Source organism: Neofelis nebulosa, chromosome 10, assembly GCF_028018385.1.
Source record: "Neofelis nebulosa isolate mNeoNeb1 chromosome 10, mNeoNeb1.pri, whole genome shotgun sequence".
NCBI classification, from domain to species: Eukaryota; Metazoa; Chordata; class Mammalia; order Carnivora; family Felidae; genus Neofelis; species Neofelis nebulosa.
The window spans coordinates 57692722-57935926 of NC_080791.1; the positions used below are offsets into that span (position 1 = coordinate 57692722).

General features: G+C 39.3%; 2 protein-coding genes and 1 long non-coding RNA gene across 15 annotated transcripts; 1 reads left to right on the forward strand and 2 right to left on the reverse strand.

The window, feature by feature from the left end:
- Positions 1-5523: 5523 nt before the first annotated feature.
- On the reverse strand, positions 5524-95757 carry PPME1 (protein phosphatase methylesterase 1). 3 transcript variants are annotated; one of them, XM_058687801.1, is made up of 15 exons: positions 95520-95632; positions 79842-79893; positions 60493-60587; positions 59859-59950; positions 40176-40233; positions 39660-39711; positions 34205-34359; positions 33241-33331; positions 27662-27727; positions 24134-24257; positions 13859-13988; positions 12924-12968; positions 9019-9083; positions 8060-8127; positions 5524-6749 (listed from the first exon to the last, which is right to left on the reverse strand). In XM_058687801.1, exons 2-15 carry the CDS (start codon positions 79844-79846, stop codon positions 6731-6733), a joined length of 1065 nt encoding a protein of 354 aa, XP_058543784.1. In that variant the 5' UTR covers positions 79847-79893; positions 95520-95632; the 3' UTR covers positions 5524-6730. The 3 variants fall into 3 exon arrangements, with proteins under 3 accessions (XP_058543784.1, XP_058543783.1, XP_058543785.1); XM_058687800.1 differs by lacking the exon at positions 79842-79893 and having other exon boundaries at positions 95520-95757; XM_058687802.1 differs by lacking the exon at positions 95520-95632 and having other exon boundaries at positions 79842-79896.
- A 78-nt stretch (positions 95758-95835) lies between these two features.
- On the forward strand, positions 95836-240402 carry C2CD3 (C2 domain containing 3 centriole elongation regulator). 11 transcript variants are annotated; one of them, XM_058687784.1, is made up of 33 exons: positions 95836-96002; positions 100363-100632; positions 104779-104936; positions 117140-117363; positions 118156-118403; positions 124661-124793; positions 125237-125395; positions 132963-133110; positions 136763-136911; positions 137942-138148; positions 139804-139916; positions 145971-146089; positions 148530-148652; positions 152793-153287; positions 155961-156112; positions 157899-158142; positions 160635-160815; positions 162233-162416; positions 164059-164231; positions 165827-165950; positions 170898-171166; positions 171541-171630; positions 179647-180249; positions 182683-183021; positions 191452-191590; positions 194604-194668; positions 198680-198885; positions 200261-200394; positions 210864-211028; positions 216037-216254; positions 219380-220298; positions 223400-223511; positions 239572-240402. In XM_058687784.1, exons 1-33 carry the CDS (start codon positions 95933-95935, stop codon positions 239710-239712), a joined length of 7074 nt encoding a protein of 2357 aa, XP_058543767.1. In that variant the 5' UTR covers positions 95836-95932; the 3' UTR covers positions 239713-240402. The 11 variants fall into 11 exon arrangements, with proteins under 11 accessions (XP_058543767.1, XP_058543769.1, XP_058543771.1 ...); XM_058687786.1 differs by having other exon boundaries at positions 125267-125395; XM_058687788.1 differs by lacking the exon at positions 239572-240402 and adding an exon at positions 231848-231972.
- LOC131487274 (uncharacterized) lies at positions 189622-223400 on the reverse strand. Its single transcript, XR_009249693.1, has 6 exons — positions 221797-223400; positions 218388-218450; positions 195292-195393; positions 194277-194454; positions 191378-191566; positions 189622-190507 (listed from the first exon to the last, which is right to left on the reverse strand). It is a non-coding gene; the product is annotated as an uncharacterized LOC131487274 (long non-coding RNA).
- Positions 240403-243205: the final 2803 nt, after the last annotated feature.

Here is a 243205-nt window from a genome sequence, read left to right on the forward strand (position 1 = left end):
ACACAGAATCTGAAGAAGGCTCCAGGCTCTGAGCTGTCAGCACAGAGCCCGACGTGGAGCTTGACCTTATCAACCATGAGATCATGACCGGAGCTGAAGTCTGACACTTAACTGACTGAGCCACCAGATGCCCCATTCAGCCTTTTTTCTAACAGCCTTGTCCAACTGAGCTCCTGGCATTGCACTGCGTATCACGCACAAGCTTCACTCCAGGGAATATTCTTTTAAGTAAATGATATCACTAGTGACCCCATACAGACCATGTACAGTAGGCCAGGCATGTGCTAAGAACTTGGGTGTACTTGTCTCCTTCAATTCTTACAATGAGATAGGTACTATTACCCCCATTTTGCAGATGAGAGAAACTGAGGCAGAGAACATGTAATTTGCCTGAGGTTACACATCTATACAGCGACAGAGGCAGGATTCAAACTCAGGTCTATCTCCAAAGATCTTAACTAGCCCTCTGTTGTCTGCATTACATGTTATTTGCCTGTGGTTATTTTGCTACCATTGGCAATAATATCTTTTGGAGCCAACAATTTTTAAGAGGAGTTTCTAACCCTTTCCCAGGCATTGAAAGGTCTATCCATTCTGCCTCTAGTGCCTAATGGCTAAGAATCCTATCAGATGTAGCTGTTGGTTTTTTTTTAATCTATTTATTTATTTATTTATTTGTTTAAGTATGTTCCATGGCCAATGTGGGGCTTGAACTCACGTCCTTGAGATCAAGAGTCATATGCTCTACCGACTGAGCCAGCCAGGCGCTCCAGATGTAGGTATTTGTTGAAACACAAATGAACCACCTCAATTCCACAGAGCTACAGTGAACACTTATTGTGTGAACAGTTCCACGCTAGGTGCTCCAAGAGAATCCAAGAAAATGAGGAGGCCTGCTCATTGCCCTTAAGGCAAAATGAGCACACACCCAAATATAAGAAAGCTAATTGGATATAATCAAGTGGAAAGCTGTGTGGTGCTACCCTAAGGATCATGGCAGGTGGGAGAAAGGGGAGAACACTAGACTGGGCAGAGAGGGCTTCCACACTGGGGCCCCAGGAACACAGTGGAGAGAACATGTGTCTATGAAGGGCAGGGACCAGCTACCACCTCACTTGTCCCCCTTTTACACATAAGAGGGCAGGGAGAGCTGTCTGGGAGAAGGAAGTAAATAATTCCGGGGGGCCCTTGTCCAGCAGTGCCAAGGGCAGTCAGCATAAACTGCCCTTTCATGGAACGATTCAAAGAGTCTGCTGTCTGGGGGACTTGGCTGCTCAAGCTGGTAGAGGGCAGAGGAGAGGGGGTAGGGTGGGGAGGAGGGACATTTGTAGGCAGACACTTAGCACAACTATGAAATGAGCTAAAAGCTAGGGGGAGAAGACCAACATTTGTGCCAGCTATTTTATCTCCCTGGTCTTAAAACAATTATCTCTTCTGGCAAAGGAGGAAAAGGAGGCTCAGAAACAAAACAAAACAAAACAAAACAAAACAAAACAAAACACACTGACTTCCCCAAATTCACATAGCTAGAAGCAGAGCTGGGATCTGGAGTGTGGAGTTTCTCCCCACCGGCTGCTAACTAACTAACCTCTTTCTTTCTGGACTTTTCTTTCTTCTTCACCTTGGGATCACCACAATTTTCTCCCCCTTAGGAAGGAGAGTCTGCTCCACCCCTTTTACCTTTTTCCTTGGTCACATGATCCTTCCCATTCAGTGCTTGATAGGCCTGTTTCCCCCTAAGGTCTGAGTAACCGAGGGACCCTAGGTGACGGCCAGGGGGCATATTTGCATATGAAATGGGTACCTCCAGGGGAAATCAAAGATCATTTCAAAGGAAGGAAGTGCTCAAGAGAGTCTTTGGCTAAGGGTTTGAGAGTAAGGCTCAGATGCATCCCTGTAGATAACTACTCTCTCCATCTTCTTTAAAGTTTGCCACATTTCCAGATGGAGCAAAACTGAAGTACTGACCATTATACCTCCTGTTCATCTGCTTATTACCTCATGGGGCAGGAGGGCAACAGTCATTTTCCGCACGTGTAAGAGGCCAGCCACTCGCTAGTCTCTGCGTCCAAGGTTTCGCCTGGCTACAGGCTGGGGTTTTCTAGCAAACTCCTGGGAGAGGAAACCAGCTCTAGGAATAAGGGAGCCTCTTGAGTTTACATAACTTTCTGAGCCCTGGGCCCAGATTGAGAACGTGTTGATTCTGGCCGCTAGTGGGACAGCCAGCTGTAGCAGAAGAGTTGGCTCAAAAACTCTGTTCCTGTAGGGGAGAGTGTGACTGCTTTTGCTTTTCTCTACTCCAGTTTTAGGCTTCTTGTTTCTCCCTTATTAAAGTCCTGACCTTTTAATTCCCTACCCCCATTTCTGATGACAGACCCCTGACTCCAACTTAAGGGTCCTTGACATCTCACCGTCCAAATCGGTTTGTGTATTGTTCATTCCACCTCCAAAATAATGAGCCTTCTTGGGGCGCCTGGGTGGCCCACTCAGTAAAGCATCCGACTTCGGCTCAGGTCATGATCTCGCAGTCCTGGTCGCGCGTTGGAGCCCGGCGGCGGCATCAGGCTCTGTGCTGACAGCTCGGAGCCTGGAGCTTGCTTCAGATTCTGTCTCCCTCTCTCTCTGCCCCTCCCCCACCCATGCTCTGTCTCTCTCTCTCAAAAATAAATATTAAAAAAAAAAAAAAAGATGAGGCTTTCCTCTTATCCCTGCAGCCACTGTCCTAGTTAAATATACCTGTGCCTTTACCTGTTACAACTGCCTCTTACTGTCTCTTTCCCTGTAGTCTGTAAGTCAACATATTAGAGTTCCTTAACTTCTGAGGACTCCCCATTCTCACCACTCAAGGCCTTTATGTCCTGCCTCCTGCTGACTCCCCTGTCAGCCTGTACTCTAGCCATACTAATCACACTCATCTATCAGTTATCAGACTGACTTTCAAGTATGTTGGGCTTGCATACGCTGTCCCTTCTACCTGCCTTGTATTTTATTTCCTTTCCTTCTTCACCTCCACCTTGTGACCATGCTTCAAAGCTCAATTCAAATTCTTTCTCAACCTGTTTCCAAAGAGGTTTAGTTGTTCCCTTCCTCTTTATGCAATGTGGTCACTGTTTCTATAATAGTCTGTCTAGATTATGAGCCCATTTGAAGGGCTTCATTATCTGTCTCCAAAGTCCATTGGAAGCTTGGTACAGAACAGGTGCTCAGGTTTGCTTAATCAGCAAATAAATGCTCCTAACAGGTTTAGAAGAGGGTAACACCAAGAAGTCATTCACATCCAGCTCCCCTTATGCCTTTGAGTCCTCTCAATCGCAAGATTCTCTCCCTACCAATAGATCTATGGCTTCCCCAAAGTTTGCCTATATATATATATATATATATATATATATATATATATATATATATATATATATTTTTTTTTTTTTTTTTTTTTTTTGGTTCTCCTTAGACATTCTTTAGTGCGTGTGTGTGACAGAATGGCCTTTGGTTTGGCCCAGGCATGCTCCTTCACTCTGTAGCAAATCCTTCATTCAGAGGGTCTGGGTCTCCTCTATCCCTTTCCTGAGTTCATAGTGGTGATCTGCAGGCTTCACAAGGATGTTGTTATGGCCAGCACATAGTAGGTGCTCATTAAAGATATGCTATGTGAACATGTGAATGATTCCTTCCCTGCTGGGGTGCCAATAGAACACTCAGTAGACAAAGATGCTGCTGCCTCCTAGCCATGGCTGTGGGCAAGTCACTTCACATCTCTGAGCTTCAGATTCTTTACCTTTAAAGTGGGGATAATAATGCCTACGCTTCACAAGGATATAAAGGAGATGCATGTGACTAGTACAGAACCTAACAAAAAGTTCAACATATTCATTCTCGGTCTCCATCCGTCAAGCCTGAAGAAGTCTCAAGTTCCTGGTCATCATCCTCCTGCTATCTTAGTCTGGTATTTAGACCAAAATGACCTCTGCCTAGGGTCCCCTGTATTGTCCAGGAGGCAGTGTGGAGAGGAAACAACCTAGGTTTGAATTCTGACACCAGCACTTCTGAGCTGTGTGAATTTGGACCTGTCTGCCTACTTGTGAAAGGAACATAACGTCACTTACCTCATAGGGCTGCTGTGAGGAGTCAATGAAATGAGTGTAAAGTGAATTAGATGACACCCCAAATCTGATGACTGTTATGACTTGCCTGGTGAACAGAAGTGCTGATGTGTGTTCCTGAAAACCATGCCTGTGATTGTGCTGCCCTCCTGTGGACAGAGGGCACACAGCCCAGCAAAGGGACCACCCATCCTCACACACACCCAAGGGCTTGGTGGGAGAAATCCCATCACACACAAGGCACTTTTCTTCTTTGCTGGGGAGCTCATGCTTTATTCTGAAATATTTAGGGAACATCTAAACCAGAACTTCTTAGAATTAATGTGGTTGTTAGAGTGCAGATCAGTTGACTCAATAGGTCTGGGGTAGAGACAAAATCTTTAATAAGCTTCCAGATGATACCGATGCTACTGGTCCCCAGACCACTCTGAGTAAAGGTCTTAAGTACAATATAGCAGTGACATGACAGGAACTATTTATTAAATGCTTAACTTACCCTGTGCCAGTTACTGAGAGAGCCAGGTAACCTATATTAAGTTACATAGTCTTCAAGACTGTGAGGTAGGTACTGCTGATCATTTTTCAGAGGAGGAAACTGCAGCACAAAGAGAGAAAGTATGTGGCTATCTCACACAGCCTGTAAGGGGAAGGCCTTGGGTTCTAATTTAGACAGTTTGGCTCTAAAGCCTAATAGAAAGAAGACTCCCGAGAGTGTGTAGAGGATGACCAAGGGAGAGACTATGGTAAGAAACCAGCAAGGGTACTGAGTGAGCTAGCTGACAGATGAGGCCTAAGCTATGGCAGGGGCTGTGGGATGGAAAACAGGAGACAGAAAAGAGCATGGGTATGGGTTTGGTGGGAAGCCAGATATGGGTATAAGAGGGAGTCATCTAGAGAGCTCTGTGTGTCTGGTTTGGACAATGGAGAGATGGTGGTACCTACCACTTACAGAGCAAGGGAACATGGAAGGAAGAACAAGTTTTAGGGGGAAGGTGAGTTTGGTTTCAGGAATGGTTAATATGAGTGGCTTTTTGGTCATCTGGGAGAGATAGAAGGAGGAAGACAGATCTAAGTATCTAGAGCTCAGGATATGATCTGGGTTGTGGACAAAGTTCTGGTATTGGCTGATGTGAAGCCATGAGTGCCTGAACTCACGTGAACAGTGCACAAACTGTCCTGTTCTGGGCCAAAGCTGACCATGCAAATAACTGGAAGAATGGGACTGGAATCTGGGTCTCCCTGGCTGCAGTAGAGGCTGGCTCTGCCCATTCCACTGGGATTCTGGATGTGGGGAGGAGGCAGAGCATATGATGCTGATGGGCTTCAGGAAAGGGGTTTCTAGAGCCCTATGGTGACTAAATCCAACAAACTGTCCCCTGCCCCCAGATCAACAGAAATAAGGACAACCCCATGGAGAAAGACAAGATCAATAAACATTGGGAGATATTTATTTTCTTTAAACAAGGTCATAAATAACAAAGAAACAAAGTAGGTCCCAGACTCTGGACCGTGCAGCAGGACAGGGATAGGAAGTTGTTGGGTGGAAAGGTGGAGGGGGTTACGCATCACCTAAGACAGTCACAGAAAAGATGGGCTGCAGGAGACTGCCCCTTCCTGCCCTTGGAAATGGCGTGCCTGGGCAGTAGGGGGAGGCCGCAGTGCTGTGATGAGGCAGCCGGAAGAGGGCAAAGATTGAGGATGCTGGGCTGTACTGTTTCTATGAAGAGTGACATGGAAACCACAAATGGTAAAGATAAGCTGTGGGTCTAGAAGAGGCAAGCGGGCACTCTGCACACCTCCAGGGACCAATTATGAAAATGGTTAAATTTGATTCTTAAAAACAACTCCACAGGCTTTGGCCTATGGCTTTGTGCATGGGCTGTATTTAACCTGGGTTGTTCTGTGGCAGGTGAGGGCTCAAGAGGCCCCTGGAGCAGCCTGGCCTCAGCCCAGGGCAGGTGCCCAGACATGTGGGAGAGGGACAGTGGGCTCTCCCCAGATGGGAGGCCATGTGCTTGGACTGGCTGGACCTGATTTTCAGGCTGGTTTCTTGTGATGCTATCCAACACCCCTCCCCATTCCTAAGGATGGGATCCTGGCCTCTCTGGGTCTTCCAAGCCTGGAAGAGTAAGACTGGGATAAAAAGGTACCTGACTGGTATTTTATTTGAAAGGAAATATAAGGACCACCCTGTGCATGGTCCATACCATGAGGTAGGGCAGGACCATACCAAGAACAATCTTAAGGAATGGAGGTCCCTGAGCCTGGGGAGACATTTGGACCCAGGTGCATTGCCTAATACCAGGAATAGGGGCCCAGGGTGGCAGTTCTGATGGAGGCTTCACCCTAGGCAAGGTAGGAAGAACAGGCAGGGGCTACCCCTGAACAGGGAAGGGGTGGGAGTTGGGGAGCCTTGGACTAAGTTGGTCGAGGTTGGTCAAAGGCCCTGGAAAACAATGCTTTTGGCAGGAATACACAAAAGGGTTTGTACATCTGGGGATGCCCGTCTATAGGGAGCCGGTGTCACATGGTCGGGCGGGATGGTGAGGAGGAGACAGCGGCATCACAGTGGCCTCTGGTGCGATGTATTTACAACAGAGCTCAGTGTTGGGGGAGGGACGGATAGCAGGTTACTAACAGCCAGGAAACACACTGTGAAGAATGGAAAGAGAAGGAAAACAAATGTGACCATTACTAGTTTTCTCCTGCTCACACTGTCCCCTCCAGAAAGCCCAGGCCTTCATGATCACAAGGCCCCTGCAGATTGTCCGATCTCCCCACAGCCCCATCTACGTCTAGACACAGGGTCTGTGAAGTGGTGATATGACCAAAGCTCCAAATGGTCCAGGGGCCCCAGACACTATTATTATCAAGAAAAACTAAGTCTTTACTTTTGATTCCTGGGATCCATCAATAGTTAGTTGCTTGAGGGGTGGTTTCGCATAAAGGAGTCACTTGTACCAGGCTCCTGTCATCCTTTCCAATGCCGACCCTGCCCTGTGATCCTCACTTCCCAGGCCCTGGCATTTAGAGTTTTCTAATGCAGAAGCGATTTCTTTTCTTCAACATTTCTTCTTCAAATTCCTAAAGGTAGGGAACCAGTTCCCCTGGACCCTCACCAAAATTAGGACTTTCCAACTGGCAGGTATGACTCATTGGGTTTGTGGGCTGAGAATCAGGGACATTCTGTAGCACAGATCAGGAGTTCCCTAAGGTGGGGGTCCAGTCTGTGTGGTTTGGGTAATCATGCCTCTCTTACTCCTCCTCCTTGACAGAGTCTAACTATGCCTCCCTAATCAGATGAAGACCTTCCTAGGGTGAGAGGCACCCTTTTCCCTTTAAACCAGTGGTTCTCAACTGTTAGTGATTTTGTCTTCCTTGAGACATTTGGTAAAACCTAAAGACATTTTTTCTTGCCATAACTTTGAGTGTGTATGTTGGAGTGCTACTGGCTTCTAGTGCGTTAGAGGCTAGGGATGCTGTCAAACATCCTACAATGCACAAGACAGGCCCCCAAATGTCAATAGTACTGAGGCTGAAAACCCAGCTCTGGATCTCTATACAGCTTCCATGGCCTGCCCAGCCTTCCTCAGCAGCAGGGCAGGAGATGGCATACAGAACTTACCTAAGAGCTTGGAAAAAGACGGATTCCCACCCCAGCCTCCTCAGACAAGGGGCACCTCAAGAAGTGGGGGGATTTCTTTAAGAAGTCAGGTGGAGTAGGGACTAGGCATAATTTAATCTCGTCTCTGCAACAACCCACTGGACCAAAGCACACAGAAACAATCAACCATGGCTTAACAAAAACACACATACTTGGTTCCATGTTGAGGAGGAAGAAGAAAGGCATGGTGACTCAAACTGGGCAGGGGTAAGGTAGAGATATTTACAACATTACAAATATCTTTTTGCTGTGGTTGGCCAGCACTGCTGGGCTCTTTAAACCTGTGTTACTTCCTTACCACTGGAATCCACCGATGGGCTCTGCAAACCTGTGCCGGATCAGGAAAGTGGCAACAGCTTCAGCTACCTGGAAAAGGGAGAGATATTCCAGGCTATGTGACATTAACAGTGGGGATCACCTTTGGAGGTCCTGTATGCTTTTTTGGGAAGGTTAGGCTCTATAGTGGACTCATGGGACCTGCTGGATTTGAAATCTAAAGGATCTGGGGCGCCTGGGTGGCGCAGTCGGTTAAGCGTCCGACTTCAGCCAGGTCACGATCTCGCGGTCCGTGAGTTCGAGCCCCGCGTCAGGCTCTGGGCTGATGGCTCGGAGCCTGGAGCCTGTTTCCGATTCTGTGTCTCCCTCTCTCTCTGCCCCTCCCCTGTTCATGCTCTGTCTCTCTCTGTCCCAAAAATAAATAAAAAATGTTGAAAAAAAAAAAAAAAAAAAATTAAAAAAAAAAAAAAAAAAAAAAAAAAAAACTAAAGGATCTGAGTCCTGGCAGGGCCAGGGAGACTCTTCCCCACCGTCCTTGCCAGGGATAGCTCCAGAGAAGTCAAGGAGAATGATGTGAAGGCTTATTTATCCCTGAGAATTACAAAGCATCTTATTCCCATAGGAGGAGTACATATTAACTACTAACCATGCCTATAGTTTAGGAGCCAGTTTCTACCCCAATTTTCCCTTTTTACACCTGGCTTTTGGGGAAAAGAGAGAAGCAGAGTTCAAGATCTTAACCAGAGTGACCTGGGATGAAACGGCAAGGTGTCAGTGGCTCCTCAGCACATACACAGAAAGCTAAGACCATAAGCAGCTGCCAGGGAGAGGTTTGGGGAGATGGTGCAAGTTGTATCTGCATAGGCCCCACAAAAGCTGCTGAGGACAACACAGGCTAACTCAAGGGTTTGTACTATTTTCTGTGAGAGCCAAGGTTACTCTCACAGCTGTCCTTCGACAGTCACAGAGCATCAGACTCACCTTGTCGGGGGCATCCTCATGGACTGCGTGGCCACACTGGGGTAGGACCTGCATCTGGAACTTTCCTGGAGAGGAAACAAATCCAGGTGATCTCAGGGACTAAAATGATCCCTTCCTGGGGCGCCTGGGTGGCTCAGTCAGTTAAGCATCTGACTCTTGGTTTTGGCTCAGGTCATGATCTCACAGTTCGCGAGTATGAGCCCACATCAGGCTTTGCACTGACAGTGTGAAGCCTGCTTGGGATTCTCTCTTTCCCTCTTCCTCTCTCCCCTCCCACACTTTGTTTTTCAAAAAAACAAAAAACAAAAAAAATAAATAAATAAAATGGCCCTTTCCTTACCAGCTCTGCAGTCTCACAGGCTACACTAGGAGTCCAGAACCTCCCTAACTACTACCCTCCCCAACAGTCTGGACCCAATCACCAAGGTTTGAGGAGAATGTAACCTTAGGCAAATGATTTTCCCTTCATTTTTTTCCTTTGGCACGTATTTACTTTGGGCCAGACACACAGGAAGAAACAGTTCCTGTTTTCAGAGGATTTATAGTCTTGTAAGGGAACACAAAAAACAAAATTTTAATGTAGCATGTGGTTCCTATGATAAAAGAGTACACGGAACTGGAAAAACATAGGAAAGGAGGCTTCACAATCAAATAAGGATATAGGAAGGCTTCCCACACAGAGCGGGGGGGGGGGGGGGGGGTGGGGGGAAGCCTATACAAAGGAAAGGAGGATGAAATGGCATTTGCTCCCAGAAATAAAAAGGTTGACATGGAGCTCATGAGAGTTAACAATGAGGCTGGAGAGGAGATCAAGGACCATACCATTAAAGGTTTTGTAAGCTATGTTAAGGATTTTGAAATTTATTATAACAAGAATAAGTTTCCATTTGAGTGCTCAACTATATGCCAGACTATACTAACCACTTTCTCACACTTGTAGAACATTGTAAGCTCACCATTAATGTGATAGCTATTAAGAGTGAACCAAGATAACTGATAAAGCAAGATCCCAAAGCAGACCAAAGGATATGGGACCTAAGTAGAACAGACTCTCAGAGCCTAAGTGGCTCTATTACAAAATAAGGCAATATGCTCTGAAGTCCTCTGGTCATCACATTCTAGGATTCTTACTCCAATTACACAGTGCTTTAAAATTTTTTCAAAATACTCTTCTATCCATTTTTTAAGTTGATTCTCAATCTACCCTATAAAACTGAACAGGACAAACACTGAAATTCTTTTCTGAGATAATGAAACTAATACCACGGTTAGTCATTTGTCCAAGTCTGCTTATTTAATCAATAGAGGAACTAAGACCGTTCCATTCAGTAAGGCCCAACTTATGCCCATCCTCTTGCTGTAGTCTGCCCCTGGGTGCTCCAGCCTAGTCCAGCCTAATCTCCTCCCTCTTGTATCTCCTAAGGTACTACTACTAACACATATGGATCCAAACAGAGCAGCTTGTGCCCCTCTTGTTTTGTAAGCTTATATTTTATATGCCACTGGTGGCTTGCCTTCCCAAGAGTATTCCATTTCTGTAAAACAGAGCCTAGTATCATTACTTGCTCTATATTCCTAATAGAGCCCAACACAGGGCAAGACATTGAGTAACTGTTTAGTAAGTCTTAATGAGTAACTGAGCGAATGACCTGGTAACACAACTCCAATCACCCTGGGCTTGATGTGTAGGATGCATTTTTTTTGTTCCTACATACTAACAACATTGTACCTGGTAAATAAAATAACGATCATGGGTAATCCTCACAATTATTCTATGAAGTGGGCATATTTCCAAACACTTCCCTCTAATTTTACAGATAAAGAACCTTATGTTTAGACAGCATAAAGTATTTACCCAAGTAGTATCATGAATGAATGCTAGGTTTCTAGGAATCTATAACTAACTTAGCAGGTTTAAACACAATGCTGGGAAGGCTGTGGTTTGGATCTATGCCAACTTGGCCACTTCCCTTTGTTTTATGGGATGTCTCTCACTTCAGCCATTTACTTTCTATACTCATGGGATGCTTTGAAAGAGAAAGTAGTCTTGGCATAATCCTTACTTACTGGGGAAATAGCAGGAAATCATGAGTACTTCCTGAATATAATGAAGCCATCATTTGTCAGACTTACTTCACACACATTTTCTCAGTTAAATACCAAACAAATGTATTAAGATATAGCATTATTTCCATTTTACAGATGAAGAAACTTGGGATTAAAGAAGTTAGCAATTCATTCAACCACAATACTAGTAACAGTGACTCACCACCCAGGACTGTCTGATTTCAAGGCTGGTGATCAATAATGGTTTCTTTCAAATGCTATTCAGTCCAGATCAACTGCTTTCAGATAGTCTCAGGGGCCATATCTGATTCTTCTGTCTGTCCAGCATTACACATAGGTCTTAGATAGAAAGACTGCTTAGGAAAGATTTGCTTGAATTGAATTTAAGGAAAGATGTCTAAGCTCAAAATTATCAACATCAGTGCCATAAAACTCACACAGTCCCAGTCCATGGTCTTGCTCCAGGCTTTAGGCTACTTCAGGTAGAGGAAGGGTAGGGGAGAAGTGCCTTGGTCCAGGATGTAATAATCATTCAGGAGCCTTTGAACAACTATTGTGAGGGAATATAGTCCCTTTTACTGTGGAGAGCTTAAGGACAGCTAAAAGAACAATTTGAGCCCATGAACATCCAAGTAGAGATGTCCAACAGGTTTGATATATGGGCCAGGTCTACAGCTCAGGAGAGAGGTATGAGTTGGACGTTTAGCTTTGGGAGTTATCAGGGTATAAACAGAAGCCATGAGATTGCCCAGAGAGAGTAAGCAGAAAAAAAAGAAGGTCAAGAACAGAATCTGGTTAAGAGTGAAAATTTGGCCTTAGAGTTAGCACCTCTTCTTCCCACACCTGAAAAGATGTCAATGCCTATTGACTTCACCTTTACCAAACTTTTCATCTATACTAAAGCAAGAGCCTCCACAAACTGGTCCCACAGCCTCCACTTCCATCTGGCCAACACACCTGGACCTGAACACAATATGTCACTTTTCTACTCATTATACCTCATGATCCCTGTGAAGCTGCCATCAACTTTCTCATTTTATAGACTGAGAAATTTTATACTCATTTTATAGGGTGGTAAAATGAGTAGGAAAGAAGCAGTACTCAAAGTCAGTTCTCCCAACCTCAGAGTCTTTGCTTTTACCACCTCACCAGGCTATCTTCTAAACACAGTTTACATCTTTATGCATTCCATTATCCTGGATCTTTTCCTTTCCTATGAATTCCAACAATGATAAAAATACTGATCAGTAGGGGAGCCTGGGTGGCTCAGTCAGTTAAGCCTCTGACTTTGGCTCAGGTCATGATCTTGTGGTTCACAAGTTTGAGCCCTGCGTCGGGCTCTGTGCTGACAGCTCAGAGCCTGGAGCCTTCAGATTCCTTGTCTCCCTCTCTCTCTGCCCCTTCCCTGCTCATGCTCTGTTTCTATCAAAAATAAATTAAAACATTAAAAAAATTTTTTTTAATTAAAAAAAAAAGTTAAATTAAAAAAAATTTTTAAAAATTAAAAAAATACTGATAAGTATTCAGAATATCTCCTTTCACAATATTATATATTTATAGGGTACTTTATGGTTTATATTGCTCTCTGCAAAGACACATTCTCATTTTAATCCTTACAACTCTGAGATGTAAATGGTAATTAAGTCCCATTTTTAGATGGCAAAAAAAAAAAATGAAGCTCAGAAAAGGGAAATATTTGCCTATAATCAAATAGTGGGTCAGGAATGGATGTTGATGTCAAGTTTCAGGTAACTCAAAGCTCATTAATTTCCACATGACTATGTCCCTTTCTCTGCCCTCAGAGAAAGACCTGGAGACAAAATTTCTTGATGACTTACCTTGCATTTGGCCAATAGTCAGATCCTTATCCAATCTATCAACACCTAGAACAAAATAGGAGAATCCGGAAGTAGCTTACTAGAAAAGGCTGTGCGAAACAGGTTTTGCTATTCAAGTAGGAAAAACTGCTACAAAGTTGTAAACATGATGACATTACCAACTTGTGGTAATGCCAATCCCAACTCCTTGAGGGTATATGCTCCACCACATGAAGCTTTCCAGAATGAGGTTCCCTTGCAATCTTTTTGCTCATTTAAACTGGTTTCTGAAAACAGGGTTTTACTTTAAAATTTTTCATTATACTCAGAATATCTTTATACCACTCTAGAAGGCCTTGGGCTTAACCAGGGATTGAAGGCAAGCCAGAATTAAGCTATCCCAGATGAATGCTTATGCTTAGTTAGGTTTAGGGATTTGGTATGGAGAGGAGAAAAGCACAAATGAGTGAGGATGGGACTTCACTTTGGAAGTCACTACCCATTTGATGAGGAGTTTTAACAAGGACATATTCAGATGATGATATACCTATGCTGCTATGGACTGAACTGTGTCCTCCTCCCTCCAATTCGTACGTTGAAGCCCTAATCCACAATGTGACGGCATTTGGAGATATGGAAATAATTAGGGTCAAAATAAAGAAGTAATTAAGGTTAAATGGGGTCATTTGGGTAGGGCCTTCATATGACAGGATTAATATCCTTTTAAGAATAAACACCAGGGAGATTACTCTCACTCTCTTCTGCCATATAAGGACATAGTGAGAAAGCAGTTGTCTGCAAGCCAGTAAGAAAGCTCCCACCAGAACTTGACTGTGCTGGTACCCTGATCTCAGACTTCTTCCAGAACTGTGAGAAAATAAATTCACTGTTTAAGCACCCAATCTATAATATTTTGTTATGGCAGCCTGAGCTAATACATACACATACACACTTACCAGCCAAGAGCAGCAATTTAGGAATAGGACAACTAAGAAAGAGATTGGATAAGCCTCGGAACCAGCCATCCCAGTATTTTTCTGTTTTCGCCAGTTCAATTCTCCAAGTGTACGGATGGTCTTTCTTGGTCTGGAGGAATAAGAGCAAGTTCTGAGTCTCTGAGGGCAACCCCTGGAGGAACAGGATAATAACTAGGTCCCTGGGAAAAGGAAAGGGAAGGAAACTAGCACTTATTAAGGGCCTACTATGTCCCAGACATTTTCACATACACTTAACCAATTATAACAGTCTTGTGATATAGGTTATTGTTGTAATTCCCATGTTTAAATAACCAGAAGTTTACTTTTTACTTCTATTAATTTCAGTGAACTTAGGAAACTTTCTTAAAGTCACAAAGCTAGTAAATGGTAGAGCCAAGACTGAGCTTCTCTTATATCCATTTGGCAAAAAGAACATATCCATCAAAAGAATAATAACATGGGAATGCAAGCTGGTCAGACACTCTGAAAAACAGTATGGAGGTTCCTCAAAAAACTAAAAATAGAACTATCCTACGACCCAGCAATTGCACTACTAGGCATTTATCCACGGGATACAGGTGTGCTGCTTCAAAGGGACACATGCATCCCCATGTTTATAGCAGCACTATCAACAATAGACAAAGTATGGAAAGAGCCCAAATGTCCATCGATGGATGAATGGATAAAGAAAACATGGTATATATATACAATGGAGTATCACTCGGCAATCAAAAAGAATGAAATCCTGCCACTTGCAACTACGTGGATGGAACTGGAGGGTATTATGCTAAGTGATATTAGTCAGTCAGAGAAAGACAAATCATATGACTTCACTCATATGAAGACTTTAAGAGACAAAAGAGATGAACATAAGGGAAGGGAAACAAAAATAATATAAAAACAGGGAGGGGGACAAAACAGAAGAGACTCCTAAATATGGAGAAAAAACTGAGGGTTGCTGGAGGGGTTGTGGGAGGGGGGATGGGCTAAATGGGTAAGGGGCATTAAAGAATCGACTCCTGAAATCATTGTTTCACTATATGCTAATTTGGATGTAAATTTTAAAAAATAAAAAATAAAATTAAAAAAATTTTAAAAAAGGATAATTACAAAAAGCACAGTGCAGTATGAAAAAAATGCTGATGATATACTATTAAGAGAAAGAAGCAGAGTATAACATGTCATCTAAGTGAGCATTACTACCGGAAAAATGTGGTACACAGAGAGAAGGAACTGGAAGGAAAAAGGGAAAATACGTTGATTTGTTAGTAGAACATTTTTTCTTATATTTTGATTAATAATAATGATATAATGTCCCCTCCATAGTTATCTGAAAAAGGAAACCTGACTCAAATATTACAAAATATATCTGTTAATATAGGGGAAGGGAAGGAAAAATAAGATAAATACAGAGAGGAAGACTCTTAAATACAGAGAACAAACAGGATTGCTGGAAAGGAGGTGGGTGGGGAGATGGGTTAAATGGGTGATGCGCATTAAGGAGGGAACTTTTCAAGATGAGCAATGGGTGTCATAGGTAAGAGATGAATCACTGGGTTCTACTCCTAAAGCCAAGACTACACTGTATGTTAACTAGAATTAAAAAAATATCTATATCTATATCTGTATCTGTATCTATATCTATATCTAAAATCCCGATATATAGTAGACAGGCACAAAGTATGCACTCATCAAATACAAGCTGAAGAAATAAATGATTCTCTATACTTTTCTGGATCACTGAAAATTTGACATATTATAATTGAAATAAACAATTGGGATACCACAGTAACCACAATATGAAAACCTAGAAGTGAACATGAGACAGCAACATACTGTGTTAGAGATCATTAGATGATTAAGATGTCCATACCACCCAAAATGATCTGCAGATTCAAAACAATCCCTATCAAAATCCCAATGACATTTTTACAAAAATAGAAAAATTCATCAAAAATTCATATGGAATCTCAAGGGACCCCAAATAGCCAAAACAATTTTGAAAAAGAACAAAATTGGAAGACTCATGCTAATTTCAAAACATATTGCAAAGCTACAGTAATCCAAATCGCATGGTATTGGTCTAAAGACAAAGAGACCAATGGAATACACTAGACAGCCCAGAAATAAACTCTCACATATATGGCTAAATGATCTTTAACAAGGGTCCAAGATGATTCAATGGAGAAAGGATAGTTTTTTCAAGTGGTGTTGGGAAAACTGAATATCCATATGCAAAATAATGAAGTTGGACGATACACAAATTTAACTCAAATGGATAAAGACCTAAATGTAAGACCTCAAACCATAAAACTTCTAGAAGAAAACATAGAGGAAAGCTTCATGGAGTTTTTCATGACATTGAATTTGACAATGATTTCTTGGTTATAACACAAAAATCAAAGGCAACAAAAGCAAAATTAGATAAATGGACTACATTAAACTTAAAAAATTTCGGAACATCAAAGTACACAATCAACAGAGTGAAAAGGTACAGAATGGGAGAAAATATTTACAAATCATATATCTGATAAGGGGTTAATATTCAGAATATATAAAGAACTCCTACAACTCAATAGCAAAAAAAAAAAAAAATCAAACAACCTGAATAAAAAAATGAGCCAAGGACATGAACAGACATTTCTCCAAAGAAGATATACAAATGGCTAATAAGTACACAAAAAGATACTTAACATCACTAATCATCAGGGGAATGCAAATCAAAGCCACAATGACATATCACTTTGCACCTATTAGGATGGCTATTATCAAAAAAGACCAAATAACCAGTGTTGGCAAGGATGTGGAGAAACTGGAACACCTGGGGCACGGTTGGTGGGATTACACAACGGTACAACCACTATGAAGACAGCATGGAAGTTACTCAAAAATGAAAAATAAAACTACCATATTATCCAGCAATCTCACTTCTGGGTATATATCCAGAAGAAGTGAAAGCAGGGTCTTGAAGAGATATTTGCAGACCCATGTTGATAGCAACATTACTCACAACAGTCAAGAGGTGTAAACACTCCAAATGTTTATTGATGGATGAATGGATAAACAAAATGTACTATATACATATTACTTAGCTTAAAGAAGATTTTGTCACATGCTACAACACAGAGGAAACGTGAGGACGTTTTGTTAACTAAAACAAGCCAGTTACAAAAAGACAAATACTGATTCTACTTCTATGAGGTATCTAAAGTAGTGGAATTCATACAAACAGAAAGTAAAATGGTAGGTATGGGGGAAAAGGGAAATTGTTTAATGAGTATAGAGTTTCAGATATGCAAGATGAAAAAGTTCTGGAAATCTGTTTCACAACAGTGTGAATACTACCGGATTATACACTTAAAAATGATTGAGGTGGTGGGGCGCCTGATGGCTCAGTCAGTTGAGCATCCATCTCTTGATTTTGGCTCAGGTCATGATCCCAGAGTAGTGGGATCGAGCCCTGCATCAGGCTCTGTGCTGAGCATGGAGCCTGCTTAGGATTCATACTCTCTGTCTGTCTGTCTGTCTCTGTCTCTCCTGCCCTTCTCCCCTCTTGCGCACTAAAAAAAAAAAAAAAAAAAAAAAAAAAAAAAAAAAAAAAAAAAAAAAAAAGATTAAAGTGGTAAATTTTATGTTATGTATTTTTTAAACCAAAATATAAAAAAGGAAAGAAAAAGATCATGGGGTGGGTAGTCAGGAAACTTGGGTCTTCCAGTTCTCACTAAAGTGCTGCATGGGCAACACTTCCCATTTATGAGCCATTTCTAATAGATTTCCATAGAGACAGCAAGACCCTCTTAAATGCACAAGGTACTTCATATGCAAATGACAAATTTAAGGTAAGGGAACTTCCAAGGATAATAATAATATAAAAAGAAATTTTAAAAAAGGAGTTCATCTCAAGTCCTAAAAATGTAAAAATACAAAATCTGGATAGAATTAAGAGTTGCTCCTGTATTTAGGCTTATGATAATAAATCTTTTCTCTGGAGAGATGGATCATAAAGTTAGTTTAGTTTGGATGCCTTCCTCTGACAAATGGTAATAAAACAGATTGATGTAAGAAACAAAACAGATGAACACGGGGGGAAAAAAGAGAGGCAAACCAGAAAACGGACTCTTAACTACCAAGAACAAACTGAGGGTTGCTGGAGGGGAGGGCAGAGGGATGGGTTAAATGCGTGATAGATATGAAGGAAGGCACTTGGGATGAGCATGGGATGTTATATTGTATGTAAGTGATGAATCACTAAATTCTACACCTGAAACTAATATTACACTGTATGTTAACTACTGGAATTTAAATAAAAACTTGAAAAAAGAAAAAAAAAGAAAAAAAACCAAATCGATGTAATGAGATCTACTTGTTGGCTAGGAGAAGCAGAAAGCTGGCTACCAATTTTCCTGGTATGTTCACCTGGGCAGGATGCGATTCTCCACACAGGGCATCAACCACAGGCTTTGCATTATTTTTCAACACCTCACTTGAAAAGAACTTAAGAAGATAGGCTTTGGGTCAGTCAGGCCTGACTTAATGCAAATCCCAGCTCCACCATCAACTAATTCATGGTGGGTCCCTTGGGAAAGTTACCTAACTTCTCCAAGCCTGTTTTCTTAGTTCTTAAGTGGGCAACACAAAATCTCAAAGGATTGTTGTAAAGATGAACTAAAAATACTCATGTATGTAAAACAAGAGGAACATGGTCTGGCATACAACAAGTAATTAAAACACCAAAATCTTAAGAATATGGGATTTCAATAATCTTGAAAAAGAAGAACAAAGTTGGAAGACTTACACTTCCCGATTTCAAAACTTACTACGAAGCTACAATAATGAAGACTGTGTACTTGCTTATAAGGATAGGATATGGATGGATGGATATATATATATATATATATATATATATATATATATATATATATATATATATATATATAAAATGGAACAGAACTGAGAGTCCAGAGACAAAGCCTGGCATTTATGGTCATTTGATTTCCAACAAGGGATGCAAGACAAGTAAATGGGAAAGAGAGGTCTTACCAACAAACAATCCCGAGACAGCTGGACATCCACATGCAAAAGAATGAAGTTACACCCCCAACATCATACTATACACAAAAATTAACTCAAAATGGATCATAGACCTAAATATAAGTGCTAAAACTAGAAAACTCTTAGAAGAAAACATACACATAAACCTTTGTGACCCTGGGCTAGGCAAAACCTTAGATATGGTGCAACAAAATAGTAACTAGATAAAATAAATTTCTTCAAAATCAAACTTATGCACTTCCAAGAACATCATCAAGAACATGAAAAGACAATCTGTATAACAGGAGAAAATATCTGCAAATCAGGGACTTGTATCTAGAATATATAAAGAACTCCTACTATTCAATAAAAAGATAAAATACCCTACTGAAAAAATGGGCAAAGGATCTGATTATAAGCCCATCTGATTATCTGATTATATCTGATAGTAAGCCCATGAAAAGATGCTCAACATCAATAGTCATCAGGAAAATGTAAACCAAAACCACAAGAAGATACCACTTCATACCCATTAGGATGGCTACAATCAAAAAGAGAGACAATATTACAAGTGCTGACAAGGATGTAGAAAACTCATACACTAGTGGTGGCAATATAAAGTGCTGCAGGCATTTTGGAAGATAGTCTGGCTAATCCTCAAATGATTAAACACAAAGTTAGCATCCGCAATTTCACTTGTAGGTGCATACCCGAGAAAAATAAAAACCTATGTCCACACAAAAACTTGTACACCATTGTTCACACCAGCATTATTCATAACAGACAAAAAAGTGAAAACGATCCAAATGTCCCTCAACTGACGAATGGATAAAAACTGTGGTCTATCCATACAAAGGGATATTATTCAGCTATAAACAGGAATGAAGTTCTAATATATGCTACAACATGGATAAACCTTGAAAACATTATGCTAAAGTAAAATAAGCCAGTCACAAAAGACTATATATTAATGATTCCATTTATATTAAATGCCCAGATTAGGCAAATCTAAAGAGACACAAAGTAGATTAGTGGATGCCTAGGGCTGGGAAGGTTGAGGAGAAATGGGAAGCAACTGCAAACAGGTATGACATTTCTTTTACAAGTGATGAAAAATGTTCTAAAATTAGATTGGGATGGTTGCACAATTCTGAGACTCTACTAAAAACCACTGAATTGTATACTTTGGGTGAGTTACCTCTCAATAAAACAATTTAAAAAAAGAGAGATTTACACGTAAAGGAATACCTCCTGAACAACTGAAGTTTATTGCTTTAAGGACCAAAAATTAAAGTTTCCCTTTTCTTTTCTGTATTTTAATCATTTTGTATTAGACATCACCCCCCACCACCAATGTATACCTTGTATTCTTTCACACACCAAAATGGATGCAATAGAACTCTTATGTATATCTCAGGATCATTTCAAACACCACTTTTTATATTATGTTGTAACAGAGATGCCCCTAAGAGGGGCTCTAAATGGCCCCTGGCTACCATACTTTAGAAGTTGTGACTGTTGCCAACTAATCTTTGACAAAGCAGGAAAGAATATCCAATGGAGTAAAGACAGTCTCTTTAACAAATGGTGTTGGGAGAGCTGGACAGCAACATGCAGAAGAATGAAACTAGACCACTTTCTTACACCATTCACAAAAATAAACTCAAAATGGATAAAGGACCTGAATGTGAGACAGGAAACCATCAAAACCGTAGAGGAGAAAGCAGGAAAAAACCTCTCTGACCTCAGCCACAGCAATTTCTTACTTGACACATCCCCAAAGGCAAGGGAATTAAAAGCAAAAATGAACTACTGGGACCTCATGAAGATAAAAAGCTTCTTCTGCACTGCAAAGGAAACAATCAACAAAACTAAAAAGCAACCAACAGAATGGGAAAAGTTATTTGCAAATGACATATCTGATAAAAGGCTAGTATCCAAAACCTATAAAGAACTCACCAAACTTCACACCAGAAAAACAAATAACCCAGTGAAGAAATGGGCAGAAAACATGAATAGACACTTCTCTAAAGAAGACATCCAGATGGCCAACAGGCACATGAAAAGATACTCAACGTCACTCCTCATCAGGGAAATACAAATCAAAACCACACTCACATACCACCTCACGCCAGTCAGAGTGGCTACAATGAACAAATCAGGAGACTATAGATGCTGGCGAGGATGTGGAGAGACGGGAACCCTCTTGCACTGTTGGTGGGAATGCAAATTGGTGCAGCTGCTCTGGAAAGCAGTGTGGAGGTTCCTCAAAAAATTAAAAATAGATCTACCCTATGACTCAGCAATAGCACTGCTAGGAATTTACCCAAGGGATACAGGAGTGCTGACGCATAGGGGCACATGTACCCCAATGTTTAGCAGCACTTTCAACAATAGCCAAATTATGGAAAGAGCCTAAATGTCCATCAACTGATGAATGGATAAAGAAATTGTGGTTTATATACACAGTGGAATACTACGTAATGATAAAGAATGAAATATGGCCTTTTGTAGCAACGTGGATGGAACTGGAGAGTGTTATGCTAAGTGAAATAAGTCATACAGAGAAAGACAGACACCATATGTTTTCACTCCTATGTGGATCCTGAAAAACTTAACAGAAGACCATGGGGGAGGGGAAGGAAAAAAAAAAAAAGGTTAGAGAGGGTGGAAGGCAAACCATAAGAGACTCTTAAAAACTGAGAACAAACTGAGGGTCGATGGAGTGTGGGAGGGAGGGGAGGGTGGGTGATGATCACTGAGGAGGGCACCTGTTGGGATGAGCACTGGGTGTTGTATGGAAACCAGTTTGACAATAAATTTCATATTAAAAAAAAAAGAAGTTGTAACTGTTTCTGTTGTAGTCATTAAGTTTAATTTGCATTATTAACATTTTCTCCATCATTTTATTTATTTTTCTTTATTGAGATATAATTGGCATATAACATTGTGTAGGTTTAAGGTGTACAATGTGTTGATTTGATACATTTATATATTGCTATACTGTAACACCACAGTGACAGCTAACAGCTCTATCATGTCACATTATCATTTCTTTTTTGTGCTGGGAACAATTAAGACCTAGTCTCTTAGCAACTTATAGTATTGTTGCCTATAATTATTATGCTGTGCATTAGCTCTCCAGGATCTATAGATCTACTAGTTGCAATAAGCAGTTTCTGTTGTTTGGGGTTTGTGTCCTTCCTCAAGTGTAGATTGTTTTAGCTATACTTCTTATTGCCTCATGTGTCTCAGTCTTCCCTCCTAATAAAACTGCTGGAGTTTATTAAACTGCATATAACTGGGCTTATAAAAAACTGCAAAGAAAAAATGAGCTGGAGTTAAATATCAGAGGATCTGGATGTGTTTTAGTGCTAACATTTATATGTGATTGTAGGCAAGTATCTGTACCTGACTTATAAAACAGTGATAATATCTATAATGCAGAGCTAAAACGAGAACTCGGGACGATAAATGTGATGCATTTAGTATAGTTTGCAGTACATAAAAGACAAAAAGTAATTGGCAGTTTGTATCAGAGTCTCAAATCTACTAAATATTACTCGATTACCTTGGGCAAGTCTCTTCATCTCTTGAGTCTCAGTTTCTTTTTTTTTTTTTTTTTAAATTTTTTTTTTTAATGTTTATTTATTTTTGAGACAGAGAGAGACAGAGCATGAATGGGGGAGGGTCAGAGAGAGGGAGACACAGAATCCGAAACAGGCTCCAGGCTCTGAGCTGTCAGCACAGAGCCCGACGCGGGGCTCGAACTCACGGACCACGAGATCATGACCTGAGCCGAAGTCGGCCGCTTAACCGACTGAGCCACCCAGGCGCCCCTCTGAGTCTCAGTTTCTAACTGTTAACATGGGAGAAAAGATCTCTCCTCACCTCACACAGTGTAGGGAAGGCAAATTAGTCATGCATTATTTATGTTTTTGTAAACTCCAAAGAGGTACAACAAATTATTTATTGATCTTAAGGATGACAGAAAGAACCTCATTAAATTAAAAATACTGTTTGATGAACATACAGTTGATGCTTGAACAATATAGGTTTGGACTGCACAGGTCCACTTATACGCAGATTTTTTTCACTGAAAACAGTACAGTACTGTAAATGTATTTTTTCTTCTTCATGATTTTCTTAATAACATTTTCTTTTGTCTAGCTTACTTTATTGTAAGAATACAGTATTTGATACATATAAATATACAAATTATGTACTAATTAACTGTTTATATTATTGGTAAGGCTTCTGGTTAATAGTAGGTTATTGGTAATTAAGTTTTTGGGTAGTTAGTAGTTATACTTGGATTTGACCGTGGGGGGGGCAGTGTCCCTAACTCCCATGTTGTTCAAGGGTCAATGTACTCTCCTCCTTGCTAACAGTAGCATCTCCAAATGTAAAGGGATATGTGGTGTATACCAATTCCATTATTTGCCATTAGTAAAATGTTTATAATCCATCCCAGAAAGTCTGCTGCTCATGCTCACAACCATTTCCAAGAAAAAAAGTACTCTTTCCCACTATTATCCTCAAATCAAGTGCTCAACAAGTACTCACAGGACATTTGCTATGCACACAACTCCAAGCTAAATAATAAGGAAATTCATATAGAACATCAGATCCTGTGCTTAAAATACACAGGTTATTTTTGTTGGGAGACAAATTATCGTGAAATTAGAGGGCATTGATTATGCACTCTAGAGATGACTACAAGAGACCATAGTATCTCTGAATGTGGTTTATGAAAAACAATTCTATAACTCAGCCATGACTTCAAAAAAGAGTGTTAAGTTATGTCATACAGACTCTCAGTGCTATACTGGAGAGGGACTGATATAAAATGAGGTCAGAAAACATCCCTTAAGAGATATACCTTGAAAGATAAGTCAGATCTAATGGGCTTAGCATAGACTAGTAGGAAATGAGATTGTCTCATGAGATAAACTTCAGGAACAGAAGTAATGAGGTAAGAAAGAGCCTGATGAGAGAGCAAGCTGTTTGAGGGGAGGGTATATACTGTGAAGTTTTATGTTCCAATTTGTCAGAGCTATCAACGGTGCCTTATATCCTATAGTTAACCTAAATATCTATAACATCTTCGCCCCCTAAAATATCCAATGGCAAAAAAAGGACACGTCACCTCCCCTTCCCTACCCCCACACACTCTGAACCATTCCATACTCCATCCTTCCAAGAATGCCGGCTTTCACTCACCTCCATGTCATCCTCCTTTTTCCTCTTATTTACTGACTCACTTCCTTCTTCGTCTTCTTCTTCTTCCTCTATGATTCCTTCCACTATAGATTTTGAGCCTTCTGGACTTGTAATTCCTTCACACCTAGGTTTTTTTTTTTAGAAAGTGTTACCATATATCTCTCTATTATATACAAATTATCTCAGAGATACTGATACTTATGGTCTTTTAAAATCAAATGTCAGTTAAAATTGACCATGCTTCTGGGAGAAGGAGGATGTGAAAAATGTGCATTTTAAAATGTATAGAAGTAGGCCAGGGCTATGGAAGGTCATGGCCAATGAAGGACTATACTCTGAGGCCTGGTTTCCAGTTCTTGCACCAATACTGACCCACAGAAGGGAGTAACTAACCATTCCTTGAGTCATGGTGGCAACAGTTTTACTGGTATTACCTTATATAATTCTCATAACAATCCTATGAGGTAGCCCTGAAAAGTTAAAAAAAAAAAAAAAAAAAAAGTCCAAGATCACCTGGCTCATTAGTACATGAGGCTGGAAGGCAAATCCAGGCCCAATTAACATGACAGCATGGTACTTTTCTACTGTACCCTGTTTACAATAGAACAAGTCTCAAACAGAATGGTAAAAGGCCCCCACTTTTAATTGGCTAATAGAAACTGGCAATTACAATAACCATAGGGAGCTGAACCTTGGAGATTAGAACATATGATCCAAACAATTACTGTTGTTTTTCCTCTAAAAAACAATGTCTCTTATATAATTAGGTAGAAAAATTATTATTATATGACCAGCTGGTACCATAATTCCTTTTAGAAAGAACTTGTTGGAAAAAGTACACTGACAATATTATAGGTAAAAATCCCAAGAGCCTAGGTAGCAGCTAGTGCTAAGGTCTGTTCTGCATGATAAAGAAGAATCTGTTATTTTGTACTTGATAGGGAGAGTGAAGGGAGAAGAGAAGAGACAATGAGATAAAAAGAGGTGGATAAACTGAAGGGCCACTGAAACTTCAGTGGTGGATTCTTAACAGTTATCACTTGTCCTTCCCTGTCTCCTCTACCAATCTCAGTAAAGTGTATGTTCATAAAATATTTTGTCAAGTGGGGGGGTTTTCTATGGGACTTGAGGTGTCAAATTTCACATCTAGGGTCAAAGTAGTATAACAAAGAAACAATATGTACTTTACATTTCCAAGCTATGGATTAGGAGGTTCAAGGGAATTTCACATAGATCAAGAAGGGCAGGAAGGTTCCATCTGATATCTATGTGACAATTAAAACATACACTATATACACAAGTTTACATATTAAGAGAAAACACTTAAATTTACATATTAAGTAAAATTTTACAATCACTGAACTACCTGAACACAAGCCATATAACTTCCTCATGAAATGCTTCATCACTACTTAAACAAGTCAGATCTTAAAATATTTAGGCATTAAAAAGTGGGCAGTCTCACAGCTTATTTGAATACTGCATGTGCCTGTCAGATATTACTACTCAAATTGCATTTTTAGGCATAAAATCCATAATATAGGGCTTGAAGTCAAATACACAGGAGACTGAATTTGAGCTGTTATTCACTAGCTGTGTGATCCGGGGAAAACTACTTTACCTTTCTGAACTTCTATTTTCTCATCTATAAACCAATACTTATCTTAAAGAGGTACTGTAAAGACTAAATGAGGTAGTGCAAATGAGTTACTGAATCCACATAATGGTCATCAATGGTTACCAACACTCAAAAAAAGGAGATAACCAGACATTACGTGCTTCCTATTGGCAGTATGTATCCTCACAAACAAAACGCCAAAATAACAATAAATAAACCTGAACCTGACCAAATCTCTGGATCTAACTAACAATTTACAAACAATACAGGGCACACAAAAAAAAAAACCAAACACAAATTGGGGCGCCTGGGTGGCGCAGTCGGTTAAGCGTCCGACTTCAGCCAGGTCACGATCTCGCGGTCCGTGGGTTCGAGCCCCGCGTCGGGCTCTGGGCTGATGGCTCGGAGCCTGGAGCCTGTTTCCGATTCTGTGTCTCCCTCTCTCTCTGCCCCTCCCCCGTTCATGCTCTGTCTCTCTCTGTCCCAAAAATAAATAAAAAACGTTGAAAAAAAAAAAACCACACAAACAAACAAACAAACCCAAAAACCAAAAACTTGGGGTGCCTGGGTGGCTCAATTGGTTAAACATCTGACTCTGGGGTCTGACTCTTAATTTGATTTCGGCTCAGAACATGATCTCATGGTTTTTGAGACCCTCATAGGGCTCTGTGCTGACAGTGCGGGCCTGCTTGGGATTCTGTCTCTCTCTCTCTGCCCTTCCCCCACTTGCTCGCTATCTCTCTTGAAATAAAAAAATAATAAAAATTAAAAAAATAATAATACAGAGAAGAGAGAACATATTAAATTACACCTTCAGGAATCAATCAGCAAATCCAGATTGTGGAAAATTCTACAGGGCAAACAACCAGGTTTCTTCAACAAATAAATCGCAAGGAAAAAAAATGAGACAAAAGTGGAAACTAAATTAAAAGATACTTAAGAGATATAGTCAATTGATATATATCACTTTATTGTAATTCTGACTTAAACTGTAAGAAAATTATTTGTGAGACAATCAGAAACATGAATACTGAATAGACATTTGATGATATTAAGGAACTATTTTTTTAGGTGTGATAATGGTACTGTGATTGTGTTTAAAGTGTCCTTACCATTGGAATATATTTCAAAAAATGTTGTGCTTAGGGTAAATAAATAGGGGCACAGATGAAAAAAGACTGGCCATTAGTAACTGTTGAAAATAGGCATTATGTACATTGGGGTTCATTGTATTATTCTACTTTTATATATTTGAAAATTTGCATAAGGTGAGGTCTTAAAAATGAGGTGTATATAAAATACCTTGTACCCAGCAAATAGCAGGCATTCAATAATACCATTATCATTTTCATCAACTCCTGTGATCCCTGTTGTTCCCTTGGGCAACATTTTCTCAATTCATCTAAAGTTCATTTTCTGACTACATAGCAATACCCAGGACTCATGTAACCCTATCCAAGAAGATCAGCTGGGCTAAATATTCTTAGCTTAGCCATAGAATCTGGCTTTCACTCAGGTTATGCTAAAGCTTTTATACTGTAATTTCCTCACAATCAGGTTTGGCTAAGAAGGAGATTATTACCAGAATAAAATGATCACTTCTAGCACTAGAATGGACACTTAATTTTTAATATCCATTCTCTGGGATTTTTCACCTTTTAACACCCAGAGTTACATTAATATGGTAGTCCTGTATTATACAGGCTTTGGGATTTCTTCAAAAAAAAAAAAAAAAAAAAGTAAAGAAAGAAAAGCTATGCCGCTAGCCCGGCTGAGCTCATTTGTCAAAATTATCTAAAATAATAAAGGCATTCAGGATGGTAGGACAGGTGTATAACAAAAAGCAATCTGTAATTCTCTCACCATGTTTCAGTCTCTAAAGAGCCCAATAGGGAAAAAATAAGACCTACTGTTTGACTTGGCCAACCATGGAGACACGGGCCGACTCCAAATTTCGAATCTGACCACTCTTCACACTAGAAAAGTGAGAAGGGAAAGAGGTTATTCAGCAACCATTTTATCACGTCACTAGGGTCAAACGAATAATTCTGCAGATTCTGTGGAACCTACTACAAAGTTGTGTTTGCCAATATAGCTTACTATGGAGATAACCACTACTTCCTACCTGGTTATTATGGCTATAAGCCAAGTAGTAAAAATTAGGTTAAAGACATTCAAGTCATTTCAGTTCTGCAAATATTTACCAGGAGGATACTATGTGCCAGGCCTATGTTCAAGAAGCACCTAATTCAGGGGGGAGAAAGAAACACAGATAGTTTCAGTATAACAAAGGCAAGGTTCAAAGGAATCACTTGATTCTGAATGAAGACATTAAAGAAAGCTCCCCAAAATGTCCTGCCTAAACTGAGGAGAAAAGGAGTTCAGTGGAAAATAAAAGAGGATGGTCTCGCGCTCTCTCTCTCAAATAAAATTTAAAAACGGGAGCCTGGCTCTGGGCTGATAGCTCAGAGCCTGCAGCCTGCTTCCGATTCTGTGTCTCCCTCTCTCTCTGCCCCTCCCCCGTTCATGCTCTGTCTCTCTCTGTCCCAAAAAATGAATAAAAAACGTTGAAAAAAAAAAAAAAAATTAAAAACGGGAGCCTGGGTGGCTCCGTTGGTTCAGTGTCCGGCTCTTGGTTTCGGCTCAGGTCGTGATCTCAGGGTCATAGGATAGAGCCCTGTGTTAGGCTCTGTGCTGAGCGTGGAGCCTGCTTAAGATTCTCTTTCTCCTTCTCCCCCTTTCTCCAGCTCAAGCTTGTGCTCTCTCTCTCTCTCTAAAAAAAGGGGGGGGGGGATGGGCAGAGCATTACAGACAGAGGGCACATTGTGAACAAAGGCACTGTGATGTGGAAAAGTCAGTAGCATAAGGACAGAGTGCAAGGAGAAGCAGGGGAAAGCAAAGGAGGAGTGTGAATAGGAGAAAGGGACAGGTGGGCAGAGATGAGTTCTTAGAGGGCCTTGCATGCTATGATATAGAATTCAGAAGCTTAGATACTATTTTAATAGATTAGGCCTCTCAGTTATCTACCTACATATGACTAAGGGCCAAGCAAAACAGCTTCATGTCCCAGGGGGAACTGGAAACACTACCTGAAGCAGGCAAATCAGAATGCATTTTTTTAAATCTAATTTTTTAGCTTAAAAAATCATGTAAAATTTTATTTATTTATTTATTTTTTAATTTTTTTTTCAACGTTTTTTATTTATTTTTGGGACAGAGAGAGACAGAGCATGAACGGGGGAGGGGCAGAGAGAGAGGGAGACACAGAATCGGAAACAGGATCGAGGCTCCGAGCCATCGGCCCAGAGCCTGACGCGGGGCTCGAACTCACAGACCGCGAGATCGTGACCTGGCTGAAGTCGGACGCTTAACCGACTGCGCCACCCAGGCGCCCCTTTTTTTTCTTTTCTTTTCTTTTTTTTTTTAAATCATGTAAAATTTTAAAGGGCAACCCCTTTAGATAAAGACATTGCTTCCTATTTTAATGATAGATGTGATCAAAACTATTCATTTTTCTATCCACCAACAGATCCACCAACTGAATTTTCCATCCACCAACTGAACCTACAGAATCTACAAATCTACCAGTATTTATAAATCACATACTCTCCCTTGATGACTGTTTAATATATGAAACACCTCTGTCCCTATTCAAGGCCAACCTTAGGAACTGGTTTGCATCTCTTCTTGCTATAAATTATTATCCTATGTGTCATCATTTTTTTTCTCTAGCGGATATTATAAGACATCTTTTAAAAACATTCTCAACCCCACATTCACTACTAGATACCATCCCATTTTTCTGCTCTCCTAGACAACAAAACTTCCCAAAAGTTATCCTAAAAAATAAGTTATCTTACTTGCTTTCTCCATTTTGTCATCTCCTATCCTTTCCCCAACTAATATCCTCAAACATATATTTGGAGGGGGGGTTATCGCCTACTTATTTTCTGTGATTGTCTTTGTCAAGGTCACCTTTACTCATGCCAATTAAAAAAAAATTTTTTTTTTAATGTTTATTTTTGACAGAGAGAGAGACAGAGCATGAGCTGGGCAGGGGCAGAGAGAGAGGGAGACACAGAATCTGAAACAGGCTCCAGGCTCTGAGCTGTCAGTACAGAGCCCAACGTGGGGCTCGAACTAACAGACTGTGAGATCATGACCTGAGTTGAAGTCGGACGCTCAACCGACTGAGCCACCCAGGCGCCCCTCAGGTCAATTTTAATGGTCATTTTTTAGTCCTCATCTTAACTGATCTCTCAGCATGTGACACAGATGCTCTCTCCCTCCTTCTATAAACACTTGCTATACTCCTTTAGTTTTCCTTCTATCTCACCAACTGTGACTTTTCAGTTTCCTTTGTTGGATCTTTCTCTTTTTCCCAAGCTCTAAATATTGTGGAGTTTCCCAAGGCTCAGTTCTTGGAATTTTTCTATCAATATCAAATCCCTAGGTGACTGCATTCAATCTTTTGGCTTTAAATATTATCTATGTAATAATGATTCTCCAATTTATCTCTAACTCAGCCTCTTCTAACTAGTATAGACCAGTAACTACTTGACATTTCTGCTTAGAGGTATAATAACCATTTCAGTTTATCCAAACAAAAATCCTGATTCCCTGACTCTTTACCTGCTCCCAAATCTACTTCTCTTTGTCTCCACCATTCACCTGATTGCTTGGACTAAAAATCTAAAAGTTATCCTTGAATGCTGTACCTCCTCCTACCCTCACCCCTCATTTCTCTCCTGACATCCGATCTGTAAGGCATTCCTGTCAGTTGTATCTTCAAAATACATTCCAAATATGACATATTACTTCCTCTGTTGTCATCCTAGTCTATGCTTACCATCATTACTCTCCTATACTACTACAATTGCCTCCTAATCAATTTCCCGCTTCCATTATCACACCCATCCCTTTCCCTTCCCCTAGTGTTTTCCTCAGAGCAGCCAGAGTGATGAAACCAAAGTGTAAATCCTTATCTGTCCAACTTTTAAAGCCTAGGCTTCTAATGACTATGACCTACTGTCTCTCATTAGGATGACCAAGAAAGCAGAAGTGGGAATTCACTTTGATTTAAATCTTTACTGAATTAAACAGGTTGGCTTTGTATTTCAACATCTTTTTTAAAACCTGGAATATCCACAATAACTATGAGTCATAAACTTGATTCAGATATCCAGCCGAGTACAAAATTATGAAATACTTCATAGTATTCTTTCCAATTCTCAGGTTCAAGAAGTGGGATCTAAAAATCAGTGGCTCTTATACAACGCAGAACATTTTAACATACAACAAACAGAACCCTCATCCTATCCCACATCTGCCACTAGAATCAAGACTCTATCTCTTTTTAAAGTTTATTTATCTTGAGGGGCGCCTGGGTGGCGCAGTCGGTTAAGCGTCCGACTTCGGCCAGGTCACGATCTCGCGGTCCGTGAGTTCGAGCCCCGCGTCGGGCTCTGGGCTGATGGCTCGGAGCCTGGAGCCTGTTTCCGATTCTGTGTCTCCCTCTCTCTCTGCCCCTCCCCCGTTCATGCTCTGTCTCTCTCTGTCCAAAAATAAATAAAAAACGTTGAAAAAAAAAAAAAAAGTTTATTTATCTTGAGAGAAAGAGAGTGCACGAGCGAGGAAGGGGCAGAGGGAGAGGAACAGAGAGAATCCCAAGCAGGCTCCAAGCTGTCAGCACAGAACCTGACATGGGGCTTGAACTCACAAACTGTGAGATCATGATCTAAGTTGAAATAAAAAATCGGAGGCTTAACCAACTGAGCCACCTTTTCTCTTTTAAGAAAAGATCCACCAATACCCTCATGCTGGATTAAGTACCTATCTTCTATAACTTTGTGCTTCCTTCACTGTACTGTGTTTAAATATTTACTTGTTTGTATTCCCAGTTTTTGGATGATAGGAACTAAGTCTGATTCATCTCCAGTTCTTAATCAGGTAGTAAGTAACACATCTTAGGGACTAAAAAACCAAAGTTTACTGAATAAATTTAAAAAGTTATTTGGTGGGGGGTCCCTGGAGGGCTCCGGCAGTTAAGTGTCTGACTCTTGATCTCATGGTTCAATCTCATGGTCTGTGAGACCAAGCCCCACATCAGTCTTTGTACTGATAGTGTGCAGCCTGCTTGGAATTCTCTCCCTCTCTCTCTGCCCCTCCCCATGCTGGCTCATTCTCCCTCTCTCAAAATAAACATTTTTTTAAAAAATTTAGAAAAAAGTTATTTGGAATAATTTTCTCACTGTTTGCTCCTGGGGAAGAAGGCAGGGTGCCTCAGATACATGCTGAACTGGCAGCAGCTTCATTCGGAAATGCTGTGGCTGCCAAAGATGGAGAGATCTTTGGTGTTGATGAGGGAACAGGAATCCTGCACCTCAGTAGTGTGAGCAAGGAGAGATAGAAGCAACCTCACCAAACACAAACATCATTTTGGCAAGCCATATTTGGCATGAGACCCTCTGTCTTAGAAAAACTACCTCAGATACATTTACCAGGTCCTTAATTTCCAGCTGATCTCTTTGATTCAATGAACAGATATGTTCTGCCTGCTAAGGCAGCCAGCAGTATGCTGTATGCTATATGAAAGTACAAAAGAAATAGAGGATAACTTCTGCCCTTATGATGTAGGAAGAATCTTAAGACAGGAATGAAAATTAACAATACAAGCATATCCTTTCGGGGAGACTTAAGAGGTAAACAGTACAATATAGACAGAGGTCTTTAGCAATTTAACTGAGGGAGTAATCTGAATGGTTTGGAGGACTTAGAGAAGGGTTCTGGGAAAGGAACTAGAGATGGATTTTGAAGAAGAGGTAGGAAGAGAGGATACTAAAGTTTTTTATCCTAAGATTGATTTCCTTGGGGGAGGGGCAGTGTTTTACTCATTTCTGAAATTTCACCCTTTAGCACAAAGTGTTTAATAAATATTTAATCAAATAATTGAATTAATGAATAAATTAATGACAAAACAGCCTTTACTTTAGTGGAAGTCATAGCCAATTCAGTGATTTTTATGAAAACTATTTACCCAAAGGGTTTTTATTTACCCAAACCCAAATAAAAACTGAGAAAGGAACCTATGCCCATCCTCTGTTTCTCCACCATTTTCTCTGGAACACAGAAAGTGAATCCAGAACATGAAGCATCAGAAGTAGAAAAGGCCTTAGAGTCTCATTTAGTCCAAACTCCTACCTCAGAAATGGAGATAGCTAGACAGGAGATAATCCATAATTATTAAAATTGTAGGAGGTACTATAGTGTATTAGGAAAAGGATGGATTTTAGACAACTGGGCCAAGTGTGAAACATTTAAAATATTAAAAATAATTCTGCACTTTACATAAATGTTTCCACATGTGATATTATAATAAAGCTAAGGCTTGGAAACTGAACTATTCTTTTGAACTTGGTGCCTGAGCTGATGAAAAAGGACAGTTAGAATCTAACATTCAAAATATAGACAATATAGATTTGTGGGTTACCTCCATTCAATGGCATTCTCTAGAGACTTGAAGGTTTTAGGACGACCACGTAAGAAATTCTGCATGCTATTAAGTGCATCCATGGCTGTACCTAGATGTTAAACAAATACTTTAACCACAGCACTTAACATATTCTAAGCATTTACATTTACTGGGCCAACTGTGTATATCTGCCCTGAATGATGGTAGAATTCAGTGATGTTTTGGGGAAAAAAGATGCAGCTTAAAAAAATTCAGAGATTGATGTGATAGCAAGCTTCGAAGATGGCCTCCAGTGATTTTTGCCTCTTGATATTCACTCCCTTGTGTAGTCTTCTCATACTGAATAGGGGCTGACTTGTATAAGCAATCGTATGACTTCTGAGGCTGGGTCATAAAAGACATGGCAGCTTCTTTTTAACATTAAATATAATTATGGGACATACATACAATTGAAACATTATGTAGCCCTAAAAGATATTTACAAAGAGTTTTCAATGACATGGGAAATGATCATATAATATAGGGTATGGGTGCAATGGGTGAAGGTGTCAAAAGGTACAAACTTCCAGTTATAAAATAAAAAAGTCTTCAGGATATAATGTACAGTATAGTGACTACAGTATATAATATATTGTGTATTTGAAAGTTGCGAAGACAGTAGATCTTAAAAGTGTTCATCACAAGAAAAATAATTTATTATATGTGGTGATGGATGTTAACTATACATACTGTGGTGATCATTTCATAATATATACACATATTGAATCATTATGTCATACAACTGAAACTAATAAAATTTGTATGTCAATTAAAAAATACTCAGAATGCCTTTGCCACAAAGTAACATAAAAAACGATATAAAGACAGAGGGACATAGTTCAAGATGAGTAGAGATCAATAAATTAAAATAAGGTAATAATAATCTACCATGGATCTCTTATAAATCAAAGATTTTGATTTAGTCAGTACTAAGAAAACTTACCTTCTACAACATCAATCATACAGAGACCCAGGAGGCTTGGCACTAGGTTAGATGATGCTGTGTGGACTGCAATAGCTCCACCCATACTATGTCCAATCAGCATAATTGGAGGAGGGAGGTCCCCATACATGGCTTCAACCACATTGCCAACATCCCTGCAAAGAGAAGGAAACAAAGCTGGGAATGCTCTCTGACAACACTAAAAATCGTTTTCTTTCCTAATTCCTTTGTTTAGTCTGCAACTAACAGTGCTAAGACTGTAAAGGTCTACTGGGCCATCTTGAAAATATACCTATGTCAATCTCTTAGCATGCCCCCGCCCCCACCCCCCGTATCTATTCATGTAGCCACACATTTAGCTCTTCTGACAAACAGGACCAAGAACCCAAGTTTTCTGATTTTCATATACCTTTATTTTAAATGTAAGCTTGAAACTCTGGACAAATAATTTAAGTGCTCTATGCCTAAATTTCCCCAACTATAAAACAGAAAACAATTTTATTAAGCATTCTAACGTAGTAAAGTTTAGAGTCACAAGATGAATTGCAGCCCTACTTTATTTTTTATTATGTGGACTTGAATTAGTTATTTAATCTCTCAGGCAGTTATATCTATAAGATGAAGATAAGAATATGATTTACTAAATATATATGTGTGTGTGTGTGTGTATATATATAGATATATACACACACACATAATTTACTATTCAAGATTAACTGAAACAGTGAATGAAAACTACTTTGAAAAGTATAAATGCTATCCAAAGGTTGTTACTTATAATTTGTCAAGTAAGTTGCTTGAAATATGAACATAAATGTAAGTACAATGTTCTGAGAAACTAGAAAGATGTTCAGAGCTAATTTTTATTGACTTCTGTCTTAGTTTTTAATTGAGTGGATCGGTTAACAAAGTCAAACCTTAAAGTTCTGAAAATGAGAACTGAAGTAGGGACCTGGGTTTAATTTGCATATAGGCCCTCTTTGCTACAGCAATAGGTAGGTATGGTATGTTTTCAGAGACCACTGGCTCTACTGTCTTCTGGGAGTGGCTGAGTCAGTTAACTTCAAAAGACAGTTTTGTGTTGCTGGGTGTTATTATATACCTCAAGCACCCATACAGTGTTAGCCAAATAGAGCAGATGTGGATATAGGAAACAGAGCCTTTCAAATATGATCTCCAAAGTATTTAAAATGGAAAAAGTAAATGCTATGAATTAATCTTTTTGTTAAAGTTTATTTATTTATTTTGAGAGAGATAGACACAGCATGAGTTGGGAAGGGGCAGAGACAGAAATCCCAAGCAGGCTCCACACCACCAGCACAGAGCCCAACATAGGGCTCAAACTCATGAAACTGTGAGATCATGACCTGAGGAGAAGCCAAGAGTCAGATGCCTAACTGACTGAACCACCCAGGTGCCCCTCAGAAGAAATTAATCTTAAAAATCTCATAAAACAGGGCACCTGGGTGGCTCAGTCAGTTAAGCGTCCGACTTAGGCTCTGGTCATGATCTCTCAGTTCATGGTTCGAGCCCCGCATCAGGCTCTGTGCTGACAGCTCGGAGCCTGGAGCCTGCTTCAGATTCTGTGTCTCCCTCTCTCTCTGCCTTCCTCTGCTTGTACTCTGTGTCTCTCAAAAATGAATAATTTTTTTTTAATCTCATAAAACAATTACAGATGTGAATAGGGTAGCTGTAGCATCTGCAGATAATCTGAATGGCATACAAGGAGGCCCCCAACTTTATAAGTGAAAAAAAATAGTTTAAAAATATTCCTTTGGAGTTAAAGTTAAAACTTTTGGTTGGTAACAACTATAATAAAATAAAAGGATGCTATAGAAGATTATCTAAGTCCAGGTCTCCCTAAAATACTCAGTAACCTAGTTGCAGGGGTTCTGTGATGAAGGTGAACAAGGTCTGAAACAAAGCAACTCCATACTGCATCTAAGCTTAGCAAAAGTGTATTTCATCCAGGTAAAAGGTAGTTACTGATCATCTACTACAAGGAGAAATTTATTCTTATTAAAGTTAGCCAAACTACCAAGATTAGTGCCTTGAGACATGTTCTGAAGTTCCAGAAAAATAAAACAAAGATGAAGAAGCAGATGTTATCTACAAAACTAGCTGTAACTAGATATGCCACAATTTAGGTAGATGCTTTAAAAGGAGATTCTATCATACTTATCAATAATGGGTTCATTTCCTGAGAAGCAACAGACATAAAAGAAAAAGAGTATCAGAGCAACCTGAACCAATTCTTGGTTCTTCTACTTTCAGGGGAATTACATTTTATGTACGGTTGAGATTCCGAAGTTGATACACAAGGGAAAAATCATGCTGTCAGTACTACTTGAAAATTACATTAATTGTCCATTAAATATACCCATTTTGAGATTTTTGTTTCAGAGTGACTGAATTCAGAAATCATATAAATGTTTTATTGCTTTGACTATTTCAACAATAATCTAACTTATTAGCTCTTCTGGTTCTTGGTAATCATCTTCAACTATGCTGGATGGTTTTAGTCATCTATTTTCTTTTTACCTTTCTTGCCAGTTATCAACTGGCAACTCTCAGCTCCAATTCATCCTTCCTTGCATGTTCTCCAAAATTGGATCTGAGGCCTTTAAATATTTTTCCTTTGCAGCTGGCATAATGTTAAGCTTTATCAGTAGAGAGTGCAGGAGAGACACTGCAGAAAGGGTTTTGCTCCTAGTTCATGTAGCATGGTAAGCACTATAGCACACACAGCTTCCCCAGTGCCCAAATCCTGCAGGACAGGTGGCTTCTCTGGCACACCATCCCCCCAGGCCCAATTTTTCCCTAGTCTTATTAAGATAAAATTGGTACATAAAAATGGCAAATAATTAATGTATATAATTTGGTAAGTTGGGATATATGTATACACTTGTGTTACCATCACTATGATTAAGGTAATAAACACTTCCAAAAGTTCCTTTGTGTGTGTGTGTGTGTGTACGAGATAAGAACACTTAACATGATATTTACCCTCCTAACAAACTTTTTAAGTACACGACTATGTCATTATTAAGTATAGGCACCATGTTATATAGCAGATCTTTGGAACCATTCCCGATATTTTTGTTGCAGAGTGCTTCTGGTGAGATACCTCCCTGTGAACAGCTTCCCCTGCACCCTAGAGGGCAGGTATCTGGCCAGTTCTGCCAAAGTGGCATCCAAATGACTTCTCTGTCTTTAGTAAGCCACAGTCATGCCCTCTACAACAGGGTCTAAATCTCAACCTGTTCCATTAGTGTTCTCTGTCAGCCCAAGGTGATAGTTCTCTGCTTCTTATATCTGCTATTCTTCCTTTTTCTTGAAAAGTATTCCAGCTTTACTGAGGTATAACCGATAAAATTATAATATATTTAAAGTGTACAACGTGATGATTTGATATGAGTATATTGTGAAATGACTCCCACAATCAAGTTAATTAAACATATATTCTTCAGTGTTCTCTTTACTACATTTTTTTTTAAGAAAGCAAGCATGAGAGCAGGGACAGAGGTGGGGAGAGAGAATCTTAAGCAGGCTCCATGCTCAGTGCAGAGCCAGATGCAGATGTGGAGCTTGATCCCACAACCCTAAGGTCGTGACCTGAGCAGAAATCAAGAGTTGGATGCTCAACCAACTAAACCACCCAGGCGCCCCTGTTCTCATTATTTCTTATTAGCCAATTCTTCATTACTCCAATCCCCTATTATAGTTAATAAGTCTTTATACTAAACTTTCCCTGTTTAAATTACTGTGATTTTTCTTTCCTGATTGTCTCAGACTGATACATTATTAGGCAATGTATCCTTCAGGTCCTCCCTCAATTAATTCTTCAAATTCCTGTAGGACATCATCCAAGTCATCATAACCCTTTGGCAACCTGGCGACTTAGATGATGGATTTCACTTTTTTGTCAACAGTCAGGAAACCTTAAAAATTGTTCACGAATCTTTCAATAGGTATCACCAACATACTTGATTATCTTGGGCTTTATTGTTCTCATATTACAAAGGCATTAGGAACAACTGAGAGAACAGATTCTTAGCTCCCTTCTCATGGTTTCTTAGGCATATGGTCATTGAATTGAATGGTACCATATATTGTTATTTTTCTCTCTCTCTGCCAAGCACCATAGTTGAATGATCACAATTCTGGTCTATTAACTGTGTGACCTCATACAGTTAGTCATTTAATTTGAGTTAGTATACTCATTGGGTAAAACAAGAAAAAAGGATAATATGTACACTATAGAATAATGTAGATAATTAAAATAAATAACTTAATTAAATAAATTATTTATTCTTAATAAGTGCTTAATTTACACTTAATAAAGTCTGGCAGATAGCACACAAACAGTATCTGCTATAACAATAAAACTATGACCACATGAGTTTCATTTCTGAAGGTAACACAGTTTACTCTTGAATTAAAGTTGCTAAAGTAAGAAGGGACAAGATATTTTTGGCCGAAGTTGATCAAATACTTGAGAGACCATGTATTAAAGCCGGGTAGTTAGAAGAATCCTGTTTACAATATAGGTCAGTGGTTCCCAAACACCAGTCACAGGACTGGCTGCATTAGATTTCTTTACAGAGCTTTATCAAAATATAAATAAATGTCCAGATCCCCCCGGTAGAAGCACTAATTCAGTAGGTCTGGGGTAAGGTCATATCATCTGTATTTCAATCACTTATTAGGTAAATCTGATGAGTGACCATGTTTGAGGCTACTGTACATACTATAGCCATCTTGTACCTTGAGGCCCAGGGTATCACTAATTCTTCTTTCTAAAAAAATTTTTTAGTGTGTTTTACTTTTGAGAGAGAGAGCGAGTGAGCACGAGCAGGGGAGGGGCAAAAAGAGAGAGAGACACAGAATTCAAAGCAGGCTCCAGGCCCTGAGCCGTCAGCACAGAGCCCAACACGGAGCTTGAACTCATGAACTGTGAGATCATGATCTGAATCGAAGTTGGACTCTCAACTGACTGAGCCATCCAGGTGCCCCTCATTAATTCTTTAATATCTTGTTCTTGTCTCTCTAGGAAGTTGGATAAAGAACGTGGGCAGGAAACCGTAAGAACATCTTACGTGGCAGGGTCTTTTGTATACAACCCCCTTTTCAAGTTCCCAATAGATATTCAGATTCTATTCAACTCTGTCAACAGAAGAAAACTTTGCAAAAGACAACAGAAACTAAACTGTAACTCAAAGAATTTTCAAGTGCTTTATGTGATGACATAATGCTCAATATATCAAGAAAGATGGAGGTTTCTTTCAGGATTAAATACTAAGGAGACACCAAATACAGGGGAAAAACAACAGAAATAAAATTTTCTCTATGCTAATTATTGTACAACAGTCTCACTAGGAGAGTAAATAGTTACACTACTATTTATAATAGTAATGGAAGCTAGGTGATGTATAAACAATATTACATTACTTACTTTGCCATTGTTTCTGCAGACAGGTCTTCAGAATTCTTGACTTTTGTTTCACCTAAAAAGAAAATATTTAAAAAAATAAAATTCCCAAAAATACAAATTATAAAAGCAAGAGTATTCTCTTTTAAAAATCTCACTTTTGGGAATGAAATGCAGACTTTATGGTTGTGTATGATGGGCTTAGCAAGGATTTTCTATGTTAAAGATGCATCTTGATAATTGGGCACCCTAAGGAAGATGTAACTCCAGTAGCCTAGCAAAGATTTATTTACATTCCTTATACATCATCAGCATCAGAATTTGGTTACATTAAAGGACATTTTCATAGCTAAACAATAACATATATGTGTATTTATAAAATATCTTTTGTAAAAGCTGGAAACTAAGACTTCCCTCAAAGAGCCCAAATGGAATGGACCAGGTTATTCTGTGGCCATATTGAAACTTGTAATAGTTAACAGTATTCAAAGGGGTTGGCAAATTTATCAGAGTTAGTGACTAATTAAGTACATCACTCACCATGACCTCGCAGATCTAAAGCCACAATTCTACACTGAACCCTACTAATGATCGCCGCCTAGGAAGAAAAGAAAATCTGGTTTAGTAAACTTTCCCCATTACCAATGATAACTGTTGAACGACTACCTATCAGAATTCAAGAATCTCAAGATAATCAAAGGAAGACTTTCCTTTTTTTTTCTCATTTGAGTATAGTTGGTGTATAATGTTACATTAGTTTTAGGTATATAACATAGTGATTTGACAAGTTTATACATTAACTTATGCTCACCAAATATAAACACTATGACAGTATCACTGACTGTATGCTGTGCCTTTTATTTCTGTTACTTATTCATTCCATAGCTGGAAGCCTATATCTCCCCCTTCCCTATACCTATTTAGTCCATCCCTCGACCGCTTCCCCTCTTAAACCATCAGTTTGTTCTCTGTATTTATAGCTCTGACTCTGCTTTGTTTCTTCTTTTTCTTTTTAGATTCCACATACAAGTGAAATCATATGGTATTTGTCTTTCTCAGACTTATTTCACTTAGCATAATACTCTCTAGGTTTATCCATGTTGTTGTAAATGTCACAATCTCATTCTTTTTTTATGGCTGTGTAATATTCCATTCTCTGTATATACATCTTCTTTAACCATTTGTCTAGCAACGGACACTGAGGTTGCTTCTATATGTTGGCTATTGTAAATAATGCTACAATAAACACAAGGGTGCATATATCTTTTCAAATTAGTGTTGGGTAGTCCACTAGCCAGTAGTGGAATTATTGGATCATATGGTTTTTTTTTTTTTTTTTTTTTTAAATTTGAGAGAGTGAGAGAACACGAGCAGGGAGAGGGGCAAGGGAAATGGGGCAGGGGGGGGGGAGAGGGAATCTTAAGCAGGCTCCACACTCAGTGCAAAGCCCAACATGGGACTTGATACCATGACCCTGAGATCATGACCTGAGCCAAATTGGAAATACAAAACTTTTCAATTTTAAGCAAAACTAAAAAACTGACGATTCTCTTCGTTTTTGTACATACTTTGGTTCTATCCCAACTTTTTAAAAAAATTTTCTTTCTTTTTAATTTACATCCAAGTTAGTTAGCATATAGTGTAACAATGATTTCAGGAGTAGATTCCTTAATGCCCTTTACCCATTTAGCCCATTGCCTCTCCCACAACCCCTCCAGTAACCCTCTGTTTGTTCTCCATATTTAGGGGTTTCTTCTGTTTTGCCCCCCTCCCTGTTTTTATATTATTTTTGCTTCCCTTCCCTTACGTTCATCTGTTGTGTGTCTTAAGTCCTCATATGAGTGAAGTCATATGATATTTGTCTTTCTCTGACTAATTTCGCTTAGCATAAAACCCTCTAGTTGCATCCACGTAGTTGCAAATGGCAAGATTTCATTCTTTTTGATTGCTGGGTAATACTCCACACATCTTCTTTATCCATTCATCTATCAATGGACATTTGGGCTCTTTCCATACTTCGGCTATTGTTGATCGTACTGCTATAAACATTGGGGTGCATGTGTCCCTTCGAAACAGCACACCTGTATCCCTTGGATAAATGCCTAGTAGTGCAATTGCTGAGCTGTAGGGTAGTTCTATTTTCAATTTTTTGAGGAACTCTGTACTGTTTTCCAGAGTGGCTGCACCAGTTTGCATTCCCACTAGCAGTGCAAAAGAGATCCTCCTTGTCCGCATCGTCACCAATATCTGTTGTTGCCTGAGTTGTTAATGTTAGCCATTCTGACAGGTGTGAGGTGGTATCTCATCGTGGTTTTGATTTATATTTCCCTGATGCTGAGGGATGCTGAGCATTTTTTCATGTGTCGGTTGGCCATCTAGATGTCTTCTTCAGAGAAGTGTCTATTCATGTCTTTTGCTCATTTCTTGACTGGATTATTTGTTTTTTGGGTGTGGAGTTTGGTAAATTCTTTATAAATTTTTGATACTCGCCCTTTATCTGTCATTTGCAAATATCTTCTCCCATTCTGTCGGTTGCCTTTTAATTTTGCTGATTGTTTCTTTCCTGTGCAGAAGCTTTTCATCTTGATGAGGTCTCAATAGTTCATTTTTGCTTTTGTTTCCCTTGCCTCCAGAGACATGTTAAGAAGTTGCTGCGGCCAATATCAAAGAGGTTTAATATATTAAATATAATTTATTGTCAAATTGGTTTCCAAACAACACACAGTGCTCATCCCAACAGGTGCCCTCCTCAACGCCCATCACCCACTTTCCCCTCTCCCCCACCTCCCATCAACCCTCAGTTTGTTCTCAGTATTTAAGAGTCTCTTATGGTTTGCCTCCCTCCCTCTGTAACCTTGTTTCCCCCCTTCTCCTCCCCCATGGTCTTCTGTTAAGTTTCTCAGGATCCACATAGGAGTGAAAACATATAGTATCTGTCTTTCTCTGTATGACTTATTTCACTTATCATAATACTCTCCAGTTCCATCCATGTTGCTACAAATGGCCAGATTTCATTCTTTCTCATTGCCAAGTAGTATTCCATTGTATATATAAACCACATCTTCTTTATCCATTTGTCAGTTGATGGACATTTAGGCTCTTTCCACAATTTGGCTATTGTTGAAAGTGCTGCTAAAAACACTGGGGTACAAGTGCCCCTAATGCATCAGCACTCCTGTATTCCTTGGGTAAATTCCTAGCAGTGCTATTGCTGGGTCATAGGGTAGATCTATTTTTAATTTTTTGAGGAACCTCCACACTGTTTTCCAGAGCGGCTGTACCAGTTTGCATTCCCACCAACAGTGCAAGAGGGTTCCCGTTTCTCCACATCCTCGCCAGCATCTATAGTCTCCTGATTTGTTCATTTTAGCCACTCTGACCAGCATGAGGTGGTATCTGAATGTGGTTTTGATTTTTATTTCCCTGATGAGGAGTGATGTTGAGCATCTTTGCATGTGCCTGTTGGTCATCTGGATGTCTTCTTTAGAAAAGTGTCTATTCATGTTTTCTGCCCATTTCTTCACTGGATTATTTGTTTTTCTGATGTGGAGTTTGGTGAGTTCTTTATAGATTTTGGATACTAACCTTTTATCAGATATGTCATTTACAAATATCTTTTCCCATTCCATCAGTTGCCTTTTAGTTTTGTTGACTGTTTCCTTTGCAGTGCAGAAGCTTTTTATCTTGATGAGGTCTCAATAATTTTTGCTTTTAATTCCCTTGCCCTTGGAGATGTGTCAAGTAAGAAATTGCTGTGGCTGAGGTCAGAGAGGTTTTTTTCTTGCTTTCTCCTCTAGGGTTTTGATGATTTCCTGTCTCACATTCAGGTCCTTCATCCATTTTGAGTTTATTTTTATGCATGGCGTAAAAAAGTGGTCTAGTTTCATTCTTCCACATGTCGCTGTCCAGTTTTCCCAGCACCACTTGCTGAAGAGACTGTCTTTATTCCATTGGATATTCTTTCCTGCTTTGTCAAAGATTAGTTGGCTATATGCTTGTAGGTCCATTTCTGGGTTCTCTATTCTGTTCCATTGATCTGAGTGTCTGTTTTTGTGCCATCTATCCCGACTTTAAAATATGGCTCTCTTCACCTAAATCCCTTTTTAAGTCCTAACTCTTCTTCACTTTTCATGAAACACACAGTAAACACCTCAAAACGATGAACCTCTGAGTTCTACTATTACCTATGATTCTCATCCATATTCGTTGGCTATCTTTTCCCTACTCTAGAAGGAAAATTCTCTAGATAAGGACCATGAGTAAGTATGCATCTTGGCTCAGGATATCACACAAATGTGACATTTAGATCATGAAATAACCCTGAAAGCAGTACAAATCATGAAATCTACCAAATATTCACTGAAGATAGATACAACATGGGGTGCCTGGGTGGCTCAGTCAGTTAGGCATCTAAGTTCAGCTCAGGTCATGATCTCTCAGTTCACAAGTTCGAGCCCATGTTGGGCTCTGTGCTGACAGCTCAGAGCCCAGAGCCTGCTTCAGATTCTGTATCTCTCCCTCTCCCTGCCCCTTCCCTTCTCACACTCTGTCTCTGTTTTCTCCCAGAATAAATAAACATCAAGAAAAATTAAAAAAAAAAAAAGATAGATACAGTAGTATACACAACCTTGTACCACAGTTAAATAAAAATATATTGAAAAAAATCATATCATGAGGAGGTACAATTTTTGAAGTTTAAACAAACCTGGAATAATTGGAGAGCTTCTTCCTCAAATAAATTAGATTCTTTGACAATACATCATAACTAGTGTTAGTAAATGTCATCAACATTTTTTACCTTTTGGGAATATAATGGGTCTAGCCTAACCCTCACATTTTGTAAGTGAGGAAACTGAGGCCAAGAGAAAGGAAATTATTTGCTCAGGGTCATAAAACAGGTTAGTAGCAAAAACAGAACTAGAATCAAGGTAAGTTACAAATATAACAGTCAATGTATAACACAAAACAAGTCAAATTTCTTAAGTCACCTTCCCCCTCATTTTATTTCTAAGTGATTACATATATCATCTTGAATACAGTCTCATTATAAAAGTGTTGAAAATATAGAAAAGTAATAAGAAAGAGAGGTGATAAATCTCTTTGATGTAGCCCTCTGTCATCTTGGTAAAGATGGCTTTTTTTTCTTCAGATTTATCGAGATATTACTGACATATTACATGTAAGTTTAAGTTGTACAATGTGATGATTTGATAAATGTGTATACTGCAAAATGATTATCACAATAAGGTTAGTTAAGATTTCTATCCCCCCACATGATTACCATTTACTCTTATGTGTGGTGAGAACATTTAAGATAGACTCTCTTAACTTTCAAGTATACAATAGAGAATAAGCAATTAACAGTATATACATACCACACAGTATGTAATGTAGTACATTAGATCCCGAGAACTTAATCTTATAGCCAAGAGCTTATACCCTTCGACAAATATCTCCCAATTTCCCCCACCTTGCAGCCCTTGACAACTAATATTAATATCTATTACTATAAATTTGACTTTTTTAGATTCTGCATACAAGTAAGAACATGAAGTATTATTAGTCTTTCTCTTATTTCACCTAGCATAATATAAAGCCTTCAAAGTTCTCCATGTTGTTACAAAAGGCAGGATTTCCTTCTTTTTTATGGCTGAATAATATTCGTGTGTGTGTATCAGTTTCTTTATCTATTTATGTTGAATGTTTAGGTTGTTTCCATATCTTGCTTATTGTCAGTAATACTACAAACATGAGGTACACATACCTCTCTGAAAGTGTTTTTTTCATTTCCTGTGGATATACATCCAGAAGTGGGATTACTGGCTCACATGGTAATTCTATTTTTAATGTTTTGAGGAATTCTATACTGTTTTCCATAGTGACTGTACCAATTTATATTCCCACCAACAGTGCACAAGTGTTCTCTTTTGTCTACAGCCTTGCCAACGCTTGTCTCTTGTCTTTTTGATAACAGCCATTCCAACAGTTGTGAGATGGCATCTCATTGTGGTTTTGATTTGTATTTTCCTGATTAGTGATGCTGAACATATTTTCATGTACCTGTTGGCCATTTGCACGTCTTCTTTGGAAATATGTCTATTCTTTTGCCCATTTTTGTTTAAAAAATTTTTTTTTAATGTTTATTTTTGAGTAACAGAGAGAGAGAGAGAGAGAGAGCATGAGCAGGGGAAGGGCAGAGAGAGAGGGAGATACAGAATGTGAAGCAGGCTCTAGGCTTAGAGCTGTCAGCACACAGTCCCCAGTGCGGCTTGAACTCATGGGCCGTGAGTTTAACTTACCTAGCCAAAGTCGAACGTTTAACCAACTGATCCACCCAGGGGCTCCAGTCTTTTGTCCATTTTTCAACTGGATTTTTTTTTTTTTTTTTTTGCTATTGCATTGTATGGATTCCTTACACATTTTGGATATTAACCACTTATCACATAGAGGGTTTGCAAAAATTTTCTCCCATTCCATAGGTTCCCTTTTCATTTTGATGATAGTTTGATGTAGTCCCACTTGTTTCTTTATGCTTTTGTTGCTTGTACTTTTAGTGTTATACCCAAAAAATCATTGCCAAGACCAATGTCTAGGGTTTTTTTTTCTTTTTTAATTTTTTTTTTTTAATGTTTATTTATTTTTGGGACAGAGAGAGACAGAGCATGAATGGGGGACGAGCAGACAGAGAGGGAGACACAGAATCGGAAGCAGGCTCCAGGCTCTGACCCATCAGCCCAGAGCCTGATGCGGGGCTCGAACTCACAGACCGTGAGATCGTGACCTGAGCTGAAGTCGGACGCTTAACCGACTGAGCCACCCAGGCGCCCCTAGGGTTTTTTTTTCTTATATATTCTTTTGGTGGTTTTACAGGTTCAGGTCTCACATTTAAATCTTGAATTCATTTCAAGTTAATTTTTGTGAGTGATGTGAGACAGAGGTCCAATTTCATTTTGTATGTGGTTATCCAGTTTTACCAATACTATTTACTGAAAAGATTACCCTTTCTCCATGGAGTCTTCTTGGCTTCCTTGTCAAATATTAGTTAACTGTATATGCATGGCTTTATTCCTGAGGTCTTCATTCTGTCCCATTGGCCTAAGTGTCTATTTTTATGCCAGTGCCATACTGTTTTGATTACTATAGCTTTGTAATAAAATTTAAAATCAGGAATTGTGATGGCTTCTTCTCAGGATTGTTTTGGCTATTCAATACTTTTGTTGTCCCACTCCAATTTTAGGACTTTTTCTTTTTCCGTGGAAAATGTCATTGAAATTTTGACACGTATTGCATTGAATCTGTAGATGGCTTTGGGTAATATGGACATTTTAACAATATTAATTCTTCTGATCCATGAATATGGGGTACCTTTCCATTTATTTGTCTTCTTCAATTTCTTTCATCAATGTCTTACAATTTTCAGTGCACGGATATTTCACCACCTTGGTTAAATTTATTCCTAAGTGTTTTATTTATTTGCTATTATAGGTGGGACCATTTTATTTAGTTCTTTTTCAGAGAGTTCACTGTTAGTATATTAAATCACATTTTAAAAATCAGCCAGAGGGGCACCTGGCTAGCTTAGTCATAGAAACGTGCAACTCTTGATTTCAGGGTTGTGAGTTCAAGCCACACATTGGGTGTAGAGATTATTTAAGTAAATAAAATTTTTAATAATCACCTAGAGGGGGGTCTGGGTGGCTCAGTCGATTAAGCGTCCAACTTTGGCTCATGTCATGATCTTATGGTTCATGAGTTCAAGTCCTATATCAGGCTCTGTGCTAACAGCTCATAGCCTGGAGCCTGCTTCAGATTCTGTCTCCGTCTTTCTCTGCTCCTCCCACACTCGTGCACTCTCTCTCAAATATAAACAGACATTTAAAATTAAAAAAAAAAAAATCACCTAGAAAATGAATTCTGTTTCTACTTCCATTACTCTAATGAATGAAAAATGGATAGGGGTGTCTGGGTGGCTCAGTCGGTTAAGCATCCAACACATGGTTTCAGCTCAGGTTTCGTGAGTTAGTGGGTTCAAGCCCCACATCAGGCTCTGTGCTGACACTGCGGAGTCTGCTTGGGATTCTCGTTCTCCCTCTCTTTCTGCCTCTCCCCAACTCATGCTGCCTCTCAAATAAACTTAAAAATTTTTTTTAGAAAAGAAAAATGAGTAACTTTAAAAGAGAATAATGGACTGAAATTCTACTATACTTTGCTATTTGTTCTTGAAAACTAATTTACTAGAGTTATTTAACACATTATGGTGGCAGTAAAGTCTTCAATGCCAAAAACAAATCTGTATTTTGGAAATAAAATTAAGTGGCAAAGATTGTGTCAAGTATGCTTTACTGCTCTATATTAAAAAAAAAAAGATAACAACAAAATATGCATTTGAAGGAAGTAACTGTCAATTCCAATTTTAACTTAAAAGCAATAATTTATAATCTTATGTGCCTGTCAGAAAACACTGACAATAATGTTATAAAATTGATTTTTCCATTCACTTATTTAACAAATCTTTCTATAGCTTATAAAAATCTGGCACCAGTTGCATAATGGGGTTGCGGTATGAAAAAGACAGGCAATGTTCCTGTTCTCATGATGTGTATATCCTAGTGTGGCAAATTAAGAATAGGAAACAATAAAAGAACAAAGTAAATTCAACACGTTTCATAAGTAATGAAAAAGTGTCAGAGCACATCCATAATAGTCATTCCAGATCTTGTCTCAAATGGTACAACTTTCCCACTTTTGGAATGTTTCAATGAAATGCAGCTATTTAAGAACTAGACTTATCTGACCACTCTTCTTTTCTTTTTTATTTTAGTGTAGTTGATTTATAATGTCACATCAGATTCAGGTATACACCTTAGTGATTTGACAGGTCTATATATTATGCTATGTTCATAAGTATAGCCACCATCTGTCCCATTACAATATCATTGACTGCTGACCTTATGCTATGCTTTTTATTCCCGTGACCTACTCATCCCATAACTGGAGACCTGTATCTCCCTCTCCCCTTCACCCATTTTGCCCAGTGTCCCCCTTTCCCTCTGGTAACCAACAGTTTATTCTTGGTATTTATAGTTCTGATTCTGCTTTTTATTTATTCATTTGTTGGCCTCCATTTGTGAGTGGTATCATATGGTATTTACCTTTCTCAGTCTGACTTAATTCACTTAGCATAACACCCTCAAGGTCCATCCATGTTGCCTGAAATGGCAGATCTCATCCTTTCTTATGGTTGTGTAATATTCCTTTGTATACCACATTTTCCTTATCCATTCATCTACTGATGGACTCTTAGGTTGCTTACATGTCTTGGCTACTGTAAATAATACTGCAATAAACATAAGGGGTGCATGTATCTTTTTGAACCAGTGTTTTTGTTTTCCCTAGGTAAATACTTAATAGTGGAATTCTTGGATCATATGTTATTTCTGTTTTTAATTTTTTGAGGAACCTCAATACTGCTTTCCACAGTAGCTTTACCAATTTACATTCTCACCAACAGTGTCTGAGGGTTTCCTTTTCTCCACATCCTAACACTCCTTGTTTCTTGTCTTCTTGATTTTAGTGACTGCAACAGATGTGAGGTGATACCCCATAGTGGTTTAGATTTACATTTTCCTGATCATTGGTGATGTTCAGTATCTTTTCATGTGTCTATTGGCCATCTGTATGTCTTCATTAGAAAAATGTCTATTCAGGTCTTCTGCCCATTTTTTAATTGGACTGTTTTTTGGTCAAGTTATAGGAATTCTTTATATATTTTTGGATATTAAACCTTTATTAGATATATCATTTGCAAATATCTTCTATTCAGTAGGAGACAACCATCCTTTTGTTTTGTTGATGGTTTCCTTTGCTTTCCAAAAGCTTTTTTATTTTGATGTAGTTCTAATAGTTTATTTTTGCTTTTGTTTCCCTTGATGTAGGAGACTTACCTAAAAAATGTTCAGGGACACCTGGGTGGTTCAGTTGGTTAAGCATCTGACTCCTGATTTCAGATCAGGTCATGATCTCACAGTCATGAGATTGTGCCCTGCATTGGGCTCTGAGCTGAGCATGGAGCCTGCTTAGGATTCTCTTTCTCCCTCTGCCCCTCCCCACCTCAAAAATATGTTGTTATGACTGAGGTCAGAGAAATTACTGCCTGTGTTCTCTTCTAGGATTTTTTATGGTTTCGGGTCTCACATTTAGGTCTTTAACCCATTTTGAGATTATTTTTATGTATGGTGCCAGAAAATAGTCCAGTTTTCCCAGTACCATTTATGAAAAGACTCTTTCCCCTATTGTATATTCTTTCCCACTTTATCATAGATTGACCGTATATATGACATTTACATATATATATGAGGTTTATTTGTGGGGTCTCTATCTTGTTCCATTGATCTATGTGTCTATTTTTTTTTTTTTTTGAGAGAGAGAGAACGAGAGCAAGTGGGGAGGGTTAGAGGGGGAGAGAGAATCCCAAGCAGGCTCCATGCCAGTGCAGAGCCCAACATAGGGCTCAATCTCACAACCGTAAGATCATGACCTGAGCCAGCATCAGGAGTCTAGCGCTTAACCAACTGAGCCACCCAGGCGCCACTCTATCTGTCAGTTTTTGTGCCAGTATCATACTGTTTTGACTACTACAGCTTTGTAGCACATCTTGAAATCTGTAATTGTGGTACCTTTCTCAGGATTTCTTTGGCTATTTGGTGTCTTCTGGAGACTCATACAAGTTTTAGTATTATTGTTCTAGTTTTGTGAAAAATGCTGCTGGTATTTTGATAGTGACTGCACTGAATCTGTAGATTGCTTTGGGTAATAAGGATAGTTTGACAATATTAATTGTTCCAATCCATAAGCAGGGAGTATCTTTCCATTTGTTTGTGTCATCTTCAATTTCTCTCACTAGTGTTTTATATTTTTCAGAGTACAGGTCTTTCACCTCTTTGGTTAAGTTTATTAAGTATTTTATTCTTTTTGGTATTAACTGTAAATAGTATTTTTAAAGTCTCTTTTTGTAACTTCACTGTTTGTGAATAGAAATGCTACCGATTTCTGGGTATTTTGTATCTTGCCACTTTACTGAATTCATTTATTACTTCTAGTAGTTTTTAGTGGAATTTTTAGAGTTTTCTATATATATAGTATGTCATCTGTAAACAGTGACAATTTAACTTCTTTACGAATATGGATGCCTCTTATTTTTCTTGCATGATTGCTATGGCTAGGACTTCTACTATGTTGAATAAAAATGGTTAGAGTGGAATCTTTGTCTTGTTCCTGATCTTAGAGAGAAAGCTTTCAGTTTTTCATTACTGAATATGATGTTAGCTGTGGGTTTTCCATATATGGTCTTTATTATGTTGAGGTATGTTCCCTCTAACCCCATTTTGTTGAGTTTTTATCATGAATAGATGTTAGTCTTGTTAAATGCTTTCTCTGCATCTATTAAGATGGTCATGATTTTCATTCTTCGTTTTGTTGATGTGGTATATGATGTTGACTGATTTGTGAATACTGAACCATCCCTGCATCCCAGGGATAAGTCCCACCTGATTGTGCTGAATGATCCTTTTAATTTATTGCTGTATGCTGTAAGCTTGTATTTTTTTAAGGACTTTTGCATCTATGTTCATCACGGCTATTGGTCCATAGGCTTTTTTTTTTGTAGTGTCTGTCTGATTTTTGTATCAGGACAATGCTGGCCTTGTAGAATATATTTGGAAGCTTTCCTTCCTCTTTTATTTTTTTGGAATTCTTTCAGGAGAATGGGTATTAACTCTTCTTTGAATGTCTGGTGGAATTCACTTGTGAATCCAATTGGTCCTGGACTTTTATTTTCTGGTAGTTTTTAGATTACTGATTCAATTTCATTTCTTCTTTTTTTTTTAAGTTTATTTATTTATTGAGAGAAAGCAAGAGTGTGCTCAAGCGGGAGAGAGGCAGAGAGAGAGGGAGAGAGAATCCCAAGCAGGCCCCCTGCTGTCAACACTGAGCATGAGGCAGGGGTTCAAACCCATGAACTGTGAGATCATGACCTGAGCCAAAATTAGAGTCAGACACTCAACCAACTGAGCCACCCAGGTGTCCCTCAATTTCATTTCTTGTAATTGGTCTATTCAGGTTTTCTATTTCTCCCTGGTCCAGTTTTGGAAGACTGTATGTTTCTAGAAATTTATCCATTTCTTCTAGGTTGTCCAGTTTGTTGGCATATGATTTTTCATAGTATTTTCTTATAGTCCTTTGTATTTCTGTGGTATCAGTTGTTACTTCTCTGATTGCTGATTTTACCTATTTGGGTCCTATTTTTTCTTGATGAGTCTGGTTAAGAGTCTGTCAATTTTTGTTATCTTTTCAAAGTACCAGCTCTTGGTTTGACTGATTTTTTTTCTATTCTTTTAGTCTCTAGGTCTTTTATTTCTGCTTTGATCTTTATTATTTTCTTTCTTCTGCTCACCTTGGGCTTTGCTCTTTTTTCTAGTTCCTTCAGGTGAGGATTAGATTGTTTGAGCTTTTTTCTTGTTTCTTGAGATAGGCCTGTATTGCTATATACTTCTCTCTTAGAACTACTTTTGCTGGGGCATCTGGGTGGCTCAGTCAGTTAAGCATCTGACTTTGGCTCAGTCATGATGTCATGGTTTGTGGATTTGAGCTGTGCTGACAGCTCAGAGCCTGGAGCCTGCTTTGGATTCTGTATCTCCCTCTCTCTCTGCCCTTCCCCAAGTCGTATTCTGTCTCTCTCTCTCTCAAAAATAAACATTGGGCACCTGGGTGGCTTAGTCAGTTGGGCGTCCGACTTCAGCTCAGGTCATGATCTCATGGTCTGTGGGTTTTATGGCTTTTACTTCTTGTGGTTAACTTTAAAAAGCCCTCCCCCAACATCATATACGTTCTTAAGGTTTGTTTTTTTTAATTTGGTAGTTAAATCCATTTGGATTGTTATTTTTATGGTATATTAACTTGTGTTTTATACATGGGTTTATTTCTTGATTCTTTCTGCCAATACCACACTATTGATAGTTTTAGAGTATGTTTTCATATCTGAGAGGGCAAGTCCCTTCACACTTTTTCAAAATTATCTTGGTCATTATCAGGCATTTATTTTTCTGTGTGTCTTTTAGAGTTTGTTGATAAAGTCTCATGAAAAACCCAAGTGAGATTTTAACAAGTTTGTCAGAACATACAGGAACAGGATTCTGTGAAGTTTAATGTTTTCTCAATAAATATCTTATGCTATTTTTTTTTTTTAAGTAAGGCTTATTCCCAGATTTTATAGTTTTGTTGCTTTCATGAATAGGATCATTTTTCCTGTGATATTTCCCAACTTAGAAAAGGCAGATTTTAAGATACTGACCTTGTAAACTAAGGCTTAACTAGTTTTTCAGTTGATTTTCCTTGATATTCTAGAAAGACAATAATATTTGTAAGTAATGACAATTCTCATTCTTTTCAAGTCTTTAAAACTCATTTTTCTTCCTAGTTTTATTGTTTAGCCAGAACCTCCAGTATAATGTTGGAAAAATTACCTCTATCTTGTCCCTGACTTTAAAGGAAAGTGTCTAATATTTCACCACTAAGTATATTTATATAATTTTTTGGTATATAAATTCAATAAAGTTAAGGAAGTTATTCACTTATGGATAAAGAAGATGTGGTATATATACACAATGGAGTATTATTTGGCAATCAAAAAGAATGAAATCTTGCCATGTGCAACTACATGGATGCAACTAGAGGGTATCATGCTAAGCGAAATTAGTCAGAGAAAGACAAATATCATATGACTTCACTCATATGAGGACTTTAAGATGCAAAACAGATGAACATAAGGGAAGGGAAGCAAAAATAATATAAAAACAGGGAAGGGGACAAAACATAAGAGACTCTTAAATATGGAGAACAAACAGGGTTTACTGGAGGGGTTGTGGGAGGGGGTTGGGCTAAATGGGTAAGGGGCATTAAGGAATCTACTCTTGAAATCATTGTTGCACTATATGCTAACTAACTTGGATGTAAATTAAAAAAAATAAATTAAATTAAAAAACAAAAAAAGAAGTTATTCACTTATTCCCAGGTGCCAGAAGTTTGCAACCTAAGTGGGTATTGTATTTGATCAAGTCCTGTTTTGGGTATCAAGTTAAGTAAGAGATTAATTACACTGATAGATGTTCGTTGTTTTTTTTTTTTTTTTTTAATGTTTATTTATTTTGAAAGAGAAAGAGGAAGACAGAATGAGCGGGAGGGGCAAAGAGAGGGAGGGGGGGGGAGAGAGAGGGAGAGGGAGAGGGAGAGGGAGAGGGAGAGGGAGAGAATCCCAAGCAGGCTCCACACTGTCAGCACAGAGCCTGACGTGAGGCTCAATCTCACGAACTGACCATGACCTGAGCTGAAATCAAGAGTTGGACACTTAACTGACTGAGTCACCCAAGCACCCTTATACTGATAGATTTTCTAATCTATTTATTATTTTACTATACTACTGGATTCAATCTGCTGTTATTTAGGATTTTGCATCTATTTGATAATTGAAATTGAAACTGGCTCATAGTTTTCCTGCATTTTTGTGGCCTAGTTTTAGTATTAGATTGATGCTACATTCATAAATAAATTGGGCTGCTTAAAACAGTACCAGTCTAAGTAGTGTTTTTACATGGTGAAAAAAATTAATTGAACTTTCTCCTTTTGGGGAGAAATTAACATTTCACAAGATAGCAAATATTTAGAATTGTGTAATACAAGAATAGTCTTTTAACTAGTCTGCCTGCCTCCATTTGTGTCTCTGGCCCAATCCATTAGCTATAGTAGTATCTTGACTAACACCCTTCAATAACTTATTGCCTATAACTGTGACACTCAATTAGAAGTAGGTAGAGGTATATCAAAATACTCAACTTCCCAGAACTTCCCAGTCTGGATATGTTTGTGATTATTTCAAACTAAACATACTTTACATACCCCTTGCCAACTTTGACATCCTAAGATATACTTAATGTGGATATGGATGGGGGAAGTGTTTAAAAACAGGTATCTACTATTACCCTGAACTAAAGGATAAGGTGTACTTCCTGATACAAAAGGTCCTCCCATAATTTTTCCCCTGTGATCTTTAGGCACCTCTTTCCCTGCTCACTATCCTCATACTCTGTACTCAAGCTACTGATAATTTCCAAAACACACTTCATTGTTACAGTTTTCACTGCTTTTACATTTCCCTCTCCTTGGAATGCTTTCTTTATAATCCAACTTCTATTCAGTCTTCAAAATCTAGTTCAGATGTCTTCTCTCTTATGAAACCTTCCTTATAGTCCCCTCAATCATCACCAGAGTTAATAATTTCCTCCTCTGTTACTTTTGTATCTTGTACAGAGATGCTGTAAATTTGTCTAAAACTGAGTGCTTGAGTCAAACACTTTATCAAGAGGCTCACTCACATCTTTTATTTATTCTCACAATTTCCCTATTGACTTAGGTGTTATTATACACATTTACAGACTGAGAAACAAAAGCCTGACAGATTAAGTTGTTTTGAAATTCAAACCCCAATCTGTTTGAGATGAAAGCTGCTTAATTTTTTTGCTGTGTTATTTGTTTACATGTGCCATCTTCATTTTTCCTATCTTCCCCATTAGATTAAAACATCATATGAACAAGAGGATAGGATGTGTTTAATTCTCTACTGTATCCATACCACCTAACATTATGCCTGGTACAAAGCAGGGATTTAACAAGTTATTTCCTGATTGGTTGATCTTATTAAAGAGTGAACTCTCATATTTTTCTTTTTTTTAAAGTTTGAGAGAGAAAAAGAGCATGTGCGCATACACGAGTGAGGGAGGGGCACAGAGAGAGAGAGAGAGAGAGAGAGAGAGAGAGAGAGAGAGAGAGAGAGAGACTGAGAGAATCCCAAGTAGGCTCCACACTGTGAGCGTGGAGCCTGATGTGGGGCTCAATGTCATGAACTGTGAGATCATGACCTGAGCTGAAATAAAGAGTTGGACCCTCTAAACCACACACACCACTGACCCTGGCTTTCACCAAGCTAACCCTTACTTATTTTGTTTTTCTTATGAAGCTTATATGCACAAAAGAGCAGCATTAGAACATTTCTTATTGGGGCAGCTGGGTGGCTCGGTTGGTTAAGCATGCGACTTCAGCTCAGGTCATGATCTCACGACTTGTGGGTTCAAGCCCTGTGTTGGGCTCTGTGCTGCCAGCTCACAGCCTGAGCCTGAGCCTGAGCCTGATTTAGATTCTGTGTCTCCCTTTCTCTCTGCTCCTCCCCCACTCATGCTCTGTCTCTCAAAAAATAAATAAACATTAAAAAAAATTAGAATGTATTTGTTTTCTAGTGCCTTTGCCAACACTGAGAATTAGTTTTGGATAATATTAATTTGATCAAAAACAAATGATACCTCCTATGTTAATCATATCTGATTACTAGTGAGGATGAACTTTCTCCTGTTTGTTCTCCATGAATTGTTTCTTCATGTCCTTAGTGTCGCATATCCTGTGTTTGGGATTCTAACCATGTTATATAACTTCCTTATGTATCAGCCATATGTAAACGGCTTACTAACATTTGACAAAATCTTTAGGATAATTACATCTTTTCTTCTTTCTCAAACAGGATACAATGTACAAAATTTAACCTTTTCTTAATTGTTCAAGACTGATGTTAACTTACTCAAGGAATAACTATTGAGCAACAACTCCCAACACAGGTCCTGTATGCTGTCATATTAAGAGTGAATGAGGCACAGTTCTGTCAAGGATCTCATGATCTAGCATCCCAAATATCAATCACAGTTGTTCCCTGTCTTCTTTTGGTTGTTAATACACTCATCCTCCCGCTATGCTAGTGCCTTTTTGTTTCTATTTTACTACCTTATTTTACCAATTATCATCTGGGTGGATGTCTGAGGGAAATTCTGCTTCTCATGATTATAAGGTACTTGGGTCTGTTCCTGCTGTTTGACATGGCTGCCTACTGGATCATGTTCTAGTGTTTACGAAAATATGACCTCTGGAGTCAAGTCAGTTGCCACAGCACTAATGTTTACATAGCCATTCTTATTTTTAAAGCACTGTCACATATAAACTCATTTAGCAGGCTGGTACAGTCAAGAATAACAACAAAAAAGGGCAGGTAAATCTAGCCAGTAAAAGCCCAAGCCATTAAGTTGAGTAGTAGAGAATTTCCTTGATTATATAAATAAACCAGGTAAACAACTGGGGCATAATGACCTATCTATCAAAAACTTTCACAAAGTTTTGGAATGTTAATAGATGTTTTTAGAAAAAAAGAATTGAGGGGTGCCTGGGTGGCTCAGTCGGTTAAATGTCCAGACTCTTGATTTCAGTTCAGGTCATGATCTCACAGTTCATGAGATCAAGACCCATGTTGATCTGTACTGACAGCACAGAACCTGCTTGGGATTCTTTCCCTTTGCCCATCCTTCACTTGCTGCTCTGTCCCTTGCCTCTCTCGAAAGAAATAAATAAACATTAAAAAAAGAAGAAAAAAGGAACTGAGTGATAGAATACATTTAGAAGACAGTTGAAATGAAATAGATTAACTTAGAAGAACATGCCTAAGACTTTAGTAACGTACTGATATATAGTGAATTTCTGAGATAAGAGAACATTGTATGTAATATTTCTTAAACTCATTTAATCACAAAAACCCTATTTCATTAATATCTCATGGGATTTGTAATCTGTAGAATACACTTTGGTAAAAGAAGAACTAGAGTATCCTCTACAATAACAAGTATAACAACGTCAGCAGTTATTTATCAATCCCCTCCTCTATGCCAGGCACTTTCCATATTACTTGTTTCTACCTATGAGATAAAAATATTTATTATCGATATATGTCAACAAATCACTTATTAGAATATTTATACATGACTTTAAAATTTACAGTTTTCATATTCCATTATTTTTACATAATTTTCAAGGAAACCTTGAAATGTAAGACTATTTGGAGAATAAAAGTTTACATGGCTTGCTCAATGGTTTAAGTAGCTTCTTCAAGGATATATTACCAATACTGGCAAAACTGGGACTAGAAATCACATCTTCCAATTCCTACTTCATTTTTCCTTCCCTTAGTGTCAAAAGCAATAGCTGTTTTACAGGGAATCTGTTCTAGCCCTATGCAGATCCCTCATCTCTAAGGACTCTGAACTCTCAACTAGGTAACATTAGCTCTGATTTTATATTAGAGTCCTAGGGACTCTTGATATTAGCAGATCAAAAGTTCAAAGAATATAGTGAGACTACTATTGGCTTACATAGGTAATTCTCATCAAAATTTTATAAAATCTTGTGACCCACTATCTACTGTCCTTGGAATAAAGCTTTTCCTAACCAAACATTACTTTTTGCCAAATTTCTTACGAGGTAGAGCCTGGAGTCACTATCCCTAGCAAGTTTCAACTCCGTTGTATGAATGTGACACACCAATTAAGAGGGAGCTTCTTTCCCCTCTGCAGTCACACATTTCTTTCCTTCCATGTCTTGGTGTTAGCTGCCCAGTGACAGTGTACTAGAGGAGAGCCAGCCAAGTCATAGTACATGAGCAATTTCTGGTGGCTCTGACCACCAGAAGTACCGGGCAACCAGAGTACATTTACTACTACAGCTGCTACATTAGGAACAGGCGTGTGATGCTGTTACTTGTTCGTTCAAGAAACATTCCTTGAGCATACAATTATGTGCCAGGCATAAATAAGCCATGATCTAAACCTCCAAAAAAGCTATCTAGTTGAAGAATGTAAATGATCAAAGCAACGCTATTAAGGACTTGAAATGTGGGTAGTCCAAACTGAGATGTGTTATAAGTGCCTAAAATACACACTGATTTTCAAAGACAGTATAAAAAAATGAAGTGAAATATCTCAATAGTAATTTTTATATTGATTACCTGTTGAAATAATACTTTGGCTACAGTGAGTTAAATAAAATATATATTATTAAAAATAACTTCACCTCCTTCTTTTTAGCTATTTTATGTCCCTACTAGATTTTAAATTACATATGTGGCAAAAAAGATTACATCTATGGCTTGCATTATATTTCTATTAGACAACACAGGTGTAGGGAGATGAAAGAGCCTGGGACTTACGGGCAAATCAAACAGCTATGTCCTAAGGTAGGAGAAAGGAAGTAGCAAATAAGATAGGAATCAGATCATTTACTAATTTAGTAACAGATGAGTAAGTGCCTATGTTTTGAGAACTATTCCCAATAATCCTGCTGCCAGGAACAAAATGATATGTTCAGGGCCCTCCTAAACTCCATAGCCATCTAGATCCGTTACCTAGTACATCATTCCCACTTGCTCCCATTTTCTGTCCTTCAGACTCCCAGGTGGTAAGTAAAGAAATATGTACATCTGCTTGATATACACAAGAAAAGACGACAATTTCATTTTAGATGGAACGTTGCTAGTATTTTCCTCAGCAGTATCTCTCCTTGCATAGAGTTAAGCATATCAGAAAGATCTAGAACTGGTAGCATTCACACAGATATACATCCTCTACTCTGGACCAGGGTTTACTTCCCAATAGCTCACAAGTACCATTAAAATATAAAGATTATAAAAAAGAAGGAAGGGGCACCTGGGCCACTTAGTTGGCCATAATTCTTGATTTCAGATCAGGTCATGATCTCACAGTTCATGAGAGGGATTCTCTGTCTCCCTCTCTCTCTGCCCATCCCCTGCTCGCTCTCTCAAAATAAATAAACATAAAACATTTTTTTAAATAAAAATAAAAAAGGAAAATCTTCCAAATATTTATGGAACATCTCTATGTGTAAAGTACTACACTACACTCAATGAAGGAGACAAATAAAGGATAGACATTATATCTATCTAAAGTACCTGAGTAGATTATTTCTGCTTATCTATTACTTAAGTTATTTAGATACAGACCCCTACATATGATCAGGGACAAATTCCATCTCTCTTATCCTAATGCAATATATACACAACATTTTATAAAATATTTGAAGGATTCACGCACTAAGCTCATCCCAGTTAAGAACTTTAAAGAACAGGTGATCTTGGGCCTACCATAACAAATATTTTGAATCAACTCGCATCCCTAACCTTCTTATATCAAGCTATATGAGTGAGCACAGAATAAAGAGGTAAGTCAAATTCATCCAGAAGTAAACAATCGTTGTGATAACATCAAATATTACAATCAACTACTTACTTACCGTGAACACAGCCCAGGATAGGGCAGAATGGCCTCCTCCATGCAGAAGGAGTAGGACAGGACCCTCTGAACCACTCTTGTAAACTCGAAAAGTGTATGAATAGTTAAAGATAACATATCTAAGCATTTCCTCACTGAAGTTTTTGATTATTTTATCATAATACTGACTAGAAAACTCAGGCAGTACAATGCTCTATGCAAAGCTACAGACTTACAAACTTAAGAGACATTTAAATACAAGTTTCTGAAACACCAAACCTGTTTTTGAAGGATGGAGCCTGTATGACCACTTTTTCAATGAGCAAACAAAAGATTCCCTTTGCCCTAATGAGGACATAGTCCCTGGTTTCTAGATGCCAAACTGATTCAACTCACTTGATTCATGAAACCTTCCCCTGTGCCCTTAAGAGATACACCAGTTTTAGGAATTTAATTCTTCTTTCCCCACGCATTAGACAATTTTATCCATGTAAGATGTTGGTACAGACTTACAGGTTAAATTTCATGCTACACAAAGAACAGGTAGGGAACAAAAATGAAATAAACAGCAGGGAGAAAGAACATTTTAGAAATTCACATGTCTTCTTAGACAACATTATAAACTTGTTAAAGAATAAGTCATTTTGTAAAGGATATATCCTTGCCAGTTTCATTCTCTACTTCTACATCTTCCATGGACTCAAAGTACTGACTCCAAGAAACAGGGGAAAAGTCTCGTTTTCTTCCAGGGCTAAGGAAAAAAAGAGAGAGAGAGAGTTCAAGTATAGTTATGCATGAAAAGATAAAATCTTGATCAACAAATGCTAAATGTAAATCTGAAATGAAAACTGCAGGCAGGGGTATTTTCTCTCTTTTTTTTTTTTTAATTTTATTTTTTATTTTTTAAAATTTACATCCAAACTAGTTAGTATATAGTGAAGCAATGATTTCAGGAGTAGATTCCTTAACGCCCCTTACCCATTTAGCCCATCCCCCCTCCCACAATCCCTCCAGCAACCGTCAGTTTGTTCCCCGTATTTAACAGTCTCTTATGTTTTGTCCCCCTCCCTGTTTTTATATTATTTTTGTTTCCCTTCCCTTATGTTCATCTCTTTTGTCTCTTAAAGTCCTCATATGAGTGAAGTCATATGATTTTTGTCTTTCTCTGACTAATTTCACTTAGCATAATACCCTCCAGTTCCATCCACATAGTTGCAAATGGCAAGATTTCATTCTTGATTGCTGAGTAATACTCCATCGTATATATATACCACATCTTCTTTATCCATTCATCCATGATGGACATTTGGGCTCTTTCCATACTTTGGCTGTTGTTGATAGTGCTGCTATAAACATGGGCGTGCATGTGTCCCTTCGAAACAGCACACCTGTATCCCTTGGATAAATGTCTAGTAGTGCAATTTCTGGGTCGTAGGGTAGTTCTATTTTTAGTTTTTTGAGGAACCTCCATACTGTTTTCCAGAGTGGCTGCACCAGCTTGCATTGCCACCGACAATGCAAAAGAGATCCTCATTCTCCGCATCCTCACCGACATCTGTTGTTGCCTGACTTGTTAATGTTAGCCATTCTGACAGGTGTAAGGTGGTATCTCATTGTGGTTTTGATTTGTATTTCCCTGATGCTGAGAGATGTTGAGCATTTTTTCATATGTCGGTTGGCCATCTGGATGTCTTCCTTGGAGAAGTGTCTATTCATATCTTTTGCCCATTTCTCACTAGATTATTTGTTTTTTGGGTGTTGAGTTTGATAAGTTCTTTGTAGATTTTGGATACTAACTCTATATCTGATATGTCATTTGCAAATATCTTCTCCCATTCTGTCAGTTGCCTTTTAGTTTTGCGGATTGTTTCCTTCACTGTGCAGAAGCTTTTTATTTTGATGAGGTCCCAGCAGTTCATTTTTGCTTTTGTTTCCCTTGCACGTCCAGAGACGTGCTGAGTAAGAAGTTGCTGCGGCCAAGATCAACGAGGTCTTTGCCTGCTTTCTCCTTGAGGATTTTGATGGCTTCCTTTAGATTTAGGTCTAAATCTAGATTAGGTCTTAGATTTAGGTCTTTCATCTCTTTTGAGTTTATTTTTGTGTATGGTGTAAGAAAGTGGTCCAGGTTCATTCTTCTGCATGTCACTGTCCAGTTTTCCCAGCACCACTTGCTGAAAAGACTGTCTTTATTCCATTGGATATTCTTTCCTGCTTTGTCAAAGATTAGGTGCCCATACGTTTGTGAGTCCATTTCTGGGTTCTCTATTCTATTCCATTGATCTAAGTGTCTGTTCTTGTGCCAGTACCATACTGTCTTCATGATTATAGCTTTGTAGTATAGCTTGAAGTCTGGGATTGCGATGCCTCCTGCTTTGGTTTTCTTTTTCAAGATTGCTTTGGCTATTTGGGGTCTTTTCTGGTTCCATACAAATTTTACAATTCTTTGTTCTAGCTCTGTGAAGAATACCGGTGTTACTTTGATAGGGATTGTGTTGAATATGTAGATTGCTTTGGGTAGTATCAACATTTTAACAATATTTGTTCTTCCTATCCAGGAGCATGGAATCTCTTTCCATTTCTTTGGGTCTTCTTCAATTTCTTTCATAAGCTTTCTATAGTTTTCAGTGTGTAGATTTTTCACCTCTTTGGTTAGATTTATTCCTAGGTATTTTATGGTTTTTGGTGCAACTGTAAATGGGATCGATTCCTTGATTTCTCTTTCTGTTGTTGCTTCATTGTTGGTATATAGGAATGCAACTGATTTCTGTGCATTGATTTTATATCCTGCAATTTTGCTCAATTCATGAATCAATTCTAGCAGTTTTTTGGTGTAATCTTTTGGGTTTTCCATATAGAGTACCATGTCTTCTGCAAAGAGTGAAAGTTTGACTTCCTCCTGGCCGATTTGGATGCCTTTTATTTCTTTGTGTTGTCTGATTGCAGAGGCTAAGACTTCTAATACTATATTGAATAACAGTGGTGAGAGTGGACATCCCTGTCTTGTTCCTGACCTTAGGGGGAAAGCTCTCAGTTTTTCCCCATTGAGGATGATATTAGCATTGGGTCGTTCATATATGGCTTTTATGATCTCGAGGTATGCTCCTTCTATCCCTACTTTCTTGAGGGTTTTATGAAGAAAGGATGCTATAGTTTGTCAAATGCTTTCCCTACATCTATTGAGAGGATCATATGGTTCTTGTCCTTTCTTTTATTGATGTGATGAATCACGTTAATTGTTTTGCGGATATTGAACCAGCCCTGCATCCCAGGTATAAATCCCGAGGGGTATTTTCTCTTAAAGAATGAGGAGTTTTCATACAGAAACCATCACATTAAAAGTGTGTCTTAAAAAGTTCAAATATAGATTTAAGAGTAAAAACGTTAGGATTTTAGGAAGTTCATTAGCATATTTTAATCACAGATATAATCTGTGTACATATGTCAGAAAACCTGCTAATTCTCTTTCCTTGCTCTTTAAAAAATTTTTTTTTAATGTTATTTATTTTTGAGAGAGGGAGAGACAGAATGCAAGCAGGGGACAGACAGAGAGAGAGGAAGACACAGAATCCAAAGCAGGCTCCAGGCTCCAAGCTGTCAGCACAGAGCTTGATGTGGGACTCAAACCCATGAACTGAGATCATGACCTGAGCCAAAGTCAGATGCTTAACCAACCGAACTACCCAGGCGCCCTTCTCCTTGTTCTTAGTTATAGGCTCATGCCTATCCTCTCAAGTCACTCTAATATCATTCCTGCTATAATAATTTTTTAAAATTTGTATTTATTTTGAGATTGGGGGGGGGAGGAACAGAGATAGATGGGGAGAGCGAATTCTAAGCAGGCTCTCCACTGTCAGCACATAGCCCAATGTGGGGCTCAAACTCACGAACCCATGAGATCACAACCTGAGCTGAAATCAAAAGTCAGACATTTAACCAACTAAGCCACCCAGGCACACTCCTGCTATAATCATTTTTGATCACCATTCCTTGTTTATACCTTTAATCCCTCATATTATTTCATGTTGTTTTCATCATCTCCCAACTAATCAGTACACAACCTTCATAAAAGACAAACTGGCAATACCTTGAACTTCTAGGAATTTATCCAAAGTAATGGCATATCTATTAATGTAGCATTGTTTTCAATAGAGAAAAATCAGTAACAATTTAAGTATCCATCAACAGGTGATAGATTAAAATAAATTGTGGTACACAGAAATAATATAGTTATAAAAAGATGGAAGGAATTATATACTGATAACATTCTTTGTATATGGATGAGATACACTGTTAAGTATACAAACATGATGCGTTTTACCATTTGGGTAAAATGGGAAGTATGTGCATATATAATACCTCTGGAAGAATACTGATATAATACGGATATATTCTGGGAGGGGAACTATATCTGGAAGATGAGAGGGACAATTTTCAATGTATACCCCTTTTAATTTTTGAACCAGAAATTATTTTTAAAAATAAAATTATTTTAAAATAAAACAAAAATAACCAATAAATATCTATTTACAACCTGTATCTTCAACCTTGGATGAGACACAAGAAAGGAACCTTGAGACTTATCCTATTTCTACACCTATTCTTCTCAGTAATGGAGGGAATTCAGAATTCTATCAGCAACAAAACATTACCTCCTGCCAAGTATTTTCCTGTATATGCCATGGGGGCAAATGCAGAACAAAGTATAATACAAAACCCCTTTTAAAGACTTAAATTAGTACAAAAGCACTCTAGGTTGACTTTAATACTGTAATTACAATGGAGAAACTGCACAGTTAGGTATTCTTTCAACAGTCAAACATTTATTGAACATCTACACTCTTCTGGCATTGAACAGGTTCAATAACATTTACCAAAGGAACTTTTTTTTTTTTTTTTTTTTTTTTTTTTTAAACAAAGGCAGACTGCCACGTGCAGCGCCTTACTAGGATGTGTCTGGAGTCTTGAAAGCTTGACTACCCGACATTCTCCTACAAATGGACCTTGAGAGGGGCGCCTGGGTGGCACAGTCGGTTAAGCGTCCGACTTCAGCCAGGTCACGATCTCGCGGTCCGTGAGTTTGAGCCCCGCGTCAGGCTCTGGGCTGATGGCTCGGAGCCTGGAGCCTGTTTCCGATTCTGTGTCTCCCTCTCTCTGCACCTCCCCTGTTCATGCTCTGTCTCTCTCTGTCCCAAAAATAAATAAAAAACGTTGAAAAAAAAAATTAAAAAAAAAAAAAAAAAAACAAATGGACCTTGAGAGCTTGTTTAGAGGTTTTAGCAGGGGAGCGCGGCTACTTGTATACCCTTGACTGAAGAACGATCCTCCTCTATCGGGGAAGGTCGTCCTCTTCGGCCAAGTGCGCAGCTTCTGGAAGGATGCACATGAAGCGGTGAGGGAGGAAGGGGACACCTGCCTAGCCAGCCAGATCAGCTGAATTAATCCTGGCGATCAATGGGGTGACAGATGTCGCAGCCATATCACCCTCACATCCAGAAAAGGAACTTTTAAAAATACTGATGCTTGGGTTTCACTTCTAGAAACTGATTCAAATGGCTTGACGTGTGGCCTAGGCACTAATTTCTTTTTAATTTTAGAGAGTGGGAGAGAGAGAGCGCATACGGGGTAAGGGCAGTGGAAGAAGGAGAGAGAATCCCAAGTAGGCACCACACTCAGCGTAGAGCCTGAGGTGGGGCTCAATCTCTCGATCCTGGGATCATGACCTGAGCCGAAATCAAGAGTTGGGACACTCAACCGACTGAGCTAGCCAGGCGTCCCTGCACTGACAATTTTTTTTAAATTTTTTTTTTTTAACGTTTATTTATTTTTGAGACAGAGAGAGACACAGTATGAACGGGGGAGGGGCAGAGAGAGAGGGAGACACAGAATTGGAAGCAAGCTCCAGGCTCTGAGCCATCAGCCCAGAGCCCGACTCGGGGCTCGAACTCGCGGACGGCGAGATTGCGACCTGAGCTGAAGTCGGACGCCTAACCAACTGAGCCACCCAGGCGCCCCATGCACTGACAATTTTTAAAGATTCCCAAGTTGAGAGAGTTGAGATGCCCAAGTTGAGAGAGTTGAAGAATAAAAAGGTAGAGTAAATGATCTGGAATGAGAGAAGAGTTCAAATTCCTCACAGTTCCTACCATTTTCCAGTATTTCCCTGCAAATCTCTAAAAATTAGAGTATGTATTTGGGGAAATTCAAATTACCTAAACTCTTTCTGCATTGGATTATAGTGACTGAATAAAATAAAATGTCTTTCAAAAGAATCTAATACATCTGAGATTTAGTAGTTGCTCAGAAAACGGATAAAATCCTAACTTCTGATAGAAAAACTGCCTCTGTAGAAGTAATTTCCAATTTCAGCATTGACTTATTTTTTCTGGTTTGCTAGTTGTACTTGAATTCCTACTGGAAAACTAAAAGTAGAACTCTTAATTCTACTGACTCACCCATCACTCACAAATCCACCTACATATATACTAATTTGAGTATAACAACCACACATGGTATGTCAAACATGTTATAATTGATTTTAAGGATCTATGCATGGATTTTTGATGTCTGGACTCAGGGCATCATCACAGTAATAGTATCTAACATTTACTGTGCCACAACAGTGAGTCACTCTGCCAAGTAATTTATAGGCATGATTCCATTTAATCCTCACAAAACTTCAAGTTATTTTTATCCCCATTTCACAGATGACAGATTTAGAGATATAAAGTCACTTGACCAAGGTTATACAACTAACTACTAAATGGCAGTGACAGGATTCAAATCCAGTTCCATCACTCTTAAAAGTCTCTGCTCTTTACCCCAATGCTATATTAATTCTCAGATCCTTTCTTTTCTCTCTCACTCTTTCATTTATGCTTCTGAAAAGTAATAAGGCTTTAGAGTACGTTATCAGTAGTTTCCTTTTCAGGGTCTTTGCCAAAGGCCACAGAAACTTTCCAAGTTGGCCAGGCACCAGAGAAGATTACCCGTTAAGGAGAAATTACTTTGTATAAATAGAAATTATTCCTAGGAGGACACCTTCCACTTCTAATTCCCTTCATTAAAAAAAATAATAAAGTTCTAAGGACTACCCAATTTATACCAACATATGAGTAATTCCCATCTGGTTAAAGAGCCAATAATCTATACCTCCAAAGGTTGTTCCTACTCCCACAGAGACTTTCCGGGCATACTCTTTTGAACATTTGAACACATAATTGTTTATATACTCTACGAGTTCAGGTAATTTTGCAACCAATGTTAGACATGAAGTAGACAGCAAGATCTCACATCAATCTTTATATTCCAGTCAGAAAGAATACTCTATTTTAATGATGTAGTTTTGGTTTATAAAAATAGTTTGTGGCACAAAAACAGACACCCAGATCAATAGAACAGAATAGAGAACCCAGAAATGGACCCACAAACATATGGCCAACTAAGCAGGAAAGAATATCCAAAGCAGGAAAGAATAAAGACAGTCTCTTCAGCAAATGGTGCTGGGAAAACTGGACAGCAATATGCAGAAAAATGAACCACTCTGGAAAACAGTATGGAGGTTCCTCAAAAAATTAAAAATAGAACTACCCTATGACCCAGCAATTGCACTACTAGGTATTTATCCAAGGTATATAGGTATGCTGTTTCGAAGGGGCACATGCACCCCAATGTTTATAGCAGCACTATCAACAATAGCCAAAGTATGGAAAGAGCCCAAATGTCCATTGATGGATGAATGGATACAGAAGATGTGGTATACATATACAATGGAGTATTACTTGGCAATCAAAAAGAATGAAATCTTGCCATTTGCAACTATGTGGATGGAACTAGGGTATTATGCTAAGTGAAATCAGTCAGAGAAAAACAAATATCATATGACTTCACTCACATAGAACTTTAAGATATAAAACAGATGAACATAAGGGAAGGGAAGCAAAAATAATACAAAAACAGGGAGGGGGACAAAACAGAAGAGACTCTTAAATATAAAGAACAAACGAAGGGTTGCTGGAGAGGTTGAGGGAGGGAGGGATGGGCTAAATGGGTAAGGGGCATTAAATAATCTACTCCTGAAATCATTGTTGCACTATGTTAACTAACTTGGATGTAAACTAAAAAATAAATGAATAGGGGCGCCTGGGTGGCTCAGTCGGTTGAGCGCCAACTTCGGCTCAGGTCACGATCTCGCGGTCCGTGAGTTCGAGCCCCGCATCGGGTCCCTGTGCTGACAGCTCAGAGCCCGGAGCCTGTTTCAATTCTGTGTCTCCCTCTCTCTGACCCTCCCCCATTCATGCTCTGTTTCTCTCTGTCTCAAAAATAAATAAACGTTAAAAAAAAAAAATAAAAAAATAAATGAATAGTTTGCTTTTTATGCTTTTAAGCCTACCTATCTTATAGTCATTACAGCCTGTATAGGCTCTTTTTAGCTATAATTTTTAAAATAAATTAATTACTTTCTTTCCCCAAGAAGTCATAATGGAAGAATTTTGAAGTAATGAAAATAACTTAAAAAAGTATAACGAGGTTAATTTATACTTTGAAAATGAGGTTTTATTCACCAAAATCTAGTATATGTATTATGCCGGAACTGAGGTGGCGTGATGGGCAATACTGGGATAATTATAAAACTAGTGACACAATCCCTCTGCTCTCAAGAAACTAATGTTAACTACATAAATATCTAACATAAGGTAGAGTTAAATGCCCTAAGAGATATAGCTAAAGGAGGGAATAAAGATTACTTTAAAAAAAAAAAAAAAGATTACTTTTAGCTTAGGAAATAAAAAGAGGTTTCAAAGAAAAAGTAACATTTAAGCTATTAAGTCATTGAAGGACAGACAGAATTTGGACTGATGGAAATAGGGAAGGGTATGGAAGACAACTCCGGCAGAGAGAAGGGCACCAATAAGAACCCAGTATGGTGTCTGCCTGTCATAGTGAGCACTGATAAAAGACAAAATAAAATAGTTAACTGCAACAAGGTGGAAATAAGTAAAACAGTTTTGAAAAACTAAAAGAAACTGATACAACTAAAAGCAGATCATGGAAAAATAATGACATTAGATGCAATATAGTGGGGAATTTATTTCTTTTTCTGTTATTTGTGTGTTGGGGTTGGTCCCAAAAGCCTGATAGAGTTTCAGTGGTTCAGATTAAAGTATTTTAGAAAGATCAATGTGGTGAAAGGTACAAGATGAATTTGATTCCGGAAAAAAAAAAAAAAACGTTGCTGCAATAATCTGGTTAGAAGATGGGAGTCTAGACTGGCAATGGAATTAAAAAGGAGGGAAACATAGACTTTTCAAAAAAGCAATCAACAAATCTCAGGAATGTTCAAGATATGGAAAATGACTGATAATAGAACCCAAGTCAATTCTGAAGTTTTGAACTAACAGAGATGAATTATTAAGTCCAACAATTGGTAAATAAAAACCTACACTGGGAGGTAAATGTCCACAGAATTTTTTTATGTCAGAATAAAGTTTATTTCAAACCAACATAATAAATGTATAATTTCCTTCCAAGTCTTGTTACCGGAGGAAAGAGTTTGGCAGACACGGAACAAAATGGTACAGTGGGAGACACAAAGGAAATACAATTCCTGCCTAAATCATGTGAATCAAATGTGCTTTTAGACCCTTTGCTATTGTCACAGACTCCATTCAGAAGCTTTATAAACCCTCATTCCAGAAACCAGTGCACATACATATATTCTGCACACAACTGCACTGGCTTCAAGAAGCTCATGTATGAATCCTAAATAAGATCTCTGGGCCTATACTTTGACCATAGCAACCTATTTCTGGCAGAAAGACAAAAAATTTAAAAAGGAAGAAAATTATGAGGAAATACCACATTCTTTTTTCTTTTTTACATGTTTATTTCTTCTTAAGAGAGAGACAGAGTGTGAGGGGAGAAGAGCAGAGAGAGAGGGAGACACAGAAAGCAAAGCAGGTTCCAGGCTCTGAGCTGTCAGCACAGAGCCTGACACAGGACTAGAACTCATGGACCATGAGATCATGACCTGCGCCAAAGTTGAATGCTTAACTGACTGAGCCAGCCACCCAGGTGCCCGAAGTGATACTACATTCTTAATACTTCCTAAACCTAAATAAGTTTTCCATTTGCTACACACTAAAAGTTTGTTTTTATAACCCAGTTCTGCCTTTATTAATTGTGTGACCTTGGCCAAGTCATTTAATTTCTCTATGCCTGAGTTTCTTCATGTGAGATAGGGTTATAATGCCAATTTTATAGGGGTTGTAATGAGGATTAAAGTAGCCTTCTCCCTTGGTTACTCTCAAATTAGCCTGTTCTATTTTTATCATAGAACTAATCATTTCCTAAAATTAGTTTGTTCTTATATTTGTTAGATCACTCCACCTAATTTGCTACTAATGTGAGATCCAGGAGAGCAAGAACGTTCTCCCTTTGTTCACCAATGTACTCTTGGGGTCCGACACATTAATGAATATCTGTTGACAGTAAAAGATGAGCTAATGTGCATAAAGCACTTAGCTTGGTGCCTCAGGAAATTATTTATTATTATTATTATTATTATTATTACTATTATTATTATCATCATCACCATTGGGCTGAAGCTAATAAAGAGAAGCCTCCTTCCTGAATTCTGATAAGGTTTCCAGTAAAGGGAAATGGAATACTGTGGTACAAGCATGAGAGTAGACATATAGATAGATTAAACAGAACTGAGAGTCCAGAAATAAACTCTAACACTTACAGTCCATAGATTTTCAACAAAGGACCAAGACAATTCACTGGGGAAAAAACAGTCTTGCCAATAAATGGTGTTAGGACAATTGGATAGTCATATATCAATGAATCTGAATGCCTCCCTTACAACTACACACATAATTAAATCACAGAGGATCATAAACCTAAATGTAAGAGCAAAAAACCTGCTAGGTCAATCCAGGGCACAGCTGGGATGGTCCATTTCAAGTGGCACCCACAGCCAAGGAGGGCTCAACTTGAAGGTGGAAGGCCCTCACCTACTTTGTAGCACTCCCTGGCGTGGGAGTGAGCATGCTGAACATCTGGAAGTCAAATCATGGAGAGCACTCGAGGCCTGAGTTCCATGCCTACCCCCATCTCTTCATCAGGTCTAAGCCCTTTCCCTGGGGAGATGTTAATCATATTCTACTCCATAATGCTCATGCAAAACTACTTCCAACCAGCTATGAGGATGAATAGAGAGAACCTGGATCACTACCCAGTGGGGACCACATTACTGGTTTGGACGATGACTCTGCACATGGACCAGAAAAGTACATGGTATCTTAAGCTCACCTTCCTTCTTTGTATCAGTGATGACCAATATATAGATCTTCCATCCCTTTGCTTACAGCAGGATAGCTTAAATAGATTGGTCCGTGAGGAGGAAAAACCCCACTATACACAGTTTTTACGTTTTGGCTGTGTACTGATTATTTAAGTTTAAATTTCATTTGTAGTAATTGTAAGCTTTGTGACCACTAGCAAATCCATCTCTGCCTAAATCTCAAGTGTAAGGTTTGAAAAACAGTAACAAGTAGGCACAAAAATACTTCATAAATGTTAGTTACTGCAGAAATGTTGTTCACAGCTAAGCCACATGGTATACGGATTATACTTTCTTTCTTGTGTGACTTCTTATTTTTTCCAGAATGATTGCCTTTTATTTTGTTTGCTTATTTTTTAAATGAAATTATCATTAATTGTTTCATAAGAGCTTTTTATAAGCAAAAAATATTAGTGGACATTTCACAAAACAGGAAACACAAATAGCCCATAAATATTACAAAAGGGTTCCCAATTTTGTTCATGGAGACATGAAGTTTTATTATGTTTATTTTTTAGAGACATGAAATTTTAAATCAGAGTTAGGTATAATTTCACACCCATTATGTTGACAAAATACAAAGCCAGACAACACTAGGTGTTGGAGAGGATCTAAATCAGATGGAATTGCCGGTGGAAGTATAAATGGGAAAACTATTTGGAAAACAGTGAGTCACCACCTGGTAAAATTGAACAAGTACCCTTCACTCTAGTAGTTTCACTTCACAAGGAAACATCTGCACAGAGGTATTAAGATACATGTAAAAAGATGTTCATAGAAGCATTTCCATAAAGCCAAAGAATAACAAGCAAACTAAGTCTATCACCAGAGGAATATATAAATTGAGATATATTCAGATAATTCAATATGGCACAGCAGTGGGAATGGATATGCTAGAATTATATACAGTAACATGGATGAATTTCAGAAATACATTTAGAGGAAGAAATAAGCATAGAATAAATGCAGTCCATTAATAACAAAGTTCAAGAACAGGCAAAACTAATTATCTTTTTTATGGATATATGCATAGGTGACAAAACTATTAAGAAAAGCAAGAGAATGTTAAACATACAATTCAAGATTGTGGGGAGTAGAGGTGCTTTTGGGGAGAGGCAAACAGGCTTTTAAAGGCTAACAATGTTCAATTTCATAAGCCAGGTGGTAGATACATGGGCATTTATTTTATTCTTCTCTGAACTGCACACGTATATTTTAAACCCTTCTGAATATTTCACTATTAAATTTTATTAATGAAAAAAAGCCTTTGATAAATCTGTAAAACTTCTCTTACTATAATAATGTTAAATAATCTATTAGATCCATTTTTTCTTTGCAAATTTCCGTTCTTGGCACCTACCATTCTCCTCCAAATAGGACTGTTTGCTCTCTGGATATGATGAATTGCTGTCATTTCACCATCATGCTGGGAATTCCTTTTGCCTTTTTCCTGTGCTGAATCCCTGATTCCCATATCCCATGTTTTTCTTGATGCATTCTCTTATTTTGATGGAACACATCCTCTGTTAGCTTCTTGAGAAAGGGAGATAAATTTTGAAACTCTGCATGCCAGAAAATGCTATTATCCCATTTTCATACTTGACTAACAGTTTTCCTAGGTATAGAAATTTTATGTCAGGGACTGTTTCCATCAATGGTAATTAGGAATGTTGATAGAGCAAACTTCAGAAGTGTTGACTAAAATTGTACGTATGTGTGTTCTAGGAATAAACCTAACCAAAGATGTAAAAGATCTGTCTGCATGCTGAAAATTATAGAAAGCTTATCAAGGAAAAGAAAGCTTATCAAGGACAAAAAGAAAAAAAAAAAAAGAAAAAAAAGAAAAAAATTCCAAGCTCATGGATAGGAAGAATAAATATTGTTAAAATGTCAATACTACCCAAAGCAATCTACACATTCAATGCAATCCCAATCAAAATTGCACCAGTATTCTTCTTGAAGCTAGAACAAACAATCCTAAAATTTGCATGGAACCACAAAAGACCCCGAATAGCCAAAGTAATATTGAAGAAGAAAACCAAAGTGGGAGGCATCACAATCCCAGACTTTAGCCTCTATCAGAAAGCTGTAATCATTAAGACAGTATGGTACTGGCACAAAAAAAAGACACATAGACCAATGGAGTAGAATAGAGAACCCAGAATTGGACCCAAAAATGTATGGCCAACGAATCTTTGACAAAGCAGGAAAGAGCATCCAATGGAAAAAAGGTGGTCTCTTTAGCAAATGGTGCTGGGAGAACTGGACAGCAACATGCAGAAGAATGAAACTAGACCACTTTCTTACACCATTCACAAAAATAAGCTCAAAATGGATAAATGACCTGAATGTGAGACAGGAAACCATCAAAACCGTAGAGGAGAAAGCAGGAAAAACCTCTTTGACCTCAGCTGCAGCAATTTCTTGCTTGACACATCTACAAAGGCAAAGGAACTAAAAGCAAAAATGAACTATTGAGACCTCATCAAGATTAAAAACTTCTGCACTGCAAAGGAAACAATCAACAGAACTAAAAGGCAACCAACGGAATGGGAAAAGATTTGCAAATGACATATCAGATGAAGGGTTAGTATCCAAAATCTATAAAGAATTCACCAAACAACACCTGGAAAACAAATAATCCAGTGACATGAATAGACACTTTTCCAAAGAAGACATCCAGATGGCCAACAGACACATGAAAAGATGCTCAATGTCACCATCATCAGGGAAATACAAATCAAAGCCACACTGAGATACCACCTCACACAGGTCAGAGTGACTAAAATGAACAAATCAGGAAACTACAGATGCTGGCGAGGATGTGGAGAAACGGGAACCCTCTTGCACTGCTGGTGGGAATGCACACTGGTGTAGCCACTCTGGAAAACAGTGTGGAGGTTCCTCAAAAAATTAAAAATAGATCTACCCTATGACCCAGCAATAGCACTGCTAGGAATTTACCCAAGGAATACAGGAGTGCTGATGCATTAGGGGCACTTGTATCCCAGTGTTTATAGCAGCACTTTCAACAATAGCCAAATTATGGAAAGAGCCTAAATGTCCACCAACTGATGAATGGATAAAGAAGAGGTGGTTTATATATACAATGGAATACTACTTGGCAATGAGAAAGAATGAAATCATGCCAGTTGTGGCAATGTGGATGGAACTGGAAGGTATTATACTGAGTGAGACAGATATCTTATGTTTTCACTCATACGTAGATCTTGAGAAACTTAACAGAACTCCATGGGGGAAGGGAATGGGAAAAAATAGTTACAGAGAGGGAAGGCTCTGTAACTTGAGGCAAACCACAAGAGACTCTTAAATACAGAGAACAAACTGAGGGTGGATGGGAGTGGGGCAAATAGGAGATGGGCATTGAGGAGGGCACTTGTTGGGATAAGCACTGGGTGTTGTATGTAAGCCAATTTTACAATAAATTATATTAAAAATAATAATACATAAAAAATACAATTAATTAGTTAATTAAAATGTGGGTTTTTTTAAATGTTTAGTTTTGAGAAAGAGGCCGACTGCAAGTGGGGGAGGGGCAGAGAGAGCAGGAGACACAGAATTGGAAGCAGGCTCCAGGCTGAGCTGCCAGCACAGAGCCTAACACGGGGTTCAAACTCACTAACTGTGAGATCATGACCTGAGCTGAAGTCGGATGCTTAACTCACTGAGCCACCCAGGCGCCCCTGGGTAGAATAGGCATTTTAACACTATTTTGTTCTTCCAATCTATGAGCATGGAATGTTTTTTCCATTTCTTTGTGTCATCTTCAATTTCTCTCATAAGTGTTCTACAGTTTCTAGAGTACAGATCTTTTACCACTTTGGTTAGGTTTATTCCTAGGTATCTTACGGTTTTTGGTGCAACCACAAATGGGATTGATTCCTTGATTTCATTCTGCTGCTTCATTATTGGAGTATAGATATACAAAAGATTTCTGTAAACTGATTTTGTATCCTGTGACTTTGCTGAATTCATCCATCAGTTGTAGCAATTTTTTGGTGGAGTATTTTCTACATAGAGTATCATGTCATCTGCAAATAGTGAAAGTGTGACTTCTTCCTTGTCAATTTGGGTGCCTTTTATTTTTTTGTTGCCTGATTTCAGAGACTAGGACTTCCAGTACTATGTTAAATAACAATGGTGAGCCTGGACATCCCTTGTCTTGTTCCTGACCATAGAGGAAAAGGTCTCAGTTTTTCCCCATTGAGGATATTAGCTGTGGGTCTTTTGTAAATGGCTTCTATGATGAGGTATGTTCTCTCTAAACCTACTTTGTTGACAGTTTTTATCAGGAATGGACATATTTTGTCAAACACTTTTTCATATAGTTCTTACCCTTTTTGTTAATGTGGTGTACACATTGATTTGCAAATACTGAACCACCCTTGCAGCCCAGGAATAAATCCCAGATGATCATGGTGAGTAATTCTTTCAACGTACTGTTGGATTAGATTTGCCAGTTATCTTGTTGGGAATTTTTGCATCCATGTTCATCAGGGATACTAGCCTGTGATTCTTCTTTTTAGTGGTTTTGGAATCAAAATAATGTTGGCCTCGTACAATGAGTTTGGAGGTTTTCTATTTCTATTTTTAGGAACAGTTTGAGAAGAATAGGTATTAGTCTTCAAATGTTTGGTAGAATTCCCCTAGGAAGCCATAAAAGACCCCGAATAGCCAAAGCAATCTTGAAAAAGAGAAGCAAAGCAGGAGGCATCACAATCCTGGACTTCAAGCTGTAATCATCAGGACGGCATGGTACTGGCACAAAAACAGACACACAGATCAAAGGGACAGAACAGAAAACCCAGAAATGGGCCCACAACCATATGATTAATCTTCAACAAAACAGGAAAGACTATCCGATGGAAAAAAGACAGTCTCTTCAACTAATGGTGCTGTGAAAACTGGACAGCAACATGCAGAAGAATGAAACTGGACCACTTTCTTACACCATACACAAAAATAAATGAAAAAATGGATGAAAGACCTAAATGTGAGACAGGAAACCATCAAAATCCTAGAAGAAAACACAGGCAGAAACCTCTCTGACATCGGCATAGCAACTTCTTACTAGATATTTCTCCTAAGGCAAGTCAAAGAAAAACAAAAATGAACTATTGGGACTTCATCAAGATAAAAAGCTTCTGCACAAAGAAAATAAAAAACTAAAAGGCAACCAATGGAATGGGAGAAGAGATTTGTAAATGACATATCTGATAAAGAGTTAGTATCCAAAATCTATAAAGAACTTATCAGACTCAATACCCAAAAAACAAATAACGCAGTTAAGAAATGGCCAGAAGACATGAATAGACATTTTTCCAAAGAAGACATACAGATGGCTAACACACACATGTAAAAGATGCTCAACATCACTCATCATCACAGAAATACAAATCAAAACTACAATGAGATATCACCTCACACCTGTCAGAATGGCTAAAATTAACAACACAGAAAACAAAAGATACTGGTGAGGATGCAAAGAAGGGGGAACCCTCTTACGCTGTTGGTGGGAATGTAAACTGGTGCAGCCACTCTGGAAAACAGTATGGAGGTTCCTCAAATAGTTAAAAATAAAACTACCTTATGACCCAGCAATTGCACTACTAGGTATTTGCCCAAAGGATGCAAAAATACTGATCTGAAGGGGCACATGCACCCTGATGTTTACAGCAGCATTATCAACAACAGCCAAATTATGGAACGAGCCCAAATGTCCACTGACCGATGAATGGATAAAAATGTACACACACACACACACACACACACACACACACACACACAATGGAATATTACTCAGCCATCAAAAAGAATGAAATCTTACCATTTGTAACACTGTGGATAGAGCTAGAGTGTATTATGTATGCTAAGTGAAACAAGTCAGAGAAAGACAAATACCATATGATTTGATTCATATGTGAAATTTAAGAAACAAAACAGATGAACATAGGGAAGGGGGGGCAGAGAGAAAGAGGTAGGCAAACCATAAGAGACTCTTAACTATAGAGAACAAAAACTGAGGGTTGATGGAAGGGAGGAGGGCAGAGGATGGGCTAAATTGGTGATGGGTATTATGGAGGGCACTTGTGATGAGCACTGTGTTATATGTAAGTGATGAATCACTACACTCTACTCCTGAAACCAATATTATTCTATATGTTACTAACTAGAATGTAATTAAAAACTTGAAACAAACAAAATAGAAGGCAGAAGAAAGAAAAAAAACCCTTCTCTGATGAAGCTATAACCACAGACAGTTCTCAAATGGACTTGGGCTAAATTTATACCACTTATATATTCTAAGAAGTTTCAAGTTGAGAATTTAAAGTGGACCTAGGAGCGCCTGCGTGGCTCAGTCAGTTGAACATCCAACTCTTGATTTCGGTTCAGGTCATGGTCCCAGGGTCATGGGATTGAGACCCGCATCAGGCTCTGCGCTGAGAACATGAAGCCTACTTGGGATTCTCTCTCCCTCTCTGTCAGCTTCTTCCCTGCGTGCGTGTGAACTCTCTCTCAAAATAAATAAGCATTTAAAAAAGTTAAAAGAGACAAAGATATAGTAAGCAAATACTAGCCAAAGCAATTTTAGGTTATTCTTTCTCAAAATTTAAGGCATTTTTCCATCTTCTAAGTAAGGTACTACTGTTGAGATGTTTTTACTAAGAATCTTTTTATCCCCCATATTTCCAAATTTCAATCCTAAACTAGAATAAGGTATTTTCTAGAAGATTCCTTAAATTTTCTCTTCTTTTGAATTTATATATACTATACATATTTTCATTCCCAACATATTTCTTTTTCTCTGAAACCAGGTTCTCCCCCCTCCTTTTTTAAAAGAGCATTCTATTCTTGTTTCATAGATGCCATATCATCTCTTGTCTCTCTGACAAGTTTAAGCTTTTTTTTTTTTTGTTCTATACATTATTGTTTCATTTTCTCATTTTGTTTTGGTATCTATTTTTTGTGTTAGAAGTTTTTCCTGGATGTCTGGTGATTCTATGAGAGAGCAAGGCTTGCTGACTATTGAATATGACTGTTCAGTTAGCAAGTAGATTCCTAGAGCCTTTTAAGTAAGGGATTTTTCCTCCAAACATCAATATCTGCGTGTCTTTTTTTTTGGCCAGTCATTTCTCCAGAGAAAAATCCTCCAATCTCCTGCCTGGGAACATAAGACTAGCCATTAGCCTTCTGGAAAAAGATCTGAATAGTCTCTTTCATTCACTCATTCAACAAACATTCACTGCACACCTACAAGATACTGTTTTAGGCACCTGAAATATTTTGGTGAACAAAATAGACAAAACCCCCTACTCTGGTGGTGTTTACATTCCTGTGAAGGCAACGTAAGTAAAAATTTGTCAGGTAACAGTAAGTGTCATGGAGAAAAATCAAATCAGGAAGCGAGGAAAATGAATGCCAGGTTGGGAAAACTGTAGTTTTAAATCAGGTGGTTAGGGAAGGCACCTTTAACAAAGACCTAAAGGTGAGGGAGCAAGCCATGAGAGCATGTCTAGATGACAGAATGTATACCTTCACTACCTTCACTTAACCCCTATTTTCATCCTGTTGCTTTACTTTCGTGGCCATATGCTTAGCATCTCTGAGTCCAGAGACACCCTGGTTCAATTTCTATAGAAGTTAACCATCACACTGAGGGAAAGAAGAAGATTTTGGCGTTTAATGGTGCTTTGTACAGATTTTCAATCAATCCTCCTGTTTTAGCCCACTTTCAGAGGTACTTAGCACCTACAATTCCTGAGCCTTTATGGGTTTATGATATGGATTAGCTTGCACTTTCATTCTTCTACAGGTAGTTTTCAGTTTACTCTTCTCTGTTAGTTAATATTCAACTTGCTATCTTCCTAAATCTTGGTAGCCTATCTTCTATTTGTTCTTTGGTATTACTCCTTTTTCCAAATTACCCTATCATAATTTAATGGAGTTTGGTAAGAGAATAGAGGCAAACAAATGAATTTCTACAACTCTCTGGAGTAGCTATTCCTATTTCACAAATGAGAAAACTAAAACTGAGGGAGATTAAATAACTCATCCAAGACACAGAAAGTAGTGGGCTAGAATCTTATTCTCATGGTTATTTCCTTATCAGTTTTCAATACTACCCTCAAAATAATATTAAGTTCTCCATTCTTGAAATCACCCAAGCTAGCCATGAGTAAGCAGAAATCCTCAGGAAAAGGTGAAAGAGGATTGGTCCCTGTTGTAGGGGTAATGACTGCCAGAGGACCCTAGTAGCAAGGCTGTATACCAGGGAGACGAAAGAGAAAGTCAAGGTTTACAAAAGTAGGTGGCAATGAGAGGGAGCAGGAAGGTGCAGTGAGAAGGAAGAATCAAAGACAACTCTCAAGTTTCTCTGATGCCATTCACAGAATACATAGAACGGCATTTTAAAGGGCTCTAAGTTACTAAATACTGATTTACCATGTGATTGAAAATCCTACATCCTATTCCTATTAGTTTTCTTTGTTGGCCATTGGAGAATGTTAATTGTTAAATGGGCATCATAGAATCCAAAAATGAAAATAGTACAGCATTTACCACAATGTCCTGCATTAGATAGGACAGGATACTTATGGCCCAATAGTTGATGTGGTTTCAAGCAAATGAATGAAAGCTTACCTCATTTAAAACCACTTTCAGATAAGATATTTACTCCATGGGAACTTCCAACCTGCTGAGTCAGATCACACAAAAATATAGTTTATTTTAAATGGATGGATAAAGACAGACTGTTGCAGCACTGAAAGAACTGTAATCTTATACCTCTGATAATAAAGAATTCTGCTTCACTTAGGTTTAGAAAAAGTTAGAAATTTTATTTCCACCACTTACCCAACCTAATTAATAACTTATTTTTCCAAAATCTTACAAGTAACGAGAAAAAAAGATACGGCAACTTTACTACAATGATCTAGCCTCAAACACCACTGAGATATCAGTAATGAAAACAAGAAAGCAGACAGAATACAAAGCATTTTGATGTTTTACAAGAGCTAATTATAACTGTTTAGTCTTACAATCAATATTTTTAGCTATACTCACGGATCAGAACTTATACAAGCTACTATTCTGCTTTGACAATATCACAACAGGAAGAAAGCAAGCAGGCTTGGAGTCAGAGTTTAAAAGCCAATAAAATCCATACAGAAGACTCTAATAAAGTATATAGTTCCAGGGCACTTGGGTGGCTCAGTCGGTTGAGTGTCTGACTCTTGATTTCAGCTCAGGTCATGATCCCAGAGTTGAGGGATTGAGCCCGGTGTCAGGCTCTGTGCTGAGCATGGAGCCAGCTTGACATTCTCTGTCTCTCTGTCTCTCTCTCTCTCTCTCTCTCTCTCTCTCTGCCCCTCTTCCCTGCTCATGTGCACTCTTTCTCTAAAAAAAAGGAAAAGCATATAATTGAGAACCAACTGCCATATAACTCTCTTCTCAGACTCAACTAAATGCCATGATGATGTAGAATATAAGACATATTTCATAGGATATTTCATTTCAAGTATATTTAGGGCAACGATTCTAGAGCCTCTTTCCAGTTACAACTTGCTTATATAAGCAACTAATTTAATTCCAATTCAATCAAAGAGACATTTGAGTATGTTCATGGCAGGCCCTGATACACTTCCTGGGCATTTGGGGAAATCAGCATGCTAGAGGTTCCCATTGATGAATAAAAACTTGGTTCTCACCCTCAAAAAGCTGACGCCAGAGAGGAAATAGGTAAGTAAACAGTCATTGTATACTACAGGTATGGCAGAAATAAGCCTAGTGTACCATGAAAATTCACAGAAGAGACTTCCAATCCTGTTTTGGACACTTATGGGAACGAAATTGGGTCAGGAAAGGATTCATAAAGATGATTTCTGGTATACAGATTTTCTTAAATGCTATACAAATCTGAAGTACTATCCTTATTAAATTATGACCTGGATTGGGAAGGTAATTCCTCTAATTACCAAATAAAAGATTATAATTTCCCCATATTCAGTGAGAAATATGTTAGTATAGAGATTCTGCAACTTAAAAATGGGTTTATATTCCAAAGGTTTGCAAAGTAGGTTGTTGGGAAAACTGAACCACATTTTCCCTAATTAACATTATTATGAAATATTGGTAGATTCTCTAGGTAGTTATATCCCCAAGCCTACTTAGCCATAATATGATAAGATGCTATTTGTGATGAAATTCTACTAATAACGATGTAGTTCAAGTGATTAACACAGAAAACTGATTTTAATATAGCTTGAACCATGGTTCTTATGCTTAAGGAAAAGCTATTTAAAGGGATGAGAAGGATTAAATGAAACTGCTCATGTGTTTGTGCTAGGCACTTTACAAGCATTATCTAAATTTAATCCTCATAATAACCTGAGCTATACTTTCTTAACAGAATAAAAACAGACAAATACAAATATGAAACCATAGAAGGATATAAGTAGGGCACAAGTTCATTTTTGCATATTGCCAATAATTACAGTTTTAAAATCTCATTTCTAGGGGCACCTGGGTGACTCAGTCAGTTAAGCATCCAACTTTGGCTCAGGCCATGATCTCACAGTTCATGGGTTCGAGCCATGTGTCAGGCTCTGCACCAACAGCTCAGGGCCTATAGCCTGCTTCAGATTCTGTATCTCCCTCTCCTTCTCTGTCCCTCCCCCACTTGTGCTTTCTTTCTCTTTCAAAAAGAAACTTCAAAAAGATAAAAGAAAATCTCATTTCTATACTCCACAAATCTATGGTTTTTCCTTCCCATTTAATTCCCTACTAAATTTAGGTTGGACAATTTTAAACTATTGAAAACAATGTCATGTGTCCACTATATTAGAACATTATTCATTCATTAAATGTTTATTGAGCTCCTGGGTGCTAACCATTTTGGGGCAAGTAAATAAAACACAAAAGGAGTTTATAATTAAATTAGGAAAGATTAAACAAGTAAATCACAACATGGTTGTTAGTAGAACAGATAAAATACTGTACATACACAGCACTATCAACTGAAAGATGAACAACAATTTTATGTACCACTAAGAAAAAAGCTACCAATTAAAGTATGACACATTTCAAGTGTCTGACACTTAGAAGTCATTTTAAATTTCTTGAAAGAGCTCTTTTATACTTACATTAATTCAACATACATCACTTATGGGTATAAATAAAGGAAAATGAGAGCAAAATAAAATACTTAATAGTATTTCTAACCAACTTCTTCACACTGAGAGTCTTATTCTTTTTTTTCCCCTAAGTTTATTTATTTATTTTGAGAGAAAGAGAAGAGAGAAAGAATTCCAAGCAGCCTCCACACTGACAGCACAGAGCTTGACATGGGGCTCGAACCCACAAACCATGAGATTGTGATCTGAGCTGAAACCAAGGGTTGGATACTCAACCAACTGAGCTACCCAGGGACCCCTAAAACTAAACACCAGCTCATAAGCTCACTTAACCTTTATGTAGAGAGCTATGTTGCTTTCTGACTCGAACTTTAGAAATAATGCTTAACTCATCTGATTGAAAACCTACTCCTCACAACCATTCAGTTCTCAGTAGTTAAAAGAGTGCTCTACTTTTACCTCCAGAATTTTCTTCCAAGCTACCAACACCTATTTTACAAGTTTTGGTGCTGGTTTTGGTGTTTGTCCATACAACTCAGGAGAACCAAAATAAAGCTGTTACCAAGAGCAATTGTGAAGACACTATCATTTTAAATATGAAAAGACATTTTAAAAAAAAGTATGAATTACAGTAAATAGGTTTCCATTATCTAGCTTTATAATTTAAATGACTCTATGTATATATCATCTCTTTCTCCTTAAAAACAACTGATGCTAATATTAGCCACATTAAAATAAAATTTTATTGAAGTATAATTAACATACAATGTTATATTTAGTTTTACCCATATTTTAAGAAAATAAAGTGGAGCTTACACTGGTTAAGCAGTATGTAGTAAGGCCAGGAAGGGAAAGGAAGGGAATCTCAGTTTGTTGATTTAAAACCTCTATTCTTTCTACTACAAGACAGGAGAAGTACAAAATAAAGAGTATTGGTATGGGATGGCAAACTGTGGCCTATAGGCAAATCCAGTCACTGCCTGCTTTTGAATAGCTCATGAGCTGAGAATGGTCTTTACATTTTTAAAAGCTGGGAGAAAAAAAAAAGTAATATTTAATGACAGGAGAAAATTACACGAAATTCAAATTTCGGTGTTCACAAAAAAAGTATTATTGGAACACCATCACATTCAATATGTATCGTCCATGGTTGCTTTCGTCCTACAACAGCAGAGCTGAGTAGCTGCTACAGAAAGTGTATTGTTTGCAAAACATAAAATGGTTACTGTTTGGCCCTTTACAGAAAAGTTTGCCAAACTCTGGTATAAATGATAGGTGCTATGAAAGGGCAGAAAATGGAAAGATCACTGCAGGCTGAATGGTCAGGAAACTTTCAGATCTCATTTTAAATGAATGCTATGTGCCACACGTCCATTAAACCAAATCTTATAAAAACATTTATTTAAGGGACACCTGCGTGGCTCAGTCAGTTGAGCGTCTGATTCTTGATTTTGGCTCAGGTCACAATCTCATGGTTTGTGGGATCGTGTCCTGCGTTAGGCTCTGCACTGAGAGCATGGAGCCTGCTTAGGACTCTCTCTGCTCCTCGCCCACTCATTCTCTCTCTCAAAATAAATAAACTTAAAAAAAAAATTTATTTAACTGTGCTATTGTAAAAGATGCAAAGAAATAAAAACAAAGGCCCTTGCACTCCAAAACTTTCTATTTTATTGAGGTAACTTAAAAAAAACTACCATGAAAGATAAATTATTATCTTAATTATGGTATCTGCCAACTTAAATTACCACAAAAATTATGATAGATAAATTTGGCATAACAATTTTTTAAAATGCAATACTGAGTAGTAATGCACAATAATTGAGTGGAAATGACAAAGTGTTTTAGAACTCAGAGGAGACACGGAACAAGTGAATGAGCTAGAACAGTCTGAAAGAGGTTCGTGGGTTTTACAGGACTTGAAAACATGAAATCGGAGGCATTGCTAATAAAATAAACTTGGCAATTAGTAAGTGCAAGAAACATTTAGGGAACTGACAATGCCTGGAACATGACTATGGATAGCTTTTAATCGCAGACTGCTTGCTCCCTACACTTTATGGTAGAGTCACTAATGTACAGGTACCACCTCCTTGGAAAATAGTCTTCACTCTTAGACAATAAGGGATAAATTGAGCAAGGGCAGAAAAAACCAATCCTATAAAATGCAGGTCTTCCAAAAATAATTGTTAATTGACATTTATTCTCTTACAGTAATACAACTGCTTTCAGGTTTAGAGCATCACAAAAGAAGAGATAAACTGTTAAATTTTGATAAAATAAAACCAAAACCAGGCATGAATCTTTACATAAAAGAGACTAACTGCAGGCATGAGCTTCTACCATATGAGTATTTTAAATCTCAAATTAAGACCAGGTATTTGGAAGCACTCACAACACACTTAAGTGCCAGTGCTGAAATAAAGTATACATTCTATTATTTCATGAAGTGAAACAAATTTCAGAAGAAAGGGAATGTAGGTTTAGTTATGTCATCTTAATGGAACTGGTGAGGAAATAAGATTGTTCTCAAAAAATGAGGCCAAATATGTCTAGGAAAGGTCAGCACTTAAATAGCCAGCATACTAGGAATCAGGGAAATTAAGACACAACCCCTACCCTTAAGAAGCTCATGGTCTTATAGACAGTCAACCAATAATTACAAGTCAGAAGGATAAGTGTTAAACTACAGAAGGCTACGAGGTCATAGAAGAGATGCAGCTTGCCTACTACATGAAGATGTCTACTAGGCGATATGACCACCACCAACAAAATTATATGATTAATTGCTAAGGAAAGAAAGGAGGGGGGGCGCCTGGGTGGCGCAGTCGGTTAGGCGTCCGACTTCAGCCAGGTCACGATCTCGCGGTCCGTGAGTTCGAGCCCCGCGTCAGGCTCTGGGCTGATGGCTCGGAGCCTGGAGCCTGTTTCCGCTTCTGTGTCTCCCTCTCTCTCTGCCCCTCCCCCGTTCATGCTCTGTCTCTCTCTGTCCCAAAAATAAATAAAAAACGTTGAAAAAAAAAAAAAAAGAAAGGAGGGGAGAATAGGAGGAAAGAAGGAAAAAAATTCCCTACATATTTAGAGAACAAGGAATAAGAAAAGTTGTATGTTTTGAGGTGAATGTCTCAAATCCAAATAGGCATAATAACTTCAACATCAACTAGGCTGCTTAAATTTGTTAAGGGAGTTATGAATGAGTCATGAGCTGCACAGTAGCAGTCCTAGTCACTGTTGTCACAAATTCTCTAGTCTAGGAGTATGTGGAAGTAAAAAACTGAAGTTTAATTGCAGTCAGCTATTTAAATCAAGGCATCACTGCTTTAAAAAAAAAAAAATGTCTTCATTAGGAACACTTTGAAGGGAATGGAAAGATGGCAACCAGATGGCTGTCTGGGTCATGGTAGTTTGGAGTGTTCATTACTAGTGATAAGGGCATGTTATTAAAGCAGCAGACTTAAAGATTCTCAAAACTACCCACTGGATTAGGCTATTAGAGATCATCTTTCTTTATGGAAGGGAAAAATTAGCTGTTTATTATGTGTCAAACAGAATTTTGAGTTCCAAAAGAAAAGTTTCCCCATTTTTTTTAAAAGTAGGCTTCAAGCCCAGTGTGGAGCCCAATGCAAGGCTTGAACTCACGACCCTGAGATCAAGACCTAAGCTGCAATCAAGAGTCAGACATTTAACCAACTGAGCCACTAAGGCACCCCAAAAGTTTCCCCACTTTATTTTTTTTAATATGTATTTATTTTGGGGAGAGCGCAAGTGAGGGAAGGGCAGAAAGAGGGGGACAGAGGATCCAAAGTGGTCTCTGTGCTGGCAGGCTGACAAGCAGCGAGCCCGATGTGGGGCTTGAACTCACGAACTGTGAGATCATGACTCAAGCTGAAGTTGGACACTCAACCGACTGAGGGGCTCAAGTGCCCCAAGTGTCCCCATCTTAAAGACAAGGAAATATAGTCTCAAATGTAAAATAACTTGCCCAGAGCCACTTTCAGTAGCACTGGAGTTTGGATTTTAAACTCAAGTATGTCTGGTGTCAAAGTGGTCTTGCTACTACACCATGATAGTGAATTCTAGAAAGAGGAAAGATAAAGTGACCAGGGCCACATGACTTATTAGTGACAGAGACAGGAGTTCCACTTACACCAAGAAAAGTCCATAGCAAAGAACACACACAGACGCATTGTAGAAAAGGAGTCAGAGTAAACAACTTCAGGGGCACCTGGGTGGCGCAGTCGGTTAAGCGTCCGACTTCAGCCAGGTCACGATCTCGCGGTCTGTGAGTTCGAGCCCCGCGTCAGGCTCTGGGCTGATGGCTCGGAGCCTGGAGCCTGTTTCCAATTCTGTGTGTCTCCCTCTCTCTCTGCCCCTTCCCCGTTCATGCTCTGTCTCTCTCTGTCCCAAAAATAAATAAAAAAACGTTGAAAAAAAAAAAATAACTTCAGCCTTCTCCTGTGGTTTGGACAACTAGAATTTTCAACATAACGTCTTATTCAATCATCAAAATATATTGGTAGTTATGTGCTTGGGAGTGGTTGTCAAAACTGTTGAGGAACATCTAAGTGTGGCATATAATTGGACCGCCCTTTAAATAGCACTATTAATTAAAACTTTCTTCTCTGGGGCGCCTGGGTGGCGCAGACGGTTAAGCGTCCGACTTCAGCCAGGTCACGATCTCGCGGTCCGTGGGTTCGAGCCCCGCGTCAGGCTCTGGGCTGATGGCTTGGCGCCTGGAGCCTGTTTCCAATTCTGTGTCTCCCTCTCTCTCTGCCCCTCCCCCGTTCATGCTCTGTCTCTCTCTGTCCCAAAAATAAATTTAAAAAAACGTTGAAAAAAAAAAAACCAAAAATACTTTCTTCTCTAAAGGAAACTATTTTATGACATAAAGGAGTAAGTTTTTCCTAACCAACCAGAGATGTTTTCTCAAATCTGACATCAAGTAACATAACAAGGAAGGCTCATTAAGTTTAAAAAACAACAACAAAATCCAATTATCCAATTTTGGGGACACTGAGAAGAAACAGATTTGTCAGCAATAAGCCCAGCAGCAATGGAATAAAGGACATTTACTCAGAAGTGCTCAGGTCAAGGGGCTCAAACCTGGCACAAGGTGGAAAGAGAGACAAAAGAAGAGATCAAATACCTCTGTTGAGTGAAAACAGTAGAGAATTTACAGTCAAAAGATTAATCTCCCCCACTTGTTAACATTAGGCCTTGGGTTACATGCTGTTTACTGTCTACTCCAGACATTCCTGCTGCACTTCCCACCACTCTCTATTCCCTAGAAGAATTCCAAATTGTTTAGTAACTAGTGGGGAGATTTTGTTATCCTTCCTCCAGCCCAGGGGAATGAATCAGAATTGGTCTAAACCAGTCAAAGTAATCCCATTCCCAACTGCCAGTGATTGGTCTTAAAATGGACATGTAAACCAGTTCTGGACCATGAGACTTAAGGGAAAAATTGGCTAGGGAATTTCCCTTTCCAGAAAACAAAACAAAACAAAACAAAAGGCATGCTTAGCTAGGAAAAGGCCTTTGCTCCAGTTCCTTCCTTTCATTTGGAAAGATGGAATAAAGGTAAGATGAAAGTAGAGTTGCAGCAACCATCTTGCAACCAAAAGGTGACAAGAGAAGGAAAATCCAACACCACTAAGATGGCAAAATTAAGGATGCACAGGGTCCTTACTGATATCATTGAATGACTGAATCAATGCTAGAACTTCCTATTAATAATAAATATCCTTTTGGTTTAAAGCACAATAAACTGTTAACAGCTAATAAGATTATTTCACATTAATGTAATATTGCTAACTTGAATTTGGGAAGTTTTGTAGGACTGTATTTTAAAAACAAATCTACTGAGTTTTATAATTCTATAATAAAATGGAATTTACTTACACATAAGGAATTTATCCCTAGTTTATTTTGTACATAATTGATACTACATTAGATGAACTTAGGCCAATACTTGGGATCTGAAATATTTTTCCTTCAAAAGGGATTCATACACACTGAAAGACATCATATTTCCTCAAAGACTCAACATCATAAAAATGTTTACTTTGCGTTAATTTACATATTTAATGTAATCTTAATAAAAATACTATACGGGTTTTTTTTCCTGGCACTAGTTTAGTTGATTAGAAAGCTTATTTGTATATTATTCAGCCATAAAAAAGAATGAGATCTTGCCATTTGCAACAACATGGATGGACCTACAGGGTATTATGCTAAGTGAAAGAAGTAAGACAGAGAAAGACAAATACCACATAATTTCACTAATATGTGGAATCTAAAAAACAAAACAAATGAATAAACAAACAAGAAGCAGAAACAGACCCACAAATACAAAGAACTGATGGTTGCCAGAAGGGCGGCAAATGGGGGGATGGGCAAAATGGGTGAGTGGAGTGGGAGATACAGGCTTCCAGATATAGAATGAATAAGTCACAGGGAATAAAAGGTATAGCATAGGAAATTATAGTCAATGGTATTATAATAGCATTGTATGGTGATGGATGGTAGCAATACTCATGGTGAGCACAGGGTAAAGTATAGACTTGAGGAATCACTATGTGGTACACCTGAAACTAATATAACATTGTGTGTCAACTATACTTTAAAAAAAAAGTTTGTAAGAATAAGCAAGTAAAAGGAGCCAGGAAAATCTTAAAAAAGAATGAGGGAGAAGCTACCTCTACCATCTACTAAAACATACTAATAATAACTCTGTAGTTAAACAGGTAGTAGTGGCACATAAATAAAAAAGCAGGCCAGGATGCCTGGGTGGCTCAGTTGTTTAAGTGTCCGGACTCTTGACTTTGTTTGGCTCAGGTCATGATCTCAGGGTTTGTGGGTTTGAATCCCTGCTTGGGATTCAATCTCTCTCTCTCTCTCTCTCTCTCTTCCCCTCCCCCCAACCCCTCCCTTGATGGCACACTTTCTGTTTCTCTCAAAATTAATAAACTTTAAAAAAAGTTAAAAAAAATAGGAAGATGATGGGATAAAAAAGAAAATAAACAGATCCATATCTATGTGAAAATTTGGTATTTGACAAAAACATCATTTTAATCCATGGGGAAAATGACTAATTTTTATTGAGGTGAAATTCATATAATAGAAAAAGAACGTTTTAATAAATGGTGTTACAACTGGAAAACCTGTGGATAAAGATAAAACTGGATCTATCTGTTCCTCACTTTGCACATCAAGATTAATTTAAAATGGATGTAAAAAATGGAACCATTTTTTAGAAAAAAAAAAAAGAATTCCTTTATAACCTGGGTGAAGGAAATGTCTTCCTGTGATGCAAAATCTAGAAGCAGCACATGCTAGATAGATTTGAGTGCATTAAAATAAAAAAAAAACCTTTTTATATAGCAAAATACATTATAAGCAAAGTAAAAAAGCAACTTGGAAAATATTTTTAACACTTAGAAATATCCTGAATACACAGAAAGCTTCAAAGAGCCACTTTGGAAAACAGTTTGGCAGTTTCTTAAAAAGTTAAACATAACTTACCATGCAACACAGCAATTCCATTCTTAGGTGTTTACCAAAAGGAAATCCAAACACATTTCCATACAAAGATTTGTATGTGAATGTTCATAGCAGCATTATTCATAATAGCAAAACAAAAAAAAGGAAACTCAAAGTGTTCAGCAACTGACAAGTAAAATTTGCTGTATCTACACAGAATATCATTCAACAATAAAAAGAAATGGTGTATTGATACATGCTACAACATGGATGAATCTTGAAAACATTATACAAAGTAAAAAAAGCCAGTCTCAAAAGGCACTTACTGGGGTGCCTGGGTGGCTCAGTCATTTCAGCATCTGACCTGTGATTTCACCTCAGGTAATGATCTCACAGTTTGTGAGATCCAGCCCTGCCTGGGGCTCTGTGTTGAAAGCTTAGCACCTGCTTGGGATTCTCTCTCCCTCTCTCTTCACCCTTCCCCCACTCGTGTGCATGCTCTCTCTCAAAATAATTTTTTTTTAAAGGCCCCTTACTGTATGATTTCATTTATATGCCAAAATAGGCAAATCCATGAAGACAGAAAATAGAACAGTGGTTCCCAGGGGTTGGGGGAGGCGGAAGTAACTGGTAGCAGGTAAGTAGTTTCTTTATGGGATACTGAAAATGTTCTGGAATTAGTGACAATGACTGTACAGCCCTGAATATACTAAAAACTAATGAATGGTAGGTAAACTTGTAAAAGGGTGAATTGTATGGCATATGAATTTTAATTTTTTTTAAAAAATTAATTAACAAAAACAGAAATACTAGAATTTGCAACTCAATATGTGAGCTTGAGCAAGCTTTGTCCTTTATTTCCCCATTTGTTCGAATGGCTCCTTAAAGCTTTCCCAGGAGGCCTGATATTCATTATAAATTTAAGAAGTTGAACGAAGGACTATCTAATCAGATACAGATTAATAGAAAGCTTAAAGGGAAAAAGTGATATTACAAAAAATTCAAAAAAGAGCTTCTACTTCATAAAGAAGCCTTTCTCACAGTTTTCATAAAGAAGAAGCCTTTCTCATGGTTTTCAATATAAAATAATTTACTAGTTATTCTGTAAGAGCTTATGTCAGGAAGCATAAGTGCTTTTCATGTATTATCTCATTCTCATAGCACTCTAAAGTAAGCAGAGATTAAAAGAAAAAAAAAACAAAAAAAAGGTTAAATGACTTGACCAAAGTAAACACTTAAGCTGAGCTTCAAACTCAGATCTCCTTATCACTTTAAAGACAACAATTTCTACACCAAGGTATAACAAGAACTAAAAGTAAAACAAGAACAAGAATGGACTAAAAACCCAAAGTCTAGGTTTGAATCTTGTTTCTGCCATTTGATGATTCTGTTTTTTTAGGCAAGTCAAAGAACATTCGAATTTTCTCATTAAGAGAAAATATTACCCCTTGCCCTAATTTACCTCATAAAATAATACAAAAAGGCACTAATATATACCTTCCAGTTAAAGTACTGTAGAACTGTTAAGAGATAATTACAGAAATATAGTACTATTGGTAAACCAAAACTGTGTTGAAAAATGAATGGTTTTAATAATCTATAGTCTCTCTAATGGTAACAGAATGTACTAAAGCAGTGATTTTCAAAACATACTCCTCTCAAGCACAGCAGATGCGGCAGACTAAACATTTGTGTCCCGCTCCCCCCTCCAAACCCAGATTCATGTTAAATCCTAACATCCAATGTGATGGTATTTGGATATGGGGCCTTGAGAGGTGATGAGGTCATGAGAGTACAGCCTTCATGAATGGGATTAGTGCCCTCATAAAAGAGATGCCACAGAGCTTCCTTCCCCCTTCTGCCATGTGAAGACACAGCAAGAAAAATGCCATCGATAAACCAATAAACAGTCCCCACTGGATACAGAATCTGCCGGCACCTTGATCTTGGACTTCCCAGCCTCCAGAACTATCATACATTTCTGTTGTTTATAAGCCACCCAGTCTATGGTATTTTTTTGTTATGGGCAACTCTAACAGACTAAACTACCAGTTGCAAGTAGGGATCCCAAATCAGAGTAGCTCCAAAATCTTTAATAAAAAACTTCAAAACCACTGTTTTTTGGCATCATCTACTGGCTTCTATCAAGGAACAATGAAACCAGGATTTCAGGGCTTACCCAAGAAAAACTGTTGGTGTTCTGAAAAGGGAATAGATTCTAGAGACTAAACCTAGATTAAACCCTGGTTCTGCCACATACTAGTTGGGTGACTGTTAATCTCAAGTCTGAGTTTCCTGACTTATAAACGCAGAGAAATATATACCTTGCAAGGTTGTGAACAGATTAAATAAAATAACATACAAAAAATAATAAAGTAATATACATAAAGCTATTACTACAATGACTTTCACAAGGTACCTACTTGAAAAAAAAAGTACTTGCTGTTTTTACATTACTAGTGATACTCTGGAATTACTAAGTCTAATTTGAAAAACTACATTATGGGAACTCAAGAAAAACCACAAACTCAAAACCACCCTGAATATATGAATACCTCTAAACAAGGTTTAGTGAAATTAAAGGCAAGAGATTATGAAAAACTGTTGAAAAAGTCATATAAGAGACTGTCAAATGAACAGGTCCAACCTAAAATTAAGAGATAGATGAGAGAATGGAAAAAGATGGGTAGATAAGAAAAATGCAAATGAATGAATAGAAGAAGAAATAAAGAAGAATGCTTTAAAATTGGTAGAAGTGAGACTTCATAAATCAAACCTGAGAAAAAAGAAAGACTGAATCCTAGAGTATTTGCAATGAAATAAGAAACACAACTCAAATTAAGTATTGCCAGGATAACAACTATGAATCCAAAAAAACATAATGGGTCTCAGAGACTCAAGTCTCAGTCTTTACTGGCCCTACCACTAGGCTTCTACTGCCTTAGTATGAAGAAGAATTGAATTTGTTTTCTTTTTCTAATTTTTTTTTTTTTTTGAGAGAAAAAGAGACAAAGTGTGAGTTGGAGAGGAGCAGAAAGAGGGGGAGGGGCAGAGAGAGAGGGAGACACAGAATTCAAAACAGGCTCCAAGCTCTGAGCTGTCAGCACAGAGCCCAATGCAGGGCTCAAACTCATGAACCCTAAGATCAGGACCTGAGCTGAAGTCAGACACTTAACCAACTGAGCCACCCAGGCACCCTGAGTTTGTTTTCTTATTCACAAAAAATATTATCTCCTGCCTCTACGTTTACCTACAGAATACAGAATTCTCTGAATCGTTTCCTCAACTATACAGTGAAACCATTTCAAAGCTCTCTTTTTAGCACAGGGAGAGAGTATATTACCACTAACTTTAGACTCGGCTGAGGCCTGCCTATGTTTCAATAAGGAAATAGAAAAGAAAAATATAGGAAAACAAGCCACCTGAGGAGCACATAAAATTCACCAACACATGCTCTTTTCTTCATAATATTATAAAGAAGCATCTTCCTAAATAAGTTTATTTTCCAGAACAAGCAGTTAACAAAGAAGACCAAAGCATCTATTTAAAGAGGGTAAGTTGGAGTGCCTGGGTGTTCAGTCGGTTAAACATCTCGGCTCATGTCATGACCTCACAGTCCATGAGTTGGAGCCCCACACTGGGCTCCAGGCTGACAGTGCAGAGCCTGCTGGGGATCTTCTCTTCCCCTCTCTGCCCCTCTCCTGCTTGTGCTCTTTCTCTCAAGATAAACAAACTTAAAAAATAAAGAGGGTAAGTTACTAACAATTATACAATCTTCTAATCACCAAGTTTTCCCTTTATTTTCTTTTACTGCTTTTCTTCAGTTTTTCACCTTCAGAGAATTTGTTTTAACAAAGTGAGAGGCTGACCTCTAAATTTATCTACAGCATGTATAGTTATTAAAAACCTAATATTTTTATATATTTTTACAGAAGAGGGCTTGTGTACTAAAGGACCAAATTTTAGATTAAAAAAGGCACTAAGACATATATACCAATGATAAATGTTACATTGATTTTATACTCCAGGTAAATTTTCCCAAATAATCTGTCACGGATCAGTTTCCACATCCTCCTTATTCATGTTACAGTCTTACTTTTCTGTCTTTTAACGCCAAAACAATATCCATCTTACCTTCTACGAGGCTTTCTACCACCTCTATTATGCATCAACTACCTATCTTCTGTCGAGGTTTTCTCACTTTTCTACTGTGCATCATAGTCAGGTCTCCACTTCAATTCTTAGTTTCCTTCCCTGTTTGTTTCAACCACCACCCCCAATTCTCACCACCTCTCTATCCCACTGTTTTAATTTATAATTTATAGGATTCTCCTTTCTCTTTATTCCAAGGACCTACTTTCACAGTTATGCATCTACCGTCCTCATCTCCTTTTTGATCAGTTTTTGTACATATTACTTCTTTAGAACCTAAGATTCCTCTTCTCTAGTTTTTATTCCAAGTACAGTATATCTATCAACCCATTTCTAGAATCCCAAACACACCCTCTTGGCTACCTCGTACCTATTCATTCTTTCTACCCCTTTTCTCTGTAGTCACTAGTCTGCAGAATACTATTTGATACCACAAATACCCCTGAAAACCAACTGCCTACTCAATTGTCTCTACTTTCCAGTAATTACCTCTCCCATGTTCAACTCATCCTCTCTTATACCTCAGGTACCCCCTAAACCGACACAAGCCATTCAACAACCTAAAATTCCCCAAAACTGTCTCTTCAACACAGCTCCTGCCTTCCCAGTAAATGGATTTCCCCAAAATATTATAAGCAGCTACTCTCAATGCTTCATTAATTCTGAGTCTTATCAAACCAGTACATAGCTTCCATCAGACTTATTTGCCTGGCAAAAATCAACTGCCCAAATTTCCTCTTTAAGCTTCCCAGACTATATCTACAGCACTTCCATTCACTAAACCCCGTTCCCAGTCATTTCTCCATCTCTAGAGCCCATGGTCATTCTCTCAGCTCATCACTCCTACCCTTACTCCCTACCCTCACTTCTCAGAACATTCCCATTGCTCTTAACAGTCTAATTGGCTATATTCCCCATCTTTCCTTAGTCCCGTTCTCAGGCTTTCTCAATTCTCCCTTAAAAGATCTAATCTAATCAACCCCTCACTCCCTGAATCTTCCTCTTACACCTCCAAGGACACTCTCTAGAACCTTCTGCTCCCTAGTTCTCTTTCCTTCTCCAATCCTGCCTCAGGTGTTCCCACTTCCCTCAGCTTTTCTAGTATCTAGTTCTTTCCGTCTTCTTACTACTTCCAAATCTTTCCCTAGTTGTTCTCCTAAATTCCCTCAACTTTTCTGTCAGTCATTCCCCATTTTCCTCAACCTTCCCTGGCAGCTATTCCCTGACTTTTCTCACCTCTACCACCTTTCCTCAAACCTCATCCATCCCTTCTTCTGGAGGTGCCTCCTACATCTCTTAAATTACCCTCTCAGCTTCCTCAATCTTTGCCTCATTCCCTCCTTCCTTCAATACTATTTGTCCTCCAATTTCCATTGACTTGGCGCCTCCCCTAGTTCCCAAATCTACGTTCAACACCATCTAAATGTCTCCAGGCCGCCGCCAACATTCGCTCTCATCCTTAGCCTCCCCTACCGTGCCACTCTAAACGCCCAGAGACACCATTCTCCAATGGCCGGCGCCTGGCCTCTAGGGAGACGGGGTATGGGTCACGTACCCCATTCGCATCTTGGCTCCGCTCTGGCTGCCCCCGCTGCCGGGTAGAGGTGGGCGAGAGGGCAGGCGGCCGAGGTGCATGCTCTTCTCTAGGGCCGACATGAAGTGGAGGCCTCAGGTAGTCAAACAGTAGCCGGAGCTTCGTCCCACGCTAAGCGCGGCCCAACCGGTCACAGCTCGCTCCCCTAGCGACGCCCAGTGCCTTTGGACAGCACCCAGCTACCGGCAGCACCGCCCACCGCCCACCGGCTCCGTAAACTCCACCCCCTCTCCTCGGCGATTCCACCGGAAGTACGCAACAGCAGTTCACAAAGAAAGCTGGGTAACGGAGTCTACGGATCTCTCAGACCAACAGAGAACTCATCGACCCTCGCCGGAAAGACAAGCGCTCCTAAAGGCAATGCATCCTGGGCAATGAAGTCCTCAAAGGGCAGATCCCTTTGCGCTTGCGCAGCTGAAGGCGACAGCTGTCAACCTCGTAGAGGTAGTGTAGCAAAGCATCCTGGGTGTTGTAGTCTATTTGCGGGAAGAAGGCTTTGGCGCCTTTCCTTTTCACCGCTCCTTTCAGACGGTTAAGAGGAAGAGCTTTTTCTTCCTGCTTCCCAGGCTGCCCAGCGGCTCCGGTTGCCGGGGAACTCAGGCGCCTCGGGAAGGGATGGCGGGAGGTTACGGCTTGGGTGCTGGAGCCGGAGTTCAGTTGGTGAAGAAAAGCTCTGGCTCGTCATGAAACAAAGAAAAGGCCAGGGGCCTGTCGGAGCCCGTGGCCGCAAGAAGAGAGGTAACCTGAGAGACCAAAGGTTGAGGAAAGAATAATAAGGTGGAGTTGGGAGCAAGGTGTAGAGAATTCCAGGGAGACTCCCCCACCCGCCTGTAAAAAGGGAGGGAGAGAAGTAGGAAGGGGGAAATAACCAAGGAATCTGAAGGTTAGAGAGGGCAGTTACCCCTCCAGCGAAAGGGAAGGAAATAGGTACTGAGGTAGGGGGTCAAAGCGGACTAATAAATGGGGCGAGGTGAGGGCTAAAAGGGTGCAGCAGGACGCTTCTAAAGAAAGGAAATAAAAAAATTCCAGGATTTTAAAAACTTTTTAAAGGGAGGTGTAATTGACATGTAACATTATCTTAGCTTCAAGTTGTACAATTGTTTAGATATTCCCGTATATTTGCGAAGTGATCAAACAGTACGTCTAGTTAGCATCCATCACCGTACATACTTACTAAAAGTTTTTTTCATGTCATGAAAACTTTTAAGATGTACTCTTTTAGCAACTTTCAAATATACAGTGCACTATTAACTGTAGTTCACTGTGCTGTACTTCTACATCCCTGTGACCTAGGAGTACTTTTGATAGCAAAGTTAAATGTGTGTGTGTCTGTGTGTGGGAGGGTATAGCTTTGGAGTTCCACACGTACTGAAAGAAACAAGTTGGAGAGGTGGTATGTCAGTAATTCTAATTGGCAAAGATCATGTTGTATGCATTACTGTAAATGTTAGTTGAATGAGCCAAACAAACATAAGACAGTCATGAAGTATGAAGGGCTACAGGCAGGAGTTGGGAAAGATAGTTGTGGAGGAGAGAAGAAGAAAGTGGGGAGTGCCAAGGTGAGGTAGAGTGCAGGTGAAGGCATGAGGATCTTTGAAGGATCTGAGAGGATGAAAGAGTGTGTAGCAAGAGAAGGTCTTTAGATTGAGGACTCAACCTACTGTCTGAGAAAGTATCTCATCCAAGCTTTTTAAAGATAACTAAGGCAGTTTTGAGGCAGTGACTTTTCCTGCAAAGAATGATGGGAGGATATGAAATAGAAGCACAGATGTATTCAATGCTAGTGCTCCCTATGTCAAACAGTCAAGCATATTTGGTTGATAGGAGGAAAATAAAAATTGAAATAACATAAGAATGCCCTTCTTGCTATACCATCTATATATGCAGTAATGCTCATATACACACCTGTGTATTATTTTTATATTGAAACTACTTATACGTAAAGATTATGGTGGGTCTTTTTCAGCTATAGAGAGCAGAGAAGGTGTTCGCTTTAGAAATCCAAAAACTTTTATATAGATTTCTTGATCTGATATACTCCAGTATATTTTCTTGTTAGGCATGACCACTCTCTGAGGGAAAAGAGGAATAGGAAGGTGTGTGTAATATAGGAATGGTTTCTTTTTTTTTTTTTAAGTTTTTAATTTAATTCCAGTATAGTTAACATACAGCGTTATATTAGTTTCAGATATACAGTATAACGATTCAACAATTCTGTGCATTACTCAGTGTTCATCATAAGTGTGCTCTTTAATACCCATTACCTATTTCACCCACCCACCGCTCCCCCACCTCTCCTCTGGTAACCATCAATTTGTTCTCTACAGTTAAGTCTGTTTCTTGGTTTGTTTCTTTTTTTTTTTCCTCCTTTGTTCATTTGTTTTGTTTCTTAAACTCCACATGAGTGAAATCATATGGTATTTGTCTTTCTCTGACTTATTTTGCTTAGCATTATACTCTCTAACTCCATCCATGTTGTTGCAGATGGCAAGATTTCATTCTTTTTTATGGCTGAATAATATTCTATTGTATAGATATAAAGGAATAGTTTCTTAAATTTCTTCTAAATCATGGTTAGGAGATAACTATGAATGGAAGACCATCAGGGTCATTAAAGGAAAGTTTTATAGAAAGTCATAATTAAATGCCTTGTTTACATTTATTATCTGTCTGAAATCAGAAGCCAATAAATATTATAAAAGCAATGAATATTATGAGCCCAGTGCTGGAGTAAAAAATAATGGCAGAATCTGAAGATGATAGTGTCTGTCTTCAATGACTGAATGATGTTGGCCGGAAAGAAAATACAAAATTTAAGGCGGTCTTTATTGAAACGCTTAATCATTTGAGCATTGAGTGAAGGGAGGAGTTATTGCTGTTTCATGTTTAGTGATGGTTTTAAAGTAAGAGAGGCAGAGCTAACATATCTTAAAACCTGAACTTTGCAACAATAAACAACAGTACTTGGGAGAAAAATTTCAACTACTTCTGAGATTTTAAAAACCTATCTACTGTATCATTATATTTGTATTTTTAAAATGGTATCTTTTTTTTATTGAGGTATAGTTGACACACAATGTTATGCTAGTTTCAGGTATACAACAGTGATTCCACAAGTCTATATGTTATACTGTGCTTACCACAAGCATAACTGCTATCTATCCCCATACAACGCTATTACAATACCATTGACTATATTTCTTATGCTGTACCTTTTACCCCTATGATTTATTCATTCCATACTTGGAAGTGTGTGTCTCCCATCTCCCTTCATCTATTTTGCCCATCCCCCTTCCCCTCTCCCCACTGGTGACCACCTGTTTTTCTTTTGTATTTCGGGATCTGTTTCTGCTATTTTTTAAGATTCCACATGTAGGTGAATTTGTCTTTCTTTGTCTTATTTTACTTAAGCATAATACTCTGTAGGACCATCTGGTCTCAAAGGCAAGATTTCATTCTTTTTTTTCTTAATATTTATTTATTTTGAGAGAGACAGTGCAAGCGAGGGAGGGACAGAAAGAGAGCGGGAGACACAGAATCTGAAGCAGACTCCAGGCTCTGAGCTGTCAGCACAGAGCCTGACATGGGGCTCAAACTCACGAACTGCGTGATCATGACCTGATCATGACCTGATCATGATCTGGTGGCCACTTAACTGACTGAGCTACCCAAGCGCCCCTTTGTCCTTTTTTATGGCTGAGTAATAACCCATTGTGTACGTGTACCACCTCTTCTTTATCCATTCATCTATCAGTGGACACTTGGGTTGCTTCCACACCTTGGCTAGTGTAAATAATGCTGCAATAAACATAGGGGTGGATATATCTTTTCTCGTTAGTGTTTGAATTTGGGGGGTAAATACCCAGTAGTGGAATTACTGGGTCATATGGTATTTCTACTTTTAATTTTTTCTAAATTTTTAATTGTTTCTAAATTTCTTTTGAGAGAAAGCACTCATGCATAAACTGGGCAGGGGCAGAGAGAGAATCCCAAGTAGGCTCTGCTGACAGCGCAGAGATTATGAAATCATGACCTGAGCCGAAATCAAGACTTAGGTTCTTAACCAACTGAGCCAACCAGGAGCCCCTATTTTTAATTTTTTAAGGAACCTCTGTATTATTTTCCATAGTGGCTACACTAATTTACATTCCTCCCAGTGGTGCATGAGGGTTCTTTTTCTTCCACATCCTAGCCAACACTTGTTATTTCTTGTCGTTTTGATTCTAGCCATTCTGACAGGTGAAAGGTGATATCTCATTGTGGTTTTAATTTGCATGAAATGATAGCTTTCAATTAAAGAGGAGTTTGTTTTCACATGTTTTAAGCTGGTATTATGTTCTTTACTTACAATAACTTGAATCAGACCCTGAATATGAATTAGTTATCAAAGTGGTTTAGGTGGGGGTGCCTGGGTGGCTCAGTCGATTGAATGTCAAGTCCAACTCTTGATTTTGGCTCAGGTCATGATTTCATGGTTTGTGAGTTGGAGCCCTATCTCAGGCTCCACGCTGATGTTGTGGAGCCTGTTTGGGATTCTCTCTGCCCCCCTCATGTGTATGCTCCCTCTCATTTTCTCTCTCTCTCTCTCTCTCTCTCTCTCTCTCTCAAAATAAAATAAACTTAAAAAAAAAAAAAAGTGGCTTAAGTGACTCGGTAAGTTATTCTGTGGTTTGGTTTGCTCTTTATAGGATAAATGTTCTCCTGGTAGAGACTAATATTTGTGTGTGTTCTCATTCAAAAAGCAGATTATATGTTTCTATATTTAGTCTGAATTTTGACTTAGTGTTTTTGGATTCCTCCACAGGTTTGAGTGACATTTCTCCATCTACAAGCCTTCCACCTCTGGTTGAAGGCCAGCTACGCTGCTTTCTGAGACTTACTGTTAATAAAGTCATATGGAAGATTGCAAAGCCTCCCACTTGTGTACTTGTCCGAGTGAGATGGTGGGGAGAAACATCAGATGGAACCCTTTTTTGTCCCAGGGACGCATTGCAGACTGAACCAAAAGCTGTCAGAACAACTACACGTTATGCTGTTCGCTGTGGTCCAAAGCAGTTTACCTCTTATCTAACTGGTATGTTTTTGTCTTATCATTTCAGCTTCAGGCCTAATAAATGTATGTTATGTTGTTAGCAAAGGGTATTATCGTGTACATAGTATCTATGGCATTGTTAATTATTAAGTGAAAGAAGTTTTATAATAGCCGCCATTTATTGAGAGTATACTATGTGCCAGCAGTTGATACATATTGTTTCTAATCCTTAATAACCCTACAAGAAAAATATTTTCTGTGTTTTATAGGCAATGAAACTGAGGTGTAAAGATAAAATGAATACTCTCTAAGGTTACATAGTTGATAAATGGCAAAACTAGGATTTGAACCAGTTTCGGTCTGATGCCAAAACTCATGCACTTTTCACTACCCCATGCTTCTTTAGTAGTAACTGTAGTCTCTGCTCTGGGACTCATGTTAAAGGAAGAAAGGGATAGATAGATAGATAGATATGTCTATGTATAAACTTTACTAAAAGTACAAGATAATACATGGTTAAGTGAGTGGTTTAATGAATTAGTAATATAGGTTTTCATGGAAGGGAAGGATCCCTTTTTAATATTTATTTTTGAGAGAGAGAGAGAGCGCACCCATGAGCAGGGGAGGGGCAAAGAGAGAGAGGGAGAGAGAATCCCAAGCAGACTCTGTGCTAACAGCACAGAGTATAACATAAGGCCCAATCCCATGAACTGTGAGATCATGACCTGAGCTGAAATCAAGAGTCAGACACTTAACTGACTAACCCACCCCAAGAAGGGGTCCCATTACAAGAAACCAGGAGACAAGATTTCTTCATTTCTGTTCAAAGAAAGCATTCTAAATCTATGTTATTTCTGTATTCAGGTCAGGCTTTCCCATAAACACATTTTGGATGGTGGGTTATTTATCAAATCAATCTGTTTCAAGTAAAAAAAAAAAATCGGGTATCATGTAAACATTGTTGGGCTAAGAATACTGGAGAATCAGAGGTTAATTAAAGGTTAACTTGTCCCTAAGAAGCTTATATTCTATTAAAATTTTTTTGAAAATATCACAATATAAAAAACAAAACATTTGGTTATTCTAAAGATATATATTGAACTCTTAGCATATGCTAGACATTGTGCTAGGCACTGTGGGGAATTACAAAAATGAGTCAATTTAATCAGAGTGGTATCTAATTCTAACTAAATTCACAGAGTAGTTTAGTTACAATACTAGGTAGGAAATGTTAAGTACTGTTATAGGATACTCACAAATAATCTGGGTACTATAAGCCTAATTTAACAAATGAAGAGTGGTTAAAAATCCTTTAGTAAGAGAGGTGCCTGGCTGGCTCAGTCGGTTAAGCGTCTGACTGTAGATTTTGGCTAAGGTCATGATCTCACCATTTGTGAGATCGAGCCTTGTGTAGGGCTCTGCACTAACAGCACGGAGCCTGTTGGGATTCCCTCTCTCTCTCTGTCTCTCTCTCTCTCCCCACCGACCCTGCCCCTCCCCTGCTTGCTCACCAGATCTCTCTCTCAAAATAAATAAATAAACATTAAAAAAATGTTTTCAGTAAGAGAGAAAATATCTATTAATATGATAGTAAATCACACATTTATTTGAGCATCCTGCAGTATGATAAAGAATGCATTAGACCTGACATTTGAACTTTAGATTGGTGTTATCAGCTGTGGGATTTGGGGAAAGTCCCTTCCCATTTCTGATCCCCCTTTCCCTCATCTGTTAAAAGTGGGATCAGATAGCTGCCCTTTCACTTTGCTTTTTCATGAAGAGCCTGGTTGAATGAGAAGAACATGGGCTTTGAAGTCAGTCTTGAATTGGAACTCTGGCTTCAGGATTGGATGGCTGTACAATGCTGAGATGTTCCTTAAAATCTTGGAGCCTCAGTGTCCTATTAGTTAAATGAGGATAATAGCACTTACCGGCAGGAATTATTGAAAAGGTTAAATGAAAAAATTTTTGTGAACTGATTGGTCCAGTACCTGGCACATTGTAGGTGTGAGTCTTGTAAAAATGTAAAGTTTTTGGCACTGTAGGGAATACAGAAGCTTTAGACGTAATCTCTGGTCAAAAGGATCAGTTGAAAAAAACAAAACTGGTACATATGAAATAGTAGTGACCAGTGGCAAACAATAAGTAATTAAATGTCTGATTACTTGGTGCATATAGTAAGTACTAAATGAATATTCCATAATATTATCATAGGAACTTGAGAATCATAACTTAAGAACTCACTATCATAAGTTCTCAGGAAACCAGAATCCTACTTCTGTTGTGTACTAACTAGCTGTTTGAATTTAAGCAAGCATTTATCTTCCTGTGCCTTAATTTTCCCCTTATTAAATTGAAGGGGTTAACCACCAAATGAGCCAATAATAAAATTTTATAAATCTAGTTAAGAAAGAAGCTTTGTTAAAAAAAAAAAGAGGTTAGAGTGGGAGAGAGCCAAAGCATAAGAGACTCTTAAAAACTGAGAACAAACTGAGGGCACCTTTTGGGATGAGCACTGGGTGTTGTATGGAAACCAATTTGACAATAAATTTCATATATTGAAAAAAAAAAGAAAGAAGCTTTGTTGAAGGTAGGATTTGAATAGTAGTTGGATGAGGTGAACCTTGTAAGTGATGGCCCAGCTATGGACATGAGTATGATGTGTTTATTAGAAAATGAAGACATAAGAGATCAAACATTAGTTCACATGAATATATGCTCTAACTGAAAACTTGGAAAAGTGTAACTATTTCTTAAGCTATGTGGTAGGTATTTGTTTCTTTATTCTTTTATGTACTCTTTTATATGCATATTTCATTTAAAAGAAAGAAAAGTGCATGGTTCTGGAAGCCACGAGGAAGCAGCCTGGTGGCCAGCCTGACAAAGCCCACACTGGGCCGCAATCATGAGTGGCCACCACTAGGCTTCAGGAGGTGCTAGGTTCATCAGAGCCCTTCTTCTCACCTCCTCTTCGCTACGTAGACTAGGCAGGCTACAGCAAACAGAAGCAGTTGAGTTCTTTTATATCAAAACAGCAAAACACCAAAGAGGAAGTTGAGAGAACTCCACTCTTTCTATTATACAAGCCTTCCTGACACCTGTAACCATGTGCCTTGCACCAAGTGGAAAATAAACTCCATCCTGCCAGTTGGAAAGAAAGAAAGAAAGAAAGAAAGAAAGAAAGAAAGAAAGAAAGAAAGAAAGAAAGAAGAAAGAAAAGGAAAGAAAGAAAGAAAGAAAAGAAAAGAAAAGAAAAGAAAAGAAAGAAAGAAAGAAAGAAAGAAAGAAAGAAAGAAAGAAAGAAAGAAGAGGGGCGCCTGGGTGGCTCAGTTGGTTAAGAGTCCGACTTCGGCTCAGGTCATGATCTCTCAATTTGTGAGTTCGTGCCCCGCATCGGGCTCTGTGCTGACAGCTCAGAGCCTGGACCCTGCTTCGGATTCTGTGTCTCCTTTCTCTCTGCCCCTCCCCTGCTCATACTCTGTCTCTCTCTGTCTCTCAATAATAAATAAATGTTAAAAAAATTAAAAAAAAAGAAAAAGAAGAAAATGTATAAGGTAAACTAATGAATATATTGCCACAAATTAGTGTGAAACATGAATAGGTCCAGGTTGAAAAGAGCAAGGCAATAAAACAGAGTATATTAATTCCTCAAGTAAGGATAATTTATAGGAACAAGTGAAAATGTTAGCATTTTACAGTTTATAAAATACTTTCAAGTCCAACATCTTCTTTGATGTTTAAAACAATCCTGTGTAGTAGGTAGGGTGGTTTGTTTTATTCCTTTCTTTGTATCTATTTTACCTTATTCCAACGGGAAGTTAGGACAATTACAAATACATGTTAACGACAGAAAGATTTTTTTTAATACATAAGAAAATATTTACATTTTAAATCATTAAAAACTTTTTGTTTAAGGTAAATGAAAATACAGTAGGAGGAATGAGAGGAAGCCCCTGGGATTTACTACTATGCAGGCAGTGGGTATTCTCATTTTCTGATGAATTTGGGTTTCAGCGTTTAAAAGTGACATACCCAGGGTCACCCTAATGCCAACCCTGATAGTAGGTGCATGTTTTATTTGAAAATAAAATAATTTAAGTAAAAAAGTTTTCTCATACATACCCACCTCCAAGGAAAAAAGAAAGTAAATGAAAAATATCTGTGTATGTTATAATTGTTTCTGATTAGATATGGCTGTGCTGGTGCTGGAAGTAATCACCAAGCTTGATCATCTTCCAATTGGTAGAGTTCAGATCAGTGGACTAGCTCAGCTTTCTCCAACCCATCACATCAATGGATTTTTTACCATTGTTTCACCAACATCTAAGAAACTTGGAGAACTCCAGGTAAAAATATTTTAATTCTTTGCTGCGTAGAATAAAATTTTTTCAGTACAAGTAGTTGAGTCTGTTTGTAGAATGGATAGGTACATGACTCCCATTTATCATGGTAATTCCCACTTCATGCCTTTGTTCATGTTTTTACCCAGTCTTTTTTTTTTTTTTAATATAATTTATTGTCAAATTGGCTTACATATAACACCCAGGGCTCATCCCAACAAGTGCCCTCCTTAATGCCCATCACTCATTTTCTCCTCTTCCCCACCCCCCCCATCCACCCTTAGTTTGTTCTCTGTATTTAAGAGTCTCTTGTGGTTTGTCTCCCTCCCTCTCTGTTTGTAACTATTTTTTTCCCCTTCCCACCCCCCATGGACTTCTGTTAAGTTTGTCAAGATCTACATATGAGTGAAAACATGATACCTGTCCTTCTCTGACTGACTTATTTCACTCAGCATAATACCTTCCAGTTCCATCCACGTTGCTGCAAATGGCACTGTCTTTATAATGTATCTTATCCAAATCCTCTTAGTGCTTTACTACCCATCTGAAGTGCCAAGAGTCCTTCACAGCTCCTACTGCATTCATTCTTCTCTGTACTCTTTATTAAATTTATGACATTAATTATATAATCATTGTTTGGTTACAATCCTACACAATCTCTAAAATTATGTACTAGTCATTTCCCTTTAATTCCCTTTCTTTTTAGTTTCTAGATTCCCTGGGAGGCAGGACATTGTTTTCTACTTTCTGTGTTTTTCCCACAGCTCCTAACATAATGCCAAGCAATAATTGCTTGTTTGACTCACGTAAGTGGCATCTTTGATGTGTTCATTCGTGCCTACAACCTTTTTATACAGTATTATGTGCCACTAAGGATACAGAGATAAGAGATGATTCTTTCATATAGTTTTCCGAAGTCACATAGGAGGAAATAGAAGAATAATAAGTAGAATGCTGTGTGATAGGTGTTATGCTACATATGTGTACAGGATGGTGGAAAGAACATGGAAGGGTCCTTTTCTGAGCGAGACTTTTTGGGAGTGCTTCCTAGAAAGTTCTGAGTATTCAAATCACTTAGGAATTTCATGAGTTTTACCTTTTCAAATGTATTCTAAAATACAGAAGTTTAAACAGGTAGAGAAAAGATATACAGCATTATCAAATGTGAGAACTTCTTCCAAAACTATGAGCACAGGAGTGCCTAGCTGGCTCAGTCGGGAGAGCAGGAGACTCTCGATCTCTGGGTCCTGAGTTGGAGCCCCACATTGGGTGTAGAGATTGCTAAAAAAAAAAAGCCAAAAAAACAAAAAACAACAACAAGCGCATAAATGTGTTAGTGGAACAGAATAGAGTCCAGAAATAATTCTGGGGCGCCTGGGTGGCTCAGTCTAAGTGTCTGACTTTGGCTCAGGTCATGATCTCATGGTTCATGAGTTCAAGCCCCATATCAGGCTCTGTGCTGACAGTTGGGAGCCTGGAGCCTGCTTCAAATTCTGTTGTCTCCCTCTCTCTCTGCCCCTCCCTCAGTTGCGCTCTGTCTCTCAAAAATAAACATTAAAAAAAAAAGAATTCCAACTGAATGAAAGAATGTAACATTTTCTTTCTCATATTTTTATATATAATAAATTAAAAAATAGTGGCACCTTATGGTAGTAACTTCATAGTGAAGTGAGTATGGTTACTTTTCTGATAATGGTACAGATTTACCTTAGATCTGCAAGACAATTTGGCATTGTGTTTCAAGAGCCCTAAAATTGCCATATATCATTTACCTAAGTAATTCTACCCTTAGGAACTTATCTTAAGGAAATACCATAAAAAGAGAGGGAAGCTATATGCTTACGTCTAGTCATGGAAATACACTTTAAAAAAATTTTTTTTAATGTTTACTTATTTTTGAGAGAGAAAGAGACAGAGCCTGAGCAGGGGAGGGGCAGAGAGAAAGGGAAACACAGAATCCAAAGCAGGCTCCAGGTTCTGAGCAGTCAGCACAGAGCCCAATGCAGGGCTCAAACTCATGAACCACGAGATCATGACCTGAGCCGAAGTTGGATGCTTAACTGACTGAGCCACCTACGCACCCCAGAAATACACTTTTAATGTTGAAAAAATGAAAACAATGTATTCAAAAATATTAAAATTATAGTCTATTAGTAGAATATTTTGTTTCTGTAAAAGACAAAATTACATAATTGTATAGCCTCATGGAAAAATGGATTTTGGATTGATAACAAACAAGAATTAAAATTAAATACACATACATACATGTATTATCAATGACTGGGAAAAAATAAGGAAAATTAAAAACAGTTGGAGTAGGGACACCTGGGTGTCTCAGTCGGTTAAACATCCAGCTTCAGCTCAGGTCATAATCTCACGTTTTGTGGGTTCAGGCCCCGCATCTGACAGCTCGGGGCCTAGAGCCTGCTTCAGATTCTGTCTCCCTCTTTCTCTGCCACCACCCTGCTCATGCTCTGTCTCTCTCTCTCAAAAATAAAAATAAAAAATTTGAAGTGTAGGATTCTAGGTGGGGTTTTTTCCTATTTTTAAAATTGAGATATAATTTGGGGTGCCTGGTGGCTTAGTTGGTTAAGTGTCCAACTCTTGATTTCACCTTAGTCACAATGTGAAGATTCGGTTTGTGGGATCGAGCCCCAGGTCGGGCTCTGTCCTCACAGCATGGAGCCTGCTTGGGATTCTCTCTCCTCCTCTCTCTCTCTCTGCCCCTGGCGTTCTCATTTTTAAAAAATAAAATAAAATTGAGATATAATTCCCATGTCATAAGATTCACCCTTTTAGAGTAAACAATTCAGTGTTTTTTAATATGTCCACAAGATTTTATAACCATCACCACTATCTAATTCCAAAAAGGAGCACTGTGCCCATTAGCAGTCATACCCCTTTTCACCCTTTACCAGTCCCTGGCAACCACTAATTTAACTTCTGTTTTTAATGTATTTGCTTATTCAGGACCGTTCATATAAATGAAATAATATATTGTGTAGCCTTTTGTAACTGACTTCTTTCATGTAGCGTGATGTTTTCAAAGTTCATCTTTGTTGTGGCATGTATCGGTACTTCATTCCTTATGATGCCTGGATAATATTCCATTGTATGGATAGGCCACATGTTTATCCATTCTTCAGTTGATGAACATTTGGTTTATTTCCACTTCTTGACCACTGTGAATAATGGCAGCCGCCGTAAACATTCACTTACAAGGTTTTTTGTGAACATGTTTTCATTTCTTTTGGGTATATACCTAGGAGTAGAATTTCAGCCATAGGGTAGGTATGTTTAACTTTGAAGAACTGCCAGACTGTTTTCTAAGGTGCCTGCATCATTTTTTCTCTATATTTAAATATCAGTTGCTGCAATAATACTTGTGTGAGTGTTTATTTAAATGTCATTGGAATTTTTGGAAAATTGTATATAGAGCTTTACAGACAGAAGTCAGATTTTAAAAGATTATGGAATAAGGAAATAAGTAGCAATTAGAGATTTCTGTTTCCCAAGTAAATGTCAGTGAAAAGAAGGAGAGGTAGTGTGATCTAGTGGAAATAGCACTAGAGTTGGACATGAGAAATTGGTTAAAAAACAATTCTGGTGTTCACTTGTCCTCTCTGAGCTTCCGTATCCTATTTTATAAATTGAATATACTAAAACATTTCCCTCACAGCATTGTTGCAGGGATTGAGATTTAAAAAGTTTGGAAACACTTAACATGGTGTTTAGGCATGTGATGGGGACATGGCAAATTTATTTGAATTTGAGAGGACACTAACTGTGGGTAGCAGAATTCAGAAGTTTGATCATTACTGTTTTAGAACAGGGGTTGACACACTTTGCCTGGTGTTCCATATCTGGCCTTCTAACTGAACGTGGTTTTTGCATTTTTAAAATGGTTATTTGAAAACTAACATCCAATAAATAAAGCCTAAAATATTTATTCTCTGCCCCTTTACGGAATACGCTTGCTGGCCCCTTTTTAGAGCATGATTTGTTTGTAGACCAAAGAGAAGCAAGTGAAGAAAGAAATTGAAAATAAGAGGATAACTGAGCCAGTATCATGAAGGTCATGAAGAGAATTAAATGGGAATGAGTTTTTATCATGAACTCAGCTAATAGGGTTACGTTGGGAATAGAGGAATTATAACCAGTAGGAAGAGGAAGAACATTTTGATATAGACAAAATTGAAGTTCATTCTGATAGTTTTCTCATCAGCATTTATTGTATGCCTATCTACCATATGTTAGGCACTATATATTTTGTTAACTTTTTTTTTGTTTTTCTTAGAGATATGCAAAACAATATCTTATATGTATAAAATATAAAAACAACATATAGTGGAATGCCCATTGTCTCCTCACCCAGGCTAAGAATTTTTTTTTTTTAACGTTTATTTATTTTGAGAGAGCGAGAAAGAACGCAAGCAGGGGAGGGGTAGAGAGAGGGGGAGAGAGAATCCCAAGCAGGCTCACAGAGCCCAATGTGGGGCTTGACCTGAGCTGAAATCAAGAGTCCAAAGCTTAACTGACTGAGCTACCCAGGTGCCCCCAGACTAAGAAATATTAATAGAGTAAGTAAAAGGAGCCGGTTTTAGAGATTCATCCGTATTGTTTTGTATATCAGTAGTTCCCTTTTGCAGAGGTATGTTCTATTGCATTGATAATTTCACAGTTGTGGTTTTGTTTTGTTCTGTTTTTTATCTATTTACCAGTTGGTGGACATTTGGGTTTTCTTTTTTTGTTTGTTTTTTGTTTTGTTTTGTTTTGTTTTTATTTTTATTTTTTTTTACTACTTTTTGCTTGTTATGAATAAAGCAACTCTTTGTGTGGACACGTGTTTTTATTTTCTTTGGAAAATACCCAAAAATGGAATTGCTGAGTCATGGTTAACTTTTTAAGAAACTACCAGACCATTTCCAAAGTGGTTGCATAACTTAACATTCCCATCAGTACTATATAAACATTCTCCGTATAAACATCTACTTGGTATGTAGTTGCTCCACGTCCTTGCCATTACTTGGTTTGGATAGTCTTTTTAATTTTTGTCATTCTCGTGTTCTACTGAGTAGGTACTGATATCTCACTATGGTTTTAGTTTGTATTTCCTGATGATTAATACATTGAGTATTTTTTCATAGGCTTTTGGGCCATTATCTTCTTCAGGGATTCACAGGCTATATAACCCCCAAGGCAAGTCTGACTCACTCACCACCTATATTTGTAGGTAATTTTATTAGAACACAGCCATACTCACTTATTTGCGTGTGGTCTGTTGCACCTTCCATGCTGTAACAGCAATGTAGAGTAGTCCCCCTGCCCACATCTGCAGTTTCTTTTTTGGTGATTTTAATGTAGTTGGGAAGCCGATGATCCTCCTTCTGACTTATCCTCAGAAATCAGTATCAGCCTATCGCCATGTCACAATGCTTAGGTCGTTCACCACACTTAATGTCATCACGTGTGCATTTTATCATCTTATCACTAGAATAAAGGTGAATACAGTACAATGAGATATTTTGAACAAGACCACATTCACATGATTTATTTTATTTTATTATTAGCTATTGTAAATCTCTTACTGTACCTAATTTTTAAGTTAAACTTTGTCATAGTTATGTAAGTATATAAGAAAAAAACATATGTATTGGTTCAGTACTATCTGCAGTTTGAGGCATCCACTGGGGATCTTGGAACATATCCCCCGTGGATAAGGAGGGACTACTGTATTATGACAGAAACTGTATGGCATGCAAAGCCTAAAATATTAATTCTCTGGCTCCTTCACAGGAAAGAAAAAGTAATCAGTATATCTTATGGTTCAGCTTTAAAGAGGGATTCCATATATAGTCAATTCAAGACTGTTTTGGGGACCAGCAAAGCAGTGATATGACAAGAACTCCCATCACTCACTGCATACTCATTTTTTAAAAAGTTTTTTAATATTTATTTATTTTTGAGAGAGAGAGACAGAACGTGATCAGGGGAGGGGCAGAGAGAGAGGGAGACACAGAATCCAAAGCAGGCTCCAGGCTCTGAGCCGTTAGCATAGAGCCTGATGCAGGGCTTGAATTCACAAACCATGAGATCATGACCTGAGTCGAAGTCTGATGCTCAATCGACTGAGCCACCCAGGTACCCCTGATACTCAGTTTTAAAAGTCATTTTTAAATTAATATTTTACCTTCACATAAAGAGTCAAATAACTCTGTTACAAAAATGAGTCCCTCACATAGACCCATACTTTTCCCAGAGGCAACTACTTTCAACTCCTGCCCCTGATTCTTATGGTATTTACCTCTATAGTTCCAAATAATATGCTTATATTTATGTCACATCTTCATCTCCTCCCCCACCCTCTCAGTTTTCAGGCACTGTCTTCTGACTTCCTAATACAGAAGATGCAAATTTAGCTCAATCCCACATCCTTCTACCTCCCCATCTCCCAACCTGCCCACTCAGTTATACTATAAACATTGATTGTTGATCTAACCAAAATTACTGAGCAACTGTCATGCCACAACAACAAAGTACAGTAGTCTCCCCTATCCGCAATTTCTCTTTCGGTGGTTTTAGTGTAGTTGGGAAGCATGTGATCCTCCTTCTGACTTATCCTCAGAAGATCAGTAGTAGCCGATCTCCATGTCACAATGCTTATGTTGTTCCTCAAACTTAATGTCATCATGTACGCATTTTATCATCTTATCACTAGAATAAAGTTAAGTACAGTACAATAAGATATTTTGAGCAAGACCGCATTCACATAATTTATTATATAAGCAGGTAACATAATATATACATACGTATGATTCTTTTACATTGTAATTGAAGAACAAGTAAATTATAAATTCTTTCATTTTGAAATCAGTTCCTTTGATCTGACTAAAAATATCAGACGTTTTACATTTGGTGGACACTACAGCATTGATTTTTTTTAAACCATTTAAGAATAAAATTTAGTTTTTCTTCAGTTTAACAACAAAATAACTTTACAAACATGAGTGTTTCCAATCAAGGGCAGAATCTTAGCACAATAATTTTTGAAGTTAGGATATTATTACTAAGACATTCTTTTTTAAAATTTATTTTTAAGGATAGAGAGAGCACGAGTGGGGGAGAGGGGTGGGGGGGAGGGGTGCAGAGAATCCCAAGCAGGCTCCACGCTCCGTGAGGAACTCGATGCTGGGCTCAATCCCACGATCCTGAGATCGTGACCTGAGTCAAAATCAAGAGCCAGATGCTTAATTGACTGAGCCACCCAAGCACCCTGAGATTTTGATGCCTTAAAGTTCTTATCTTAATACATAATTTCACGTCGTAGGAGTATCACTTATTTTATTTGCATTTTAAAAACAAACCTTATTTAAAATCAGTACTTTTCTGTTTATTCCATTTTTGTCCTGCATCTTTTTTACATACTAATTATAATTCTATAGGTTGTTTCATAATGCTGTCTTTTGACAGTCACATTTTACCCCCTAACAGTCACTTTTTGTGGGGTTTTTTTTTTTTTGCCTTATTTTATCATTAGGAATATTCTCTTCCACACAGAAATATGCCTTTTCACATTTCTTTTGAAAATCATGGGTCTCTAATTGTCTCTGGGATAGGAGAAATATTTCACTTTCCTCTTGATTCTGCTGTAAGAAAGACCATAGTCTACAGAACCCAGAGATGGTACAGGAATAGTATAAACTCTATACACCTAAATTTGACAATTTACATGAATTCTTCGAAAACCACAAACTACCAAAAGTCACTCAAAATGAAATACCTGGGGCACCTGTGTGGCTCAGTTGGTTGAGCTCCGAGTCTTGATTTCAGCTCAGGTCATGATCCCAGGGTTGTGGGAGTGAGTCCCACATTGGGCTCTGTGCTGAGCATGAGGCCTGTTAAAGATTCTGTCTCTCCCTTTGCCCCCGCCCCCCACCATGTATGTGTGTGCATGCTCTCTCTCTCTCTCTCTCTCTCTCTCAAATAAAAAAAGAAATACATAACCTGAATAGACCTGTAACTATTAAATTGCTTTTGCATTTTAAACCCTTTTACAAAAAAACCCCTCCAGGCCAAGTTAATTTTACTGGCAAATTCTTCCAAACATTTAAAAAAAATGGAAGGGGCACCTGGGTGGCACCATCAGTTAAGCATCCAACTCTTGATCTCGGCTCAGGTCATGATATATCACAGTTCATGAGTTCAAGTCTTGCATTGGGCTCTGTGCTGCTGGCCTGGAACTTGCTTGGGATTCTGTTTGTCCAAATAAAGAAAGGAAGGGGGGTGGGGGTGGGAGGAAGTGCACCAATTTTGCACAATCTTTTCCAGAAAATAGGAGAAAATACTTTTCAGTTTATTTTATGAGTCTTGCACCACCTTGATAGCAAAACTAGAGAAGGACAGTTTAAGATTTAGACCTAAAAATAAACCTAAAAATCCTCAAGAAAATATTAGCGAGTTGGGTCCAGCACTATATAAAAAGGATAATAAGACCATGTCCAGGTGGGGTCTATCCCAGGAATGCAAGACTGTCTCAGTTTTTGAAAATCAACCAGTGTGACAAGCCACGTTAATAATAGAATACTACTAAGTCTGTAAAAACATGAACTATTGATACACACACGACATAGAGGAACCTGAGAGGCATTACTCTGAGTGAAAGAAGCCTGTCTCAAAAGGTTACATACCATATGTTTTCCATTTATATGACATTCTCAAAAAGCCAGAACCATAATAGTCGAGAATAGATCAGCTGCTGCTAGGGATTAGGGGTGAAGAGAGCGTGTGACTACAGAGGGATAGCTTCAGGGAGCTTTTTGAGATGATGAAGTGTTCTCTATCTCAATTGTGGTGGTGGTTACATGCATCTATTCATAGGTTAAAATTTATAGGAGTGTATTTACACACAAAAATGTCCATTTTATTGTAAGAAAGTAAAATTTTTAAAAGCCCCCACAGACCAAATGTGATGATGAACAACAGTTATCAGTCTGCCTCATTGAAATATGGCTGGGGACTTTTCAAATTGGAGCATGTACCCTGACTAAAGCCACTAGTCTACTTCATCTAATTTTTGCCACATTGGAATGGAGACCCAGCATTGTTGGATTTTCTGATTTTCCAAGAGAAGCCAGAATTACTAAATTTTACACAAAATCTGGTATTGTAAAGCATTGTTACATAATTAAAAAAAATTTTTTTAAGTGATGTGTTGACCAGCATAGGTCTGAAAAATAGGCATACTAATAGGCTGTCACCGATGCTGATGTTGTAGTAGATCATCGTGGGCAACTTAGTGTTGAAGACAGCCTTGAGTCATTGAGAGAAGACTGATGAATGTCCCTAGGGTTGCTCTGTTATGGGTGTGAGACTTTTCTGGTAGACTTATGGTATTTGTGGGTGGCATGGGCTTCTGAAGAGATGTGATATATTTAGGTGACAGAATGATGGTCTGGGGATGGTACCAGAACGGAGTAAGTCAACTTCCCTCATCCCGGCTAGTAAAAGCAGTAGTTTCCATTGGAGAAGACTTCAGAGAAATTGGGGCATTTTAAGAAAGGGAATGTTCAGTTGAAGTGGTAAGGAAGTTTGTATGAAATAGAAATCCTACAGGGCTCTGTGAGGGGATTGGCAGAGGAGTGAACACAAGGATGAACCGTGATTAAGGAGGAGTATGACTGAGGTGGACAGGAATGCCAATCTAGGAGGTGAATGTAGGAGTGTATTGGGTACATTATATGGAAGCAGAGGAGTTAAGAGTGGCAATCTCTTGGATTTGTAGGAATTGCTGAAACATTTTATACCTCTAAAGCTTGACTCATGCTCTTCCCTCTACCTGGAATGTTGTGCCTCAACCTCCCTCAGCCTTATCTGTATCATTCCTATACAAAATTCTAAATCCAGGGGCAGCTGGGTGGCTCAGTCAGTTAAGCGGCCGACTTAGGCTCAGGTCATGATCTCGCGGTCCGTGAGTTCAAGCCCCACGTTGGGCTCTGTGCTGACAGCTCAGAGCCTGGAGCCTGTTTCAGATTCTGTGTCTCCCTCTCTCTGACCCTCCCCCATTCATGCTCTGTCTCTCTCTGTCTCAAAAATAAATAAATGTTAAAAAAAATTTTTTTAATAAATAAATAAAATTCTAAATCCAGATGTTTACGTTTCACTTCTGGAAACCATCCCTGGCACTCCTTCCTCACCTCTTCCCCAAGCTCAGACCTCTCTTTCTCATACCATCCAGTATACATCCCTATCTCAGAGCTCACCATCTTATATTAAAATTACTTTTTTTTAAGTTCCCGTATAAAATACCATGGTCCTCTGTGGGTCAGGTTCCATATTTTATTCATCTCTTTGCCTTAGACAGGTAGCACACAGCCTGGCATTGAGCTAGTACCAACAAATATTTCTTGAACAGAGAAGTTAGGTTAGCACATGTTTTGGTTTTTTTGTTTTTTTTGTTTTTTATTTATTTATTTTTGGGACAGAGAGAGACAGAGCATGACCGGGGGAGGGGCAGAGAGAGAGGGAGACACAGAATCGGAAACAGGCTCCAGGCTCTGAGCTGGCAGCACAGAGCCTGACGCGGGGCTTGAACTCACGGACCGCGAGATCGTGACCTGGCTGAAGTCGGACGCTTAACCGACTGCGCCTCCCAGGCGCCCCAGCACATGTTTTAATTATAAGATTGGCATAGCAGGTACCTGGACTTTCTTCTTTCATTAAGAGCCACTGGTAGTATAGGCCTATGAGCTGTTTTGTGATTGGCTCAGATCTGCTTAGAGAAAAAGCAAAACTCAGTGCCAGATAGCAAGTCATGGTTAAGGCCAGGGACATCGCCTTTATTCTCAGTGTCTTCTTTGTTTCTAAAATACAGTGGCAGCCTTTTGGGAAATGATGAATGGTAAGGGAACGCTTTCTGACATTTACATTTGGGCAGCCAGGATTTTATGTGATGCTATTACAGTGATCACTGCACAGAGTATTTATCCTACTGCATTCCTGTCATTTGTCTTTGTAGAAAATCTTGATGGTGAACAGATTTAAAAGACTTTATGTTACCTGGTTCATGAAAAGAATTCTCCTCATCGGGAGCCAGGTGTATTTTATTGAGTCTGTGCCTTTGCAGTTTCTCTGCACAAATTATTCCATTGACCTTTCCAGAGACATCTTAAAATAATCTAACTGCAACCTTCCCTTATTGTGTTAGGCCATTTATCATTATTTAACTCTGGCTGCTCGAACAATTCCTTCTGCTTTCTCTGTCATTGGAACTGAACTTTCAACATCATTCTTTTATTTTGTGGTATATTCTTCCATTTCTTTCCTAAAGTTTTGCTTTAGGCTGTATTTTTTAGACTCTGTTCCTCCATTAGGCTTTTCAGGGGCTGGAGAGCCATTTAGTAGAGAACCTGAACTCACAGGAATGAGATGATAAAAGAAACTTCAAGTGATTACTTTTCATGTTAGTGTTTTCCCCTGTTCCCCCTGCCTAATCTCCAGCATAGAATTAAGGTCTTATTTTTCTCAAATAACCAACAATAGGGATGTGGAAGGTGTTACTATTCTTTTATTCATCAGACATAATAATTAGACATTGTTAGGCATAATAGACTTGCACACTAAGTGTGTCTTATGCTATTCAGTCCAGACAAAAATGAAAAGAACAAGTCCATGCCTTCAAGGAATTCAGAATCTAATCAGGATAATGAATGAACTAAAAGTTACAAAATACCTCCTGTAAGCCTCTGCTTTTTTTTTTTTTCCTTCAAATAGAACAGTATACTTTCCTGACAGAGTTATATCATTCATTACATGAGCTTCTCGGGGTGACAAACTTAGCACACCTTACGGCCTGTAGTAAGTTCAATGAATGGGGCTTATATTGATGGATAGATAAAGAATAAGTGGAAACATGAAGGAAATGGCCATGACATCTCTATCTAGACACAAGTTTTCACAGAGAAAGTAATACTGCAAGAAATTGCATATACAAAGACATAAGGGAATGAAACATAAGGTACATTTAGAGAACCCTAAATAATTGCTATATCTGGGAGAGAGGGATGGACGAGGGGAGGAAGGTGAGAGGTAAGGCTTCTGAGATAGGCAGGAATTTGAACTTGATCCTATAAGGAGTGGGGGCCATATTAATCAGGGAGTCTTAAAATTAGTCAATACCAAAGAGAATTTATGATATTACATGTCTCTTTCAGGTCTCACTTGCTCTGGAGCCTCTGTCAGAAACTTATGACAGCTACAATCCTCTTCCTACCACTGACGTGACAGAAAATGTGGTTTTATCTGAGCAGGAATTCAGAGAATATACTGAACCCAACAATACTCAGTTTCTGGTTCCACCAAGGCCTCGTAGGATACCTACCACCAAAATGGACGGAAAAGAGTTAACAGCTAACAGTAGTAGATCAACCACTCCGAGGTAATTACCACAGTCTGTCAGCTAACTCCCACTGTACTGATCATTTCTTTTATTTGTGTTTGGATTAAAGACTGAATGTAGTCATTCATCCAGCAAATAAATATGAAGTACCTACTGTGTGCCTAGGCCAGTACCAATTACTAGGCATAGAAATTAATGAGACAATTCTTATCTTTGAGGATTGCTCACAATCTATTAGGGAGACCAATGTACAGATAAATAAGTAAGATTAAGTCATACACAGATGCCATGATAGATGTTCATGAGGGAAAGGAGGGAAAGGGTGGTATTTCGTGAAACAGAATGGAGTAAGAGAAATAGATTTTTTTATTTTCTAATTTAAGAGAGATAGTGAGCATGAGTGGAGTAGAGGGGCAGAGGTGGGGAGAGAGACAGAATCCCAAGCAGACTCCATGCTTCATTGCAGAGCCCAATGTGGGGCTTGATCCCACGACCCTGGGATCATGACCTGAGCCAAAATCAAGAGTCAGATGCTCAACCAGCTGAGCCACCCAGGCGCCCCAAAATAGATTTGTCTTTTAAATAATTACGAGGCATTTGTTTTGTGTCTGGCTCTGTGCTGAGCTCTTTATTTCATTGTCTCACTTGAGCCGCAACCATACAACTGTAGGTGAAGCATCTATTATTTATTTCATTTGGGAGATCAAAAATGAATTTACAAAGTCTAGACTACACTGCTATAAACCACTCATGCACCTTCTGTCTCCGACAAAGTGAAATGTTACCGTAATGGGTAATATATTGCTAAAATTCTCCTTTATTTTAAAACAGGGGAAAGGACCACTTGTACTTTGCAGAGAACTCTGATACCATAAAGGATTCTTCCTTTGGACTACAACACCATCTTAATTCAGGACAGAGTTTAGAGTGTATGACTCTGAAAGGCAGAGCCCCACGGAAGCAGATGTCCCTTCTTAACAGTTCTGAATTCCAGCCTCAAATTACGACAGTGGCCAAGAGTCACAGTGACTCATGCATTGTTTCTTCAAACAACCCCCCTACCAAGGACCTTCTTTCAGGTATGTATGTATTTATGAACAAAGACTAAGCTATATTTATTAGAATTACTCTGCCTGTTAGTCAGTCTTCAAAGAGAACCAAGACTTCTGCTTGAACTAAATAGCCAAATAAAAGTGAGTAATCTCACTGACATTCAGAATCTCTCATCATTTAAAGGCAGCTCCATTAAACCAGTAAGTTACTTCTAAATAATTATTGGTGCTTACAACTGTAGGTTTAGGGAAGGAGCCATTTAAAATGAACCTGGATATGGGGGGAAAGCATTTATCATATCATATTATTCCTTATTTTTCCACAAATAATTTAAAGCAAATATGCTTTTTGTCTCATAAGCAGTATTTAATTGTACCACTGTGGAGAGGCTAGTACTAAATCTGTCTCACATTCTGAAAATTGTTGGTCTCAGTGGAAATATTCAGTGCACAACAACTGCTAATCTTAAGCCTAGGAATTGAATATGACTTGCAGCCAAACAGAAGTAGAAGGAAGTCAGTTTACCTATATAAGGGCTTAAATTGAAATTTAAAAGTCCAAATAGGATTATTTGGGAGTGGTATTATAAAAGCAACTGAGGTCCTTACATTACAATGTAAGGCTTCAACCATATATCTCTGTAACATTAGTAGCATGACAGGAATTTGTTTCCATGCTCACAAGTAAATTTCCAAAGTAGAATATCTGCAGCATTAGTAGAAAAGTCTTTAAAATAACTATTTGGGTACATAATTTACATTAGTCAGGGTATTTTTTTCATGAAGAAAGATATTTCATTCATATTTTTTCAACTGAAATGTCTGTGATCCCCTATTTTAAAAAATATACTCTGATTATAATCTATTAATGTTAATCTTCAGTGCAATCCTAGGCTATATTAACAAGAATGAATTATCCCAATATACTATACTATACTATCTGCACCTGTCAGCTCACACCTGGAATATTTTGTATAGTCACCAGACTTGGAGAAAGATATTTTTTGCTCATTAAGCAGTTACTTACTTAGTACCTATCATATGTCTGGCATTCTTCTACATGTCAGAATACAGCAATTTAAATTAAAACAAAAACAAAATTCTGCATCATGGACCTTGTATTCTAGATGGAAAGACCAATGATAAACCAGGTAAATAGGTAAGTATGTAGTGTTAGATGATGATAATGGCAATGGGAAAAAACAAAGGAAGGCAGATGAGAGAAGGGGATTTTAGTTTTACATAGGTTGGCAAAGGAAGGCCTCATTAAAAAAGTAACATGAGTAAAGATCTAAAGAAGATGAGTTCCTTCTAAAGAGAGTAACCAGGTTGAGGAAGGGACCACCAAGAGCTATTTAGCCTCACAAAAACAGCTATCATTTATTGAGCATTCATTATGTGCTAGATACTATGCCAAGTACCTTATCCACATAATCTTACAAAAACCAAGTGAGGTAGGGATTGTTATCCCCATTTAAAAACGAAAACACAGGCTCAGAATTAGGGAGCTCCTGTCCTGTCAAAGGGGTAGCTGCTCCTCAGCTCTAGTTCATTATTGCCTTTAGACTCTAAGGCAAGGTCCTCTGCTTTATCCTACTGTAGGTTCATTGTTTACCTAGGCCTGCCTTTTTTTTTTTTTCATTTTTCCTTAAATCAGGAATTTTCTGGGGTGCCTGGGTGGCTCAGTTGGTTAAGCGTCTGACATTGGCTCAGGTCATGATCTCACAGTTCATGGATTCGAGCCCAGCATCGGTCTCTGTGCTGACAGCTCAGAACCTGGAACCGGCTTCTGCTTCTGTTTCCCTCTCTCTGTGCCCCTCCCCACTCATGCTCTGTCTCACTCTCTCAAAAGGAAATAAACATTAAAAAAATGAAGGAAAAAAAAGACCTTTCTGCTCTACTGTCCAAGCCAAGCAAAATATGACAGGTACAGCACATGGACTGCCAATGTGTAGTCTCTTCCATGAGATTTAATGAGGATCAGTTGTCTTAAAGATGAAACAAGACAGATTGTGACTCAGCCTGAGTTATTAGTGTGACCTGTACAGGGGCGCCTGGGTGGCTCAGTCGGTTGGGCGTCTGACTTTGGCTCAGATCATGATCTCACGGTTCATGAGCTCAAGCCTCATGTTGGGCTCTGTACTGATAGCTCAGAGCCAGGAGCCTGCTTTGGATCTGTGTCTCCTTCTCTCTCTGCCCCTCTCCCTCTCACACTCTGTCTGTCTGTCTCTGTCTTAAAAATAAACATCACACACACAAAAAATAGTATGACCTACACACAATAGGAAAGGACAGTTTCAAGAGGTAGTGAATTCTCTATCACTGGAAATGGTCAAGCATGAGCTAGTTCACCTTCTGATGGGGCTTTTTCAGATTGTATTGAATTTTCAAGTGGACAGATAGGATGTTTTAAGGCCCCTTCCAACCACAAGATTCTGGAGAACTAAGGTTAAGTGGCCCACTCTAGTCTAAAGTAGGTCTAGAGCTGGGATTCTGAGAGGGATGTAACAAATATTGTAAATATAAATGTCTTCCTGGTCTTTATTATACTGACATGACACCAGAAAAGAGGTATAGAGCTGAATTGGTGAACTAGCTAGTATTTATGAAACATGAACTGCACATCCTTCTTATGAGAGTTGCATTTAGAATAGATAGCAAGGAGTCAGAACAAAAACCAGAAGCTGTACATCTCCCTGAGTTTAGCAGGGGCTGTGCACATAGCATGTGGAAAATAAACAAGGGAAACATTTGTCCTGAACTCACTTGAATGCCTTTTTTTATTTAGGAAATGATTACTGAGTTGAGGTGCAGAAGGATGCCATGACAGCTCTTATAATGTAGGTACAAGCTTCCCCTTGAGAAGGGGAGATCAGATGTTTTTTAGTTGCCATGTCTTTGACTTTAGAAAAGCTTTTCCAAGAATGGCTGTTTCAACAACGAAACCACACGGAGGCCAGTAAATGGACCATCTGTGCTCAGACTTGTCCTACTTGTTTTCCTCAAGGTTTATTTCCTTTTTAAAACCTGCTTTTGGAAAATATCTTAAGTACCTATTCCCATTTAGATATAAATTACTGATTAAGTCACTTTTAAATTATTCCATTCTCTGAGGAATTTTCATTTAACAGGGATAAAAACTTTTTTTTTTTTTTTGAGTTTATTTATTCTGAGAGTACATGTCTGCACGCACAAGCGAGAGAGGGGTAGACAGAGAGAGAGGAAGAAAGAGAATCCCAAGCAGACTCCAAGTATCTTTTGAGTGATTGTTTTAGATCAATCATTGTTTTGAGTATTGGGGGTACAATGATAAATAATGTATAGTCTTTGACCTTAAGGAATTCAGTCTAATAAAGGAAACAGACTCCAAAGCAGATGTAGTACAATTACGTATGATATAAACAACAGTGGAAGTATTTATTAAAACGTTTTATCAAATGCCTGATATATACTAGGCACTGTATCAAACACTGAGAATATAAAAATCAGCAAGAGCCAATCCCTGGTCTCAAAGTTGATTGGGTGAGATAGACAATTATAATACTGTATGATAAATTCTTTGATGGAATTAAATACCCAGAGCTTTGAGAACATGAAGTATTGTATTTATGGAATTGAAAATAGTTGGGTATGGTTAGATCATAAAGTACCAAGGCTATTATTTCTCCAGAAACATTTTGGGTATCAGTAGAAAAACTATTTTTCTACATGGCCCTGAAATTGAAGTTTACTATCAACACTGCTTGTTATTATCCACTTTATTCATAGTACATTTGAGTGTGCCCACCTCATTGAAGAACTTTAAATTGTACTGAGTAAAGCCAAGTACCAACTAGAAACTAAAAGAAGAATTTTCTGTCACATAGAGATCTTTAGCCAAATTTCCAATGCCAGCAAGTCCATGTTTTCCTCACCCTTTCCCATTGAATAAACAAGACAATCATTTTTTTTGGCTGAGTCTTAAAGAAATTAAAAAAAAAAAATACTGAACAATTATTGTGCTACCATTATTTACATTAAAAATGTTAATGTATATTAAGTGAAAAGCAATTTCAAAACAGTATATGTATGTTTACAAAAGAGGAAATATATAAATACGTGTGTGTGTATACATAATTTTAAAAACTATAAGAAATATATCACAATATTAACGATAAGTATTCCTGGGTAGTGACATTAATGGGCATATTAGAGGCTGCCTACATTTCTTGACCTTTGGCTCCCTCCACCTTAAAGTCAGCAAGGATACGTTAAGTCTTTCTCCTGCTTCAAATCTCGGACATCATAACCTGCAAAAAGGCAGGGAAAACTCTGCTTTTAAAAGGTTTGGGCAGGGGCTCCTGGGTGACTCAGTCAGTTGAGCATCTGACTTTGGCCCAGGTCATGATCTCTCGGCTTGTAGGTTTGAGCCCCACGTTGGACTCTGTGCTGACAGCTCAGAACCTGGAGCCTGCTTCAGATTCTGTGTCTCCCTCTCCCTCTGCATCTCCCCTGCTTGTGCTCTGTCTCTTTCTCTCTCTCTCAAAAATAAATAAACAAGACAAAAAAAAAAAAAAAGGTTTGGGCAACCAAGAAGATCTCTCTATCTTAAGGTTGACTGATTTGGAACATAATTACAAAATCTCTTCACAGCACTTAGATGAATGTTTGAATCAGAGAGAAGATATGTGTACACCAGAGTTGGGAATCCTGGGGGGAATTATCTTAGAATTCTGAATGGTCGATCTTTATTTTCTTTTAGTTTAGTTGTGTTTTCATTGAACATAAGATATTTCGGGTTTTGTTTTGTTTTTTTACTTTTTAAGCTATATTTTGAATTCTTTATACTAACAAATGTTAGATGTTTATGGATCTTTTTTTCCCCCCCTTGGCCTGACTACCATATCTTCTTTCTTTTTGGAAGCTTTAAAACTCTAGACTAAGAGAGATGGGCACTTGGTGTCTAGTCTCAGTTAACCTCCAAAGCAACTCTGGAACCTCAAGAAAATAATACTTTCCACTGTTCCTTGGAATAATGCCACTGGTCCTAAGCTTTAAAAAGATGTCTAAGGACTAAAGTAGGGTCATATCTAGTATAGTAATTAAAATCATAGGATGTAGGTGCACCTGTCCAGCTCAGTTGGTGGAGTGTGCAACTCTTGATCCTGGGGTTCTGAGTCTGAGCGCCATGTTGGGTGTGGAGATTATTTAAAAACATAAAATCTTAAAAAAAATAATAATAAAAAATAAAAATCATAGGATGTGAAGTCATACTAGTTATACTGTGTGTATTTCTTGGGCAAGTTACTTATCTTCTGTGCCTCAATTTTCTTCATCTGTAAAATGAAGAAAATAATAGTACCGATCTCAGAGAATTCTTAGGAGGATTAAATGAGTTAGTATATAATATATGTAGAGTAGTGCCCAGCACATGGTTAAGAGTTCAGTAAATTATCATTGCTATTATTGTTGTTGTTGCCTAAGGATAGTAAATTTACTTAGGTAGGTTTTTCTTTTTTTTTTTTTAATGTTTATTTTATTTTTGAGAGAGATGGTGTGAGTGGGGGAGGGGTAGAGGATCTGAACCAGAATCTGTGCTGACAGCAGACAGCCCAATGTGGGTCTCAAACTCACAAACCACACAATCATGACCTGAGCTGAAGTCAGGTACTTAACCGACTGAGCCACCAGGCGCCCCACTTAGGTAAATTTTTCTTATCAGAAACTCTGAAGCCTTCATCTTGACTTTTCTATTAACCTGTTGTATGATCTTAGACAAGTCATGGGAATTTTTTGGCATTCTTTTCTTCATTCGTAAAGTATAAATTTGGAATAGATTATCACTACGGCTTATAAATTTTAGCTGGTGTAGTTAGTGTTTTTTGGATAATAGTGACATTATAAATAATAAATTCAGTAAGATATCTAGATACAAAAATAATATGTAAACATTATTAACTTTATTATGTACAAATACCAGTTGGAAGAGTCCATGCATTCATATAATGACCCACCACCATATAATGACCCTAGACACACTGACCTCCCTCCAGAATAGACTTCATTTACTGCTGTAATGCCAGCATCTAAAACAGTCCCCATAATAGCTCAGTAAACATTTCTTGTAAAGGGAGTATCCTCAAGAAATTCTCAAGCTGGTGGGGAAGGCAGACAATTCTCAAGCTAGTGGGGTAAGCCATTACAATATACTAGGTTAAGTCTGGTCATAGAAGGAGAGATGCCGAATATTGCCAGTATTACTATTGGATTTTAGATTTTCCATGTTCTGCTTTTGCCCTCTTCAGCTCTGTTAGAACAAGGCAATAAACTGCGTAATGCCATGGTGATTTCTGCAATGAAATCGAGCCCAGATACTAGCATGCTGTTGGATGAAGTTCATCCTCCCATGAAGGAAGATTTCCTCAGAGCCTCAACACAGTAAGTTACAGGGTAAACATGATTCTTAACAGTTCATTTCTTAATTGCTGCTAATGTGTGTTTTTGTTATAGACTAAATAATCTTAGAAATGCTCAGCAAATAATTCTTAATGTAGTGGAAGGAAGGAAGGAAGGAAGCCTAAATAAGGAGTTAAGACACTCAACATCTAGACCTAGCACTGGCATTTGCTAATTTATGTAAATGGCTAAATTCTTTTCTCCCTATAAACTGGCATGCTTATATGTATAATGGGGATACTTTCTCCTTCTCTGACAGAAATCAAATTACATTCTAAGGTAGAAAAGGGTTTTGTAAATTGTGAAGTTTTATATATATTTAAGGTAGTTAAGTCTAAAGTGTGTTCAATTTTATATATTGAACCATCTCCATGTACTATCTCTTAGCTCAGTTAATTCTGATTTAGATTTCTCCTCTACGTTAGCCACTCAGAAAGTACTTTTCCATACCGTAGAATCAAAGCCTTGTCTAAGAACCAATTTAAAGACCACATAGAAGATCACCTCCTCCCTCCAACTAAGAATACATTTTGGAAACATGACACAAAAGCTGACACCAGAGCCATACAGCTGCTCTTGGGCAGGTAAGGGCTTTTAACTATCTTTCTTCCTTTTAAATTCTTCCTTCAATTCATTGTGTATATTGTTAACAGATTTATCTTCTGAAAGCAACACTTCCTTAGTCAATTGACTTCCAAGTCAATCTCTTGATTATTTGCATACTAAATAACAATCATTACTTATTACCTACTAAGTAAAAATCCAGTCTTTAGCCTTTTATTCTTAGCTTCACTTACAGAATGGTCTTCCACCTTTCTATTGTTATCTCCCAGTTCTCTCCCCAATACCACTGTTAGGGTATAATTTTCAAAACTCAGATTTTATTTTTTTATTTATATGTATTTTTTTTTAATGTTTATTTTTGGTAAAGAATAAGAGAGAGCACAAACGGGGAATGGCAGAGAGAGAGAGGAAGACACAGAATCCAAAACAGGTTCCAGACTCCAAGCTGGTTCCAGACTTCACAGTGCCTGACACAGGGCTCAAACCCATAAACCGCAAGATCATGACCTGAGCTGAAGTTGGACACTCAGCCAACTGAGCCACCTAGGCACCCCTCAGAACTCAGATTTTAAACAGATACAGCTTAACTCAGGGTCTTATTGTGCCTCTTATTACCTATGTGGCCGACGTAATTAGGCATGAAAAAAAATAAAAGGGATACAAATTGGAAAGGAAGAAGTAAAACTATCTCTATTCACAGATGACACGATCTGATCTGTGCAAAATCCTAAAGAATCCACTAAAAAAATAAAACCAGGAAGATTGCAGAATATAAGATCAATATACAAAATCAGTCATACTTCTGTATCCTTGTAATGAACAATCCAAAAATGAAATTAAGAAACAATTCCATTTATAATAACATTGATAAGAATAAAATACTTAGGAATAAATTTAACAAGAGAAGTGCAAAACATAAACTCTGAAAACTGCAAAACATTATCAAAAAAAGTTTTAAAAAATTTAAATAAGTGGAAAAAATTCCCATGTTCATGATTCAGTGCAGTCTTTCTCAGAATTTCAGTTGACTTCTTTGTAGAAATTGACAACCTGATTCTAAACTTCCTATGAAATTGCAGGGGACCCAGAATAGCGAAAACAGTCTTGAAAAAGAAAAAAGTGGGAGGATTCACACTACTTCTCATTTTAAAACTTAGTGCAAAGAAGTAGTAATCAAATCAGTTTGGGACTGATATTAGGGCAGATATATAAATCAAGGGAATAAAAATGAGTTTAGAAATAAACCTGTGTTTATGGTCAGCTAATACTCAACAGGATGTTCAGTCAGTGGGAAATAGTCTTTTCAACAAATGCTACTGGGACAACTGGCTAGCCACATGCCAAAAAATGAAGTTGGACCTTTATCTCAAGCCATATTTTTAAAAAAATCTCAAAATAGATGAAATAGCTAAATGGAAGAGCTAAAACTATAAAGGTCTTAACAAAAATTGAGGTAAATCTTTATGACCTTGGATTCAGAAAAGGTTTCTTCAATATGACATCAAAATCAAGCAATAAAAAAATAAATAAATCAGACTTAATGAAAATTAAAAGTGTGCTTCAAAGAACATTATTAAGAAAGTGAAAAGACCACAAAATGGAGAAAATATTTTCAAATCTGATAAAGGACTTATATCTAGAATATATAAAGAACTCATACAACTTAATAATTAAAGGGCAAATCATTCAGTTAAAAATATGCCCCCCCACCTCCCCAGGGTGCCTGGGTGGCTCAGTAAGTTAAGCATCCAACTTCAGCTCAGGTCATGATCTCACAGTCCATGGCTTCGAGCCCTGAGTCAGGCTCTGTTCTGACACCTCAGAGCATGGAGCCTGCTTCAGTTTCTGTGTCTCCCTCTCTCTCTGCCCCTCCTTGACTCACAGTCTGTCTCTTTCTCTCTCTCTTTTTGTCTGTCTCTCGCAAAAATAAACAAACATTAAAAAACACTTTTTTTAAATATGAGCAAAGGATCTTAATAGAAATTTCTCCAAAGAAGATAGTGAAATGGCTAATATACACAAGAAAAGATGCCAACACCATTAGTTGTCAGAGAAATACGTATCAAAAACACAGTGAGATACCATTCATATGCTCTGGGATGGCTAGAATAAAAAAGTCAGATAGTCAGTGTTGGTGAGGATGTGGAGAATTGGGAACCCTCATACACTGCTTACAGCAGTGTAAAATGGTATAGCTACTTTGGAAAATAATCACTTCCTCAAACTGTTAACGGGTAGAGTTACCATTGACCCAGCAATTCAGCTCCTAGGTATACACCCAAGGGAAATGAAAACATAAGTCCATGCAAAAACATGTACATGAATTTGCATAGCAGCATTATTCATAATAGTTAAAAATGTTCATGAGATGATACGTAGGGAAGAAAAAAGTGGGGTATTCATAAATTGTAATATTATTTGGCCAGAAAATGGAATAAGGTACCGATAACATACTGTAGCTTAGATGAACCTTGAAAACATGCCGAATGAAAGAAGGTTGTCACAAAAGAGAACATATTTTATGAGTCCATTTGTATGAAACATACAAAAGAGACAAATCTGGAGAAACAAAAAGTAGATTCAGGGGCTTTTTAGGGCTGGGTATGATGGGGGGTAAGTCATAATAGCTAATGGATACATAGTTTCTCTTTGAGGTGATGAAAATATTTTTAAAGTGTGGTGATGGTTCATATCTGTAAATATACTAAAAACTACTGAACTTCTCACTTTAAATGAATGAATTGTATGTTATGTGAATTATGTCTAAATGAAACTTTTTTTAAAAGAATCTAGCATAAGGTCTGAAAAATGACACATCAAGATATACAATCATGAATTTTCAAAATACTGGGTAAAAGGAGGCAGTCTTAAAAACTTCTAGAAAGAAAAAAAGAAAGGTCATATAAACAGTATCAGAATTGGAATGACATCAGCTACTCCGGAGAACTGACCAAGATGGTGACATAGGAGGCTTCTGAACTCCTGTTCTCCCATGGACACATTGAATGTAAAGCTACACACAGAGCAGTTCCCTCTGAAAAAGATCCAGAGACTGAGCAATTCCTACATATTGTATGAATGAGAAAATACCACTGAAATGGGTAGGAAAGGCAGGTGACTGTTTTGTGTAATATATAGAATTCAATACAAGAAGTCAAGGAAAATGAAGAAACAATATGTAAAGCAAATATGAGTAAATCTGAAGGGATAAATAACAGCAATACAATAATAGCAGAGAACTTTAATACCACATGTTCCACAATGGATAGATCATTCAGACAGAAAACCAATAAGGAAATACTGGACTTAAATGACACAGACCAGATGGAGCTAATACACATATATAGAACATTCCATCTAACAGCTGCAAAATACATACTTTTTTCAAGCACACATGGAACATTATCTGTGATCATATATGGGGCCACAGAACAGTTCTTAATATATTTAAAGAGATGAAAATATCAGGCATTTTTTTCTGACCACAATAGTATGAAACTAAAAATCTCAAGAAGAAAACTAGAAAATTTACAAATATGTGGAATTTAAATGACAGGCTCCTGAACAACTAGTGAGTCAAAGAAATCAAAAGGGAAATCAAAGTAACTTGAGACAGAGGAAATTGGAAACACAAGCAGATCTAAGAGGAAAGTTTATTGCATGAACATGTACATTAAAAAACAAAGTAGGGTGGCTGGGTGGCTCATTTGGTTGAGTCTCTCACTCTTGATTTCAGATTGGGTCATGATCTCATGCTTCTTGAGATGAAGCCCTGAGTCTCATGTTCATGAGATCAATCCCAAGCTTGCTTTGGATTTTCTCCCACTCTCTCTGCCTCTTCCCTATTAATGCATTCATGCACTCTCTCTGTCTCTCTTTCAAAATAAATAAACTTTAAAAAATAAAATAAAAAATGAGAAAGGTCTCAAATAAAATAACTAAATTTATACCTCAAAAAACTAGAGAAAAAACAATCTAAGCCCAAAGTTAGCAGAGGGAAGCAAACAAAGATCAGAGTAGAATATGAAATAGACTACAAAGGCAATATAAAAGATCAATGAAACTAAGAGCTGGGGGGTTTTTGAATACATGAACTGGTAGCAGACTGATGCCTTATGATTCCTTATGACTGATGCCACAGAAATACAATCATAAGAGACTACCATGAAAAACGATATGCCAACAAATTGGAAGAGCTACAAGAAATGGGTAAATTCCAGGTTATGGGTATTAATTAAGGAGGGCACTTGTGCCTGGGTAGCTCATTCAGTTAATAAAATGTCCGACTTCAGTTCAGGTCATGGTCTTGTGGTTTGTGGGTTCGAGCCCCACGTCAGAGTCTGTGCTGACAATTCAAGAGTCTGGAGCCTGCTTGGGATCCTATTTCTCCCTCTCTCTCTGCCCCTCCCCTGCTCTCATGCTCTGTCTCTCTCAAAAATAAATAAGCATTAAACAATATTTTTTAAAAAATAAAGGTACTTGTTATGATGAGAACTGGGTGTTATATGTGATGAATCACTAAATTCTTTTTTTTTTTAATGTTTTTATTCATTTTTGAGAGACAAAGCATGAGGGGGTGCGGAGGGGGATGCAGAGAGAGAGAGGGAGACACAAAATCTGAAGCAAGCTCCAGGCTCTGAGCTATCAGCGCAGAGCCTGACGCAGGGCTCGAACCACAAGATCATGACCTGAGCTGAAATCAGATCCTTAACCGACTGAGCCACCCAGGGCCCCGTGAATGACTAAATTCTACTCCTGAAACCAATATTACACTATATGTTAACTAACTGGAATTTAAATAAAAATTTGAAAAAAAAAATGGATAAATTTCTGGAAATATGCAACCTACCAAATCTGAATCATAAAGAAACAGAAAACTTGAACAGACTGATTACAGTAAGGAGATTAACAAAATCTAACCTTAGAGTAAACCAAAACCTCCCAAGAAAAAAAATGTCCAGAACCAGATGGCCCCACTAATGAATTCTACCAAATATTTAAAGAGCTAGTACCAATCCTTCTCAAACTCTACCATAACACAGAAGAGGAGGGAGCACATCCAAACTCATTTTACAAGGCTAGCAGTACTCTGATACTAAAGCCAGACAAGGATACTACAAGAAAATAAAAGTATAGGGGCGCCTGGGTGGCGCAGTCGGTTAAGCGTCCGACTTCAGCCAGGTCACGATCTCGCGGTCCGTGAGTTCGAGCCCCGCGTCAGGCTCTGGGCCGATGGCTCAGAGCCTGGAGCCTGTTTCCGATTCTGTGTCTCCCTCTCTCTCTGCCCCTCCCCCGTTCATGCTCTGTCTCTCTCTGTCCCAAAAATAAATTGAAAAAAGATTTAAAAAAAAAAAAAAAAAAGAAAAGAAAAGTATAGGTTTATATCCCTGATGAACAGTTGCAAAAATTCTCGACAAAATAGCAAATTGAATTCAACAGTACATTAAAAGGATTATACACCATAATCAAGTGGAATTTGTTCCAGGGATACGGGGATGGTTCAATATCCATAGATCAATAAATATGGTATGCCATATTAACAAAATGAAAGGTGAAAATCATATGATCATGCCAGTAAATGCAGAAAAAGCATTTGACAACATTCAACACCCATTCATGATGAAACCTCTCAACAAACTGGGCATAGAAGCAAGGTACGTCAGTATAACAAAGGCCATGAACAACAAGCCCACAACCGACATCATAGTTAATAATGAAACACTGAATGCTTTTCCTGTAAAATGAGAAACAAAAGATGCCTGCTCTCACCACTCCAACATGCCTGTTTAATGGGTCATAGAGAGTAGAATACATTCAAAGAAATGTCAATTGTAAAAAAGTATTAAAAGGAGAGGACTGCATTCTAAACAGTGGAGATCTTAACTTTAAGGGTGTGTGATGCAGGAGGGAAAAAAGCAAGTAACTGAGTGACGGGAACCTCAGTAAATGATTGCTATGTAAGATACCAAAAAGTAGAACTTCAAAAAGGAGCAGTGTTCTGGTACTACAGAGAAGCCATGTGAATTGGGAAGTTGTTAGTTGGGTTTTGGCAGTTAGGGAGTTCTCACCTTTGAGAGAGATTATTAGATTACTATAGATCAGTGGTTCTCAACTGGGGAGCTATTCTCCCCTACTTGCAGCCCCATGAGATATTTGGTGATGTCTGGACACATTTTGGATTATCAAAACTGGGGGAGTACTACAGAGATATGGTGAGTAGAGTTCAGGGATCCAAAATGCACAGAACAGCTCCCAATGACCAAGAATTATCTGACCCATCATATCAGTAGTGCTAAGTTTGAGAAACCCTGCTGTAGATTAAAAAAAGGTGAGGAAAGGAGCAGATATCTATTGAGCATCTGTTTGTTCCAAGAGCTATAGGAAAATGATCTAACTTGAAGGTAGTAATTATGTGCTGGTTTGGTTTTGTTTTTTTTTTTTTGTTTTTTTTTTTTTTGTTTTTTTTGAAATTAAAGAAGAGGATGGGGCACCTGTCTAGCTCAGTTGGAAGAGCATTTGAATCTTGGTGTTGGGGTCTTCAGTTTGAGGCCCATTTTGAGTGTAGAGATGACTTAAATAAACTTAAAAAAAAGGAGGGGGGGTAAAATTATAGCAACTAGCATGAATGGGAAGCAAAATTGAAAGAATTAATAATAAATCAAATGCTTAGCATGGTACCTGGTACATATTAAGTATTTACTAAATATTATTGCTTTTATTATTAATAACCGGTTCATTACCTGGGTGGCTCAGTCAGTTGAGCGTCCGACTTTGGCTCAGGTCATGACCCCGCAGTTTGTGAGTTCGAGCCCTGTGCTTATAGCTCAGAGCCTGGAGCCTGCTTCAGATTCTGGCTCCCTCTCTCTCTGCCCCTCCTCCACTCACACTCTATCTCTCTAAAAAATAAATAAACGTTAAAAAATTTTTTTAAATAAATTCAATAAATCCATTTACAGATGTTCATTCAGTGCTAGTTACTATACGAGAAACAAAAACAAATGAAATATATACATACTTGTATGCTTATATTCCTTATTAATTTACAAACTTTTTGTAAGTAGGGTTTCTGTTTTACTTATTTCTATATCACACATAGAATTAATCTTGCATAATTAACCCAAAATACACATATTTTTGCTTAATGGAAAAAGGCTTATTTATGAATTCTTCACAAAAACAGCATAAGCATTTAACTCATTAAATTATAGTTGATTCTTTACCTTCTTCTCCCTGTTAGGTCATAAGCAGTGCAAGAATATACAGCAAGTTAGTTAGCCATCTCTGTATCATTCAAGACCTAACAAACACCTTGCCTGGCACATAATAGATGCCCAGAAAAATGTTTGTTAAATAAATGAGATCACAATCAGTGTCAGTAGTGTATTTTTTAAATACTAGCTGTTATCATCCCAGAGGAGGGGGAATACAATATGAAAATACTTATCAGATAGTCCTTCTGTTTAATGTGAGTCTTCTGCTTAACACATTTCTTCTATGTTTGAAACTTAAAAGTTTTTAATTAAAAAAATACAGTTGAACTGAAGCTCCTTTTAAAGTTCTTCTGCTTTGTTTTTCTTATCTCTACAGTGCTGAATTATCCCAAGGTCATTACTGGAATGGGCTAGGCTCTCCTCCAGATTCCCCATCTCCTGGGAGTGATGTGTATTGTAGCAGTGAGCTGAATGACCCTCAGTATGACCAGAGTCTCTTGGAGAGCTTATTTTACACGGCACCTGTAAGTCATTAAACCTGCTGCTTTGGGAATTGAACATGAGTATTAATATTATTAGGTGCAGGCATGTTGCCAGACAGAAAGCTATCCATTTTACATATCTCATTTTACAGATGAGGAGACAGGCCTAGTAAAGTTAAGAATTTAGGGGCAACTGGCTGGCTTAGTTGGTAGAGCATGCGACTCTTGATCTCAGAGCTGTGAGTTCAAGCCCCGTGTTGGGTATAGGGCTTAGTTAAAAAAAAAAGATGGGGGTGCCCTGGGTGGCTCAGTCAGTTAAGCATCCGGCTCTTGATCTCAAGCCCCATGGAACCTACTTAAAAAAAAAAAAAATAAACCAGATTTAAGAATTTTGTCCAAGGACACATGTTAGAGCCAAGGTTAAAATTCAACTTTACCTGAGTTCAAAGCCTATGGTATTAGTATGTGGCTTCCTTAGACCTCTTCTAAGGAAGAGCTAATGCAGGCATACCCTCAAAACCAACCTCAACTGGTATCTTTTCAAAATATACCAGAAACACTTCTACTCACAGGTGTCAAATACCTCTACTGACCCTTAAGACATGACATTCTCAGGGCGCCTGGTGCTCAGTCAGTTAAGCGTCTGACTTCACCTCAGGTCATGGTCTCATGGATCGTGGGTTCGAGCCTCATATCGGGCTCTGTGCTGACAGCTCAGAATCTGGAGCCTGCTTTGGATTCTGTGTCTCCCTCCCTCTGTGCCCCTCCCCCACATGTGCTCTGTCTCTCTCAAAAATAAATAAATATTTAAAAAAAAAATAAGACATTCTCTTTTCCAGGTAGTTCTAGCATTTTCAAAGTTCTTTGTTATATCAAGCTATATGTTCTATTCATTGATGTGCCCTCTTATAGAGTCTATATGTAATAAGTCCAATCCCTGTTCCATAAGTAAACATTTATATTTATGAAGATTGCTGTCATACTCCTGGTTGTTCTTTTCTCCAGGTCAAAGATAACTGAAAATAGAAGGTAGTTTATATCAGCTCAGTGGTAAGACAAGAGTTACCAAGGTCAGAGGAAACAGGGAGAACTTTAACATGAGATTCTCAGGAAAGGACATTATGTGGATTAGGGGGTTTTAACTGAGACTTGCAAAATAGTGTCTAGAGAAGTAGAGAAAAGATATGAAATGGGAATAGAAAGAATGACCTGTCTAGAGAAGAAATTTGTGCATTGCAAGGGATCTAATTTGAATTGATGAGAAATTTTGTGGGAAAGCCATCATCAATAAGGCAGGCTAGCCTATTGCTTTCTGTGACAGCCTTTGAATGTCAGGTGAGGAGGAAATGACATGATCAAGATGGTGGTTTAGGAATGTTAATGTAGGGAGCTAACTTGGGGGAGAATACGTGGAAGCGAACAGGAGACCACAGACTGGAAACCATTGGGTTATTGGAGGTGTGTATTAGAGGGAGAGCTTGAAAGAGAGTGGCAGCAATGGGGCTGGAAAGGAAGAGATGGATTTCAAAGGCATTATAAATTATTAGGATTTCATGACTTTTTATATTAAAAATCATCACTGATGCTATGTTACTTATGGGATAAGAAGGAAAGGGAATTTATCTTTATTACACATTTTTTAAGGCTTATTTATTTTTTAAAATTTATTTTGAGAAAGATACAGAGAGCAAGTGGGGGAGGGGCAGAGAGAGAGGGAAAGAGAGAGAGAGAGAGAGAGAGAGAGAGAGAGAATCCCTAGCAGGCTCCATGCTCAGCACAGAGCCCAACTTGAGACAGGAACTCACAAACTGCAAGATCATGACCTGAACCAAAATCAAGAGTCGGACGCTTAGCCAGCTGAGCCACCCAGGCACCCCTTTATTATACATTTTTGATGTGGTGGGGAATTTACAAGTTATCTATTATTTTTGAGTACTGTGCCAAATGTTTTAAATTCATCATTTCTTTTACTAGCCCTATAAGATAGTGTTGTCTTTTACCTATCATGATATAAACGCTTAGAGATGTTAATTACTAGTAATTAAGTGACGGAGATAGAATTCTTACCCTGGTCTATCTGGGGAAAAGCCTGTATTTTTCCCACTAGACCACATCATCTCATAAGCCATAAGCATGGCATTATTATCTGATCTTGACTTACCTCCCTAACCTCATTTCCCACTTTTGCCCTTTACCCTGTAGTCACACTGATTGTCTCATCACTCCTCAGACATTCTAGCTTTTTTTTTTTTATCTCTATTTCTTGCTCATACTGATCCTTCTCCTTTGAATGTTGAAATGCTTCTACACATCTGGTTACTTCTCTTTATTCTTTGAAAATAACTGATCACCTCTCTGAAGAAACCATCCTAGATTTCCCCACACAGAATTTATTACCTGAATGTCCACAGGATCTTGCACATACCTCTATCACAGCCCGTGTTATATGAGACAGTTCTTCATGAGCAAGAACATACCTGCATTATTTTTGTATTACCAGTACATAAAAGCCTGATGAATTTTGAGTACTCAGTACTTAGTGAATAAATAAGTGCATGAATGGCACTAAGTAATCCCCATGCTATTTGAACAAAATAATTTAGAAAAGATTTGCTGATGGAAAGGAGTGAACCAGTAATGCAGTGGAAAAACAAAGGAGTAAGAATGCTCATGTCCTTCCCCAGGGTCAGTGTTTGATGGTCTTAATAGTGAATAATATCCACAGCTTAGAATTCAGCATTATTCACCTGTGTTTTTGGTTCCTAAAATTCTTAGTTTTTAAACAATCTAGTTTATATTTACTGTCTTTTCCTTCAGGCTGTTAGACACTTTTAAATTTTGAATGTCTTGTCTATAACCATTTTTAAAAGCTGGCACTTAATAAAGAAAAACCTAAGAATAAAAAGCTTTGTAATTTCCTCTTGAAAAAGTTGTTCTTTTTCCTTAAAGGACATTCTTATCATGCTTATTTAACTACTGTTACCCTTGTCACAGGTCAATATAATATACACCCTGAGATGCTGAAAAAAGTGAGGTGGAGGTGATAAACTTAAAATGACATTGGATCTATTCTGCATTTATGTTAACAAAAATTTTTGTTAATTTGGATATTTTTTAATTTTTTTTAAAATTTAAATTGTCTTCTCTCTTTATTTTGCATTTTGTGATAGAAAGGGCTGATCAGTAAATTGTGGTAGCTCCTTTTTCTCCAAATAAAATTTAATTACAGGGGGCTTAGCAACTGGTTCCTCCATTAATAGAATTTGTGATATAATAAACAGTTCATCTTAGCAAGATTAAGAGTAGAATGAATTACTAGTAGTATGGAGTGGTGAAAAAAGGTTGAGTCTTTGCATTCATATAGGTACATGACATTGTACCATTTTGCCTCAAATTGTGGTAGAAATACAGGCTTTGGAATCTGCCTTTGGTACTAGATGCATAGTCGGCAGTAAATAAGTAATGATATTATTGAGAATTTGAAAGAAGAATCTGTTTTCATTTATTTTCTTTGAACTGAACTTGTGGGTTATTTTTAAATACCAAGAGAAATGTGGGATTATCTCCCTGGCATTAGTTATCTCTTTAAAAGACTTATATATGTGCAGAGAAGGTTTTGATTACTTTTAGAGAAATGTTTTCATTACCAGTTTTTTTTTTTAGTGCCTCTCTTTTTGCTTCTTCTCCCCCATAGAAATCGGATACCAGCATCAGTGATTCCTTCAGTGAAGACGATATTGTCTCCTCTAAAAAAATGAACCAGTCAGAAGCTCTTGCCATATCTCCCAAGGTTCTGGAGTCAAATGATAAGTTGAAAAAGAGGGCAGCGGGGAAGAAAAATAGGTGAGCCTCTCCATTAATGTTTATCTAGAGGCAAAAGCAAAGTCAGATTATTTTCACAAGATGTCTTAAAGTAAGTGACTTGTATTTCCCCAACACTATCATATTGGTTAAGTGAGTTACAATAATTCATTAAGTATTACCATCCTTAAAAGTGTAATAATATATGGGAGCCTAGGTGGCTCAGTCAGTTGAGTGTCCAACTCTTGATTTTGGCTCAGATCATGATCCCAGGGTCATGGGCTCGAGCCCACATAGGGCTCCATGCTGAGTGTGGAGTCTGCTTGGGATTCTCTCTCTTTCTCTCTCTCTGCCCCCTCCCTGCTTGTGCTCTCTCGCTCTCTCTCTCTCTCTCAAAAGAAAAATTTTTTTAAGTGTAATAATATGAAAAGATGGATACAGTAAAATGGGTAAGGGAGAAAGCAGAATTCGGGGTTGAATGTGTGCTGCACTACATTTATGTGGAAAATATACGTAAAGAAAAATGAAAAGGAGTACACTAAAGTGATGATAGTAGTTATGTTAAAGTAGTGGGTAACTGAAGTAATGTCTGTATTCCTTGTAGAAAATCTAATTCTGTAACATCAGTTTTTATACTTGTGTGGAGACAAGCCTTTAGGTTATAAGAATGTTTTTTTGTTTTTGTTTTTTGAGAGAGAGAATGTGAGCAGGAGAGGGACAGAGAGAGTAGGGGACAGGATCTGAAGCAGGCTCTGTGCTAACAGCAGCGAGCCTGATGTGGGGCTCAAACTCACAAACTGGGAGATCAGGACCTGAGCTGAAGTCGGATGCTCAACCAACTGAGCCACCCAGGTGCCCAGATTACAAGAATGTTTTTTAACATTTTTTGAAATTTCTTTCACTGTGGATTAGGACCAGAATTCTGGTGATTGAAGTCATTTCTCAATCCTCAATAACTTGTGAATTAAGATACTTGCTGCCCTTCTTCTTTCATTTTCTTGCCTATCAAACTAGATTATTTCATGTTGGGCCTCGGACTGTCTGTTTCACTGTCTATATTAACTCCTTGCAGAAATTTGGTTGAACAACAGATATCAGAAACTCCAGAAGATGCCCGAGTGATGACACTAAGTGTGGATAGACTGGCCCTTTTGGGTAGAACACATTCCGTCAGAATTATCATCGAAACAATGAGGGTCCCTCCAGATAGTCCTCAGATGACCTCTGGCAAAAAAAGCTTTTCTGGGAGACCACCTAACGTGACAGCAACAACAAAGCGGTACATCTCTAATATGGAAGAGCTAAATTTGACATTTCTGCAAAGTGTATCTGATGATAATGATAAATAATTGTATAACATTTTATGATTTATAAAGTGCTTTCATATGAATCATTCAGTCAACAAAAATATAACAAATCCCTCACTAGGTTTTGGGCATGATATTAGGTGAGCATGAGAATAAAGGCAACTAAGACCCTGACTCTGTTGTTACATACTTTATAGTCAGAAAAGAAACACATTTTTTTTTTAATTTATTTTTTATTTATTTATTTATTTATTTATTTATTTATTTATTATTTTTTTTAATATATGAAATTTACTGTCAAATTGGTTTCCATACAACACCCAGTGCTCATCCCAAAAGGTGCCCTCCTCAATACCCATCACCCACCCTGCCCTCCCTCCCACCCCCCATCAACCCTCAGTTTGTTCTCAGTTTTTAACAGTCTCTTATGCTTTGGCTCTCTCCCACTCTAACCTCTTTTTTTTTTTTTTTTTTCCCTTCCCCTCCCCCATGGGTTTCTGTTACGTTTCTCAGGATCCACATAAGAGTGAAACCATATGGTATCTGTCTTTCTCTGTATGGCTTATTTCACTTAGCATCACACTCTCCAGTTCCATCCACGCTGCTATAAAACGCCATATTTCATTTTTTCTCATTGCCACGTAGTACTCCATTGTGTATATAAACCACAATTTCTTTATCCATTCATCAGTTGATGGACATTTAGGCTCTTTCCATAATTTGGCTATTGTTGAGAGTGCTGCTATAAACATTGGGGTACAAGTGCCCCTATGCATCAGTACTCCTGTATCCCTTGGATAAATTCCTAGCAGTGCTATTGCTGGGTCATAGGGTAGGTCTATTTTTAATTTTCTGAGGAACCTCCACACTGCTTTCCAGAGCGGCTGCACCAATTTGCATTCCCACCAACAGTGCAAGAGGGTTCCCGTCTCTCCACATCCTCTCCAGCATCTATAGTCTCCTGATTTCTTCATTTTGGCCACTCTGACTGGCGTGAGGTGGTATCTGAGTGTGGTTTTGATTTGTATTTCCCTGATGAGGAGCGACGTTGAACATCTTTTCATGTGCCTGTTGGCCATCCGGATGTCTTCTTTAGAGAAGTGTCTATTCATGTTTTCTGCCCATTTCTTCACTGGGTTATTTGTTTTTCGGGTGTGGAGTTTGATGAGCTCTTTATAGATTTTGGATACTAGCCCTTTGTCCGATGTGTCATTTGCAAATATCTAGAAAAGAAACACATTTAAATGGCTATCTATATAACACAGGAATATAGGAGCCAAAATAGGTGTGTTATATTTAAAGTGCTGTAGAAAATTTGTAGACTTACTGTGGTGATCATTTTCCAACATATACAAAAGTCAAATCATTATGCTGTATGCCTGAAACTAATACAACGTTATATGTCAATTATGTGTCAGTAATAGAGAGAGAGAGAGCGCAAACTATGGGAGCACAGGAAGTTCTGCCTGAAAGGACTAGTTGAAGGCTTTGAAGAGAAGAGATAGGGCCTCTGAGGATCTGAGGTGCTGAAAATAGGACCTTGAAAGATATGTAGGATTGATCAGGCAGTAAATACGTTTGTTATTTGGTTTATGTTTTAATCACCTTTTTTGCTTTTGATTTTTAGCACCTTCTTTGTGGAATATCACTTTCCTGTGGGCTTTTCTAAAGGCGGATTGGGAAAAACAGCTTTGATCACTGAGGTCGTTCGACTTGCCTCCAGTAAAATTACAGATGGAAGTAAGAGACTGGTTTTCTGCTCCTTAGACATTTTGGCTGTGGAAGAATTTTTCAATCCCTAAATACTCATCTGACTTTTATAGTACCGTAGAATCTTAGAAAGTATTTTGAGATGAATCTACTCTAATTCCTTTATTTTATAAGTGAGAAAACTAGCCTAGAGGTGCTAGGACTCTTCTGATTCAAGTCAGGAAGTCAGTAACATACCTGAGACTAGAATGCAGAACTCCTGATGCTTAGAGCATGTTTGTTCAACTATTGCCATTTTTCTTCTATTTTTTATTAAAAAAAATTTTTTTTAATGTTTATTTATTTTTGAGGGAGAGAGAGAGAGAGAGAGACAGAGTGCAAACAGGGGAGAGGCAGAGAGAGAGGAAGACACAGAATCAGAAGCAGGCTCCAGGCTCCGAGCTGTCAGCACAGAGCCTGACACAGGGCTCAAACCCGTGAACCACAAGATCGTGACCTGAGCCAAAGTTGGATGCTTAACTGACTGAGCCACCCAAGCACCCCTCTTTTATTCTTCTTTTTAAAACAGCTTTATCAAGATACAATCACATACTATACAGTGTAACTATTTGAAGTGTTCATTGAACCCACTGAAGAATTCAATCATTTTTATTATATTCGAAGTGTTGTGTAATCATCATGATCTAATTTAGAATATTTTCATCACTTCAAAAGAAATTCCTTACTCATTAGCATTCATTCCTCATTTTCCTGTCTCCACCCACACCTGCACTAAGCAATCCCTAATCTATTTTTTGTCTATGATTTTACTCTGGGCATTTCATATAAATGGAATCATACAATATGTGATTTTTGTAACTGGCTTCTTTGACTTACCATGATATTTTCAAATTTGCTATATGTTATGGCATGTTTCAGTACTTTGCTCCTTTTTATGGCTATATAATATTTACTTGTATGGCTATACCACATTTGTTTATCCATTCATCAGCTGATGGGCATTTGGGTTGTTTCTGCTTTTTTGGCTATTGTGGATAATGCTTATGAACATTAGTGTACATGTTTTTGTGTAGACATAACGCTTTCATTTCCCTTGGGTATATACCTAACAGTGGAATTGCTGAGTCATATGATAACTGTATGTTTTAACTTTTTGAAGAACTGCCAGTTTTCAACAGCTGCTCCACCATTTTACATTCTCAGCAACTATGTGTGGAGGGTTCCAATTCTCCACATCTTCCCCAAAACTTGTTGTCTTTCATTATTTTTTATTTTAACCATTTTAGGGATTATGAAGTACTATCTCACTGTGGGGTTTTGGTTTGTTTGTTTGGTTGGTTGGTTTTTTAATTTTTAAAAAAAAACTTATTTTGAGAGAGAGAGAGAGAGAGAGAGAGAGGATCCTAAGCAGACTCTGTGCTGTCAACACAGAGCCCAACGCAGGGCACAATCCCACGAACTGTGAGAACATGACCTGAGCTGAAATCAAGAGTCAGACACTTAACTGACTGAGCCACCCAGGTGCCCTTCCCTGGGGTTTTGATTTGTATTACCCTATGATTAATGATGTTGAGTATGTTTTCATGTGCTTACTGTCCATTTGTATATCTTGGAGAAATGTTGCAGTCCTTTGGCCATTTTTAAGTTTTTGTTACTGGGTTGTAAGAATTCTTTATACATTCTGGATATAGGACCCTTATGAGAGCTATGATTTTCAAATATCTTCTCCCATTAACACGCTGTCCTTTCACTTTCTAAAAAGTATCACTTATAGCACAAAAGTTTTAAATTTTGCTGTAGTCCAGTTTAGTTTTTCTTTTGTTGCATGCACTTTTGGTATTGTCTTTTTTTTTTCTATTTTAAGTATTTTTACAAAAAAGTAAAAGGCTTAAAAGGGTACTATAATAAACATTTATGTTCCTGTCATCCAAAGTTATATAACTTTCAAACAGATTTTGTGAATATCTTTGCCTTGGTTATTCAATTTAATCCATGAACTGTTCATCAGTGTGGAATTCTTTCTCTGGGAGCTAATTTGAGAAGTAAGAGATATGATCCTAATTCTCCTATACATTCAAGTGACTTTCCTATATGGCATGGTAACATTGGATTTTTAAATTTTTATTTTGTTTCATTTATTTATTTTTAATGTTTATTTATTTATTTTGAAAGAGAAAGATAGCATGAGCAGGGGAGGGGCAGAGAGAGAGGGAGAGAGGGAGGGAGGGAGGGAGGGAGGGAGGGAGGGAGGGAGAGAGAGAGAGAGAACGAACGAACCCCAAGCAGGCTCCAGGCTGTCATCACAGAGCCCAACATGGGCTTGAACTCAAGAATCATGAGATAATGACCTAAACTGAAATTGAGATTCAGACACTTAATTGGCTAAGCCATCCAGGTGCCCCTATTTATTATTTTAACTAGATATAATCCATTTACTTGGTCAAAATCTTTGTAGGCAGTGTTGTAAATTTTATATTATTACTAAGATATTTTATGCATATGTAAGCAAATATGTTTATCCTTTCTCGCCCTCCCATTTTTACCCAAGTATTAGCATACTATATGCACTGTTCTGCACCTTGTCTTTAACAGTGTATCTTAGTAATTTTTTCATTAGTCCTTTCTGAGTCATAATATTCCATGGTATGCATATGCCATAATTTAAACACCCTTTATTGTGAGGTACCTGGGTGGCTCAGTCACTTGAGCATCTGACTTCAGCTCAGGTCATAATCTCATGGTTCGTGGGTTTGAGCCCTGTATCAGGCTCTGTGCTGTCAGCGCAGATCTCACTTTGGATCCTTTGTCCCGTCTCTCTCTCTGTACCTCCCCCACTCGCACTCTCTCTCAAAAATAAATAAACATAAAAAAAATAAACATGCCTTGATTAATATATCAATATTTAAGTTATTTCAATTTTACTGTTAAAAACGGTACCTCAGGGGCGCCTGGATGGCGCAGTCGGTTGGGCGTCTGACTTCAGCCAGGTCACGATCTCGCAGTCCGTGAGTTCGAGCCCCGCGTCGGGCTCTGGGCTGATGGCTCAGAGCCTGGAGCCTGTTTCCGATTCTGTGTCTCCCTCTCTCTCTGCCCCTCCCCCGTTCATGCTCTGTCTCTCTCTGTCCCAAAAATAAATAAACGTTGAAAAAAAAAAAAAAAAAAGGTACCTCAGTAGAATAATTTTGTACATGCATCATTTCTCATTTGATGTGAGTATATCCAGCACAAACATTAAAAGTACTTATTTACTCTTAAAAACAGCACTTAAAGTAATTTAATATATTTTTACTAGGATGTGTTGGTGTTACTTTCCCCATCACCTTAAAGGAAGAATTAGGGCATTTAAAATTTTTCATATGTTTACTTCTGGCTGAACACTTAAATTACTGACAGCAACAGAAGCTGTTATGGAGGTTTGTTCAGAGCATTCAGGAATGCATAATTGATCCTGCTGGTTGAAAGTATATTTGAGGAGCTTTAATATGCTTAAAACTTATCAAACCCCTATATGCAGAGAAAAATGTTGGATCATTTTCTCCGATCTTCGCTTCTATCTCCATCTACCTGTGTCACATCTGGTGATTTTCTTAAAATTTCTCTGAGCCTCAGTTTCCCCATCTATAAAATTGAGATACAGCAAAGGCACATGAGTTTCAGTTAATGTAGTACCTGCAAAGCAAGGACACAAGGGATTGATAGACAGTCAAATAGGATAATGAATATAAAAGCATTAATCTCTAAAATAGTATGTAACAAATAGTAGCTCACATTTACGGGGCACTAAACTACATGCCAAGAATTCAACTCAGTGTTTTATATACATTAACCATTTAACTGATTTTCATAAAAAAAAAAACAAAAAAACTCAGTCCTTTATGACTGTCTCACTCATAAATTAAAACACAAATACACAACAACAATCAAGTATCTTGTCTAAGATCATACAACTGGCTTATTGGTGAACTAGAATTTGAACCTAGAACATTTTATATTCCAAGCTCTGTGCTCTTAGTCTGTATTGCTTTTCAATTATTACTATCATTATTGTTGGCCACGGTAGTTGAGTTCTCCCCATGTCCTTCTGTAAAAGATCATATTGGAGGTGTGGAATAAGCATCAAGCCAGGAATTAGAAGACAGATTCTAGTTCTGTTTATACCACACACTAATCGTATGACCTTAGGCAAATCACTTTTTTCATCTGTGGGCCTCTCTTAACAGTAACATGGATTGGACTAGGTATTTTCAAGATAACCTTCCAACTCTTATTTTCCACCCTTCCAGCTCTTAAAAAATAACTTCTCTGGGACATTGTTTAGCAATTTATTTACATGATTTCTTTTTCCATTGTTACCTAACTCGCTTTTTATGGTGGTAAAAACAAAAACACAAGCTTTAGAAACAGTTAAGATAATATAGTGCTAAAAATGTACCTAGATGGTGAGGAAAAATCTGAATGAAATAGTTTGGTTTGTACAAAAAAGACTTTTTGGTATCCACAGTGCTTTTTCATCTATTACCTCAGTCCTTTCAGCACACTGATGAGCTATGGGTGTTGTCTTACTTCCCTTTTCCTGGTAGGAAAATCGGGGAAACTGGTCTCTTGGGTGTGGGTTTCCTGGGCTCAGACCTTTTGTTTACAGTTCCTGTGTGGATCCAGATTAGAAGACCCAGATCCTGTTTATGAGTACCAAGAGAAGTATACAGAGTCAAGAATTAAGATGGCAAAGATGAGGGACGCCTGAGTGGCTCAGTTGGTCAAGCATCTGACTTTTGATTTTGGCTTAGGATCATAGTGCTGAGATCTGTGCTGACAGTGCTGAGCCTGCTTGGGATTCTGTCTCTCTTCTCCTCCCCAACTCGCACATGTGTGCACTCTCTCTCAAAATAAATGAACTTAAAAAAATTTTTTTTTGTTGGGGCATCTGGGTGGCTCAGTCAGTTAATCCTCCGACTTCGGCTCAGGTCGTGATCTCTTGGTTTGTGAGTTTGAGCCCCACATCGGGCTCTGTGCTGACAGCTCAGAGCCTGGAGCCTGCTTCAGATTCTGTGTCTCCCCCTTCTCTCTGCTCCTCCCATGCTCATGCTCTGCCTCTTTCTGTTTCTAAATAATAAATAAACGTTAAAAAATAAACGTTTTATTTTTTAAAAGTTTTTAAGAACATAGAAAAAATAAAGTTAAAAAAATGATGGCGAAGATGAATAAAATTGATCAGTAGACCAAAATGAGCAGTTTGAGTGAATACCAGAGGTAGCAAGTCTCTCTGTAACTGGGCCTTGTGAGGGTTTTCCACATCCATTTTAAGAGTATAGAAGTGAATGAACAGGAAGATCATTTTACAGGTGGTAAATTGTGGTTGAGGTGGTCACTAGCAAGTAACAGAACTGGAGCTGGAACTTATATTCTTTGATTCTAATCCCAGATTCCTTTTTTTTTTTTTTTAATCTGTTAAAGCCCCATAGCAGTGAGCACAAACTCAAATACTACATTATCCCATTAACACTTGTTATTACAGCAGAAACCCCTTCCCTTCCATCTAAGAGACAGCTTTACCCTGCCTAACAACACTGCCAAGTAACATCAGTACCTGGCACCCTGTGTGAATATGATAGTAGGAGTCCCCTCCCCTAGTCTTCAGCCAGAAGCTAAACTCATTTTTGTTGTTACACTTTTCGATTCAATTCTCTTCATTTATCCCTCATTGTCCCACCTCCAGCCCAACCCCTTCTTTTGTTATACTGCTTACCAACTTGTCTTTGAAAAACAATAAACCATATTACCTTACACCCAGTGAAGATCTCTTTTTTTCGCATCCTGTGCTCATGTGCTTGACATGAATTTCTCATAGCAAAACTAGAGCAACATAGCACTGCTTATCTTCCATGTGTCATACCTAGGGTTTTCTCTTTGTATCTGCTCCTTAAATCCCTATACCACTAACACCTTTAGGAAATTACATGGACTAGATTTCTGAAAGAGATTTTAGTTAGATCAAAAAGGAGGTGGGTGGTGTCAAAGCATGGATTGATGATTGGTCTAATTGGGTAGCCTGACATGTGCTTATGTGTTTGATTCTCCTTACAGTGGTGAAATTCCAGCAGCGATCTGTGTTTCCAGTACAGTTTGGTGGCCCAATGATAGAACACTGGTGGAATTCCAACCTCACTTTCCAAATTTACACAAAGAAAACCCCACAGAAAAAGGTATCTCAAGTCTTTTTAACCTTTGCCTTACCATTTATACTAAGGAATTAGAGCATACTTAAAATTATATTCCTACCTAAACTAGGAATTTCTCCAGGCTCAAATGGCACTAATAACTTAATTCTAATTTCTGTTTACTATTTGTTATAAGTCAGATATGCTAAAAGCACTACACGAACACACTATCAAATTTAATCATTACAACTCTGTGAATTAGGTACATTATTATCTTTATTTTACAAACAGATTTAGTGAAGTTTAGTAACTTGTCTAAGATCACACAAGCTAATAAAAGACAAAGCCAGGCAGAACTTCATCTCAAGTTTTCTGACTTCAGATCCTAAGTTCTTAACCTTTTCACTGTATTCCCTGCTTACAGAGAGGTGACTACTTAAATTGATATAGGTTATTAGCCTTAATTTAAGACTCTTATTTCCTATTTCCAGGCAGAATATGTAGAGATCCAAGAAAATATAATGTGGATAGCAGTTTTGACCAGCTTATTCCAAGTTTATCAAATGCACTTGCAGTTGGCACAACATAAATCAATAAACTATGTCATGAACAGTTTTTTGTTAAATGGTAGCCTTTTTAATCTTTGACCTCTTATTTGGTATGGATCGCATGAGGAATATAACTTGAGGTTTTTTTGTTTTTTCAGAGGATATAAATAATATAAGATAATTCTACAACCTCAAGACAACCTCTGTAAACATTTCAGTATATTTACATTGAATCATCTAGCTAATGACTTCTTTCTAATAAGAGAATGATACATGTGTTTTGCAGAGAACTTGAAAAAATATTTTTGAAAAGCAAAAATTGTCTATAATCCTATCACCAAGAAATAACTATTGTTAATATTTGTTTTCCCTTTGCTTTTTCCAAATGAATACAATACATGTGTAAATCTTTGGCAGTATTAGGATAACTTTGTATACAGCGTTTATCCTGCTTTTTATTTATTTATTTATTTTTTCAACGTTTTTTATTTATTTTTGGGACAGAGAGAGACAGAGCATGAACGGGGGAGGGGCAGAGAGAGAGGGAGACACAGAATCGGAAACAGGCTCCAGGCTCCGAGCCATCAGCCCAGAGCCTGACGCGGGGCTCGAACTCACAGACCGCGAGATCGTGACCTGGCCGAAGTCGGACGCTTAACCGACTGCGCCACCCAGGCGCCCCTATCCTGCTTTTTAAAAAGTTTAACATTATCTTTATAAATATTTGAAGATTTACTATATATAACTTAATACCCTATTTTACCAAACATCAAAACAGATATTGGTCATATTATTTCAGACTTTTTGTAAACATCATTTTAATGGCTACATATTATTGCATTGTAGCAGTATGGTCTATAATTAATAATTCCTGATTATTGGACCTCTGGTTCTAATTGTTAATTTTTAAGACATTTAAATATTTAAGATATATTTGTGTGTAAGTTTTTTATGTGTTTCTTATTTCTTTAGTATAAATTCCCAGAAGCAATTACTAAGCTAACGAGTATATTTTTTAATTTTTTTTTTTAATGTTTATTTTTGAGACAGAGGGAGACAGAGCGCGAGTGGGGGAGGGGCAGAGAGAGAGGGAGAAACAGAATCTGAAACAGGCCCTGGGCTGTGAGCTGTCAGCACAGAGCCCGATGCGGGGCTTGAACCCACGAACCGTGAGATCATGACCTGAGCCGAAGTCAGACGCTTAACTGACTTAGCCACCCTGGCGCCCCAAAAGAGTAAATATTTAAGGGGCACCTGAGTGGTTCAGTCGGTTGAGCATGTCTGACTTTTGATTTTGGCTCAGGTCACGATCTCCCAGTTCTTGAGATTGAGCCCCACATTACTCTCTGAGCTGACAGTGCAGAGCCTGCTTGGGGTTCTCTCTCTCCCTCTCTCTCTGCTCCTCCCTCCCCCCAAGATAAGTAAATAAATAAACTTTAAAAAAAAGAGTGAATATTTTTATCGCCAAATTTGTGGTCCAGAAGTATGTTGCCAGTTTATATTCCCAGCTTCACACATATGATAGCCTCTGTTTTTCCATAACCTTGATAGCATGAGATATATTAAGTTTTGTAATTTTACTAGCCTAATGGCAAAAATTTGTATCATCTAAATTTTATTTTTTTATTTTTATAAGTGAAGTTGAAAACTTTTTGTAAAGCATTAACTCTTAAAAATAAAAAAAAAAATAATCTTCCAAACTCTTGGTGACTTATGAAACTCTCTATAATTTTCCAGGGAGAAGTAATAAAACCCAGAATGGGGACCAAAATATGTCAGAATATAGATTCCCACTTAAAGTTGCCTTCGTCAAATAGTTAAGCTATTTACTTCATAAAGCATGGGTTCTCTTCTAAGCTGTCCTATGTTGTCACTTCAGTTAAAATCTCCCGTGGCTTGTCTTTAGTTAACCTGAATTTTTTCTTTCCTTCTCTCAGCCAGAAGCCATCGGATCTGCATCAATGCCTTTACGAAGTGTCATTCAGTCTGAGTTGCTTTCTTTCAGTAACCAGCTTCCAGTGCGACAGGAAAATGGTCAGACTCCACTTGGCCCCCTTAAGGTACATAGATATACATTCAGGTAGTCAGGTATTTACAGAGCATGCATCACTGGCTAGCATGAACAAGAAAATCAGGGCCTCTCCTCTTGCACTTCTGTTAAAATAGGGCAGCAGACCAGAAGTAGACCCACAAACGTATGGCCAACTAATTTTTGACAAACAAGAAAGAACCATCCAATGGAAAAAACACAGTCTTTTTAACAAATAGTGCTGGGAGAACTGGACAGCAACATGCAGAAGATTGAAAATAGACCACTTTCTCACACCATTCACAAAAATAAACTCAAAATGGATAAAGGACCTGAATGTGAGACAGGAAACCATCAAAACCCTAGAGGAGAAAGCAGGAAAAGACCTCTCTGACCTCAGCCACAGCAATTTCTTACATGACACATCCCCAAAGGCAAGGGAATTAAAAGCAAAAATGAACTACTGGGACCTTATGAAGATAAAAAGCTTCTGCACAGCAAAGGAAACAACCACCAAAACTAAAAGGCAACTAACGGAATGGGAAAAGATATTTGCAAATGACATATTGGACAAAGGGCTAGTATCCAAAATCTATAAAGAGCTCACCAAACTCCACACCCGAAAAACAAATAATCCAGCGAAGAAATGGGCAGAAAACATGAATAGACACTTCTCTAAAGAAGACATCCGGATGGCCAACAGGCACACGAAAAGATGCTCAACGTCGCTCCTCATCAGGGAAATACAAATCAAAACCACACTCAGATATCACCTCACGCCAGTCAGAGTGGCCAAAATGAACAAATCAGGAGACTATAGATGCTGGCGAGGATGTGGAGAAACGGGAACCCTCTTGCACTGTTGGTGGGAATGCAAATTGGTGCAGCCACTCTGGAAAACAGTGTGGAGGTTCCTTAAAAAATTAAAAATAGACCTACTCTATGACCCAGCAATAGCACTGCTAGGAATTTACCCAAGGGATACAGGAGTACTGATGCATAGGGGCACTTGTACCCCAATGTTTATAGCAGCACTCTCAACAATAGCCAAATTATGGAAAGTGCCTAAATGTCCATCAACTGATGAATGGATAAAGAAATTGTGGTTTATATACACAATGGAGTACTACGTGGCAATGATAAAGAATGAAATATGGCCCTTTGTAGCAATGTGGATGAAACTGGAGAGTGTTATGCTAAGTGAAATAAGCCATACAGGGAAAGACAGATACCATATGTTTTCACTCTTATGTGGATCCTGAGAAACTTAACAGAAACCCTTGGGGGAGGGGAAGGAAAAAGAAAAAGAGGTTAGAGTGGGAGAGAGCCAAAGCATCAGAGACTCTTAAAAACTGAGAACAAACTGAGGGTTGATGGGGGGTGGGAGGGAGGGGAGGGTGGGTAATGTGTATTGAGGAGGGCACCTTTTGGGATGAGCACTGGGTGTTGTATGGAAACCCATTTGACAATAAATTTCATATGTTGAAAAAAAAATAGGGCAGCAGAATTACTGTGAAGAAAATAAACAGTATGATATAATAGTGAATACCTGGGAGGAAATAGACAATGGTGGTCAGAGAAAGTCTCTCTAAGAAAGTAACATTTTAGGTAAGATATGAAGAAGGAGAAGAGGCCACCAAGTAAAAAGCAGAGGAAAGATCATTCCAGAGAAAGGGAATAACACAGGCAAAGGCCGTAAAGCAAGAATGTTGCCATATAATAGTGAGCCAAGAAGGAGAATGGTAGAGAGTAAGATTGGACAGGCACTCAGTAGCCATATCATTCAGAGTTTTGTAGGTCAGCATAAAGAGTGTAGATTTTATCGTTCGAGCCATGAAAGGACTTTGAAGTATGAGAAAAACATCTGATTGACTTTTTTTTTAAGTTTATTTATTTTGAGAGAGTGTGAGTCAGGGAGGGGCAGAGAGAGGGAGAGAGAGAGAATCTCAAGCAGGCTTCTTGCTGTCAGCACAGAGCCTGATGTGGGGCTCAAACCCACAAACTGTGAAATCATGACCTGAGCTGAAGTCGGAAGCTTAACTGACTGAACCACCCAGGTGCCCCTGATTTACATTTTTAAAAGATAACTGTGGACAATAGATTGTGGGGGGCAAGAAGAAAAATAGGGAGACTGTTGAATTAGTCCAGGAAAGAGATAATTGATGGCTTGGACTAGAGTAGTGACAGGGAACAAGGAGAGAAGTGGCTGAGTTTGTGGCCTGGTGGAATGAATTCTGATATATAATTTGTTGGAGAGAGGGTTCTTTCCTTGTATTAAGAAGCTGCAGGATTTCTTAGGTAGCAGAATTTGAATGTGTAGCTTCAGTATGGCTTTGTCTTATTGTCCTGGTGAGCTTTTAAATCACAGCCAGGGCACCTGGATGGCTCAGTCAGTTAAGCTTCTGACTTCAGTTCAGGTCATGATCTCATGGTTAGTGAGTTCAAGCCCCACGTCAGGTTCTGTGTTGACAGCTGAGAGCCTAGAGCCTGCTTTAGATTCTGGTCTCCCCCTCTTTCTTCCCCTCCCCTGCTCATGCTCTGTCTCACCCTGTCTCTCAGAAAATTTAAAAAAAAAAAAAAATTATAAAAAAAAATCTTTTTTTAATTATCACAGCCATACCCATGTCATTTCCATGGCTCTCCATTATCCAAAAGATAAAATACAGGGCTCACTATGTGGCCCTAACATACCACTTGCAGCTTCCTTACCAGTAGCCATATCAAACTATGTAAAGAATTAGTAAGGTATCATGATGGTTCATACCTCCATGCTTTTAATCTTGATTTTCACGCTGCTGCCTCCTCTTGAAAGCCCTCTCTGCCTCCTTCCTGGTCTTCTTGATAATAAATACCAGTTAGTTTTAAGGACTTGTGTGATTGTCATTGCAAAAAATTAATATCACATTACTCTTCCCCTATCAAAATTTTATTTTCTGTTTGCCTCTTTCATTCTGGACTGCAAGGTTAAAACCAGATAAGAGGAATTAATAGAACTGATGGACTAGAAATTGTTTCTGTCCTGGTTCTGTTGAGAGAAGTACCGTTGTAGATAGATTGCTGTCCGTATTCAATAGAGTGAAATAACTTTGCTGTGGATTTTAAATAAAGGGAACAGCAAGTCCCCTTTATCCCTAATAACTTCAAACTTAGAGAAAAATTGCAAATATAGAACAAAGAATTCACATACCCTTTACCTAGACTCACCAATTACTAACATTTGTCACATTTGCTTTATAATTATCTACCTCCTGTCTCTCCCTTTCTTCCTGTCTGTCTTTGTCTCCCTATGCACTCTCCCCCACACCCACACACAATTTTTGTTCTGAAGTATTTGAGAATGTTATAGACATCATGCCTCTTTCCCCCCTAAATTCTTATATTTCCTAAGAACAAGAACATTATACAAAACACTGTACAATTATAAAAATAGAGTTAACATTGATAATGTCTGTAGTCCATATGCAAGTTTCACTAATTGTGCCAATACTTCCATGTAAAGATTTTTTTTTTTCCATTCCAGGATTATCCATTACATTTGTCCTGTCTCTCTAATCTTTAGTCTAGAACAGTTTTACAACCTTTCTTTGTCTTTCAGTACTTTGATTTTTTTTAAGTGAGACCTTTTATGTGTAGAATGTCTTCCACTGTGGTTTACCTGAATCACTTATTACTACAATGATTGTAAGATGATGATTTTCTAATTCCTCCATTCCTTATGTATTTACTGATTGCATTCTGCTATACAGAAGAGTTGTCCCTTCTCCCATGTTTGTTTATATCGGTATAGACTCATGGTTTTTTACATTATTCAGTGTTATTGTCCTTTACTATTATTGTTCTTTTTGATGCTCAAATTGTCCCAGATTTGGCCCATGTGAGCTCCTTTGACTGAATTCTGTGTTCTTCTGATATATCTGCATCCTTTTCTGAGCACATCCTTATTTTCTGGCACAAGATGATGTTCTAGGCTCAGCTTATATCGTTGACAAATCATCTGTCTAGCTTTTCTTAATCCTGATAAGGTAATGTATATACAGACTGTTAGTGTTCCTACTATTATGGTATTTGAGAATGAGTTAATTATTTTCTAATAATCTGATTTGCCTCTAGCTCCAAAATTCTGATTCTGATTTCAGAAGGCCCACTAACTCTCTTCCTTTTGTTTTTATAGGTAACTGTGGAGCTTGTTGTACATAACAAGGATTTCACTTGTGTGAATACTAAATTACGTAACAGCACCCAACATGGCCCACTTTGTACTCTTACAAGTCCAGATCAGACATTATCAGAACCTGATCAACATGTTACCTGTACTAAAAATCCAGAGAACCTAAATCAAATTCACGAAGAAGTTGCAAAGAAAGTACAGAATTTGATACTCTCCAACCCAAAGTCACCAAGCCCTGTTGTGCCAAATCCTTCAACCTTCATGGCTGTGCCAGCCTCTCACAATTTAGCAAATCAGACAGATGGGTCAACAAAAGAGAGTGCTTTGCTGTTGCATGTGCTGTTGATGGTGGCCGATGGGAAAGATTTCATTACTGGAGAATCTGACAAACCTCCGCCATGCAATGTTTATTTAAATTGCAAACTTTTCAGCACAGAGGAAGTCACCAGATCTATCATCGCATGGGGCACAACACAACCAGTCTTCAACTTTTCTCAGGTAACTTTGTACATATCTTAACCTTCTATATCTATTAGGGCTATATGGAGGTGGGAGACAAGTATGTTTCCCAAATCATAATTCCATTATAAAGGAAACCTAGAATGTTCAGACTGGGAGAAACCTTTGTAATTAGCTGGTGTGCAGATCCATTCCCACTATGGGATGGGAAGAGGAAAAGACACTATCAACATTTTAAAACTTTTTGTGTCTTCATTTTCTTCTGTCTCAATTGTTGTGGTTTCCCACTGTTTCTTTTGCCTGAGTTCTGAATTCTATTCCTTTATCCTTCCTCTAGAACTAAACTTTCCCCTTTCTTTTCTATATCTCCAAGCTTTTTGTTTTTTTAATTTTTTCTCTAATTTATTCCTCTACTTGTTTTAATACTTATCTGGATTGATTTCTCTGTAGAATTTGATGCTATTGCTTAAATTGTTTCCTGTTTTGGGGAGCCTAGGCAGCTCAGTTGGTTAAATGTCTGACTCTTGATTTTTGCTCAGTTCATTATCTCACAGTTTATGAGGTTGAGCCCTATATTGGGCCCTATGGTGACAGTGCAGAGCCTGCTTGGGACTCTCTCTCTCCACCCCCCTCTCTCTGTCCTTGCCCAGCTTATGTTCTCTTCTCTTGCTCTGTCAAAATAAACAAACTTTAAAAAAAAAAAAATAGTTTCCTTTCTTGATTTTTGTAACTCCACTCTCTTATTTTCTTCCTGAACCAACAACAGCTCTTTTTTGGTCTTTGGGACAGCAGGAAAACTAGGAAACGAGTGGTGGCCCCAGCACTCCTTTCTCCCTTTCTTTTACCTTTAATTACTGGTACTCCTCTGCATTACTTTTATTCTTGGCACTGTTCCAAACCAACCCGCTTTTCCCATGGTCACTCCTTCCACTCCCATAGCTTCATTTATTATTTTTATGAAGATAACTTCCAAATCTATACTTCCACGTAGGCCAGACATTCCCTCAGGTTTCTGATCTCTCTATGTAACTGCTGGTCATCATCCCCAAATGTCTCAAAAGCACTTTACACTTGGAACCTAATGCACGGCCTGGCATATCACAGGTATTCAGTAAAGGTATGTAAATGAAAGAAGGAATTCAAATGTGTCTGAATCTGAATTTATTATTCCTTCCAAATCTGTTCCTCCTTCTCCTATCTGCCCTAATTCATATTGTAATCTACTCAGAAACCCGAGCAGAACCTGAAAGGTATCCTTGATTCTTTATTACATATTTATTCACCAAATCCAATAGATGCTGCAAACTTCATTCTCCAGACGAAATCCTCTCACTCAACCCGACTGCTACTGCTTTCATTCAGGCCCTCTTTCTCATTCCAAATAGCCTTCAGTCTAGTCTGTTTCTGGTCTCTCCATGTCCATTCCTTTTGTACCAATAGGAATGATCTTTCTAAAATATTAACCTGAGTATTTTATTCCCCTGGTTTAGACTTTTCAGTAATTCCCCATAGCCTTCAGAGTAGGTAAGATGTTTAGTTTGGACTATAAGCCCATTTAACAACTGCCTGACTGTACTTCTCCAGTCTCTACTCCTGTCACTCTTCCCTTCACACTAGATAGTCCAGCTATGCTCAGCTACTTGCAGTTTCCTAAATGTTCTTTTTCCCTACCTCTGTGTCTTTTCGTGTGCTTTTCCTCTGCCTTACATTTCCTTCTCACCCTTCATGACTCCTATTAGGTAGAACTTTTTAGACAGGTTAACTTTATTCTGCTTATCCCTAAGAATTTAGTGTTACTTTCTGCCAGCAGCTTTCTCTGAAATCTCTCCTTTGTAGGTTAGGTCGCTATGTTTTAGTTTTTTTAGTTTCACAGAACAGAAATGTGCTCAGGTACCTTATGTAATTGGAGTTTCTTAGATGGATACAAAAGTAGGTCTGCTCAGGATCTCTGCTCTTCTGGTGTCTTCCTGTCATCTTGCCTTACCTAATTTCTGATTTCACCCTTTTTCCTTTCATGTTCTATTGATTTCATCATGGGGCTTATCTCTTCTCTGCTGATGCAGTTATACTGCAGCTTAGGTCACTTCAAATTGGTGGGCCCTTCATTCTGCCATTAAGGAAACAGACTCGCTCTTGGCTGCAGATCTCTGCTTCTCTTCGTGACTTTTCTTTCTCTTTCATCTACCAGCTGGCTGGCCAGTTCTCAAATAATTTTACATTGGAAATCCAAATGAACAGTTGACTTGTTATTTACCATGATGGAAGATTGGGCAGAGCTTTTTGCATTAGGCCATTGCATCCAACCAGTGGGCTGGCTGCCCTTTGATTAGGTGCTCAGCCCTTGTCTAGTCAGTAGCCATCTTTCTTTCAGAAACATCTGTCTTTCCGCAGGGATTTACAAATAGGTCATTTTGCCTTAAAAAGGCTTGGATGAGGCAGGCAAGTGCAGTCATTGATATGTCTGTGTCCTCAAAGCCCCATCTATATGACCTTTGTCATCAGAGAACTATTACCATTTTGTATTTGGCCTTAATTGGTCTCTTACACCAGACTAGCTTCTCTTGAGAATACAGAGTGGGTTTTATTTTAATGTCTTCAGTTCCTAGCACTGTGCATGGCTTTCAGTTAGTACTTGTTGAATAAAAGTATAAATTGATCCTTTTTCTCAGGTGTTGGTTTTTGTGTTGTTTTTTTGATTGTTCCTCTCCCCAGGTGATTCCTGTCTCTCTGTCTTCCAAATACCTGGAAAGGCTGAAGAACAATGTGATGGTAATTGAAACTTGGAACAAGGTGCAGAGCCCAGGACAGGACAAGTTGCTCGGGCTGGTGAAACTCCCCCTCCATCAGTTTTACGTGTCATTCAAGTAAATAGGATCTTTTGGAGTATTCTTTACTTTACATCTTTAACTTTGTTTGGACTGAAGAGGAATTCTTTGGGTTTGCAAACATGACTAGCCCAATAATACCTTGGAGGACTTTTCTCAGTGTCACCACAGTGGCTGCTCTTTCTATGTTAAAACAGTTCACAGATACTGCTTACCATGTTTCAGGCCCTATGCTAAGAACCTTTCATACATCAAGTCATTTAATCCTCACAACAGTTTTCTAAGGCAGGTAACTTTTATTTCCCCTATTTTACAGATGAGTTAACAGAGGCACAGAGGATTTAAATAACTTGTTAAATTTATTGTAAGTAGTAGAACCAGGCTTAGAACCCAGAGAGTTCTACTGCTTCACCAAGAAGCTCTACTACCAAAGGTTATCACCTCACAAAATTAATGGTTTATCTCTGTCACAAAAACATGATGATTATTCCCATCAGCTATCTGCATGATTTCTCTACTGAGTATTGTCTTTTGGACCTACAGATTTGATCACTGTACCTCACTTATCACTCAGTAGGGTATTGATTTATCTGGAGGTTATTTCTGTCCTCACTACAGACTGTTAATTTTTTGTTTTGGTTCAAGGTACTGATTTTTAATTATTTTAGCACTGACTTCTAAGAGCTTTCTCATGGTGCTGTGTTTTAAATGTTGTGTTTTACATTTTACAGAGAACACTTTAGTGTGCACTGTTTCATGTGAGCCTTCCTATAACCCAGGAAGTATTATCATTATCCCCTTTTTACAAATGAGGAAGCTTGTCCTTTGGCTTGAAAAAATCAACCTCTCTGGCTTTATTTTCATCATCTGTAAAATGAGGGTGATGATAGACCCCTGTCTCCCTTGTGGCACAATTGTGACAATCCAGTGAGAAAATAAATGGGTAAGCCTTCTGTGAACAGTGAAATACTTATGATGGTAGCACTGGAGAGCATGGTCAGGCTAAGGAGTGCTACTGGAATCATGCCACTGTCAACTGTAGGCTTTGGCTTTTTCCCCTTTTTTTGCTTGTGATATTAGTGTAGTCTGGTATTTCCCTTCCCTTCTCATTTCATTAGACCCCATTCTTCGCTGACAGAGCATAAAATAATCATAGCTACCAGGTACTTAGAACTTATTGTGTACTAAGTATTGTAGTTGGTATTTTATATTTGTTTCCTCGACTTAGTCCTAACTGCCCTTTGAGGAAGTTTTATTACCTACATTTTACAGAAGACGAAACAGACTTAGAAATGTTAAGTTGATTACTTAGAGTCATCCAACAATTAAGTGGCAGAGCTAAGATTTAGCATGGTCTGATGAGCATTTGGACTTTTTAAATCTGTTAATAGTGGATAATATCAACCTTTGCAGTGTTAGAAGGATTATAGATGGAAGATGTTATTGGTAATATTATCCAAGTCTTATCTGCCAGACACCAAAGTCCATACTTTTTCAAGTTGAACACACTGTAAAATAATGCAATTCAATAAGCTTGTACTGGGATAGTTCTCAGTCCCAGATGCTGGGCTTGGGGTCATGATGATAACAGAGATAAATCAGACACATCCCCTGCTTTCAGATTGCTACGTTAGAACTTACCTGCCTGGGAATTTTTATTTGATGAGTTACGGTAGAATGATGTTTTTTCAGACCACTATTACTTTTCTAGCTGTAGACCCATTTTTAACAAACTGAGAAAATAAGCCAAGTAGGAAATGCAGCAGCAACACTGAGACATGATTGATGGTTATTATTTGCTCATTCATACTTTCTCTTCCTCTAGAGATCCCAAAATTTCTCGCCTGCTGCTTGATGCTCAGTACCCAGTTGTTGCTGTTGACAGCTACATGCCTGTGATTGATGTGTTCTCAGGCCACCAAAATGGGAGTCTTCGCGTCTTTTTAGCCATGGGTTCTTCAGATCAGATAATGGCACTACAAAGATTAAAGAATGAAGGAACACTTCCACCCTTCAGCCCTAGGCCAGCCCATTTTCTGGACCAGCCGTCTATAGCATCTGTTACTATGGTAGTCACTAACCACTTGATTATTTATAAAAACCATAATCTCATTTTAAGGTATACAACATGATGTTTTGATATATGTAACACTATGAAATGGTTACCATAATGAAGCCAATTAACGTTATCAGTCACTTCACCTTGTTACCTTTTGGTGTGTGTGGTGAGCGCACAAGATCTATTGTTTTGCCAAATTTTAAGTTCCATAATCTCATTTTATCTTGCATGTTTTAGTGAAACCATTGCCCCAGATCATTATTTCATTAGTGAAAAGAAACATATTTGCACCCTAATACTTGCTGTAGATTAAAGGAATTATTTATTTTTTATGATTTAAATGTATATCTGTGTTCCTCTGAGCTTTTTGAATCTATAAAGAAACTCTAATTGGACAGCCACCTCTTAATCCTCTAATTCACTAACGGTTAATTAATTGCCTTTTAAAAAATTGGGGTGAGGGGCGCCTGGGTGGCTCAGTCGGTTGAGCGCCGACTTCGGCTCAGGTCACGATCTCGCGGTCCGTGAGTTCGAGCCCCACATCGGGCGCCTGTGCTGACAGCTCAGAGCCCGGAGCCTGTTTCAGATTCTGTGTCTCCCTCTCTCTGACCCTCCCCCATTCATGCTCTGTCTCTCTCTGTCTCAAAAATAAACGTTAAAAAAAAAAAAAAAAAAAATTAAAAAAAAAATTGGGGTGAATGTAAAACTGCATTTAAAAAGTCTTAATTAAAAAAAAGATAATCAGGGGTGCCTGGGTGGCTCAGTCGGTTGAGCATCCGACTTCGGTTCAGGTCATGATCTCACAGCTCGTGAGTTCAAGCCCCGCATCAGGCTCTGTACTGACAGCTCGGAGCCTTAGAGCCTGCTTCAGATTCTGTGTCTCCCTCTCTCTCTGCCCCTAACCTGCTCGCATTCTGTCTCTGTCTCTCTCAAAAATAAATGAACATTAAAAAAAAAATTTTTTTTAAGATAATCAAGGGGGGAAAAATGGGGGCAGAAGGTTGAGAATGATTCCAAATGTAAGCCAGCAAATCTTACTCTGTTTCTCAGCCAAATCCAGTTGGAAAGTTGTAGTGAAGTTCCTTGCTTTTCTACCAGTAAATTCTTAAAAATAATTTGTACAGTGTTGGACAATTGAGAAAGCACATTGATACACTTTTTCATGTTTATTTCCCTAACACTACATGAGGTGAGTCATTGTCATTCTCTTTTTAAGTGATGAAACAGAATCAAAGAGGTTATGTTACTTGTCCAGGGTCACATAGCTAAGAATGAGAAAATCACTGTTCAGACACAGGCCTTCTGACTCAAAGTCCAGTCTTCATTCTACTGTGTTATGTCCTACTGTTATCTTACCTTTGGTGTCTTTACTAGCAAAGCCAAATCTCAGTTTCCACATGATTTAAGTATGTTATATTTTCTAATCTGAATCTGAATGACAAATGTGATGTCTATGACAGAGAAAGAACTATTAGGAAAATGTCTATGAGTAGGTTATTGTTTATTTGTATGTTATGAACTCCAAACTTTTCTTTACTGTTTCTATTAGATACTAGTGTCTACCAATAGATAATAGTAGCTTTTTAAATTTGACAATGACATAAAAGCACAAACACAGAAAACTTATCTATAATATTCCTAAGTCTATTTTAGGTATTATATATGGCCCTCACTTTGCAGTGTAGACTCAGTTTTCATTAAATTCCATACCAAATGTTAGAAAATGTTACTCATTATGAGCATAAAAGAACTCTCTGAAAGATTAGATATCTATAAATAAATAGTTTTTCTTCCTATACTCATGTCCCTCATCCATTTCAGCATCTACAGAACTGAATTATTACTGTAATACTGTATGGCCAAGTTAAGTAGCTGCTGAGATTGTTTTTCTTTTCTGGGGAATCAAAATGAAAGTTTTCTGTTTCCCTGAGGAAGGTTTTGGAGCAGATACTGCTGATAAATAAAGCAAAGACCTTATGCAATCTGTTCCAGATTCGTGGGATTAATGGTTAGAATGTTAAACACCTATACATCATACAATTTTTTTTTTTTTAATTTTTTTTTTTTCAACATTTTTTATTTATTTTTGGGACAGAGAGAGACAGAGCATGAACGGGGGAGGGGCAGAGAGAGAGGGAGACACAGAATCGGAAACAGGCTCCAGGCTCCGAGCCATCAGCCCAGAGCCTGACGCGGGGCTCGAACTCACGGACCGCGAGATCGTGACCTGGCTGAAGTCGGACGCTTAACCGACTGCGCCACCCAGGCGCCCCTATGGATTTCCTAATATTGACCTAGGCTCACAGTCTAGAGTAAATCCAGCTGGATCTGATTACAGTGAGCAGTTGTGAGATTTATACACAATGAGAATTAAGTATCTGTTTTAGTATCAGCTAATTATGACTGTTTCTTCATCTGTACTCAGATTTTGTAGAGAAGCAGGAATATTCTAAGAATATTTTTTTCTTTAAAGCTCACCAGTATCTCTGTTTCATTTAATAGGCAGAGGACCAAAGAAATGGATTGATGGAGCATCACTTTGAGCTCCACGTAGAGAGCGTTAAAGGGCTAGCCCCTCTTCAGGCAACAGTCTGGGGAGAAGCAGATTGTTATGTCCAGTACTACTTTCCAGTTCAAGACTCTCAATCCAGTGTGCTAAAAGGACCTGAGTTCCTTGAAAATGGTAGGTTTAGGAGGTTAGGGTTTCTCATTCTTGTATGGTTCTTTAATTGGCTATACTTAGGATTTTTTTTTTTTTTCCTGAGTGAATTTTGAGTTCCTAAATGTTTCGAGTCTTACCTGGGTAGTACAGAAGATGAGCTAAGTTTTAATTTTTCCTTTCTTATGTTGTTTTTTGTAGCTTTCTATTTTGATATGATTTCAAATTTACAGAAAAGTTAACAAAAATAGTACAAAGAACTTCTATAGACCCTTTACCTAGATCCCACCCATTATTTATATTTTGCCTGGTCACTCTTATCATCCATACATATACAATTGATTCTCATTATTCAAGGTAGTTACATTCTACATAACATAACAGCGTGAAACACTGAATTAGGGAATACTGAACCATTGCTCTTAGGAGAAATATGTACATATATATCTCACATAGATCATAGTTGTAAATCCTAAAACAACTTATCCTAGTAGATTCTATTTTCTTTATTTTACAAAAGAGAGAAGTGTTAAGTGACTGAGGCTGCCCCAGTAACAATAACGTGGTTGGCATTCAGACCCCATCCAACTGGCCCCAGAGCCAGATATTCTTGCACTACACTACACTACACTACCCCCTACCATTTCCATTGTCTCATCATCTCTAAGAGCTAAAACAAGAAAGCAGAGTGTCCCCTTGTTCTAGCTCAGTTGAGAATGATCAAGTCAGGTGGCTCAGATTTTTTTGGCATTCTGAGTATGTCCACATATAACTGCAAAAGCACTGCCAGTATTGATTTTAGGGTTCAAATAAGGAACTTGTATCCAGAATATATAAAGAACTCTTACAAATAATAATAAAAAGACAATCTAATTAAAAAATATTTAGAAAATCTAAATAGACATTTCTCTTAAGATATATAAATGGCGCCAATAAGCACATGAAAAGATACTCAGCATCATTAAGTCATTTAGGGAATGAAAACCAAAACCACCACAGAATACCACTTCTTTTCACCAAGATGGCAATAATTTTTAAGCAAAAACAAAAACAAAAATCAAACTAACAAGTGTTGGCAAGGATGTGGAGAAATGGCAACCCTTAGACATTGTCCAGCAATGAAGGGATCTCTTTCTTCTATATTATCATGGGGCCCTTGGGGGACCATAGCTACTATGGAAATAGACCTTGATAAAAGTAACATAGAAGATACAGGTTCTGGTATCAGGTGCATGATCTACTAACTCTAAGACCTTTGGATTCACTATGTAACTTCAATATGTCCTATCCTGTCTGTTAAGTAGGAATAATAATAGTTGCTTTGTTTTTCTCACAGGAGTTTTGTGAGGATAAAATTGAAATTGAATATTAGCATACTGTCTTGCTACAGATAAAGCACTAAATGTGTTGGATTATTCTGAATTGCTTTTCTTTTCCAAAGGAATCTCTTTGAAGCCTTTCAGATCTGCAACCACACTCTGTGTTCCAGATCCCATCTTTAATAGTGAGCACCATCACTCTCTCCTGTTGCCAGCTGAAGTTCCAGTGCAAAGGCTTCTACTGAGTGTCTTCTCTGCACAGGGGCCCATGCCTGGAGGTGGAGTCCAGTTTGAAATCTGGTGCAGGTATAATGTGAAACCAGTTTTGTGCCTAGAAAGGAAGTGCACAATCATAGAGCATCCTTCCCTTGACATCGTAGTTTGAATTATAAGGAAGCTTAGCTTGAATTATAAGGAAGCTAAGCAATCCTTTCTACCCTATTTTATATTACCTGGCTTATTAGTGACTCTTCTCCAGATTTTACTTAAATCTGCTACATTATTAGGCTCTTGAGAGCAGTTGTATCTCATGCTTCTAACCACTTGTTACATTTGGAAGTGAAATTCTATCAGTTTTACCTCCTACTGCTCTTAAATATTTAGTCACTTGTTTTCTTATTACTGCCCTATTTAGTTCAGGCCCTCATCATATCATGCCTAATTTACTGATAGCCTCCTTACTGGTCTCCCCGCCTCTAAACTCATTTCTTATAATCTGGTCTTCCCACCACCAAAAGAGTAGTCTTTGTAAAATTTAAATCCATTCATGTAACAGACTTGACGTGAATACACAGGCTCAGCCTCTTTTGCATCCCTGCGCCCAAGAAGTGACAAAGAGAGTATAGATTCAAAATAAGAAACAGCATCAACAGAACTAGGGCAGAGTACCATATACTTGCCAGAAACTTTTCCTAAAAACAGTCAGGTGAATTTAAGTTTCATTTAAAACTGATACAAGAATGGAATGTTTTGGAACTAGAGGGTATTATGCTAAACGAAATTAGAGAAAGACAAATATCATATGACTTCACTCATATGAGGACTTTAAGACACAAAACAGATGAACATAAGGGAAGGGAAGCAAAAATAATATAAAAACAGGGAGGGTGACAAAACATAAAAGACTTAAAAAAAATTTTTTTTAATGTTTTATTTATTTTTGAGAGAGAAGGAGAGACAGAGCATGAGCAGGGAAGGGACAGAGAGAGAGGGAGTCACAGAATCTGAAGCAGGCTCCAGGCTTTGAGCTGTCAGCACGGATCCTGACGCGGGGCTGGGACCCACAAACTGTGAGATCATGACCTGAGCTGAAATCGGACGCCTAACTGACTGAGCCATCCAGGCGCCCCCATAAGAGACTCTTAAATATGGAGAACAGACAGAGGGTTACTGGAGGGGTTGTTGGAGGAGGGGATGGGCTAAATGGGTAAGGGGCATTAAGGAATCTACTCCTGAAATCACTGTTGCACTATATGCTAACTAACTTGGATGTAAATTTAAAAAGTAAATTAAAAAAAAAAAAAAGAATGGAATGTTTTGACAAGAGATGGAAGTACAGTAGATACTAATGGATGCTTTAAATTTGAGGGACTTAGGCCTGAAGCCATAGAAGAGATTGGTACTGCTCCATTTGGAACCACTTTCACTGGCACCAGGGTGTATGTTCGTAAAAGTGGCTACTCCCAGCAGTCTAAGTCAGATGCAGATATCCAAACAGAAAGCTTGTAGGAAGCTGGCCTTTGTTCTGAGCATAGAGTATAATTTATGAAGCACTTCCTCCACATGATGGGCAATAAATCCAGTCAGATTGGACCACAGCTGTATACCACAAATACAGAGCAATCAGGCTCCAAAGATAACTCGATACCGAAAGCTGATCTCTTGGGCAAATTGAATAATTTATCCACCTAATTCTTCCAACAACAGCTTGTGCTTGTGTGGCTTACAGATACTATTATCCTAACGTGAGAGACCAGATGGTTGCCAGAGGAACCTTGCCATTATCGAGGATCTGTGCCATGGTAACCATGCAGCACCATGAGGATGTGGGAATACAGACCTTTAATCTCCCTTTAACTCCCAGGCTTGAGAACAGGAAGGAACTGAGGAACCAGTCATCAGGTAATTGAAGACTGGTTTGCCCTTCCCTTTTGAAGTCAGTACATGTAAATATCCCTTTTCTCTATAAGTAGTGACTATTCATATTGTGTGAGACCCTTTTAAGAATCTGATGAAAACCATGATCTACCTTCTCTTAGAAAAATGAATATATAAGTGTATTGTATGCAAATTTTGCCTATAGTTTAAAAAATTCACATTTGCAGGGACTCTATTGTTTGTCTCATTTCACCTTTAACTTCAGCAAGCATTTAAGAAGCCTCACAGCATAAATCCTAAGTGTTGTGTAGGCGTATTCAGAGAATTAGTATTCCAAGGCAACATGAGCAGATGTGGGATTGGTGGAATACAGTTAGCATGAACTGGGAATTCACTGTAAGGATGGAAGAGGTTAGGATTTAAAGTTGGAAAAGATTAATTAGAATTTAGACTTTTGAATTACATCCTAATTGCTTCATTAGGATGACCTGCCCTCCAAGTATGTCATCAGATAACTAGAATTAGCCTTCTAAATCAAGTTACTATGTTTGCTGGAGAGTATTCCACAACAGGAGGTTTTTATCTTGCCATGGTTAAGATTGAGTTGTTCCTCCTGTCACTGATCAGCTTGTTCTGTTGTTTCTTTTTTTTTTTTTTAATATATTTTATTTATTTTTATATTATTAGTATTTTTAATTTTTTAAATGCTTTATTTATTTTGAGAGAGAGAGAGAGAGACAGAGTGTGAGTGGTGGAGGGGCAGAGAGAGAGGGAGACACCGAATCCGCAGCAGGCTCCAGCCTCTGAGCTGTCAGCACAGAGCCCGACATGGGGCTTAAACCCACAAATTGTGAGATTATGACCTGAGCCAAAGTTAGATGCTCCACCAACTTAGCCACCCAGGCTCCCCTTTTATTATTATTTTTTTTAATGTTTATTTTTTAGAGAGAGAGAGAGCACACATGCATGCACAAGTGAGGGAGGGGCAGAAAGAGAGGGAGAGAGAGAGTCCAAGGCAGGCTCCACGCTCCCAGCATGGAGACCCACACAGAGCTCAAACTCACAAACGATGAGATCATGACCTGAACCAAAATCAGATGCTTAACCGACTGAGCCACCCAGGCACCCCTGTTCTCTTGTAAAGCTTTCTCTGAAATGTACGAAGGTAGAATTTTTGTAAAAGGATGGCATGTAAAGGATGTTTCAGGTGGTGGTGGTACAAAGGTGATAGAAGTGCAAGTGTGGAAAAGTTTAAAAACGAAGAAAGGCTGGAGTCCATCTCAATTCTATAAGGATAACTAGAAGTTTAAAAAATCTGGAATTAAGTTCTGCCTCTGATAGTTGTGTGATCTTGACAAGCAGTTCAGTCTCTGAGCCATAGTTTCTTGGATGTGAAATGAAAATAGTAACTTTTGTTCTACCTTTATTAATCTTAAAGTATAATAATATAAAATGATTCTGGCTATGGACATATTATCTCACTGCTCATGCCCCTTATTGTTCATTAGGCAATCCTAATGATTGTCTACCAAACCCCAAGTCTGACCAGGACTTGTAGACAGTAGAAGAGACACTGTGCCAACTAACTTTTCTTTTTTCCTTTTGTCCTCAATCTTAAGGTTTACTGGATGTGGGCCTAAAATACAGGCGTACTCCAAGAACAGCAGAGGGAGTTCTTGCTGCCCGAGCTGTCTCTATTTCAGTTGAGATAATCAGAGCCTGTGGTCTGCAAGCAGCAGCCAAGTAAGTCCACCTCATGTTTTTTCATTGCAGTCCACACAGTATATGATGCTCATATATGTAAAACTTCATTTGTACGATTTCCAGTTCAGTAAGCACTTTATTTTTTTCTTTCTCTCTTAAGAAAGCATGTAAGAGTATAAATGAGTAAATCACTTGCAAACTTTACTGTTATTAGCAACTTAGGTCCTTGACTTTGGTCAACAATCTTGGAGCACCTGGCTGCCTCAATTAGAAGAGCATGTGACTCTTGGTCTTGGGGTCATGACTTGGAGCCCCACGTTGGGTGTGGAGATGACTTAAAAATAAAATCTTAAAAAAATTAAAAAATTTTAAAAATTAAAAAATAAATAAAAACCACAAACTTATCCTCTACCCGACTTGATCACTTATTTATAGTCATATCCTACACCCTTAAACCAGGCCAGGGCCAATGACTCTTCTATAATCTCCTATCCAGTCTCTGAGTATCACCTCCCATTTTTCTAGTTTGTTCCCCTTCAGTCTGTTTGCAATACAGAAACCTCTGTATTGTGATCCTCTGAAAACTTAAGTCAGACCTTGACGCACCTCTGCTTAAAACCCATCAGTGACTTTTCATCTCGTACAAACTACTTAAATGTCTATAAGACCCAACATGATCTGGCTCCTTATTATTTTTATGACTTCATCTCCTCCTGTTCATCTCCCCTCTGTTTACTGTCCTCCAAACACTGACTTTATTGTTTCTGAACACACCAAGCTCATTTCCCTCTCAGGGATTTTTGTCTTGCTGTTTTTTCTGCCTGGAGCACTGTTTCTAAATATAAACAGCATGGCCTTCTCTTATCTCCTTCAGGCCTTTGTTCATACTTCTCTCTACCTTGAGTGTTTTTATTCCTTTTGTCCACTAAACAAACTCCTATTTTCTTTGACTTTGCAGCTTCTTTGCAGCCTTCCTATATGACTTCCTACACGTAGACAGAATTGGTGCTTTGTCCTTGTCTTTTAGCACCTTGGTTGCAGTTATTTGTTATTTGAATATTCTTTTCAGTTATTGGTATACATGAGTTTTCTCCAGTAGGCTGTGAGTTCTTATAATCACTGCTCGAACTCCTCTGTGCCCCCTGCCACCACATAGCATAATTCTAGCGCATATAAAAGGTACCCACTAAGAAAGAGAACTAAGTCATGCTTCTACTGTAGGCTAGTTCACTTTGGACACAAGTTCAAGAAAGAAGGCAAGTGTTCCCTTTTTTCCCTTGCTGTAACTTAGAGTCAGATCATTTGCCTTTAACTTTGCACTCTGTAACTAACAAATTCAATTACTGCCATGCGAGATCTGACACTGAAGCAACTGGTAAAATGTTCAGCCTGGTTAATATTTTCCATCACTGAATTCTCCAAATGGATTTCCAGTAATTGCTTGAGAACATTTAGTGTCAGTGATACCAAGGCAGTTTTTTAACCATGCCATTCCCTCACATTAAAACTTTTGTGATGGTTTTCTATCGTCAGTAGCAGTGGTCTTCTAATTTTAATTGTGTATTCCTACTAACAGAAAAATAAGGGGCGCCTGGGTGACTCAGTCGGTTAAGTGTCTAACTCTTGATTTCGATTCAGGTCATGATCTCATGGATTGTAAGTTCAAGCCCCACATTGGTCTCTGCACTGACAGTGTGGAACCTGCTTAGGATTCTCCCTCTCCTTCTCTCTCTGCCCCTCCCCCACTTGTGCATACGCGCACACACGCTCACTCTCTGTCAAAATGAATAAACTTTAAAAAATAAATAAATAAAAGTTTCACATACCTAGCATACCCTCTGAATATCTGGTACTTATTCATGTATAAATCAGCTTCATGTGCTACTATATTATAATACGTTATAAAATCTACAACAGCATATATAAAACTTTAACATATATGATAACAAATATAGAAGTGGTAATATTTTCTTCCTACGCCCAGGTAGGTTATCCTATATATAAACCCCCTAGGTTGTACACACTTGACTTTAGAGACTACTGGTTCCCAAGATAAACTCTAACCTGCTCAACTTGGCATTCCAAGCCCTTCTTAATCTGAGTCTTAAAAAAGAATAGGAGTTGTCAAAATACCCAAGAGAGCTGAAAACTATTCTGTTCAAAGAGAAGAACATGTGCAAAGGCATGGAGGCATGAAATTTGTGTGTATGGAATACCTGTTCTGTGTAAGACCCAGCCAAGGTCAGAATTTGTAAATATAGTGTTAACTATTATTTAACTGGCAGAGAAGGACTTAGAGTTTAGATAGTCAGTAGATCTTGGAGAGACTGCATAATAGATAAGAAACTCAGTAGTCCCTCTTTCTGGGGATCATGGGGAAACTCAAATCAGATGGCAGGCAGTTTGCTGTAAATCCTGCATTTGGTTTGTGTCACCGTTTCAAGAAGGAACGGTAAGAAGCCAGGTCAATTCTAACACTACATTCTTCTGATAGTTTGGGACAGTTCTGTGACAAACACAATATAATGGAAACAAATTGCACTAGAAACGGGAGCCACCCCCATCTCCCACTAGCTGTGCATGATCTTGGGGTAGTTTCTTCACCTCTCTGGGTCTGTTTCTTCCTCTGAAAAATGGAAATTATGAATACTTCTCCTGATTTTATAAGGATCAGTGTAAGAATTAACAAATATGAAGTAACTTTATAAACTACCAACTACTATTCAAATAATTAGTTCCATTTGTATAGATAGTTTGTATAAATAATGTTACCTTTATTAGCCGGTGGAATATAGTAAAATCAGAAATAAGTTTTACATTGCATCTTATTGAAGAAAGGAATTCTTGGTATCCAGATAGCAGGTGCTCTGAAGTCAGCCTTCTCTCATCAAGAGAAAGCAACCCTCATCTGAAGTGCCAGTGGTCTCCCTGAAAATACATTTTCAATGTCTGTGTAAACAGACCCCTTCTTTCTTTTTCACTTGAGTCTTTTAATTAACCTGATCTTTAACTGAGGATGAGTAGAAACTTCCATGAACATAAATGGGTTCATTGATTTGCTGGTGAAGTACTAGCAAAAAGATAATTGGACCAAAGGAAAAGCAATCACAGTCTAGATATAGACATAGATATATACATATATTTATAGTCACTTGATTGACAGAGATCTTGCTGCACTAGTTTTTAAGTTCCACAAGGGTAAGAAATTATAGCTCTTTCACTCCTATATGTATATAGCTCTGAGTCCAGTGCATGACACACAGAGAAGATGGTCAGGAAATAATTATTGAATGAATTAATTCAGAATAGCTTTGGGCGCAAACCTTTCTTTCTTATCAATGCTATATCTGAGAGTTTCCTGTTAAGAGCCCTTTCATTGCCCATAACAGGTTCTCTGCTTTGTATGTATTATCTAGTGTAATTTTTACGACACTCCTTGAACATTTTATCTTTGTTTTTTTAGCCATTACTGGCATTTGATCTATTTCCCTCTCATGTTTCCTATACCTAATATATACTTCAGAGTCTGCTGTTGTATAGACATACACCAGTCTCCCATTAATGATTTTAGGTTACTTAATTTCATAAGAAATGAAAATGTAATAAGCATATAATTATACATACGTCTTTAGTATTTGTATCCTTATGCTATCCTCATTTTAGCAAAGAGGACAATGAAACTTCAAAGGGTTGAATAACTTGTCCAAGGTCACACATTTAATTAAATGATAGAGCCAAGATTCAAGCTCCAAGTTACTACCCTCTACTAATGTACACCAAGTACAGTAAAGAAGGAACACCTCTAACTCTTCTTTGGGGCTGTCAGAAAATGCTTCAAAAAGAGGTGACCTCTTTGCCTAAATGTCAATTTTATACCCTTGGGGAAGTTGGGGCAAAGGAGTTTTCCTCATACTATACCCACACACTAAAGACTTGACTGCTCTTTATGAGTGTTAGTTAAAGATGGATAGATTCTGTCTGTACATGTGGAACATATGTACTAAGAAAGAGAAGAGCAACCCCAGAGACATCTGGGAACTGACCTGGCAATCATCGCTGGACTGGGTGTTTTCTTGCTGAGCATATATAATCTCATGGAACACCAGCATCAGACAAAGCTGCTTTGCAACCATGATGAGATGAGACAAAAATAAAATTATTCCATAATCTTGTCTAGGAACAAACCAAAACAAGGTCATTATGAAATCACAAAAATACCCAACATCACCCCCATCCTGGCTACAATGAGTGACTGACTGCTGCTGCTTTACCAATCCTAACCTTAGCCTCATTCTAGTTTTAATGTTTATTTGTTTTTAAGAGAGAGAGAGAGCACAAGGAGGGGAGGAGCAGAGAGAGAGGGAGACAGCATCTGTAACAGGCTCCAGACATTGAGCTGTCAGCACAGGGCCCGACGCAAGGCTCCAACTCGGGAACGGTGAAATCATGACCTAGGCCAAAGTTGGACGCTTAACCGAATGAGCCACCCATGTGCCCCTAGTCTTCCCTCCTAGATAAGATTCATTAGAACAACTATCAAGAGCAAAGCTCCACTTCCAGGAACGTCTAAATCAACTAACAGGAGTCTAGTGCTAGTAGTCCTTTCTGATACTTTCTTACTAAAATTCCCCATAATTTCCCTTGGTGTATGTTCTTTCTCAGTGTAATGAGCAGTAAAGCCAAGTTGTTCAACTACTGTTGCTGCCTGCTAGTCTTTGGCTGAAGGTCAGTGACAGTAAAATGGAGTGTCCCTGGAGAGTGTAACTCTGGTAGACAGATGAATATTGTCTTCCCCCACCTCATACACATACATTATGATATTTAAATAATTAAGAAAGCACACTGTGGCTCTGCCCAAAGCCTAGATAGGAAATATCTGGTGGGTTAGTGTTCTTGGTGGCCTCATGGAGATGGTGGAGATGTTTTCTAGGCAGTCCAGCTGAGTTATGTTACTACCTTCTCATTGCCATCCTTCTCCCTTTACAGGGCTTTGGCTGAGTTGGAACCCGCTCTACAGTTCAGTGCCACAGTTGGGGTCAATGCCTTTGTCACCACTCATCTCTCCTTCCTGCCCAAGGGAGAACAGCGCCGAACCCGCCCTGTAGCTTGTTCCTTCTGCCCTGAGTTCTCCCATCATGTTGAATTTTCATGTAATTTGGTGACTCAGCACTGTAGTGGAGAGGCCTGTTTCCTGGCAGAGCTGTTGGAGTTTGCAGAGGTCACCTTTGCTATTTATCATGAAGATACCAAGTCAGGTGAGCACCAAATGACCCATCACAACCAGAATTAAAAGGGGTGCAGTTTGGGGACATCTGTGTAGCTCAGTCAGCTAAGCATCTGACTGTTGCTATCAGCTCAGGCCATGATCTCACATTTTGTGATACTGAGCCTTGTATCAGGATTCTGCTTGGGATCCTCTCTCTCCCTCTCTGCCTCCTTTCCATGCACGTGCCCTCTCAAAATAAATAAATAAACATTTAAATAATAATAATAATAATAATAATAATAATAAAATAAAAGGGGCTCCGCTTTGAATGATATAGCCTCTCCTAGGAAATACATGTTGAAGTGTTTAGCCCTTTGGTCAGTAGAGCATTAAATAATTTCTCTTTTTTGTTTGATTTAACAGCCACTGATATAACCAGTATTCAGTCAATCAGAGATTATCTGCTTGGAATAGTAAAGGTTCCTACAAAAGAGCTGCTGGTCAAAAGATCTGGTAAAGATTCTGGATTATCACTTTCTAATCCTACCCCCTCCCCCCATTTGCTTTCCTACAAGAGATCTTGCATGGCTCCCTGCAAGATATGCAAAAGAAAACATGACCCATAATACATGCTTTTGAATTCTCCCAGGTACCTCAGAAGTTTTCTGGTAAGTATTTTAAGTCCTCTCCTAATCATTTCAGAAGTCTTCTAACAAAGCAAAGTAGCTCAAAACTTTGTACTGTCATCTTACTCTAGGAAAGCTGATGATGATGATGTTGATGATGATGATGATGATGATGATGATGATGATGGTGGTAATACTACAAATAATAAATATGGTGATACCCATTATATTATATAGCATTTTGTGAAATATTTTCTCAGATACTGTGTGAGCCTCATTATAACCCTGCTTGGTGGGGATACAGGATCTTACTATTTTTATCTTACAAATGAGGAAATTTAGGCTCACAAAATTTAAATGATTTGCCAAAACTGCACAACTAGTGAGTGGCAGTACTGAAAATCAAATCCAGATTTACCCATTCTTGTTCATTGTACCCCCCCCTCTCTAACTGAAGAAAGAATAAAGAGCTAAAGGCCCAAAAGAAGACAGCCTCCAAGGCCGTCTGGAAATAATGGTCCTATTCTACTTACTGCTAGCTCAGTGACCTAGACCTTTCTGAGCCTCAATTTTCTTATCTCATGAATGGAGACAGTTAATTCCAACAAGTCTACAAAGTAGGGGCTGGTGAAAATAGGGTATATAAAGAACCTGACGTATAGTGGACATTCAGTAAATGTCACCTTTCCTTCTCTTGCCCATCTTCCTTCCTACGATTTTGTAATCTACTTTCCAGAATTGTGTCATACATCTCCCAAGTTTAATTGTGAATTAAAATTTGAGCAATACTCTAATAAACAAGTACTCTCTATGTGCCTACCAGAGAGAAATCTGTACAACTTGGTATATAGGGTTTCTCACTTATGTCATTTATTTATACAATGTGGTAATTAGGAGAATTTGGGCAGGTCTCTGAGCTTCCATTTTCTCATCTGTAAAATAGGGATTATTATCCCAGTTAGCCCTCAGAACTTCACAGCATTATCAGGAAAAGTAAATGAAGTGGTATTTATGAAGCCCTAAGAGTATATCTGACACCCAGTAGATACTCAGTAAAGAATAACTATTATTATTTTGAAATCTAGTGCCTGGTCCTTGGTGTATGTTCACCAAGTAGCAGTTCCTTCAGTGGAAGACCTAGGACTAGGTCTTTTCTACGGTATTGATAGCACCTTCATAACATTTCACTAAATGATGTATATGTGTTTTAATAGGGATGGCTGAATGAATAGGGACGTAGGCAAGTTTTATTTTCTCTCATTGTATTCCTCCTCTTCTCCATCCCTCGTGTAGCAAAATACTGAATTATACATTTTTAGATTCAGGAGGACTTTTAGAGGCCTAATATCCTCATTTGGCTGATGAGAAAACTGAGGGTTGGAGAAGTGAATTGGTGCCATGGATCATATGAGGCAGGGTTTTGGTGGAGGGGGATTGTTTTTTGTTTGTTTGTTTTTGTTATTTCTGTTGTTGATGTCTCTTAATCTTTTCTTTTTTTAATTTACATCCAAGTTAGTTAGCATATAGTGCAATAATGATTTTAGGAGTAGATTCCAGTGATTCATCCCCTTTGTATAACACCCAGTGCTCATCCCAACAAGTGTCTTCCTTAATGCTCCTTACCCATTTAGCCCATCCCCCCACCCACAACCCTTCCAGCAACCCTCAGTTTGTTCTCTATATTTAAGAATCTCTTATGTTTTGTCCCCCTCCTTGTTTTTATATTATTTTTGCTTCCCTTCCTTTATGTTCATCAGTCTTGTATCTTAAATTCCTCATCGGACTGAAGTCATATGATACTTGTCTTCTCTAATTTTGCTTAGCATAATACGCTCTAGTTCTAGCCACGTAGTTGCAAATGGCAAGATTTCATTCTTTTTGATTGCTAAGTAATACTCCATTGTATGTATGTGTGTGTATGTATATATATGTATATATATACCACATCATCTTTATCATTCATCTGTCAGTGGACATTTGGGCTCTTTCCATACTTTCAATATTGTTGATAGCACTGCTATAAACATTGCAATGCATGTGCCCCTTTGAAACAGCACTCCTGTATTCCTTGGATAAATACCTAGTAGTGCAATTGCTGGGTTGTAGGGTAGTTCTATTTCTAATTTTTTGAGGAACCTCCATACTGTTTTCCAGAGTGGCTGCACCAGTTTGCATTCCCATGAGCAGTGCAAAAGAGATCCTCTTTCTCCACATCCTTGCCAACATCTGTTGTTGCTTCAGTTGTTAATGTTAGCCATTCTGACAGGTGTAAGGTGGTATCTCATTGTGGTTTTGATTTGTATTTCCCTGATGGTGAGGGATGTTGAGCATGTTTTCATGTGTCAGTTGGCCATCTGGATGTCTTCTTTGGAGAAGTGTCTATTCATGTCTTTTGCCCATTTCTTCACTGGATTATTGGGTGTTGAGTTTGATACGTTCTTTATAGATTTTGGATACTAACACTGTATCTGATATGTCATTTGCAAATATCTTTTCCCATTCCTTCGGTTGCCTTTTAGTTTTGCTGACTGTTTCCTTCACTGTGCAGAAGCTTTTTATTTTGATGAGGCCTCTATAGTTCATTTTTGCTTTTGTTTCCCTTGCCTCCGGAGACATGTTGAGAAAGAAGTTGCTGTGGCTGAGGTCAAAGAGGCTTTTGCCTGCTTTCTCCTCTAGGATTTTGATGGCTTCCTGTCTTACATTTGAGCTTATTTTTGTGTATGGTGTAAGAAAGTGGTCTAGATTCATTTTTCTGCCTGTCGCTGTCCAGTTTTCCCAGCACCATTTGCTAAAGAGACTGTCTTTATTCCATTGGATATTCTTTCCTGCTTTGTCAAAGATTAGTTGTTCATATGTTTGTGGATCCATTTCTGAGTTCTCTATTCTGTTCCATTGATCTGAGCATCTGTTTTTGTGACAGTAGCATACTTTGTAATACGTTTTGAAATCTGGGATTGTGATGCCTGCAGCCTTAGTTTTCTTTTTCAAGATTGCTTTGGCTATTTGGGGTCTTTTCTGGTTCCATACAAATTTTAGGATTGTTTGTTCTAGCTCTGTGAATAATGCTGGTGTTACTTTGATAGGGATAGCATTGAATATGTAGACTGCTTTGGGTAGTATCGACATTTTAACAATATTCTTTCAGTTCATGAACATGGAATGTCTTTCCATTTCTTTGTGTTGTCTTCAGTTTATTTCATCAGTATTTTAGTTTTCAGAGTACAGGTCATTCACCTCTTTGGTTAGGTTTTTTCGTAGGTATCTTATGCTACGTATTTTTGGTGCAATTATAATTAGGATTGTTTTCTTAATTTCTCTTTCTGCTGCTTCATTACTGGTGTATTAAAATACAATAGATTTTATACATTTATCCTGTATCCTACAAACTTATGGAATTAGTTTATTAGCTCTAACAGTTTTTTGGTGGAGTCTTTCTGGTTTTCTAATGTATAGTATCATGTCATCTACAAATAGTGAAAATTTTCCTTCTTCTTTAGCAATTTGGATGTGTTTTATTCCTTTTTGTTGTGTACTTGTCATGGCTAGGACTTCCAGTACTATGTTGAGTAAAAGTGGTGAGAGTGGACGTCCTTGTCTTGTTCCTGACCTTAGGGGAAAAGCTCTGTTTTTACCCCAGTAAGGATGATGTTAGCTGAGGGCTTTTCTAAGTGACCTCTATTATGTTGAATTATGTTCCTTGTAAAGGTACTTTGTTGAGGGTTTATCATGAATGGATGTTGTACTTTATCACATGATTTTTTTCTGCACCGATTGATAGGATCATATGGTTCTTAGCCTTTCTGTTATTGATATGATGTATCACATTGATTGATTTGCAGATATTGAACCACCCTTGAAAACCAGGAATAAATCCCACTTGATGGTGGTGAATGATTTTTTCTAATGTACTCTTGGATTCAGTTTGCTAGAATTTTTGAAGATTTTTGTATCTGTATTCATCAGGGATATTGGCCTGTAGTTTTCTTTTTATTGTGGTGCCTTTATCAGGTTTTGGTATCAGGGTAATGCTGGCCTCACAGAATAAATTTGGAAGTTTTCCTTCCTCTTCTATTTTTTGGATTAGTTTGAGAAGAATATTATTAACTCTTCTTTAAATGTTTGGTAGAATTCACCTGGAAGCCATCTGGTCCTGGACTTTGGTTTGTTGGGAGTTTTTTGATTACTGATTCAGTTTCTTCACTGGTTATCAGTCTCTTCATATTTTCTATTTCTTTCTCAGTTTTGGTCATTTATATGTTTCTAAGAATATATCCATTTCTAGGTTATCTAATTTGTTGATATATAGCTTTTCATGATATTCTCAAAATTGTATTTCTGTGGTGTTAGTTGTTATTATCTCTTCTCTCATTTGTGATTTTATTTATTTGAGTTCCCTTTTTTTTCTTGATCAGTTTGGCTAGAGGTTTATCAATTTTGTTGATTTTTTTTCAAAGAACTAGCCTCTGGTTTCATTGTTCTTTCTCTCTTTTTTTTTTTTTTTTTTGGTTTCAATATCATTTATTTCTCTTCTAATCTTTGTTCTTTCCTTTTACTGATTTTAGATTTTCTTTATTGTTATTTTTCTAGCTCCTTTAGGTGTGAGGGTAAGTTGTTTATTTGAGATTTTTTTCTTACTTCATGAAGTAGCCCTCATTTGCTATAAACTTCCCTCTTAGAACTGCTTTTGCTGCATCCCAAGATTTCAGACCATTGTGTTTTCATTTTCATTTGTTTCCGTGTACTTTTTTATTTCTTCTTTTATTTTCTAGTTGAACCCTTCATTGTTTATTAACACTTCATGTTGTTTAACCTGCATATATTTGTACTCTTTGTAGATTTTTTTCTTGTGGTTGACTTCTAGTTTCATAAGTTGTGGTCAGAAAAGATGCATAGTAGGACTTCCATCTTCTTGAATTTGTTGAGGCTTGTTTTGTGGGTTAATATGTGATCTGTTCTGGAGAATGTTCTGTGTGTACTTGAAAAGAATGTGTGTTCTGCTGTTTTAGGATGGAATGTTCTGAATATATCTGTTAAATCCATCTGTTCCAGTGGGTCATTCAAAGCCACTGTTTCCTTATTGATTTTCTGTTTAGATGATCTATCCCTTGATGTAAGTAAGGTGTTAAAGTCTGCTAGTATTATTGTATTATTACCGATTGTTTCCTTTATGTCTGGTATTAACTGTTTTATGTATTTGGATCCATAAATATTTTTTAATGTTTATTTATTTATTTTGAGAGAGAGGGAAAGAAAGCACACATGAGCAAGGGAGGGGCAGAGAGAGAGAGAAGGAGAGACAGACTCCCAAGCAGACTCCACGCTTAGCGTGGAGCCTGACACAGGGCTCAATCTCAACAAACTGTGAGATCATGACCTGAGCCTAAATGAAGAGTTGGGTGCTTAACCAACCTAGCCATCCAGGTGCCTCTGGGTACATAAATATTTATACTTGTTATATCTTCTTGTTGGATTGTCCCCTTTATTATTATATGGTGTCCTTCGTTGTCTCTTGTTACAGTTTGTTTTAAAGTCTATTTTATCTCATATAAGTATTGCTACTCTGGCTTTCTTTTGATATCCATTTGCCTTATAGATGTTTCTCCATCCCCTCACTCCATCACCTCAATCTGCAGGTGTCTTTAGGTTTAATGTGAGTCTCTTGTAGGCAGTATACAGATGAGTCTTGTTTTTTTATCTATTCTATTACCCTGTGTATTTTGATTGGAATGTTTAGTCTATTTACATTGAAAATAATTATGATAGATGTGTATTTATTGTCATTTTATTATTTGTTTTATGGTTGTTTCTGAAGATTTCCTCTGATCCTATCTTTCTCTCTTTCATGGTTGATGATTTTTCTTAATGATATATTTGGATTTCTTTCTGTTTATTCTTTGCATATTTATTAGTGGTTTTTGATATATGGTTACCATTAGGTTTTCATATCACCTCTTCTGCATATAGCAGTCTATCTTAAGTTGATGGTCATTTAAGTTTGAACCCATTGTTGACTCCTCTCTTCTGCACATTTTAGGTATATGTTGTTATATTTTATATCCTTTTAATTTATGAGTTCTTTGACTGATTTTTTACAGAAACATCCATTTTTATGGCTCTTGTGTTTCCTACCTTTATACTGTCACTTTTGGTTTCTTCTTTCCTCAAAGAGTCCCCTTTAATATTTCTTACAGAACTGGTTTAGCGGTTATGAACTCCTTTAGTTTTAGTTTGGGAAACTCTTCATATCTCCTTGTGTTATGAATGATAGCCTTGCTGGATAGAGTATTCTTGGCTGCAGAGTTTTCCCCTCAGCACTTGAATATATTGTGCCACTCCCTCTGGCTTGGAAAGTTTCTGCTGAAAAATCCTGTTAGCCTTATGGGTTTTTCCTTGTAAGTTACTGTCTTCTTTTGTCTTAATGCTTTAAAATTTTTTTCTTTATCACTATATTTTGCCAATTTAATTCCAATATGTCTTGGTTTGAGTTTGCTTATGTTGATTTTGTTGGGAGTTCTCTGTGCCTCCTGGATCTGGATATCTATTTTCTTCCCCAGATTTACAGAAGTTTTCAGCCATTATTTCTTCAAGTAAATTTTCTGCCCCCCCCCCCCCTTTCTCTCTTATTATCCTGGGTGGTGTGCATTTTAACTAGGTGTGCTCTGGTCTTTGTGTGAAATGAAACCTGTCACCACTGCCACCCCACAGGAACCCAGCCTCCACAAAACTCCCACGTCGGGAAACACATTGTGAGCAGAGATTTGGGCTAGTCTTCTGGGGCAGGGGGTCTGTGGTGCTGGGACTAAGGCAAGCATGACTGGGAGGGACAGTTGCACCAAAGCAGGGGGTGTGGGGCTTGGTGTAAGCAAGTTAGGTAATGAGTGTCAGCACTGCGTTGGTTCCCTGTGCTTATGCTGAGGGGTGGGGAATGTAAATGACACCAGCCAACTTCTCGTTCCAGAAGCGTCTCTTTGTGAACACTATCTCTCTATCTCTCTGGGACACTCTCTGAAGTGAGCAAATAACTTTCCCACTGTGTGCCCTAGTGTATGTTCCCACACTGTGTTCCCAGGCTGTTTGCCTACCTCCTCTCCAAGAGCAGCCCCAGTGCCCTCTAGGCTCTATCAGAGCCAAGCATGCTGACCTTTCAAACTCCAGGCTTTAAGCCCCACTCATTACAGGAACTCAGGAAATTCAGCCCCTCTTGTCTTCCAAGCCAATTGCTATGGGGATTCATTTCCCCCATGAACTCCCCTGTGCTAATCTATCTCCCTTCCATGTGACCATGGCTCTCCCCCTACCACAACGGCAATAGTTTCTTTCCCAAACTACATCCCTAACGCTACCTACCTTCTTCGATGTGGCCTCTTCTCTCCCTTTAGTTGTGAAGTTTGTTCTACCATTCTTCAGGTCAATTTCTGGGGTATTTAGGATGATTTGATAGTTATCTAGTTTATTCATGGGACAAAGCAAGCCAGAGTCCTCCTACTTGGCTGCCATCTTCCAACCCCTCCATTTCACATTTTTTGTAGCACTTCTTTCAAACTCTTCCAAAACCGTTATCTCATTTGATGATTAAACAACTTTGTCTGATGTGTAAGGTTAGCACTAATTTTCCCATTTGTCAGGTAAGGAAACCAAGGCTGAGAGAAATTAATGGCTTACCTAGACTGAACTACTAGTTTTGAGATGAGCCTAGGAGAGAACTCAGGTCTTCCAACTCCCAGCCTTTGTTCTTCCATCTGATCACATTGTCTTTCAGTAATCAGATGAAACAAACTCCAGTGCTCTGTGGATATGTTTTCTTTTCTATCTTGGGCCAGGGTGATGGTGGCTCTGAAGTAGGAAGTGGGTATATCTTTTTATTCTTAAAACAATAATTGAAAATCTTATTTTTTTCCATAAGGGATCACAGGATGGTATCCTATCATTTTACCAGAAGATGGGGCCCTGCCTCACTGTTTGGAGCTCATGCAGAAGATTGTGGGTGGCCTAGAACTTTCAGTTTCCTTCACACATCCTGGAGATAGAGAGCGGGTGTTGGAAGCTGCTGAGCTATTGGGCTGGAGCTTTGAGAATAACCTGAAGAATCTTGTCACGATGGATGAAGAGGAGCCAGCCACTGTCACCATATCCACCCCAAGGCTCTGGCTGCCCATCCATTGTGTGCTTCTTGCCGGCCAAAAGCACATTCATAAGAACATACACTGCTACCTCCGCTACAAATTTTACGATCATGAAGCCTTCTGGACCCCTCTCAAGAAGCCTAAAGAATCTACAAACAAAAAGCAGGTCATGGTTACTTTCAAGGCATCCAAAAGAGCAGAAGTCAATAGGGGCCCGTCACTGCTTTGGTATTTCAGGGAAGAGAGGTTAGAGGTCCAAGTGTGGCGGGCTTATGGCAATGACAGTGTGGAGAGGCCCCACCAGACAGACAGTTGGATTGGCTCAGCCTATGTGGACCTGGTCAGACTTGGGGAGAGGTCAGCAAGGACATTAACTGTCAGTGGTAAGTGAGGAACCATCCTCAGCTGTTGTGGTTTGAGTACCTGCTCTATGACAAGCACTATGTGATACACTCCCTAGAATATTGTTCTCAGTCAGTAAGTGTAAAATAAAAATGGGTGAACTTGGGGGACTACCTGAAAAAAAATGTGTAAGAGTCTATATGATAATCTAGAATGCTCGTTTTTTAAATACTCTGAAAAACATCCCTGCTAATGAGACTAGGATATCCTCCCTGTCTGGTCAGCATATCTTGAAATCATAAAGAAAATCTTCATGGTATTAAACTAGTTCACAAGGCAGAAAGGAAAAAGGTAACATTTTACAAGTGGCATTATGTGCTAGATGCTTTCTTTTCAACTTTTGTTCAGTACTTGATACATATACTTGGCCTTGGGAGTTCAAAATGAATAAGAAATAATGAGAGAATAGAGTAGTAAATAAACATTTACAGTGAAGAACTATGAAAAGGTATTCTCAGTGGTATTATGGAGCACAGGGATGCAATATCTCTTTGGTTCAAGGATGATACCTCAGTGGAAATGACCCTTGAACTGAGTTTCAAAGGACTTAGGAATAAGCCAAGAAAAGGGGGGGGCGGGGATGATATTCTGAACAAGAAAATAGCCTGTGCAGAGGCATGAAGCAGTTTGACACCTTTAGGCACTGTAAGTAATTTGGTACTGCTGGATCATAGGATATATAGGATGGGAGATGATAGGAGACGAAGCTAGAAAAGCAAACAAGAGTACTGACGTTTTTCTGAGAGCTATGGAAAGCTGTTTCAATGGGGTCTGAATAGAGGAGGGACAGTTTTGCCATTTAGAAAAATAAGTCTAGTAACTATAATGACCAGACTAGATTCTTTATAAACATGATGTTTTTTCTTTGGGACACTCCTTGTAAGGTTAGTTGTTATTTTCTTCACTATACAGCTAAAGAAACTGAGTCACAACCCTATTTTAGCTCTATTAGCCTTGTGCTCTAAACCCTATTGTTGAACAAGTGGCCCAAGCTAAATAAGGAGAACTGAGTATCTGGGTGATAATTCTGGATTCTCTGGTTCTCTATGGACCCAGCAGGTGTAATTCTGGCTTTGCTGAGCACCTCATTAAATGCCATGTGCCCTATTTTCTGGGCAAGCCTAGAGTCACTTCAGGGAGCATGCAGAAAAAGTATTTGAAGTAAGCAAAGCTCACCTGAACTAAAGTTTGTAAAGATAGGCTTTTAACTTCACTGTGCTGAAGAAAGTAGGTCTGGAACACTGAATAAACATTTAGGGATCAAACTCAAGCACAAGTACCTCTTTTTACTGAGTGATACCAAAGGCAGGATTTAACTTTTCAGATTGTCCATTTCTCTCATGCTTCTCCACATCCCTTCAGTCTAAGCTTTTTATCCTCTTGTGAAGGGGCTTTGTACAAGGTGTGGCATTTGATGTATTTGTTGGATGAGTCAAGCAGTCCATCCAGTCATTCTTCCAACCGGCCTTCCAAGTAACTGTTAAGTTTCTTGGGGTAAGGATTTGGCTATGTTGTTTTTAGATGACTCCCCTCCTATCACCCTTACTTCCTCCTTTTGATAATGATGATAATTCACACATTGCATCAGAAGAAAAGAGGTTACTTAAAAACAAAAATTAAAAAAACACGGAAAGTTCCATCTTGCTGCTATGAATCAAATAGCTCCATTTTCCTGAATTGAAATGAGTCTAATGAAGCAATCTTTGAGATTCTGAAAGAATTCATAGTGCCTTCTGCTTTATAATTAAATCTCATTTTAATATCCAAGAAATCTATAAGTTCAGATCCCTGGGTTTAAATCTACCACTTTTTGAAAAAGTCACGTTGGTGGGTTACCTAACCCCTCAGATTCTAGCACGTGAAAAACACTCAACAAGTACTAATTCCTCTAATTTTCTTTCTTGCCTCCTTTGCCTCCACCTCCTACTTCACTTCCAAATGATCTTCAGGGCTACGGCCAGAATATATTCAGTTGTTGAAACACGCTAAATTGAGCACCAGGACAGCTTCCTAAGGAGAAGGCCTAAGGACAAGGGCCAGTAAGGACATGTGGAAGGGAAGACAGGCCACTCCTGCTTTAATAAAAAAATCTTACTTTCAAGAGGCTTCAGAGGTCATCTAAGTCTGCTTGCCCCCAGCACCTAAATCTATTCCACAACAGCTCTGCCTGGTAGTCATTTGGCTGTGACTTCAAATCCAAGCTCTCACTACTTTCCATTAATGGAGACAGTGTGTGTGCTGGGAAGAAAGGAAGGAATACTAAGTTCATACTTTCTTTTACAGACTGGTTTGTTGGGGCATGTAGGCCTGTCAAAGGAGAGAGGACCACAAGCACTCTCAGTCATCTCCTCCAAGGTTAGAGGGTGTTCTTGGTTCCTGCTTGTTTGGGCTTATTCTCCTCCATCCTCTTACAGGTGTGTATCCTCTGTTTGGGCGAAATGCTTCCAACCTCTCAGGAGCTGCCTTGCGAGTTCACGTGGTTCTTTCCTCTCCTTCCCCACACCCTGGGCCTGCTCATGAACTGGATTCTGTGGACTGCAGCAGCCACAGTGAGTCTGAGCAGTTCCCCAGAAGGCATGATGAGATCCAGCGCTCTCCATCACCTGGCCACCAGAAGTCTCCTGCCTCCACCCAGGTCCCCTGCAACACCACCACAGGGGAAGTCTGCCCAGCCCAGGAGGGCCCAGATGAGTTGGATGGAACTTTTGCAGTTAGTATCCTGGTAGAAAGAGCGATGCATTTGAGCTTAAAAGGTATGCCCTACTTACTTTTCCAGGAACATCTATCTGACACCTCAGGCCACGGTCCTATCTTCACAAATCTTTCAAATCATGACAGAATCTGTAATAACTGTTAACCATCTTAATCAATAATTTTGATATTTCTCAAGCCTACAGGTTTAAGCAACATGAGAGCCTTTCTGAACTTAAGTGGACCTTGCCAGTTTTATTAATTTTGCATATCATTAATTCCCCAGTCCAGAAACCTGTCAGCTTAGATACTTCTCTTTCCCTTATCCACCATCAAATCATCAAATCCATTAAATTGTTGTATTATCTCTTAAATTTCTCTTAGGACTCTTTTTTTCTTTCCATTGCTACCAACTCAGGTCCTCTTCATTATGCACTTGGGGCCAAGAGTTCTTAACACTGCATGGCTAAACCCCCCAAAGGCTCCAAGGATAAAAGTCAGGTTGGTGAACTTGAAAAGGAAAATGATTACATCTGAATTTTATTACTCTCAAACTAAAACTTAACATTTCCTGTGATCGTGAACATAGGCAATAGTTGGCAATAGTCACTTGTAATATTAACAGTACCTGTGATGTTGTCAACAATAGAAATCACCTTGAAATGTTTTATCTCAGGACAAAGTCTTCTCCAAGTACAGTCCTTGCTTTGCTGTATTAGAGATACTGAGATCCCATTTGAATCACAAAACCAGGAAATAATTTTTGCTTTTTTACTGACCCACCAAAGCAGCCTATTTTTGACAAGTATATTAGGTAAAAACTGAATTAAGGAAAGCACAAAAAACTTTAATTTTTTTTAAGAATTGTTTTGTTGTTATTGCATTGAAAATAGACTTTAAAATACAGAGGTATGACTTACGTTCCATTTTAGGGGGGGTGCCTATATTGCAAAAAGTGATACAAGTACAAATACAAGACAATACAAATATACTTACAACTTTTCTATTAGATAAGTTCCATTTTTAAAATATGACTTGGGAAGGTAATTTGACGATAATTTATTGAGCATCTCCTTGTATCAAGTTCTATTCTCATTTTTGCACAATAATTATCTCATTTAATCCTTACAACAAGTGCAGTTATGGTGTGAATAGATTGCAGTACCTACCCATTTTCTAAAGATCAAGAAGTTAAAGTGACATGAGTTACACAGTTAATAAACTCTGGGAAGCCAGGATTTGAGTCCAGCTATGTCTGGATCTGAAGCCCATGCTCTTTCCTGTATACCATTCTGCCTGAGATACGGCTGTGTTTGCCAGTTAATCCTGCCTACACTATGTTTACCAGTCACTCTAGTCCAGGGTGGGTATGTATTGCATGCCCAGTGCTATGCTTACATTGCAAGAATGACAGTTCAATTCAACAAGTAGTAAATCTCTGCTGGGCCAGTGCCAGGTACAGAGAGGGCAGAGCAGATGACACATAGTTTCTGTCCTCTGAGAGCCGATATCCCCGTTAAGAAGACTGGCAACTACACAATTAATGATGTATAAAGCAAAATGTTCTGAAGGCCAAAAGAGCTCTATAATATATAGAATTTAGAAAGTTTAGAGGGGCATCTGGGTGGCTCAGTCAGTTGAATGTCCGAATTTGGTTCAGGTTACGATCTCACAGTTTGTGGGTTCAAGCCTCAGGTTGGGCTTTGTGCTGACAGCTCGGAGCCTGGAGCCTGCTTCGGATTCTGTGTCCCTCTCTCTCTACCCCTCCCCTGTTCATGTGTACGCGCATGCTCATTCTCTCTCTCTCGCTCTCTCTCAAAAATAAAGATTTTTTTAAAAATTAAAGAGTTTAAAAACAGAGATGAGATATGTCTGAGAAATCAAGAAAAGTTTTTAGAATGAATAGGATTTCAGAAAGGTGGGGATAAAACTCCAGATAGATATTTCAACTTAAACAAAGGTATTAAAGTAGGAAAGTGTATATTCTGGGCTTGCTTAGAGAGGGCATGGGGGATAATATCAGCACTTTATCCTCTGACTGGATCCTCTTTTGGCTAGTCATTGCAGGGGAGTTATGAGAATCATGAAGAAATAGATAAGAAAATTGCTGAGCAGCAGCAAGGGCTCCACTAAGACTAACTGACATGATTTTAGAGTGACTGTGGATGACACAATGGTGATTTTCTTCCAGTAGTGTTTGGCTTCCTTTGTGTTGCATCACAACAAACAGCAGGTTATTCCCTGGGCCTTTGTTCACACACCTTTCTCAGCCTGAATTCCTTTCTCCCCTTCCCCAGCTACCAAGTTCCAGCTGGTATCCTGCTCTTCTCCACATTCACCCTGTTCCAGCCATGCTGCCCACCCCCCCACCTTTGCTTTTTCTGGAATATAGACAGACTCCTGCCTGGAGGCCTTTGGATCTGATGTTCCTCTGCTTGGTATATTCTTAACCCCTGGTTTGTCTTTATTGAAATAACTTTGTCTCAGAAGGCCTTCCCTGACCACCTATCTAAAATTGTAGCCCCTCCCCAACATTTTCTATCCCTCTTCCCTGCTTTATTTATTTTTTTTAACGTTTATTTATTTTTGAGACAGAGAGAGACAGAGCATGAACGGGGGAGGGTCAGAGAGAGAGGGAGACACAGAATCCGAAGTAGGCTCCAGGCTCTGAGCCGTCAGCACAGAGCCCGACGCGGGGCTTGAACCCACGAACTGCGAAATCATGACCTGAGCTGAAGTCGGACGCCCAACCAACTGAGCCACCCAGGTGCCCCTTCCCTGCTTTATTTTTGTCTACAGCCTTTAACAGTGTGTTTTGTTTACTTTCTGTCTTTTCTAGAAGAATATAAGTCCTACAGAAACAGGGATTTTTCTTTGTTTTGTTTTATTTATGCTAAATCCCCAACACCTAAAACTGCATCTGACACATAAGCAGCAGTAAATGTTTGTTAAGTGGGGAGGTAGATGAATCTGAGGCCTTGGTCAAATGCCCTCTTCTTAACACCTTCTCTGATTTCCTACTTTGCCTCCCCTGCATCAAAGTTGCTTATGGGGAATTTAACAGAGGATAAGTCACAGGATCAATATATTTATTCCACTGTGTCCGATACAGGGCATAGGATCGTGGCCTCTTACACAGAAAATTTCTGTCACCTCTTCTCCATTCTCAGTGCCACATTGCTTGTTCAGGCTTCAGAAACATAGACTAATGGGATAGCCCTTTTAATGGTTGCTGCTTCCAGTGTTTTCTTTCAGTATCTTTTTCATTTTGCTGTTGAGGTTATATGTCTTGTCAACAAATATGACCTCTCTCAACTTAAAATACTTTGTTGGCTTCGTATCACTTGCACTCTCAGTGACATAGAACACAAAGTGCTGCCCACGTGGCCTAATCAGTCTTTGCAGCCTCATCTTGCACCATTTCTTACAGTCAACAGTTTGTTTTTTGCCAATGCACCATTCTCTCTCCTACTACCAAGCCTTTGACCATGCTCTTTTCTCTTCCTAGAATGCCTTTTTTTCTCTCCTTTTCAACAAACTTACGCCTCATCCTTCAAGATAGACTAAATGACACCAACACTTTGAAGCCTAGTGACCACCTCTCCTAGCACAAAACCTCCCTCTAGATTTCCCAAACTCCCCCATACCACCACCCCCACTCCCACACAGTTGTCTTTCTTCATATTATATATCAGTCTGCGCTGAAGATGTCTATAAATGTGTCTCCCCACTAGCTGTCTGTTCTTTGGGACAGGGACTGTGTGTTTATTTCTGTATCCCAGCACCCTGATCTTCATGATGTAGCTAAGCAAATGTAATAATGTCCTCTTGTTTGTGAATATGATACATAACACCTCCAACATTTTTGGCATGAATTACAAATCTATAAATCACTTGTTATTTGGCCTCTCTCTGTTTATCCAGGGCAGAGCACTCATCAGGGTGGATATCTGATTTTCAGAGGTCTCTGTTGTCTCTTGATTCTACCCTCAGTGACAGACCCATATATTCTTTCCTCCCACAAAGTTTATGTGTCAGTCAGGCACTGTGTTTGGTCCTGAGAAATACAGACCTGCCCACCACTTCTCTGAAATGTGCCTTCCAGATGATGATGTAATAGAGTTCTGCAATGGGAGTCAGAGGACTGGGTTCTGGCCCTAGCTAAGTCATTAACTTGCTTTGTGACTTTGAGCAAATGCATTTCTCTTCTCCTCAGCCATGAAATGTGATGGCCATACACGTTCATGTCTAAGATTCCCTTTAGCTCTTACCATCTAAAAACATAGTGCTGAGGGCAACTCATGCCATACTCTCTGATTCAGCTATAATTTGCCAAGCTTTTGTGAAAATCATTTTGCATGCAAGGCTGCATGCAGAAGGTTCAAAAACAGCCCTGAATTAGCCTCAGTAGAGCTTAAACATAAAGCAGCTTTGAACTTTCTGTGGTCTCCACTGTGGTCCTGGTTCTGAAAATAAAAAACTTTTTTTTTTTTTTTTTTTTTTATTTGAGAGAGAAAGAGAGTGCACATAAGCAGGGGAGAGGGGCAGAGGTGAGGAAGGAGAAAGAAGCCTAAGCCGGCCCACGTTCAGCATGGAGCCCAATGCAGGGCTCACTCCCACAACCCTGGGATCATGACCCGAGCCAAAATCAAGAGTCAGACACTCAACTGACTGAGCCACCCAGGCACCTCTAAAAGAGCTTCTTGAATACTTTTGTTAAAGAAAGCTCTGAGATCCTTTCTTTATGAATCAGCTTCAGTACTCTTCAGATTTGTATTCTTTTACTAGACAAACAGGTTATTGCTGGCCCTGTTTTATAAATAAGGCACTGAGGAACAGAGAGGTAAAATTATTTGGGGTAATCTAAGCTATACTCAGTAGAAACAAAAATTATCTACAGTATCATCAGCCTTTAGAGGCTCTTTTTAACCTACCCAGGCAGGGTTAGGAGCCCCTCTGGGTTCCCACAGCTACCTGCGCTTTTGGTATAGTCTTTCTCTTATTTTGTTTGTGTCTGTTTCCCCCAGATCAGGAATCAAACCTGACCCATGTGGGCACATGTGACAGAGAGGAAGTGTCTGTTAACATTGACTTAATGAAACTGCACTAAGTTTTTGTTAATATACAAATTTGGGCATCGCTTGAGGGGAAGGTTTCCATGCATTCATTCCAGGCCATTCCAGGCCAGAGAGAGAGCTCTTAACCAAATAGAGCTAATTAGAACTATTGCAATGACAAAACCCTGGAGTAGGAGCCCTGAAACCTGGCTGGGTCTTCCAAATCCTAGTTAACCAGTTCGTGATGAGCAAGCCACTTTACCTCTCTGTTCCCTGGTTGCCTTATTTGTGAAATAGGGATAGAGGCATCTATCTTGTGGGATTTTCAGGTATGTTATGAGCATAAGTTTCGTATATAAGAAAGATTTGTAAGCTATAAGGTGTTACCCGAATATAAGGGGTTGTTATTTTAATCTCTGTGAAACGATTATATCTTTCTTGATGCATATATTTACATAAAACACAGGAAATCTAGGGAAAACGGTAAAACTGGTTCATCTCAAGTCCCCTTAACTGCTCTTGATGTGTGTCCCAACCTGTGGGAGGTATAGTGGCTTTCTTCTAGGCTGCCTCCAAAAAAGTGTTTCAGAACTTGACCTTTTCCAGATATATAAACAGGCCCACCTGAATTTCTACCCATAAGGAGAGAGCCAGGGAAACCTGACAGACCTGCTTTCTCAAGTAATTTGTCACCTGCTGTTTGGCTGAAAGGAGTATTTCTATTCAAGATTGAGTAAGAAACAGTTTTCTTCCAAAATCAAAGCAGTAGTTTTATTTCGAGGCCTTTAGCAGATAAACCATCTTCAAAACTAACAGACCTTTAAAAGGGATGGGGTGGGGTGGGTGGTATGAGAGCGTTCTGAGCAGTACTAGTAGACATTTGGAATCATAAGTTTATTGCAAGAAGTGTTTTGGGAGTACATGTTCCAGGTGAGGAAACTGATACCCAGAGAGCCAGAATGAAGTGCTCATGTCATGGTAAATCAGTGGCAGAGTACACAGGAACCTAGGGTCCTGCCTCTCAGAACCATAACTGGCCCTCTCTGCTGATCTCTCAGAGCTTTCCGGAGCAGATGTTGTTATCCTCTGCTGGTGTGTGCATGCTGCAAGCAGATAAGGCAGCTTCTCTCTCCAACCCTGGCAAGTGTCTGTAGACAGAGGTAGAGGCGAGACTGCAAACCTTTAATAAGGGCCTTGGGTCCTCTCCATGCATTCAGGGAACTCTGAGTTTAGTGAGGAAAACCCAGACACAGATTATCACAGGATTTTGTGGGAATTGCCAACATAGAGGCAGATTATCTCTCCCTCACTGTGAGGATTTATGACATTTTATTGGAAGAAATCAATTGAAAAGCTTGAGACTTTCTTTTTTTTTTTTTTTTTTTTTTTTTTTCAACATTTTTAATTTATTTTTGGGACAGAGAGAGACATAGCATGAACGGGGGAGGGGCAGAGAGAGAGGGAGACACAGAATCGGAAACAGGCTCCAGGCTCTGAGCCATCAGCCCAGAGCCCGACGCGGGGCTCGAACTCACGGACAGCGAGATCGTGACCTGGCTGAAGTCGGACGCTTAACCGACTGCGCCACCCAGGCGCCCCAAAGCTTGAGACTTTCTAAGGAAAGTGGGAGAAAGAGAGAGCAGCTGTGTCAGGGAGTGTTCAGTTGTAGGAAACAGAACGCACTGAAGCCATTTTATATCTTGGATGCTGGGAGGCCCTGTGGTAGTAGTGATGATGCGAGTTTTTTGTTCCTCTGGGTTGCTTAAGTTATGTTTAAGACACACTTCTTCTTTTTTCTTTCCTTCATCTGTAATCCTAAGATTCATAGCAGAGATTCAGAGCTGAAAGTGATCTTGTGGAATACATAGACTCTATATTATACAGAGTCTCAATTACTCAGCACTGTCCAAAAGAACTCTGTACTGTGATGGAGATGTTCTGTATCTTTATTGTCCAGTATGGTGGCCAGTAGCCACATGTGGCAATTGAGCGCTTGAAATGCATTGAGTTGCCAATGCAACTGAGAAACTGAATTTTTCATCTTTATTTTCATGAATTTAATTTAAAGTTAAATAGCCACTTGTGGCTAGTGGTTATCTTGTTAGTTCATTTATAGACTATCTAGTATCACCAACTGTCTTCATTTTTGTTGTTTTTTTCCTCATAAATAAATTAAAATTTTTAATGTTACATTTTCTAACTTAAATTGTGTCCTCCACAAACAACTGTATTTCTTTGAATAACAGTTTAGGTAAGTAGGTTTAGGCAGCCTATTGAGATCTTATATGAAAAGTCTGCTCTCTACGTATCACAACTGTAAGGTTGACTTTGTAATGAATGTAATTCAGGACATTCATCCTCCTTGTGTGGACCTCACATTTTCCTACCAACATTTGTCAGCTTCTGTAAAACAGAGAATCATCTTTTGGGTAAACTGAGATGACTGAAGAAAAACTTCTGCTGTAGGTCCTCATAAGGGCTGGAACACAGCCTGGAAAAATGTGAAAAATACACATTGTCATTTCTGTGTTTGGATTTTGAATGTAAATGAAGGGCCTTAAAGCCTTCACCTTGCCTCCTTACAGTCCCCTCATTCAAATTTACCCTTATATGCTGTTATTCTCCTAGGAAGGAGGAAAATAAAACCATTTTACTTTAAGAGAGAATAAATGACTGAGTGTCCCACACTGGAGACCTGATCTTGTAAGAATTAACACCAGCACAGTACTCAATGTTTTACATTTCTTAACTCTAGTAGAGGCAATGAAGAAAATGGCTGAGAGCTTGGACTCTAGAGCCAGGATACTTGAATTTGACTCTCAGTTCTATAACTTAATAAACATGTGACCACTTAAAATGTTTACTTTCTATGTACCCCAGTTTTTTTATCTATATAATGGGAATAATAATAAAACCTATGTGTGAGGTTATAAAGTCTAAATGAGCTAATACATGTATAGTAATTAGAAAGTACCAGGCACATAAGTAGTGTATAAGTTACCTAATATTATTTTTAATCCTTGTAACAACTTAGGAGGTATAAGTATCATATGCCCCATTTGAGGAAGCTATAGCCTAGATCAGCCTTGCTCAAAGTCACACAGAATGTATATGGCAGAGCTGATAACTGATCATCTGACTTTTAAGTCTCGGGCTTTTTGCAGTTCTACTTTTTTCTCTCAATCCAGTATTTTCCATCATCCCACAAAGTATGGAGTTGATGGGAGAAGTCATTCTTCACTGGGGAATATTTATGAACTGAGCCTTGAAAAGACAGTTTAAATAGCAGAAAGGATACTGGAAACACTTCAGATATAGGGAATAGCTCAAGCAAAGACCCAAAGATAGGTCCTGCTTATACCTGTATAATGGGAGGCTTCCAGCACATTCTTTCCGGCACCCTAAAGTCAGTCATTCTACTGTGTTCCACTTCAGGGATCCCCTTGACAGAGCGGAAAGTATTGATACCCAGTTGCTGTGTATCCTTTGCAACAGCTGATGTGCCATCTCCTGTCTTCACCCACGTGGTTGAAAACACAGATTCCCCCATCTGGAATTTTCAACAGCAGTCAAGGTTTGTATTTTATGATATTCCATCAGTCTTTTAGAATTGGCTTTTTGTTTCAAGAGACACAAAAATATTGAGCGGACTGGGAAAATGATTTTCTTATCAAGCAGTTATTTAATTCTGGTGCTTATGAATTCACAGCTAGTAATGGTTTAAAGATTTTACTGCAGTGGTTTTTTTTTTACTCTTTTTGAGCTCTTTTGAGCTCAGTACCACTAAAAAATTATTCAGTGAAGACCTCTTATATGCCCCGCTTTGTTCTAGGGACTGGGAATGAAAGATAGTTAAGACAGTCCCTGCTATTGAGGTATTCGTGGTCTACCTGGGAAAATAGACAATAGAATGTGACAAGTGCTGTAAAGGTAGTAAAAAAGAATTCTTGTGCATCTCAGAAAGATTATTTAGGCCAACACAGAAGTTCAAGGAAGGCTTCTTAAATAAGATAATTCAACTGAGTATTGAAGAATATACACAATTTATAGAGGTGAAGAAGGCAGAGCAAACTAACCTCAGTAAAGACTACAGATTATATATTCTTGAAAAAGATTTCTGGTGCAGTAGAAAGAGCCTGGGCTTTGCACCAAGAGAGACATGGCATCCAGCCCCATCTCTGTCATGTATTAGTTGTGTGGACAAATTACATTATATCTCTGAGCCTCAGACTCCTCATCTGTAAACTGGGGTTAATTTTTACAGAGTTATTGTGAGGTCCAAATTAGATGACATTTAGGAAAATTACCTCATGGTACATAGCAGGCACTCAACAAATGTTAGATCTCCTTTGGAAGACTCAAAAGAATTAAAAGTGGAGTCCTGTCAGTCATGTTGGAGTGTGGCTCAGAGGTAAGGGGCTGACATACAGGCCTGATGCTGCAGTGCAAGGCACATCCTCCCTTTTCTTCTGTCACCTGTGTCATCATCATTAAAAGTGTGAGTTCTCGGGGTGCCTGGGTGGCTCAGTCAGTTAAGCATCTGACTTTGGCTCAGGTCATGATCTCACAGTTCATGAGTTTGAGCCCCGCATCGGGCTCTGTCCTGACAGCTCGGAGCCTGGAGCCTGCTTCGGATTCTGTGTCTCCCTCTCTCTGCTTCTCCCCCACTCATGCTCTCTCGCTCTCTCTCTCTCAGAAATAAACATTAAAAAAAATTTTTTTTTAAGTGTGAGTTCTAGTATAACTACTGTTAACTATTGTCTTTATAAAGTTTCTTTCTTATTCACCAACAGTACAACAGTAGCTACACCACATGGTGTCTGATCTGCTATTTTCTCACAGTATTTACATACCTAGCTGAGCCTCAGCACTTGCTCACATGTTTAGTGTTTTGAAATTTAAGAGGCTGGCCTGAGTCAGGTGCTAAAACTACAGCGACAACTCAGTACTATCTATGGTGAGCTACCGGAAATTACAGAAATTCTGGCCTTAATGGTCAGGTACTTCATCCAAAATATCAAATCTGCCTTAAAAGGCAGGAAGCCAGAGGGCTAAGCTTCTAAGTGAAGGTGATTTATTCATTCAGAAATTAACTTTATGGACTTGATGAAGTGACATTGACAGTTTCCTAATTTCATCCCCTCACTTTATTTTTTGTTAATCTTTTTTTTAAGTTTATTTATTTTGTGTGTGTGTGTGTGTGTGTGTGTGTGTGTGTGTGTGTGTGACAGAGAAAGAGCATGAGTTAGGGAGTGGCAGAGAGAGAGGGAGAGAGAGAATCCCAAGCAGGCTCTGCACTCTCAGCAAAGAGCTCAACACAGGGCTGGAACCCACAAACTATGAAATCATGACCTGAGCCGAAATCAAGAGGCGGTCACTTAACCGACTGAGTCACCCAGGCGCCCCCATCACCTCACTTTAAAGTTAAGACTGTGGACCAGGGAGGTTACATAGTCTGTTGGAAGCAGAGGAAAGATGAGAAGAAAAATGAGTAATGATGCTGTTTAGAATTGCTTTCTCACAAAATTGTTTCACTTGATGCTGCTAGGAACCTCATAGGTAGAAAATAATTATCCAATTTAACAGGTAAGAAAACCAGGGCTCAAAAAGTCTGCATTTCCAGGGCCACTCAAGTGATAATAGTAGAGCTAGAATTCAGAGATGTGTATTTTGACCATGAGCTAGACTTCAGATTTTTGACACAGTATTTCACTTTATCACAACGTCTCTCATTGGTGTTAAACTGGGCTCTCTTCAGTTCCCCAACGGTGTCTAGGGAAGGATAGTAAGTCTCTTGGTTTTCCCTGGATCTCCTGGAACAATGGTACCTGTTTTTGAATTTTCCAAATATTTGTAATTTAAAACTATGTAAGTCACTTCACATAAAATGTATTAGAGATACTCACTGAATTCCACATCAACTTCTTTACCTTGTATGAAAATTGGGCACTTTCCTATTTTGGTGCTTTGCCTGTGGACAATTTGGCTTTGGAGTCAAGCAAACTAGGCTTTAAGTCCCAGCCCTGCCACTCACCAACTCACATGTGACCATGAACAAAACACTTGACCTCTCTTAGCCCATCTGTATCATCTGTAAAGCAGGGATAATAATTCCATGTCTAGGTTTTTGTGCAGATTACATGTATATGAGACACTAGGCACCATGCCTGGCCCAGGGTAGGCACTCAGTAGATGTTCTTTTCCCCTCTTCCTCCCTTCGCACCATTCCCCTTTCCACATCGCATAAAAAGAATCCCTACCTGCTCCAATAAACTGGCCATTACCTCTTGAGGAACTCCCTTTCCACACCCCCTCTTGTCCTGAGAAACTGAGTCTGAATGTGGCAGATATCATCAGGCAGGAAAGTACTGCATCTGGGAAGCTTGATTTCAAGTCTTGGCAAGTTACTTCTCTCTGAGCTTCTATCCCTCATTTTAACTGTGAAGATAAAAATATATCCTATAAGATGACTATGAAAATGTTAGGAAAGTGCTTTGCAAACTATAAGATATTCTTCAAATCTAAGTTTCATACTGCAGAAGTTAATTCCTACACAGTTAATTTATGGTGGTTGTTTTTCTTAATAGGCTATCAAAAGAGTTTCTTTTGGACCCACAACAAACTCTGGTCTTCAAAGTTTGGCATAAAGGAGGTATGAACTCTATTCTGTGAATATCTATCTGGTTGTGAAAATTAGCTCACATCCTGTTGACAATTCCAAATCCCTTTCTTTTTTTAACCAAGTGAACCCATGGCACTTATGATATAGGGAATACATGTATATGTTAGAGGGAATCTCACAGAATGCCACATTATTCTCCTATGGAAGTTAAGTCCTTAGAAGCCATATCATTTTATTTGACTGCCTGCTTAGTGCAGAAGTCCAAGTACATTTAATCTTTCCAGTTGTATCTCAACAGTCACAGTGTATAGCCTGCCATACACAAGTGATTTCTCCCCCTTTGTATGATGTTACACCTTCTGTTGACTCTGGCTTATTAACCAAGACCCTAGCATTTTTAAGCAGTACACAAGACTAGAATCTTGTTCTAAGAACCTCCCCAGGATGGAGGTGCTAACATCATGGTCCTTGAACCTCGTTTTAGTCAGCTACCATTATTAAGAGGCATAATTCAACAACATTAAGAGCATAGACTCTGAAGCCACACTCTTGGGATTCAAATACCAGTTCTACCCCTTACAAGGTAGTATGACCTTGGGTGAATGACTTAATTTCTCTATGCTCAGTTTCTTTATTTATAAAATAGTACCTACCTCAGGGGAAGAATTAAATGAGTTCCTGATACTTAGTAAAACCTTCTCAGTTTTTATTGTTCTTATTAGTGAATGGTAGTATGCTGAGAGCTTTCCAAAGATCTAAAAGCAGGTAAAAATATAATTAGTTAAATGTTACAAATGTAACAGCTGAAGCCCAAGAAAGTTTAGGGCTTGACTAAGGTCATATGCCTATTAATTGGTGGAGCCAGGATTTGAACCCAGTTCTGACTGGCTGTACAGCCTTCACCTTTTGTACTTCACCATGCTAGTAAGATTGGATGGGAAAAGTGAGCAGATGAGGACATCCAGTTATGTCACAGTTTCTATGCTTAGAAAATTTTGTCTTAACTAAATCCCTCCTATAAATCTAGCTCTTTAACATTCTTGCTAGGGCCTTTTACACATTTTTTTACACTACTTGCCAGTGGTAAGTTTGAGAGCTAACCCCAGAGCCTAATAAAGACCTGAGAGTAGTCAATGTGTAAAAGAAATGGACTTACCTGTCTCTCCTCCTGTCCTTTGGTTTGGAAATGATGCTGTGAATCTGGTTTCAATGATTTATCCCATGCTCCTGCCTTAGATTCACTTATCATGTCCCCAACCCCTACCTAACCTCATAAATGTAGCAGGAACTGATTATAAATGCATTTTCTCTGAACCAACACAAGGAACTCCTGGTATATTTAACTAGGCTCCACCTCCTCCCTGGCTTTCTATTCTTTTCTTTCTCTGAAGTACTCCAGAGATGGTCAAGCAGACTGTGGTTTGCCTCGATTCAGCACTTACTGTAGTGAGAAGAAAAGAGTAAGTTTTGGTCTTATGCAGACCTAGATTCAAATCTTGGCTCTGCTATTTACGAGCTACATGACCTAAGGTAAAACACTTTATGTCTTTGAGCCTTTGTTTCCTTATTAATAAAATAAGGATAATAGTACCTGCCCTACAGGATTTTTATGAGGAATAGAGATAATATTTATAAAGTATTTGGCACATGGGGCACGTGGGTGGCTCAGTCAGTTAAGCATCCGACTCTTGGTTTCGGCTCAGGTCATGGTTCGTGGATTCAAACCCCACATGGGACTCTGTGCAGAGAGTGCAGAGCCTGCTTGGGATTCTCTCTCTCTCTCTCTCTCTCTCTCTCTCTCTCTCTCTCTCTCCGTCCCTCCCCCACTTGCTCTCTATCCTCCTCTCTCAAAATAAATAAGTTAACATTTAAAAAAGTAAAGTATTTGGCACATAATTGGTGCTTAATACATGGAGCTATTTTTATTACACCTACTATGCTTCAGGTACTGTGCTAGGGCTATTCAGTATAGAGAAGAACAAAATACATTTCCCTATCTTTTGGGACCTCCAGAGAATCCCGTAAAACCCTATTGTAAATGGAGGGAAAATGCCTAGACCCAACGAAGCACACTTATTTAGCTCTGTCTCTCAATGTAGGTAGATGCCTCTCTTCCCTTAACTCCATCCTTTCCACATAGCCTCAGCTATGTAAAAGGTACTCAAACCTGGCCAAGCTGTGTTCAGTCAACATTTGAGTTCCTACTCTGTGCCAGGCACTATGCTAAGTGCTAGGGATTCAAAGATAAAATAAGGCATACATGGTCTCTGTCCTCATGGATAGTATGATTAGGCAAATATATGGTTCTCCGGTAGGGGATATCTAACTCAGACAGGATGTCAGAGAAGGCTTCCTAGAACACACTTCAGCTGAGAAACGAAGGGCATGAAATAGTATAGTCAGAGGGAACAGCAAATAGAAAAGTCTGGAGTAAAGAACGAGTATGAAGGAAGTTTGAGATCATTAGAACACAAAACTACAAAGAAAGAATGATGGGTTGTCCCACTCATTCTGATAATTAAACTGAGCTCTTCAAAGCTATTGTTTTTCTCAGTGATCACCTTAGCCTGATTTCTTCTCAGGTATGTTTAGATGTAGTGCTTTCATTAGCCATAACCCTAAAGTTACAATCTATCAAGAACAGGTTATACTTGGATAACCAAACAAAGCAAGATTAGTTTTCATTGCAAAGCTTTAAAAAAAATCTTTGGAGTGCAAATTAATGGTTCTAGCCAATATTCTTCACTCCCGTTGGGTAGGAATTACTTGACTCCTACTCTGGGGAACACAACTTCGAACGTTCTAGAGCCTAAGACTTCAACTCGGAAGTTGAAGGGGTCTTAAATCTGGTTCATTACTTCTCATTGTATATATGAGACTTGAGGTTTAGGGAATTAAAGTAATGTGTTTTCAGTCAAAGCCATACTCAGATTAGCTATTGTAATGCACCTCCTCTCTGTTCCACTCTATGTTGGCCAGGTCATTTGTGTTCTCAGTGGATGTTTAGCAACTTCCTCATGATGTAGGAAGATTTACACCAGGAATGGAGAGTGTAGGGAACATAAAGCAAGTGACATTTGGTCTCAGGTTTCAGGTGGGCCCCAGTCCAAAGAAAAGTAAGCTGTCTAAACAAACATTAGACAATGTGTGATGAGCTCAGTGTCACCAGCAGTGTGCACAAGAAACTTGGAAACTCATGACCACTCGTCTTAAAAATTTACATTCCTTGATTTATTTAGCAAATTGAAAACTGAGAATTGTGTCCTATGTTTGGTAGAATCAGCCTTTAATATTCACTATAGGGAGTGGAGCCTATACAAACAAAGAACTTATGGAGTGATGGGGGCCTGTTTGTCCCCAGATACTTTCATGTCAGAAATGAGGAACAAGAAGCAATGAGTCAGAAAACAAGAGTCATTGCATGGTTGCTTGTCTGTCCAAGAAAGGGTCTTCATACTCATTACGGGCAGCCCCCTTATAAGCTTGAACCCAAGCTCTTATTTTTGTACTGACTACTGGTTTTCTAGGGGGTTGGCTTTCTTTTGTGATTTTTGTCAATTTTGTTTTTAATTAAATATAATACATGTGTATGTTATAGAGAATTTGGAAAATACAGACAAGTATAAATGAGAAAATGTAGATATGTAAATCCCTCATAATTCCAAAGGTGATGGTCTTTCAGATGATTTTTTTCAAGACCCACGTCCTGAGGAAAATTACTGAGACATGATAACGTAGGGAAAAGAACAAGTGTTTCTTATGTTTAAGGGTTGTTTTCCAATTGCCTATATCAAAAGGACAGAACTCAACTCTACTAGCTTTTCCCTGCCGTACAAAAAGGGAAATCATAATAGTGAAAGCAGGTTGTGGTTCCCAGTCTTTCTCATCCTCATTATCTGTCTTCTCTTTTGATTTTGGAATCACTAAACTACCCCCCACCACCGCCCAGTCCTCTGTATCAGCTATTCTCTGTGCAACCTCTAATGTCAGTGGCAAGACATGCCCAGTCACACTGCTCAGCTCTTCTCTCTTCCCCCACAGATGAGGAGAGGGTGATTGGCTTTGCCTCAGTGGACCTCTCCCCGCTTCTTTCTGGCTTCCAGTTTGTCTGTGGCTGGTACAACATCACAGACTTCAGTGGAGAGTGCCAGGGGCAGATAAAAGTTGCTGTCTCCCCTCTGGAAAGTTTAATGCACTTCAAAGAAGAAAGACAATCAAGGCGTGGGATGGAGACCCCAGGGTCACGGGTACGTATCCTAATTCAAATTCTTAACCAGTAAGGGTTCTACTGAGAAAATCTGTAAGAAGATCCTTTACATGTGTTTGGTACTTTCCAGCTTGCAGAACACATTATGTATTTGTGTCTCATGATGATCTCATGACCTTTTTAGGGTGATAAAAATTTCACAGTGGTGTACATAGTGGAATTATGTAGCAGTGATGGATTCACAACTTTGAATATACTGAAAACCACTGAACTGAACAGTTTCAAAGGGTGAATTTTACAATACATTAATTATATCTCAATTAAAAAAAATTTTTTAGTTGACACACAATGTTACATTAGTTTCAGGTATACAACATAATGACTTGACAAGTTTATATATAATGCCTTGTTCACCACAAGTGCAGCCACCATCTGTCACAATACAATGTTGTTACAATACCATTGACTATATTCTCTATGTTGTGCCTTTTATTCCCGTGACTTATTCATTCTATGACTGGTAGCCTGTATCTCCCACTCCCCTTCACCCATTTTGCCCTCTCCCTCCCCTCTAACAACCATCAGTTTGTTCTCTGTTCCATGTTCTCACAAATGGCCGTATCTCAATTTTTAAATAAAATTATTTGCAGCGTGGAGTTCGAAACCATATTGACTGAAGTTTTCAAAAATTCTATTACATTAAAATCATTAGTCTATCTTATATTAAAAAAAAAAAACAGAAAGAGGGGAATCAACAATAGCAAATACAAAGAACTCTTTTAGGGAGTTTAACTGTAAAAGAAAGAATTTTCAGACTGTCCCAGATGGAGGAACTCTATCAAAGCAAAGATTGTAGGGTTGTTTTTTTTTTTTTTTACCTCTTTTATCATGGATGTCTGGCCCAGGATCTGGCAGAGTGTGCATCAGTAAATATTGAATATGAATGAATGCATGAGAAAGTGACAGAGTTAAACAGTTCGTGTATAAGAAGGTCTTTTCTTCACACCTACCCTGATAGTCATGAGACAAGAAATACGACAGCCAGATCAGCCTCACATGTAAAATACAATGATATCAAAAAAAAAAAAAAAAAAAAAAAAAAATACAATGATATCCAGCCAGGAGTTCACAAACTAGCTGGGGGAGCAGGAACATAAAAACAGATAAAGTAACTAAAAAGCAATCTGATAGCATAGTGTGTAAAATGGGGATAATAATAGTACCTACCTTATAAGATTATTGTGAAGCTTAAATGAGAAAATGCATGTAAATTGCTTAGTACAGCCTTCAACATTGAAAATGCTCAGTAAATTATATTTATCTACATACAGTAAATTTTACAAATTTATTTATACTGCTTCGTTCCAAAAGAATTTGTGGTGACAAGTGTACCATTTTTCTCATTGATTCTACAGATCCCAATACACAGCCCCTTTTCCTTCCCTGCTTCTGGTATGTATGCTGCATTCCCTGGCTGTGTTGCAAGATGGACCCCAGAACAACCTGCTCACACCTCATCAAGGGGACTTGATTTCTCTTCTCCTACGAGGTGAGTGAATTTTTGATGGGAAGAAATAGAGTCAGAGAGTTGGAAGCATGCTAACTGGCTTGTCATTTCTCTTTCCTTTATTTCTTTTCTTTTCTTTCTTTCTTTCTTAATTTATATAATTTTTGAGAGAGAGAAAGTATGACCAGGGGAGGGGCAGAGAGAGAGAAAATCCCAAGCAGCACTATCAGCACGGAGCCCGACATGGGGCTAGAACCCATGAACTGTGAGATCATGACCTCAGCCAAAGTTAGATGCTTAACTGACTGAGCCACCCAGGCGCCCCTCTCTTTCCTTTATTAGAGGAAGAAAGAAGAAACCAGAAATTATCTAGATTAGGCAAATCTACAGAGTCAGAAACTAGAGACAGGGAAAGAGCTTTGTTGATCTTCTGTCACAATCCCTAGGAATTCCAGGATCCAATGAAAACAAATTTTTTATAAGATAGGAACTAGAATATTTACTGCTATCAAAAGGTAGCTTCAGTGGAAAGGATACTTTTCTTTTTTCCTCAGAGGCCTTTAACCTTTATCCCTAAAATCAGTCATCAGCTGTGTGAGGTCTTTCCCTTTCCAAACCTAGGAACCAAATTATTTTATAAAAAGCAACTGGCCCATCCAATTGCTTTGCAAAGCCAACCATGGACATGCATATGGATATTGGGGCTAGAGCACATTCCATTCTCTTAAAGGACGAGGTCTAGGAATAACATTGCTGCTTTCTACCCCACTCCCTTCCTGGCCTTAGTGGCATTTGTCATCCCCCTGCCTCCACCAGTCTTTCCTGTGTCTGTCTCCCTACTTCAGGGATAAGACAAGGGATCTTCCCTTAAAATAGCCATTCCTACAGTAGCAGTTATGAGTAGATCCTTTATTCCAGAAAGATACTCTCTAACACCAAAGCCCATTTCAGTGCTGTGTAGCTCTCTCTACCTGCTTACCACATGAAGAGTGCCTCTGCCCTCTATATAAAGGGATCCCATGTGTCTGTCAAATCCTAAATCACAGGCTTAAATAATTTTTCTGTTATCTATTTTATGGGTGTTACTTTGACCATAACCACATGAGACATGGATAGGATAAGGGTACTGGTATTAGGATAGAATATAGATCAATGATGAGGACACTATTTAGTAATTGTAAAAGCTAAGTCTAGTGGTTTTGCTTTTCGTCCACAAAAAAACATCCCTGTTCCCATCTCAAAAGGACTATATCAAAATGACATATTCTGATCCAGCCAGCCATCTAAAGCTAACCAAATTGTGGTATATTCATACAAAGAAATACTACTAAGAAATTTTTCAAAAGGCAATACTGATACACAACAAAATGAATCTCAAAATATGTTGAGAAGCTAGTACATTGTATCTGATTCCATTTATATAAAATTCTAGAAAACACATACTAATCTATAGCAACAGAAAGCAAATCAGTAGTTATTTAGGGACAAGAAAGGATGACTAGAGCAAGAAAGAGGGAAGAATTATAAAGGACAGGAGGAAAGTTTTAAGGGTGATGGATATGTTCATAATCTTTATGTTGTAATGGTTTCCTTAGAAGTACACATATGTCGGGCGCCTGGGTGGCGCAGTCGGTTAAGCGTCCTACTTCAGCCAGGTCACGATCTCGCGGTCCGTGAGTTCGAGCCCCGCGTCAGGCTCTGGGCTGATGGCTCGGAGCCTGGAGCCTGTTTCCGATTCTGTGTCTCCCTCTCTCTCTGCCTCTCCCCCGTTCATGCTCTGTCTCTCTCTGTCCAAAAATAAATAAAAAACGTTGAAAAAAAAAAAATTAAAAAATAAATAAATAAATAAAAAAGAAGTACACATATGTCAAAACTCAATATTGTGGCATGAAAGTATGCTATAATTGAACCAAATAACCAGTTTTGATACTTCTCCAATAAAGGGTTGTTATTTGGTCAATAGTTTTTCAGTCATGATAAAAAATTATACCCAAAAAAATTACCTCATATTGTATACTTTAAATATGTGACATTCATTATATACCAGTTATACCTTAGTAAAGCAGTTTTCAAACATTTCCACTTCAGAACCCTTTATACTCTTAAAAATTAGTGATAACCTCAAAGAGGTTTATTTAGGTAAATTATATCTATCCATTTTTACCATATTAGAAATTTCAACCAACATTTTTATTTTTTTTTTAGTTTATTTATTTATTTTGAGAGAGAGACAGCACGAGTAGGGGAGCGCAGAGAGAAAGGGAGAGAGAGAATCCCAACATGGCGCTAGTACCCACAAAGCCATGAGATCATGACCTGAGCCAAAACCAAGAGTCAGATGCCTAACCAACTGAGCTACCCAGGTGCCCACAACCCACATTTTTTATTCTAATATACAAAATCAGTTGTTTATATGAGGCACCTGGGTGGCTCAGTCGGTTGAGCATCTGACTTCAGCTTAGGTCATGATCTCGCGGTTCATGAGTTCAAGCTCCACATCGAGTTGGAGCCTGCTTTGGATTCTGTGTCTCCCTCTCTCTCTGTCCCTCCCCGCTCTCACTCTGTCTCTCTGTCTCTGTCTCTCAAAAAAATAAATAAATAACCATTAAAAAAATAATTTAAAAAAATCAGTTGTATATCTTTACATCAACAATGAATAACCCAAAATGAAATTGAGAAAACAATTCCATTTACAATAGCATCAAAAAGAATAAAATACTTAAAAATAAACTTAACAAAAAAAGTGTGGGGGAACCTGCGTGGCTCAGTCAGTTAAGTGTCTGACTTCAGCTCAGGTCATGATTTCATGGTTTGTGGGTTCAAGCCCCGTGTTGGGCTCTGTGCTGACAGCTCAGAGCCTGGAGCCTGCTTTGGATTCTGTGTCTCCCTCCCTTTCTGCCCCTCCCCGACTCGCTCTCTCTCTCTCTCTCTCTCTCTCAAAAATAAATAAAGATTTAAAAAAATTTTTTAAAGTGCAAAACTTACTCTCTGAAAACTACAAAACATTACTGAAAGAAATTAAAGAAGATCTAAATAAATGGAAGGATATCCCATGTTCACAGATTAGAAGACTTAATATTGTTAAGATGGCAGTATTCCCCAAATTGATCTATAGATTCAACACACTCCCTATCATAATCCCTTTTGGATTTTTCATAGAAATGGGCAAGCTAGTCCTAAAATGCATATGGAAGCTCAAGGGACACAGAGGAGGCAAAACAGTCTTGAAAAAGAACGAATTCCTAATTTCAAAGCTTAACACAAAGTTACTGTAAACAGTACAGTGTGCTACTGGTATAAGGATAGAAATCTAAATCAGTAGAATATATTGGCAGTCCAGAATAAACCCATGTGCCAAAGATGCCAAGATGTTAAAGATGCCAAGATAGTTTAATGAGGAAAGAATAGTCTTCAGAAAATGATACTATATATCCACATGCAAAGGATTGAAGTTGGACCCCTTCTTCACACTGTATATAAAAATTAACTCCAAAAGGATCATATATCTAAATGTAAGAGCTAAAACTATAAAACTCTTAGAAGAAAACATAGGAGGAAATCTTCATGACCTTAGATTAGGCAATGATTCCTCACATAAGACACCAAAAGCAGAAGCAACAAAAGAAAAAGTACACTGGATTCATCAAAATTAGAAACTTTCATGCTACAAATGATGCCATCAAGAAAATGAAAGGGCCACCAACAGCATGGGAGAAAATAATTGTAAAACATAGATATGATAAGGGACTTACTTGTACCAGAATATATAAAGAATTCCTACAACTCAATAATAAATGGCAAGTAACCCAAGTAAAAATGGACAAATGGTCTGAATTGACATATGTCCAAAGAACATATACAAAGGGTCAGTAAACACATGAAAAGATGGTTAACATCATTAGCCATCAGGAAAATATAATTGAACCATAATGAGATACCACTTCATACCCACTGCAATGACTGTAATCAAAAAGACAAATATTACAAATGTTGGCGGGGATGTGGAGAAATTGGAACCCTCATACATGGTAGGTGGGATTTTAAAATGGTGCAGCTGCTTTGGAAAACGGTCTGGCACTTCCTTTTAAAAGGTTTAAACATAGAGTAACCGTATGATCCAATAATTCCACTTCCAAGTATATACCCAAGAGAATAAATCATATGTTCATACAAAAACTTGTACGTGTTTGTAGTAGCATTATTCCTAGTAACTAAAAAATACAAACAAAATGTCCATCATCTGATGAGTAGATGAATAAAATGTGATATCTCTATATAATGGAAAATTACTCAGCCATGAGAAGGAATGAATTACTGATACATGCTACAGCATGGGTGAAGCTTAAAAACATGCTAAATGTGGGGCACCTGGGTGGCTCAGTCAGTTGAGTGTCTGACTTCTTTGGCTCAGGTCACGATCTCATGGTTTGTGAGTTTGAGCCCCACATCAGGCTCTGTGCTGACAGCTCAGAGCCTGGAGCCTGCTTCGGATTCTGTCTCCCTCTCTTTCTGCCTCTCCCCCAACTGCACTCTGTCTGGCTCTCTCTCTCTCTGTATTTCTCAAAAATAGATAAACATTAAAAAATAATAATTAGAAAAATGCTAAATGTATGAAGCTAGTCACAAAAGACTGTATGTTGTTATGATTCCATTTACATGAATTTCCAGATTAGGCAAATCTACAGACTCAGAAAGTAGATTAGCAATTGCCTAGAGCTGGGAGGTTTGGGTGAGGGTTTGGGGCAGAAGGGGAAGTGTGGAGTGATTGCTGATGTATAGGTATAGAATTTTTCGGGGGGTGATGAAAGTATCCTAAAATTGTGGCAATGTTTACACAACTCTGTGAATATACTAAAAACCATTGAATTGTAGACTTTGGGTAAATTGTATGGGCTGTGAATGCTATCTCATTGAAGCTGTTACTTAAAGAGAAGACTTATTGCCGAAGTCAAGTTTTTGAATACCATGCTGACAAATTTGAAATTTGTTTTATAGATTAAAAACAGAGAAACCGAAGCTAGAAAGAAACAATGGTGATTAAATAGTTTAGTACACAAATGCTTAGAACAGTGCTTGTCACATAATAAGGACTCCATAAATAGTGTTGTTCTTACTGTTATCAGACCTGTGTTTTAAAAAAAATCACTCAGGCTGTAATGTGGACAATTTATTAAAGGAGAATGGGTAACACTTTAGTCAGTGGAAATAAACAGAAAATCAACAAGGAAACAGTGGCTTTCAGTGACACACTGGGCCAGATAGATTTAGCAGATATATTCAGAACATTCCATCATAAAACAGCAGAATACACATTCTTTTTTTTCTTTTTTTTCCATGTTACATGTTTTATTTTATTTTATTTTATTTTTTAACGTTTATTTATTTTTGAGATAGAGACAGAGCATGAACAGGGGAGGGTCAGAGAGAGAGGGAGACACAGAATCCGAAACAGGCTCTAGGCTCTGAGCTGTTAGCACAGAGCCCGACGCGGGGCTCGAACTCACGGACCGCGAGATCATGACCTGAGTCGAAGTCGGACGCTTAACCGACTGAGCCACCCAGGCACCCCTTACATGTTTTATTTTAAAAAGTAAAAGAAAAAATGTAGAACCTTGAAAAAAGGGAAACTACTAGGAAAAGATTTGTTCATATAAAATATTGTAAAATGTCATTTATTTAAAATACTCCATTTTTTTCAAATTGTTACTTAAATTCTAGTTAGTTAACATATAGTGTAATATTGGTTTCAGGAGTAGAATTTAGTGATTCATCACTTACATGTAACACCCAGTGCTCATCATAACAAGTGCCCTCCATAATACCCATCACCCATTTAGCCCATCCCCCACCCACCTCCCTCCATCAACCCTCAGTTTGTTCTCTACAGTTAAGAGTCTCTTATGGTTTGTTTCCCTCTCTTATTTTCTCCCCCTCCTGTATGTTCACCTCTTGTGTTTCCTCAATTTCACATATGAGGGAGATCATATAGTATTTGTGTTTGACTTATTTTGCTTAGCATAATACACCATAGCTCCATCTGTGGTCATTGCAAATGACAAGATTTCATTCTTTTTGATGGCTGAGTAATAGTCATTGTGTAAATATACCACATCTTCTTTATCCATTCATCAGTAAATAGACATTTAGGCTCTCTTTCCATAGTTTGGCTTTTGTTGATAATGCTGCTATAAACATCAGGGTGCATGTACCCCTTTAAATCTGTATTTTTGTATCCTCTGGATAAATAACTAGTAGTGCAATTGCTGGGTCATAGGGTAGTTCTATTTTACTTTTTTGAGGAGCCTCCATACTGATCTACTCTGGAATACACATTCTTATCAAGTGAACATGGAACATTCTCCAGATAGATCATATATTAGGCCACAAAACAAGTCTCAACAAATGTAAAGAGTTCAAAGTCATAACATATATTTTTTCCAACCACAACATTATGAAACTAGAAGTCAACCACAAGAAAAAATCTAGAAAGAGTGAAAATACATGGAAATAACGCTACTGAAAAATGAATGAGTCAACCAAGAAATCAAAGAAGAAATAAAAAACTACACAGAAAGAAATGAAATTAAAACACAAATGGTCCAAAATCTTTGGGATGCAGCAAAAGCAGTTCTAAGAGGGAAATTTATAGTGACACAGGTCTACCTCAAAAAGGAAGAAAAATCTCAAACAACCTAATCTTACACCTACAAGAGCTAGAAAAAGAACAACAACAAACAAACAAACAAAAAACCAAAACCAGGAGAAGGAAGGAAATAATAAAGACTAGAGCAAAAATAAATGATATAGAAACTAAAAAAACAGTAGAACAGATGAATGAAACCAAGAGCCGGTTCTTTGAAAAAATCAACAAAATTAATAAACTTCTAACCAGATTCATTAAAAAAAGAGAAAGGAAGGATTCAAATAAACAATATCACAAATGAAAGAGGAGAAATAACCAACACCACAGAAATAAAAACAATTGTAAGAAAATATTATGAAAAATTATATTCCAACAAATTGGACAACCTGGAAGAAATAGATAAATTCCTAGAAACATGTCACCTATCAAAACTGAATCAAGATGAAACAAAATTTGAACAGACCAATTACCAACAAGGAAATTGAATGGATAATCGGCAATCTCCCAGCAAACAAAAGTCCAGGCAGGACCAGACAGTTTCACAGGTGAATTCTACTAAACATTTAAAAAAGCTATTCTTCTCAAATTATTCCAAAGAATAGAAGAGGAAGGAAAACTTCCAAATTCATGTTATGAGACCAGTATTACCCTGATACCAAAACCAGATAAAGACACTACAAAAAAAGAGATACAAAAATTCTTAATATTTAGAAACAGAATCCAACAATACATTAAAAAAAGCATTTACCATGATCAACTGGGATTTATTCCCAGAATACAAGGGTGGTTCAATAATTGCAAATCAATCAACATGATACACCGCATCAGTAAGAGAACGGATGAAAATCATATAGTCATTTCAATAGATGCAGAAAAAGCATTTGACAAAATACAACATCCATTCATGATAAAAACCCTCAACAGAGTGGGTTTACAAGGAACATAGTTCAACATAATAAAGGCCTCATATGGAAAACCCACAGCTAACATACTCAAAGCAAAGAAAAACTGAGAGCTCTCTCCCTCAGGTCAGGAACAAGACAGGATGTCCACTCTCACCATTTTTATTCGATATAGAACTGGAAGTCCTAGCCACAGCAGTCAGAAATAAAGAAAAAGAAATGAAGAGCATCCAAATTGGTAAGGAAGAAGTAAAACTTTCACTATTTGCAGATGACATGATAAAAAAAAAAAAAAAAAACCCTAAAGAGTCCACCAAAAAACTACTAGAACTGATAAAGGAATACAATAAGGTCGTGGGATACAAAATCAACATACAGAAATCCACTGCATTTCTATACACTAATAATGAAGCAGCAGAAAGAGTAATTAAGAAAACAATAAAAAAGAAAACCATCCCATTTACAAGTGCAAAACAGTAAATACTTAGAAATAGTAAAATACTTAGAAATAAATCTAACCAAAGGGGTGAAAGGACCTGTACTCTGAAAACTATAAAATATTGATGAAAGAAATTGAAGATAACACAAAGAAATGAAAAGACATCCCATGCCCATAGATCAGAAGAAAAATATTGTTAAAATGTTTATATTCCACAAAGCAATCTACATATTTAATGCAATCCCTATCAAAATACCAACAGCATTTTTTCACAGAGCTAGAATAAACAGTCCTAAAATTTGTATGGAACCAGAAAAGACCCTAAATAGCCAAAGCAATCTTGAAAAAAGAAAAGCAAAGTTGGAGGGAATCACAATTCTGGACCTCAGGTTATATTACAAAGCTATAGTAATCAAAACAGTATGGTACAGGCACAAAAATAGACACATAAGTCCATGGAAAAGAAAAGAAACCCCAGAAATAAATCCATAATTAGCTGGTCAGTTAATCTTCAACAAAGAATGTAATGGGAAAAAGTCTTTTCAACAAATTGTGTTGGGAAAACTGGACAGTAACACACAAAAGAATGTACCTGGACCACTTTCTTACACCATACACAAAAATAAACTTAAAATGGATTAAGGACCTAAATGTGAGACCTGAAACCATAAAAGTCCTTGAAGAGAGCACAGGCAGTAACTCTCTGACATCGGCCATAGCAACATCTTTCCAGATGTGTTCACTTAGGCAAGGGAAACAAAAGCAAAAATAAACTATTGGGACTATATCAAAATAAAAGTTTCTGCACAGCAAAGTAAACAACCAACAAAACTAAAAGACAACCTACTGAATGGGAGAAGACATTTGTATATGACATATTCAATGAAGGGTTAATATCAAAAATATATAAAGAATTTTTACAACTCAACACACAAGAAACAAATACTCCAATTTAAAAATGGGCAGAAGACATGAATAGACATTTCTCCACAGAAGACTTACAAATGGCCAAGAGATACATGAAAAGATAATCAACATCACTCATCACTGGTGAAATGCAATCAAAGCCATAATGAGATATCATCTCACACCTGTCCAAATGGCTAAACTCAACAGCACAAGAAATAAGTATTGGCAAGGATGTGGAGAAAAAGGAACACTTGTGCACTGTCAGTGGGAATGCAAACTGGTTCAGCCACTGGAAAATAGTAAGAAGTCTCCTCACAAGTTAGAAATAGAACTACCCTACATAGAAGAATGACACTACTGGATATTTACCCAGAAAATACAAAACACTAATTCAAAGGGCAAATGCACCCTTGTGTTTATTGCAGCATTATTTACAATAGGCAAACTATGGAAACAGCCCAGGTGTCCACTGATAGATGAACGGATAAAGATGTGATGTGTGTGTGTGTGTGTGTGTGTGTGTGTGTGTGCGCGCGCACACGCGTGTGTAATGGAATATTATCCAGCTATTAAAAAGAATGAAATCTTGGGGTGTCTGGGCGGCTCAGTCAGTTAAGCATCTGACTCTTGGTTTCAGTTCAGGTCATGATCTTGCAATTGGTGGGATTGAGCCCCCCATTGGGCTCTGTGCTGACAGTGCGGAGCAGACTTGGGATTCTCTCTGTCCCTCTCTCTCTGCCCCTTCCCTGTTTGCACTCTCTCTCTCAAAATAAATAAACATTAAAAAATATTTTTAAAAAGAACAAAACCTTGCCATTTGCAATAACATGGATGGATCTAGAGCGTATGATGCTAAGCAAAATAAGTCCATCAGAGAAAGACAAATACTGTATGATTTCACTCCTATGTGGACTTTAAGAAACAAAACAAATGAACAAAGAGGAAAAAAAAAGAGAGACAAACCAAGAAACAGACTCTTAACCAAAGAGAACAAACAAATGGTTACCAGAGGAGAGGTAAGGGGGATGGGTAAAATACGTGAAGGGATTAAGAGTACACTCTTGGGGTGCCTGGGTGGCTCAGTATGTTAAGCATCTGACTCTTGATTTCAGCTCAGGTCATGATCTCACGGTTTGTGAGATCAAGCCTTACATCAGGCTGCACGCTGACAGTACAGAGCCTGCTTGGGCTTCTCTCTCTCCCTCTTTCTCTGTCCCTCCCCTGCTCATTCTCTCTCTCTCTCTCTCTCTCTCTCTCTCTCTCTCTCTCTCTCTCTGTAATAAAAAACAAAACAAAAAGAATACATGTAACTTGATGAGGACTGAGTATGGAATTGTTGAATCACTATATTTTACACCTGAAACTAATATAACACTATATGTCAACTACACTGGAATTCACATTTGAAAAGAGAGGGAAAAAATAATAAAGGAGAGTGGTTAAGACTGAAGGCAAGATTATTTGGAAGATAGTTGTCATCTAAGCAAGAATTACTGAAGCCAGGACTATGGTAATGGGGATGGATTTGCAATACCATTGTAGGAGGGTTATTTGTTGATTGTCACATTAGTTTTCTCATTGGTTGGGAATTTATTTTGGCCCCATTTATTCCTGACAGAAGCAGTACTGCAAGAAGTCAGGCATCACGCCATGAAGAGCATGTACAGAACATCCGCCGATTTCATGAATCCCTGCAGCAGGGAGAGGCAGTTTTGCCACATGATGACAAACTGACCACATTGCCTTTGTCCTCCTCCCACACTTCCATTCTGACTTCTCTCAGGTAAGACCCTGTGCTTAGAAAAGACACAAGAAACCATAGTAAAGCACAAGGTAAATGGGCTATGGCAACCTGCAATACTGCTGTTCTGTCAGCTACCACTGCCCTGGGAAGTGTAGGAGGGGACTTTGTCTGTGTTAGTGTTGCATTGGACCCTGGATCCTCTCAAGATTCTTCATAGATAAATCTGTCTCTACTTGGGGCCTTCCATTCCTTCACCGGCTCTATACTATTATATTATTTCCACTAATACAGGAACTTTAGATTATTCATCAAAGTTAATAATTATACAACTTCATATCTACTTTACAATTTATAGACCCTCATCCTGCCCACTGTCCTCCTCACAACCACTGAATTCATCCAGATCACCATCTGTCCTGTTAATGTTTCCCTCTTTGTTAATTCAGCCAGCATCTGAGCCACAGAAGCACTGTGAGAATTGAAAGGGCCATTATAGATCATCTGAATCAGCACCTGGGTTATCTAGTAAGAAGTGTGGTCCTGTGAAAAGGTCTTGGCTTCAGAGTCCAACAGCCTTGACTTCCAGTCCTGGCTCTGCCATTCCCAGAAAAGGAAGGAGATAGTCTGTTGCCAGATAATTATAATGATGTGTGATAAGAGCTGCAGGTTTTCTGGCCAAGGGTAGATGGAGGAATAAGTAACATTCTAAATTGGTTTTGGGAATATTTAAAGAAGTCACACTTGAACTAGTCTTTGAAGGAGAAGGTCAACAAATGTGAAGGACATTCTATGCAGAAAACACACTGAGACCCAGAGGCTTGAAATAGCAAGTCACGTTTGGAGAAATACCAGCAGTACAGTTAGGATACAGCTGAGCCAAAGATGTAAAGAGCAAGGAAAGTTCTGTAGCACCATCTTGAAGGGCCTTGAATGTCAGCTTCAGTTTGGACTTTTAGAACAAATGATCCTCAAGTGGAAAGTGATGGGGAATGGAGGAAGAGAGTGTGTAAAATTTGAGGAAAAAATATTTGAAAGATTTTATATTTGGAAAAAGCTAAAAAAAATTTTTTAAAATTATTTGGCTTCATAAAGCAAACTCAGAAAAGAATTGGCAAAATATTTTTGATTGGTGGAACATAGGTTAAAAAGAATTGAACAGTTATACTATAGACTGTGGGAAATTGTTCAAATTTTTGTATTATAAGGAAGTGGTATGTTCAGATTCTCATTTTAGATTCTCAGCTAGAGACTGGAGGCTATTTAAGTAAAACCATTAACAGTGTGTCTGCATTTTGTTGGGTCACTCACATAACATATTTTAGAATCTACCAAGAAAGAGAAAAAGAAACTCTCGTGCAGTTCTCTCAGTGTCAGCGCTATTGACATTTGGGCCAGATATTTTGCTGTAGGGGGCCTGTCTTATGCATTGTAAGAATTTAGCAGCATCCTTGGCCTCTATCTACTAGATACTAGTAGCTCTCCTGCCCCGATTGTGACAACCAAAAATGTCTTCACACATTGCCAAATGTGTTCTTGGGGCCAAATTACCAGGCTATAAACAACTGCCCTAGAACAGTGGTTCTCAAAAGTTAGTGTGTGTCAGAATCACGTGAACAACTTGTTAAAACAGCAATTGTTCTACCCACCCATACAGTTCCTAATTCAATAGGTCTAGGATAGGGCCTGAGAATTGGCATTTCTAAGAAGTTCTCAGATGATGCTAATGCTGCTAGATCTAGAACCAGGTTTTGAAAACTGCTAGTAGATGAATTCTCTAAAAATGGAGATGAAACAAAATAGCGACTTTGCATTATTACTTCCTTAGATTCACAGAGCCCTAAAACAGTGCTTCTTTTGAGTCACAGCAATCCTATGAGGTCTACAGAGCAAATATTAATAAACTTTTTTCACAGATAAGAAAATTGCAGCTTAGTATTAGTAGGTTCTATACCCAGAACCTCTGACAAGGTCAGTTGGGTTTGCACATTTTCTTTAAAGCTTCACCCAGTTAACATTTGTTTGCATTTTCCTGCTACAAGTGGCAGGTGGCAGACACCCAAATGTAGACACCTAAGTAAGCCACTGTGATTTTTTAATTTTATTTATTTTTTTAATTTACATCCAAGTTAGTTAGCATATAGTGCAACAATGATTTCAGGAGTAGATTCCCTAATGCCCCCTACACATTTAGCCCATCCCCCCTCCAGTACCCTCTGTTTGTTCTCCATATTTAAGAGTCTCTTATGTTTCTCCCCCTCCCTGTTTTTTATTATTTTTGCTTCCCTTCCCTTATGTTCATCTGTTTTGTATCTTAAAGTCCTCACATGAGTGAAGTCATGTGATATTTGTCTTTCTCTAATTTTGCTTAGCTTATATAATACCCTCTAGTTCCATCTATGTAGTTGCAAATGGCAAGATTTCATTCTTTTTGATTGCTGAGTAATACTCCAGTGTGTGTGTGTGTGTGTGTATTTATATATATACATACCACATCTTCTTTATCCATTCACCTGTTGATGGACATTTGGGTTCTTTCCATAATTTGGCTGTTGTTGATAGTGCTGCCGTAAACATTGGAGTGCATATGCCCCTTTGAAACAGCATACCTGTATCCCTTGGATAAATACCTAGTAGTGCAATTACTGGGTTGCAGGGTAGTTCTATTTCTAATTTTTTGAGGAACCTCCATACTGTTTTCCAGAGTGGCTGCACCAGTTTGCATTCCCACCAGCAGTGCAAAAGAGATCCTCTGTCTGCATCCTCGCCAACATCTGTTGTTGCCTGAGTTGTTAATGTTAGCCATTCTGACGGTTGTGAGGTGGTATCTCATTGTGGTTTTGATTTGTATTTCCCTGATGATGAGTGATATTGAGCATTTTTTCATGTGTTGTTTGGCCATCTGGATGTCTTCTTTGGAGAAGTGTCTATTCATGTCTTTTGCCCATTTCTTCACTGGATTATTTGGGTTTGGGATGTTAAGTTTGATAAGTTTCCTATAAATTTTGGATACTAACCCTTTATCTGATATGTCATTTGCAAATATCTTCTCCCATTCTGTTGGTTGCCTTTTAGTTTTGCTGATTGTTTCCTTCACTGTGCAGAAGCTTTTTATTTTGATGAGGTCTCAATAGTTCATTTTTGCTTTTGTTTCCCTTGCCTCTGGAGACATGTTGAGTAGGAAGTTGCTGCAGCCGAGGTCAGAGAGGTTTTGCCTGCTTTCTCCTCAAGGATTTTGATGGCTTCCTGTCTTACATTTAGGTCTTTCATCCATTTTGAGTTTATTTTTGTGTATGGTGTGAGAAAGTGATCCAGGTTCATTTTTCTGCATGTCGCTGTCCAGTTTTCTTAGCACCACTTGCTGAAAAGACTGTCTTTATTCTATTGAATATTCTTTCCTGCTTTGTCAAAGATTAGTTGGCCATATATTTGTGGGTCCATTTCTGGGTTCTCTATTTTGTTCCATTGATCTGAGTGTCTTTTCTTCTGCCAGGACCATACTGTCTTGATGATTACAGCTTTGTAATACAGCTTGAAGTCCGTAAATCCACTGTGATTTGAGAGAGTCGTGGCTTCTAATGACAGATTAAGGATCAGCTTTGTATTCTCTCATTTAATTTGGATTTGATGGTAGAACACAGCAGACTGTTCCTAACAAAAGCATAAAACGACTTTCAATTTACTTCACAGGTATTTAGTGTCTATGTAGTGCCAATTATACCAGGCACATTGAGTGTACCAGAGAAATAAAGAAGGTTGAGATATTATCTTCTGTTACCAAATGCTCATGGCCTAGTTTGGGAAACTAATACATGATAAGAAAACTCAGGTTGGGGGGCACCTCGGTGGCTTAGTTGGTTGAGCATCTGACTCTTAATTTCAGCTCAGGTCATGATCCCAGGGTCATGAGATAGAGCGCCACGTCAGGCTCCATGCTGAGTGTGGAGCCTGCTTAAGATTCTCCTTCTCTCGAGGCACCTGGGTGGCTGAGTCGGTTAAGTGTCAGACTTCGGCTCAGGCCATGATCTCGCAGTCTCTGAGTTCGAGCCCCGCGTCGGGCTCTGTGCTGACAGCTCGGAGCCTAGAGCCTTCTTCGGATTCTATGTCTCCCTCTCTCTCTGCCCCTCCCCCACTCATGCTCTGTCTCTCTCTCATCTCTCTCTCTCTCTCTCTCTCTCTCAAAAATAAGTAAACATTTAAAAAAAAAAAATTCTCCTTCTCTCCCTCTGCCCCTCTACCCTGCTTGTGCTCTCTCAAAAAAAAAAAAAAAAAAAAAGTTAAAATAGTATAGGGACAGAGCAAGGGGAGTAGCTTGAACTCAGGCTCCAGCATTCAGAGGTATGAAGCAGAAATGAACCCAGTTGGGACAGGGCCCATCTATTATGGAGAAAGCACAAGATTTGGAGTCCCGAGTTCTGGAGAATGGTAAGAATCAAAGTGGCCCCATTCAAAGTTTTTGAACAGATTTTTTTTTAAGTAATTTATTCATTATCCATTCAGCATTGATTTTGTGACAAGCACTATGCTGGGTACAACAGATATAAAGGAATCAGCACAGAGCTCACAGTACATCAGAGGACAGAGATGTGAAACAAATGATGTGATTGAAGGGTACAGAACTGTGAGGCATAAAGGAAGACCTCTTAAACCAATTTAGAGGCTCAGAGAAGGCTTGCTTCAAGAAATCACTTACTTGAAAGATCAAGAATGATTGTGAGGTAATCGCTTCTCGGCCTTTTGGCTAAGATCAAGTGAAGAATGACTGTGAGGTAGCAAAGGTCAGTGTTAGTCCAGAGTAAGGCCTTAGTCTGTCAGAGTAAGAGGATGTGAAGACTAGATAGGAATGGTAGTCAAGAATGGTTCCCTACAGGAGGGGAGATTTTTCCTGGACATAGAAGAGGAATCTCATTAGCTAGACATAAGGAGTGGAAAGTTGCCCCCAGTAGCCAGATCATAGTCTGAGAGGAACATAAAAGATGCTTGTAATCCCAGTGAATGACCCTTTTGTCCTGTTCTCCCTTTCTTTTTTTTTTTTTTTTTTTTTTAACAGGAGGAATCTGAGTGAGCTAGATCAGATCCAACGGTACTTCAGTCAGAAGCTCACCAAGCCTTTACTTCCCCTCAGTCCTCAGCCTCCTGCCGTCATGCAGTCCCAGGAGACTCATAGGGACCATCTTGGGCCCGGAGCTAGCAGCCTAGACCCTGACAGCCAGTGCCTTCTGGAGAAATCCAATAACCTGGTGTCGCAAGTCAGCTCCTTAATCACAGGTATGGCTCAGGGCCCCTCTTGTTGAGGAGTTATGGTCACTGGGTGCTATTCAAAAAACATCCCTCAGGCAAGCCCCTATGACAAATGAGAGACCAACAGCTTTCACTATATTATTTATTTACTGTCTTCCTTTTGAAAGGAGAGATTTAAAAGCATGGCACAGGAAATTGTGAAGTGGAAAGCACATTGGACTGAGAGGCCGGAGACCCAGGTCAGGTTCTTGTTAGGTTTTTGCCCAGACTTACGATTTGACTCAGCATACCTTTTCCCTTCTTGAGGATTCCCTAGCCAAAACAAGATGAGAGTGGATTAGGTGAGCTCTTTAGTAGCAGTTCTTGAACTTGTGCCACTCTACTTTCAGGAAAAAATCAACTATAGACATATTTAAAATTCTAATTCTCAGAGGCCAGAAGCCTGCATTTTTAGCAGGTACCTCAGATGATTCTAGATATTGGTGGTCCATAGTCAACCCTTTGAAACACCCCTTAAAGCGGTGGTCCTCACTCTGGCTGCATATTAGAATTCTTGAGGGAGCTTTTCAAGATCCAGATGCCCAGGCTGCATCATAGGTCAGTTACAACAGGATCTTTGAGGGTGCAGACCCAGGCATCAGTGTTTTTCATAACTGCCCAGGTAATTCTACTGTGCAGCCCAGACAGAGACTACTATAGAATAAGTATTTCTCAAAGGTGCCTAAGCATAAGAATCACCTGGGGTACTTATTCTGAAATACAAATTCCTGGGTCTTCTTCCATTCTATTGAATTAGAATGCTGGGTTAAGGCCTGGGAACTTATATATCAGGCACAGTTTGGGGAATTGTGAGAAATCAGTTAGATCAGTACCTTTAGCCATCATTTGGTGTCATTTTTGCCAAAGTAAAATATGTATATTGTACACCGGGATGAATAAGTTTAATTTTCTCTGTTTAAAGTGGAAAGAAGCCATTCATGACTGATAGGAAGTACAAACCTTCTTCCTACCCTCTTTCCCAGATAGCTAACCTGTCAGTAGCCAGGGTTTCCAAAGTACATGCTATATTTGGCTTCCATTTGCTTGGAAATATTCAGTCATCTATTTATTGAGCACAAACACTGCCAGGTACCACTATGTTACTGGTTCAGGAAGATGGACATGACGAGCATTATCTTTGCTTTCATCAAGTGTACGTTCTATAGTCAACTGAAGAAACTGTCCCCCAGAAAGAAAGGATAAGAGCAGAATGGAGGCTTGTTTGGGGTAGAGGTGAGAGCATATAGAGAACCCCTTTAAATGGGTATATTAAAAGAGGAGAGAGAAGAGAAATGAGGATTGAAGCTAGAGGACCTTGAAGCCAAGTTTGGGAGTTTAATCTTTATCCTGGAAGAAAATGGGGAGTTCTAAGCAAGGTGATGACAGAATGAGAACTGACTTTTGTAAGGAGAGGATGAATTTTGAAAGGGAGAGAGGACTAGATCGAAGAAAACAATTTAAAAAAAATTTTTTTATGTTTTTTAAAATTTATTTGTGAGAGAGAGAGACAGAGCATGAGTGGGGGAGGGGCAGAGAGAGAGGGGGAGACACAGAATCCAAAGCAGGCTTCAGGCTCTGAGCTGTCAGCACAGAGCCCAATGCAGGGCTTGAACTTGTGAACTGCAAGATCATGTCCTGAGCCAAAATCGGACGCTCAACTGACTCAGCCAACCCAGGCACCCCTCGAAGAAAACAATTTAAAAAAATTAACTTCCCCAGCCTCCATCGTGTCTTAGTACACTTTGGAAGAAGTCATTACACAAGTAGGTACCAGTGAATCTTGAGGGTGAGTTACTGATGTGGAGGAGGGGGTCTCATTTATGCCACATCTGTGTGCCAGGTCCTTTGCTGGACTCTAAAAATGCAACATGAATCAGGTATGTGGTCTCTGCCTTTAAGAAGCTCACAATCTGATGGGGAAAATATACACAATAGCATCTTAAATGCTTCCTTATAGAACAAAGCTGTATAGCCATCCCATCCAGCTGGTGCACCTAGGAAGGCTTCCCAGAGGAGATGCAGTAGAGCAGGGCCTTGAAGGATGGACTGTTATGTAAAAAGCAGAAAGACACCTCCAAGACAGAAAGGATAGTTCAGGCCAAGGGATCAGGATTGACTAACCTCCCTGGTTCCTGTTCCTGTTTGCAGGTAGAGATGTTCCATTTTCATACATCTACTCACTCCCTTACAACATGAAAATTGATAATGTATTAAATTTAGCCAGCACCTCCTATAGGCTGAGCACTCCCATCAGGTGCCATGAGGGAGATGTGACCCCACACCCCGAGAGTCAAATCTGCCTCCCAATTCCTAACATTCTCTTCTTAAATAATAATGTAAACAAACCATTTAGTAGTTCTATTTATTAACTTATTCCCTCCCATTTAATCACAAAAACAATTTGAAATGACTGGTAGTTTCCACTTGTTGTTTATATATGTGCCACAAAGTGTGTGCTCATTTATCTGATGTATTCTTTACTATAACCCTGTGCAAAGGATGGTATTAATAACATTTTAAAGATAAACAGGTTGAGAGAGAATGGTTTGCTCATGACCACAATAAGTGACAGTAGAGATTTGAACCCAAGACTGACTAGCTCCAGAAACCTCTGCTCTTTCCATAATGCCATCCTCCCTCCATTTGCTCTGTAATAAACCTCCCCTACTTTACCAATTGGGTGATAGATTAATTGCTTTTATTTTCCAAGTAAAATATATAGTTTTAATAACTGTCATCAAATAGGTAAATAAGTAGATTCTCATTTTGGTTTTTAATATAGGTAATTACTGAAGTAAATGGAAGCATGAACATGCCTACCAGGACTCCTAGCTCCCAAGAATTCCTGAGCATGAGCAGATAGTCTCTGAAAGCGTTTCCACAGATGTAACCACAACTATAAACAGATTAGATTTTGGTCCTCTGATGTTAGAATAAAGTGCTAGAAATTGTACTGCCTTGAATATAGTTTCGCTGACTTGGGTGGATTAACGATCTTTAAGATTTTTCAAAGTCTGATTGCAAGAATACATCTGAAGCTAGAGCCTAGCTTGGGAAAGTTGAGTGGTCTGTGGCCCTACCTTGTAGTAAGAGTGATATCTGTTGCTGTTCAGATCTGCAGACCATCACCAGGAATTCTCAAGCATCTTTGAGTTCTCACCAAGCCAGGAGTAGAAGCGGAGAAGTCACCACCCTACCAGATGCTCAGGACACAGGGGCCATGCAGGAGCGAAGAACAGCTCCCAATATGTCATTGGCACAAGTGCTGGATGAGGGCAGAAACTGCCTAACTCCCCCTACTCTTGAAGAGACTTCAAGCAGAAGAGGACTGCTCCATGAGTCCCTGGGGCACACAGTACCCGATACAAGGATGCAGAGCAGTGAGGAAACTGAGGCAGACCCAGTCTACAGCGATGAGGACTATGAAGAAGACATCATTGAGCCCAGGACCCTTAATGACATCACCACTGTGACAGACAAAACTAGCCCTTGGTCCAGTTTCATGTCAGACACAAGTGAGATCATCAGCCTTCAGCCTGATGAGGTGCATAGGGAAGGCCCCTATTGTCCTTCAAAGCCTTTCCCCAGAGAGGAGCTCAAGGGTAAAAGTAGCCCTCTGTTCAGCCCAGGAAGAGCTGTCAACCCCCACCTGCTTAGGCAGGGTTCTCCTAGGCAAAGTCTTGTTGCTTGTGACGGTGAAGCCTCTCAGGCAAGGGATGGAGAGCCTGCCTTAACAGACCCGCAGCTCATCTCACAAGTAACACTCTCAGGAGCCCAACAGAGCAAAACCTCCATGGGACTGAGCTCACCAAGAGCAGATCAGGACCAGGAGCCCAAGCCAGAAGCCCAGACTGAGAATGAAGCTGCCTCCACGGAGCTAAGTGACTCTGCTGATAGCTTTGAGAAATTCCCTCTCAGCCTAGCCTCCCAGAGCAGAAAGGAAAGCCATCAGGGCCTACCCATCAACTGCCCTGACATCCATCAGAAGCAGGCAACATCTGGATCAGAGGTGTCCACAAGGCAGAGTCTCCTGTATCCTTTGGTATTTCCCACAAGTAGCCCCTTACGCCATTTCTAGCATTTTGGATGCTAGCACTAGGCCAACCTAGTGTGAGTGTGAGCATGAGCAGTGGCCTCCCTCATGGAATGCACTGGGAGATATAGGAAGCTCCTTCCTTCACAAGACTTGCCGGTCCTAATAAGGTGCTATGATGCTACTGTTAACCCCTGCCCTCTGAAGCATAATGTTTTGAATTAGGTGTAAGTGTTAGTAGCACATTCATTGGCCTGGCCCAGCCTGATTTATTAAATTAATCTATTAGGTATTTTACACTTGAAGGCAGGGCTCTGGATGTAAGGAATGAGACCATTAATCTCAGTTGAAATAGAAATGGAGGGTGCAGAGAGAGGGAAAGGGAGAGTACTAGCAGTGATTGAGTATTTACTATGTGCCAGGCACTTTACATACCTTTTCATTCCATCATTGTAAGTCCTGAAGGTATCATCATTTCTATTTTGCATTTAGGGAAACTGAGGCCCAAAGTTATAGTGACTTGCCTAATACTTCATTTTTTCAGAAAAAGGCAAGTAATAACAAGGAGTAAGACAAGGAGAGAGGAAGTGGGCACAGTTGAAATGGACTTGCCCAACTCCCCCTACCCCCCAGAAGGATAGTGTCAATGGAGAGAAGGGGCACCTGCCATTCCCCCTCTTCCTTTGAAACACAGATGGCCCTGTAATGGGAAGAACTACCTAGACCCATCGACAGCCCTCATATCTGTTACCTACCCCGCTGAGCAGATCAGTTCACCTGGCATCCCAACGGCAAGCAAGGGTTACTGCACAGCTACCAGTGAAGGAGGCTGCTTTACTGAAGAGATCTTTCTCTACCCGAAGCCAGGGGGCCTGTTTTTGACCCTTCTAGACCCATTTTCTTATTACTTGTGTGACTTCAGGCATACAATTTAAACTTTCTGAGCCTTAGTTTCTTCACCTATAAGATGGGGGCAGTAATCCCTTACCCACCAGACTGTACACTCTCTAGGTGGGTCAGGGACCTTGTCTTTTTCTGTGTCCCCAGCACCAGACATTACACAGAGAAGGGATCAGTAAATATAGATTGAATTGAACTATCCTAATTTCACAAGATTCCTGAGAAAATCAAATGAGTTTGAAACATTTGTACATACTGTATGATGTGATTCTTATTGCAGAGCAGAGAGAAACTAAAAGGTAGAGGGTAGGGATTCAGAAAGGCTGAAACTATGAAATGGCTGGAGGGTGAGCACTGAAAGCAGACCGCCTCCAGTGGAGTTCCTTCCTAGCCTCACTCAGCCTGGGTTCTGACGATGCTGCCTTTACAGTCAATTTAGTTGTGCTCAGAATACATGGTTTGTGCTGGAGCAGTCACATGTGACCAGGTCCTAAGGGTAGTGCTCTAATTCAGACCTTCCCAAGTATTCATCCTTTCAAAAAATGGGTATTGCCAGGCTTGGTGCTCTCCTGAAGACAGATTTGAAGTAGACTTTACCTTAAGAAGTTCCTATCATGAGGCAGGAGACAGGCAGTGATAGAATTTATTGTTCTAGGTGTTGTGATGAAACCTGGACAAAATGCTAGGGAGCAAGAGGAGGAAGCTGCCACAACACTGGATGTATCCCGGGAAGAGAGACAGTGGAGCTGGACCTCAAAGATGAATAGACATCCTGTAAACGAGAAAATTCTAGTTATAGTGAACTGTGTATGCAAAGGCATAGCCAGGTGAAAGAGCCTGACCTGTGGGGAGCAGTTCACTCTGCTTAGAGTCCAGGGGTACATGAGATGGTGAGCGGTGAGGCAGGGCTACATCTTAAAGAGCCTTTCATGCCTGGCTAATCTAATCTACATCATAGATGGGAGAGAATTAGGCGCAAGGAAGAGAAAAACAAATACAAAGTAGACTTAGTTCTGTTACAAGTTGCTAGGTAAGTGATGTCATTGACTGGATAGGGGCTAGCACATAAAGACAGATAGTTTTGGAGGAAGGTACAGATTTCCATTTTGGACATATGCCTACAAGACATCCAAGAGGAGGCCAGCTATAAAGGTAGGTGTCTCCGGAAATAGATAAGGGGAGCAGGCAGAGCATGGAAAAGGAGAACCACCCACACAAAATGGAGCCTTGAGGATACGCTTCATTCAGTAGATACTTATTAAAAACTTACTATGTCCCAGGTACTGTGTTAGGTGACAGGAACATGACTGAAAAAGAGATGAATAATCTCTGCCCTCTTGGAGCTTAAATTCTAGCATGAAGAACCATGATAAAACAATTTGAACCAGAACCATATTTAGCTTATTGAACAGAAACAAAAAATTGGAACATCAAAGTAGTCCCCTCCCAAACTGAATTAGTGCTTTGATTGAACAAATATTTTTGGAAACACCATGTTCTCAGCACAGTACTGGGTACATCTAGAGGGTACACAGGAAAAGTATAAGATGTGGTACTTGACTTCTAGGGCTCAGATGCAGACTGGGTGAACCAGCTATATCCACAGACAGCCCCTCATGTAGAGCCCTCATTCCTGGATGTTGGCAGAGGACAACTGGGAGGACCAGCCTCCTTCAGTGTCAGGCATCTCCCTCCAGCCTAAGACACTGTCCTTGGGGCCACCTTCCAACCCAACCCTGTCTGACTGGCTTCTAATGGGTCAGTTGTGGGTCAGCAGGACCTCAGCAAGTATCATTTAAATGTTGCTGCGTACCAGCCTCATGCAGGGGTCTAGGGAAATAATGAGGTAACTGAAGAAACTACACCCCCCTTGCCTTTGAGAAGCTTCTGGAAGGAATACTGAGAAAAATTGAGCATCCTAGCAGAGTAAAACAAGCGTTGGTCTGTGTTGTGGACTGTGCTGTAGACTGTGGGGAAGGAGGGATCACTGAGGTCTAACATTAGGAGAGGAAGGATTTTAACTGACCCTTGCAGAAAGTATAGACTGCGACTTGTTAGGGGTGGGCAGGGCCTTCCAGACAGAAGGCACTATTGTACAAGAATAAGTTGGACAAGTAGGGATGACTAAGGCCAGTGGAGATGCCAGTCTGGCAAGGGGGGCAGATTTCAATGTATCTGTGCCCCTTAACTACCATTATAGCCCGGAACCCATTGTGGTGCCCAACTTCTTTTTGCCTCCTCAGCAGTTGGAGGCCTCCCTGCGGATCCTTTCACTCTCTACAGCTTTGCCACCGCCAGTCACAACAGATCAGGTAAGAGAACAGCTGGCTGACCCCCCTCTCCTAGAGTCCTCATCTCTTCCATGAAAGCATGGGCACAATGCAAAGCTGCCCCAGGCCAGATTCCTGAAAAGGCGGCAGCAGTGGTCACTCTCCAAACTTGTGCTGAGCACATTCTGGGGGCCCAGAGGTGCACGAGGTGCTCAGGAACAGTGAGGAAGTGCAAATGAGTTAAGAGCAGGGCATCATCAGTTAAGATGATATGTGGAAGAAACAGTGCAGAAACATTAAAAATAAGACTCAGCCAAGAAATGAATACTGAGTGCTGTGGGAGCTCCACTAAGCCAAAGGTGGGCTTGAGCAGAGGAAGCTTCAAGCAGGAGATGCAACGTCAGCAAACTGTGACAGATGAGTTAACATTTGGAAGAAGAGAATATCAGAGATATACCTGTTGTTGTTTACAGAACACCTTGTAACCATCATTCATCCAAGCTGGGTGGTTGGAACCCAGGTACAGATCCCAGCTCTCCTCTTTGCTGCCTTGGCACAGCTCTGGACCTTTCTTACAGGTGGCAAGAAAATATTAATAATACTATAATTACTTTTGTAATCATTCAGCATATACTTACTGAGTACCTGTATCAGGCATTGTGCTAGGTTCTGAGCATACAGTAGTTAAGTAAGACAAATTCCCTGCTTGTGGAGTACAAACAGTAAACAACAACAACAAAAATATTGACAGATTGTGATGAGTACTAGGTGTTCTGATAAAAGAACAGGGTCTCTGAGGAGGCAGTATTTAAGCTGAAAGATGGTGGTCATGGTGGTGCTTGCTGGGCACTGTTCAAAGCACCTTATATTAACTCTTTACATTCAGCAACCTAATGAGGTACATATTTTATCTCTGTTTTTAAAGATGAAGAATCTGAGGCACAATCTAGAGATTAAGTATCTTGGCTCATACAGGTGTTAAATGATAGAGCAAAAATGGGAACCTAAGCACTCTGGTTTCAAAATCTGTGTTGCTAACTACTATACTTAGAAGGAGCCAGGGGTGCCTGGGTGGCTCAGTCAGTTAAGCATCTAACTTCAGCTCAGGTCATGATCTCACGGTTCGTGAGTTCAAGCCCCACATCGGGCTCTGTGCTGACAGCCCTGAGCCTGGAGCTTGCTTCTGTGTCTCCCTCTGTCTCTGCCCCTCCCCCGGCTCGCACTCTGCCTGTCTCTCAAAAATAAATGAAGATTAAAAAAAAAAAAAGGAGCCAGCCATGTAAGAAACTTGGAGAGGAGTATTCTAGGTGGAGAGAACAGCAAATGCAAAGTCCCTGAGGCTGAAAGAGCTTGGCATGGTCTAGGAACTGACACAGAGCCAGTGGCACTGGAACATAGAAACTGACATAATGAGGCCAGAGGGCCCAGAGCACACAGGACATGTAGCCACGAGAAAGAGTTTAGATTTATTCTAAATGCTAAGATATCCTTTGAAGTGTGTTAAGCAGGGGAGTGAGATCTGACTTAAATTTTAAAGAATTCACCCAGGGTGCTGAATAGAGGATGGGTTGTCTTTCAGATTTGGTAGCATGATGGTCAAGAGTAACTGCAGTGATGTATTGGAGAAAAGAGCCAAAATAGTGCCTGTGTACCAGGCACTTATTCTAAATTCTAGGGGTGAACCAGGCATAAAGCTCTTGCCTCATGGAACTTAAAAAAACAAAAAAAAAAAAGATAATTTCAGAGAATAATACATACTATGAACAAAATATATTAGCCTATTAATTGTAATAGCTAACTCATATTTAATGCTTATGCAACAGACATAATGCTAAGTGCTTTCGTGTATAAGCTCATTTAATTCTCCCAACAACCCAGTAAGATGGGATATTGTTATCCCCATTTAAAAAAAGGAAAATTGAAGCTCAGAATTTTCCATACAGACCAAAAGATATTATTTCTATTTTATATAGAAACTGAGACCCATAACAGTTAAGTCACTTGCCCAGGGTCTCCCAAACAATAAGTGACTTAAAACATATGATTTAAAACTCTATGCTTTCCATCACACCACTTTAAAATCATGACCCTTGACTTAAGGTATATTTTTCTAGCCGATTTGCCTTTATATGGGTTTCATTTTGTACTTAACACTTAAACATTTTTTATGCTCTTCCAGAGCCTACTTTGATGACCAATTGGGTCAGTCCAGAAACATCTTGAGAGCCTGGGGGATAGTCCTAAAGAAGAGCCATCAGGTGTCTGATCCCTTGACTAGTTTTCCTTCTCCCTCAACTTCCCCAGCACCATTTTGAGGACATCTCATTTATTTGGCACATGGATCAACCTAAATTCTCATACATCTTAGTTTTTATCAGGTTTGTAAATCCTTCCCAAAGGAGAGGAGAGATGCCAGTCCCGACCCAGGAGCTCTGCATCTTTGTGGCCTTTATTCCTACTCTGGTTTCTGGTCACCAGCTCCTCTCCTTCCTCTTGCATATCCCATACATACCCATCAGGAGTTATGCTAGAGTCACAGACCTTGATCCAGGTACCAAGCACAAGCTTTTGAGCAAGGCACCCATGAAGTGAAATACTGAATCTGCTACTAAGTTAATTAAGGGATCTTGAGCAAGAGACTTGACCTTTGAGTCTCTGTTTCCTTACACATAACATCAGGCTAATGAGTCTTACCTAATAGAATGATGGCAAGAACTACCCTAGAGGAAAAAAGTAGACACTGTTGGTTCCCTTTCCCTCTTCCTCTCCCAGCCAAGTGGGTGAAATGTCAGTGAGTCACACCCCCCAGGAAGGGAGTCTGTGAGCCACTTTGAGCTGTCATCTCTCACCTGCCACACAGACCCGCCGTTCCTTCTTTCATATTTCTGCCCTCATGATGTCCCAACTCCCAGGAATTTACTGTCTTTGATCTATTATAAGATAAAAGTGTGGGAGAGGGAGAAATACGAATTTTCACTTCAATTAAAGGACATGTTTAGTTCCAAGAAGATAACAAGCCTCATATATTTTTCAGCCGTTTTTCTTTCTTGCTCACAGCAAAACTCCATTGTTTGTGTGCTGTTCTCAGGGCCGCCTCTCTCCTCAGGACCTCATTCTGGGTCCTAGTTAGGGTAACCAGTCATCACAGTTCACCCAAAACTGTCACATTGAAAGTCCCAGGCCCAAGAAACCTCAGGAGATTGGTGCTCCTCACTAACAATGACCCTCTCTCACTATTTGATGCATTCATAGCAGCATATTTTCTGAATCTGGTGCTCTTGGTTGCTACCCAGTGCTTGGTAATGTAGGAATCAAATTAAGTATGTATTTAAGGCACTAGCAAGTAGAGGCACCAAAAGCTAAGAGAAAAAAAAAAAAAATGTAAGGATTACATGTATTTTTTAAAGCATTGAAATAGTTATCATGGAATAAATCAGAACTTTGATTCACTTCATTATATTCGTTTTAGATCTAATTGTGAATTATATTTGGGCAGCGGCACCATAATCTTCTCAGCTTACAGTCTCTGAAGGCCTTAAAAGTGGCCTCACTTTGAAGAATTTAAGACAAGAAATAGACTTTTATATTTACCCACATACTATTTCTGGTGTTCTTCATTCCTTCTTCACATCCTGATTTTTTCGCTCCATTTCCCTTCAGCATGAAGCATTTCCTTTAGAATTTCATGTATTGCAGGGGCGCCTGGGTGGCTCATTCGGTTAAGCGTACAAATCTTAATGTCGGCTCAGGTCATGATTTCACAGCTTGTGGGATGGAGCCCCATGTGGAGCTCTGCACTGGCAGTGCAGAGCCTGCTTGGGATTCTCTGTCTCTCCTGGCTCAGCCCCGCTCCCCTGCTCACATGTGCATACTCACTCTCTCTCTCTCAAAATAAATAAACAAACATTTAAAAAAAAAAAAAAAAGAATTTCATGTATTGCAGACCTACTGGTAACAGCTTCAATTGTCTGAAAATATCTTTTTTTGCCTTCACTTTTTAAGGATATTTCTTCCACTGGATATAGAATTCCAACTTGAATTGTTTGTTTTAGCATTTTAGAGCAATCATTCCATACTCTGACTTACATTGTTTCTGATGAGAAACAACCATCATTCTTATTGTCGCTGCCCCAAATATAATGTGACCTTTATTCTCTGTTTTTAGGGTTTTCTCTGTTTTTCAACAGTTTGACTACAGTGTTCATAGTTGTGGAGGATAGGGGAGAAACACATAGGTCTATTTAGCAGTATTAGCAATGTTTTAGTACTTAGGTTTGGTTCTGTTGATCTTCAAAAACAAAAGAGCCAGTTATTTTACCGGCTGAATGAGTTTATTCTGGAATAGTAGAGGTATTGCACTTTGGGAACAAGCAAACTATGGTAGACCATATGGAGACACAAGCTCCTGCCATAAATCTGCCTGTGAATGTGGAGCAGGGAAATAGAATAGTGGCTGGAATAGCATAGGCGATAAAGATAAAAGGTTTTGTTTTATTTCATATGGGAATGGCTACAGCTTTCTTTATGCTAATGCAATGATCCAATAGAGAAAAGGAGAAGGAGAAGGTGCAGGAGAGGGAGAGAAAATAGAAAAGATGGTCCCTGAGTCAGAGGGGGCATGGGATCCAGAGCACATGTGGAGGTAGCCTTTTGAGAGGAAAAAGAAAACTCACCCTGTAGCATGGAGGAAGATGGAGAAGGTCGAGAAGATGGGTGCTAAAGCAAGTAGGATTAGAAATTTGGTGGTAAGGTTTCCCATTTGATGAAAGCTTCTATTTTCTTATCTTCTGTTCTCTGTAATGTCTCAGGCCCTGTCAGCAAAGTGAGAGTCGGGGAAGGGAGGGCAGGAGCCTTGTCCTGTACCCTCATTTGGGAATTTCATCTATTCTGCCTCCTCCTAAGGCTGGCCTTGGCCCTGAAGATTGAAGAGAAGCATTTTGAGAGGCTGCTGGGCTCTTCCCAAGGAGTGTCCTAGGACTGCTGTGCTATAGCTAACCTGCTGTAGGGCCAGGCACACAACTCATCCCTGCAAAAGGAAAGAGCATGTAAGTGCTGGCTCAGCTGCTCTGGCCTCGCCATCTAAGGGAAGGCCTAATCCTTCACTCCAAGTTGAAACGATGCCCCAGAGCCCAGGAACCTCCTAGACAGTCTCCACTTCCAGCATCCGTGAAACAGGTTTTTTTCCTGCTCCTTCCCCAACAGTATAGTCGATCTAGGTCTCTGTGTGACATGAGTCAAGTCTTCTGACCTTTCTGAGTCTGTTTCCTCATTTGTCAGATGGGATTATCAGGCCTAACAGGGAAGTTGTAGAATGCCAAGTGCCACACAGAGAGGGTATAGAGGCCAGCCCTGAGCTCTCCTAGTCATGACTGCTTCATCTCCGGTTGTCACCTCTTCCAGGAGGGGAGGAAGATGGGAGGACTGCTACACAGTCAACCAGTGGCAGTTTCATATTACTTGTGAATCAGGTTCTGCTGCCTCTGCTTTCTCTTACCTCTCCTGATAAAGTACCTCTTCACTGGGACAGCTTCTTGGTATTTACGTAAAGTTACTTTTTTGGTTGTTTTGTTTTTTGTTTTTTACTGTAAAGTCACTTCTGATTCTGTTTGCTTAACTGCTTGTGGGCAAACTAGTTTTATCAACTTCCTTAAAGGGGAGGAAGGAGGTAGAAGATGAGACAGCAGTATTTTACATCCTGTTTTCCCCAGGTTTATGTCCTTTGCTCTTGTAGATGTTTCTTTGGGAAAATCTCAACCACTCCCAAATACTTCAGTTATTATTTACAGTTTGACGACTCTCAGATCCTTATTTTCAGTCTAGACTTCTTTTCCATGCTACAGACACACATGGATCCAACTGTATCCTGGCCATCTTTTCCTTGATGTACCTCAGACAGTTCACTATGTCCCAAACTTGAACTTGTCACCTTCCTTTGCTTCCCCCACTCTGCCATCTGCATTGCTTATCTCTGTAAACCCAACTACTATCATGTGGCTACTTCTGCCAGAAGCATAGATATCATCTTCCCATCCTCTTGCTCCTTTATTCCCCATGACCTGACCGAGAGCCAATCTGCTCTGTTTGGCTCGGTCAGGGTCTGTTAATTCTACCACCTTTTATATCTACTCACTTCTCACCATCCCATTATCTAGTCTCAGTCATCTTCCTCATGACTCTTTCTGACTAGTCTCAGTCATATCCACTCTTTCACGCCACTGGAAGGGAGAGGGACTCTTCAAGGTTGCCACAAAAACTTTATTTATTGAAAAACCCATATTCTTAAACCACTTATCAAATCTGAGTGCCCAATTTATTTGACCTCAGCAGCATGTAACATAACTGATCTCTCCTTTAAACACTTTCTTCACTTGTTTCTAAGGTATCAGTTCCTCTTGGTTCTCCACCTCCCTCGTGGCTGCTTCTGCTCAGCTACCTTTGCTCGTTCTCCCTTATTTCCCCTACTTGGTAATATAGGAGTCACCCAGGACATAGTCTTGATACTTCAGTCTTTGCATTTGCTTTCTAGATGACCCCATCTAGATCTCAAAGCTTCAAGTCCCCTCTGTTTGCTGACAACTGCTGATGGTTATCTTAGCTCGCATTTCTCTTGTAAACTCTAGACTCATATGTCCAACTGCCTACTCAGCAGCTCCATTTGGATATCTGAGATACTCGAATGAACACTCACTTCAGATTTTATTCCTCAAATCTGTTCCTCAGCCTTCCCCATCTCAGTTAAGCAGCTACTCTATGCTTCTAGTTCAGTTGTTCAGGCCACAACCCTTGGAATCACCTCCAGTGCCTCTGTTTGCAGTCCACCAAGAAATTCTGGCAGCTCTGTCTTTAAAATATATCCAAATCTGGGGCGCCTGGGTGGCTTGGTCGGTTAAGCGTCCGACTTCGGCTCAGGTCATGATCTCGCGGTCCGTGAGTTCGAGCCCCGCGTCGGGCTCTGTGCTGACAGCTCAGAGCCTGGAGCCTGTTTCAGATTCTGTGTCTCCCTCTCTCTCTGCCCCTCCCCTGTTCATGCTCTGTCTCTCTCTGTCTCAAAAATAAATAAACGTTAAAAAAAAATTAAAAAATATATATATATATCCAAATCTAACTACAGTAAAACCTTGGTTTGCAAGCATAATTCATTCTGAAAACAAGCTTGTAATCAAAAGCACTTGTATATCAAAGTGTATTTCCCCCTAAATTATCAAAACTCAGATGATTTGTTCCACAACCCAAAAATATTCATATAAAAATGATTTCAGTATTGTAACATAATACAAAATACAAAGAAAATACAAAATATAAAGAAAAATAAATTAACCTGCACTTACTGTTGAAAACTTAATGGTTGGTGTGAGGGAGACAAGAGAGGAGGGTTATTGTGTAGGACAACTTTCACTATCACTAACAGAATCACTGCTATCTATTGGCTTAGTGGAATATTTTTCTTTTTGGGCAACAGGAACTTATCCAATGACACTTGCTTTTGTCTCCTTTTGAGGAGGCAATGTGACCTTGCATTGTCGTTAAACAGATTCATCACTCACACTGCTACAGCCTTGTTCAGGTTCTTTCTTTTCTACAAAATTTTGTACTGTTTTCCACATTTTACACATCTCCCTAATCTCATGTGAAGTGAGGGATTCCTCTGCCTTTTTCTCCTCCTCTGCAGACGAGATGCAGACATAGACTTCTTATAAAATCTTGCAATTTCAGCCACTCGTGTAACTCGTTTGTACTTCTTGATGATTTCCTTTACTTAAACTCCACCATAATCATCTCCTTCTTACTGCCTTTCTTTCCAGCCTTTTTCTGCATGGGGGCCACTGTACATGCTCACATGGATGTTGACTATAGTACAGTATTAATAAACTTGTCATATATTGTATTTAATGTAACTGGCAATAAGGCAGCAGAGGAAAGGGTCTCTCTCTGCAGACACCCTGACCTAGAATGAAGCAAAGTATTCCTAAGGTTACTCTTGTATGGAAAAGCAAAGGATGGTCCATGGGTGCTTTGAAGTGACAAAAAATACACTAGTGCCAGTTGTGGGCACCTTCCAACATTCTGAAAAATCACTGATTTCTGCCAAACACTGCGGCCTGAGACCAAGCATCTGAGCATGGATCACCCACAATCCCACAGTGAGAGAGGGAAGAGAGACACAGAACCATTGGCTCAGTTGTGATGTGATGTTCGGCGTAATGTGCTACTTGTATTGCAAGACATTGCTCATTTATCAAGTTAAAATTTACTAGAAAGGTTTGCTTATCTTGTGGAACGTTCTCAGAACAAGTTACTCGCAATCCAAGGTTTTACTGTATTTGTCACGACTCCAGCCATTTCCACCCTGATCTAAACCTCCATTACCTCTTGTCTAGATTATTGCCAGAGTCTCCTCACTTGCCTGTCTGCTTCTGCTCTTGCCTCTGGCAACCCACTCCCCATACAGCATCTGTTAACCTTTTAAGATGGTGAATAAATCATGTGACTTCTCTGCTTGGAACCCTCTAGTAACTTCTTATTGGTGACTAGGAGAGCCAGAATTGGGCCTGAGGACATGGAGACCAGAGTGTAGGAAGGTAGTTTGGGCCTCAAACTTGAAATATACATCTTCCGGCAAATTAAAAAGCCATAGTCCTGAGTTCGGTGCAGGAGAAGACAGAAGGCCCCTTCCCTCAGGACCTCATAGTTCCCCAGGGGAGCCAGCTTTATATCTCAGTCCACCAACTCCATCAAGTGCCTGTCATGCTTAAAGAACAGGACCCGGTACTACAGGCTTTGCCTTCAGAGAGCTGACAGTTCCTAGTGGCCTCCAAACCACTCACTTTCTAAATGATATTAGCCTACAGTAACACTTAAATAAAACAAAGCAAAAAGAATGAATATAGGGAAAGGAAGACAGCCACAGGAGTGGCTTGAGTAGAATTCAGCAGGGATGAAGGAAAGGCTTTACAAGCTATGGATCTGGAGAAAAGAAACCTCTCAGAGAATCAACAGATTTGGCAACCTGGAGGTACAAGCAGTATATGCTAGGGAGGAGGTCAGAGGTAGCGAAAGATTGGACTGGACCAAAATAGGGTAGGATAGGAATCAGATGCAAAGAGCAAAAGCAACCTGTCACCTGAGCCTTGGTCTCTGCCTGCCTACATGGCAGTTCCTTACCATGAGATGGGCCCTGTCTTGTTCTCGGTCTTGCTGTCTAAAGTCCAGGCTCTACACACATCATGAATGAACCCTCAGATTTTTTTTTTTTTTAATGCTTTTTTATTTTTCAGAGACAGAGTTGGGGAGGGGCAGAAAGAGAGGGAAACAGAGGATCTTCGCAGGCTCCGTGCTGTCAGTGTAATGGGGTTCGAACTCACAAACTGTGAGATCATGACCTGAGCCAAAGTCCAATGCTTAACGAACTGAGCCACCCAGGTACCCCAATGAGCCCTTGGATTAGCCACAGGCATGGGGTCAGGTGCTCTTCCTGAGGAGTGTTGTTCCTGAGGAGTGAATGTAGGAGGCAGGAAGTCAGAGGCAAAGCCAGGCACAAGTGTACCCTTGAGAGCCTTGAGTTGTCTACTGCCCCCCACCCTAGCGTTCTCACCTCCATTCAGCCAGATCCCACAGCATTTTAGACATCACTAGGGATCAAAGTGCTTGGCCAGCTGGGGAGCTGAGAGTCAGCAAACCTGGTTTCTTGCCCTGACTCGGCTGCTGGGTTTCTGAGGAATCTTGGGCATGGTCTCTCCAGAGGCAACACAGACTTAATTTGTGACTATATTTCTCTCTTCTCTCCTACCAGGCAGTTTTGTACAGTGGCAAGAAGGGTGGCCTATGAATCTAGGAAGCCTAAGTTTAAACTTCAGCCACTTATTAGCTGTGGAACCTTCTGGGGCAAGCTATCTAACTTTTCTGTGCTTTGGTTCCTTTATCTGAATAAGGGGCACCTGGGTGGCTCAGTTGGTTGTGTCCGACTCTTGGTTTTGGCTCAGGTCACGATCTCACAGTTCATGAGATTCTTGCGGTCAAGCCCATGTCGGGCTCTGCATGACAGCACAGTGCCTGCTTCAGATTCTCCCTCTCTCTCTCTCTCTCTGCCCCTCCACTCACTCAACGTGTGTGTTCTCTCTCTCTCAAAATAAATAAGTACACTTTTTAAAAAAATGGGCATAAGAGACTTGCCTCCTAGGATTTGTTTTGTGTAGGATTAACTGAGTAAGAGATGTAAAGTACAGTTATTCGTGGCACATAAGAGAGAACTATATGAGTATTAGTTATTGTTATTTTTATCATCATTATTATTGAAACGTCTTCCCTCTTACGTTGTTCCACTTTGGGGGGAACCGGTAGGATGAAATACTAAGAGATGAGGGTGTGATCAAAAGCTTAGGACCAAGAACTGGAAGCTGGGAAGTTAGGCCCCACAGAGCACCCCTGATATACGGAGAACAGTTTTCAGGGCTGTAGCAGTTGACTGTGCTCAGTTCAGACCCTGAGTTAGAGGCCCAGGATGACACACCACTCCCACCAGAGGGTGACAGATCCCTAGCCTCGGAAGTCTCTGCCCCGCTGATCTGTGAGTCTGAAGCCTTTTAAGTCCGCTGCTTTTCTCACAAAAGCCCAAGGAATTTCCCTTCCTCAAGCCAGGAGGCATCTAGGAGATGTACAATCCTGGTTGAGAAACCCAGCCTCTACAAAATCATCAGATCACATCAGCAGGGGCCCAAGGGAACTTCCTGAGCCCAGTGTCCTCTCGCCTCAGCCTGTGGTCTGGGCCTGATGGCTGAGATGTCCCTCTTAGGGCAGGAGGCCCTGACATATTGCCTCATTTCTTGGAGCCACTGAGTCCCTAGCCCTCTGCAGGGTGCCAAGAAGAGTCCTAAAGGTCCAAGGGTTTCTGATAAAGGCCACACAAAGCTTTCAGGAGGAGATGAGCTCCCTAGCCAAGGGTGTACAGAAGTCAGGGGAAACAGCCAGAATTGGCTGGTGCCCACCCTGGCCCAGAATGCAGCTTGGCAAGCACAGTGAGGGAAAGGGCCCACAGGACTCCGGGGCGGGTGCTGGGCTCAAGTTGCCTGAGCTACTCTGAGGCCAGAGTCTGGGAGGCACCAGGACCTCTTCCAGGAGTGTCACTTTAACCCTTCCCTCTCAGGAGTCTGGACTTTTGAGCCCTCTCACTGGCAGGGTGTGGCTTCAGAGGGTTGAGAAGTCTTGATTTAGTCAGGCCTCTTCATTCTGTATGGGGGGGAGGGTGTGAGGACTGAGGCCCAGGGTGAGAGAGTGTGGCTCTAGTCCCTGTGGAATAGGCCTGTTGTCAGGGAAGGCTTCTCAGAGGAAGAATAGGGAGGGACCAGGGGGTGGTGAGGAATGGAGCTCAAGGCATGGAGCCAGCCACACTGCATTTGGGCTGGGTGATCAAATTTAGGATTTGCCTCTCAGGGATAGGCCCCTGGTCTCTGTCCTGTCCTCACTTCCCCCCTGCTCCTAGTTGCGGCTGCTGAATCTGCTACTCTCTTTTAGCAGGAAGTCCTAGTCCTAGCCTTCAGAGAAGACCCTGGGAGCCACTCCAAGGGAAGGCACCCAGCCAAGGGGGTGAAAGTTGAGCAAGGCAGGCAGCTGTACTGAGCCCTCACTTGTCTCTGAGGCAGCAATCCGTTGGCAAGCCCACCTAGGCAGCCGGAATCAGGGAGCTGTTTACTTTTAGTTTTCAGCTCTTCCAAAAATTTTGCTTCCAGCTCCTAAATCAGTGTTTATGTCACTTAAGGGAACTCCTCTGGAAAAGAATAAAACTTCAGCCCAGATGCCAGCCCCAGAGGTTCATTGGGCAGGGGGCAGTAGAGAGGGGAGAGCTAGGCCACGCCTGGCCTAGCACTGGGCATGCCTTAGGAAGGTACAGGACCTTACTTCTACTCTACCCGGAGTGAGGTCTGAGAAGAGCAAGGCCTCACTTTGCTCTCTGTAGCAGGTGTCAGCTTTAGCTCCAGCTTAGCAAGAGTTGTCCCCGCCAGAGCCTTGGTCACATCTGAATTTCATTTCAGCTTCACAGTAGACCTGAGGTAAGAAGGCCAAACGGTTCTTAGCTCCATCTGGTAATGAAGATACTGAGACCAAGAAAGACTGTGTCTTGGCATCAGGCAAGTGGACAGTTGGGCTTGGCCACAGACCAGTGTTCATTCCGCTCCACCCCACAGCCTCTTCTCTGAGAAAGTCCCAGGAACACCCTGAAGCAGGGGTGAGTGGGGACACATGCACCTACCACCTTCCTGGGAGCAGGTGCTCTATTCAAGGGCATCCATCGGGGGCCTGGAGTGAAGAGAACCCAGAACACAGCAGTTTGGATCAGACCACATTTCAGACCAAAGAAGAGGGCTGGCCCTTCCTGAGGAGCTTTTGGAGAACACACTGTATCACAGGGACCTGGCCAAAGAGGGACCCACAGGCTGGGAGAAGTTCCTGGGTTACAGAGCACCTCCTCTTACATTATCTGCTCATGTTGATCCATTTTCAAATGAGGAAGCCAAGGCCCAGAGAGAAAGTGACTTGCCCAAAGCCACTTGGCTAAGAAGTGGTAGAGCCAGGAGGAGAAACCAACTCCCCAGGACAGAGTTAGCCTCTTGATTTGAGGAAGCCCCAGATTTTCCTGCCACTGTTACTCCTTACTCTGTACATGATGCTTTATTTTCATCCCAGCAGGTCTCTACCTATAACCATGAGACAAACACATCTGACTGAAATAATAGGCTACAGAGGCCTATTCATGTTCATGGCCTGGGTGTCCAGATGCCCGGAAAACAACAGGTCCCCAAATTTAAAAGTGGGAGAATCTAATGAGAGAACTGGGTGGATTTGATGGGGGCAGTCTGGGAGCCCCTGCCCTGCTGCTATGCTTGACACCCAGACCACAGTAAAGCCAGTTCTGTCCTTCAGCCTAGGACAGTAATCACCCCCCACCCCCCACCCCATGCCTACATCCCTGTTCACTGGAAGGTTAAGAGAAATAAGGTCAGTTCCTCTCCAGATATTCAAGAACTTCCCCCAGCAAGCATCAGCCCCTTTCTCTGGGTTTGTCTTCTCTCCATACCTGCACTCAGCCAAACCCACCCCCACTATTTTCCTAGCAGTTATTTCTTCATATCTCTGCTTAAGCCAGCCTCTACCTGGAAGATCCTTTCTCGTCTTCTTTTTTCAAATTCCACCTTCATGTTGTTTCAGGTCCCTCTTCTTGAAAGTACCCTTCCACGGACTTTACCCCATACAGAACACCCACTGTCCAGACTTCAAGGCCCTTACAGCCCCTCAGTCTGATGATCCTGCTTCCATGCAGACTCCTCCTGCCTCTCTAGGAAACCTGAGACTCCTGCAAATCATAGGCTATGCAGGAGCGGAGGGTGAACTCAGATCATGGAGCCCAGTCACGCTGCAGTGGGCTAGGTGGTCAAATTTTGGACTTGCCCCACAGGGCTAGGCCCCTGGTCTATGTGTCTTGTCCCATATCCTCCCTGCTCCTGGCTACGGCTGCTGAATCTGCTACTCTTCTAGCCCCAAGAAAGTCCTCGTCCTAACCTAGGGGAAGGCAGCCAGCAAGAGGGTGAAAGTTGAGCAAGGCAGGCAGCTGTATTGAGCCTGGGGCCCCACTCTTTTGTGGGCACCTGGGCACGCAGGGCTCCAGCAGGAACATGGGAGTATTTCAGAGGAACAGTTAGTACGTGTAGGGGTATCAAGCAACTTCATCTCTGCCCAGTCCCTTCCAAGTTGTGTGTTTGGGGTAACAGCTCTGATGAAAGAACCTTTACTCCTAGTCAAGATGTTTTTTAGACCCTACTGAGGTCAACAAAAGCCAAATGCTGCTGAGTGTGTGTTCTCTGTCTTTCCACACCCCTGCCCTGCCCAGTACACAGAGCCAAGCCCTGTCCCTGGGCCATACAGATAAGGGCCCCCTAGGTTGCTGGGTCCAGGTGTGGGTGCTGGGTAGTTGGCTGAACCAGCCACACACAATTCAGCTCCAGGGCAGTTGTTGGCCCAGCCAGCAGGTGCAGGCCTGTGCTCATGCTGTGCTATTCTTCCAGTGGAATGACCTCACCCCACCCCCCAGCTCTGCTGAAACTCTGCCCATTTCAGATATCACCTCTGTGTGAAGCCTCCCCTGTCCATCCTGGCTGTTATGGATTGCCCCTTTCTCTATGCTCCCAAGTTCTAAGCTTCATCTCTGATTGTTAGATATGTTGGCGTCTGTCTCTCCTCTAGCCTGAGCAGCCCTGTGGGGACAGGAACCGGGGGTACCTATTGTCCTTAAAAGGTGATCAGGTTGAATGGATCTTAGGCTCCTGAAAGGTTTGCTGAGTCACCAAAAAAGGTCTTTTGATGTTCATTTCATGAACTGAGGTACTTGGCCCATCCAGAGATGGAGAACTAGACCCATTAGAGCGTCTCCAAAACAGAATGCTTCTCTCCTGGCAGATGAGGACACAAGAGACAGGGGACCATGCTCTCAGGCCTGTTTTCCCATCTGGCTTACAGAACAAACATCTCCCTAGTCCCCTTTCACTGCAGCAGAGAAAGAAATGGAAAGTAAGATACAGCTGGTGACCCAGAAGATCCATCTGCAGTGTAGCCCTGGGGACTGGAATGGGATTTGGTGTCACCTCTAAATCCTAAATAGCTCATGAAATAACAGGCGTGCATCTTGGGAGTAGAGAGGGGAATATGCAGACTTAAAGTGCTGCTGAGCCCCTGAGAGGATTTGACTTAACCAAGGGCCTGGCACATGGTAGGCCAACAACCAACAACCACTGGTTCTAGAATGAATGAAGAAGATGTTTGCTGCAAGAGGCAGCCTCCTCCCCATGCAATTTAAACCTCTGGTCACCAAGGCTTGGTCCCACCCATTCACTGGTCTAGCAGTTAACCACGCTCCTGTCTTGGACCTGGCCCAGTTGGAGTCACAAGCATCAGACCCAGTCCATGTCTTGCAGGAGCACTGGGCGACTGGCCTACCATGGCCTGAGGCATTATGGGGTACGGGTACCTCTCATAGTTTCGAAGAAAGAACTACAAATGTGAGCAAACGGTGGGTTTCCTTTTTTCCCTTTTAGTCTAGGTCTGCCTAGAAGACAGGGAGCTGTATCTTCTCCACTCTACTGGGCATGCCCAGCCCCTAGCACTGCTTTGTTCTTGGTTCTCAGTTAACTACCTGTGGGCTGTCAGTGCTGAGGGTTTGCTCAGGTTGTATACACTCCTTTAGCGGTTAGCATTTAGAATTCCAGGGCAGGCTACATGCTGTGAAGTCAGCCAAGTTTGCCTGTGGTGACAACTCCCATCTCCTTTCAGCACTCTCACTTCCCCTACTAGGCTTCCACCTCCTCCCTGGGACCTTGCTGTCAGCCAGCTACCTGGGGTGACTTTTCTGTACACCTTTGAGCTCCTTCAGGGCAGGAACCTGGCACCAAAAATAAAGGGGGGGGGGGGGGTGGGTTGAATGAGCAAAAGAGTAAGTTATAAAGGCGTCCAGAAGACCACAATGGCATAACCCAAATGTACACTAAGACCTTAAAGAGGAATTAGTGATACCCTGTCAGCCCAAGGCAGGAAAAGTTTGGTAGCAGGGCCATGGGTGTGCCCTATGTCAGTCACCTGGCAGTTCTAGGAACTCCCAGTGGCCATACAGAGAGTGTATTATTCACCAACATCTTCTCCCTGGCAGTTAAATATATTCCCAGGTCACATGTGGAACAATTACAACTCAGAAGACAAATGACTTACCTAGATTCATTCAGCAAGAGAAGGGATGAGGCTTTAAACCTGTCCCAGAGGAGACTCCTCCAGAGGCACAGAAAGAGTCTGAGCTAGGGTTCACATCTTGGCTCTGCTACTCCAAACTATGCGACCTTGAGTTTATTTAGCCTGAACTATAGTTTCCTCTCTGTGACTTGCGAATGATGTACCCACCTACAGGGTAGAGGTGAGGGTTAAACAAGATCAAGTACGTGAAGGGCTTTGTAAACCAGTCAGCTCTATGTCAATATTAGCCAAAGGACCAAAAGATGACAGTAATCAAAGTCATTTCTTGGAGGTGCCATATCCTCAATGCTAACCTAGCTGACTTCTTCCTCTCCAGGACAAGAGTGAGGCCTCCAGCAGACCCTTGTCTGGAAGGCCTGCTCGTCCCAGACCTAACTCGCTGCCTCCCAACCTGCCTGAAGAAGAAACTCGCAGGATCGCACGGATATTTTCTTCCCAATACTCCCAGAAAGACTAATGAAACCTGAGAGACCGAGGGAAGGACCCACCTGTCCACCTGCCCTCGGCCTCGTCTGGCTTGCATGAGGCACGAGGTCTGCTTCCTTCAGGGCTGTGAGACCCCTGAAACCATCACCAGCCTCGCCCTTGGGTGCCTTGAGACCCATCCAGCACAGACTGGACGAACGTCCCAAACCAGCCCAGTGTCCACCTGTCAGGATTTCAGCTTCTTCCTTCTATATAGTGAGGCAAAGGCTAGAAACAAAACGGACTCCAGTGCCCAAGTGGAATCATCCATCTTTTGACCAAGGGACCTGAGCAGGCATCTTTTGGCTGAGAAACTCTTTCCAATGTCCTTGGTAGCCTGCTGCTGACCTGAGGCAACCTTCTGCCTGAATATCATGGGCCACTTTTGCCTTAGAGTTAGAGCAAGGTAGAGGAGGGAGTGAAGATTGTGCATCATGCATAGCCAAGGAAATCCTAGGGCCACCTCCATTTGACTTGCTTAGGAATAAGCATATTTTATAGCTATAAATTATTTTATGCTGTGTTAAACTAATCAATAGAAAAGGAGAGGAGAATCACCTCCTTTAGACTTTTTAACCTGATTATCTTAAATTCTAACCATGCTTTTAACTTATTGTTTTTACCCAGCTCTGAAGGTCATTATTCCTACCTGTGTTTGAATAAAATCATATTGGTATTTGTATTTTGTACACAGCTGTCTTCTGGGTTGGCCACTGGACTGGGGTATTAGGAATCCATTTGTGCTCTAACAGCCAGAGGAAAGCTTGAAAACCATAGTCCTTTCAGCTCACCTGGAACTGGGGGCCCGGGTCACCATGAGACTTCTGAACTTCCCCAAAGGTCAGATTGGTCCAGATTAGGATGACACCTTTTGCCTCAAATCTATCAGCAAAGTGGAGCGGTCTGCTGGAATAGGTCTCAGAATCCTTGACCTCTCTAGGATGGGTAGCTCTGGCTTAAGATTGTCAGACTCTAAACATTTGAGCAGCTACTGTAGACGGGACCTGTGGGGAAGATAAGAAAGGGGCAAAGATATGCAGAGTGGTGACGGGGAGAAAAGGTTGGAAGAGAACTAAAATGGAGGCCCCGCTCTCCCAAGCACAGTGTATTTCACTTAGTCCTCAAAACAACTCTATAACCTACATACCGTGATTCCCATTTTAGAAACTGAAACTCACTGAAGTCATTTGCGTCTTTATGTAGCTAGGAATGAATCACCACACAAAACATTTTCAGAGATGTCACAAGGCTTCTGCACACAGGGTATAGCCAGTGAGTGCTCTGAATTGGGGGAATTCATGGAGAAAGACCATGTGCGCTAGAGCAACCAAGGAAGGCTTCCTAGAAGAGTTGAGTCTGCAGATGAGCCCAGAGAGAGAACCAGGAGGGCACTTAGGGCCACACACCGCTAGGGATAGAGAAGCCAGTCTGACCCTGCCACTTCCCTGACAGGTCCCCTCTGGCTTGACTGTCCTTCCATCTGAGACTGTTGCCTCAGCTGTAAAACACAGATAATAATGCTTCAGAGGGTTGTTGTGAAGATTAAACGAGATGACATTTGTGAAAGTGCTTCGCCCGCACTTGGCACTTAGTGGAAGCTGAGAAAATGTCAGCTCCTCCCACTCCTCCCCCACTGTCCTGGAGCAAACCAGCAGATGGGCAAGCACACCAACTCTGAGACAGGCAGGACATGCCCTAGGGGGCACAGGGTAATGCAGGAACCCCGAGGAGGCACAGGGTGCCCCCTCATCAGGGAAGTGCCCTCAGACCGAGCTGGTGCCCTTCATTTGTTCATCTCATCCCCCAGCCTTCGGCCCGCCACTCACCCCCTCCCCAGTGCCTCCTCTCAGGTCAACAGTGGGAGCTTTCAAGGAAGGGGGAAGGGGATGCTCCACCACCCTTGAGGCCACACAGAACCTACAGAGGGGTAGTCGGGCTCAGGCCTGAGGGGTTAAGCCTCAGGTGAAGAATATTCCTTCCAAATCCTGCTGCAGCTCCTGTAAATAACCTGATAGGGGTCAAGTTAGGATAAGGCCACAAGGAGGACACCGGCTGCTCCCACCCAGGCGGCTCCTCCTACCCAGTCTCAGGGCAGCCCCCAATGACAAAGGCACCCCAAGGGTCTGAAAACCACCACCTCGACTTACAAAAGTGTGTTATTTACCAGTATCTTCTCCCTGAAAGTTGGATCTCTTTCCTGGTGACAACTCAGAGGTGAAAAGCCTTGCAGGCCATGCAGCGTGGGTTAAGGGAATGAGGTACATATCTGACAATAGCTACAGTCCCCCTTGCTTCCCATCAGGCACTTACTGCCTCTGCAGAGCCCTGAAAATGGGTGTTTCTGATCACCAGATGCTGGATGATCCCAGCCCATTGCGGCCAACCTTGGAACTTCAGCGCCTATTGGATTCCGGGGACAGGGAGCCAAAGCAGACACACCTGGCCCTGTCCTCAAGAAGCCTCCCAGGCCAGGGGCACCTGGGTGGCTCAGTCAGGTAAGCCTCCAACTTTGGCTCAGGTCATGATCTCATGGTTCATGAGTTCGAGCCCTACGCTGGGCTCTGTGCTGACAGCTCAGAGCCTGGAGCCTGCTTTGGATTCTGTGTCTTCCTCTCTCTGCCCCTCCCCCACTCACACTCTGTGTGTCAAAAATAAAGAAACATTAAAAAAAAATTTTTTTTTCTTTAAAGAAGCCTCCCAAGCCAGTGTAAGCTGAGTCCTCCCTCTGGGTACCAGGGTCCACAGCCTCTTTGAGCTCCTACTGTTTATCCCTCCCCATATACCCACTGCAATTCACCCACCACCTTCAGGTCAGCATTTCCAGCTGGAGCCCAGAACCTGCTTCTTGATCCCAACCTCAGCAGTCCTAGCAGCCCCTTCCCTGTGTTAGAAATAATACAAGTGCTGGGGCGCCTGGGTGGCTCAGTTGGTTGAGCATCCGACTTCGGTTCAGGTCATGATCTCACAGCTCATGGGTTCAAGCCCTGCGTCAGGCTCTGTGCTGACAGCTCAGAGCCCGGGAGCCTGCTTCGGATTCTGTGCCTCCCTCTCTCTCGGCCCCAACCCACTCACATTCTGTCTCTGTCTCTCTCAAGAATAAACATTAAAAAAAAATTTTTTTTTTTTAAAAAAAGAAAAGAAATAACACAAGTGCCTGTGCTGCTGATGTGAGGGGCAGGGCCTGGTCCAAGGAAGAGGACACAGCCCTGGCTTTGCACTTGACTGTCTGGACTTGTGACCACTTGCCCTGTGGCCATGACTCTGTGCCCAAGTCCAGAAATGGCCTCTGCCCCACCTAGTTAACTCCCTTCCCACCCTCCTCCCCTTCTCCTCTCCTGTCCCCCTACCCTCCTCTTTTCTATGCCACCTGGGTCCCAGGTTCAGATGGGCCCCACCCTCCCCCTCAGTGCCTACCGATGGAGCCTATGGTAGGAGCTGCTGGGGACCCTCCCTGCTGTGCTTCACACACCTTCCCCAGCTCCCTT

Excerpts from the sequence above, each read along its gene's own strand:
- C2CD3 (XM_058687784.1), top strand. The coding sequence starts at position 95,933 with ATGAAGTCCTCAAAGGGCAGATCCCTTTGCGCTTGCGCAGCTGAAGGC. Across the intron at positions 117,364-118,155 it reads AGTAGATCAACCACTCCGAG|GGGAAAGGACCACTTGTACT; the intron begins GTAATTACCACA and ends ATTTTAAAACAG. Across the intron at positions 133,111-136,762 it reads GCTTATTTTACACGGCACCT|AAATCGGATACCAGCATCAG; the intron begins GTAAGTCATTAA and ends TCTCCCCCATAG.
- PPME1 (XM_058687800.1), bottom strand. The coding sequence starts at position 95,620 with ATGTCGGCCCTAGAGAAGAGCATGCACCTCGGCCGCCTGCCCTCTCGC. Across the intron at positions 40,234-59,858 it reads TATCCTGGGCTGTGTTCACG|GCGGCGATCATTAGTAGGGT; the intron begins GTAAGTAAGTAG and ends TTTTCTTCCTAG. Across the intron at positions 39,712-40,175 it reads TTTAGATCTGCGAGGTCATG|GTGAAACAAAAGTCAAGAAT; the intron begins GTGAGTGATGTA and ends TTTTCTTTTTAG.